Source organism: Simochromis diagramma, unplaced genomic scaffold (genome assembly GCF_900408965.1).
Source record: "Simochromis diagramma unplaced genomic scaffold, fSimDia1.1 OVJJ01000304.1, whole genome shotgun sequence".
NCBI classification, from domain to species: Eukaryota; Metazoa; Chordata; class Actinopteri; order Cichliformes; family Cichlidae; genus Simochromis; species Simochromis diagramma.
Window position 1 is genome coordinate 2,458,685 of NW_024387030.1, and position 221,630 is coordinate 2,680,314.

Sequence of the window (221,630 nt, forward strand, 5' to 3'; positions counted from 1 at the left end):
GTTTGTTTTTAATTAGAGTAAGGATGCCATAGTCATCTGAGAAGGTTAGATGGCACTAAAGAGTAACAAGCTTTGAATTTTGTTGACATTGAATGAAACTACTACAAAGAAAAGGAAGTGGCAGTATGTTCTTCGAATTGTAAGAAACTATATATGTAATTGTAGAAACTATGACAAGAAGAGTATTCTTTAGACACAGAAACACAGCTCATTAGCTGTTTCAGTTACTTAAGATGTGCAACTGCCCTTCACCGTTTGTGTCTGTGTGATCAAAATATGGTCTGAATTCTTAGGGTGGCTGTAGCTCAGGTGGTAGAGCAGGTTACCTACTCACCGGAAGGTTGGTGGTTTGATCCCAGTATCCTTGGGCAAGATATTAACCCCATGTTGCTCTCTGATGCATCCATCGGAGTATGTGTGGATGTTTGTTAGGAAGCACTTAGAAAAAGGTGCTGGGTGAATGTACAAGTTGTGTAAAGCGCTTTGAATGCTATATAAGAACCATTCCATTTACCATATGTCATTCAACCATGTGACTTTAATTAAATCACTGTGACATTGTGATTAAAAGTGTAAGATGAACATGAGCTCTGTGGCACGTCTCACACAAAATATACACCATAAATGGCCTAAATGTAGGACCAGAGGATGGATGCTATACAAAAAGCAGACCTCTGTTGTGGCTGGTTAAAAATCCAAAACAAAGAGAAAATGGTACAAACAGTAATGCTAAAGGTGAAGGGCAAAAATGAAAAGGAGCACAAGAAGACAGGAAGTATACCCAAAGAACAGAACATAAGAGATATTTTGACTAAGGCTAAGGTGAAGACTGAACTGTAGGGTTTAGAAAACAGGTAGTGAAGAAGACATAGATGAATGCAATCAGAAAACAGGAAGCACAGCTCAGAGCAAGACATAAAAGAATTCCAGCTATCAAAGTAAAACGAGAAACAACCGAAAACAGAGAAAGGGAGGCACTGGAGAAACCAGAAACTTATAATAATCACAAAAACCCACTGACAGTATGCAGTCGAAAGTGAATGAAAACATTTTAAAACATGCATCGTTTTAAAACATAAATCAAAGTGTACCCCACAATAGATAATAGTAATAGCCAGTAGTGCATGTTTTCTAATTGGGGCTACTTTTTGTTAAGGTCCAACAAAACTCAGAGGACTGTTTTAAAGCCTGGGCAGCATGATACAATCATACAATCCTTCTTTTCAGCGATAATTCAGGTTTGAGGATGAAGGTGAAACAGTTGCAGTTGCTGCAGATATAAAGCAAACAAATACAGTGTATCAGACCATTTCATGAAACTTTCCCATAAAGACAGAGAGAGAATTCAGCAGAGTGGGAGAGCATGGCAGGTATAATTGGTGTAAGTGAGGCATCCAGTTTCAATGATGTCATTCTTTGCAAGTGTGTTGCACATGCACAGATAGTCCACACATGTCCTGCTCTGCAGCATACTGCAAGCATTGCTAAATCTTCTAATGCATTGCACTTCAGAAGATTATTGATTTGAATTTTTGGAGAGTTTCTGCAGGTCTAGCTCTCTTTTTTTGTCCATTCAGCCATGACACCAGTTACTTTTCATGCCACATCAGTCCACCTCCTTATGAGGTTATTCCTAAATGGACAATAGATTAGTGCACCATAACTTTTCTTCTGATTGTTCAACACCTTTCCACACACGCTGTATCTGCTGCACCTTTAAAGGCTTCAGGCTTTGCTTATTTGTGTGCATGTGTGTGTGTGAGAGGGAGAAAGAGAGAGATAGAGGCTTTCTTTTTATGGAGTAACACATCCGGTCAATGACCTGTTCAACTTTCTAAACAACCTGTGTGGCTTGGCTCTCGGTCAAGCTCAATGAAAATCCTATTTGCGGCTGAATATAGGTAAGCTGTTAACAACACAGTACTCAAGACCTGAGAAACGTCCGTGACACACTTACTGTGTTTTTAGTCAAGTATAAAAAATTAGATAATTTTTACCAAAGAAAAAGAACATCACTGTTATTGTAATGCCTTAACAGAAAGTCTAATGCTACTTTTGGTGTTCTTGCTTGACATTTTTCCCCACATGAGGGCAGTATTTGTATGCAAGACAAGACTAACAGAATCATGTCAAAAAAAATATCCAGAATGTAAAAGAAAAAGCATGTGTGTGAGTGCTGGGAGTGGTTTAAGTTTGAAGTGCTTAAAATGGTCTGTTACATTTTATAGGATGATAATTTGATTGCTGGTTTTAACTGATTTATTGTACCAATTTGAAAAGACACAATAAAAAATTTACAATGTAACAAGAGATCTTTATGTCACCTCTTTGAAACCTTTCAGGCGTGTTTGGGCTTCATCATTGTGCTGCAGGGTGAACTGTTCTCCACACAGATGCAGTTCAGAAGGTCAAGCATGTCTCTGAAACCCCCAGCAAGCCTTTAAGAAACCATGTTTCACTCTGAGTTTGATCCACGTCAGTCTTGTCTTATCATTCACGTGTTCTTACTGACACTAATCTCTTTACCTGTGAATTATGAACTGTGATTCAAAGTATATTTGACTTTTTATCATTCTTTTTATCAACTATGAAATGCTAGTTTGTCTGAAATCATCTAAGTATTTACACCTGTTTCCCCTTCTGAGAATTGGTTCTGAGAATACTACTATACACATTCCCTTCGACAGGACTTTTCACTTTACTTTTACTTTTATTTAATTAACTGGGTTCTGTATCCCACAAATTTGTTGTCATTTATTTCAATCAACTCACCTTCACATTGATTGGTACTAATTTGGGATTGGTTTTGTTTTTGTGGATTGAGTTTCGCATTTGCTCAGAGCCAGCGCTTGTGCTTGGGAGTTAATTGAAGGCAGGTGTGTTTGAGTGTGCCTCCACACTCCACGTCCCTATTTATAACACACACTCCAAACACTGTCTCTCAGTTTCTGTCTGCAAGTATGCCATGGAGTTCAGATTTAGGTGGTTGATATTCTTGGGGGTTTTCATTGGGTATTTTAATTAAGATTCAGCTGAATACTTATGTTTTATCCTCTTGTTTCTGTCTGCAGGCCATGGTCTGCTAAGTTCTGCAGCCTAAATAAAAAGGTCAGTTTATTAAGGGTAAAGTGGCTGATGGCCAACTTCATGTAAGGTGATGAGTGTGAAAGGATGAGTGTGTTTACAATTTTATGCAGTCTATTTTCTTTCTATATTGGTTTTAATTAAATAATTGATTATACTTTGGGTTTATAAAACTGTATTTTTACCTATTTTCACATTGATCATTTAAGCTAGTTTTTTTTCTGAACTAATTAGCCAGTGGCCTGTATTTCTATTTTTAGCAAATAATTTTGTTAATATATTTTTTAATTGCTATATTTTTAGCTAATACTTCTTTATTTATTTGTAATAGTAGGCAGTTGCAGTTTTGCTAATAATTTAATTTATGAATTAATACTAAGTTTTCTAGCTATTAGCGTGTATTTAGATTATAATTTTTATTCAGAATCTTTTGCAAATTATTTTAACTTTGCCAGTAGTTGAAATAATTCTTTTAAAAAAAAAAAAAAAAAAAATCATTTATTCAGTCTACTAGCATTTAAGGAAGTTTGTTTGCCATTTCTCAAATTTTCAGCTCTCTAAGTATCTCAAAATTATAAGACTTATAGATTATGATTCTTATAACTTAAAATTTAAAAATACTGACTTAAAATTTTAAATAGTAACCTAATTTTTTAGCTTAGGTGGCACAAAAAGTGGTGAAAACTTCCATAATGATTTTTTTTAAAGCAATTTATTTTCATATTTTTATTTATAAAAACTGTTTATCCAATGTAAATTATTTAGATAATTTCAAAAGGCAATTATTTTTTTTCTTTTTTTTTTTTTTTTAATTATTATTATTTTTTTTACCTTTTTAGATGACTTAATTTATACTTTTTGGGGGCTGTCTATTTTCAGATTTTTTTTTTTTCTGCAGTTTTTTGAGGTCCATTCAATTGAATAGAAATTGTAATTTGTTTTTAAACTTTTTTTGTTTTGTTTTGTTTTTGATAGTTTGAGATAATGGCAGTAATCCTCACGGAGAATCATGTTGTAGTGCACACAAAGCACCACACAAAGATCTACTGAAAATACTATTTTGACTCTGAGAATTATGGCTCTTTCAGTTCAGTCTATATCATGCTGGGTAATCATATGGGAATATTTACTTAATTACTCTAAATGAAACTCCAGATGTACATTATAGGGCCTGGACCTTTTATTTTCCTTTATAATTTTCTGTTGATTTTCACTGTGTGGTCTCCAGTCCCTGCAGCTGCTAACAGCCACAGTTTCAGCAGCGCTCTCTGCTGGCAGCTCAGTCATACTTCATGCATGAGTTTAGGCTGGCCAGGTTCTTATTTGGAGTGTGGAAGACATTTGTTCATTCTTCTGTGACATCCAAACACAGCACAGGAATCATTTACTGTTAAAGTGAAGAGTTCAAAGTTTATCTCTTTCTCCTTTTACCGTATTATGTGTGTGTGTCAGTAATTCCACTGCAGGATGTTAAGATAAAGTTCACCACAGGATTTATCAGTGATTGCAAAAGATTTTGTGCAATTCCTAACTGGCAGTGACAGAGGGCACCCAAAGGTGATGGTGTGACTCCTTTTGTCAGCCACTTTGGCCTCGTGGTTACCAAATAAGGCGTGATATTAAATCCAGGAAACTGGTTTTTCTGCCTTCATGATTACACAATCAGCGGAACGTGGGGGGAAAGAAGTGATGTGAGCATTCATGGTGATGTCAACGTTTTTCCCTCTCTATTATCACTTGTTTAACATTGCTGAAATAGCTGATGACACATCAGCCAGCTGACCTGTGAGCGTCATTGTGTCTGTTTTTAGCAGCGCACACTGTAAAAACCTCGGCCCACTTGGCCTCAGAAGCCCTTGTCTTTCTCTTTCCTGCTGCCCGTGTCGCCCACACTCTCCCCTGGATAGCGGCATACGGCCACAGCCTCTTCTTTCGCCCCCACTCCCCTCCACTCTTCCCTCACCCACTGACCCACTGGCGGAAAGCGTGGGTGCCATCTGTGGTGGAGAGGCTACTTTTAGCCTCCCAGGCTGCTATTTTTCTCTTCACTGATTTTTTTTTTTTCTTAAATATAAACACAAAGCACGGGCTTACTTACGCAATACTTGTCTCCCTCACTGGTTCTCTCTCCTATTGCTTCACAAGTCCTGTTTACACAACAGTGCACATGGATCATGGCAGCACACTCTTACAGGAAGAGTAAACTGTAAAATTTAAACATGATTAATTATTTTATGCAACTGAATAAATTGCTTGTAATTGCAATCAGTCTGGAGGTATGCTGAGCTGAGCTCTAATCCCCTACACATCTGGAATAATGATATGGTGTCAGAGGTACATTAAAAACACTACCAAGTGTCATGTGTTACTTCACGCTGCAACACAATATGACAAAGAGAATTACAAAAGCACATGACGGTAATCATATGACAATGTGAAGTAATCTCACTTACTGGGATTTCTGACGACTATTGGGGAAAAAAAGAGGGCATGATCTCAGTTATAGGTCAAACCACTGATGCTGACACTGCAGCTAAAGATAACTGCTCTTAACCACAACTCAGCCTTGTGGCCTCCACCACTGAGTCCATACCTTTTTCATCAAAACACCCCAAAGCTCTGTTGATCACCCTATTCATTAGCATCATGTCATATTAGACTAAACTGTCATGCTGCTTTAAGTTTTCTGTTTAGTGACCAATTAGGCCTCCGTTGTTAACTTTTTATCCTTAGTTTGAGTCATTAGTTTTGATCTTTTTAATGGTTGCTAATGGCTGCTGGCTATATCAAGACTCTATTTATTATGTTTATTTAACAGTTTCAACATTTTGATTGTTGGGGCTTCTTTCTATTATTGTAGGGTGAAGGCAACTGAACATTTAGCTAACAGTTTAACATTTAAGTTTGGATTTGAACCATTATCCATATTTTAAGTAACAATTTCCAGTTTTATTTAAAGGTTTATGTAAGTATAGTATATTTTAAGGTTTTTTTTTAAATATCCAGACATAACTGATCCTTAGCAGATTTAAAAAAAAAAAAAAATTAAACATAGCCTTAGATGAACAATAATGCATGATATATTACATAGTTTTAATATTTATTTAACAAAAACTAAGGTGAGAAGGTGACTGGAAAACTAAGTACGCCCCATGACTCAATAGTTTGTATTGTAGAACCGCTTTTAGCAGCAGTAACTTAATGTAATCGTTTTCTGTATGACTTTATCAGTCTCTCACTTCATTGTGGGGGAGTTTTGGCCGATTTGTCTTTGCAATGTTGCTTCGTTTCAAGTCTGAGGGCACTTGTTTACGCACTTAAGGTCATACCACAGCATTTCAGTCAGGTTGAGGTCTACATCTAGGTCGCACTTGACTCTAGAATACTTTGATACTCAGAGGAGTTCATAGCTGACTGGTCCCATGGCTGCAAAATAAGGTCAAACCCTCACCCCTCCACCACCGTGTCGACGGTTGGTGTGAGATGGTTGTGCTGATATATTGTGTTTAGCTCCACTTTGCTGTCATCTGTCCAAATGTCATTAAACCATAAGTCTTGTAGTTTATTCAGATTCAACCAGGAAAACCGAAGCTGTGAGACCAAGTTAATTCAGAGCATGTATAAAGTATTTAAGAGTCAAAAGGTGTTCAGTCTTTTTCTAATTGTGTGTTTTGAATTTTAGCAAGTGCTAACAAAGACCTCTAATCATTTCCATCTTATCATTGCTAATTTTATCTGTTTATCCTGCTTCTTTTATCAATAAAATCACCTACATTTTGACTTTAGTCCCAGTTTGAACAAGATATTTCAACAGTATGTTATATTCATATTCTCTATTTAAGTCATGCATGTGTCCACATACCCTTCAATATACCCTGGTTAGAAATCAGTGAGGAAGGAGACATTTCTCCTCTCTTTCTCTAATGTTAAAATGATAGTTCCCTAAATTGTTCAGTTCCAGTTTAATTTGAGCATTAAAACTGAATGTTGGCACAGTGAGATCTCCTTAGGAAGGTCTTTGGAGGGTTGGGGATTTATACACACATGTGCAACCTTTTCCACACTGTGTTGGCTAAGAAAAGGTCACCATGCTGACCTTTAAAAACCATTCCCCTGTGCAGCATGCTTCTATTTAAGTTTTATTCTAGTTATTATTGTCTTTTCTTTTTCTAGTGAAGCTGGAAAATACAGAATAGCTTTCTGGGAACACAGCCTTTATTTATGTTCCAGCAGTCAAATGAATGTGCACTTGTGTGTGTGTTCCACTCAACAGGTCATGGTGGCCTGAAAGGGCACATTTAATTTTCGCTTGTTGGAGTCTCTGTTGCTGGATATTCTATTTATTGGAACAGATTATTTTACCTGTGGTGACAAATTCAACAACAAACCCATTCAGTCATTTATTTACTGAGTGTTCTTTGAAATGCTGCAATTTGTCAATGAAATCAGCCTTTTTATTATCTCATTAGCTGCAAGAGGCTGTTTGCTTTGTGACTGGCAGATTTGCAATGTAACTACAGCTCTGTGCAAAAGTTTCTTATTTTTATATATTTTGTTAGGAAAATAGGAACTAGAGACTGAAATATATTGAGACGTCTGCAAATGTACACAGAACAACAACACATAAGGCAAAAAATAGAGTTTGTACTGTTCGAACAAACATGAAAGTCAACATTTGGTGTGACCACCTGTATTAGTTAACACCGCCTGAACTCTCTTTGGCAGATTTCTTGTAATTTATTTAATTAGTCTTCAGAAATAGTTCTCCAGGCTTCTTCAATGGTATTCAAAGCTCTTCTTTGGATGTTGGCTGCCTTTTATTCTCTTGTCTGCTAAGATGATTCCACAATGCCTCAGCAATGTTGAGGTCTGCACTCTATGGAGGCCAACTGCGTGTTCTTCTATCCAGGTACGCTTTTACTGCATCTTTTTGGGATCATTGTACTGAAAATGAAGCTTTTCCAGATAAAAATCTGACATTATTTCCTAATTCCTTTAATTTTGACAAGATCTCCAACACCACTGGCTGAAATTTAGCCCAAACCATGACAGAGCCTCCACCTTGTTTTATAGATGCCTGTACACACCGACTATTGTACCGCTCCCCTTGTTTCCTGCTTACACATTTCCACGTATTTTGAGCCCAGTTCTTGTGTGATTTGGCGTATCTCAGCATTTCCTTAAGAAGACCATTTCTGGTAGAGGAGTGACTGACATTTCAGTGTTCCAGAAACATTTCACTGATGTTTCTGGATAATTTCAGGCCTCATACTTTCCTTCAATTTCCTCACTTTTGTTCAGGACACAGTGCACACCATACCAAAACCAAGAAGTTTGTAGCTAGTGGGAATCATCTTGTTGGTGCAAAAAAATACAGTTTTATCCCTGTCAGACAGTTTTTTTGACATTTTTCATAGATTCAGCAAAATAAATTGCAACAAACTGCATATGTGTGTGTGTGTGTGTGTGTGTGTGTGTGTGTGTGTGTGTGAGAGAGAGAGAGAGATGTTGCTAATAACAGTGTCCAAAGAGAGAATTTGAAATAGATTCTTTATTTCAAATTCTTTCTTATTTTAAGAAAGAAGATATAAGGTTCATCTCTTGAGTTAATTGGATTTTTTATATTCTTTAAGAATTCAAGTGATTTAATGACTAAAACAAAAGCATTCTTTAAGTGGTCAGTTTTACTTTCTTTTTCTTTTTTTATTATTGTAACAACAGTGCTCGTCTGCTATTGTTGCCACCTAACCTTGGCTCAGGTCAGTCTGAAGAAGAACAGGCCTTGAGAGGTTTGCTTGCTTTCTTTTTTCTATATTAAGTGACCCATATGAGCAAACATAAGCATTTCCATTTTGAAAACAGTGACAAAGTCCATGTCAGGTGGTAGTGGGGGTGACAGTTGCACAAACAATCCTGACTAAGGAGGAGACTCTACGAGTTGCCTCATCATAGCTGTGCACCAGGAAACTTCTATTATGCATATGTACAGTTTTACTACATTACAGCTTAATTTACAATCTCAATCTGGAGCGCTGACATGTTCACCGTCTGTCGCTCATACTATGAGAGCACAGAACAAATGCCATGCTAATTCACTTCATGATTACAGTAGGCAAAGAAAAACAATACATACACTTACAGTATGTATATCTTTTTTTTTTTTTTTAGAAAAAGCTAAAAAAGCAAAAAAAAGCAAAGAAAAAAAAAAGCTTGTGAACCTCATTTGAACATTTGGCATTTTCTCCCAAGTTCAGCCATCTTTGAGGTGCAAATCATCTTAAAATATCCCAGGAAAATGCTGTGGATGTGGGTTAAAATGGTCTCTTTCACCCTTTTACTCTTTCACCAGTTTATTTACAAGACTGCTGCATATTGCTGAACTTAAAATGACAAGCTTGTGTGATCAAATTTTGTAGTAATAGCGACAACATACTGGACAAAATTTTAAACAAACTGATTAAGCCATTGTTTTTAATCTGGGAGTGTTTACTTATTCTGCTTGGATGTTTCTTAACATTTATTTTTGCTGAATGTAGTTTTATTCGTGAAGAACACTGAAAATATTTCAGTTCAGCAACAAGAGAGGGCAGCAGAGTGTTTCGGTGCAGTCGCTGAGCTCCTCTTTTATGCGTCCTTGTGGTGCAGGAAGCAGAGCTGATTTAATGAGAGCAGTAGGAAGCGCAGCGTGCTGCAGCGGACCTCGTCACTGGCCTGGTATGGAAGCACTGCTCTTAGATGACGGATGACGCCGGGCCGGCCGTGGCCAAGACGAACAAAGGTGGGGGGGCCTCGGGGTGCTACTTCCTCCATCGCTCTCTTGGCAGTGGCATAAATTGCTGAGGTTGCCTAGCGACCGGAAGCATGGAAACAGAAGGTGTCACTTGTTACCTCAGAGCTGGATTTAGCCAAATTGTAAAATAGCCATCCATAGATCATGAGGGGGATGGAGTTACTAAAGATAAGCAGGAGAAGGCAGCAGGATCAGAAAATAGACAGAGGTCACTGCGAGGTCCACTGATGCATCACTGCTGCACTGGAGACATTTAAAGCAGCATTTAATTGAAAAGAAGGCAGTGGACAAATCCATATGTACAAAATGAGACTAATATGCGAGTGTATGTTTTTTGAAAATGACATAAAATGACATTGCCAATATCTTAAACACTGAGACAAGGGTGAAACAACTTAAATTTATAATTGTTAAATTTAACAGTCCTAAAAGGCAGTCCATTTTTAAACCTTGACTATTTTTATGGAACATATGACTATATTTAGAAGGGGAGAAGTGCTAATAAAGGTAGCCAACTATTAGCTACTTGATTAGCATGTTAACAGTTTAGACACCTTCCAGTTATTGCAGAGTAAAAAATTCAATCTCAAATTTCGTTCAACAGAACTGAAGCTCTAAATTCTAGCAAGTTGTTAATGCATTTAACTGCCCATAAACCCACATTCAGATAATTTACTAACATCAAAAACAGACCAGTTCCCAGTAGTTCAGTTCCTCAGAATTGTTAGTTTCCTTGCATTTCAATCTCGCTTATCAGTTCAACTTGCTTGAGGAGGAAAATAGTGGCACAGTCTACAGCACCTTTGCAGCTGCACAGACAAAGTGCTAATGGTAAGCTAGCCAAGAACCCAGATTGATGTTAAAGCTGAATGAATGCTAACTCCAGCCACAGCCAGACCCTGAACTTCAACAGGTAACAAATTGATGAACACTCAGACTCCACCGTCTGTTTTTACCTTGTAAATTTACCTCCTGTTTCTAAAGTAGAATCACTATGGCGATCAATTTTAAGTCTGTTGAAGGCTTTGTGTTCATACCTAAATACTAAGAGAATGATCTTAAGCGTGCCCTTACTAGGATAGGCATTTGTGTTGGTGTGTGGGGCTGTAGCCTCATGTTTATAATGTTAAATGGTGATTATGAGACAGTAAGATTTTAGGTCACTTTACAGAGAAACATGAAAGTAATGTAACGAGTAGTATAATGAATTAATGTACTACATTAATTTTAAGTAAAGTGTTTTGTGTAATATGTGAAATCATTTTTTTAGTAACAATTCCAACACTAGGACAAAGAGTGGAAATGCCTCCAACATGCACAAACATTTCACCCACAGCATTCAATTAATTTGCATGAATATAATGTCTTTGATATGGTGCTTAGCAATGATATTGACTCTCAAAGTGGAGCCAGTGAGAACCCAATGAGAACCGATAAGGAATTGAATTGATAAGTGACAAGTAAAGTAAGTAAATTCTTATCAGTTCCTATCCCTAGGTCTGGCACAGGCTGTTAGAGCAACTGTAGCTTTCAGGACTTCCACACTGGCTTTATTTTTTAGACTCTGATTTTTCCACTTGTCAGAGCCCCTTTGGTAAATGGACTGGTTTTTATACAGCGCTTGTCTATTCTGCCTGAGGGCTCAAAGCCTTTATACAACATGCCTCATTCACCCATTCATTTGCTCAACGTAGTGGTCAGCGCAGTGCTACTTCCTATGGGAAAGGGCCCCACTGACAGGCATTTTAGTTGCATTTCGCTAGCTGATGACTGCTTTACCTATTCCAGGCTAATTCATGCAGAAATGTTAAACAACATGAACTAAATTCATCTAAATATATTTTTGCATGACTGTTTTAAGATGGACACATACAATCACATACAGTAGCCACACGGGTATTACACTTATCAACTAACATTAGTGTTACGTAATGTAATGCTACATAATATTATGTTAATTAATAATTTAATTTGAGTGAAATGAGATTAAGTAAAAGTACTTGTCCATTAGCATTTTTTAAGTTTTTTGTTACAGTGTCAGTCCAAATATATACATGTGGATTGATCACTGGGCAGATAAGCCGTCTAATGCATGTTTGTCTATGGAGGCGTCCATGAATTTCAAATGGATTTTCAGCCAGTTTCAGTTTGTTACAATTGCTAAAACTGGTTTCATAATATGGGATACTTAGTTACTTTCTATAATGTCATGCTAAAAATACAGATTTTAAAATATTACAGTTCTGTAGGTGCTTTTTTGCAGTGTTCTGTGTAACAAACCCACAGCAGACCCGGTGACATTCCAATGCTCTTCAGCATGCTTTATTAATACGGTTGCTTGTATACACACAACGGCCGCCGCTCTCCCACTGCCAACCGCACTCACATCAACAAGAACAACAATACTGCAGAACCCAGTACCATATTTAAGTCGGCGGGGCATGATTGCGGATGCTGTGCAGGTGCACATTCTGCTTTAAAAGTTGACCATGAAATATAAAAACTGAAGGTACTACTCAGTTATTTTAAAGAGCTGTCTAGTCCTGTGAAGGTCTGACTTGAAATGAGAGCTGCAGACAAGTCAATAAGTCTCTCTGGCTTCGTAAATCACAAGTCTTAACTTTATCTTCAGGCAATCTACACACAACAACGTAAATCTTTGTAAAACTGTGCAGCTCTGCATGTCTCTGTATCTACAACTTGGGTATATACAAAAAATAGCAGTTATTTAACCCTCAGTATTATAAATGTAATGTTTTGTGTTTTTCTTTCTTTTCTCTAAATACACCTGCATTAGTTAAATTAAGCGCCAGAACAGTCACAGTAATCCTTTTAAACTGACTTAATATCGAGACCTATCAAATTTAACATGTTTGTAAGATTAAAATATTGTAAATACAACCTCCCACCAGGGGAGTGTTATTTGCTTTGCTTGTTTTGGCATTTCTTTCATTACAGCATCTGAAAACAACACAAGTTTGGTATTTTATTCAGGATTGAGTCAAAGCCCACAGTCAGAACCCCTGAGCAAGATGTTGGCAGCAGAGATGCATCTCCTGGATGCGCCTTATAGCAGCATAAAAAACAGAGTGGACATTAAGTTTAAGTTAAAGGCCCTTAAACTTGGATTATAATAGCCACCAGGGGAAAACCACCAGGCTTGACCTCTGTAAACACTTTCCTGATGAGTTTATGCGCTCAGTTGTTAAGTTGCGTTTAAGGTTTTTTTTTCTACGTTTTTGAAAAGGATTTTCCAGATTATTCATGGTATGCTCCGTGGTATGCTAGCTACTTACTTGGTTTCACAGTTAGAGTCAGTTAGAGAGGAGTGGCTCTAAAGTAAAGTGTCAAAAACTGCAGTTCTTCTAATGACCACTAGAGGCTGACTACAAAAGTGGGTTAAACCAACAGACTCTCATGTAAACAGACCCAACCTTACAGCAGAAATAAAAATGTTTACAGTATGGAACTGTTTGGGATTTTTTTTTTTTAATCATTCATCCATCTGGATGCTGGATTTAGGGAGGCAGATTGCAAGGTGTACCCACAAGGTCTTCCAGGGCTCACATAATTGCTATGACAGAAAGGGTACTCTCTGTCATTCTTTCTGCTGTCGATGCCTTCTGGGGTATTTTTAATGGAATTAGTATAACTTGCTACGCACTTAATTGTGCTAAAAAAAATTCCAAGAATTCTACAGCTGGAGGATGAGGGAGATCACCACAACGGACAAATACGGACAATAAATACACAAGTAGGAGCCAGAGCACAGAGGAAACACCTGGGGAACATGGCTGACCATAGTCTGACTGACGAGAAGAGGGAAGCAGAACCAAACATAACACACACAGGAATAGAGACTATCACATTAAAACAGGAAACAGAGAAACACACACACAGAAACTCAGTGCACTGACTAAATACCAAGGATGGGAGCGAGGGACGAGAGACAGAGACATGCAGACACTTTGGCTTGATACTGACACCATGGCTAACTCATGCGAGCTTGACACAGTGATAGAAGAATAAACACACATGACTGACTCCTAATATTTTACTAATGTACTTATCACAAATCATCAGGTATCTTTGTTTTTTTTGTATTGTACCTTTTAACAGTTTATGAATCCACCTTGCTAACTGAGCTTGCCATCTTTATCACACAATTTGGGAATCCACCACCTTGTCTTAATATTGTAACTTTTGTCTTTTAAAAAACAACATGGCAGTATCCAAAATGCTAAACTGGAAGCTTCAAAATGCAGTGTCCAAAACTAATGGGTGACATTGTTCTGTCTTTTATATAAAGTCTATGGTATATGCATTTTTTAACCTTCTATTTGCAGACACTCTGAGCTCCACAGGTGTTTTGGCAATTACATTGCATTACAGTGTGAACTGAACAGACACCACAGCTAAAATTTTATGATTTAAACAGTCACTTTATTTAAAAATAACTTGTTCTCACAATGATTTCTCAGCAACGTGTCAGTATAAGGCCTGTCCTCCTAAATCCTGATTTCTTCTTTCCGACCAGTCCTCTCTCATTGTCATTGTCTTCCGCTTGTTTCCGCTCATCTCTCCTTATCACCCTGTTATTAGGCTCACATCTCATCTCTGCATTTTCTCACTAATCCACGTGTCATTCCTCCCTCCAAAAACCACTCGTTCCCTCTCTGCCTTCCTGTTCCTCCCTGTTATTTACTTTTTCTCTATCGATCACCGTCACTTTCTCTCAGGCCTTCACTCACTTTTGTTCAAAAGCTTTCCCTTCTCTCCCCTCCCCTCTCCTCTACCATATACCTCCATCTCTGCCTCCATCTCTGGTGCGTGCACAGCGGATGGCGGCGGCCCACTCAGTCCTCTCAGGGAGCAGAAGGTTTGTCCACTCCCACTCAGGCTTTGCGTCATGGAACACAGAGAAATAGAGACAGAGGAGAGAGAACAGATGGGAGGAGGACACACTGGCTGCCTGTTTTATAACATTACTCCTGACAACACTGTGGTCATCAGTACGACTATGTAAAGTACCAGGCTATTGTAGACTCATCAAGCACGCCTATATATAGCAGAAAGCCGAATATAGAGGGGCAGGAAATGACATGTTTGGTGTGAAAAGGAAATGTTGTACAACACTTTTTCAATTCAATTAATCTTATTTGAGTAAATCTAAACAAGCATCAGGATTTTCTTTTTTCTTTTTCAGGCCATTAACTCACCCTGTAAAGACCTGTTGCCTGTGTGGAAATCCAATCTGATGGCTCCATTATCAAGAGATTGGTGTAACCATAGCGACCTGATGCACATCAGTGCATGACATCATAACTGACACAATCGTTCCCATTTACGCAAGTGGAAAGACAATTCAGATCCTTCTGCTGTTTTTGTTTTTGCCTGTTCCTGTTCCTGCTTCTGACTTTAAACCAGCATTGCATAAGATGCCGTCTGCAAAATGACAATTAAAAAAAAAAGAGAGAGAGATTTTACAATTATAAATGACACAGAGAATACTAATAATACAGAAAATGCAAATGTTGTTAGCTGGATTTACACAAGAACAAAACAAAAATGAGATTTGGGTAAACAAGAGATTAGATCTTCTCACTGCAAAGCTGAACATGAACAGTCAAATCTGGGTCACACTGAAAGCAAAAATCCACCCTGGGATACATTTCCCACATTTTTTCCCAATGATTTTGGACAGCTGGATTTAGATATATAGACACAGACAAGTTGCTTCAAAAGCTCCAGAAAGAGCCGAGACCAGTGTGTGATGTGATCATGCAGCATTTTCTGGAACAGCCTCACTGGTAATGAATTAGAGGCTGAATGTGAGGACACGCTGACAGTACCCAGGGTGGTTTTGTGGGTAAGCGAGAATGTGAGAATGTCTTTTGGTTTAGAGCTGCAGTGCAAGTAAAAAAAAAAAAAGATGTGGGTGTAAAAGCATAATGAAATATTCTAAAAGTCCACAAAATCAGCCACCTACAAATTGTCAGAGGTGTAGATCTGCTGTTTAGCTTGATTTCAGTATTATGTGAGCTGCTCATTTAATTATGAGCTTCAGCATGAAATGTATAATTGTACTGAGCTGTGTCTAAATTACTTATAGTAAAAAAGGTTTTTAAAAAATAAATCCATCCTAATACCAGCTTGCACAGAAGGTGTTTGATATAGGAAGGAAGATATGGGGTCACTACTCTCACCCAAGAGGAATAAGTAAACCAAACCAGTATCACATAACGAATGGTTATCCCTATAAAGGGATACAGTTATGATAAGAGAGTACACATTCCCTTAATTCAAGGACATAATAAAAATAATATAATCCTTAGCAGGTCTTAAAATGATGGAAATGTGACCAAAGATAAACAACAACACATGACATATCGCACTGTCATCATTTATCAAACAAAAACTAGGAATCAGTAGTTTGTTAAGCCACCTTCAGTAGTGGCTTGAATCAGTCGTTTTCTGTATGACTTTCTCAGTCTCTCACATCATCGTCAAGGAAATTTGGCCCAGTCTTCTTTCCAAAAATGCTTCAGCTCTTTGAAGTTTGTGGGCATTAGTTTATGCACAGCTCTTCTAAGGTCCTGCCACAGTATTTCAGTCTTGTGCTGATATGCTGTTTGGTTTCTGCCAAACATGGTGCTGTGCATTGTGGCCAAACATCTCTGCTCTGGTCTTGTCTATCCAGAGGATATTGTTCCAAAAGCAACCTAAGCTGTGCTACCATTTTCTTTTTAGAGAGAACAGGATTTTTCCTGGCAGCCCTTGAAAACTGTTCATACTTGTTCAGTCTGTTTCTAATTATATTGTAATGAACTTTAACATTTAACTGAGGCCTGTAGAGTCTGATGTGAAGTTCTGGGTTTTTGGCAGTTTCTTTCATCATTGCACACTCTGATCCTGGGTTAGAATTGCTGGGACATCCACTCCTGGGAAGATTGGCAACTGTCTTTAATGTTTTCCACTTGCAAATAATCTTTGTCCTTGCAGAATGTTGGACTTCATGTTGTTTGGAAACGACCTAATAGCCTTTCCCAGATTGATAGGCAGCAGCTGTTGCTTCTCTATCATCGTTGCTGATGTCTTTCCTCCTTGGCACTGTGTTAACACATACCTGAATGCTCCACATGAGCAAACTGCCAAAATCTCTGCTTTTATAGAGCGCTCACATTTGCTGATGATCAGTTAAACCTTTGATTATCACCACCTGGCTGCTACTTACCTTGGTATTTCCTATGGAAGGAAGAAGGGTGACTTAGTTTTGGCTTAGTGTTTGTTAAATAAATAATAACACCATGTCATCGTGCTTTGCTCATCTAAGGCTTCATTTACCTCATTTAAGACCTGCTAACAAACATATTAATTTTTTATCACGTCATGAGACATAAAACCTTAGAAATCAAAGAAGACATGCTTTCTTTTTTTCCTTGACTGTATCTGTTCATTAATCTGTAAATTCTATAGAACAGAAACTTATTATTGAACCATCTTTTTAGATAGTACCATACTTTGTATTTTATAGCACATATGTCTGTCTGGATATGTCTATCCAGCCCTTTGTTATACTACCATAAGCTGAAGATGCTGAGGAACTTCCCATGATCCAATGAGCACTTCTTCTCAACTGCTTGTAAAGTTAAACTTTTATGCAACGAATGCTTTAACTCTTGTCTTTTCTCATCTGTAGTTTGTGTTTTGTCCTGTCTGTTGTTAATGGTCTCTCTGTGCTTCTCTTTTCTCTTGTCTTTCTCCTCATATGCCTGCTGTGTAACCCTTAGTTTTATGTTTCCTAGTTCAGCTCTCACCTGACTCTGTGTTTGTTTGTTTTTTTTGTCTTCTTTGTAAGTTACCAGTAATAAAAGTTAAAGCGCTTTCACGTCCTGTCTCCTGCGTCCTGCACTTCCTTCCCTCGGCACAGAGGTACATGACAGTTGTTGCAGTTTGGAGTATTTTAAAATCAATTATCCGAATAAATGGGAAGCTAAGGGGGAAAACATGAATAAATCCCCACCTTTGCTCCCATTTTAAATACTACAGCAACTGAGGTCACTGTCACAAATGTTACCATGGGTTTTGGATTTACTAAAAAAATCAAGTGTCTAGTGGTTCCACTCAGCTGTGTTAAATAACTCCTAAGAAATTGTTTGTATCTTACTCTAAAACCCTGAACTGCCTCAAGCAAAAACCAGTGAGTTAACCTGCCAAAATACAGTCTTTCATTGAAATAACACAAATGACTCAAGTAAATTATAAAAAAAAAGAATCCATAATTTGTTCAGTAACTCCAACAAAAGAGGATTTTTTTTAAAAAACCAAAGGTTCGTTTTCATTTTCTTTTCTTTTCTTTTTTTTTAATGTAGTTGTTTCTTGCAAAAAGATCAGCATTTTTTTAACCCAGCAATTCTGTTCTCCAGCAGGGGATCAACTTAATGTGTCTGGAGGCTTCTGAATCACAACAGAGCTACACTGAGCTCAACAGTTTAATGAATTACAACATTTTGTGTCATAATTGTTGTCCATGGTGCTGATCTTTGGACCACCAGGGATGCTGGGACTCTCCAGTCCAATAATCATCAAATATCTGTTGACAGACAAAATGAATTACAGAAGATGGTATTCACAGATCCTAGTGTAGGTCATTGCCTTGTTTCCTTTATAGTTCTTCTAGGAAATGTTATAATTTGAGGTATTTTTAGAGATAATAATGTCAAGCGGGCTTTCAGCTTTCAAAGCAAAATGCAATTGCTCATTTGCTACATCATTATGAGTTTCCATTAAAGTCCTCAGTTCAAGATTAGACAGCTTTCACATTTCAGTCTTTAAAAATACATCTTTTACCACATCCACCTACTACGGAGCCCCGCAGGGGACATGGGAGAAAAAAAAATTAAGACGGACTTTTGCGAGATCTCGCAAAACTAACTCGGGATCTCGCAAAACTTTTGCAAAAGTTGAATTCCAACAATGGCGGCAGCTACTTAGTTGTAATATTACTCTTTCTGGGTCACAAAATACACTTTTAAGATATTTTGAGGCGTGAATGTAGATACCTGCTCGGTTTACAAGACATCACATATTTGCAAAAGTGCGCCGACGTTTTCGGAGATCTGACACCCACCATCTCGAAGCTAACGGGAGGTCGAGACCTACTACAGCCGGGAGGAACACCGCTTTCCCGGCACATCGTGCCTCGACTTCCCGGTCGGCTTCGAGCTGGCGGCCTCCGAAGAATGCGGCTAAAAATTTTGCGAGATCTCGCAAAACTTTTGCGGGATCCCGAGTTTGTTTTGCGAGATCTCGCAAAAGTCCGTCTTCATTTTTTTTTCTCCCATGTCCCCTGCGGGGCTCCGTAATTTACAGATACCACAAAACAAAAAAGTTTACCAAAGTTTATCATTATTATTTCTTTCAAAGTGGTTATTTTTCTCCTAATAAACGGTTAGACAGACACAAATTTTGTCAATTAATTGATACTTGTACTCGCTGTGCTAGTTTAAAAAATATTTATAAATCCTCTGAATAATTCTGGAGGACTTAGCCAATGAAGAATATTTAGCTCCTTGAAGTTCCATTATTTCCTGACTTTAGACTTTTTGAGAGGCAAAACAATTAATCCAAAATGATTTTGCAGTTTTTCAAATTTAGTGACATAAATTGAACATTTGACATAATTTGAGTTAAAAATAAAAATGACCAAATGGTTACGAAGATGACAAAATAAGTCATCTAGATTTTTCCCCTCATTCATTACCATCTAAAATGCTTTCCACACAAGAACATTTATAAAACAGACAAAACAAAAAAAAGAAGACGTTACACATACAAGTACCAAAAACTGCAGTTCCTCAAATGGCCATTGAGGCAGGCTCAAGAAGTAAGTCTTTCCCAACAGACTCATGTTTTCCCAGTTGTCACTGGGTGAGAAGTGAGGCCAGTCTGTCACAGAGCTAATATATAGACAGACAACCATTCACACTCACATTCACACCCCACAGCAAAATGAAAGTCACCAATTAACCTAATGTGCATGTTTATGGACTGCAGAGGAGCACCCAAAGAGAACCCACGCAGACACCTCAAGATAATGCAAACTTGACACAACAAAGGGCCTGGACAGGATTTGAACCCAGGACCTTCGTACTGTGAGGTGACCACCGTGTTACCCTGTGTTTACAGCCTGGAACCAAAAGTGGTTTTGGTGTCAATCGCTACTTTCCCCGTTCTGCACAGGGGATAGATTTTATACTACTTAGCACTGATTAGTAAATACAGTATATGTGTTGATACATTTGTAGTTTATGTATGGAGCTAGCTACCTAATTGTGCAAAAGCATATGCATATGACAGCGACTACCTTCATCTTCTGTCTATCATCTATATTTATATATATAGCCTACGACTGACCTGCATGAGTAATCAAGGAATAAACTATCAACAGTGTGAGATTCCACCTTATTAATCTTTAAACGACTCTCTGTTTGTTCAGATATGTTACATGCTTCATTTTATTCCTCACAATCACCAAATAGATGGAGGCAGTGGACACACAAAGACTACTTTCCCTTCTATGACTGATCAAAGTTCCTCTGACGTTAAACTGTAGGCAGTTTTCCCCCCCCTCATTTGTTTTAATGGCTGACCCCCTAAACACAACTCTGAAAAGACACAGACTGTACCACACATGGTGGGGTGAAAAAAAAAAAACAACCCTTTTGTTATTCATTCCTTCCTTTTATATAATACTTAATAGGACACAGTGCTGACGCAGGCTGGGGAGTTGTGAACCAGTGTGTGGTGTTTGGTGCCTCTGACTCTTCATGTGTGTGAGTCATCATGTCACCTACTGCGATCAGGTTGGTAGGTCAAAACAACAGCAAACCGTTGTTGTGACAGCTAATAATAAGCGAGCTGAGGCTTGTTTGGTGGAGGTGGTCAGTGCGTTTGTGTGTGTGCATGTGTGTTTGGGGAGCCGGGTACATGCTGCTTCAAGTTATTAATAATCATCAGACAGTAGTGGAGGGAGTCAATATCTTTTACAGCCTGTGCTTTGTTCTTATTAAATTAATAAGCCGTTTTATTCAGTTATCAAGCCCAATATGATGTACCCTAACACTAATCCTGCCACTTTTCAAAATAAAAGGACTTAGTCCTAGAGTGTTTCTTAATCTATCCTGCATTAACCAATATTTTAATATTAAAAATAGATCAATTTACTATATAATAACATGTCTTTACATTTCTCCTCTTCTGGCTTGTTGTTTTCAGGCTGACTTAACATTATTTCCACATATGCAGACATCTTATAAATTACAGTACAAGTTCACACTACTGCCAGCAAGGTTAAGTATTTCCTGCTGTTTTCTTGTCTTCCAGTAGCATTATGCAAAAACAGTATAACAATATTTGGTGGTGAAATGGAACATGTGTTTATACAGGCTGGAATTTGAATATCGTTGATACGTATCATAAAGCAATTTAATTTATTTGAAGTCCAGGCTTTGGCTGGGCCACCCAAGGACATAGAGAGTTGTTCTTAAGGCACTCCAAGTCTTTGTTTTCTGTCACTGTCAGGCTGGGAGATGAATCATCCACCTAGTGAGGATCTGACCACCCTGAGCAGGTTTTCATTAATGGTACCATAGTTATCTCCATTCACCTTTTTCACAGCCCTATAGTCTCTGCTGCTGAAAAACACCCCAACAGTATAAAGTTAATGCCAGCGTGCTTCACTGTAGGAAAGGCAAAGGATAGGTGTGCAGTGAAAATAATGCTTAGATTTGAGCCCAAATGGTTCAATACAGGTTTTATAATTTGAGAGTGTTTTTGAGGTCATTTGTTTACAATCTCCAAACAGACTTTTTGTGATTGTCCTTCTGGCAGGTTTCCCTACAGTATCTGCAGGAAAGATCTTGACCAAGAGATCATCAGGTTCTTAGTTGGCTTGGCCAGGAAGCAATTTCTGGGAAGAGACCTGGGGGCCACTGTGCTCTTGGGAACCTTTAATGTTGCATGTGTAGATGTTTCTTCGCCTAGACATAATCACAAGCTCTCTAGGGCTCTGCAGGCAGTTTGTTTAACCTTGTGACTTGTTCTTAATCAGGAATAACACAGACTACTTAGAATTTTTTTTTAGTCTGATAATTGCCTTTAACACAGACACAAGCTTAGCCACCAACACCCCCCCCTCCCCCATTTTTTAAATTCTCTCTTTTTTCACCTTCCTTCACTTTTGCTCTCAGTTGAAGATATGACTACACTTGCATTAATATCAAACAAACAAACGTTTTTCTTCCTGCACACTTGCACTAATATCAGCTAATTTCATATAGTGTGAGGAGGAAAATGATGGAGCAGTCTACTGTGGAGATATGGATATTACTTTTATTTATATTGCACCAAAGGATAGAGCGCAATGGTAGAATGCAAAATGATTCTAGGACAGAAACAACTGCATTATACTGCAAAATTAACTATTGTCATTCGCAAGCAAGAATCCAGATGATAAAGCTGAGTGCATGCAGACCCCAGCTCAGCAGCCAGAGCCTGAACTTTAGCAGATAATAATGGCAGTCATGTAGTCATACTTGCAGCCTCCATTTCCCCATACGCCTCTATAGTAGAAACACTGTTGCAGTCTAAATAATGTGCTTTAGGTTATCGTAGACCAGGGGTGGGCAATTCCAGGCCTCTGAGGGCCGGTGTCCTGCAGGTTTTAGATCTCACCTTGGGTCAACACACCTGAATCACATGATTAGTTCGTTACCAGGCCTCTGGAGAACTTCAAGACATGTTGAGGAGCTAATTTAGCCATTTAAATCAGCTGTGTTGGTTCAAGGACACATCTAAAACCTGCAGGGACACTGGTCCTCGGGGCCTGGAATTGCCCACCCCTGTCGTAGACTATAGATACAGTGTATATGGAACATTTAAAGATTATACTTTGCAATTGAAATTATGTTATATTTTTATTTCAGTTTCACTCTTTCTACATTATTAAACGTGTGGACAAAGAGTAATGGTCTTCAGATTGTTAAGGAGGAGGGGGTTCAGAGGAAGTTGGAGCTTGTTACCATCATGGACTCATTTGGTCAGAATGAGGATGAACAGTCATCAATCACTTGCATGTTTCTTGTTTTATTTGAATAACCAGTATAAAAGAACACACATTGACTGCTGAGTCTCAGCTGCCGCTCCATGCAGGAGTGAAGAAAAAGTGAGCTGCAGGTGAGTGCAGTCCTTATATAACGGGTGACAGGTGAGCGCAATTAAAGGCAAGCACAACACCCAATCAAAGGTGAGAAGAGGAAACAAAGTGAATCTGGTGAAGTGAGTGAGCGTGCTGAAGGGTGAGTCTTTACAACAAGATTCTTAATGAAAGAAAATTATTGAATCTTGCTGCCAGTTCTTCTTCTGGACAGTGTGAAGTGGAAAGACAGTACAAGCAGGGCCGACATGCACTGGGTGGAGGGAGTCTTGAACTGCTGACCTGTAGGCCCTGAGGATGAGGGGAAGATGGTAGTTCCACTCCGGTTGTGCTCTGAGGTAAGGATAGCTAGCTGCTGGGTCAGTGTCCTGTTAAACCTCTCTGGAGTGGGGTGGTGTGGGTCTTCTTAATCCCAAGACATTTGCACATGGCAGCATGGCAGACATTAGTGCGTCAGCGACAGTCTCTGCCTCCTGGTCTGGGATGGCATATGCCTCATACCACTTGGTAAAATAGTCCATGGGCCGCAAGGACATAATGGTTTCCGCTAGCTATACAGGGAAATGTCCCCTTGACATCCACAGCTACTCCATTGGTGCTCCTGCTGATTGTTGCTAAAACTGAGCATGGGACTGGTGAGAGGAATATGCATCACAGCTGTGGCAGAAGTCCTCCACATCCCTCCGCTGCTGACTCCAGTAGTAGTCCTGGTGGCACCACAATCAGCCACCTCTCCTCCCCTGTGTCAGGATCACGCTCCTCCTGCTGCCTAAGAGAACTAAACTTGGCCCAACAGTCCCTTCGTGGAGTTAAAAATCCCAGTGACTGTCACCCCAGTGGGGTCACTGCAGGACTGGTAGCAGGTCGGTGTCTTGCTCCTGCTGTGCCCTCCACTCTACAGCATCCACCACGACGGAGCACCCTGCAAGAGAGCTTTGTTGCGCCGCCTGAGTTCCTGAACCTTCTCTTCTTACTTCTCACAATAAAGGCAGCCTGCTGCAGCACATGGGCAGCAAAAATGAGCATCGGTGTTGGAATGGTGTGCCTATGCTCTGTGCTCCACAGTGAAATTAATGGCCTGGAGCTTCCTGCCCCTCTGGCTCCCTGAAAGACATCAGCCACGGGAGGGCAGCATGGTCAGTTCACCTTTCCATCACCTTGCCTTTCCCATTTTTCATCTAGTAAGTCATTCTCAGTGTTGACTCTGCAGCTCCATGTCTGTCTTATATTTCCTGTTTTACTTTGACGATCTTGTGTCTTGTGAGATGTATTCAGTTTTACGTTCCCAACGTCTTATCAGATTATGTTCAGATGTCTCCTTTTGGTTACTGTCTGGATATATAGTGTGTGTGTGTGTGTGTGTGTTTTCCTTTGTTCCCTGTTGGATCATCTTTGTATCCTCCATGGTGTATTTCCCCCCTTGTCTCCAGGTTTCTTGTTCCAAGTTTATAGGTTTCATATAGTGTTCCGTGTAGTCGTTCTTTGCATTTGTTTATTCTGTTCAACATTCATCTTCATTTCCGGTGTCTACATTTTGGTCCTCGTTTTCATCTCCACACTGTCTGCCAGCTCAGACCATGACAGTATCTCTTCTACTGAATACTTTAGGTCATTTCATTTCCATTAGGGTTTTTCCTTCCCTGTGTCGTGTCTTCTCTCTGTGTTTACTCACTTATCTGTGTCCCTTGCTCTTGCTCTCCTCACATGTAAAGTTGTGTGTCTTAGTCTGTGTCTCGGTGTGTTTCCTGCCTTACTTTGACAGTCCGTCATCTCATGTGCATTTTCCCTCTCTCTTTATGGCTGATTTGTTCCTCCTGTGTTCCCACCTGTTGCCCATCCTCTCTTTATCCTGTGTATGCACTTAAGTCCTCATTATCCCTCTGATCATTGTTACGTCGTCCCCTTTTCCGGTGTTTCCATTTACGCCATGTTTCCCTCGTTAATTTCTAGTGTGTAGTATGTATGGCTTATTTTGAAAGTGAATAATACTTTACCATTAGGCCCATAGCTCTGGATCTCAAACCTGTGAGCAACTGGCTCTGCAGATGCTTCTCAGTTTTTGCAAATAAATTTCAGTTAAAATGGAATTTAAACTTCCTCTCATGTCGTCTTGAATATATACTTAGAAAAGTTTCATGTGTTCACGCATACCCATCTTTTATTAATATTAAACAGTTTGTGTCTTTTTTTTTTTTTTTTTACTTGGCCTCAATCTTTTAATGACATAAAGAATACATTACAATATCTGCCTCTCCTAATGTCTTATATAAAAGGACTGTGAATCCCTAAGTTTTAGTCAACATAGTTTGACCATGAAGCAGACATATTATTATCTTTTAGCTATTATCTTCATTTAAGCTCCTCAAAATGTGCTCTTTGGTTACAAAGCTCCAGATTTTTTTATATTTTAGTTAAAATGGGATTTGTGCTCCTTCACGTCTTGAAAACACACTATTAAATGTCCAAACACTGACGACATACTAGTTTACCAAGTAAAAGCTTCTCTAGATACCGACCACAGCTCATTTGTTTAAAATATAAAAGTGAAGAAGCAGTGAAATAATATGTGAATGAAAAGGAAGATGAGGACTATCAGTGCAATGAAGTAGGAGAAGGAAAGCAAACGTCCGGAGTGGCTGTGGAGAGTGCTGAGTGGGCGGGGTGGTGGAGGAGGAGGAAAGCTGAAGCTGGAGCTTGTGGTCTCAGCCTCCTTCTCAGAATTATCCCTCAGTGACGCAAGCTCCTCCACACACATCCTGACAGCTGCTCCCTGCCTGGTTACAGCTTTCCTCAGCCTGTCCAATAACATTCATGTTCATTTCCGCTTTAATGCATGGCTTTCCCTGCCGGTTTTACCAATACAGCTCCACTTGGCCTCATTACAGCTTCATGTAATGTATTGTACTAGTGGGACTGTGATACTGTAGTGCAAATACTGGATCTTCTGTTTTTAAATGCGAGTAAGCTGTGGAGAAAAAGGTGCTAATAGTTTTATGCCACTTATATCATGCAGCCAAACCATGGGTGCTCAAGAGGTAGCTGAAGGCCCTTTTGTGACTGCAGACACATCCTACCCCCTGTTTTTTATAGTGGCTTTTTCACCATTAAAGTACTGTAGCAATATGGCATAACTCCTATTTGAGGAATCCCTTAATTTAATGGCTATAAAGCCCAGCGACAACAAATTTCAGTTGCTTGACTGTTTGAGTTTTTAATCTATAATGATAGAATATTGGCTGATTTATATTAAACAGTTATGGTTTAAATGATAAACATTCAAAATGGATGTAAAAAATTTAGCTAAAAAAAAAAAAATATCCATTGCCTTAAACACCACCAACATCTCTGTCAGCCTAGAAATTTAAAGACTATTTTTCATTAGTACCTACTCCGGGTGGCGATTTGCAGGGGTTTCCAAAAGGTCATACTACCTGGTACCATGTACCTTTTTAGTGCCTACTCTCCCAGCAAGTTATCCAAGGTGATCCAAAACTGTGACATCAACAGGCTGCATGCCACTGATTGGCTAGTCAGTGGGATCATTGGATGAGTCATAATGAGTGTCTCCTTTTCAAAACTCAAGCTCGCCATTTTTTAAACCTGGCAAGGAGGGAAACTACAAAAAACAATGCCGTGATCCCCAAGTCTGTCAAAATGCCACAGACCAAGCAGCAGGTATATCGTTGCCTCGACATCCACCTTTGTTGTGGTGTTCGTGTTGCATACTAATTACGACCCACACATATTAGGTGGTTCTAGATCTTAACGGAAAACGAGTCATACCGCCTTGAGTTGCGTCAAGCCGATCAGAGTAGATACTAATAGAACAAAGAGCTCAAAGTTCTCCAGTGTGATCTGGGTCTGCTTCAAAACCTCTTCCTGATATAGGACATGCCCAAAACACCTCATCTAGGAGTAACAGCCTTACTCTACCCCTCCTAAATCACCAAATTCTCACCCTGTTTCTCAAGGAGAGCCCAGCCACCCACAATCTCATTCTTCGGTCACTATCCAGAGTTCTTGGCCATAGGTGAACACAGGAATAGACAAGCCAGTAAATCCACAGCTTTTCTTTCGCACTCTTTTCATCATTATGGGCCAGTATACTATGCTAGTGATTAGAAAAACAAGGTAGTAAAACATAGTAGTGTGGATTCCACCCTGTTCATGAAAAAGTAGACCAAATTTTGCAAGACTTTTGAAGGGGTCATGTGTGTTTGGAAATCCAGACTGCATGCGCCTTGCAGACCTGGAGAAGGGTTCAGGTCAGTCTTGTTGCGTGCATAAGAGTCATTCTGCAATGAGAAGCCACACATACCCATCTTTTGTTAATACTAAAGAGTTTTGTTTATACTAGGCATAAAATGTGGGTGTCGTATGGGAGTATGGGGTTCTGGATTTGTTGTTACTAAACTGAAAGTTGTGTCTGCAACGTTGGCACATGTTTTAGTGGGTGTTGGACTTTACCAGGGTTGCCCCAAGTTGTCGATATCAGGATATCAAGCCACAGCTGGGGTGACCAGGGTATCCATTTCGGGAAACTCATGCATCCTTGCCTTTCAAACCTGCTTATCGGTTCCACTTGCACTTTTGCTACAATCAGCAGATTTTGGTTTGTGTGCCGGAGGAGGAAAATAGCAGCAGGCTGGAGCATGGACATGGAAGACATTTATTTATTTTCTTTTTTTTTTTTTTCTTTTGCACAGTGGGACAAGAGTGTGATGGTAAAATCCCAAATGCATTGATAACAGAAACAAATGCATTATATTGCTAACATTCTAACTTTGGCTCTTTGCGAGCACATGCACAGACACCATGCTAACACTGAGCTCATATGTGTGTTCTCATTAGTTAGAATGGATAGATTTGTGTTGGTATGTGTCCTATAGATTTCTATTGCTAACTGGTAATTATAAGATGGTGTGTTTCAGGTCATTTTACAGAGAAATGCAAAAGTAATGTAACAGTATAATGAATTACTTTCTCTTGTGAGTAATTAACATTACTTTTAAGAAAAGCGCTCTGTGTAATATGTGTAATGATTAGTTTTTGGGTAATGGCCCCAACACTCATTACAGCATAGGACAAGTGTCAGGATACACACTGGACACGTTGCCAGTCTATTAGAGAGTGGAAAATATAATAGAGTTTTCATTGTATACATTACAGAGCTAAGAGATGAGAGAAAAAGGAAAAAAACTCTGAATTTCAGTCATAAACTTCCACCTGGGGTGAGAGTGGAATATTCCACCAGTGACTGTGTACCCACAGGAGTCTTCAAACTTGGACAGTGTGTAGGAGTTTAACATATAAAGAGATCATCACTGATGTTTTTACATGTTGATACCCAGAAGAATGTTTTTCCCCCCCCAGGGAACCACATCACTAGACACTTTAACCTCAGAGACTTTTCCTGAGTGTTTTCTGTACTGGAACATTCTTCTTCTTCTGCCTTCTTTATGACATAAAAGATGTTCCTATGAGCTTGTTTTCAGGCCATTCTTAATGTGTGTTGTACATTGTTGTTACTGTTCACTCAGTTTCTAAATATGGCCCTTACAGTATGGAGCTACATCATTGTGTACACATGTGTCAGAGCAGGTGACAAAAACAGGACAACGCAGACTATGAATCTATGATGAAGATATGTTTTTTAAAGGGTGGGAGGATTCCTATCTTTAGTCAAACATTTCCAAGAAGATCAGTTAGAAAACACCCTCACACACAAGAGGTGATGCCTGTTAAGGCAGAGACAGTGAAATGTTTCTCTCCTAGAAAAAGATGGACTGCTCTGTGGCCCCATGTAGGTTGGGGGATTTCAGATATATTGAGATCTTATTGAGATCTTGTTCATAAGTACTGGAAGATTAGCAGGCAGATTGGTGCTCCATCCACAGTGATCTGAATGTTATTCCAGCGTCCCTATACAGTACTACATTACTACTATAGTAGTTAGCAGTTTCAGTTAATTTGTTCTGGATAAAGTGCAGATTAACACTGTGTGAAAAATCTTTTTTTCTTTACTTCTGACATGACGTGGTATGGATTTTTTTTTTTTTTTTTTTTTTTTTTTTGTATGTGAGGCTGGATGACTCTTGTACTGAAAAAAAAGATCCAGGCAAATCTATCTAAATAACTGATCTTTGGGTACAAACAAAAAGAGTGCTGACAAAATCAACAAAAAAGTATTCTATATCTTAACAATATTTAAATTAAAAATGTCAACTGTTGTTTTTGATCAGACTCCCATCATACAACCTTTAATAACACCAGGTGACAACACTTCCTGTTTACTACTTTTTTGCATCAAAGTGCATGACGTACATTACAGTGAGATGAAATGAGAGTCATGAGAGTAAAACCAGCGAGTTGTGTTAGTCACGCAGTGAGAAGCAGGTTAGATTCTCACCACACGCTGTTCTCTCATGGCCACATTAAAAAGGCTGTGAAGTAACTACTTTCTGAGGTCTTGAGGGGATTTCCATGACATATCAGAACTATTCATCTGCCTTTGAGAGATAAGCTCTGTCTAAGATTTTGGGACATCCCAGAAAAGCCCTTGGTCTATTTCCTCTGCCTGAGGTCAGAGACATTATGACCACCAACAACTAGTATCTTTGTCAACTTGTTCCATGATGGCCTTCATTTTTATGTGATTTCTTTGAATCACATTTTCATGAATTCCATTTAGGTGAAATGGAATGAAGCAAAGCTAAGTGAATGACTTGGGTCGGAGCAACGAAGCTCAAGTTACAGGTCTGCTAAATAAAATTAACATGTCCTCTGGAGCTAGACTGGGTGTTCCACTGACTGCACCGCATGTTTGTCCCTTGCTTGTTGGCTACATGCAAAGTTCAAACAACAATTGTTAAGGCAAAGAGCCAATCTCAAAACTAAATTCCGAAGGAGCTTAAGACATTAGCAAGGAAGGGGATGAGGGAAATCAGAAGGCAAAAACAGACTCTGGGGGGGGGGAAGTCAGGACTAAGCATAAACTCACTGGATACTTTGCTATGCACACTTTGCTAGTATTGTGCTGGACCCCCCCCCCTTTTTTTTTTCTTTTTTTTTGTCTTCAGAGCTGCCTTAAATCTTTGTGGCATCAATGATGTTGGAAACATTTCTTAGATTTGGGTCCAGTTGATGAGATTTGTCTGCTGTACATTCATGATGTTTTTTTTCTTGTTCCACCACATCTCAAAGGTGCTCTATTAAACTGAGATCTGCTGCCTGTCGAGTTAATTTGAGAGCAGTGAACTCTGTCATGTTCAATAAGCCAGTTTGAGATGATTAGAATTTTATGAAATGGCATATTATCCTGCTGGGACCAGCCTATAGCTAGCGTATAAATCATGCTCAGTTGGCACTAAGTGGCACATTGTGCCAGGAAAATATTCCCCAGACCATTATACCACCACCTGCGTGAATCATTGATACAATGTAGGGTATTTTTATATTTGTCCAGAGATAAAACTCAAAACTGCAAGCCCCACAGAAACCCCATCTAATTGTTTTCTGGGGTTAGCCAATTAGAATAAGATTAACTTAAAATGGAAGGAGCTAAAGTTTTTTCTGTTTGTTTGTTTTTTAACAGAGAATGAACTGAGGTGCCACACCAAGTGCAGTATAAAAATAAGGATTATTTTGAATTCTCAGTCAAGCAAAGCTGCCCTATGGGAGTTGAAGAACTAAGTATAAATCATTATTATGCATTGGGATTAAATACCATTATGTTTTTTTTTCTCATGCGTACTTGCATTTCTATAGTTTGACAAAGAATAAAACATTTCGAAAGAAGCTCTTGTTTATTCTGCGTGGGACAATGTGTTTTTAATTGCAAGAAGAAGGCACATCTTAAATAACCATAAGAGAATTGGAGCAGCACCAACCCAGCATTGCTGCCAGTGAGTGCACAATATGAAATACAATATATGAAATTCACCTGCTCACAATAATAATGTTGTGGAGGCCAATTACTCTTGTTTGAGAAAATAGCATTTTGTTTTTCATTTTTAAGGGAAAGGGTACCATTTAATTCTGGTAACTTAATATTGAAAATAGCCAGGTTCTCAGTCAGACTAGCTGAATGTACTGTGCAAATAAGTGTTGCATATAGTCTGTGAAAAGAGCTTGTTATTTGCAGAGTGGAGGAAACTGGAAACCAAGCAAGCAACACCTGAAAGAAGCAGAAAAGGAAAAAAACAAACCCACAATAAAACCCAAAGGAAGTGTTTTTGTTTTTTAAATCTCATTCTCTAGCATTGAAATAAACACTGTTTTGAACATGAGATATACTTTACACTTTAAGCAGAGTTAGCAAAAGTTCAGACACTCTGTACTTAAGTAGAAGTACAAATATTGCTGTTAAAAATACTCCAGTAAAAGTAAGCAAAATAAATTGATATATTTTCTATTTCCAAAACTGTAGAGCATAGGTGTTAAACTCTGGCCCGCAGCCTAATTACATTTGGCCCGCGAAGCCATACCAAATTACTATTAGAGCTGGCCTACTGGTGTTATACAGCTAATATATATATTGTTTAGCATTAAGCTTTGCTTGTTCCATATTCAGTTTTTCAGCAAAACGTGTTTGAGTCCATAAGAAAAGATTCATTCTTATATGTGGAGGAAGGTTTTTTTTTTTTTTGTTTTTTTTTTCAATAAATATTAATGTTAGCCCATGACTTTGTTCCAGTTTTGAATTTTGGCCCACTTTGTATTTGAGTTTGACAGCCCTGCTGTAGAGGGTGACTTTGCCTCTAAACAAAACGATGTGTACAGTCAGGAATTCATGAGGTGGGGGAACCCTAAAACTGCTCAGTGTGGGGAAAAGACTCATCATTCATAATAATTTCTATTGAGAGCTCCATTAGGTTTTCTTAGTGTACAGGCTGTGATCAGCTGACCTGTTGTTCTTTGTGGATGTACACAAATGAATTCAACAGCATGTCAGTAGTTCTGGCTGATTTCAGTTCTCTACACTGACAGCACACTGTTTATAGTAGACTGTATAAAGTTGGTATGAAGGTGGAATTAGGTCAGTAAGCATCATCAGCTAAAATTCAAATGAATCTCTGCTACACTTCATGTAACCTTACTCTGACCATGAAACCGCAGCCAATGTGCACCAGTCACACACTGTTCTTTAATTTAAACCCATCACACTACAGCAAACTAACCTGTTTATCTTCCATTAACATGCAGAGGATTTTCATGCAACCTTTAAATAACAGTAGTCTACCTCAGTTTTTTTAGCAGCATGTTTCACAACATGAAAAAATATATAACAATGTCACATGTACAGACCCAATATCTCATTTAAAAACACAAGGACTTACATGTACATTTCCAGTTTATCAGATCCCACTGAGCAGCCCTTACCTTTCAATCTAACCTCTCTTCTTCCTCTACTGTCCTGTCTTTATCTTTCTCCATCTCTGAGTGAAGCTAGCTCTCTCTCATTTCTCTCCCTGTGAAATACAGCAGCTGGACCTTTGGCTGTGACAAATTACACAGGAACAGTTTGCGGATTAGGGTTAATATATTCACTGTAAATCAAATCAAAAGGCAAAAGATCAGGTATAAATGCACAATTAATGCCACTTTACATTTTTTATTTATTTAATTTACCCACAAGTAGATAAATTTATATCAGATTTGAATTAGTTAAGACGAATTTGAAACTACTCATTATACCAGAGTAAACATGATATGTCAGATTTCTGTCAGTTTCTGATCATCTGTATCAACTTTATCCTTTGAATTATTATCAGTTTATTACCTGTGGCAAACGTTTTTAAGGGAGATTTATGATAGCAAATTAGGAGAATTATATGTTAAATGAATAAACTATCATTATCTAGAGAAATCCTGAGTTTCATGGATTGAAGTTTCTTAAGAAAACGCACATTGCCTCAGATAGTATTAAAAATTGTTGTTTCAGATGTACATTTTGATCTTGGATGTTTTTCTCTCTGGTATATATAATAATCAAGGCTGGACTGGGACAAAAAATCGGCCCGGGCATTTTGACTAGAGACCGGCCCACCAGGATAAAGATTGAAAATGTGACGTCATTCAGGGGTAAAACCGCAAAGGATTCTGGGAACTTGTGGCAAGCGGTACTAGCGCACGCAGGCTTTCAATTGAACTCAGTTACACAGCGATAAAAAGAAACCCAAAAAATGGCAAGAAGCTGTTGTATTATTAACTGCAATAGCCGGTCGCATGACAGCCACGGGAAGCCGACGGGTAAAGAGATCTTTTTTTTTTTTTTTTATCGGATTACCTTGTTGAAGAGAATTTTTTTAAGCCATGTTTCTGAAGTAAGAACCAACGGATGGTCTGGATATACCAAATATAACGTCCCAGAACACTCCAGCTCACAGGTTAGTCTGCTCCAAGCATTTACACGAAGGTCAGTGTTTTTTAGTAGTTAATACGTCATTTTCATAACATAATTGGTGATATAGGTTACAAGCAAGTCTGGCGCTGAACAGAAATTGTCGCGCTATGCTCCTTTATTTATTGTGCATAAATAGTGAATTGTCCTGACACAATATTGTGTTTCGCTTCTGTTATTATGGTACATTGACAAAAACATATACTTTTATTCACAGGATAAAACAGGTTTTTTGTATCACTAATTGTCCAGTATGATTACAACATACAATATTATTGTCACTGCTACATTTCTGTAACACGTACCAGAAATTATTTCCACTACTAATTAATTACCGTTGAGCTCAAAGGTTATATTAATAAACGGTTAACGAATGTGTATTTATGACGACGATTTGTGAGACTGGTAAACTTACCTTTGCATTTCAAGGTCCTGCACCCATCCGTCGGTAAACTGTACCTGGGCTTGTTGCAGTGACCTGAAGTTACTAAACTTCATGAGTGTATGCACTCACTCCAAGAACCGTATAATTATAAATATGAGCGTGGTGAAAGTTGGGCAGCACGCTAATGTCTTTTGTCCACTCTGTGTGCTCATAAGGGTCTGACCCTTTCACTCCTTTGATTTTTCCTCGTATCTTTTCTTTGTCTTTTCGTCGAGTCTGTCTTTGTACGGACCGGCATTGTTCTCCTTTTGTTTTGTACATTCCTTTTTTGTGCGGCAAAGAAAAAACAAGAAGGTATTGGAACCGGAGAATGAACGTTTTGCGGTGCTGCAAATGCTTGCATTTGATGCGGTACTTGGATTGTTTTGCCACTAATTCCCGGCATGCAATGCGCGAAAATCACGTGATTGCTAAACAAGGGGGCGGGTGCATCCGGCCTCCTCGGCTGTAATTGGTCCAGCCCAGAGTCGATCATGACCAATTGGCCAATCCAACACCTTTCATTATATATACCCTTCCTAAAAATAAATAAATAAATCCATCGGCCCATAAAAACAAAAAATCGCCAGCGGCCCGCCGGGCAAATGCCCGGTATGCCCGATGGCCAGTCCAGCTATGATAATAATTAAAAAACACAAACGTATGAAAAGAGCACCAGCCTACAGTTCGTTTTTAGTGGAATACGCTTTTAAGGTGACCCGGAAGTGTTTCTATTTACACCGGATATAGAGCTTGTCAATGTGACCTGCCGTTACTCGCACACAGTTATGTTTTAATAGACGAGATTAGATAAACACTTAGAAAATGTTTCTCACCACAGTAAATTGTAAGTATTTTATTCTCTTAAATATTGTCTTCAAACAGCACGACGCATGCGTACCTAGAGCTCTCCCAATACGCTGTTGTGGGGTTAGCTGATGCTAAAACGTGAGCTGCTCTTAAAATATACGTCTGTTCATGTGGGCAGTCACTGTGAAATATTTTATAATAAATTTATTTCACACGTTTCAGTGGTTTTGTGTTTTAGAGAGATAGATTTAGCTTCTGGATAGTACAGCAGTATGTGTTCAGTGTCCATTCACTGGGCTTTGTAAGTGTGGGAATCTCAGAAAGCACCTGTGCTACTCGAGAGGTAGTTTTTCTTTTCATTTAGATGTGTAGGAGAGTCTTTGAGTTTTCAGCAGATACTTGCACACAACCTTAACAGCTTTAAGGACTTTCTGGGGCTGGTGTTGGCGAGCTGTTAGCAAGTTTCCACTAAAATCCCGTTGCTCTGAGTGCTGCTGAACGATATCTGTTGCATAAGATTCTTTCTTTTCTTTTCTTTTTACAGTGGCGAAGGCAAAATCCAAGTAAGTGCACTGGCTGATTCTTTGAAAGTCTAGTCAATAGGCCTCATTCACACATGAAGCATAAGGCTGTGCGTAAACCGTGCATACTGACGATTTACGCGTAAATTTCTGTTTCATTAAAATAATCTTAACTGAATTTGCACTTCGGAGTACAGATGTACCTTTCCTTTACGTCATGGAAACGAACACGTGATGAAAGCCGGGCTGTCTTAGAGCATTTAAACAAACATCTTTACACTTAATACTATTACTTATCCACATGTTGGATCCCATTCCTAATCCAACTCTAACCATTTGTCCAAGTCGAGGTCAGGCAGGAGTCTCGTGGGATGTGATGTTTGTAGACGGCATTGTAATCTTTACTGGGAGTAGAAAGCAGATGGAAGAGCGTCTGGACAGTTGGAGGTATGCTCTGGAGAAAAGAGGAATGAAAGTCAGTAGAACACGTGTAAGTGAGAGCAAGACAGGTGAAACTACAAAGAGAAGAGGTAGTGAAGGCGGATGAGTTTAAATACCTGGGCTCAGCCATCCTAAGCAATGGACAGTGCACAAGAGAGTGCCGGCAGGGTGCAGTGTCAGGGATAATTTCTTATATATCATTTTTTTAGCCACAGGGACCGGAAAGTTTACAAGATGATAGGTTTGATGTATGGTTTGGAGACAGTGGCACTAACGAACAAAATAGAAGGCTGAGCAGGAGGTGGCATTATTTAAGATGGGAGTGGCCATGATGGACAAGATTAGACATGAGTACATCAGAGGGACGGCTCAAGTTAAGTGGTTTGAAGACAAGGTTAAAGAAGCAAGCCTGAGATGGTTTGAATGGGCAGAGGAAAGATGGCAAATACACTGGATAAAGGATGTAAAGTATGGAGTTGCCAGGCAGGAAGAAAAAGAGGACTACTACAGAGAAGATTCATAGATGTAATGATGGCAGACCCTAAAGGGAGCAACCAAAAGAAGAAGAGCACCTACTAATATGAATTGTTATTATTATTAGTCATTTCATCTTGGTCATTAGTTACAGGTTTCCAGAATAAGATAAGCAAAAAGTTTCTCAGAATTGAATAACGAACTGTAAGGAATTCAGGGTTTGACGTGAGCACAGGGCCGGTATAACTGTACGTCAGGCAAGTTGCCTCTCCAGGTGCTGACTTTGTTTCCACCTGTCACAGCAAACTGGTTAAAGCCACCCTCACTGAAGAATATTTTTCTCTTGTTTTGTCATTTTAAAGAAAGCATGTGATATTTCTGAAGCAGAGAGTCTATTATTGTGTGACTATTAAGGTGGTTTCCTCCTGTGACTCTAACCCTTTCTACTTCAGTTGTGCCGATTGCAGGTAGTGCACACAAACCTGACGGGTTAGAATAATCCAGTGCACAAATCCAACGCTAATTTTGTGCAGAGGTTAAGAACGTTTCTGCACGTGCACCCGTGAATGAGGCCTGTTGTTAGTGTTTCGTGTTGAAATGGCAGTCACCTCTCTGTGTGTTGCTCACCTGTCAGGACCATCCTGGTGCAGATGGTGAGTGCTGCAGGGACCGGATACTTCTTCAACACAAAGAGGAACCGACTCAGAGACAAACTGGTGCTGCGCAAACACGATCCATTTGGTAAGAGCCGTGTGAGGACAACTATGACACACAAATACTCATTAAAGCAAAATCCACGTCTCCGGGATATCTTTTCCTTGTCTGGCTTCACTTATTCAAGCGGCAGCAAGCAGGCTAAGCAGTCACATGAAGGTGTTGGCACTTTAATAAATCACTACTTGAAAAGTGAACCCAGGGTTTCCCAATCGACCTTTGAGCACACAACAGTATATGATTGTTTTTCTTTTAACTTGGAAACTATTTGTATTTAAACATGTGGTGTGATCAAAACGTTCTTCCCAAAGTGAAAAGCCGTACCTGATTCTAAATTTGGCAAACCTCCAGTTCAAGATTATCTTCTCGGGCATATCCAGAAAGCTTCAATCGTTGCTGCTATTTTTAGAGATGTCCTTGGCTGTCCTGTTCTGACCATTTTCACTGCGAGTTTCATCATGACCTCACTGTGGTCGCAACTGGTATGAGAGCTGGTGCTCACAATTTTGACACACTGGAGGGGATACAAACAAAAGTACAGGGGGACAAATATAATGTGACTTCTGCTGAGTGATCCAAACTGTCCAAGCGTAACAGCTGGAATAATGAGCTGGAATAGATTAGTCCAATTTAAAATCAGCTAAGGATTCAAATTTATGGTGGACCTGTTTTCAGAACGTGTTGGTCACACCTTCTGTTCACCCCAGTGAAATAAACAAAACCCATATTTGGAGTGACCCTTGACTTCCACCTACTTTCTGCTTTTTGTCTTTTCAGTGAACAAGCACGTCCTGTTTTTTGAGAAGAGGAAGATCAGATCGATTTAACCGCAGCACACCGACACACACAGATGGACAAAATGAACTTGCAGAGGTTTAAAGGCATCGTTTTTATTGCCGGGGATGGTACAGCGGGTTAATCTGGTTGACGTGTTTATCAGAGGATTTCTTCCTGGATGGATAAAAGTGGAACTCCAGGCTTGAACAAAAGAGACTTGAAACCAGAAAAGTTATGTTATGTAAGGGGACCACCGCTGCCATGATCTGAAGCTGTTCATTGGTTCAAAATAATTATTTAATCGGGTGAATGTACTTTGTGAAACATTTGTTGTGGTTAATTCAAATAAAATAATCTCAATGATTGACTTCTCTTTAATGGTAATCAATTTTAAGATATCTTCAGCAGCAAATTTTCATGAGAACATTTAGTGTTGAGTCTTTCTGACCCCATTCAGATGTGGTCCCTTAACATCAGGGTCTACTGCTACTCTTGGAAGTATTCATTTGGGAGGTCCCGTCTGTACGGGAAAGACGTCTGCGTGCCAATTTCCCGCACGCTCACCCCTGCCACCAGATTGGCTCTGCGGGCCATCTCCTCCAGAGGCATGTGTGGGTGGTTGGCCATGTAAAATGCCAGTGCTCCAATGAAGCTATCACCAGCTCCCTGAGAAGAAATAAAACAACAATGCATGGTTAAAGGGACCTTATTTTCAAACAGGTGGCAGTTAAATACCGACAAAATTTCAAGTAATGAGGTCAGAGTATGTGGAGCCAGGTTTAGACAGTTTTTTCTCTTGGCTCAGTATTTTACATAGTGACATTTATGAGGGGCAGCCAATCAGAAGAAAGATTGCTCAAGGCAGCATGGAAGAGAGCTAAAACGGGTCATTTCACGCAGAGGATGAACTGAGCTGCACCGTAGCTCAGTATTACATTTGAATATTTTGAACTCTGAATCATGCAAAGCTACTGCAATTGAGTCCAGTATTAAAAAACAGGAATCTAAAAATTAATAAAATCCCTCTACAATCTATATGGCACAATATACCAAATAAATTATGCAATTTCAATCCCTTTTATTTCATTTGTTATGCAACCTGGCTAAATAATAAAATACTGGCATCTCGGGCAGATTTCTCCAGATTTCTTTTTGGGGAAAAAATTTGGGTTTTTCATCAGATTTCATTACCACAGATATGTCGCATACACTCTGGGGCTCCTTCATTAACACCACCCCTCATATCTAAATGTATTAACCTGAACTCTTTTCATTTAAAAGTGTATATACTCATTTTTGGTTCCCTTTTGGTCTGAGCTACATTTTTTTTTTTTTTATTAGTATAAGCTGTGGATTTTTACCATCTATCATCACTACTTACTTGCTTTTTCTGCCATTTATCCATCGCTGTTAACAATTTAACCTCCTTAGAAATTACTTTTAGCAGTACTACTAATGGCATTTCAGGCTATTTACAGGCCCATAAAAAGGGCCTTAAAAGGTAATAGACTTTTAAAGGTTCAAATTACATCACAGCATTGGTTTACAGTTTTAAGATTTGCATTAGGTTACTGAACAACTACAGCTTTGTCTAAAAAAGAATTCTTAAAAAGGGAATAATCACCCACAGTATTCATGTTAACTGACAATATTCAGTAAATATTCTGGCATGAAATTATGCTGACACTGGCTTGTGTAAGATAGAGAAAAATATTATATTATTTAATCGAAGAAACATGTTACCTGTCACTTTGTGTTAAGTTGTCCCAAATTATCTGAGTGTTTGTTACCAAAGAGCCAGACTTTATGAGAAACTTTCAAAGTTTTTGTTTGGACATTGGCTTCTTTTACTCATTTTCTGTGAATTCCTCGTCATTTTCCGAAGAATGAATATATATTTAAAAAGCCACTTAATAGATCTATGAATCATTCAAACAGGAAAAAGGCTCCTAACTCAAGGGATGAATCACTGTTGTGTCTACACACAACCGACAATTTAACAAAAAAAAATTATTTTAAATTGTATCTTTAGTCACTTAGTTACTAACAACTTGTAACAAAAACACATAATTTGTTCCCATGTCTTTAGTTGAATCTACAAAAAAGGCCAAACAATAAAAATAAAAATAACTGGGCTCTTAGTTAAAAACATGGCATATATTTGCATGGTGTGTCCGGACTAGACAAGTGGAGGACAAAAGCAGTAGCATGCATAAAAAAAATTCTACAATAGATGAACAGTTAAGCTATATCCTTGAAAAGAAAGCTAGCAAAGACCTTCAGATGATCTGTCAATGGAAATATTCTTAAGGAAGTGAAATGGGAAGAAAACATTGGACTGAAAATCAGAGGGATCAGGTCTTTTGAATTGTATTACTGTGTATTTTTGCACATGCATCATTCTCAGTGTCAGATTTCTAATTTTCCAGGCAAAATATTAAGAAATGAGCCTAGCTCAAGACTTGCACAGTACCATATTCTTACATCCAGCTGACAGTTTATCAGTTATTAACTGTCTTAATCACTTATTTGTGACAGCTTAATATTTCACTACTTTTATCTTTTAGTCCACTAAACAGCGGCTGATTCTTTACAGAAATATTTTATCTATTTATCCATACTTACCCCTAACTGAACCTTTAGAATTGTAGCCTGACTTTAAAAGGGGATTACAGCTTTTCTCTACTAAGTATTTTAATATTTTGAAACACATTTTAGTTTTTCACTTCTACTGCTTATTCTTCTATTTTTTTTAGCACACATTATTATTATTATTATTATTATTATTTTAATATATATTAGTTGTGTTAATCTTTCCAAGGTCCCCCAACTACTACTGAAGTAACCTTTTGGAGTAGCTGTAACCCTGGACTATTGTCCCAGTCAACAATTCCTGAAAACATGCAAGATGGAGGGAGAAAAAAAGTCAATTTAAAATATTTGGATTTTTTTCAAATATTTTTCCTAAAATGCTTCTTTCTGGGTTTTTTAAAATTATTATTATTTTAGAGAGAACATGAAACACACTTAAAAGACGAGGGGAAGCTTCATGTCTAAATTCACTAAGCTGCCAACAGTAGGGGGTGCTGTGGCATTTTCCAGCTGTTTGACTTGTACTGCTGCCTGCAACTAGTTTGAAATGACTTACTGGTTTGCCCAGTGTGAAAGTGTGTCTGTCGACTCTAACAAAACATCAGCATTAAGGGCTTTAATCGGTTTCACATAAAACCAGCAAAGTCATAAATCTGGCACTCGTGAAATGCCTAAAATGTGATGTGACTGTTTCCCAGCATCCTTTAAGGATGTTAAGTGTTTTATCATCTGATCAAATGACTACAGAAAGAAAAGCCAGCTTTCACTAATTGTTTTAAAAAGTCAGCTGAGTAACATGCGGCTGCCTCCTAACCTAACTGCCAGCAGCTCTGGTGTTTGGTTATTACCAGGAGCACATAAATCAAACCCTCATCTATTGATAAAGAAGGAATGTGCTGTGTACGCCCTGGAGGGGTGGTTTGCTGGGACGGGATGTCTAGAAGCGGTTTGTGTGTATGGGTGGGGGGGCTCACTGATGGGAAAAAGCACACTGGTATGTGGCGACATGCTCATGTTTAACCACAAATGGCCCCCCGACGCTGGTTCACACAAGCCCGCTCCATTACTCATCACATCGGCGCTCAAAAGACTTCATTGCACTCTCTACTGAGCATCTCTGTGAGCCTCCCCTGCTCATCCTCCAACTGCAAAGTAACGCTTTTGTCAAAGTGATGATTCAGTGGCATGGCGCAAAAACAAAAACCCCCAGCAACCCCCGAAATAACACTTCTGATTTGACCATTACTACACCTCTCCCTCCAGGCTCTTGCCTCTGGTGTGACTCCTGGACGGCAGAGATGCTGGAAAGAGTGAGATCAGAGATGAAACATTTCACAGGCCTGCTGGATTTCCATGTTTAAACCCTTGGCGTGTTTATGTCTCCTGTCTGGTAGCTGGGCTGGGTTACAGTGAAGCCTGCGTTTGGAACTGAAGCTTTGGTGGAGTGGCCCCACTGGTTTGACTCTGGCCCGTCTCCCAGTTAACATGTTGGGGTTGAGATGACTTTTGAGTGGGGATTGATGGTAGCAGCCAAAAGATTATGTGATAGAAACTGGAAGATTTCAGTCTTCATAGTCACAACAATAGATGATTATTTTTTAACCACAGGATGCTTCACATGATGACGTCCCAGTAATCCCTGCAAACACAGCCACCTCTGTCTTGTCACACTACAAAGAGGTGCGGCTGGAACAGGTTTTAAATGAGCCAAATTCTTTATGAATAAAAAAAAAAGCCTTTAAATGCATTCCTTGACAGACAAAAGTGACGTAAAGTGGACCTATTTCTTTTTTCCTGATTGTTCCAAGTGTTACAAAGGACAATAGACCCACAGACTCCCATGTTAAAATGAGAAATAATACTTACAGCCTGGGATGAAATCTGATTTAGTCTCCTATTATAACACATGTACAAAAAGCGGGAAAAAGAATAGATTTTAGGGCAGCTTAAAGCCAGGGGGTGTGGCAGCTTGTTTGACAGGCTTTAGAGTAGGGTTTGACAAACCCATTAAATGTGTCACGTATATATATGACACATATAAAAACCAACTGTTATCTACAGTTCAAGTTACATATATATCCAATATATATCCTACCATTTTAAAGGTAGAAAACGGGCTTTTTATCTGCTACTGCAGTTTCCAACAAAGGAATAACCTCGGCAACCAAAAACTGCAGTTCCGCCAATGGCCACCTGTGGCTGACTCTAAAAGCGAGTCCAACCCATAGACTCCTGTTAAAACGCTCATCTTTACAGCAACAGTAAACTTGAATGCAGCCTGGTGCACAAAATTACTTTAGTAGATAAAGCTCTTTTTATGTGGGAAGTTGGCTGTATGGGGCTGAATTTACTTATAATAATTTAGATTTTGTTAGAGCTTAAAGTCAGAGGTGTCGATACAGGCACCTGTCTGCTGGTTGGAGGCACTAATTGAAGGCACTGACACAGAGTGTTGAACTGATTTAATGCCTTTTTGGAGCATCTTTATTTGAATTATCTGACTAATATCACTTCCTGTGTAGTATAAACAGTCTTAAGAAGTTTTTGCTTCATTTTGGGTGAGTAAAATTGTACAATACTTTATTAGTCTACACGTTGAAATACACTGAGGTGTTGCTTGCCTGGTTTTCAATATCCTGCACTTTGAACCTAACAAGCTCCTTGCCACAGAACACTCAACACTCTTTTTCACAGTAAAGTCAGCCATTCTGACCTGTGACTGAGAAGCTGGCTGTTTAACAGTAGGAGGGATTCATAACGACATGGCCAGAATTACTGGTACCCCTCCAATTTAGAAAGAAAAACACAACTTTCTCTGGTGACAGTGATCATGGTCCACCATTCTGAATGATCCAGAGCTTACATTTTATTTGAAAAAAGGCAACAAATGAAAAGGGCACATGACGTATTTGTAGCATTAATTCAATGAGCAATCCAGCCTCAAAAGCCTGAGGCTTTAAAAAGTAGCTGTGCATGCTTTAAATAACGTCTACGATTCCACTGCACATTTTCAATTTGGTTGCAAGAAAAGAAACGTATAAACTCAAAAGTTTATATGTTTAGCTGAAGTGAAAAACCTCCATGTGTTTATCTTAATGCACTAATAGTGCGTATTGCATTTTGCATTGCAGGATATCTTAATATATTTATAAAAGGAAGCATTTTGAGGGAAACTGAGCGTGTAGAGAGACTGAACAAAAAAATGTAATTTGTAGGCTTTAATTCAGTGATTAAATCAGTTAATAGAATAGTTATATGATGAGGCAATAAAACTTCACTTTTCCGGTCCAAACTTCAGCTCACTTGCTTGTACAATTGCCCAACCTTTCTGTGTCTTACTAACATCTCTGTCCCTGAGACTGGCATGTGACGCTACTGGATCAGGCGAATGAAGCTCAACAAGTTTGACAAGCGCTCCCCCCTTCAGCTTCGCTGCCGCTGCCCTCGACACACTTTGGTGAAGGTTAGATCTGGAGGCCCGTCAATCAAGTGACACAAGCGCTCGCCGTGGATGAGCTGTGATGTTCTCGCTGCTCGGCCCCCTGCCCGCTGTGCCTTGACCTCCACGCCATTCCTCTGCCTGTTCTCCACTGATACTCACACTGAAGTTAGAAATCAGGGTGGCAGACACATCTGTAAGAAGCTCACCAAATTAAAAAAGTGGAACTTCTCTATTGTTGTTTTTGTGGGGAGCCAGCGTGATGTAAATATATATAACTTTACAATGGGTCAATGGAAAATGGGAAATGGAAAAGGAAGTAAATGAAGTTGCGTGAGGATCAAATCCTCAAAATAAAAGAATAAACTGACAGATAAATGGAAACAGTGACACCTCACAGTAAATAATGGTCAGCACTTTTCAATTCATGTTATTTTTCCAGCAATTTTGAGCCTTCATGGCTTCATACAGGAGATAATCACATTACATTTTCAGCGCTGAGAAACACAACAATTATTTTGACCCAGAAGGAGTTATTACTGCAAGATAAGCCTAGTGTCAAACTGCAGGTAAAAAGGAGACCCTTCAAATGCTGCAACTTGTGATGACCAGACACCTATCCCACAATAAAGTTTTCTCCGGTGGAGACAGATAAAACATCTAAGACTACTATTATGACATATATATATATATATATGTCATAATAGTTATTCTCAAAAGCATGACATTGGGACACTTGGACTGAGTTCAAATATATTTAAAAAGCACTGAAAAGCTCATGTGTATCTAAAAAGAAGGCCCGTAACTAGGCTTTATTAAATATACTGAAGCTATTATATAGAAAGAAAAACAGTATTGACCCTTTTTGTTGTGGCCGTAGTGTGACTTGGTGGTCTACTGTCTGATTAGTAACTGTCATTTAGTTGCTTAGATAGTTTATTAGTAACCACAACGGATTACACTTACCTTTATTTCATAACTTTAGTAGCTCTATTACCCCCCAACAGTGACAACCCATATGGAAAAGAAATAGTAAAAACTTATATGTGATTACTCATGAAAGTGGCCACTTTCTCATTACTTTCATACATTGTTTTAGTAAGTATCCAAAACATACAAGTTTCATTATATAATTTTTCAAGGGATCTTATATCTGTTTTCACTCTTATATGCTTTTCATACAAGTTTCACACAAGACAGATACAAACTTTATAAGATTTATATATATCTTTTCCATATGGGAATCCAGCGGTAAATCCACTGAAAGCTTTCTGTTTCCTGCAAAAGTACTTTTATCTGATTGGCTGTCAGTGATAAAACTGAGAAATTACCTTGTTTTGAAGCTTCATGCAGCATGAAGTACAAATGGTGCGTGTGTGTGTGTGTGTGTACTCGAGGAAAACACAGAGAAGAACAGCTGAATAGCTGCTAACTGCCACGGCTGCACAGACAAACAAAAGAGAGCATACAGAAACACAACAGTGTCCATCAACGAAAAATCCAAAGACAACAGCAGCGCCCACACGCTCTGATTGACAAGTGATCTTTGTCTAGTGAAGAGCGGCAGTGAATGCAAAAAACCAAAACACAAAACAAAAAAGAGAGCCTATAGAAAATGTAGATTTTACAGAGCCTGTCGTCTTATAGTCCACTGCACCCACTGACTGTTCGAGAATCTGCACCGAGCAACAGTATTTCTCACACAGAGGCCCTCTGCTATGACAGATGGAGTTATTTGCAGTTAACTCCTGAAACCTACAGCTTTTGTCAATGAAAGGCACCCTGGGGAGAGCTAAGACTGGCTGAGGGGCAGTGATGACTCACAGAGGTTTCCACGCCCGGAAGCTTCCAGTAAGACTCGCAGATCAAAAGCATGCTTAATTGGACCAGTTAGGGCCCCCTTGCATCTTTGATCCATCCGCAGCGCTTTGTCTTAGTCTTCAATCGACCTTTTGTGTGTTTAACACTTATCGACATGACTGAGCGTTTGCGGAGGTCTGGGCTAACATCTGGGTAGCCAAACAGCAGCTGGTGAAGCACGTGCACTCCATTAAAACATGGTGATGTGGCAGTTTTTTTTGCGTTGTGTCACACTGACCGGGAGTTTGCAGGGTCGAGGAATGCAGCGAAGAGAAGAGGAGGAGGTATTCTCTTACCTCGGCCTTCCAGGAAGGAATCGTGCAATTGCTCCCGGAGAAGACTGGGAATAATTTGAGTGTCCAGACCCACTGTACTGCTGTAATGTCTGGTTTAGACAGGACTGTCTACCTCTCACCCTACACAGTGGACCTCCCGGAACAGTGGAAACTGAGGCCACCCAAGTCCTGCTGGAGCTCAATGTGCCTGTGTGTGTGTGTGTTTATATGTGTGCATTAAATCTCATCTTACTGTCCACACAAAACAGCCAAGGCTCTGATCTCAGCAAGGGGAAGCCTGTACTCAATTTCTGACAAAAGGGGGCACGGATGGATGAAGGATGAAGAAGCAGGATGGGGGAGACCCGCAGTAGATGAGTGTGTTTGCTTTGTTATTCATCCAGATTCACGGCCCTGACTCATCCCGTAGTGCTCTTCAGACAGCTGCACGAGGAGATGCTGATGAAATATTTACAAGCTACGTGATTTAGCAGCTGCATTAGCACTTCATTAACCAAACTCAATCAATCAATCTGACATAATCCAGCTGGGACAAGTTGAAATAAAGACAAAGATAGCGGTTTGGTACCGGTTCACGGCACCTGCGGCGCCTAGCTGAACAGTAGCTAAAATAGCGAGAAACCGCAAGTGACTCAGTTTGTTGGTAGCGTAGCTGAAAACTCGCAATCTGCAACAAAACTTCCCACTTGGAAGGCAATCTTTCTACAACATCTCTGTCACTACTGCTAGAAAGGGAGAAAGAGAGAGAAAAAAATCAAAGCAGTAATAACAGCCGATGTAATCATAACTAAGAGGCCTGTGTTACCAGAAGAGGCTCAGAAGAATAATGGTCTCAAAAACAACCTGTTGTTTTTTCCCTCTCGCCAGTAAAAACAAGAAAGAGTCTTACTGGAAGAGGGATTATGATGTCCAAAAAAGTTAAACACAACACAATTTATGGGCCCATCAAAGAGCAGGAGGGGTGTGTGTGTGTGTGTGTGTGCGTGTGTGAGAGAATGGGGGGGAGGCGTGCAGCAGGCCCGACCACAGCTTTCTGCTGACTGATGCAAGCTCAGGAGGTGAGTCATGGATGAAGAGGAGGGCTGGTGTGTAAGTGCTCCTGAGGGCTATTGGGGAGAGCGAAGGTTGTGAATAACGGGAGCTGTGTACTCCAAAAATGTGGGGACAAGCGGGAGGTCACAGCCCGTGCACACATGAAAGCGAGAGCTGTGTTTGTGAAATACCAAAAAGTGACCCTAGGATGACAAGTGAAGCCTCTTCGCAGCCTTTAATCCTCACTTTCACAACATCTGATTTGGCATTCATGTAAAGCTCAAATCACATGCTTGTTATAGCTTTTTTAACTGTACTGGTTGGAAACTGTGGCACAGTAAAAGTCCCCAGGGGGGAAGTGTTGTGTAAGAGAACCCATTACACACAAACAATTAAACCTCTCCAGGTTCGATTAAAGCAAAGAGGTGATTAACACCACTGAGTGATGACGTATTTGGTCGGTAGAACACATTCACCACAAAACCCCCAGCGGCAGGAAATGCAAACATCGGCCCCAGGCTCGTGTGACGAAAACAAGCCGCAGAGGCCGGTGTGAAATGACTCAAGCAGCAATCCTTTAAAGATTGAAATCAGTTAGAGGAAACAGCCAGTGGTCACCACATCCTCCGGTTATCTTAAACTGCTCTGGTTGAGTAAGAGAGCATCTGTAAGTTTGATGGAGGTTAGAGAAGCAGGACTTCACTCACTGATGATGCATGTGCAGAAGAAAGTGTGAGGAACTTCTGGGGTGTTTTTTCCCTCTCTTATTGATGTACATTACATGATATTTCTTACTGTTAGAAGTGGGCTTGATTGCATAATTTTCCATTTGACATATTTTCTTTTGTTAATATGGAAAGAGCCTCTTGAGAACAAACACTACTTCTGAAATAAAGAATATATCCGGAAAAACACAGCTGAGGTTAGTGAGGTAGGTAGTGGTAGTGATCTGAGGTAGTGATCAGTACAACATAAAAGTAAATAGCATATTTTAAAGGATACCATGTATATAAAAGCAAATATTATGTATTTTTGTTTGTTTCCATACTTCTGGATGGTGTTATTTCCCATCATAATTTTATTTATAATTTTTGCAAGCTATTTTAACCATTTGGAAACTTGTTTCTGCCACACACAAAAAAATTGCCACGTTGATCCAAGTTAAAATTTCAAGTTATCTTGAAAATTTTGACTTACTCACAGAGCATCTTCAAATTTCAAATGACTTCTATGTACGCTGAAATTGTTCCATTATAATAAAATAACAATCAAAATGTATTCTAATTTCCAATTTTTTATCCCTACTTTCAATCAATTGTTATTTTTTTGGTTATAATTGTTTATTTACTATTTTAACTTGGTTAGCATTATATTAAACTTATAATTGTGACTACTTATCCAAACTGTTATGCTAATAATTTTGACAGCTAGCCACGGTTTTAGCCAACAGTTTTCCAACTTTTACTCATATTGTAGCTTGCTATTTTTTTACTGTTTGACTGTTTGTTTAGTTAAGAATTTTGTATTTGTTTATTTATACTTTGAATTAATTTTCATTTTTGTTATTTTTTAATTTTGGAGATCTAAAACACTAAACTTTGCACAAACTGAAAATTGGCCAGTCTCAGCATCTCTTTGGTGTCTTTGGAAACTATAAAACTATTCTATATTTATATTTTGTATTATATTTTATTATTTATACTGTTATATAGTGGAACATGAGCTGTTGAGAAACTTCATTTAGACATGCACAAAGAAAAACTGTCAGTTTGCTTCTTAGTTTCACCGGATCCCACTCAAAAACAGAGTTGATGAAGGTAACACACCTATCATATATGCTTCATCTGTCAATGATGTACACTAACAGCAAGACCTTATATTGATCATCTAGAACGCTTTTTGATGTAGTTTGTGTTAGTATTAGTTGCACTATATATCTGCTTTCTTCTCTTGTTTGTTCTCTTGAGGTTTGTTCCTCTCATTTTGGACTAAAAGCTACAGTGAGCTACAGCACTAATTTCAGTAGATTGCAGCAAGACACACACACACACACAAACACACACACACACACACACACACACACACACACACACAAACACACACACACACAAAACAAAAAACAGACGAAGGCTGGAGTAAACCTGGGAAACTGAAAAAAAAAAATCAACTATTGAACACATTCTCTAAGGCAGTTGTTTTTCAGTTTTAATAGTCTTCTTGATATTTTTGAACCCTAATCATTTATTTGCATAATTAACCAAGTGATTGTTCATTACGCTGTAAGAACTAACTGATGTGATTGAAGCATTTCACTGCTTTGCTGGTTTTTGCTGGTTTAGCTGTATTTATAAGCAAAGATAAACCTGAATGGATAATTTTGTATTGGTTTTCACAACAAGCGAGTGTGGCAGGGTACAGGGGTGACTATACTGGCAATCACCAGCATTGAACTGATGAAAACCTTAAATATCACCCAACTCAAGTGAGATGGGTGAGTGGGCCAAATATATTGGGTTTCTGGACTGACAAAGAATCTATCCCCGAACTCGAGTCAGGGTGCCATCAAAGTTAGTTTTTTAGGTTCTTAAGTTTTGATAGTTTATAGAAAATAGGCAACTGGAAAGGATATGGTATTCTTACTGTTGTGTCCACTGCTGTGACCTCAGGAGCTGGAATATGTTTTAATGTAGGCTCCCCTCCCTTGAGAACCACGCACCCTTGGGGCCCCAAGGTGACAATGACTGACCCGCAGCCTCGTTTCAGCAGCTTTTGACCAGCCCGATGTGCCTCTTCCACATTGGCTACCGAGGTACCGGTGAGCAGCTCTGCCTAAAAGTGGAAAACAAAGCATAACAGCATGAGGTGACACTGTTTATTTAACAATTTTCTTCTAAATCAGCATTTTTCTTTGCTTTGTCAGGGAGCCAAGCTAATCAGAGGTTAGGAATTAAAATTAAAGATAGAGTAAAACCAGGACTGGGGTGGGATACTGGGAACTGCATTATGGAAATTCCCTGTGGCACAAGCCCAGTACCACAGACTGTGTGGTTATCAAAGCTTCATTTTCTGCCTTTTTTCTAAAGAAAATGTTTGTTTTGTCTCTTTAATGAACACAATTATCACAACAATTTATGTCCAAGGATCTCTAATTAGTAGTCTATTCTTACTTGCTAAAGCTAACTGCTCTGTGTTAACAGCTCTGGAGTTGAGTCAGCAGTTAATTACACACTGTGGTCAGACAGACTCATAAAACACATTCAGTCTGTTAAGGATTTGCTGGATCCGTCAGCAGTCTGCAGGCCAAACATTTTCAAAGAGTAGATGCTCTGACTATGCTGCTTCATCTGGCTCCAAAATGACTAAACAGTGACAGAGCAGGACTCGACAGCTGATGTTTGAGAAACAACAAGGAAACTCAGATAACCACAGCAGTTCTTTCAAGATTAGTTACAGCATTTATCTCTGGAGGTTAAAATATACACTGTGCAGTGAAAGAAACCAATTTTTCCACAAAAATACAAGAAAATGACATTCATGCTCTAAAGTAATGGCATAGTTAAACAACAATGTACAACTAGCAAGCCCTTACTACAATCCAAGTCAGCTTTACATACATACTGCATATACAGTACATTTATATGTGGTTGATGGACAATTTACATGACATACACAGTGCATACTAGATAACACACAGTGTTACAAAAGCCATAATATCAGCCAGCAAGCACACCTTGCTAATTAGAGCTAACCAAATCAACAATCAGATACATTCTTAAAAAGAAATGTATCTGGCCAACTGGCCAACCTGAAAGACCACAGATGACAACTAAATGACAGAATTATGAAAAACACGGTTGAAGAGATCATTGTCACCATCTACAATCAAGAGCTACCTTCATCAGTGCATGTATACAAGGTTTACAACAAGGTGCAAACCACTGGTTACACTCAAGAACAGTAAAGTCAGAGTAGAATACATCTAAAAGAGCCTACAGCTTTGGACAGATGAAACCAATATAAACTTGTGGGAAAAGAAAGGCATGGAGAAGGAGAGGATCAGCTCACATTATCTGTCAAATATGGTGAAGGTAGTGTTATATGAGGTTGTATGGATGCCAGTGGGATTATTACTGTTTATTGATCATGTGACTCCTGATAGAAGCAGCAGGATGGCTTCAATCCTTCAGGCAGTCACTGGACGTAAAGGATTGTCATTGTTCTAATAGCTGAAAATGGGACACACACACACACACACACACACACACACACATACACACACACACACACACACACACACACATATATATATACACATACACACATACATATATATATATATATATATATACACACATATATATATATATATATATATATATACACACACACATATATATATATATACACACACACACACACACACATAAAACAGTAATACATTATATATAACAGTAAAGACATTTTTAAATTAAAAGCCTCAGAATTAAAGCTGAAAGTCTGAGTTTACACATCTTTACATAGACAAATATTTATTAATTGATTGGAGGGCCTGGTAATATACACATATATGGAAACTGACACAAAGAACTGCTAGCCTTACAGATTGTGTAAATAAATGCAATGTTTATTTGTACATTTTAATTCTTTCTTTTAACAAAAATAATTGAAAAATCATAATTACACTAGAAGATAAAGGAAATGATGAATAAACACAAACAGAGCCATTAAAAATGCTCCTGTGTAAACTATAATGGGGCCATAAATTAACCCTCTTGCTCGTTTTAGTCTCCAGAGTTGTCACTTTAGTGTTAAAAACACATGTGAATCTAAGTATAGTCTTATCTCCTGTGTGCTGCATACACACATAAACACACACAGTGACAATGAAAAGCTAACACTGCCCCAACATTACTTACTCCAAAGCTACTTCCTCCTTCCTTACTGTACACCAAGCAAAGCACCCAAAGGAATTTGTAGTTCATAATATTTGTGTATATTTAATCAAACTGATATGACTTTTCTCTCCTACTTCTTTTTGCGCTGTACGCTGATTTATAAATATTTCCCTTCTGTTGCTCATTTGTCTTGTTTGGTCTTCTACAGAATGCACCGCACTAGTTAGACGCTAATCGTATTTTAGTGGGGGAGCAGTGTGAAGGCAGCCAATGCCAACAAACTCAACAAGCTCATCATGAAAGCTGATCCTGGGAGCAGAGCTGAAGTCTTCTGTGGAAATTCTGCAGAGGAGGATGCTGTGTTCAACTCTGAGAGCAGCTTCAGTTATAAACACAGACCATAGAGATATGACAAAATACCATGAGAGGTCTTTTGTACTCAATGTTTTATTTGAAGAAAGATTAAAAAAATAAAGATGTTATTATAATTATTATCTCTTGTTGGGTTTTTTTTAACCATTTTTGGTGTCTGTGCAACGTGCAGTACTTTATTTGGATGCTCTTAATATTTCAGCTTTTTTTAAAAAACTGATGTTATTTTTTTCTTTATTGTTATAAGACACTGGTCTTACTACTGGATTTATGACTTTACTTGTTTATTGCTGTTATTGCTGTATGAGAGGGACAAAAAACAAACAATACCACACAAAAAAATCCTGCAGTTTACTGAAATAAAATAAAACTACTTAAAAATGTAACTGAAACAATATTATATATAATAATTTAAAATAATTTAAAATTAAATACTATTATTTGTGTGAGATGTGAGTCAAGTGTCTATAAAAACCAGGTGTTTGTACTGTAATACCTATTCAGAACTTTTATAATCGTATTTTTAAAATTAAAATGACTTTCCCATAATAAATTCATACAATTACAACAATTGAAGCTGAAACCAATAAAAACCAAAACTATACTTACTCTGGATACCAAATGTAATCAAATTGAAACTAAAATTGGAAATGAAATAACAACTAATGAACAACACAAAGCTATTATAACTGCTGAAATGTCCCTTTAATGTTCTCCTGCATTCAGACACTCAAAGCTGAAGCTAGACATGACTAGCTACCAGTGAGCTTCATCCATAAACTGCACGGGTACATTGCAGGAAACTGGGAGCACAGACTTGGGTGGTTTGCACAACATAGTAACCAATAACATTTGTGAAACAGCTACAGTAATAATACTCCACAAAGACTACAACCAATAGCCTATAGCTGCTAATTAGGTCTCATCAGTGCCTAAATGGATGACTTATATAGTAAATTCACCTACACTACAGTTGTCATAAAAGAGGAAACCCTTCATGAAAACCAAATCTGTTTTTATATCAGGCTGTTCTGTCAAGTTGGGGATGTTTGCATGTGACTCGCTCTTGGAGCAAGGCATTTAGAGGAACTGCAGTTTTTGTAACTTCCATGTTAATTTTTCCACTGCCGGAGCACTCAGATGGCAAAGATGAATTACAGCAACACTGGCATAACGAATCTGCCCTAAACCCCTGAGAACAAACAAGCAAAACTGAGAAGAAATGAAAGTTTTAAATGGAAAAGTTTTGCTCTAAAGTTTGAGATTTCCAACTTTTGTTGCAGTCAAAATGCACTGGTTGGCTTTAGGACAATATGTTTCCCAAACAGAGGTGATGCTTGAGCACTAAACAAACCAGTTCACTGCTCCAATTAAACTGTGTGTGAGATCCCTGTCAGATCTGAAAGGTAAAATTTGGCTCAGGAGGTCCTCAGGTGGACATCAAAGATAATTCCCCTCACTATAAAGTACTTCAGCACACTATGTGGGCTGGGGATCAAAGAGTACCTGCACTTTGTCATCCTTAAGCCTCCTTTCACTCGCCCCTCCTACCCCTGAGCGTGCTACAGCGAGACCACACACGCACATGCACCCGTACAGAATGTGTGTCAGCTCTAACCTTGCACGGCAGGGTCAAGATGTCCCTGATAGCGGTTTTGAATAGGGGATTGAGGATCCAAACCTCCCCACCCGCCCCCACTGCTTTTGTGATCTGTCAGAGTTAACAATGACCCTGGACAGTTCAAAAATAAACCGCAGAGTGTATGGGTGCTTTTAGAGCCCGCAGCCACCCCGGTGCTGTCGGATGCCAAAAGAGAAAAAGAGCCGTTTTGTTAGTCATCAGCTTCACACCAGGGCAGGGAATCAATCTACCTCCCTCTGCGCACAAGGATATGAGAGAGTTGAATTACGTCTGTGTGTGTGTTGGTGTATATGGTAAGTATGCACACACACACACACACACACACACACACACGCGCACCCGGTGAGCACCTATTCTTTAAAGCATATGCAGGATAAATTTGTTGACAAGGTGGGTGTATTTGCAAGAAAGTATATGTTCAGGCATAAAGGTGAAAAAAATGTGCGTAATTTCATATATTTAGATTTTTCTTTTTGCTGTACAGCATCAGTTTTACCGCATAAACTATTTCTCCAAACTGGCCATATTTATCACTAGTTAAAATAAGCGTGTGTAGTTCAATTTCAAGTTTTTTCTAAAAAGAAAAAATCTTGAAATTGGCGGCATATTATAACCACAGTAGGAAAGAATGCTATAAAATCAGAAGAACGAGAAACACTAAAGTCAAAGGATCTTTGGCCATTTTACTTCTATAGCAGGTTTAATTTTGAAAGTAGTGGAATAAAAACATTCAAAATATATATTGGGGTTCTTTTTGCACTGATCTGATAATCAGTGCATCGTTCACATATTTAAACATTTTAGAAAAACAAAACAAGTAGTAACTAATAGCTCAGGAACTATTATAGTCATTTCTTTACTTTAAACACACAAAAATAATAAATTTTAAACGAACTAATAATAAATCTTCACTTCAGCAGTCTGTTACATACACGACTTTTTGGCTTTTTTTAAATACATAAATGGGTCATATATAATTCAGAACCTGATTTATGAAATGTTTTGTTTTATTTTTTTGGCTATATAGAATAAAGATAAATCTAAACTCTTCTTTGTGAAATCCTTTGACTCTCCAAAAATGAACTGAGAATTGTAAATTATCATTATAAGTAATAAGTATTATTATAAGTAATTATATTATCATTAAACCCCCCAGATGGTTCGTTTTGTTAGCGTTGTTGAAGAATTGCTGTTACTGCAGTGATGTATCATAAAAAATAATCACTAACTCTAAAAGAAAGAATGTTATTTTAAGTTATATTTTAATGTTGCAGTGTAACTGATTGCTTTATTGTGATACAGGAAGTCTAAATAAGCCTAAATAAATCTACAGTGAGAAAAAATAATTGAACCCTAGTGAAGAATTTTAGAAAACAACACAAATAAATGTCTGATGCATTTTAATGTGAATTAAGGACATGGAGTTATAAAGCAACTCTGATCAAAGAATGAGCTGCATTATCTTGTAACAAAAACATGCATACAGCTAAAGCTGCTCTTAGGATAACACGCAATGTGCAAAAAGTACAAAATAAAAAGGTCAAATGAGTTTTTAATCAGTTTGGTTTGCTTAGTTGGGTTAACAAACCTTAAGAAAAACAAGTTATGGTATTAAGCTGAACTAACTATTTTTTGTTGTCATTTTTGTTTTATTTTACATGCTGTCAGTTTAACTGAACTTAATTAAGCATGAATCTCTTATGTGTACAACTTTTGAAGCCATTTGATACCAGTGTCAGTACAAAGGCAGCCTTTTAGATAGTTCCCAATCATGGCATGAAGAATGAAAAGTTTAGAAGACTTAAATGCCAACCCCAGGTCATGGCTACAGCAAATGTAAATATCACTGGGTTTCTGTTTGAAAACATTTGGTTACACTGGGCTAATGAGTAGGCACTGATCCTGTGGAAAAAAATGCAAACTAAATGTTACTTTTGAATCTTCTCAAGTTACCGAGATCTCCTTGTTGAATGAAGCCTCATCTGAGGTTTGCGCCTACTTTATTGAAAGTAAAACAACAAAATGAGGCTCAAAGGCAACCAGTCTAAACACAGACAGGGTCATTGTTCTAATACCACTATTTATCTAACACAACTCTCCCAACATTTACTTCCTAGAGCTTATTACAACTTTCATTAACTCCGAGTTACAAGAACTTGTGGTTTTTAACTTTTAAAGCACTATGAAAACAATGATAAATGATACATTTTAAGTTGTGTAAACTACAAAGACTGATGAGTCGATAACTAGATTTCAGTGTGTTTTTATTATAAAGCAAAACACTGTTGCTTGTCTCTTTTCTTGTGAATCTGATATCTACTAGCATATCAGGAGCGGCTGCTTTGTTTTCCATTATTGTTTTTGTTGCACAACTTTATCTTCTTGCTAAATACTTGGCATTAAATCTATTTCTGGGTCCTGGTAGCTCTTGTGTTAGATGAGATTCTGTTAGCGTGCTGTGGTACGTTCTCTCTAGTTTTGCTGAATAGACAGAAGTCCCCCCCACACACACACACACACAAAAAATCCTATTCAGTTGTCATTCTTGGCTTTCCAGCTTCTTATTAGCACTATTCATGTTTTGCAGGCCTCTAAGCTATAAAAAATTGTGGTGTATACGACAGCCCATGGGCTCAAGACGTCCTGGACACCAATTTTGAATGCTTCAGACAAGACTCACTTTCAGGATTTTTCTAGTGCAAGTAATCCAACAAACACAGCAACATAGTAGTGACTAATACTGTGTTGGAGACAGGATCATCTCAGATGTTCTCTTAGCTAAAGTTTGGCCTTTTTTCAGTGTCTTGCTCCTTCATTCTCATCATTGAATTAACCTCGACCCCTATATCTATATGTAGCTAGCCAACAGGTATTAACTGCCATATGTAAACTAGCCCATATTCACTAAACCCCGCCCAAAACATAATACTTAATGGTAATCTTCAGTTTGGGCCAAGTTATAGCAGCGCTATTTATTTTTATGAATGATTTTGAACTTTGGTTCTATCCCTTAGTGGGACATTTTAGACCCTTTCCACCTTTGCATACTGCATAATATATAATATGACCGTACCTCCATGACCTGAAAAAAGAGAGAAGACATGTAGCTCTTTCCTCAACTCTCCCTTTCATGTTCCCACACCTGGGTACAGTGCTTCATCGCCTTGCATCACCACATCAAATACCAGCTCCCAGCCAAACTCACATAGACTTCAGCCCTGAGGGGGTGACTGACTCAGCCATAGAGCACATCTGCCCTCTTGTTTTTATTACCATTCCCAGCTATCCCTGCCCCCTGTCGCTCATCTGTCATCACCTGGCATTCAAGACGCAAGCCGCCATGACAGAGTTTTTACTGTAAAAGGGTGGAGATCAACTGTTTCTTCATACCAGAGAGCATTCATGTACAGCCAATGGCTGGAGTGAGGTTACTGATGTGCCAGCAGGGGACATGACCTTGGAGGTAAATCACTATGAAAAGGCGTCATCTCAAACTTGTCATTCTTTCCTTTCTGGACTGGACATCTGTTGACAATCATAAGCTGACTGACTGCTTGTAAAAGTGATGCTTTGTTGAAACTACATACCGTAGTTTAAGGACAGAGCCTTCAGGTATAAAAACATTCCTTCTAATAGTCAGCAGAGTCCAACTCCTCCAGTAGACGTCTATGAGAAAATAACCCCACATCAGTAAACTCTTTTCTGATGGGTTTACAGTCTCATTTACTAATTTCAAATCTTATAAAGCATTATGTTTATTTTATAAATTAGAGTCTCAGTTAAGATGAATTTGATTTAGGTTAAATGTACAGAAATTTCAGGGAACAAGATACACCAGTTACTTTTGCTAGGTACGCAAGTACCAAACTCAAACCCAGTTTTCCTTCAGAACTGCCAGAGATTCAACAAGGTGCTGGAAACATTTTGCAGATTTTAATCCATACTGACACTATATGACAGCTTCACATATTCTCTGCAGCTTTCTCAGCTGCATGTCCATGATGTGAATCTCCTGTTCCATCACATCTCAAAGGTGCTCTGTTGGATTGAAATCTGGTGTTTCTGTAGTACAGTCCTTGTCAAACGCTCAGGTAGACTGTGGCATTTAAACAATGCTGATAGTAAGTTTGTCAAGAAAATATCCCCCAAACCTCAAACTACCAACAACCTCTCAACTACATTTGTGCTGTTGGTGCCTTTTCAAGCATTTTTTTAAAGTCATGTGACAAATAGTCTATCTTTTAGCTGTATGGCTAATTGTAGCCTACTAACAGACTGTTCAAGAACTTGATCTACTTTTTGGTTGTTTGTTTGTTTATTTTGGGGGGTTTTTGAGGAAAATTCTAGTGGTTTATTTGTTAACCAAGCCAATTAGGATTAGTGTTATTTATCACTTTATGCTCCACCATTTTGACCAAACATAGTCACTTTTCGTTCCAAATAATCAACATGGCTTTGGATAAAATGCTAACACCGAAGCTTTAAAATGTAGAACCCATTGACTAGATCCTTATTATACACAGACTAGAGTTATAAATAATCTACTCTATTATCAATGTTACAGTGGGCAAAATGGATGCTTAAAATCCATCCATCCATTTTCTTCTATTCATCCAGCGCATCCAGAGCTGCCATAGGACGTGAGGCGGGTACACCCTGGACAGGTGGTGAGTCTGTCGGAGGGCTAACACAGACAGTGGTTCGCACTTTTGGGCAATTTAGATCAACCAATTAACATAACCAACTGCATGTCTGTGGACTGTGGGAGAACCCACGCAGACACGGGGAGAACATTCAAAGTCAACACAGAAAGACCCGTGTCAGCTGGTGGATTCAAACCCAGGACCTTCTTGCTGTGAGGCAACAATGCTAAGAACCGTGCTGCCCCAATTTTTCCCAACTGTTAATGTTAAGGCAACTTAAAAAAACAAAAAAAAACCCAGCTTTTGTTGATTGGTGTATAATTTAGCCAAATATGATAGAAATTTGTGTTTATCAAGAATTCAAAAATGCCAAAACATTTATAGATGAGTAAAATAATTGTCCTAACTGTACAATCTTGGCTACGCGCATGTATACTCAGCCACCAAAGTTAGTTTTTTTTTCCTTGGATTAAAATTATCAAATGCAAATGTGCAGTAGAAGAAAAGAAAGCTGGTCAATTCAGTATGCTCTGTTTTGTTGTTTATGACTAGTTTCAGCTTCCTCTTGGCCTTGCAGACGTGAGTGTGTGGATGAGTGAGGAAGGCAGAATTATTGTGTGAGGAAGCATAAATGCTGTGATAAATACTGTGAGCTGTGTGTGTTTGTGTGCGTGTGTGTGTGTGATTCATCACCTCAGACTCATTACAGCAAAACACGTCGGAGACTCTGTAGAAATCTGGATCCAAGTCAGGAATGGCCGGCGCTGGGTTGAATATTGTCTTCACTGCAACAAGAAACCATGCAGCGATCCATGTTATTGACCTCAGTGTCAAACGTCAACATCTACAGGATAACATGCAATCATTAACAAGGCAGAAAAATATAATTGTTCTCCATAATAGACCCTGTTATAGCTGTCAGCCTGCTTTCAGAAGGATACGGTTTTTCATAAAGTCCCTCTGTGACACATTTTACAATTGTGTGGTGTTTCTTTTCCATTTCTGAGCCTCACTGCCAAGATCTGGCAATGCCTTAATTAAACTTTCAATGGGAACAAAGGCTAGCAGGCTACCGCTGGGGATTGCTCTCACAAGCAAAGCTCAAGTGGATCAGCTTCTATAAAAAGACACCTTTTAAACAATTAAATTAGCATTCCCCGAAAAAGAAAAGAAACCCTAGTGAAAAGACCTTATATCCTGTAGCATTTTATGTTACGCCCTTAACTGCAGTTCCAGCAATGTATGTACGAAATGGATTCAGCACGAGATATACATTGAACCCCACATATGTGTGTCAGTGTGTGGGTGAGATGAGTTGTGACCCTTTGAGTGTGTTAAGGAGCACAAGCGAGGGAGAGAGCGAGAGTGTTTTTGTCAGGAGTAATCCTCTGTACGTGTTGCACATCACTGTCTGATGCATATTCATGAGCGAGGAGCATTAATGCATCTAATACCGTGATTTCTGTGTATGTGCGAGGATAAGCCCAGCTTGACGAAGCGATTAATTCCGATATCTCTGTGTACAAAATAAAGCCTCATGCAAGCGTGTGCGTCTGAGGGAAATATATGTTCAGCGTTGGTGACATCAAAGTCTGTTGTGCTAAAGTGTGTGCCTAGTTGCTGCTTCTGTGTGTGTTTGCGTGGGCACATAAGAGAGCAGCTGCGTGGGTTTGCGCAGGGCTTTGGCCACCTGGCGCTTTGAGGTGGATGCTGGGCTGCTCGCGAGTAAAAGTGGAAATAATGTCTCCGTCTCTTTTTCAACTCACTCATACTGTACTGCAAATATGCCCATGTGAGCCAAGGCCATGTCACAGATAAGAGACACTGGGCTCTTTGCGACTCCTCTCTTTTCTCTCTCTCTCTCTCAACTCAATTGCACCTCAGCTTCCATGAATTTGGGATCCAAGATAAGTGCGAGATTTGCGCCTCCATTTTGCGTTATAGAAAGCAGCTTGTCATCTGTCAGCAGAAAAATTTTAAATAGATTTCTTTTGGTTATTATTGATATAAGGATTATGTAAAAGTGATGCCTAACAACAAACTGAAAATCTCTTTTCAGACACCTCATGTTACAGTAGAACCACATGTTGACAGTCCCAACCCTGGTGATGAATTCACAGGGCACAAGCCCAGGAAAAATGTTCTGTTTCTTCTCTTCTCATGCCGTGCCTTCAGGCTTGGGGTCTGTGGACTCTTTAAGCCCACCGCTAGCTTTCCACACGAGTGAAATTTGGGTAAATTTGAAACAGGAGTTCAAGAATTCTGTGCCCATGGTAAAAAAAAAAGGGTCAATGGGGTGGAAGCTGCCTGGACAAGCCAGAGAAGGTGATCTTGAATGGGAGGTCAGTCACTTTAAATCAGCTAGCTTTTTGTTCATACCTCACATGCTTCAAAGTAAAAAGGTAAAAAAATTGCACTGTTCAAAATTTTATGGTTCAGTATAAAGAAATGTATTCATGAAATTTATTTTGAACTTGTGTTTTAACCATAGATTCTCCTTACAAGATGGAAATAACTTGTGGCTCTGAAAAGCCCAGCCACAGTTTAGCTCATTTGGGCTGAATGTTGCTTTCACAGTGGTCAGTGTGAATTCACAGCACTCATGGAAGACCAGTGCGTTTGGAAAAAAAAAAAAAAAGCTTCTAGGTCTGAAAAGCAGCGTGGATGTGCCTTAAACCTGCATTTATTCTAATGGCCAGTAGGGGGTGATTCCTGTGGTTGCAAAAAAAGCCCAATTGTTTGAAAGTCTTTGAAAGAATGGTCCTAATTCCCACCTGATTTATTATCTGAGTAACATTTTATGGTCTCAATTAATAATTTCATGTCTTATAAAATACAACATGTTGTTAATTTTGTAACTCTTGATCCAGTGTAGAGGAAAAAAAGATAAAACAGGGTTGAACATGGCTACTTCCACGACGGCAGTGACGAAAATGCTCAATGGGTGACAACAACGGGCGGCAATATCCAACATCTTTTGTATACAGTATATGGTTTTAATTTAAATTGTGTTCATTTTTAACCCAATGAAATAAACCTTTTAATGTGCCTCTTCTCTTACCCAAAAGGTGTTCCTCAAAAATGTCATTTTCTTTGCAAAACTGTACAAACCATCTTGAAAGCCTCCATATTTAAACTTACTTGTTTACATTCTAACACATTAAATTCTTATCCCTCCTACTCTTTTTAACAACTCACTCCTTCTCCTGTCACATTTTTTCTCAGTGCTCCCCAGAAGCTCACATGCACACTGAGCGCATGACTGCAATTAGGCACGGCAACACAAAACCTTTTGCTAATTATGGTATGTAAAACTTGATTATCCTGTTAATTGGAGTGAGTGTCACAACATATGTGGAGAACTTGAGCGGCATTAACAGCCCGCTTTTAGTCACAACATGAAGTGAAGCGCTAACCTTGCACTGTATGCCGTGTAAACAGGATAAATGGAGAAAGTATCACTGAATCATGCAGGATTACTCATGCTGTTGTCTTATTCAGGCTATTGTCAGTAATCATATTATTATTTGTAGCCAGAACAGCTAGAAAGCACAAAGTCTTCTCCTTGGCCTCATTTAGTATACATGCAATTCACAATTTGAAGCACGGGAGCTTCCCCATATGCAGCTTGAGTGACATTTCTAATATACTGATGCATAAAGGAATTGGCCTCACTGATGCACTGAGCTCTAAACGTCACATGAACCGGTGTCTGTGTCTCAGGTTGCTTTGTTTTGCTCTCCAGGTGTTAGTGAAACCACACAAACACACACGCACAAACGCTCACAGCTGCTGGGACAGATGTGGTAACACTGGGATGTGTGCACACTGAGTCACGTCTGGCAGAAAACTGTGTGCGTGTGTGTCATGACTGTGGGGTTTTTATGCTGGCAGGTTCAAAGTCTGGTCGCACATGTGGCGGCTGAAAGAGCAGCTGGAGCCGCTTCAGACAGTTTGAGAATACAGTGGGAAAGGTGGACGGGAAAACAAAAGCAGAGAGAAAATAGACAGAGATCACTCACACACTCTGACATGCATGCACGCACACGCACGCACACACACAGAAACACACACACAAAAAGAAATGAGTCACCAGCAAGTGTGTGAAAGGGCTTTAAGAGGCTCTAATTGCATCTGGTGAGAAATAAAATAGCAGCTTCTTGCTCAGATAAGGAAGAGGGGGAGGAAGACGGGTGAAAACGGAAGAAGAAAGCACGAGTGGAACTACACTACTCCCACCATTTCCTCCCTTCTCAGAACTAATTTATTGCCATTAACTTCTCAATATTAAATGTTAGGTGGCAATAAATTACAAATACACACATTTTCCCCTTAAATAAAAGGAAAATCTTCTTTTGAGGTTATCTTAACAAGTGTTTCTAAGAGCTGGCATCTACTGTATGTGTGGCTCCACTTGATGGTGACATTTGCGTAATTTGAGCGGCGCTTCACCCCCGCTGCCAAACCCATTAACACCCAGTCTCTCCAGAGAACTCCATTTACGCAATGCTCCGGCACGGCGACGTCGAGGTGGCATCTATGCCAAGCATCTTCACTCGCCTTGCCTCTCTTCTGGCGCAACATGCTGAGCCTAATCCCGTGGTACGGTCCATGCACCGAGGAAGGGGGGCTCAGGGAGAGAGGGTGGCGCTCGGCGAGGCCATCTGGGTATCCCATCTGCAACACGGCGATGGCTGTGACTCGTTCGTTCTGGCAGCCTGCAGCGAGCGATTATGGACGACAGGCCCTGATGACAGGAGCGAGAGGCTCCCCAGACGTCTAGAATGACGCGGACCGCTGCTAATAATAGGATGCTGTTAAAGATGATTAGCTCGGTAACCTGGTTATGAAAGAAAGGTGGAGGGAGGGAGGGAGAGAGGGAGGGCGGTGGCCTAAAATAGGGCTTTTGTCGATGCCGGACAGCACGAAACCTGCTCTACAAATGTGTGTGCGCATGCGATGGTGAATGTAGATTGGGGGAAGCAGCAGCGACTCTGGTGAAAAGACTGCTTTTGTCAAGTTCTCATGCTCAACTTGCTAAAGTGATAAAAGTCAGTGGGAAGCCTCTTTCTAAGGAGAGATTGTGGGATACAAACAGCAAAGTCACATGACAGATTTGGAAGGATTTGAGCTGTCTCTACTGTGTTTTTCTAGCCTACAAAGAAGACATTGTGCAACAGATTATCAAGCCAAAGCGATGATCTAAAGGTACATAAAGGATTGATTAAACCACATTTAAAACGAGATTATGCAACTGTGCTGTGAGGTAATTACTTGAGCTTCATAAATCAGTTGCTTTAGAGTTCCCTTAAAGAAAGGGAAACCTTTGAAACTATTACCTCTCAACCACATGTGAAGGCAAAAAAGTTTCTGTTTTGAAAGAAAGCCCTTGAGAATGAGACAAAAAGTCATCATAGACAGAGCTGAATACTAGTGGAAAAGATTCAAATGGTTTTGCTCGCAATACTTTCCTCCCCAGTTCTGATATCATAATTGTGTAGGAGAAGGGGATTTCAGATAGTGTCTAACTATCCACAACAAGCCAAAGCACAGAGACAGAAAGGGAGAGGAATGGGAAGAAATAACAGACATGTCTTCCAGTGAGTCACGATATGAGGTCCATTTTTGTTTTTCCATGTTTTTGTCATAGAATATAGCGTTATCACAAATGACTACCAGTCATAAAATCAGCATGAATGCTAAGTAGAGTCAGTGACATCTATCGCTGTGGAACAAGCAAGTTAAATCTTGCCATCCATCCATTCCTGCATTCATATATCTCCACCTTCTCTGCGTCACGGGTGGGGGGTTAAGAATCTATCCCAGCGGTCATAAAATTGAAAAATTCAGACAATTTTCATATTCAGCAGTTTTTAGTCTTTAACAGCTATTACATTTTTGGGGCACTCTTTGGGAACCAGTCGATGTCATTTTAAAGTCAAGCTCAATAATTGTCATGTCTTTGTGGTCATAATGCTCTAAATCCTTTCAGTTGTTGAAATGTCTGGATGCAACTGGACTCTTGCTACGGAGCCCTGCTGCTGGATAATGTTTTGGCATTTTCCTGCTGAAAGACACGGTGGCTCAGTGGTTAACACTGTTGAAAGCTCTGCAGGGCTGTAACTAGAAAGCTCTCAGTTACAACTAATTTTTATACACAACAACAGAAAGTGAAGATATATGTCATTGTTGCCTCTGCTTGCTACTTCTGAGACTCAAATGCGTGTGGGGCCCATTTCTGTAATATCTTAGCTTCCTTTTGTAACCAGGAAAATTTTCCTCTGGGTTGCGGTCTGTTTAAAATCACAGCAGCTGGAACAGATTCTAATAATAAACAATGAGAGCAACTAATTATTACTACCTGACTAAATTTTCTCCCCTTTTTTTCCTCCAATCTTTTTTTTTCAGTGAATGCATGAAAGGAGGCTTGTGTGAAACCTCAGCTTAGCCAAGTATGACCAGAGGCTCAACATGGTCATGAATGAGGATTAGGACAGAAGCGGTTATATAGTCATATTTTTGGCAAAATTATGAAGGTTTGGAACATAGCGAGCACACAGATGGCCTCCGTGAAGTGGATTGTATTGCACAAGTAGTTTGAGAAAATTCCACAGACATTTTGGTATTTCTTTGGACTACCAGGATCTATTCTAACAACATGAGTCCACAATAACCACACCCTCTGTTTTTTGTTTTGGGGAGAGGTTTTACGACTATTGTGTTACTAAACTTTGTTTACTCTTTGTTCTGTATAATAGTTTGGATACATCATACTGAGTAAACATGTACTGAGGATTTCCAAATCTTTGAAATCTCAGCATGCAAAAGGTGCTCGCTAAATGATTTACTTTCTGACTTCAGAAACATGTGAGGAGGATATACTGGCTCACCTTTGTTGTCGCGAGCCATGCACATCGCCTGCAGGGACGTCTGTGGACTGATCTCCAGCTGGCATACCAGGACTTTTGTGTGGCTGATGGCTGGGAGAGCTTCCTGTAGCTCCTCTGCACCCAGCAGCATGTTGGCACCGGCCACAATTACAATGGCATTCTCACCTGTCCGTGAACGAACATAGAGACATGTGAGACTCCACTGGAATTTTCAAAATCATCAATATGCCATGACATGAGAAGAATGAAATGTAAATTTCAGTTTTTAAACTTTGGCCTACAAAGACAGGAAATATTTCTGTTTTCTAAGCAGCAATGATTTTCCACCGCAGGAACTTCTCCCTGAGACTAGGATGCTTTGGAGTGTATTTCAAGACAAATATATAAATATAGATACTGCACTGGTTGCTGCTATCAGTTGGAAATAAGCATCAAAACATCTACCACATTGCTCAGGTGTATCTGAGCTTCCTAATGCATGTATTCCTTTGGAGGCACTGTTCTCTACATAGTTAAAAATGATAATAATTCACAGATTTTTTTCATTACTTTTCAACCACCTGAACTAAAAGATCCAGTTACATTTAAAATGCAAGTTTTATTTAAATACTTATTTTAACAGTTCAAACTGAACTTTGAAGCAAAGTGTGAGACCATTAGCAAACAGGAGAAATAGGTTTCTGACATATTTGAGTAGACTTCCATATGAAGACCCTATTTTTTCTTTCAAGCAGCAGTTTGGTGCAGCCACAACAACCTGGTGCTGAATGCCCAGAAGACAGTGGAGATTATTGTGGACTTCAGGAAGCACACAGCCCCACTCCCCCCCATCATCCTGACTGACACCCCCATCACCTCTGTGGACTCATTCCGCTTCCTGGGTACCACCATCACCCAGGACCTGAAGTGGGAGCCCACCATCACCTCCGTCATTAAGAAAGCCCAGCAGAGGATGTACTTCCTGAGGCAGCTGAAGAAATTCAACCTGCCAACACGGACGATGATGCAATTCTACACTGCAATCATCGAGTCCACCCTCACCTCCTCCATCACCGTGTGGTACGCTGGAGCCACTATCAGGGACAAACAGAGACTGCAGCGTGTTGTGCGCTCTGCTGAGAAGGTGATTGGCTGTAGACTCCCATCTCTGCAGGACCTGTACACCTCCAGGACACTGGGGCGTGCAGCTCGGATCACAGCTGACCCTTCTCACCCTGGACACAGTCTGTTTGACCTGCTCCCCTCAGGCAGGAGGCTCCGGTCCATTCGCACCAGAACCTATCGCCATAAGAACAGTTTCTTCCCCTCTGCTGTTGGACACATGAACAATAACCATATGACTGTTCCCACCACTAACACATGACCCTACGCTGTGTTCACTGCATCATTCCATGTTTGGCACTGATCACCACCTGCACTCATGTATATATCATGTATATATCTATCTATCTACTTAGCACTTTTAATTCTTATTCTTATTTTTATTTTCATGTCTATTTAAGCGTAATTTATAACAGTATGTTTGCACTGAAGCACCGCAGCAATTTCCTAATGTTGTAAACCCGCTCAACATTTGGCAATAAAACCCTTTCTGATTCTGATTCTGATTCCAAAGCTGATAGTTAACACTAAGTTACCAAAAACTTCAGTTGCTTTAATGGCCACTTGAGGCTGTCTATAAAAGTGTGTCAAGCCCTGGTTTTGGTAAGTGAAATTAAAGAATTTTATTATGTACAAAATAGTTGGTATGTATGTGTTTGTTACACCTGCACAGTTTATGGATGAAACATGCTAACCAATAATTTAGGAGGCCACTGTCTCATCCACAGATAGTCATTCCTGGCTCAAAAACCAACATGGCAAAGGCTAAAAGACTAATGTTGAGGTTTAAAACCAGTGGGAGAATTTACAGTGGTTATGTCCATGATTTTATCACACTTTTTTTCATTGAATCTGAAATTCACTCAGTCAAATTATGCTGATTGGTGAGCGACAGCTGGACACCACATACCAGACAGTTACAGCAGTTAGCTGGTTTGATTTTACTTGACAGCTCACACCCTTTTTAGAGTGAGTTTCAGTTTCTTCCTTCTGGACAGGCTTAGTGTAGAACAACACAGTGTAAAAATAACTTTGTTTCAGCAGACATCATTCAGAGGAACAAATCTTAGCTTGTACATCTTGTATGATTTCATTTTTTGGCAGAGTGTTGTATTTTATTTCTGTCTGTGTTTTCAAAATTGTGCATGTAAGGACAGATGACTCAACTCTGCAAACCAAATCTATCTACCGAAACAAATAAAGTAACATGAATCTCAGTAGTATCAGTTCTATAATAAAATTTTCACAAATTAATATTATAATTCTGTCTATGTAATATAGCTCAATGTCTTGTCAGTAAAAGTGTAAGGATAGTCAAAGAAAGTATATCCTAGTGTAACATGTAACTGTAAAATACTGTAAAACAACTTCTTACTTGTGAAATTTTATTCCCTGTTCCCTTTCTTGTAGTGTTCCCTTCATTGGAATATCCAAAAGCAGAACAGAGTTTGTCATACTCAGTTCCCTGAACAAGACGGCAGCAATAGAGATGTGCCATGTATGGGATTTCTAGGAACTAAAATAAGTTAAAGGGAAATTGTTTGTCTTTGCACTGGAAATGGCCATTTTTTCATTTGGCCAAGTCTATGAACTTTAGGAACCCCACTGAGGCATTTTAGACAGTCCATGCGAGTCATTTGGTTAATCCATATTCAATTTTAAAACAGCGAGACTGTAAGAAAGCCGGGGTGGTAGAGAAAGACTGAACATGAATAAATGAGAGGACTAGCGTTAACTACAACAAAGGAATTGGAAAAATAATCTTATTTTCTCACTTTTCGCAGTGGACTTATTAAGTCCCTAAGCGTGAGTCTTTTAGGCTGTGTGTAAATGGAAACAAACAACAGTATGAAGTTAACATAATTTCCTTAGGGATTCTGAACCTGTTATTTCCTTGAAAAATAAAAAAATATCTACGAGTAAAAAACATGTAACAAGCAAAAACTTTGGTGCAAAAGCACATTTGATGTGATGGTCAAGAGGTAAAATAGTTTTAAATTATAATCTTTAATAAATAATTAATTGTATTATAGTTTTGTATTATATGTACGTTTTTATTTTCTTTTGATTAATAATAATTTTTTAATATTTTTAATATTAAAAAATCGAATTTCTACATATTTTTAAAAATAAAAAAAATAAAAAAAATACACATTCGGACAGCGTGAGGGTAGGGTTTGGGAGATCACCAATGATAACTCACAGGATGAAACACAAACTAAAGAACTTCATGTGATAATATTAAAGTATGCTATAATCTCTAAAAATTATGTTGAAGCTTATTATTTTTTTTAAATGATTGAATTAAGTGATCAAAGATATCATGATGATATTCATCCATCCACCTATTTTCTACCACTTGTCTGTGTGATGGGGACAGCGGTCTAAGCAGAGATGCCTAAGGCAGACACCACGGCATCAGCCGAAAAACATAATCTCTATTATTATTATTATTATTATTATTATTATTAAAAATGATATATTATTAAATTACTATTTTATATTTTCATATAAAATATTTAATTTTTATTTTATGTAGACAACACTCCATTTACATTAAAACTAAAGGCATTTCCTTGATATTGTTATTTAATTTCGCATCATTTCTAAGTACACTATAATTTGAGGGGTGGTTTTTTTGTTTTGTTTTGTTACCTGTTACAAACGTGATCTGCATCTCTGATATTCGGTTGTTTTTTAAAAAAATATATTTTTATTACTCATCACTTCCGTAAATAGCTAAACGCATGATATTGATTTAATAGACATTTTAAACACTAAAGTGCCACTTTCAGCCTCACCTACTACCTCGCCTCTCATAGATGTTTTTAATATCCTCACCGCTTTCAACAGAAATTGCTCCCCATGTGGAAAGGCTCACAGTTAAACACATAACTGTCCATACATCTTATTGTGTGGACATCACAGATGCATATGTAGTGAAATTCAAGTCTAAAACTGACACCACAGTTTAAAATAACTTTTTTTTAGTTCAAGTTAATCCCCTTTTTGTGCCAGGGAAACAAAGAAATCTTCCCTATATAAAGTTTTTCATCTCTTCATTGTAAAATATTTGAACTCACAAAATATACATACTGGCCATGAACATTGGTAAAAGGCATCCTTTATCATTTGATATCAGCTGATACTACTTTGCGTTCCTGGTGGATACTCGGGAGGGCTTGACGCTGGTGTTCGTCCAAGTGTTTTTATGACTATAAACAGGTGTTATAGCAGTAGTGACTCAGTGGGCTGAGCTGTCCTGTGTGTGTATTAAAAAAAACAGTGCACTCACAGGCCCGCATGCACTCTAGGCTGTACATGCAGGAGGCCATGCGAGCGAGGCTGTAGGTTAGCGGTAGAATTTACCTGCATCGTCGACAGTGATGGAGGCAGCTCCTGTGACTGCATCAGAGCTCTGCTTCACAAATTCTGCAACAGAGAATGAAAGTATTTGTTTGTTCCTGCAAAATGGAATATTCACCATCCATACCTCTGGCAAGTAAAATGTTAAAATAGAAACCCTACTAACTGTCAGAACTCAGAGCAGAACTTCAGTAGCTTCAGTATTAACAAAGCCAAATGATTTAACAATAGGGAGAACTTGCCAGTGTATCCAAAAAACCTTGAAAAGAATTGGCAAAATGCAGACTGAAAAAGGTTTGCTCTGAATGTGAACTTCTTGCAATGCACCATGAAAATGGAAACCAATTTGGCACGCAACGTGAAAAACCCTCTTTCTTACCTGTGTGGACGCCGTTGTCCTTGAAATTCTGGATGTAATTGTCTCCAAAGAAGTCTTTTCCAACCTAGAAAAGATTGAAGGCAAAACGATTACAACAAAGAGAGTGTCAAGCTGGGTCAGACTTGGTTAGCGGCAACTTTTGAAAAGTGGTATACTCAAATCTCTGTTGGGCTGGATTTTCGTGTGCCCTGCCAGCATACTGGCATGGTGCCGCCGCCGAAGATGTGCAAAAACGAACACACAAAAGTCAACAAACGCACACACGCGCAAACACACGACCAGCTGCGCCAAGCCTTGAAGACACGATAACCCCGCCTTCACGCCTCTTCATGCCCACCTCGCTTTCGTTTTCTTTCCCTCCTGCCCCTCTTCCCCTGATCCGCTCTGGGATGTCCACATCTGTAGCTACTTTGGGTTGTGGAAGGGGTCCCCACCTTGCCCCGAGGCGCTTACTTCGAACCCACGCTTTCCAAAAAACGTGCCAAAATGCGGGCACTTCTAACTGCCTGTGATGATGGGTTGGGATGGTATTGGCTGCTTGGCCCCATTCTCTTTGAAGAGCGGCCTTCCATCTTGGCTGTTTTTGACAAGCCCGGGTGTCTATTTTTGGGTTCTCCCCATGCCCGGAGAGCTCCTCCCGCACTGGGTTGTTATCGATCGGGCCTCTTTGTTCTGACAGAGGTGGGGCTTTGGTGCTTTAGTGCTCAGGTTGAAAGGCCATGCTGAGCTTACTGATTGGAGACTCAGGGTTGCACGATATGGGAATAAGCTTGTTTGAAGGCGCGCAAGTGTAGGTGGGCGTATGCATGCGGTACGGTATTGATCAAGAGAAAATGAAGGATGGAGAGTCGATGGAGTGAAATGACTGAAGTGTGAACGAAGCTAAAAGGTTTTGAAGAGTTGTTAAATAGTTGGTGGGCTTTGGTAGCTGATGGCTGATTATCTGCACTGAGTAAGACGTGGACGAGCCAAAGGGTGGACAAGAAAAAGTGTTTCTTTTTAAAAAGAGAGAACACATATTAATGCTAAAATCCAACAAAAACTCCAAACTTTGACTGGGGTGCCATACCTTGCAGACCATAGCAGTTTTGACTCCAAGTCTGGCAGCCTGTATGCACTGGTTGGCCCCCTTTCCTCCAAAACCGATGAAGAACTTGTGACCATGGATGGTTTCCCCTGCTTTGGGTAGCCTTGGTGCCTTGCTGAGAGAAAACACAGTGTGTAACTACAGTATTTACAAAGAGAAACCCCTCATGGGATTGGGAAAATAAAAAATGAAGGATTCCTCTACTTGAAGGAATGCTTTGGTTGGTTTTTTTCATCTCTTCATACTGCACATAACAGTTGGAAAACCTTCCATCAAAGTTAGAAAAAATGTTTTGTTTGGCACTGCGAATGTCAAAATGTGAAGAAAACCCTTCAGGGCTCAAATCCTTCCCTAGTTAAGCTATTTATTTATCACTGCAAAGCGTGCAAAACCACACAAACAAAAGTTTTTTTGTGGAGTCTGCTGAGGATTATATCTTTTGAAGGTCTTTCACTGAGAGGTCAACTTAATGCAAACATTGCTGGAATGAATGGAAACTTGTTTCCTTCAGTGTTTTTTCCCTCTCTTTTTTCAAAAAGAAACTTGCTTTATAGATTTAAAATGTACTTTTGTACCTAGACATTCAGCCAGATGTGCCAATACAAGTGTCTCCAAATTTGCAAATGATGCAACCATTGAATCCCACAGATGTCTCAACTTGACACTGGCTGTGCACGTAACGCCTGAGTCATGAGATTTGGTCAAGTCCAGCCCCTGCCCTCGAGGTTGATATGCCACAGGTGGGTGCCCTCAGGAGGAGCTGTCTGTGCCCTAATTCTTCCAATCACAGAGCCGGAATGGGTAATGAGTAACAGTGCATAGACAGCAGACAGCTTCATGTTGTATGTCAGGACTCTGCGGTTTGGCTCTGGGCAGTGCTGGACTGAGGCCAAAGGGTTTGCGGGTGGCAAAATGTTGTCATAAACTTGTTTTCCTCCCTGTTGTTGCTCTTTTTCGTGCCTTTGTGCGCGTTTGTATGTGTATGTCAGCGTGTTTGTGGCAGGTGTGCTGTTACAGTAAGTTCACTCAATCCCAGGATTTCCAGTAACTGAGAAGCTGGTGGCAAACACTAGAGGTTGTTCTAAATGCTGCTGTTTTTGCACAACCGTGTGAAAACAACTGACATACCCCAGGCTATAACTGGATGTAAGGTCAGTCAGGCTAAAACGTGGTAAGAAGGAAACAGAACAAAGGTTTAACACATAAAACACACACATTTACACACACACACACACACACACACACACACACACATACATAAATCTTTTTTAAAAAGTTTCCCACCTGTGTCAGCACCATGCAACTCTTGAATAAGAACAGCACTGACACTGACACATTTTAATCAAGTGTCAAAAACCCAGAAGAAGAAATCTGAAAAGTGATTTTTTTTTTTTGTACCTAAAGGCAAAAAAGGCAGAAAGAAAAAAATCACAAAGTCAGCATTACAATACAGAAGCTAGAAAGAAAAGGGAGGCAGTCATGTCATCTGCCATTAAGACAGTTTGTTTTGGTAGCACAGAGGCTCACCGCGAGGTTTCACAGCTCACAGTGGCAAAAGAAAATCCCAGAAACAGTTTGACAGAAAACCACCTCTGAACCACAATGTGCCATTCAGAGACTTTGTTTTATTTGCACAGATTACCAAACCAAAACACACCTTAAGCCCAGGCAAGCTGTCTCCTGATGTCAGACAGCCAAGCTAACTTGTTGCTTGCAAAACCTTGCAATATCTATGTACCTATATCCATATTTATATAATGCATCACAGATGATAAGGATAAGCAGAAGTGTACAGTTCTACTACTGTTTACATTCAGGGGTGCCATCATTCCTAACTTGATGCATTGTGAGTCTACTCTGACTTTCCGAGTGGGAAACCTGAGTTCAGGGGGCATTCCACAAAATAATTTCAACTGGGAACATGGAATTTCAGACTAATTCAGGAATGTACCATTAATTTCACACAGTTTTTTTTCCTCCTGGCTCTGTACACTGTCACTGGGAACATTGCCCTTATAAGGTCATCTAAGGCACACAGATGCCCCACCCACCTCCTGTTCAAATGTTGCACATACCAGGGGCAGCCAATCAGAAGACATCTGGCTTAAAGGGAGAGTGACCTTCAAAGGGAGAGGATCTAAAAGGGCTTTTTTCAGACTGGATGAACTGAGGGGCTGTAGCAAGATGCAATAATAGAACAATAAGGATTATTTCGAAGTGTGAATCACTCAAAGCTACTCTAATTAGAACACAGGATTAAAAATAAGGAGCTGGAAGTGAGCAAAAATAAAAGTCCACTCTAAATTCTAGTACCAAAGCAATGCAAGAGTCATCATAGGGTGCTTTAAAACATAATTGAAACTCAGTGATACTGTAGGAGCAGCACCTGGTGACAGTGGTGAGAGAGAAAACTTCTCCTAACAGATGTAACCTATAAAAGAACTAGGCTCTGGAGCCAGTTGGAGCAAGGGGAAAGCATAAATAAAAAGTGTCCAAAGAGGCATTTGTGGAAGACCAGAGTAGCATACAAAATACAGAAATCCCCATAGTTTTATTTAGACAGTTTCATGGAATTTGATGCAAATATTTACAGAGACCAAGACGTCTAAATGACTGTGAGTCAGCCTCCTTTACAGTGTTTTGTTTTTGCTGTATTACCAGTTGGAATTTCTTAAACTTTGCCCCTGATAAATAACCCCCTATAATTATTCTAAGTTACCAAAAAACTGATATGTATGGTATGCATGGCAAAACTACAACACAAAACACAACACTTTAAAATAAATGTAATAACTCCATAGTGAAATAGCTGCATTGAAAGCGCATTTTGTGCAAGTCTTACAATAGAGTTACAACAATAATATTTAAAGGGATGGCACAAGATGGTAGAGGCAAATAAAAATGTCAGATTGTACTAAATAAACAAACATACCAGACTTTTTCTGAATTTTGTTGACTAAAACTTAACATGTTTAAAGCCTGCTACAAAAGTAGTTTTGGTCTCTACAGTTAATTTCTTCCTTCATAAAAAGTCCATGATTGATGGTTTCTTTCAATAACTCGTGCATTTACATTTTATTAAGGTTTGCATTTTTAGGATTAGAGCTACTTTTACTTATCGCTTCGGATTCTGTAAGGCTTCACCTCTGTTAACTAGAGTCACTGAACTGGTCCGCTATACCATGACTGTAGTGTTGGTGCATTTTGGATGCAGTTGCCTGACAAATAATATTACTTTCTAACTGTACTAACAGATGTCTAAGATTTCCAGTTTTGTTGGGCAAAATCTTTGGTTTTTATTAATCCGTTATATAGCACTAATTAACAGGTATCCATGTCTCTCTGTTGACCCTGTGTTGTTGTGTTGAGATGGTGATGGTTACAAAGCTAAAGTCAAAGCTTAAACAGATGGATGACTTAACAGTGGCAACAGGCATCTATAACATACAGTTATTTTTGCAATAATACTGAGTCCTACTGTGGTGTAGCTAGTGAAATGGCTAACATTTCTTGTTGTGTTGAACGGTTTAAAGGCTGTGTGGAAGAGCATTAATCCGCATCCTTCCTACAAAGGTCCCTTATCAATGCTCAAATTTCATTTTTAATCAAAACATTCAGGAAACTGATGTTAGTGACAAAGTGCCAATTTGGCTTTCCAAAAACTGTTAAAAAAAATGAATAAATAAGTAATGAGCCTAACTATTGTGGATGATGGTCTTACTCCACATTTGGCCGACAGCCACCTGAAGCCGGATGAGTGACAGGTAAGATAAACAGATTTCCAAATTCCTAAATAAACCCACCCACGCCTGTTCAAGCCCAGAGAGACACTTAGCTATTGTTGTCTGCGGTGAGTGTACCAAACAAACAGGGCGGTTATGTGCTAAAGTGCAACCTTAGTGCATTTTCTCCCACGGAACCAAGAGGCCAAAAGCAGGTGTGCAGTGACGTGAAGTGTTTGCTTTCAGGCTGGCCCTCATTTCCCTCTCCCTCCATCTCCATTAAAGTCATTTCTCAGCTGCTGGTGAGCAACGGGGGGGAAGCAGACACGGACAAAAACAAGCTGATATGATGTTTTTGTTTAGATTTTTCTGGGGGTTTTTCTGGGGAAAGTTAGAAATGTCTTTCCAGTTCCAAGCACAACTTCCAAAGTGAACTTGCAAAATAGGATGAGGGAGGTCATGCTTTCATTTTTATTAATTGAAACTTTATTAAACTACAGAACAGTGGATATTGGGTGGTTGTACTAAACATAATAAACATTTTAACTGAAGTGTAATGACCTTCAGCTCTTATTATGACTCAGACAAGTGGTTGTTTTTCCAAGTTCACGCATGGCTCAGAGGATACTATTATGTGCTCATCTTATATAATTCTCCTTGTCCACAAAGGTCCTTTTAGCTGACGTTCCAGTAAATCAGAACAAGGTGAGCAGATTTAACAAAGAACAGGCTGAGTGAGGACAGCATACCTTACATGGACATGGCGAAATGCTCCACTAACAAGAGGTGCAGTGTGTGAGTATACATGGGTGTTTATATTTGTGTGGTCACACCATTTGTTGGAGTCACATGTGTGATGCCATTTTTTACGTGGTGGTCTATATCAGGCTTGGCAAACCAACAATTTCAGAACACGGGAAATACAAATAATAAAATTATCATGTTAGTAATAACCTTTATGATGATTTGCTAGAATGTCTAAAGTTTAGCAATACATATGTTTTTCCTCATCTCATATTCTTAGCTTAAACCTTAAATGTACATCGTTTTATTCCTGTGTAAGCCTTACCCATCATTTTGTTATATTTGGCTTCCAAGAAGCCACACTATTTTAAAGCAAGAACTCTCCAGGGTTTCTGAAGGTCTTTAAGCAATTTGTTACTAGCAGAATATCACAAAAAACATATATGTTGTTCCCATTCCTTTAGTTGTATCTACAGCTACTAAGAACAGAACATTTAGCATACCTCTGCCTGGTGTGCAATGTGTTCTTAAAAAATTCAGGGAAGTGGAGAAGTGGAGGGCATAATAAGTAGCAGTACTAAAAAATATCTACAGCAGATGAACAGTATTGAAAAAATGTTCTCAAGGCCTGACACAGACCCGAGAGATTCCTATGGCACTGAAGCCTCATAAGAAATGGTTTCAGTGGAGAATGCCTATCAAGAACCCATCCTTAAGGAGGGGAAACAGGCAGAGCTGGCTGAAGTAGTACGGCTCTTTAATTTCTCCTATTTTTTAAGCAAAATTAAAGACATGAAGGTTGGCTCGAGCCTTTTGCACAGAGTGATGAGTGATGTTAAAAGCTGAGTGCTTGCTGACCTCCAGCCCAGTGGAGCTTGTTCTTCAGCAAGTAACAAAAGCAACAATAAGCACTCAGGTTTGTAGTAAAGAAGCATCCGTTTCTACCATTAAAAGCTAGAGCGATCAATTTGAAGCGTCTTTGGGCTTTCAACTTTGCTGTGTGTTACAGCTTTGTGTTAATGCTTAAACACTCCAAGAAAGATTGTATGCATGTCTTCATTATGGTAGAGATTTGTGATTTTATTAACTGTTAACAATGCATCTGAGTAGGGTATCAGTGAGAAGTGTGACAAATGACTTTCTTCAGGTAGTCATTAAGTATTACTTACAAAAAACAGTAATGTAATATATATTATTTCTCAGTAACTCCAAGACTGCTAAGAAATGAAGTACATTCTTACTGTTTTCACAGAAATGTATTAAGTGTTGCAGGTCTGGTGTTTTCAAGGAGGAAGATATCACCAATGATCTTCAGTTGCTGCTGCCCATCAAGAAATAAGGCAAAGGTTACAAGGCTATGCCAAACAATGTAACATCCATCGTTCTATGTGAAAAAGATTATTTACAGGAGGAAAACATTCAGGACAGCTGCTGATCTTCCCCAGAGTGGATGCTCAGAGTAACAAAAAATCTAAAGAGCTATATCTTAGAGTTTACAGGCCTCTGTTAGCATGTTAAATGTTAAAGTTTATGAGACTATGACAGTACATTTATAGAAAGACTGAACAATTATGGCTTGTTTGAAAGGGTTGCCAGTAGAAAACCTCCTCTCTGTAAAAGAACACAGCAAGGCAGCTTAAGTGTAGGAAGTTGCATCTAAACAAACCACAAGACTTGTGGAATAATGTCCTTTGGACATATGAGACTAAAATGGAGATGTTTGGCCATAAAGTCCAATGGCACATTTGCAAAAACAAATAGCACAGCTTATCAGCACAAACACCTCATACTATCTGTCAAGCACAGTGGTGGTGGGGTGATAATTTGGTGTTGTTTTGCAGCCACAGGACCTGGGTACCTTGCAGAAATTGAATCGACAGCAGCAAATCTATAACAGAACAGCTGAAAAAAGAGAATCAAGTTGTTGCCATGGCCCAATTAAAAGTGCAAACCTCAATCCAACTAAAGTGCTGTGATGGGACTTTAAAGGAGCTGTGAATGGAAAAATACCCAGACATCTTTTTAACTAAAGTAGCATTGAGAGGTGTTGGCCAAACTTCCCCCAAAATGATGTGAGAACAATAATAAAGTCATACATGAAAAGATAACTTCAAGATATTGCTGTTCAAGGTGATTCTATAAGCTACTGAAATAAAAGATGCCGTACATTCATTTCCATATGACTGTATATAAAATACCCAAATTGATCACCATGATAAAATGATATCTAAAGCTAAAGGCATAAAGCAACCAAAAATCCAATCTGCATGGTTTGTAGTTGTGTTTGTTCCCTTTCAGTCCGAGTGTCGGCTTTTTTTTTGTTTTATTTTATGAAGCCATGTTATTGTACTATATTCAGTTTTTTAGGACATCTTCTTTAAATTCCTACTATCAAGAAAGCAACAGAGTTATTGCATTACACATCTAAGTTTCTACTACATTTATTAAACAGTTTTTATTCATTTACTTCAAGTCATTCTATGTTTTTTAGTTATTTTATTGTATTCAGTTCTTTCAGCTTTAACTTGAGTATTTTCCCTTTTTGCTTTACTTTTTGCTCATATTGTATTTTATAGTGCTACCCTATTTTTATTAAGGTTTTTAGTTGTTGTTGTTTTACTGTTTTGGCTGCAGTGAACAGGGATTTTCCAACTTTTGAGATAAAGTGTATCCTGTCATATCTTAGACAATGATCACCAAAACCTTTTGTCAGACCAATTTGGCAGTTAACTGACTGAATGAGTCATTTAAAAAACAAAAAAGATAACCCAACTTATTACAGTTGTATTCTGAATTTGGATTTTAATTCAGTTTTTGGTGCTGTTTTGGTTTTATTTTCATTTTTTTTTTTTTATAATATAAATAGACGCTACTTATCTGGGCAAAAATGTAAGAAGTTCAGCATAAAATTTACAATACAATACATGAGCCCTTGTAAAAACAATAAAGAAACCATATAATTTGTTTTGACAGGACGAGACATGTGGTGTATTTTGGATTTAATCCATGAAAATGTTAGGATACTCAGGCTTCTGTCTCCTTAGAATAACTCCTCAAAAAAAGCTCCTTTCCTGCCGATAATTGTTTTTGGTGATATCATTTTTACAGAGTGGTGATTCAGTCTACTGTGAATCTCTTTTTTCCTTTACAACTGCAAAGTTTCTTACTTAGTCAGGCATTAGTGACTGCTCACAGGAAAAAGCACTGTTACATTTTTATCCATAAAGCAATGCTGGATAAGTTAGCAGTCTAACATGCTTTTTATTCCAGGTTATGATATATAAGGGAAAACAGCATTTTCTTATTACTCACCTTGCACATGCAATATTTTTCATAAAAGTCTAAGCTTGGATTTGAACCTTGGATTATGGTTACTTGTGTTGTTAAATTTAAAAGAATCATAATAAATGTATTGAAGAGGGCATATTGTGTATTTTTCTTAAGAGTATCTCTTGTGGCAGGCTTTAGACCATCATGTTGTATATCTTGTATCTTACATTATATTTGTTACGCTTCTAATATGTTTTGAATTTGTATGGTTTCTACCTTGGCCACTTCACCCTTATGAAAGCAATTTGATCTAAATAGCCTAAAAATGGAAGCTAAAATAAAAAATAATAACAATACCTCAGTGAGCTGTAGGGGGCACTGTATGGCTTTGACAATGGGTTCAAAACCTGAACCGCTCTGCACCTCTTCTCTGTGCGCTGCAGATTGCAGCCAATCAAACACAACCTTTTACTGCCTAACAACATGCACAGCCTGATGGATGCATTTGAAACTAAACACTGCAGAAATCTGCCTTACATTTGGGTGTTTATATGGCAGAAGCAAAAAGAAAAGGAGCGTGTGTGTGCGTGTGCGCCTCTGCTGTCTGTCAGTTAATTGTACTGCCACCCAAACACTGGCTGTTCAAGACAACTGGATTTCTAACTTCAAAGTCATGCATATCACTTTGAAGGGCTGCAAATGTATTCCCCTATCCACATTCTGATCTCCATCCAAAAAAGCCCCACCACACACTAACGCACACACACACACACACACACACACACTCCCTGCCACCAAAAACAGGCCATTTCCCATTAGCTTATTAGAGCCTTAATTGACATCTCCTGCCCTTCAAAGAAGAAAGTCAATGCTTGAATTGCTAATGAGCAACCAAAAAGTGCCTTTCCTTTCCCAAAAAAACTCACAGTAGGAGAAGGCATGTGTTTCTGATAAGTGTGGACAGTCAAGCGACAACTTTGTGCAAAGCTGCTATGAAACTTTTTCTGCAGCTCATATTTTGTTTGTTGTTTATTCAGAGCTTCAGTCACTGGCATGCAGGTGACAGTCATGACAGTTATTGCTCCCCTCACCTGTCAGTCATATATGTTTTTCACATAAAAATATAAAAGACGCAGCATGACACAAACTGTTGCGCGACCTCCACACTTCTTCACGCTGAGAGGAAGACGTTTACTTGGCTGGAGCCCACTGAGACTTTTGCCATCACAGCTGATTTATATGCCTTTTGAGATTGTGTCATTTGCTTGCAAAGGTTCTGGTAAAAGAGGATGACAAATTGTTTCAAACTAACCCATTGTGCTGCAGTTGATGACTAATGATTGTGGGAATGGATCCTACTTGGCTCAACAAATTTCACCACGTACGAGGATGATGCAACGCTGACATTTTAGCAAGCAGGAATTATACCAGATCATCTGCACAGTTTGACTTGAATTTACCATCAGATGGTCCCACCTTTTAGACCAGGAATTAAGTGGACATACTCTGATTTTCTTTATTTTTGGTCACATATGTATTATTACAGTGATGAATGTTCCTAATAACCATGAGCATACTGTATGTACATGTAAACCTAGGATTCAGAGTGCTCTAAAAGCCTTCATTTGTTTGTAAAATGATGCCAATTAGAGGAAGGGATAAATAGCGATTTTGATTTGTGGAAACTCATAATTTGGTTGACCATCAAGTTTGTAATGCATAATTCAGGCTAATACATGCATCCATAATTTCTGCCTGCTTCTCTATGATCCAAGTTGTATGAAACTAAGTCATCATAAACATTATTAATCTATTTACTACACACATTTCAACCAATCTGTCATTTGTGTTTGCAGGTCTATACGACACAGCAGGATTTGGTCCTCTCCATGGAACTTCAGGCTTTAACCCAGAGTTTTCTCTGCTATGCAGGTGGTTCACATCGCCATGGTAACTTACACTGCAGACCTAACCTGCTCAAGGGCAGATTGTGTTCGAGGTAAAAGATTGACAAGCATGTAATCACTGCCTACTGAATAATTCAGATCACTGCAAAATAGAGTCACTACTCCTGGAAGATCACCCGGACTTCAGTTTGTGGATATTAAGAGATTAAATCAAGTTTTTGTCCTTCAAAAAGAGCATCAGCAGGAAATATAGATTCACTTTAGCATTAACTTACACAGTTGACATTTTTTCCAACTTTTCTTTTGTCGTCAAGTGCTCACACGTTCATAGAGCATTTTGATTTCCATACTTTTCTCCTTTCTCACACTCTCTCACGCGGCACACTCTGCTGCTTTGTCTGCAGCAGCTTTGTTGCTTTCAGTACAATATGTTTAATCTCGTCATATTTTTCAGCATTTTAGTTTCCTTTCTGTTGTAAAACCAGAGGCAGACCTGAGGTGGACCCTATGTTCACTTATTGAGGTGGTAAAATTTAGCTTTTTATGATCGCTTAACCTGATTGGTTCGAGTAAGTGAAGCCAGATAAGCAAAAGATATTCTGGGTATGCTGAACCTGCTTCACAGCACGGGGCCCAGTTAGATGCTCTCTTTTCTAGCTGATCGTGTTGCTTCACCCCTACAGCATTTTTTACTGCAAACACAAATTAAAGAGAATGACTTTAAAACTCATATATAATGATGAGACAAAGCATTCGTGTGAGACTCTTTGGATGTGCCAGGGAGTTTTTAATTTTGATAAAGCTGGAAAGATATTCATCAATTACGAATCATTGTAAAAGCACAAATGACACTTCTTGCCACACATTGTCTCATTTAAATTAGACAAGTTCCAACCGATTTTTCATGAAAACAGGCCGTCCTCTGTGCTGAAGAAAATGCAAGAGATGCTACAAGAATATTGCGTTTACACAATCTAGTGCCTCCATAAGACTTTATACATCACCGGTCTCTTGTTGGTTATACTACATGACTTAGATTTGGAATGTAAAGGCCTTTGGATTCTCTAAGGAAGCAACAAACAATAAATAAGGATTATTTTGAACTGTAAATCATTCAAAGCTGGACTTGTAAAGTCCAAAATTTAAAAAAAAAATCTACTTACAAATAACAGTAACATAAAACGTGCGCTTTAATCATTTGTATATCTTAGACTAATAGATTCGCTTTTTATGTACCAACTGACAAGCTAAAAATCAAGAGCTAAACAAACTGAGGTATGATAACCATTGTTTACTGAACATTTGTTTTTATCTTGTTTATTTCCTTGTTTTTAATTTATTACTTTTACTGGTCTTTTCGAAAATTGTAGTTACAAAAATGCTGGGAAAGCGTAGGCGTAAAAAACTAAAGCGTCAGCCTACAACTTTTTGCTCAATAATTTAAATTATTTCCATTTAATTCAGTTCTCTGCTGTCTATTTTTTTTTTTTTAATTTTGATTCACTTAAAAAAAATAATGTGTTTTTAAAAATGCCATGAAAGCTGATGGCAGCATTCTTCAGTCCAATATGAATGTGTTTTGCAATCTAGTAGACGGATTAGAACCTGGAGCCTGCCCTTTATTACTACCTAATGGCCTGAAAGCCGTTGAGCCAAACACACGCACACTGCTGATGTTTCCTGTAACTCAGGGGGCTTTTAGGACAAATACTGAAAATGCAGCAGCATTGTCTAACTTTAGAACACTTCCTCTATTCCAGTGTAGGCAGACTTTGCAGACCATTTCAGGCTGATGGAAAACACCCCTCAGCCCTTATGCCATGTTTTCCATCAGGCGTGCATGTCAAAATAAAATCCCTGGAGGAAAAGGCTGGCTGCAGTGGTTAATAATAATAAAGGGAAACAAGCAAAGACAATTGACTGTTTTCTGAGGTGCATCCTCTGAGTTACTGTTGCTAAGCCTGAGCTTTTACAGTTTACACTGATAATGGTGGCAGATTTACAGCTTCAAAACAAATTTATATAAACAGTTATATGCATTTAAATATGCACAATCTGTAGGAAACCTGGGTCTTGGTTTCCATTTGTTGATGGAGTAGCACTGACGTTTGAACAGGCTGCAGGCAGATTAACCGTGGAAAACAGGAATGCAATGGATGAAACACAATCTTAAAATCTTTGGCTATAATCTGATACAACTCAGTTTTTCAGACTTCGTCTGCAATCATAATCAGACTGCACTAAAAGACTTGCATGCAGAACAGGAAGTCTTGTTTTCGTCTTGGCTTTTTATATGAGACCATTGCTGTGACCCACCAATACTGGCTGTTGCCCTCAGAAGTTATTTACGTTATGCTGTCATGAAATCAGCTCGAAGTCTGCCCAGAAGGCAAATGTGAAGCTGATACACCGACATCTGCCCAAAGTCCACACTCATTATCTGATGACGAAATTTATGTCATCCAAAGCAGACTTATGGGCAAGAAAGCCAAAACTCACGTTAGCATATCATTCTGAAGTCTGAAGTGCTTCACTCTTCACAATGATATTACCTTTACATCTGTTTACCTGATTATTTGACCTGTTGCCCTTGTTTAATATGAACATATAAATTAGGTTGACAGCACCCATTTGACTGACTCAGAACAATGGGAAAGTCCAATAAACTGAAGATTGAACAAAGTAAGTTGTAGATTTACACAAGTTGGGATTGTCTCTTGTAGCTGTTTCTATTCAACCGCAGATTTCAAGGTCATCAGTTCAACCAAGTTTCATAAGTACAAGTTACAGATGTGTCACCACTTTGCCAAAGTCTAGAACAAGACCCAAATTGTTACATTTAGGTGAGAGGAAATTGGTTAAGATGTTCAGGAACAACCCAGAAACCACCACAGCTTAAGCCTGCCATGAACTGGAAACTGCTGAAACACCAGCATTACTGTCCACAGTGAAACAAGTTGATTAAGCAGGCTAACATTAAGCTTCTGGAATGGTCTTCCTAAAGCCATATATATTTATTGATTGTGTACTGTGCCTAAATGCTGGGTCCATGCCAGGAAACCAACCAATTTACATGATCAGTTCTGCCAAGAAGAGTGGTCAGATATCCAGCCAGAATTATACCAGAAGCTTGTTGATAGCTATCAAAAAAAAAATTATATTCTAACCATGTGAGCCTGTATATATATTTTTATACTTGTTTTTTTTTCAGACATTAAAGGGTATGCTCCTTATTAATTCCACCCTGGAAAAGTTCAAAGAAATCATCAAAAGACCAAAATTACAATGACGTTCATCCATGAGATGCACTTACATAAACCTCTGACCACAATTCTAACTAATAAGCAAAGCCACATAGGGACTTGAAACAAATTTGACAAAGTCTGCTGTACATTTTTGAAATTAGTTTCCTAACATGGTAATGTGCTGTTTCCTGTTGGGTCCACCTGAGGAAGCAGAGGCGTTTCCTGCACCCAGATTTAGCCTTCTCATAAAATTTTAAGATGATTTATAATCATTGTCAGTGGAACAACTTGTTTCACATGCTATCATCGATTTACCAGATTTAAAGTTAAATAATGGACTAAATCTACTTACCTCACCAAGTCAGTCATACAGGAGCCAACCACCACAACTTCAAAGACATTCTCAGTCATGATCTGATGATTAAAAGCCACACAAACACATACGGTTGTATTATTACAACAGGAACAATTGCCCTTTCTCCATTTAAATTAACTGTTCAATGAATTTCACAACATTCAAAAAACAGACAGAAGGACTTTAGCTGCAGCTTGATGGGGGCATTTCAGGCAAAATATGTAAACTAGTTTCTCAACAGCCTCCAAACAAAAATCACTTGATTTTATTTATCTCTCACATTAGCATGAGCTTGGGTGAAACAAGGAAGAAGGTAAAAATAGAGCATTCATGGCTGGCTGAGTTGGACAAATTCCAGTCTTACTGGGGGTGGGGTGGCGACAGTTTCAATGCTACACCATGTGAATGCACCACAGCACAGCAAAGTCTTTAATTAATTCAATCCTCTGCTTGTATCGGAGCTAATGCTAGTGTGTTAATCTCTTCAAATCTCTTCCTAGGCAGTGGAAGACTTGGAAAGCTTGGCCGCTGGCTGTAGGATGGCTCAATTCTCTCTCCCACATCTTGCAGAATAGTGTCTTCTCTCTGCAGGCATCAAGAACTTCACTACAGTGAAGAACTGCATTGTCTGACCACTTGAATTAGCAGGGAACCCCCTTCAAAATTCTCACTTACTAGTTAAACTTGAGCTGAGCTATGATGCTCAGCAGACCAATGTGAGAAACTTCATTTATATTAAGCGTTTGCTATAAAAAGGTGTTGCAAAATGTGTTTTAAAAAAAGCACATTAAGGAAAGGGCATGTTAAACACTACAAACAGTGTAATTAAAGTTGCATGTACAATGTGATACAATTTTAGACCTGCAGTTTTTAAATTTTTTTATGAGTGATACTTTAGTGTGTAGCCAGCATGTGCTTGAGGTTCACACATATTAAACACTTTTTTATAAATAATATGATGCATGCTGTTTTAAGCGCAGACTGTGTTTGAAAGAAGGATGCAGATTGTTATTTTTCTGGAAGCAGTGTTAGCATTTTTGCAGCCACCATGTTGGTTTATTGCATCTTGGAATGACAATATGTGGACAAGAAGGTGGGATACAAAGCAATATGCTGATGCTTGCTAGCTTGGTTTACAAACTGCATCTACAGATGCAGACAAATGCTAATTAGTTATAAGTAACATCCAAATAAAATCCTAGAACTTCATTTACCAAAACAAGAGAATAGACCAGGGGTCAGCAACCTTTAACACACAAAGAGCCATTTGGACCCGGTTTCCACGCAAAAGAAAACACTGGGAGCCGCAAATACTTTTTGACATCTAAAATGAAGATAACACTGTATATATTGTTTTTTACCTTATGCTTTGTGTGAACAACTAAAGTGTGTTGCTTATGAAATCCATGAAATGTTACAGAGAAAATTATTTATGTAATTAACACATTTTGAACTCTTAAAGAAATATAACAAAAGGAAAGACACCCAGCTGAACTAAAATGATCCATGTAGCAAACAAAAACTGTTGTGAGCCGCCAGCCTTATATCGCCTTTTGGAGCCTTGACCTGACTTTTAAAAAATAATTGGAAAAAATGCACTATGCTGCTGGTTACTGTGTGTAGCGGGGCGTGGTCTGCAGCGCCGCTGCAGGGGAGGCGGACGCACCTGAGCGGGACCCGCAATCACGCCTCGCTGCCTTAACGTCTGTGCTCTCTATGCTGTTGTGTTGGTATGTGTCGGGCTGTGAGCTGAAAAGCTACAGCCGGCTGTATGCGTGCAGCAACCGTGTGTGAAAAGTGGTCAATAAAGAAATGCTGAAAAGCGTGTTCATGGAAACATCATCGGTTCTACCGTGATATCTTTAAAATGGGACTTCTGCTCCTGAACCTCTGCGCACAGCGTCTGCAAATCGGGGCTGTACGAAGTCACTTTCATCTTTACGCAGGACTGTAAGCTGTCATCTGTGAGGCGTGAGCGGTGTTTGTTTTTAACATAGTTCACGGTGGTGACATAATGTGGATCCGAAGGTCCATAATTGGCCTACCTGAGGTTGAAAGTCTTGATATATGCACGGCGTTTCGGCGGGTACACCGGCTTCCACGAGTGTGACACTTATTTAGAGCGATGAAAAAATAATAGAATATGATTTTATTTTTATATTTCAATATCACAATAATCTTCCAATTTAGAACTACAAGTTAAAAAATAACTAACATAAATAAAATACACTTCAGCTAAATACTTCTAATTTATTTTCCCAAACCACGCGGAGCCGCAGTATAAGGACTAAAGAGCCGCATGTTGCCGACCCCTGGAATAGACCATCTGCTGGTAAAAATAGCCACACAATAAATCATGTTACTGTAATTATTTTTCAGATAATTATAAATAAAATACTCAAAAAGGCACCAGCAGTCCCAAGCATGGTCTAGAGATCCCTAACTGTTCGCGACAATTAGCTAAGGTGAAAACCTAGAAGACAGTTAGGTCTCAGTCACACAGGCCTTGAGGCTAATCAGCAACAATCTGGCAAAAATGGGACACAGGGGAAAAATGCATGTTCCAGTTACTGGAGTTTGCTGGTAGTCACTAGTTTGAAATTGGTTGCAAAGAGGTAAAAAGTGTAGATTCAAAAACATCTTTGCGATTGCTTTGGTCACTATGAGGTTGCACAACAGACACAGACATGTCTGCAAACTCTTGTAAAATACTTGCCAAGTGGTAGTGAAACTGTGGAAAGTATAACACAGAATGGTCAGTATTCACCTTCAAAATAAAAGCTGCACATTTTGTACACTTCAGAGAGTAAATGGCAATATTTGCAGAAAGGTCTGCATCTTGCATGCAAACTATGGGTGACTTAGACAATCTGCTAACAACCAAAGCAATCACAACAAGTGCTCCTCTTTTGTAACCGATTTCATTTGGCATATGCCAACAACCTCCAGGGACCACTAGGCAAACAGTTGAGTAATACACATTTTCTCTAGAAACTGGTGGTTGCTGACTGGTCTAGGCCTGTGTGACTGGGGCCTTAGCAGATACAGCCAGCTCTCAGTGACAGCACCCTCAATTTTAAGCTTTACCAAAATCTGAGCAGTTGAGTTATAAAAAAAATCACTCTACGTACAGCTGCCATGAAGAAGGAAATTAGCTATAGAGATAACGACTGCTTTTTGTAGTAGGCTATAGATTTGTTATTTCTCCTTTAAAATTGCATATGTGAGTCTATGGAGATTAACTAAGTTTTAAATTCAGCTTCCAGTAACCATTAGAAGAAACTTCAGCTTTTGGTGTTTCTGTGTTGGCTTCAGTTTTCAGCTATGGAGGACGATGCTTTGTGTTTTGCGGGTAATATTCCATTTTTTGCTAGTTAATAGTTTAGAAATCCAAGCTAATATAAGAGATAAAACTGAAAGTTCTGTCTGTTTTGCTATATTATTAACACACTACATGAACCTATAGATGATTAAAGGTATAATATTGCACTCTTGTCTTGTAACTGTGTGTCAGGTTGCATAAAATGATACAAAGTCTGCACTTTGTTAACTCTGGTTTTAGATTGAACTGCAAACAAAATCCCAAAGAAAAAACTTTTGGATCAATTGTAAAAACCCTTGTGAGCCTGCATTCTTCCCAGTGTCTGGCTTAACTGGAAAATATTTTTATGGCAATGATATGACTATATCTGTATAACAAATGTTCAGATACGTTCAGATTGTACACACTTTTTCCAGCTCTACCCACACACAAACGCTAGCTGCATTTGTTTTATTTCAATTCCCGGTGTCATAATCTCCTAACCACTTAAGTTAGACCAACTTCAAGCTGAGAGTTGAACTAGTAAACAATTTCACCAGAGTACTTTGGCTCAACATATTTCTTGGGGGGGCTGTTTTTTCTGGATGCTTTGAGACTGACTGTGAATCACTCCCAGGAAGGTGGAAATTCCCAGTGGTGAATCAGACAAAACTGCCCTCATACGGTCTCGCCCGGTGCACTGATATAATTTCTATGCCTTTGTGATCACCTTTCATTTTTATTTTGCAAGTTAGGGTTGTTCTGTTTGCACAAGAAATGACATATTTCAGGTCTTTCACATGTTCACTCCATGCTAAATACACTCTCAGAAACCAAAAACCTTTACTGCACTTTTAGTGTTACAACAGCTTGTCACTAAAGCTAAAATAAAGGGCTGTACCCTTGAAGAGAGGTACTTATTAGCCAACCTTGAACCTTAGTATTAATATTTGTAGATCTTTTTTGTTGAGGCTTCTATATAATATAATGACCTGCTGATCTGAATGATTTTCATTTTTATTTTATTTAGCTAGCAGTAGTTGGAACTTGGTTGGAGTCACTGTTGGAGCTTGATGGTAAATTAATAGTCATGCATGGATCAATGCAGATTTGGAAAGGGGCCAGGATGACCCACCATATGTGGTGTCATTTCTACTGCGGCAGGAGTGCTGGCAGTGAATTTCTATTTTTATTTCAGTGCTGTTTGCAAAACAGACCATTTAAAGTTGCCCTGCTAAAAATCAGTAAGTGGAGGGTAAAAAAAAATGCAGGAGCAGCGAGCTCCTATTGTGATAGGCTAGAAATTCCTCCAATCCATCCCCAGCAAATTACACCAGGTTATACAGTTGTGGTCAGAAGTTCATGGTTCATGAGCATGGATATCATGGTAACTTTATGAAGATCTCAGAAGTCTGTGAAGCTCTAAGAAGAAGAATTGTAAATTTACACGAGTTGGAAAGGTCTCTTGGAGCCAAAAATGAAGCCTTGAGGATTATCTTCAAATTATGCCAGAAGCTTGTTGATGGCTACCAAAAGCATTTGGTTGAGGTGCAACTTGCTAAAGCATATTTAACCAAATATTAGTGGGGGTGTATGTAGTGTATTTTTTACCATATCGTTCAAGCTCGCGATAAAGGTCAACTTCAAAGACAATAATCAACCAATATATCAAATGACTAATATTATCAGCCAATGGTAGCCTGTTACATATATAGAAGTATTGCAGTCGGCTTTGTTTAATAAGCAACAAAACAAACATTTTCTTTAAAGACTGTAATTCAGAGTAGGTCTGCTTGTTTGTTGCGGAGAACACGCACAATGGTGTTGTAAGTGGATTGTGAAATAGACTGCTGGAAATGTATTAAAAAAGATTGACTGTGTTTGATTATACTTTGCACTGATCCAATATTTAAATTGCATATCAGTGACAATAAGATGGACTATGACTGATCCACTTAATTGAGTTCTATATTGTTCTGTGTTTAATTCACCATCTGATGGAAGCAATGCACTGGTAACTGGTGGGAAGACTAACAAAGCATGGAGGAAGATGACAACAAAGCCTCAGCAGCTTGGAAGCATTGGACTCTACCTACATCAACATTTTTTATTTTGATATTTGCAAAAGCTTTTAGTTTAACCACACACTGTGGTCAAGAGAGCAGAAATTATTGAAAACTTCCAAGAATGTTTTCTTAGCTTACTCGCTGTCACTGTTGTTATCTTCTGTTGTTGTTTGGAAGCTTTTACTGCACTTACAGTAACACCGGTGACATTTTGTTTCACTCCATTAATATATTTTCACATCGCATGTTTCTTGTCAGCCCAATGTGTGTGTAAGGAGCAGTCGAAGGAGGTGGACTCAGTGAAACTGTGAGACCAGGAAAGGATAAACTAGAGCAGCGGTCCCCAACCCCCGGGCCTCGGACCGGTACCGGTCCGTGTGTCGTTTGGTACCGGGCCGCGAGAGTTGAGGCTCAGGTGTGAAATGTATGATTTTCAGGGTTTTTATCGGTTTTCAGCGTTATTTTGTTATCGTTTTGATTGTTAACTCGGTTTTCCTGGGTCTTTTCACGTGTGTTATGAATAAATCCTCTTTTTTTCGGTACCGGTACTAGTTTTATTTTGTTGTATTTATCCGCGACACATTAAAGGCCGGTCCGTGAAAATATTGTCGGGCATAAACCGGTCCATGGCGCAAAAAAGGTTGGAGACCGCTGAACTAGAGTACATTGAATATAAATGACAGCAGTCTGAAGAAATAGTTCTCACAATGAACTGATAGGAGACTAGATATGAATATTTTAATTATTTTTATCCTGCTGTAATGTATTATCTTTGGTACATTTCTTACATTTTATTTTATAAAGTTAGGAAATCAGTGTGTACTTGCATATAAAAAAGGATAATTTCCAGCGTCAGTCAAAGTGATGATTACTCAGTGGAACATCTCTGACTTGATCAGTGTCTAAAACCTTGTTAGACATCTCAGGACATCTTTTAATGGTTCCCTGAATTATTAATATTATGATTATTGTTACTGTAATCCTGTTCTTTGTAACTAGCTTCCTGCTAAACTGAGATCAATTATATCAGTGTCTACACTGAAAAACATACTTAAAACTTTTTTATTCTTGTAGGTTTACACTTGACAGCTGTGTCTGTGTGTGTATATGCGCACATGTGTGTTAACTAGTATTTTATTTTGTTGTTTTTATCCCCTCAAGACATTGTCGACTTACATAGTTTTTAGCTTTTATGGTAAATATATTGAGTTTATGTGTAATGAAATTTGCTATATTAAAAAAAGCAGAAATCATTTTTATTTTAACAATGGTATCGCTGCCTTAAGTCAAAGTATCTGCATCGGACTGAAACTGGAACAAGCTGAATCCATCCCTAGAAGTTTAGCAAAACCTGCTCAAGAACTGCTGGAGGAACACAAAAGGTTCTGAAGGGCTTGACAAAATCTGCAGCTCCCATGATCCAGAACTGAAAACCCTACAATCTGTTCGCAAGTCTCAATCTCAAAAATTGTAGGAGCCCTCCAGTGATCCTATATCTAGGCCTCGGTGATGATGGCAGTTGTAATGGTGGTGGAGAGGGAGGATAATTTTTAGGTAGGTGATTTTAATAGTTGTAGCTGATCAAAGTATATCATGAATAATGGTTTAAAACTGGTATCAAATTCAATGATCCAGTATAACTCAAGTTTAGGAAAATAACTAAAAGAACCATTAAGTCAACCTTAATCTTTTAAAAGCTCAGTATCAGAAAATCTTTTCTTTTATGGTAATTTATTCACATATTAGAAATGCACGTACTTTACTGTACTTACTTGTTAATTGTTCTCTTTATCCATTTTAGCATATGGTAATGTCGTGTACAAGCCCAAATATCTTGTATTATTGGTGTACTGTAAACTCTTAGTACATGTCATTACATGTGCAGCCAAATACTCAAGTATTTGAGGAATAAACCGATCAAAAAACTAAAAGATCATGACCCGGATTAATTAGACAACCTCCAAAGTAAAATGAAGTGTGTTAAATTACCTGGAATTCAAATAATCTCCTGCGGATTGTAAAACTGAATACCCACTACTTGAAGTCCAAGGTCAAAGTGCACAGTGACAGGTCCCTGGCGTTATCGCTATTGCCAGATCAACCACTGCCATTTTATTAATGAATAAACGTTTCGATTTATTTGACAGTGTTAAGGTATAACAATACCAAACAAAACCGCGCCATAGGTAATATATCACGAGGAAATACGGCTCCTGCAAGAGAATGAAAGTAAATTTACCCACAGGCATTATGAGAGGCACCTAACTGTGGGGCTATCACGAGGACCCAACAACAATATGAACCGGGGAAATTGATCAGAGTATGAAGTAAACATTGGACTTTACCCTGAAATTTAAAGACTTCTATCTCTCTCAGGTACTCACACACCCGCCGCAGGCTGTATTGAAATGGACGGAAATGGGCAGGGGAGGTTTTGAGGACGCTATACGTTTAAATCGTGTTAATTTGACGCATAAGTATGAGCTAAGCTAACAGTGGCTAACGATGCCAAACCTATGAGCATCTGAATTACAAACTGTGGCATAAACACTAATTTACCCTTAACGCATTCAATGTATCACCAAATTAGAACGTTAAAATGTTACAACATTATATGTAATATGTGTTTTCCATGTGTGCTTATAGTGCGAAAGGAAGCTTCCAGTGTTGCAACTAAACCAGCTTCCTTCTAATGTTTTTATATTAACACTAAACTTTTAAGAAATGTTTTGTGGATATTGTGTTACTGTGCCTTATTCTTCTCTTAAAATCTGTATTTTTCAGAAAAAGTTGGATAGAAAGGTAGCAATTTTAAAACAGGAAGGGGAAAACATTTCTATAATACCAGGAAATGATAGCTGAAAAGTAAAGCCAGCGATATTGCATTTTTGGAAAGCTATAGGGAGTGAAAAAATACTTTCGATATATGCATTTATTGCCTTTGACTTATATGGAAAGGGGAAAATAGTTTTTTTTTAATTATTATGAAAAAATGCATATTTAATCATAGTTAAAGTTTGTAGTTTAAAAAGGATAATAATGAAACAACTGTCTTTATTTATACTACTTCGTTGGTTACAAGGCTCAATTTTACTTTGTAGATGTTTTCGATTTGTTACAAAATGTCCCAGATAAATCAGGGTCTGTTGCCACTGTAACTGTTCTTTAATGTTTTTCAAAAATTAGTTCCCTTGAAGAAAATGAGAGAAAGAGAAAGACAAATGAAGGACAGTTGGTAATCGGGAAGTGCAGAGAAATAATAAGGAGGAAGTGAGGTTAGCTATGAAAAGAATGAAGTGTTGAAAGTGGCTAGTCTAGATGACATACCTGTGGAGGTATGGCTATATCTGTGAGTGAGGGCAGTAGACTTGTTAACCAGATGGCTGAACACAGTCTTGGATGGTGAGAGACATCTGAGTATACTGGTACAGAACAAGGGTATTGTGCAGATCTGTAGCAACTACAGAGGCATAAAGCCAATGTCTCTGTAGTTTCATACCATGAGAGCTTCATACCTCTGTAGTTTCATACCATGAAGCTATGGGAAAGTGTTGTTAAACCTAGGTTAAGAAGAAAGGTGGTAATCAGCGAGTAGCACTATGGCTTTATGGGGAGAAAGCGCAGATGTAGAAGATCAGAAGGAGATTCACTGTGTTTCGGTGGATCTAAAGAAAAGTAGGGAGCAGGTTGAAGAGACTGGATGAGGTTTGGCTGACCTAAGGTTAATCGTTGAAAAACAAATTCGGACCTATGTTTTGTTAGAATTCTAACAGGGTAAAACAACTGGCAGCAGATCGATACCAAATACTAATATTTAATCTTTCTACTGTGTTAATTAGCTTTTTAATAAAATAATTCAAAGCATTTCTATACTGTTATCGTGTCTCTACAGACTGCTCACAGTGGGTAAAATGAACAATATGTCCCCTGAAGTTGCACTGCACCGGATCTCACCTGAGCTGCGTCCCCTGCTGTGCAGTGTGGTGAGGAATGGCCGTGTGGGGCTTGATTCCACAAACTGCCTCCGTGTCACAGATCTCAAAACTGGGTGAGGACTAATCACATGTTACACAAATGATGTCTGTAAGAAAAAAGTTAACTGGAGCTAAATGATAAATATTGTTATAGTACTGTGCAAAGGTTTTGGACCAACCCACAAGGTTTTTGCAAAAATCTTTTCGCCACTATACTTTTTTTTTTAATATGTTGCTCATAAAATGGGAAATGGTTGCAGTGATTTATTAAAGCATCTGCAAGCATACATGGAAATACAGTCTATAAGGGGGGAAACTGTCTGTGATATTCTAATGAGTTTGAAAGTCAATATTTGGTATGACCAGCTCTATTCTGAAATCTCTTGGGCAAGCTTTCTCGTAATTTCTGTAAGCAGTTCCCAAGAATAGTTCTCTGGGCTTCTTGAAAGACATTCAAAGCTCTTCTCTGGATGTTGGCTACCTTTTGTTTTCTGTCAAGATGATCCAGCACTGCTTCAACAATGTTGAGGTCTGAGCTCTTGGGTTGCCAATCCATGACTGAGCTTTCCATTTTCCAGGTGTGCTTATCCTGCCTTGGCAGTGTGTTAAATATCATTGCCAGGATCAAATTTGGATACATTACACCATAGGACCTGTTGTCACTGATATTCAGTTCAGCTTTTGTGTAATTTGGCATACCACAGCATTTTCTCACTGTTTGCCTTGCTTTTGAACTTATTCTTTACAACCACCCTTCCACTGAGACCAGATACTGTTCAACTTTGGAAGATCTTCAGAAAGCTTGGAGAACTAAGTGAACATTGATTATTTCATGGGAATGCACAGGGTCTATTTTAGGCCCGGTGAGCCAAAAAGAGTGCCTAAGATTCTTTGTTTTGTGTCACAAACAGCCCCAAATCCAAAGAGATTTGCTTTACTAAAAGAAAAGTATTAAATACTGTTTTGTGGAGTTTTCACTGCAGAATAATTGTCTGCTTAACTTATACTAATGAGTTTTTAATACTAGACTTAAGATAATATGTAATTTCAGAATTGTTCTGTATTCATTTTAATTTGAGATCTGCATGTGCACATATGCACTATATTGGCAAAAGTATATTGCTTGTCTGCCTTCATACGCATATGAACTTGCGTTGCATCCCTTTCCTAATCCATAGTTTTTAATATGATTTCGACCCACCCTTTAGAGCTTCAACTCTTCTGGGAAGGCTTTCCACATGGTTTAGGAGTGTGTTTATGGGAGTTTTTGACCATTCTTCCAGAAGTATATTTGTGAGGTCAGACACTGATGTTGAATGAGATCACCTGGCTCACAGTCTCTGCTCTAATTGATGCCAAAGGTGTTCTATCAGGTTTTGGTCAGGACTGGCAGGTTGATCAAGTTCTTCCCCAACAAACTCGCATGGTTGGATCTTAACAAGGTCCCAAGTAGAGTTTCAACACGCAACAAGAAGAAATGAGAGATTTTTCCTTTTAAGGCATGTGGTCCTAAACTTTTGATTGCCTGTAAAACGGCCTGTTTCATTTTAAGCGTTGTTTTCAATAAATTGTATGCTCAAAAAAATGTTTTGTCTTCCTTCCTTTTCTTCTTGTTGCATATTGAAGCTCTACTTGGAACTTTGTTAAGATCCAACCATGCAAAATATGATTTTTGCCATTTTTTAAGTGGTCTTAAACTTTTGATCAAGACTGTGTAAAAATGTGAATAATGTATTCCATAATTAGATTAATAAGACTGTCAGAATGTTGTTTCTATAAAGATAAAGTGTCAAAAAAATATCAAACTCTTCCTAAACAGCAATATATTTGTTTTATCTCTATACTGATCCTAAAAAATCCCTGATGTTAACTGATTACTTGATTTGAATGTCTGTGTTTTCATCTTCCCTCATGTTCAGATGTACATCTCTGACGCCTGGTCCCTGTTGTGATCGCTTTAAACTCCATATTCCCTATGCTGGAGAAACCCTTAAATGTAAGTAAATGATTCACAGTCATATTTGGCATTTTCAGATTAGTCACAAGAGTTCAGTCTCTGCTTCTGACAGTAAGCTGATAGGTTGTTCTTATTGTTGGGTTTTGATAAATTCATTTTAGGAAAGCAAACATTGCTTTGCCATATTAAGTCATAAAGCAGTAGCAGTGAGATAAAGAACTTGGAGTCAGCTAAGGTTCTTCAGAAGCTTGAAATCTTGCTTAATTTTTGGCCTGTGTGAAAATGATGAACTAATAGCAAACAAAGTTGTTTTTTTTTTAAAAGTAAAAAAAGTTTACTTTAAAAAAAAAAAGTAAAGATTATGAAGGTTTCATTACATTCCAAAAAACTGCATTTATGTCAGTACTGCTTTGTTTAGATTTTATGTTATAAAATTAATTAGAGATTGGAGGGGAAACATTTACTTTCATCCAATATGGGTCAGAGTAAGTTCAACGAGATCTGTCTTGACAATGACGCTTTAGTGTTTGCATGCAAGGTTATTATGGTCAAGTAAATTAAACAGAACTTGAAATAGCTGAAATTGTTGTGCTCATAAAAGGTTGACTTAGTCATCAACAATATTCAAGTGTGCTTTGGAGCTGGATTGTTGCTCAATTGGTTCTAACATGTGCCAAAAAACTACACCTATACCATTATATCACCACTACAGGCCTGAACTGAATGCTTTAAAACGTGTTTATGTAAAATTCTGACTTTACCATCTGAATGTTGCAGCAGAAAATAAGACTCATCGGACCAGGCAACATATTTCCAACCTTCTGTTGTACTATTTTGGTGCGCCTGTGTGAATTCTAGCCTCAGTTTGCTGTTCTTAGCGAAAGTGGCACCCGGTGTGGTCTTCTGCTGCTGTAGCCCATCTGGTTGAAGGTTGACAAGGTGCTCTTGTACTTATTATGGTTGGAAGAACTGGTTATTGGAGTTTGAGTAGCAGGAACCATGCCATCTTCAAACTCATTCTAAGTTTGTAACTTTACCAGGTCTTCTACACCATTTCTGCATGCTTAAATGCATTGAGCTGCTGATATTTATGCTAACAAACAGGTGTACCTAATGAAGTGGCTGGTGTGTTTACTTTTTATTTTAGTCTTTGATCATAATGATTAGATTTGTCAACACAACCAGCCTGAGGAGGCATTAGTGCAGATGTTTGACACTGGGAACTATGAGTCAGTTGCCTTCACAAATGGATGTTTGTACAGTGATTTTAAAAAAAGACAATGAAATTTAAACACAAATTATAGGTTGTGATTCACAGTTAAAGTTCCAATAATCCTCACAATCATCTGCTACTGCTAAGTTACAGCACCATAATAGTGCTCTATTTCATCAGTGACTAGCATGCAAAGCTTTCCCATTACACTTAACTGTTAAAGTTAAGCTAAGGCTACACCTCGGTGCCTTGCAGTCAAGCTATCTGGAGTAGTAGTAGTAACGTCTAAACTAACAGGAAAAACTAGCAGTCTGCTTTACAGAGGTTCTGTAACAGATGCTGTCCTCCATAAAATAAGAAGAAGAAACACAAACTATCAGCACAAATATGGAAAATAGACCAAGCTAATGGTAACAGGGCAAGAAACAAAGAAAATTAGCAGGCGTAAACTAGCAGTTCTGCTTCTCAATAAACGTAGGAGGGTCACGAGATGCTCTGATGCTGTCACTTTAATTGCTGCTATTTGTTGATTTTAATTAAGGGCCAGGGCTCCTTATTTATTATGCATAGTGATCTGTCATGTGAAAGTGACAGATTCAGCATCTGTAGATAATGGCTTAAAAAGTCACATGAAAGCTTATAACATTGAAAAATAATTGAATAAGAACAGTGCGGTTTGTGAACACATAAAAATGCAGTGTACAAAAGCACACATTCCAGGACAAATACAATAATAACGTGACCAATGATCCCGATTATTTACCACTAAGATATAGAAATCAATAGGAATGAAGCAGGATAGGAATGACAGCAAATTTTATTTATATTTCATTTTTTATTGTGGGTATTGGCCCTGAACAAGCTATAATATGTGATCCCTAAAGAAGACATCTATCGGTCATTATGACAGTTATATTGAGACAATACTAGACATGTACTTTAACAGTGACACTCAAAACCATTACAGCAATGAACCCAGCACAAAAACAAATTAACAAAGTTGATTTTCCTGCATTTCTGTTGAGCTATTTTGGCCCTTACAAAACTAATCCAGTCACTGAATCTTACATACACCAGTCATTTAGACTTTTAGCACAATACCGACTGTATAATTACTACTCGAAAAAAAACATTTCATCAGTCGAGTGGCTGCAAGAGGGTGTCATTTGTGGAATAATTCTAATTATCAGGTCTGTTCCTTGCAATCAACGTTAAAAACAAAAGGAAAAAAAATTAAATAAAAAGTGAGAGTTGTTTTGTGTACAAAATGGAGTTAGAATTAATAAACTGGATGGGAAATGGGTTGAAAGTTGCATTCATAATGTCTTAAATTCAGCAGATTAAAGTCTAATCTTGTTAATTGCATGATTTAGCCCATTTTTACTTCATTTCTTAAAACATTTAAGTGTTCTTTATACTCTAAACCACTGGCATGATTTCAATTTGCAGGCCACCATCTGTGCGCAGGTTAATATATTCAGTGTCTAGAGCAATTGGCCTGCACTTTGGAAAGAGAACATCTTCACTGGAACAGTTTTATTTAAAAGAAAAAGATGTAATTCAACCGTTATTAGAGTTGAAAGCTGCACTTTTGTCTAACAGGCAGTGAAACATCATTTAAGGCCATAACAGTGAATATGTGATATCATATATCAATATCATTTTCAAAGTAACCATATCTATGCACATAAGCTAAATAAAGGTACTGTAAAACTGCTATATGCTTAGACTGCAGGGAGACTTCCCATGATTCACTCAGCATTTTTTTTTTTTTCAATTTTAGACTGTAAGTACAAAGCAAGGTCAAAAAACCCGGGACATCTCTTCCTTATCTGGATTCACTTGTTGGAAGATCAGCAATCAGGGCAAGCAGTCACACAAGGGTGGTTATCACTTCGACAAGTCAGCCCAGGGTTTCCCAGTGTAACTGCGAGTTATGAGCAGTGTTTGCATGAAAAAGGCAGAATTGGCAGCGTATGACCAATCAAAAACATGGAGAAGTCTCTTGGCAGCAGAGCAGCAAGTTTTACAAAGAAAGAGAGAAGCAGTGAATTTTACAAAAGGAAAAAAAATGTTAGAAAAATCTGGAGAGGTTAAACACATAACACCAGCTATTCAAAGCAGCAGTGTGAGACTGTGTGTTAGGAAAGGCTGCACAGTTTGTAAGCTATATTCTAATATAAAACATCCTGTAGGAATGTGTGTGCAGTTTAAGTGCTAAAGTACTAAACACTGGAAGACCTGACTATAATTGCATTTTTTTGCATTGAGAATTGAATACTAATTAATGTAATGTGTAATTACATTAAATTAATGTGTTGCTTATATATTCTAATGGCGTGCAAGATGGGTTCAGCTGCAACTCTGGCACAGCAAATTTGCCTGTACAGTAAAGCCCCATTTAATTGACTGTTGTGGTGAATTGCTTCCATATGAATAAAGCTTTTACCAGTAAAATTATTCCTAAGCATCTGCACTTACTGTTTACTTTAGGTACACCTCGCTTGTACTGGAACAGATTCAATAAGGAGCAGGACACATTCTTCGACAGTGACAATGGCTGCAAATGCATGGTGTGAATCTCCTGTGCCACCACATTCCAAAAATGGGATTGAGTTCTGGTGACTGTGGAGGCCGTTTAAGTACAGATTGTAACGTTCACCTGGTACTAAGAGGCCCAAACGTGTGCCAAAATCTATCCCTCTCACCATTACACAATCAGCACCATCCTGAACTGTTGATTTAAGGCAGGATGGAGCCATACTGTAATGTTTACACAAATTATTTGGACCCTGCTGTTCCAGTGTTGCAGAAGAAATAAAGATTCATTAGACCAGGCAAGAGTTTCTTCTACTGTCCAATTTTGTTGAGCCAATATGAATTGTTGCCTCAGTTTCCTGTTTTTAGCTGACAGGAGTGTGGTCGTCTGCTGTTGTAGACATCTGATTCAAGGTTCGGTGCATTGAGAGGTGCTCTTCTGCATACCTTGGTTGTAATGAGTGGTTATTTGAGTTACTTACTGTCACCTCAAAGCAGTCTTCCCATTCTTCTTTGAACTGTGTCATCAAGAAGGTATTTTTGCACAGAATATTTCTGCTCACTGGATATTTTTTCTCTTTTCTGAATCATCCAATATAAATCCCAGTGATGGTTGTGTGGAAAAAAACTCAGTAACATTTTGTGAAATATTCACACGAGCCTCTGTCGCATTGAAAGTCACCTAAATGATTTTTCTCAACTATGCCTACAAGTTGTTGCCATGATTGGCTCAATAGACATTTAAGTTGGCGAGCAGTTGAACAGATGCAACATGAAAGCTAAGTGCGTATTTTGATGTAGTGATTTTGTACATCTTGGTCTCTTATCTTGAGTATAAGCTGCTCCAGAAGAGAACTGGTCTGTACCTAAGTTATCCTGGCCCAATGGAGAACCCCCTTCATATCCGTAACCCAGAGTTACTGAATCATGGAAGATTCCAAACCTACCCTTCATATTTCTCTTCTCTCTCAATTTGCTTTGTTTTTTAGTTCCCAACGAGAAACGGAGACTGATGCGCTTCTCCCTGAGTCTGCCTGCCGAGGTCTCAACTGTTGGGATTTGATTCCACAATCTCTTTTACGTGATTAGCCCCTGTTGTAACTACATTATATAAAACCAAAAATCAAATTGAAATTAAAATGATGTGGAAGACTTTTAGTCAGTTTGGTTGGGCTTGCAAGTAAAAATGCCTCGTAAACATTGTGTGTCACTTTAATACACAGTGCCATAGGTGGGTTTTGTAATTGCGGCTACTGAGCAGGCACTAAGACCAAAGGCAACCACAGGAATTTCTTAACTACAAAAACAAGATGGCAATTTTTCTCATGATGGTAATAAAATAACACCAATAAAACATGCTGCTATTTGTGCCACTGAGCTTTTACTGGAAGAGCCGCTCACTTCTCAATCAAATCGCCACATCACAAGCTTTCTCTCCAGAGCCCGAGGGAGAAAATCAGTCAGTGTGATAGTAATGGTAAATTCAAAACTCATTGGTGCTTGCTTGCATTGACTGTGACTGGAGCCTCCAAAGTTTTACGGGAGCCTAACAAATTAAATGTGTTCAAGTAACAGATCTTGTAAAAAAACATAGTTATCAGGATAACTTGAATATTTTTTGCATTCACATTGATCTAAATCTCTCAACAGGTTTTACAGCTGATATTCTCACCCACTTCAAAGATACAGACATAACACAAGCCAGATATGTCAGCTTGATTGGTGAAGCTGTGGCTGACGACTTATCAACATTTTCTTTGAACAGATGCCTACACATTTTAGAGTTGTTTTCAAAGCATTATTAGGAGTCCCCTTATTGTGCAACTCCTAGTAATAAATAAAAGGGGTCCACATTTGTGGAAAGACTGATATTGTATTTATCAATTTGTCAAGATTTCATGTACAAAAAGTTCCGCAGTGCGCATCTTAAGTTTGATCATAGTTACTATTTTGTTCTCCTGGCAAGGCCACATTTTCTCCAGACAGAGGAAGTAGGTTTTTCTTATTTTGCATAATCTGCAAAAAAAGAACTGTTCTGGCAGAAATGGTTATGAGCTATATAAAGATGTTGTGGCTAGACTCATGGATTGTTTTGCTTTAACTTATATTTTAGTGACGTTAAAGGATTGTCTCTCGAGAAACAGAAGTTTTAAAAAAAAAACATGACATATCCGCACCCCCAACAAGCCAGCAATAAAGGCACATAGTGGTACAAGATATAGACTTCTTCAAAGTTAAATAAAGTCATAGGAGGAACCTTGAACATGAATCCTTTGGCATGACAAGGTTTTCTGCGTTATTCAGTTTTTAAAATGTGATTTAAAATGTTATCTTCATTTAAGCCCCAAGTATACACAAACACACCCATAATTATACATTTGTGTTTTTATTGAACACACCCTTTAACCCTCAGATGGATGGATTACGCTACTTTATTAACTGAAATAACTGGAGGTCATTTATATTTTATACAGGTATGCTTTATTTTAATGCCTATGTTTGTGTTTGTTATACCTAGGCTGTTTTGTTTGTATAGTCTAATATTCTGAAATGCTGAAATGTCATTAATTATGATTTTTAATCATTTTTATTCAGAAAGTCATGGTTAGCCTCGAGGCTTGTGCAGCTATATATCTTGCTATTCTAGCTCTGTTAGCTGTGGTTCACTGCAAAACATGTTGTAACGAGAATCACAAGTTAAAAACATACATATATTTCAGAGGTAAAAAAAAAAGTTAAAAGCTGTAGGAGCAGCAGATTGACAAGTTCCTTGTAGAAAACATTTTTTGCAATTATCAGAAAGGCACATATAAATATACAGCTCAGCTCTTAAATAACCCTACTCTGTTGCTTGAAAGTTTAAACAGTCCCAGTGCAGGTGGAAAAAAAAACTAAATGAGCCCTTTCTTTTCCTTATTTTCTCTGATATTTATTCGGTTCCAGTGTTGGTTGCTCAAATTAAACATGTCCAAAGTTAAAGATAATCAGGTCAGAGTATATACAAGTAACCTGTGCATTAAACACTGTGTTTAAACTGTTCTAGACAGTCTGTTTAGACTGTTTTCTCTGCACTCGGTTCTGTATGATGTCATAAAGATGGGGTTATTCCTTTCAGACAAACTAAGTGGCCGTGCGAAGGCCCAGTATGAAATAATGATTATTTTGAACTAGGACTCATGCAAAGCTACTCTGGTGGAGTAAGGAATAAAACTGTGGGGCTAGAAATAATCAGAAGAGGTGCCCTTTCTATGATGATTTCTGGCATAAATGTCAGATATCCGGGGATTAGTTTTTTAGCTGATGGTGGGGAGTTAACGATATCCAGAGCCGGCTAAGCAGCCTGGAACCATACTTTGCTGTCATAATGATGTTTTCATAGCGGTATGTAGTGATATGTTTAGATTATACATGTTGTTGGCTTCCTTCCCAGGTTATTTAATGTCAGCTTCATTAGTCCACAAAGCATTTTTTCACCAGAATTCCCCCAAAATGCTGTGCCATGGACCCAATTCGCCATAACAGAGTAATCACTGATTGATTGATGAAGTAACCCTCTGGTGATTATGTGCATGACTTGAAATGTATGAAAGGTTTTATTTAAACCCAAACTCCTTCTTGAACCTCCTAAAGTAAAAATGTGTGTAAAAATGAAACTTATAGTATGAAAATGAAGGAGAAAATGTCTATGTTGTGGAAAAAAACTACATCTTTTTTGAGTGGACAGCAAAGCATTCACAAATCAGCTGAGAGACGTTATGTCACCACTGTGTCTCTTGTCTGGCTCAGTCTCCCATGAAATGCACATGCCTGATGCATGTCACTAAGGAGGCATCCAGAGGGCATCCTAGTCAGATATCAGAACCACCAGTTGACTTCTTTCAGTATGGAGGAGCAGCAGCTCCTCTGTTTTGAGGTCTTCCTACATGACTGAGCTCTTCAATAAGAAGCTCCTTTTTCCTTTGATTATATCTTCAGTCATCATGTTCTTTTTTTCACTAGCCACAGTTGGTGGCCATAGGTGATGACAGGAATGTAGAGTGACCAGTATTTGCCATAGTTCAGCAGACAGTACAGCTTTCGCATTACTGCAGACACTACACCAATCCAGTCCCCGCTTCACTCTCCTCCTCCGCTCACGAACAAGACCCGGAGATACTTAAACTCCTCCAACCTTATTTTTTTTAAGTCGACCTTATTCTCTCATGGATGACCCCGTGTTCCCTAACACCTTCACCACTTTGTTCATTTATATTTCATTTTCGTTTGAATTGTATTTAAAGTTAAAGAGAAATTAATGGAGACAGAAAGCAGCAATCTGAACAAAGAACAAGAAAACTGGCACGGGTATTCTGGCGTGGCACGCAGCTGTTATACTTTCCTGTGCTTTGGCCTCAGGAAAGAGGTTTGTCTAATCAAGGATGCAGAGCTGCAGATTGGTCTATGGATCTGCTTGGCATGGCACACTCTGTACACAGCTAATCACTATCAATATAAACCCAGCTTCTTCCACGTGACCGACATGGCTGGTACTGCTTTGTAGTTGTACACATTGTACCCTTCTGACTTCAATAAAACGTCTGTCTGAATAAGATTTGGAGAGAAGGTGCATTATGCAGTCACGTTTGAGTGAAGCTTCTTCTTTCTGTCTAAGGATGTATGAAGAAAACATCATACAAAAGCCTCTATAACCTGTGAAGTCTGCTCTTCCAAGACCTCAATTTCCCTCTGGAACCACGCCAGCAGTTTTTCTGTCAAGCTTCCAGTGGTTTGGAGCTGGTTTACGACACAACCTCTCGTTTCCTCGTTTGACTCTTCTCCACTGGAAAAATACTTCCACATGTGTGTGTTTGCCTCTTCTTGCTGTTGCTGCGTGGAACAAAAAAAAAAAAAAAAAAAAAAAAGCAGAACAGGACGTCTTGCAGCACAGAAATAGAGTTGTGTAACGTAATTTAAGAACATTGTGAACCAAGCTTTGTTATGTGAGCCCTCAGTGAGGGCCATTTCCAGTGTGCGCTTATATTTTTGTAATTTTATCTCAATATGTTAGTATTAATTTTAAATAAAGTTATTAAACAGAAAATGGGCGAGTACATGTATAAGACGTAATGAAGCCAAAGAGTCTGAATATGGTAATGTAGTTTACAGTAAATATGTGGGGTCAACCATCCAAAGCAGTGGTCAGGCCATGAGAGGTGAAGAAGAGTACAGACAGGGTGGAGTGGACAGAGTGACAGAAGGATTGCTGCAAGACTGAAAGGGAAGCTTTACAAGACAGAAGCAAAACTTGCAGTGATGTATGGTTTGGAGTTCGTGGCAGTGACAAAGGCCACGTTCACACTGCAAGCGAAAGCGCATCAAATCCGATTTTTTTTGACCCTATGCGACCCATATCCGATCATGGTATGACAGTGTGAACAGCACAAATCCGATATTTTCAAATCCGATCTGGGTCACTTTCGTATGTGGTCCTGAATCCGATACATATCTGATGTTTTAGAAAGCGACTGCTGTTTGAACGGTCAGATCACATTAAATCCGTCTTTTACGTCACTGACACAAGACAGACGCCAATTACCAGTGCCGGAGAAGCGCCCGAGAAGACATCGCGAACGCTTCCTGGCCATCCAGTGTAGATGTTAGGGAAACTGTTGGGAAGACAACGTGAACATTTTATTTGTACTGTATAATCTGCAGATTCTGACAGAAATCTGCAACTATCCTTTGAAGCACCGCTCCTCTCTAAAACAGCAATAAGGATAATTATTAGGTAATCTACATTATTATGTAAATAACAAAATAACTTAAAGCAAAAATTGGGAAACGTAAAGTCCGAAGTCTTTATATTAAGGGCCATCAGTCAAACAATACTGTTTGGTCTGGGTCTAAACAGAGCACGTTGTGTGTGAAGTCTTCTTTTGCGCATGCGGGCCGCTTTGAGGGTTCACACTAGAGCGCGTTTGCTGTCGCATTTTATTTATAGTGGGAACAAGCAGACAAAAAAATCGGATTTGATCAAAAAATCGGAATTGAGCATTAAGACGTGCAGTGTGAACGTAGCCAAAAAGACAGGAAGCTGGAAGAGATGAAGATGCTTAGAGTTTCATTTGGAGTTACCAGGAGAAACAGCAAGATTTGTATGTCAGATGGACGTCAGCTCGGGTGGAGCAAGTTTGCATGCAAAGTTAGAAAGGGAGCAGGCAAAAGAAGATGAATATAACGCTATAAGTTCAGAAAAATGAAACATAATGTTTTTTACTGAAATATTTTGTTTTTCTCCCTTTTTACTTTAAGCAAAAATAATCTTTTTTTAAATCTAGAATTTATTGCTGTTGTGTGCACCTACATTTATTCTACTGGTTATATGAGTAATATTTAAAGTTTTATTTTTTTTTTTAAGTTCATGTGTCTAAAGGTTAATTGCATACTTTTAGGTGTTTTCTGTAGCTTCACGGTAGAATAGCAAAGCTGTGACACAATGAGTGCAGTGGGTATCTGAGTTAATCATTGTAATAGGACAGGAGTGTGCAGAGTGATTCTCTGCTTACTGTACATTTGAAAGTTGCCTTGCCTTTGCTCATTAAGAGTGGTAATCACCAAAGAACATGTATAGAAGAAGAATGCCACTCACCAAAACTGAAATACCAACTACATTAATGATGTGTTACTACACGTGCCAGAAGAGTAAACTGCTTTCAGATAGTTGCATTAAAATTATTTGAAGGCTCAAACACAAAAGCTATCCGCTACAGCTGGCCATACCAACACACCTGTCAATCAAAGCTGCTATGCCCCAATTTTAAGTTTAAGGAAAATCCCATATAAATGGGTAAACTAACCATAAAGTTCAAAATAGTGTTTTGCAGCAGGCTGTGAAGATGTTTATTCTTATTTGTCCTGTAAAATTGAACATTTTAACATGAGAGTTTCTAGGGTTTGGCTCATTTTTAAAGTCAGTCCCCATAGGAATTAAGGGAACTGTATATTTTAGCCTCAGGGTTGCAGTTTGCTAATCACTCACCAAAACATGTTTAATATAGAGTTATTGTTACAAGTAATTGCTATTTTTAATATGGGATGTGTCATTCAGCTTGCACTGTCATTCAGCCGGTTGTCATTTACCAAAAGAAAAAAAAAAAAACTTAAGATGATGTATTGCCTGAAGTTTTTTTTAGTGTGTGGTTTACCATATGGGGTACATGATATGGGATTTAAATTAAATATGCAATTAAAATGCATAATCTTAAAACTTTTGCTAATGTGCTGGTGTGCCAAGGTTTTTAATGGTTGCAAGGGTGCATGTGAAATGTTCTTATTTAAGGCACTTAAACTACAAGACGCTAGAGCTTAAATGCACTTTGTGTGCTTAGTGCAACTAGTAAAACCACACAACCACCACAATTTCCTGGTTTCAGTAATGCTTCAAAAATACTTTCATTTCTTAATACCAGACAGAATATAGAAGATTGATGCATTTTTTTTTTCTTTTTTAATTATTTGTTTAGAGCAAGTCAACTTTGATTAAAACTGAATGGAAATGATCTTATATGTGATCAAAGCTCAGTCACTTCCTTGGTAAATTGTGGCTGTTTACATTTGTTGTAATAAAACGAGTAATAACGCATTCTTCTCTTTTCTTCCAGGGGATATCATATTCAATGCACGCTATCCAGAATTGCCTCCAGATTTTATTTTTGGAGAAGATGCTGAGTTTCTCCCTGAACCCTCCGAACTACCAGTGAGTAGAATGGAAGAATGTGAAATGTTTAATTAATAGAGGGAAAGGGTTTTTTTTATATATAATTTTTCAATGAGTACAATCTTTATCACCACATCTGCTCCACACCACAACATGCATTTGCTAAATCCACCTCTGATTCATTTTTATTAATTCTGCATGTCAAATATAGGACCCATTTTCTTCAAATGGTGGATGGTCACAACCTTATTGACTGAAGTGGCCAGGAGAGGTTTAGTTCATAGTACATCTAAATTTTAGAAAAGCAAACACACACTATGCATTTTCTGTGGATCTTGAGCCTTAGCTGTTGTAGTGATTACACTTCTTATAATTGTTTTGACTTGCTGTTTATCTGTACATCTGATCATCTCTGTGAATCTGTGATTCACTGGAAAGCTAGTCTGAACAAATGAAAATGTACTGTCCATGTTTATAATGTGCCATTTTCATAATGAGAGTACTTCTTTTTATATGGACAAATTTAAAGTTTTATTAGATTCATGTGAATGCTCTTCTTCCTGGAAATTTACCTGGACATTCTTGGTATTTGTTCAGTCATGTTTTGTTTAATTGTCATTAATTTTCCTCTTTGAAAATGGTTCCAAGAAGTCATTTTTTCTTTTTTAACCATACAATGTCAACACAGAAGTATGTGGACAGCTGCAAACGGTTTTGAGCCTAGCAGGAGAACTGGTTTTCAAGGACAGATTGCATCAGCATTGTGTAGTTTCAGATGAGGTGTGGTTGTTTGTTTTGCATATTAATAAAAGCTGTTGCACCACAAAATTGCATCATCACTGTAAGTTCCAGTAAATCCCAAAGGATTTTGAAAGATACAAATGAATACTTGGTCAGACTTACTGTCATGGGGTAACTTTACAGAAAGAGCGCTTTACAGCACATGTATTCTTAAAGGTTTCACAATTAAACCAGAAAGTTTTAAATTTCTGTCGCCCAAACATTAAAAGATTTCTCAGAAACTAAAATACAAGCGACAAAAGCTGCTTATGTCTTCCCAAAGATCGCTGGCTTGGAGCAAAGAATGGGTAATGATGGTAAAGAATCACTGTACTGCACTAATCTGCAAAAATCCTGATAATGTTTATAAAGCTCCATTTTCTCAGTTATGGCAATGGCAGCTGCAGTGTTTAAAGTTGTCTTGATCTGTGCTCAATCAGCTAAGTAAGGAAATCCCAAAAAGTTGATTCTGTCAGCATGGTAGTATTTTCAGTGGGAGAAAAGTTTGATCACTTCTTAGGTCACTTGGATGAGTGATAAAATGTTTCTCCCACTGAAATCGCTATGTGCAGATGAACAGAATAAAATTATGGGTAGTGTTTAAAGTTTAAACTTTTTTAACTTTAGCTTTTTAATACTGGACCCTACTTGAGGAGCTTGAGTTACAGTTCAAAATAATATTTCATCATACTATACTGCCCTTGGTGCAGTTTCTCAATTTGTGCTCTGTCTGAAACCATTTCCTTGCTTTTTTAATGGCATTGTCACTTAAAACCAGCTTTCTTCTCATTGGCTGTTCCTTCCAAACAGAAGTGTTGCAGCTAATTTCCCATAGAGCACACTGTACAGTCTACTCTGTATAATTAGCATACTTTTGAGTGAATGTCTGTAGTATTTTTATCTGTAGGTTTTTTCTTTTCTGACATAAACTTATAACAGCCAACTTAGTTGAAAACAAATGAAAATGTATGTTAAACATGGCAAAAGTAGAAATTTTCATATTTACATAGTTGAACTGATTGAACAGTTAGGTGTTCTATCTCAGCTCGATTGGTCACTGGTTTAGCATGTCATTCCTGAATTACATTGTGGAATAATTACACCAATCTAATCTCCTGTGTTTGGATAGTCTAATATTTTGTCTTTTTATGTTATTTTCTATCTAATATGTATAACATATATATATCTTATAATCACAAAGTTACATTGAGTTTTTTAGTGTGCAAAATCACACACTTACACAATCAAGATTTGAACAGACTGGTTGCCCCTTACAAATAGAAGACTTGAACAGGAGTTGGGTGGGTGGGTTACAGGAGGTTTACCTACTATGTTTGTAACTGTGTGTTACACAAGTTCTGTACAAATAAAGTTTATTATTATTAGTAATATTATTATTACCTAGCCAGGTAGAGCATGGAATGTCTACTACCAAACAGCTGTTATAGCTACAGAGCAGTTTGAGACAAGCAAATGCCTTGATATGTGGGCTGAGCTTCACAGGTGCCAGGGCATGCCGTGAAGTATTATGGTCAGTGTACTAATTTTCCACTGTGCCACTGTTATCAGAGCCCATGGCTCTGAGATGAAGAGGGTTTGTTGGGTCAGGAGCGCAGTCGGGGGCATGCTCCTTGTTTACAGGGTTGTGCATTTCATCCCCCAGGGTCAAACTATTGGAGCCTAGTTTTACTGTTACTTCCTGAGGCAACTAAAGGAAATTATTAGGCCAAACGACTCGCACTGTGGCAAGATGGCAAAAGGGTGCCTCATTGTGACAACGTGCCTGAACAGCCACAGCAAATTTGGCAGCGCGGTTACATCTACGCAGCTACAGATACACTCTCTGATGATTAAATTTATATCATTCTGACCCTAGGGTCTCTCGTGGACAGTAAATCACATTGTATAGTGCATGTCATCATGTTTTTGCCTGGCTAAAGCAGGCTACAATACACTAGTAGAAAAACTTTATCATTAAACTTTTCACTGTAGTGTAGCGTTGTTCTTTCTGGGGCATTCAACAATTCAAGATCTAATTTGTACTTAACAGCAGATATCACTGTCCCAGTTTATGTATGTGACATTCAAAAATATATTTTCTGTTTAAAAATATTTAACCAACTGAGTAATCATCTCTCAATTTCAAGGCACCCATTTGGCTTTTGTGCTGCTTTATTGTTTTTAATTTAAAAATGATTACAAAACCCAGCAACAATTTGCCAAAACACACCGGATGAATTAATTTTGTTTGATCCAAACACAGGATGCAATCAACGCAATCACACCTAATACATTAAAAAAAGGTAATGGAGGAGGCCAAGGAGAAGGACCTAAAACTGGGGTGGGCAATTCCAGGCCTCGAGGGCCGGTGTCCTGCAGGTTTTAGATCTCACCTTGGGTCATCACACCTGAATCACATGATTAGTTCGTTACCAGGCCTCCGGAGAACTTCAGGACATGTTGAGGAGCTAATTTAGCCATTTAAATCAGCTGTGTTGGTTCAAGGACACATCTAAAACCTGCAGGGACACCGGCCCTCAAGGCCTGGAGTTGCCCACCCCTGACCTAAAAGGAAGAAGCCAAACAGGGATCCAGTACCTACATAAGGCCCATGCTCAGCTACTGTGCAGCATCCGTTTTTTGTTTTTTTTTTTTTTTTATGTGTTCTGAAATAAATGAATATGACTATAATTCTGTCATCTCCACAGCCTTTGGTAATTGCTACTAATCAAACCATTGACCTTGTACAATGATTCCTTTAAAAGTAATTTCTATTGGCATGTTTGCGTTGGGTTATTAGATGATGGTAAACACAACACAGACATGCCAATAGGGCTAGCTGGAAATGTGCAAACTTTTCTGTAGCTACTACTGGGTAGTTATCCATTGCTATTTTTGAAGCAGACTAGCATGGAGCTGCTAAATTCCCCTGCTTGTGTCAGAGTCTGGGAGAAGTGAGGGGAGTATTGCTCACTGTCTCATAAATCCAGCTGTGCACATAAGGGGAAGTACCTCTGCAGAGCCAGTGCTTGGCAGCCCACTGCTTGTTTATTTTCTCACTTATAGTCTTGCTGCGTTTTGCACTTCATGCTTTCATAATCCTCCTTCGTCTGTTTCTCTGCCTGAGATTCCCACTCCCTCCTTTTTCCTCTATATTTTCAGTAAGTACATCCCCCTCTCAGTGTTAAAAAACTCTCGATTCTGTGGAGTTCATTAATTTCTCCCTCATATCTCTTACCGTCTGGCCGTGGGAATTTAGATTGTTAAAACTGATTGTTATCTGAAAAATATTATTTTGGTATATAAAACTGTGACTTATCATTAGAGTAACATGTTTTTATGAAAATAAATAACTTTGCACTTATAATAAGGAGCAAAACATTTTTGTGTGACACTGTCTCTTAATATCTCTTGGTGCTTGTGAGTTCTACTTCAAGTGGACTATGTTTCTAGCCATTGTTATCCAGGGGGTAAACATTAGGCTAATTTTAGGTCCTCTGTCAGTGGCTGGTTGAATTCCTGATGTCTCAGCAACACATTGCTCTTGTTTACAACCAGTCAAGGGTATCATTAGTTTCTCTGTTTAGGCTTGTGTTTTTCCCTGCTGTCACCAGGCCTTGAGTAGGTTTATTATCCATGTTTCTGTTTAGACAGAGAAATGTATTGTTGTTGCAAAAGAAAAGGGAGGACTAAAACATGATGCATGTGCTACACAGTAGATGATCAGTAAGGTTTGGTAATATTATATGCACGTTAGAAACTGCATAACATATTCTAAAGTCTTGAGTGAAAATGTTTCCTTTTAGATAATTAGGCTCCTACTTAACTGCGGTTTTAGCCTGATCACATCATTGTGAAAGCATGCCTAAGATAACCTATCACCACAACTTCATGTATTAAAACTTCCTTTTGGAGGTGATGATAATACATGCTTAAATTGTTGCCTGCTCTCTCGTTACTGTGAAGTGCTAGCAAGTCTCAAAATGTCCACTCACCCAAAGATGTTTTTATGGAAAAGAAATTCAACTCTTATTAAAGGCTTGTCCCATTTCGTCGAACATTTTATAATGGTCTCACTTTTAACCGTTCATCTAAAAACCTAAGGAGTAAAGTTGTATCTAAATAGATGAAATGAATCAACCATTTCAAAAGCTGCATGTACATAGAATCACCAGTGAAATCTCGTAAAAACATTCGAAAAGTTTATCCAAAAACATAATTTTGCAATCATTTTTCTTGACAGGTTGTACTTCTCTTACGACTGAGGGTCAAGTCTGAGAGAAGTTTCCAACTGACCTCCTTAGAAATGCTTTTTCTTTTGTACAATAACATATCTATTGGACCAATATACATTTATCTTCTTAAGCTACAGACCCTTGAAGCATGAGGTTTGGGGCTTTTTAATTTGTGCTGTTTTCACCAGTGCTTTTGATCCCTCATGCATTCAAAATTAGATGGGTGGATTGACTTTTCACTCTGTTTAAAAACAGCAAAAAGTCACATGAAGTACTCACAAAAACTGATGGCGAAAGGTCTCAAATTATTTTCTAGCCAAAACGTGTCAGTTTTATCCACATGGCAGTGCTAACTTATTGCTATAGACAGCACGCTATCATTAACTTTTGTTTTAGTTTTCATCTCAACATTCAAAGAGGAGTCTCAAATTATTAACCTTGTCAAATTGGAAGCTGATCTGATATCTATAGCTTTAAGGTAACCTAAAACTTTTAAATGTTAGACTCAGATCCCCAGTGGCCAAGCAATCCATTGCAAGCAGCACTTTGAGTTCCGTTTTAACAGAAAGAGACCTCTGGCAGAGGTTAGTGACTGTTGTACTTACTTGAGGAAACTCTAGGAGCCTTGCCACCTTTAGAAGGTATAGCAAGTCAAACATGGACTACAAAGGCAGCAATAACAAAGTAATCCTCAAACCTCTGCAATTGTTAAGAAAGGCCCTTCCAAGAGTTTTAACCACAATGGATGATGAATGAAAGAGACTTTAAATATCCCTGCTGGATGATGAGAGGCCACATGTCCCACAAATAAACCATTTATAGCCGAACAGTTCCATGAGCCATGGAATATGAGAAAAGTCTGTCACAAATTTATTGAGGTTCGCTGTTATATTGTTGTTAGGGTGCAAGGGTTGACTGGAAACTACAGATGTAGGCTAAATAGCATCCAGACCATTGCTAATTGGCCACCAGGGCTGCTCCCTGCCTCAGCGTGCTTTGAAACTCTTAGTGGGTTGTTTTTTAACTGGTCAGTCATGTTAGCCCTCATACTAGTTTCATGACTCTAATTACTGTATGTCAAAGCAATGGAAAGTCATCTGCCAGTCTAATGGGTTTATTTTGGGCTCAGAGGGAGCCATTGTTCCTATCAACATGGAGATAAATCTTAAGTCGGCCTATGATTGCCACCGCAACACTTAACCACACTGACACATTCATGACTGTTTAACCTAAAGATTTAATTGGGAAGGAGGCTTATTGGAGATTACTGATACTATGGTGAGCATGTCGAGACTGTATAACACGCCACTTTGACTTTACTATGGAGATGACTAAAACACCCTAAAATATCCTTAACTGAATTGGCTTATTTGGGTGGCCTCAATACACTGCAATATAATAATAATAATAATAATAATAATAATGGATTGGATTTATATAGCGCTTTTCAAGGCACCCAAAGCGCTTTACAATACCACTATTCATTCACTCTCACATTCACACACTGGTGGAGGCAAGCTACAGTTGTAGCCACAGCTGCCCTGGGGCAGACTGACAGAAGCGAGGCTGCCATATCGCGCCATCGGCCCCTCTGGCCAACACCAGTAGGCAAGTAGGGTAAAGTGTCTTGCCCAAGGACACAACGACCAGGACAGAGAGCCCAGGGATCGAACCGGCGACCTTTCGCTTACAGATGCGATTCCCAACCCCCTGAGCCACGGTCGCCCCAAAGATATAGATATAAACAAAAGTAAGACACTTGAATACAACTAACATTTAATGCAGCCAGCAATCTGGACTGAAGCGTTGTCTGACCTCCATCAAGAGGTGAAGGGTTTTTTTATTGGAATTATGTGTATTTGTTACTAGATTTGCATATTTTGTACTTTGTATGTTCATTTTGACATATGGTCTGACAAAATAATGCCCTGTTGGTTTCTGGCTTTTCATTGGATATTAGATATTAGATTCATTGGATTAACCTGTAATCGTTTGTGATGTTTTAAGATGACTGGCCAATAATCTGCCCTCTCCCAATAATAATTATTATTACTATTATTATTGTTGTTGTTGTTGTTCCTAAGGACCTCAGATGATTGAGATTGCTCTGAGCAATCTCAACGTTGTGAGACCAATTTGGCATTGTGTATCCTGATTCAGTTTACTTAGCGCAAAAGTCCATCTACAGTCACAATAATTGAGTCCCTTTACTGACCAAAGATGGACAAACTTAACTGCTTGCCGCTTGTAAGAGATTGCACCAAAACAGGAAAGGAATGCTTTGTTATTTATATTTAGAAGCACATTTACTGTCTTTCCACAAACGCAGTGCAAGTGTTTCAACTATTTTAAATTATTTTTTCTTAACAGAAAGTTCCATTAAAATCAACATGTCATTACTACGAATTATCATGAAAGAACATGCTATTGAATAAAGAAAATAAACTTGCAAAACCAAAGATAACTACAATTCCTTCAAAGACTAAATTCTCGTAGAAAAGCCAGCAAGTCATAAGTGTGCCATAAGTAAGTGCAGTCATTTGAGAATGGGTTAGTCCTGGGGGCAATCTTCAGAGAATACTTGAATAGTTCCTAGTGTTTTTCTTGAGATGCCCATTCTGAATTTTGGGGCTCTAATTTACTGGCCTAGAGTTGGAACCGTTAACATCAGCAACTTTACAAGTGACAACAATGGAAAGTTCACCAATGATTGTCAGAAGCAGCCCAAAGATTTTGTCTGATTTTCTTCTGACTGAAATGACCTCATCTTCTTAGCAATGGTGCCTAATAATCGGTTCTCTAAGACTGGCGAGATCAGAATGAAGACTAGTTCTAAAAAAAACACAGACCAGTAAAAAAAAGATCTAAACGCTGCTGTTATGATATGATATGATCATGTCCACCTTAAGATTAAACATAAAAGCACTTAAAATAAATTTCTTATCAAGATTTCAAGAGAAGATCAGTTTCTGGCTTATCTGTGATAGCGGATCGTGTTTAGAGCAGGGGTGGAGAGCTCAGAGAAGTGGAGTTTGGAAAGACGTGTTAACCTAACATGGTGACAGGAATACAGCGGAATAGGTCTGCCCACGGGTTGCTGGGAAAAATGACCAGAAAGGAGGAAATGACAAAGACAGAGGGCGGAAGGGAAGGAAGGTGGAGAGCAATACCATTTTAATTCCTTACGTAGGTTATGTTGCATCATACATTTTTTCTTCCCTAATTCACCAAGTGATGGCAACACACTGGACTTCAGTGTTTGTACAAATGTTTGTATGGAATGCCCCCCCCCCCCCACCTCCCCTTTCTGAAAAAACAAAAGATAAGGAAAAAAACTTTAAAAGCATTGAAGCTGATTGGGTAAGAGTTTGAAGTTGTGTATTCAGTGCGCATGCTGTAGCATGTCTGGGTATGATTGTCGTGATGCTGCATTTTGCTTGTGGCTGATCTGTGATTGTGGTGCACTGTTCTGTAATCTTGAATTCTTTACCACCCATTCCCTTCACATAATTTGTTGTACATAGTCAGCATGCACACCCACATCTAGAGTGAGTTATAGGTATTATAATAATAATATTGCAACATGAGAAGCCTTAAAAGGTTTTCTGTGTTTTGGCCCCAGAAAATACAAATCATGGTCTTCTCAGATCACTGACAGTGATTTGAATAAACAGCACAAAATGTTCCCATTCACTCATACTGACATCAGATGGAGCAAGACAACCCACTGTGGGGCAAAAATGTTTTGGTGTGTTTCACCACTGATGGCTGCAGACAGTATTGTTAGACTCTGCATCTGTTAACCCATTCAGCTACATGAGTAATCGGCTTCCCTACTCTGTACATTTACGACAGCAAAAGCAAATCTGAAGGTGTCATTGGCCAATGAAATCACAAAACTCTTTATCTTCTTTAACCTATTGTGATACGGGGAGTGAGCTTGCACCATGTAAGAACAGTCATCTCTAATGGTTCCTCTCTTTTTTACTCAACTAATGCTACCATTTGTTGGCCCCTGTTTCCCCCTTTCTTTGTGTGTAATAATTTCTCTGGTCTAGACTTGTCCAGTGATGCGTGCAGGTACGAAACTTTTGGGAGTTCCCCTGCATTCTGAATCTTTCCCATTCTGCATATGCCTGAGAGCGTGGGTTAGCCATGATAGCCTCTCTGCACACGGCTTCAACATGTTTCCACTTAACCTTTTTGCAGTACTCTGCTGTGCGGTTCAAAGGTTGGCTCTTTCTTGTTTCTCTGGAAATCCCACATATTTTGGAACTGTTGAAGTCTAAGGATATCTCGTTTGGCTCTGTTCCCTCTAATTGGACTGGGCTGTTTCACCTGTAACTGAGAAAATATTTTAAAAAAATACCAAATAGGCTATTCTGGTCAGGAAATAAATATAGCTATTTAGTGTATTCATCTGTCCCCTTAGCTCCAGTTGTAATGATAGTTCAGCTAATGATAGTGCTGGTGGAAGTCGAGCTGCCTCTCAATTACCCCAGTTGAGTAAGATATTTAATTTTTGATGAACCTCATCTTGTATTCATGCAGGGCAAGAAAGACAGACGTATTGTCTGACAAACCCATACTTAAACTAATTTCTGTTGGTCTCTTTTGGTAAAACAGGTAACTCACCAGTGTATTACTGTTGTTTTCCACCCTTTTAATTTGGAGCAAGCGTTTAACTGTTTACGCTGCGGGCATTGTACAGATTCAAGAGAGATGCCTGAGTAGAATCTGGGGTTGTGGACTTGAAAGGCTGAAGGCACAAGTGTTTAAAATATTCTATATTTTTTGATTTGTCAATAAATATTGTGAAAACACCAAAGTGGACAAGTGACTCACCCAAAGACCTAAATAAAAATGGATGTAGCCACATTACACATTGATTTTTGTTTTGAAGCCTCATTGTTAGCATTTTGGTCACTGTCATGTTGATTTCTAAAGGCTAAAGGGACCGTATTTGGATTATAGGGTGTAGTGTCACCTTTATATTTTTCAATTAAAGCTTGCAAACCTGGCTAGTGTGCTACACTTATAGATACCAGATAATTATTGCTAATTAACAGGACTAATCAAATGCTCAAATTTCAGTCACCATAACTAGAGCGTAAACTCTTTTTTTTTTTTTTTTTAAGACAGTCTGTATTCCATACCTTTCTATTTTATAGTTAATATCACCAAAACTCTTCAAAAGGCTTGAATGGATGCATTATTTGTTTATTTGAAATAAAGTAACCAGTGTTTTTCCAGCTGGGATCGGGTCAGTACTCTGTATCAGAAAATTGCATCCCTAAAAATAGGACATTTTATGATTACATCGTATTTTTGTGCTCAGGGAAAAGTGCAGAATAGATTAGCCTTGGTTTTAATCTTTTTACTTTATTTAGTAGCAATAAGAAACATGTACACGAATGTGTGTAAACGTGTGTGTGCCCCCCCGGCCACCTTCCCAAAAAATTAAGACTCCTGAGAGAAGATGAGGACTTACACAATGAGGCATTGTATCAGGACAACTCCCATAAAAAATGGAGTGTGAAGCCAATCTAAGTGTTCTCCCATCTAGGAAAAGGAAACATTCCCAGCATCACGTTACCCTCTGGTAATACTGCATGCCAAGCATTGATGAGCGCTTCCTATCTGCTGCTCCAACTCGTCCCCTGTTACTGTTTTAACAAAGAAACTCAGATGGCCCATAAAGCTACATTATGTCAACTTGTGCATAGTGTACCAACTGTTGCTCCCGCTTCCTTCCTGCTTTTGGGAATAATGGGTTCCAGCTTTTATTGGAGTTTATTATCGGCAGCGCTCACTGACAGGTCTGGGAATGCTTTTCATGTGCAGGGTATTGTTTGCAACCAGAGACTGATGAAGGAAAGGGGTGCTGGCTATTCCTAAACACTAGCTGATGTATGAAACAAATGCCAAGACTTAGATGGGACAGCGCTCTCAGCCCTCACGGTGGATTGGTGAACCACATTAAAAGTAGTCAGAAAAGTGCTATTTCTGTCAACAAGTTGCTCTGTGTTGGACACAAACCGCACAGATCACAGTGAAGGAAAATACACTGGGCTGAGAATGCCAAGTGTCTTCAACACATGACAAGAGCAATTTAGCATGATCTTACACTTGGCACTCTCCGGGGGCGAAACAGGGTGTGAGCCCACACTTGAATTAGCGACTAACAGAGATTAATTTAATACTTGGGAGTTTTTTAATGCCTCACACTTTCAAGTCTACAGCGATTTATTGGATCAGGTTGCCAGCATCTATAAAAATCACATTTAAGACGTAAAAACAAATATCTTCTCTTGGCCTATATAATTATCTTGCATTTTCAGATGCCAGTCCCTCTCTTATTGGCCTAAGATAAATATTGGATCGAAGATGGTACAGACGGATGGCACAGGAAGACATAATTCTGTCAACTTGGGTCTATTCAGTGTGAAGATGCCCAATTTAGGTGCACATTTTGTTCTTAAAGGAAAACACTTATTTTTTGTTGAGTTCTTTCCTTATGCTCAACATATGTACTGTGCTACACAGGCAAATATACTCTGATTGCTGTTATTATATGAACTATGTTGTTTCTCTTGAGTAATATGTTACAACCCAGCTTGTAAGGTGCTGCATAAGATGGAGCCTGACACTAGAGTTTTTATAAAGGAGTTTTATTTTAATTGCTGGATAAATTAAAATGAAAACACTGGGTTTCCTAGCTCAGAATGGGCCTTCCTACGCTGAATAGTGATTCTAAGTATCACATGTGAGTTATAGTTTTAGATTCCTTCTTGTCAGCCAAATTATTTCCATTTATCTCACCAGGGAGAACTTTTTAACATTTGGTGAGCTGTCCCTTTAAAGGGTTAGATTATTGGGGGGGCTATCAGAACAAATTGACATGCTTTAAATATTAAAAGACACACTAGTTTTTAATATTGTATATTCCTACAGTGCTTCCTTTGCACCTATTTCTGAAAGAATTCATTTTAGTTCAGGCACTGTGTGTGGATCAGGATTTTATCAGATTATTGTTTTTGTTTTAAAATTTGGAAATTAGCAGTAAACATGAGAGTTTTAAAGTAAAAGTGTGCTTAAATTAATCTTGATCGAATGGGAAGCATTTGATTTACTGTTTTGTAACCGTAGAGTCATCTGTCTACAGTCAATAGAAGCAGGAAAACATGAGAAAACGCTCTTTTTTTTGTAAGCTTGGAAGTTTTAAAGTATAGTTTATGGGCTGTACAGAAAGCAGAAAATTGATGTTAGCGTCAGCAGCCCCAGTTATAATTTTATTAGCCAATTCAGATTATTTTTTATTCTTTTCTAAATTTGACCGGCTTCAACTGATTATTCCACATTCCAGATTTCTTGTTTGCACTACATAAACGAAAGTCAACTTTTTATTCATTTTATTTTTATAATAAAAGAAATTAGTGAACTTCAGTTTCCCCCAAACTGCTTTAAGTTACAAAATGTTCTCCCTTAAAAAAAAAAAAAAAAGCTCTCCTGCTGAGGGAGGTACAAGAAAAAGGTAATTAACTGAAAATGACTTACAATACACTAGGGATGGGAACTGAGAATGTTCCCAGAAGTCCAGTTCCTTGGGATTGTTAGTCTGCCTGCCTGTCGATCCCGCTTATCGGTTCTTGCACTCTTGCTATAATCAGCTAATTTCAGTTCGTGTGTCAGAGGATGAAAATAGTGGTGCAGACTACAGGTTGGATATGAACATTACCTTTGTTTTTATTGCACAAAAAAACAAGAGTGTGATAGTAACGTGGAGACTGCTGCAGGATGAAAACAACTGCATTATAATGCTAACACACCTTCAGTTCTTTGCAAGCACCTGCATAGACAACATGCGAACCCTAAGCTAGCCTAGAACCCAGAATGATGTTAAAGCTGAGTAAATGCTAAGTATGTGCTGGTTTTCATCTGAGTGTGTTTCAGATCATTTCAGAGAGTAACATGAAAGTAACATAACGAGTAGTATAACGAATGTCTTTCTTCTTGGTGTAATTAAGAAACGTACTTTGTTACTTTTAAGAAAAGTGTCTTGTGTAAAATGTGTAATAACTTTTTTACTTTACTTTGTTTGAGTAATGACCTCAACACTGACCACTACAAAGACAGGAAATACCTCTAACATTCACAAACATGTGACCACACAGCTTGTAATTATTTGCATGAATGTAATGTCTTTGATGTGCTGCTTAGAGATGATGGTGATAATGAGCCAAAGAGAATGGATAAGTGATATTGATAATGGAATCGCTAAATTCGTATTAATTCCCATCCCTACAGTACAACCCCCTTTACCTAAAATATCCATGTTCAGCAAGGTGAAGGTGTCTTAAGTGTATAATTATGTTCGTTGTTACAAACATTTAGCAAGCACTGTCTGCATGTGACTATTTCCTGTGCTGCTCTGCGCATGTTGCAGATCCATGAGAAGACTGGCTAATAATTGGATATACATGAGACTGAATGGCCAGTCACTGATTCGAGCCAAAAACCGGAAATCATGTAATCCTGATCCCCGGCCATCGTTCAGCTCTTAAAACCTATTGGTTTCCATAATGTTGTAGATAGATTGTTATTGGAAGTAAAAGATGATTCACTGAGCCCTCAGTTCCTTAGATACTAAATCAAATCATCAAGTTCCACAGCTAACAAGGCAGCCTGTCAAAAAGCTGACAAATAGATTTATAGTGAGAATTTATCATAGCCACGACTTTCCAACCACGCTGATGTTACAACCTTCCTCTGATGAAGGCCACAATACCGAAACATTAGAGTACTTGTCGACATTCCAGGAAAGGACTTTGGTCAACTTTTATCTTATTTTTTGTGTAAGTGCCGCTTGTTAACTGTGGAAGTCTGATAAATGTATTTGATACTATATTTGAAACGTTCTCAAATTACCGTTCTTTGCCAGAGAGATCAAAGTTACTGGTCCTCCTGCTGAGACGTTAGATTTCAGAGAACAGAAGCTCAGTTTGTGGAGCAACTATTTTAAAAGTAGGCCCCGTGGATTGCAAGTTCTCTTTATGGACTCTTTGATTTAATTTAAGGACAAGCTGTTCTTTTCATTTTTTTTCATGCGTAAACCCACACACTGCCCGTTTAATTTAACAAGCTGTAATTTGAGTAAATTAATCAATAGGCAGAAAGAAGTAGCATTTTCTTTTAAAAGGCATAGTGTTCTATAATATTTATGTCTAAGCTATTTTGACTGTATTTTCAGCATTGACTTGGACACGCTGACACATGAATACCTCCAAAATGCTAAATCCTAATGCTAATCCAATATATTTTTAATCTGCAGTTTTTAACATTGATATTGAATCAAATCCTAATATCTTAAGGTAATACGATTATAAATTGCTTCCTTTACAGATATGAGCTCTTTTCAAAAATGGAAGGTATCAATTTTTATTTATTAAAGGTGACTGGTTTTATCATCAGCCAAGGTTAGGCTTAATCTTTTGACACAGGTTTAGCCACTGTGTTGTGACAAAATAATTGGATTATAAGGTCCAGATTGAACTGGGGACTATTGTTGAGACCATGATAGCTACCCCCTGTGGTTAAAGCCCTAAGAAAGATGTGTGACTTCCATACAGACTGATCTAGAGGGCATATAGATGGATTTTTTCCCCCCACTTCATCTCATCAGATGTTCAATCTTAGCTTTCAAATAGCCTAGATTGTGACTATTGCATCTTTTGTTTTTTGCTGGTTTTTTTTTTTTTCCATGTATCAAATCTGTACATTTTCCGCAGGGCTTATCCTATTCATGAAAAAAAAAAATACACATAGATTTCTTTTGGCACACACAGCCTTCAGCAGAGCGTGTAAAATCAATTCAGTGAAGAGTCTGTACAGACTCTCATGTCTACACACACAGACACACACATTGCAACACATGAACATTGCTTTTTGGCTCAGTGCTTTTCATTCTGCTTGCGTCTATGTTTGACCAATGTTTTTCTGCAGCATTCAAGCTCTACCTTGTTAACTCAAAGTCAGAACATTCGAACAATATGAGACAAAGACAAGTGGATGCTTTGTTGGTCAGACCATAAGTTAGTTTAACACTTTGATTCAGTCTAAATTATCTCAACTATAGTACCTCGGTTAAATATATTTCTGCTCATTGCATGAATAATATTTTGGTGAGATTTTGAATGCCATGAATGTGAAAATTTTTGATTAAAGTGGACTGAGTGCATTAAAATATGCTACAGCTTTTCCCCAGAACATAAGAATATAATGTTTAGATTCCCTGAGTATTCATTTGCACCACCAGCAGCTTAAAGCTTTTATGAAGCATCAACTGAAAGGTTTGCCACTGAAATTGGTGATCTTTTGACATTCGACTTCAATGAAACGTATAACAAAGCAGCATGGTCACCAGTGAAATATCTTAGCATCTTTCAATGTGTTTTCTAAGGTTAAAAGATGTCATTGAAAATGTCATTTCCAATGGCCTTCACAGGATGAATCCTCTGGATGGAAAAACTAAATCTGGTTGTTTAGAAATCTATGGGAAAACAGTCCTCTGCTACCTTGATTTGTGACTTTGGTAAATACTTTTCTGATGAGGTTATTGGCTTCAATCACCAGTTTCAAGTGCTCATTTCGCAAATTATGGTCCCCACTGGAGTCAAAAAAGGAGCAGTGTATACTTTAGAATTGAGAATGCAGAGTCCCTCAGTTTCTCAGTCACATCGATGCCTCGCTTGTGATACCTGGGCTCAAAAAACAGAGATGCCGACTACAATAATGCTCCATCTGAGGCTTCGTACTGGGACTTTACAAACCATTGTGTGACCTCCAGGTTGCTATTTTCATCTTTTATATACTTCTATGATTTTCAAACATGCATACCAGGCGGAGCTGCTGGTGTGAACACAAACATCTGAGCCAGTCTGACTGGGCATTAAATGATTTTGTGCAAAAGGGCAACTATAAACAAAAACCCAAAGTGATTCGCTCAGAATGTTGAAAGTGCGTGTGTTGAAACACTTTTAGGCTTTATGGGCAACAAATTTTGCACAGAAATTACAACAACAGGCTCTCTATATTGTAAGGTAAAGACCCTACAATAATACAAAGAAAACAGAAAAACCCAACAATCATATGATCATATTATGAGCAAGCACTTTGGCAACAGTGGGAAAGAAAAACTCCCTTTTAAGAAGAAGAAACCTCCAGCAGAACTGGGTTCAGGGAGGCACAGCAATGTGCCGTGATCGTTTGGGGTGAGGCAGGTAGAAACTGTGACATATATTCATAACATTAACTGTAGCAGCTTTGTAGTATCCATGATCATTTTCACTTTGGAGTGTTCCTTACAAAACCAGCTAAATGAATGCCTGAGCACAGAGCAGTTTTATGCAGGGCAAAGTCAACCTTTTCAGCAGCAGTCTCTTTTACCTGGGAGCCACCCAACAGAAGCTCAGCCCTTGTGTCATTGGCCAATGAATAGCTCCACTGAAGGAGAGGTTAAGTACTAAGCTTGAGGGCACCTTAACTGTAATTACTGAGGGAGTGTTTCTGTGAAATAGCCTGTCTTATTGCTTTGCTTTTTCTCAACAGCAGTTCTGTGGTATGTTCATCACAGCTGTCTAATCTTAAGACTGATTAAAAAATACTTTTCTCTCACTGAGTTTACTTCACATGTTTATTATTACCTATCACAGGGAGTATAAATTCCTAGGCTCAGTCCAGTTTCTTTGTCCTTGGACTGCTTGCCTGAGCTCTTTAGCCTTCTTTTTTTCCCTCTCTCCCTACCCACTCACCTCCTATCCCTCCTCCCTCCCTCTCGCCCTCCTCAGTGGAGCTTCGCTGATATTCTGTGTCACAATCCTGACACAGCACTTCCTCAGTCTCTCCTCGGTTTCAGCTCCCTCCTACCCCTAGGCACTGACTGCCTCTTTTGGACAATGCCCATCCTTGTTTTCATCTCCCCCTTATTTCGGGAATCCCGGCATTGCTGGTAACCACTGGTGGGTCAGGACGATGAGGTCACCGTCTCTGTTTAGCCTGCCCTTGCCATTCCTCCTCCCTTGACAAAAAGAGGCTGTGGTTTGCTGTGAAACAATGAAAGCCTTCTCCACCGGACTGCCAGGAGGGAGACAGACAGTTGAGGAGACAAGCTAATGCAAGTCAAATAGATCCTGATTTTGATACCTTAATATAATGCATGTTAACGGTTACGGCATTCCCAGCACCTATTAATCCTTCCACCTACTCAGTGCTCACTGAAAAGGCATCCTTTTCCAGCTTGCTCATCATTTAGGTTGGGGAAGTTTCACATTTACTTGGGCCAGTGTGGTTATGTCATCAAGTTGCATTACTTGGTTCTGACTTATCCACAATTTGAATCTGCCAGCAGTATTTCACTTTCAGAATGAGAATGAGTTTCAGAATGGAGACTCACTTTCACTTTTCAGGACCAGGGGGCTGCACGAGACGGCCATCATCCTTAAACCAAAACGTTCATTTGACCCCTTTCCCTCCCCTCCTCATTGTCTGCATGTTAAATATTTTGGGGAGAAAAAGTTTCCCCGCTGGCAGATTTAATCTTACCTTTTCCAAAATGACTTGTATCTAATCACCTTGGATGATTGTGAACAAGGCAGCAGTTGTGTAAAAACTAGAAGTGGCAAATGGCCACTCGTCAAAGAGCAATTTTAAATTATCGTTTGAATCTCTTTAAACACGCACAGCCTTTTCCAGTCCAGACAATGAGGTAGACTCATTAAATCAGTAATTTATTTTTCTTTGCTTTGGTCTTGATTTGCATCTCTGTTATAAAGCTCTCACAACATTCATTGTCAAGAGCGCAGCCATCCATTTGTCTTGATTAGACCTGACATGTTTTCTGCTGTTTATTTTTGCACGGTGTTGTTCACATTAATTCTAATTGTTTTATTCCTTGCGCATCAGTGATTGGGTTCTTTTTCAGAGTGAGGGGGGAAAAGGGCAATTTATTTTATTTTATTTGGTAGAATTAGACCAGTTGGTCATGTTTGGTTGGTTCTGCTCACTCACATGTGGCAGATGGTTGTAGCCCCATCCTGTAAATTTGCATATTGGTCCCAAAGGGTCAAGTTCTGCTTGTGATGACTAAAACTGAGTTTGGTGAAAGAGAGATTTACAACAGAGCATTTAGACATGTACTAAATCTAATCTATTCAAACACCAGATATTTAATCGGTGTAGTAAAATCAGATAAGTAAATTAAGCGGTTGGGCTCTTGTATGCATCCTGACAATACAAACTGCCTTGTTATCCAAAATCTTCAATCATTGTGGCAACAGAGGTCAGAAATGTGACACGTACATCAGTTCAGACTCAGTACTTTTCCATATCAGTTTAAATGTGGCCACAGGACATCCTTTAGCACAACCCTTTCCTCCTCAATCTGTAATGGGAAGTAGGCTCTTCAGAATTAGGCAACTAACCTTTTTCCAAGATGAACCAGTTTTTTCCCCACTACCATGTTCTTAAGGTCTGTCTTTACTGATACAAATAGTATTATTTTCTTTCTCTATGCAACTATTTTCAGTTGGGTAACAACATTTTACGCTGTTGTAACCAGTTTGGAATATGTTGCTAAAATTGGAGATTAGCTGACAGCAATGCTTCACCCCAAATAGGGATTAAACTAGACGTCCACTTCTATATATGCTTGTAATACCATGAGCTCCAAAATACTTCCTATTAGCCTTCAGAGAGAGAAGATATAGTGCACTACCTGATGCGCTCCATGATTGCTCCTTGCAAAATAACCTATACTCTAGTCTATAATTTTCCAACAGGTTGTCCTGATATATTTGAGGAGTGTGCAAATGAAATATGATGGATATGGGGATAAAGACATTATTATGCCTTGTCAGAGTTTTTGCTGACTCAAAATTGCCATTACTTACAGCATTACTTAGTATACATAGTATAGAGGCAAAACATCTGTGTTACCTAAGAAGTTTATGTGTTTTCTTATGTGTTATCCCAAGGTAATGGGAAATAGTTAGTTTTTCCAAATGAAAAGACCACATTCTACAGTTTCAAAGTTTTTGTGATCCGAGAGTTTTGCAGCACAAAAACACCTTAACCAAACTGTCTTTGACAACAGATATTTTCTTTAAGTGACTGAAAATGAAAGATGCTTTTGTCTAAAAATAATAACTCCACATTTACTTTTGGTTTCGCGTTGAACATGGATGAAAGTCCCTTGTTTGATCCTTTCGTCCTCTACACTCTCACTTTTATTTGGGTTTCTTGAAAGGTGCTATACAAATCTAAGTTATTATTATTATTATTTTATTTGGACTTATTACACCATCACATGATGAGGCATGGCTATTTGGTCAGTTGCTTTGACGGTCTCAAGCAACCAAGTTGTTTTAGCAACTAAAATGGATGAATTGGGTCATTTATCACCCCATTATATTTTATTCAGGAATTGTTTTTTAAATGGTCCTATTTATGATCATGATGCTTGTACTGATTCCTTTATCTACGAAAGATTTTCTAAAATATGAATGTCTTTAACAATCATTTTCAATCATGTGTATTACAAAATAAACACATTTTAAATATTTGTATGAACAAAATAGCATATACAGTGGTCCCTAGTTTATCGCGGGAGTTACGTTCCAAAAATAACCCGCGATAGGTGAAATCCGCGAAGTAGCCAACTTTATTTTTTAGAATTATTATAGATGTTTTAAGGCTGTAAAACACCCTCACTACACACTTTATACACTGTTCTCAGACAGGCATGAACGTTTTCTCACTTTTCTCTCTTGTTTAAACACTTTCAAAGTTCAAACCTTCGTGGAAAAATAAGTCCAGTATCTTAGAATGAAACCAAAGGCACCTGCAGGTGTCGACGTTTCGTCGACAGTGTTGTGTTTGTTAGGGGGAAAACTTCCAAACATACAGTGCAGCACTTCAGGGTCACACTGCTAGCGATCAAAGATAAATCTGACAACGCATTCTGTACTGTACAGCAGACACGGCGCGAGATTGATTGACAGTGGTCTAAAGCCAATCAGGATGCAGAACACAATGCGCTGTTTAAAGAAAACAAAAAAAACCATGGAAAATTGCACACACAAAAAAATCAGCGAAACTGCGAGGCCGCGAAAGGTGAACCGCGTTATAGCGCGGGAACACTGTACTTAGAGTACAGACTTCACATGTTAACATGGACTTGTTGATGGATGGGCTGTCCGTTATCTTTACTGACATACCATCTCTGGTGTCTGCTTCAGCACTTGGTCCACTGGGATGCTGGGAATCCTGAATGTCTGCTCCAGCTGGTGAAGGAGCTCATCCAGCAGTACCATCACTACCAGTGCCTGCGTCTGCGTGAGAGCTCCAGACTGCTCTTTGAGTATGACAGCCTGCTGGAAGACCCCAACTACGGCCGCAACATGGAGATTTATGCTGGACGCAAGAACAGCTGGGTAAGCTCCTGTTTATGGATTTTGTGATTGTGAAGTTTTTGCCTCTTAAGAAAACAAGAGTTGCGTGGTAGCAGTTAAAAAGAAACACAGCGGAAAGGTTTCCACTGGTATATTCTTATTTACAACACAGTTGTTGGTCTGTATTATTTTCTCTGTTTGGCCTAAGAGAGCTGTGACAGTTAACCCTTTCTGACTTTATTAGCACATTCTTAATTTTGAAGTTTAAAATCTGGATGTTTTGATCTTGTGTATTGATTTAAACTTATTTTGTGTCTTATGCACAAAATTATGTGTATTTGATTAAACTGCTGCCCATCTTGGCCATTATACTCTTGCACTAAGAAACTAAACCGTTGTGAATCTTAAATGGTGCAATATTCTAACCTCTTTTCTTATATCTCTGTGAACTCATTCCTCCCACAGAATTAAACTATATTTTTGGCAGTGTGCATTTGTGTACACATGTTAGTGCGTGTGAAAGCAGGAACACCCATGCTTAAAAGGATTATAAAATTATACCTTTTTTTAGGCACTCCTCAGCAAGTATTTTAATTGCAAGTAAATAAGTAAACAATATATGAAGCTGCCTGTCCAGCAAATCTCTTGTTAGGTGGACAGGCTCAGACTCCACCTTGGAGTGCAAGTGGAGAGGGTAGTCGTTATTCTGCCCGTCACTCTGAGGGACTGAGCTGGCTAGGCACGACAAGTACAATTAGGTCTTAAAGCAAATATATTTTATTTAACTCAAAAGCTCTTTATAAAGAAACGTAGAAAAAGTCAGATAATTGCTCTGGGATCTGAAGAAGGTCAAATAAACAGAACTACACTCAAGTTAAAATGCCAGCGTAACATAACACTCTAGCAAAATAAACTCAGACCAGGCTGATCAAAACGGACCCAACAGACAAGAAACAGAGGGGAACTTTTACAGTGCCTGACTAGACTGACTTTGACACACAAGGGAAGCAAATGCTAACAAATTATAGTTAGTTTAATAGTTGTTTTAACTTGCACAATCAAACACGAAATAACCAAATAGCTAATGCAAATGTCAAGTGAAATAAACAAGATATTTCGACATTTCCTGTATTTAAGAGTTCTGCATTCCAGGGCCTATCTTTTGCTCATTTGACGTCACATGACCTCAGCAGCCAACAGACCGCTCCCAGCGGTACACTTACACAAGATTTTATTTAACAATACTGAATAATCAAAAGCCACTTAAGTGCACACGCCATTAGTGGAACTGATGGCCCTTCAGCAAACAGCAAATACAAATGAGGATATTACGAGAAATTAAAGATCATATTCTCACGTGTGCCTCAGACTGTAGGCAACACGTGTGGAAAAAATAACTAAAATATGTTGGTCAATGAGTAAACACAAGACAGGAAGACAGAAATGTTTGCAATTTTTGTTACCATCATCTTGGTCACAATTACAGGCAAACACAATCTGAAAACACGTAGACACTTGTACTTTCCGCAATTTCATACTTTTTCATGTGTCTGGATCTCTAACTACACATAGCCTCAGGGAAAACATCAGGTAATAAGACTCTGCTCCAGTGCATAAAAGTCAGAACTGTGTGCTTTTTGTGCTATTACAGATTTTCAGGTAATTCTTATTTTTCTGTTTTCTTGTGTGAAGACATTATCTGAAAGTACAGTGGAAATAACCAAACCAGTTCTCTGCTTACACCACAGGTTGTACATTTAGATTCAGTGTTTGGCCTTGGAACATCATACTGCATAAATTTGCATATAACATATAACACTTCGAATACAGTGTTGGTATTATTTTAAATAAAATGTAGTTTGATGAAGCCATTGAAAGAAATAAGCCAAACAAGTGTTGTATTGTTGCGGTCACTATGTCACAGCGACACATCAGATAATTCAGGTAAGATATTTTAATTAGTTTGGAACTTTAAAGAACAAGAGTGTCCCGTGTTTTAAAAAGTTTATTTTTTAAAACATGGTTACAGATGCAAACATCATTAGTTTAATTTTGTGTGGGGAACATGTCTTATTCCAAGAAATGGAAAAAGAGAAAATATGGACTGAATTTTATCATCTGTGAGGCCGTGTAATGGGGGAAAAATGTACAAATTAGAGCAAATGAGGGAGGAAAAAAAACCTCCCAACTTAGAGGTCTACAGTCCCAGGAAAAACTACATAGCCCCCATAATTTAGCAACTTGTTAAACTACTATTGGCAGCAATATCCTGAAGTGATTTTTTTTCTGTATGTCTTGTCTAGTCTTTCGCATTGTTACAGAGAAATTGTCCCATCACAGCCCTTTAGTCAAGTTGCAGTCTCGTCTTTGACTGGGTTGCTTTAAAAGCTTTAGCTTTCACAAAACGGCTAAGGGCAGCTTACATTTGTCTCTAGAATACTTAAGTATACAAAGGAGTATGTGGTCGATTCATTAACAGGTCCAGGGGCTGCAAAATAATCCCAAATCAACACCTCTGCTTTCTCACCTCTCTGCACTGTGCTTGAGAGTTGATATGAGATGTTTTTGCTGACATGCTGTGTCAGATTTTCACCAAATGTGGCGTATGGCCATTCTTGTTCATTGTTTTTTGTTTTTAGCATTTAACTCACTGACTGAGGTCTCGAGAGTTGGAGTTCTTGGATCTTTTGCAATTTTCCACTCTTAGGAAAACTGTGGCATTTCTTTAACACACATCTGAATGCTGAAGACCAGCAAGCTCATAAAACCTCTGCTTTTGTACAGATGCTTACTTTCATTTAATCAGTTCATCTAGTTCATATCAGTACCTGGCTGCTTCTTACCCTCTAATTCCTATAGAAGCAGTAAGTGTGTACTTAGTTTTTCAGGACTGTATTCATCTGAAAACTTTATTTTTTCTTGTATTTAAGTCACATGTCACATCTGTTAAACCATAGCAAGAGTACTAAGTCAGTATTAGTCCATTCAGTACTGATATGAAAAAGCAAGAATTATAAAATATCTACTCCATGAAATACAATTTACCTTTTTTTTCACCCCCCAGACAGGAGAGTTTTCTGCTCGTTTCCTTCTTAAACTCCCCGTGGACTTCAGCAACATCCCCATCTATCTCCTTAAGGTAATTAATTCTGAAGGATATTGTTTAATGGCTTTCTTCACTCTTGTCTCCATTGTCTCCTCTGTTCTTTTCTTTTTACAATTGAGCTCCTTTTATTGCTGTGAGTGACTGAAATGTGTTTTTAGACTGTTGCCTCACCTTTTACCTGATAACGCTGAGAGTGAAGGTTAATAACATCAATTTCATAAGGATTGTCATTTTTAATTTTGATGATAACACACAGATTAAAGAAGGTGGTCTTAAGAATTGTTTAGCAGGTGAATTAAACAACATATTTGTGTCAGAAATTACTCCCCAGCTCAAAGTTGATGGCATCCAGAGTATGTCTCAGCTTCTTAAATTTGAGATTTTTGCGGATGGTAGCAAGATGCCTAGAAACAGCAGATGGACCTTACAGGCTTTGTAGGCAGTGCACAAGGTGTTGTCCAGGACGGATATCGGTCTACCTCTGCAGCACTTCTGGGCAGTCATCATAATTATGTTTATATGTTAGGCTAGAGAATTTTATGTGTGCAGGAATCAGTCGTAAAATATGAAATACCCACAATCTTGCACTGAAATTCAAGCCCTGCATACACAGACTCAAGGTTACTGCATGAGCCTCCTTCAGGTGTCATGAGTATCCATTTGTTTAGGTGTGTGCGCATGTGTTTTGAGTACTGATAAAAGCTGGATTTATTTAAATGAACTCCAGTGCAGCTCTGCATGTGTGTGCGTGCACGCAGACTTCAGTCTTGGGGGCTGCGAGTTGACTAATCAGCCAGCCGTCACTGTCGATCTGCTCTGAGCCGCGTGGTGTCTGCAGGCAGCTTAGCTCTCTCTCACTCTCTCTCACTCTCTCTCTCTCTGATTGCCTTTACCCCTCTCTCACTCTCCCTCATCTTAGTTCTCTTTTCACTCTGTCCCCTGATTTTGAACCGCCTGCCGGCTGAGGAGGCTGAGGCTCTCTGGCCTTTTTCAGCCCGGCCTCTGTTTGTGTGATTGGAAACATAAGGGAAACAACAACCAGCATCATCCTTTGTCATCCCCCCCATGTCTGTCAGACCTGAAGCCCTGAGACTGGTCTCATCCAAAGTCATATTTCACATTACCAGTGATGGTGGATTTTTTTTTTTTTTGGTCCTCGCATGTCTTGAGGCAGGAAAGCTTCTAGGTTCAGCCCTTGAGAGAGCACTGTTGGTGACATTTTTTTAACAACATGCTTCCTGTCATTTACAGAAGCTGGGCACACACTGACACCTTTCACCAGTGGGTGGTGGTAGCTCTGTAGCAGAGAAACAATATTGTCAAAGAACTCTCTTTCATATTTACATATGTTATTATAGACCAAATCTTGGATGTAGATGAGTATTCCTGTCACCCTCATCTTATCATTTTCTCTTCTCTACATGTGAGAGCACACACACACACAGACAGACACACACACGCTTGGTATAATGCTGTATTTGGCAGCTAGGGTATACATAGCATCACCGAGGGAGCACTTGAAGACTAAGGAAGAGTATCGACTCGCAGAGAGGAAAGTAATGAACATCAGCCCACACCTTGTCCACCTACGCATTAAAAAAGAGGAACGGGATTATGCTGCGTATAGGCTGGACTCTAAGAACATCAGTGTACTGTACGCCAAATAGATGACCTGAATTTTCAGTTTGGCAGTTGTTGTGCGATTAGTTCAAGTTGATTGCTTTTTGTGCAATGCACGTTCATGCACTTGATGTAATTCTGTGCTTTTACAGAGGAGACAGACATGGCCTATGTATTCCTCACAAGAAGAAGCATTGGAATCACAAATTAGTTAAACTGAACTTCACCCATGCTCTTTTTTTCCACTGGATAACTCTTTGTTTACATCATTCTGTGTGTAAATATAGTACACCAACACAACGTTTCCAGCTATCCTCGGCTTGTGGGTCGCTGACTGTGATTGCATGCATGCATTTTTTTTCATGATTGAATATTTTGGAGTAAACGGTTTATATTATGTGTGATTTAATGGATTCATTTGTTTACATGTGCAGATGCTCTGAATAACTTCAAGAGAAAAAAACGTGATAGTTAACTCTGCGGAAGTCAGCGTTTCTTTCATGTTTGTGTGAAGCTTCCAGACTTCCAGCTCGTCTACAGCATCTGAGAGTCCAGGGTATATTGTGTGTCTGAGTGTCGTTATCGTGGCACCAAAGCAGACTTGGACATGGCAAAGCTACCAGTACTTGATACATGTTTCATTACAGTGAGCTGGCTGACCTCCCCTAAGTTAGCTGTTACTAATATTTTACACCTATTGCTTTGTGCCATTACATGATTCACTGATTGTTAAAATCAGTAATGTTTGAACCAAGATATAATTTAGTGTTACGGATTTCACTGACTTCTGTAATAATTTGATACATTGTACTTCTGTATATGTTTTTCAGCTGTTAGTCTGCTAGCTGTAACTTATCTACACTGTATCTCGTTAGCTGATTCAAAAATGCCTAGGTCACCATATCAGTTCTTGGAGTTGGTGTGAATTAGCTGAGCTTAGACACTCAATACTTCCATGTATCAAAGACCGTATTTTCTACCTGCTGGGCAAGATGGCTTCTTTAGGTAAAGCAGGCTTTCTTATTGCTAGTACTAACTAACATTAGCTTATTTGCTAATGGTTCATTCACCCTAATGTAAAAATAACTAGGAAAAATTTGGTTGCTTGGTGATTGCATTTTGGTTTTATAACATCCATAGGGAGATTGCAAGTAATTTTGGTGACCAGTTGATAAATCTAGTCTGGATCCTTTTGAATCACACAGTTCACCTGCTGTGCGGGCAACCAGCCTGCAACCAGTCACAGTCCTCTGAGGGTTTAAAAAAATTGGCATCTAGTTTATAAACGCAGACAGAGGAGCGATGTTTAGGCTTTCAGGAGCGGGCCTAAATGTCGCATCTTTTGGATTTTCATGACAAATTCGAATGAGTAGTTGCCATGATTGTGTTGCTCTTCTGAATTCCTTAAGATTTTGCTTTAAAAACACGAAGAGGACACAGACAGTATAAAGGATTTATGTAGCTTCCATGTTGTCACCCAGTAGCTGGTCAAGTCCAGTGAAGCTTCGAGCTGATCTGGATATGACAAGCCTGTGAAATTATGCTGTCATTGGTTATCAGCATATTAATCACAAGTCGTTAGCCAATAATCCTGGATAATCCTCCTTTTTGTATAGAATGAGCAAACTCGACAAAATTAACTTAATGTGTTATACAGGATCACCTGTAATTGACTTAGAGATCTCTGTTTGATTTGAGCTTCTGGCACGATGGTTCTCAGGTGTGGTGATTGCCGCAGAAATCGGTGTCATACTGTAGTAATAATGACCACGTTGGAGCGTTTTGCTCTCTCATTATTGTTCAGAGCCGTGGATGTGCCACTAAAACTGCAGTTTCTCACTAGATATTGTACTCCAGTGTCTCACCGTTACCTGAAGCAACCTTTTCTCATCAGCTCTGCCCCTTGCATTATTTTATCGCGGGGCCGTTTTCATCTGAACACCCACTAAGCCTTCGAGATGAATTCCAACCTGTCTAATAGAAAGCCTTTACAAAAAAAGTCGGCACTTCAGAAGTCAAAAAGGTGACGCTTTCCAGACAGAATACACGCCATCAGCCAGGTGCTGTAGGTAGAGGTAAGACTGTTGACCCTGATTTGAATCAACCTCCCCGTCAAATCCGTGGATGTCCTTGCTTGAGGAGAGACGGTTTGGCAGTGAAGTGGAAATCTGTTCAGACATAGGCTAGTGTGCACTACTAGTGGACGCTGAGATGTTGCTGGTGGGCACAGAGCTGTGGAGGACGACTGTTACCTGCAGCAATGCATCCGCGTGGTCTGAGCTCACCACAGTGGACATGTTTACCTTCCTGCATGGGCTGCCCACCCTCAGGGAGGGGGGAGGAATGCTACTTTATTTATTTCATTCTTCTAAAGGGGGCAGCCCGTCATAGTCAAAACGAAAGGAGTGGGAAGGACGCTGAGCGCTGAGATGAAGGGGAGTGAAATGCACACAGATGGATGTTGGCAGTTTTCTCCTCCTTTAAAGGCCACGGAGTCCTCTTGGGCACCGTTTTAGTGTCTCATCCTTTGATCGTACCTTGACCTCTTGCTTGTCACCCATTTGAAGCTGCTTTTACTCATCCCCTCTCATTTAGCGCTAGCCTCTGACCTCGAACTGCACAGCACGTTTATGCATGTTGGTTAGGTTTCACAACATGGGTGGTGTCAATGTTTATTTTTCAACCATGAATATTTTCCTTTAAAGGCTTTGAGTTTTTCTTTAAATGAGCTACCTTTTGCTCCCGACCGTCCTCTGTCCACGCTGTTTATATGCAGGGGCAGCTTGCTTCTAAATATCCACGCTGATCAGTGTGGAGTGATGCCGCATTCGTGACTGAACCTGCCATTATCGCTTCAATTGAGTTTTGTTTCCCGCACAAGCACTGACCCGTCTCACCAGCTCCAAACTGACTGTGGTCTGCGTGTTGGATGTGTGGTTAGCATTGATCTAATAGGTTGTCTCAGGTTACCCAAGCCTAGTGAGCTAACTGGTATCTGCTCTGTTGTGTAGCTTTGTGTGCACTGAAAAATGAAAGCTTCACTGAGCAATTTCTCCTCCTCAGCCACAATCTCTGCCATTTCAATCAGTGTCAAGGACAGATGACTTAAGTTTTGGTACGTCTAGTTTACTTTAGTTTTATTATATTCAGTAATAGCTTTATTTATTTATTTAGTATTTCATTTGCTTGTGTTAACATTTTAATTTTTTAAACTGAAGTAGTTGTCAGAAAAAACTAAATTAGACAGTTTCCTAGAATTGTTTGCCCTAATTATGAACGGATTTACTGTTACTAAAACCTTTAATGCACACTTATCAAATATTTTAAGTATTTTTTAAACCAGGATTGTGTTAAAATTAACACACACAAAAACTAAAGACACACCCTGTATTAAAAAAATAAATAAATTCCCAAATATAAATTATTTTAGACAGTTTTATATATGAAATGTTTTTGTTGGATAAAACAAAGTAACACCAGCTAGATTTACCAGTTTGTTTGTTTTTCATGTTAGTTTAAACTCTACCTGTTTTAAATATATAAGTGCTCAGTGCTATGTAAAATGTAATAGTTTCAGCTGTTATCGCCATAGACAGTTTGTTACTGTAAAATCTGGGTCTGTGTGTCGTCCTGCATGTACCCCGAATTCAGTTTCTTGTATATCTTGAACTGTAATGAGCAAGATTTCAGCGTTGTTGCAGTTGCCCTGCATTCCCTGCATTTTATAGTTATTTTATAGTTACAGGCATTCTGCTTGTAGCGTTTTAACAAGCACTCTAAAGGTGACCCCTGGTTTGACTATTTGCTATGGAATTTCACTCTGTCTCAAATTACTTACTTCCCTAGTTGCTCTATCAGCTCTATTCTTTCTCATGTAATAATACATTTTTTCCTAGACTTTTATTTAAAAAGAAATCTTTCTGCAACCAGAGGAGTCTCCCCTTGCTGGCCATTAAAAAAAATGGCAGGTTTTAAAGCGCTTTCCCGTTAGCTTCACTTTTAAGAGCAAGCAGCTGCATCCATCTTACTTGTACTGCCTGTATAAACATCCGCAACAATCAGTCTAAACCCAGCAAAATGAAAATAATTATTATAACAATTCTAAAATAAGACTTTTCAGTGTTTGGGGAAAGAGAAAAAACCCCAAAACAATATTTTGCAGTAAAATGTACAAAAGATTTCTGTTATTGCAAAATTCTCTGTGGTTTTACAGCAGTGTGCTACAATGTGTAAATCTCTGCATTGTTTTTACAAAACATGCTAATTAGTGATTAGAAATTAATCAATAATGTATGTTTTGCAGAATGTTACCTACCTTATTTAAGGCCAGATTTATCAGATTTTTATTTATACGGCTTAATTTTTTCTCCCCCTCCATTCCCAGCCTCCCCAATGTAAACCGTGGGCCCCCACCACCACCACCACCACTTTGCTTCTAGCCAAAATGACCAGAGGGTGGGTTGCATTGAGCCTCGAGCATCCCTCTATCCTCGTTTTTGTCTGTGCAAGCTGTGCACTCTTCAACAAGAGCGCTTGCATCTAATTATTTGTACTCTAATTATTTTTGGTCCCACATCTTCACACTCCTGCTCTCTCCCACACACACACACACACACACACACACACTTTAACCTTCGAAGCTCCACAGGCAGCAACTGACAGCGGAGGGTCAGGGTGAAGCAGAGCCGTGGGCCCTCGTTCTGTCTTCTAATTTGTTGTTCCAGCATCATTGACTTGATTATTTCTGTAATTCCTTTTTATTTCCCAACATGTTTTTTTTTTAAGTATTAAAGATCAGCTCAACAAAGGCAGGATTTGTGAAAGAATACAAACTTAAAATACAAGTCATGGTTTGCAGCTACATCTTGATTGTAATTAGTCAGCATTTAAAAAGCAAAGCAAGTAAAAAAAAGAATCACAGAGGGGAATTGGCTTGGTGGGTAGCACTGTCAAAATTGATCTAACATCACATTTTAATAACCCACATAGAATCAAATCATTCAAATATGTCGTTATTTTCACAAGCAGACAAAATCTGTTTTTCTTCACAATACAAAAAAAATTTAAATATTGATATTATATAAAATTAACATTTGATGCTGTGACAAAGGTGAAGTAATGAACTTTTTCTCAGCATGAAACGGGAAACAATCAAACTGCCAGAGAGCTGCTCTGTGTGAAGTTTAATCAGAAGCCAATTCACAAGACTGATTAAATATCTCTGTAGTCAGTGCAGTTAAGGTTTCACACGTTTACCGCCTACTGACCAAAATCCACAGTATTGCTAAATGAGAGTGGAAACTACTTTCTCTGGTTTGTGGACTCTGCCATTATTTACCCCTCACCAGGCATAAGCAGCAGAGAATTTTGTACACGGTGTAGTCCAAAAAAGTTGGGATGCTGCATAACATGTGAATAAAAACAGAATGCAAATCTCATAAAACCATATTGTATATACGTCTTGATGCATTCTCAATCATCCAGGAAAGTAAATCTCCAGAAGTTGATTCTGTTCATCTGGACGTAGCGTTTTGTGGGAGAAACGTTTCGTTACTCATCCAAGTGCTCGAGCCGACCCAGGAGAGAAGGACAACCGCTGCCCAAGCGAAAACCTGTAGTGATCCCATATGTGTCAGGAGTATCGGAGCAGTTGAGACGCATTTTTTCTAAACACCGGGTCTCTGTGGCTTTTAAACCCCAAAACACGCTGCGCCAAAAACTGGTCCACCCCAAGGATCGGGTCCCCCGACACAAACAGAGTAACATAGTGTACGCTGTTAAGTGCCAGGAGGATTGCCAGGATTTATACATCGGGGAAACCAAACAACCTCTGGCGAAGCGGATGGCACAACACAGAAGAGCTAACTCATCAGGCCAGGACTCTGCAGTCTATTTGTTTGAGCGCGGAGTCAAGGAGGCCATTTACGTGAAAAGGGAAAGACCATCTCTGAATCGAGGAGGGGGCCTAAGGGTACATCTTTCGCCATCTTACAATGCTGTGATTGCAGCCATTCCCCAACTCTCTGTGAATGCGACTCATGGCCATTGATCAGTGGGTTTTGGTCAGTGGTTGTTGATCAATGGTCATGAGAATTTGCATAATTAAGATTAAGGACCTGACCTCCCAGCCCTTTGTCCCTCAGTGGGCTGGTTTCAGTTATTATTCAAATGTACTGTTTATAAGATTGGGGAAACCTGCAGTCAGCTGAGACTGAAAAAGTCACTTGGATGAGTGACGAAACATTTCTCCCACAAAACGCTACGTCCAGATGAACAGAATCAACTTTTGGACATATTGTATTTACAATACAACATGGAAAAGATCAAATGTATAGATCAAATAGGTCAAGTCTAATCTGTTAAAAGAAATGTTTATATATATATTTTGCGATTCAGAATATTTGAGAAATGTAAAACCTGATAGTAACTAAATGCATGCTGCAACTCCTGTGACAGGTCTGTGCAGTGCAAACACAAACTAATGTACCGCTAATGTTGATCAGCACAAGGATAATGCCTCCATGAAAGAAAAGAAAAGCTTGCTTTCAGTGCTAATCCAAGTGTTCTTGCATTGTAGACATTGTCTTTTTTATAGCCGGTCTCAGGCTTCTCTTTCCTGTGTTTCAGAAAAAGTGATCGTTGTTCACTTTTTATCTGCTCCAAGACCCGCATGATCAGCTCAGTCTGACTCGTGATGGCGCAGTGCAGACGTGCAGTATAACAGCAAACAACGATGTCAAACACTACCTAAAGGGATTCAACGCAGACCATAAATCAGGTTTAATGGTCCTCCTAAAATGTGCTCCCGAGGGCTGTCTAACAATGGTGCTGACTTTCACCTCGGCAGCAGGAGGGTGAGAGTATGGCGACGGAGCCGAGGACAGATTGAGGCTATTGCTTGGGTTCAAAGCGGAGTGAGGGGCAAGCATGTGACAATGTGTCTGTTGTGTAAAGGACTCTTTGCGAGAGAGAAAAGAAAATCCAAAAATACAAGTCTGCATTCAAGAAAGGTGCACACTTTAGATGAGGAAAAGGCATTAGGCAAACACGCTAATGCAAGATCCAACTAGCAGAAAGAAGGAGACACAGGGGAACACGACACAAGTCATGCTAATGAGGACAAACTAAAAAAAGGAGGGAAAGATTGTTAGAAAAGTGACATTTAAATAATATTTGATTATTGAGGAATGTTACCAATGCTGCAGAATGGCTCCTAAATATCATATTTTTCTCAATCAAATTGTCTACAGTTTTGTGTGTTTACATCCTTTTTCTCGCTCTCTCTTTCCTAACATAAAAACAGTAAATTGAATAAAAGCATGTGGAGGGGCACAGGGTCATCTCTTTGGGAGTTGAGCACAGACTAGATGAGGTTACTGATCATTAAACCCATCTTACCAGGGACTATCTCCGGCCCCTGCTTGCCTCCGGGGAGCCAAGGGAGTAGCATCAGAGAGCCAAAGCCACCAACCAACAACCCCTTAGTGGATCATTTAAGAGACCCTCAGCTAATGGAGACAGAGACAGCTGCAGGACACTGTTAATGATTCGTCCACATAGTCACCTAAGGAAACTTTAGCCGAAACTTAAAGAAGTCCAGTCGCTTTCTTTCCAAGCGCTTTACACTTTTTAGTGTGTACTCCCTGTAGATAAAATCTCCTTCTGTTGAGCTAAACATTGAGTGACTTTGAGCTAAAATTTCAGATGCAGTTTAAATGGGGCTACACTTCAATTATAATGCAAGACAAGTGAGGGATTTGTAGTGAAAATTGTTGCAAATAATTCATTGTTTTTAAACTGGATTATCTTGTTTTCCTAATTGTTGACACCCATAAACAGATTGAAATTAAGATCGGATTAATTGCCGTGGCAAATTCTGCCATGAACACCCTTAAATTAAATATATGCTAGTGTTCGACATTTATGCATCCAAATTTTTCCCAGCAGCCAACTTGGGCATGATCAGCTACTTTATTTCATTAAGGAAAATCTGGTACGGAGGGATGCAGGAGTTTCCTTTCAGCACAATCCAAGGTTATATGTGATGAAAGTTCTATGTAAATGCAGTTGTCTTGTGACTTCAGTTATTTTATTTTGAGATATATCTGAGCTGAACAGATACCCTGGAGACACTGTAGTGTTTCTTTTAAATATTAAATATAGCTTTTTTTAAATGCCCTTGTTATTTACATTGCTGAAACGCTCTAAGGTATAGAGCAGTGCTAGTTAAATGTCATTTGAATCATTAACCCCCACTCAAAGCTGTTGCCTCTTTTTTTCTGCATAATTTGGGTTTTGACTCCACAACCAAAAGCAGAACAATATCTGTATGACCTATAGCTTATAGCATGCTGAAGAGTTTTCCTTCTGCTGTGGTGTTAAATGGGTTGTGAAGGGATCAAACCGGAAGCATTACTGAAAGCATGAGGTCAGCTTTTGATTAATTCATGGGGCTGATTAAGTGGGTGTTATTTATTCAAAACAATTGATTTTTACCAACCCACTCGTCTTGTCCTCTCTGTATTTCTTTATTGACAAAGTGAGGTTTTAAAATAGATCAAGAATGTTAATAGAAGTCAGTCATTTCCAGGAAATGAACTCATTTACATCATACTTTGGAGCCATTATCAGAGCCTTTATCGGCAGAGCTGAACAATAGCGTTGATTGATGTTTGTCATTTAATTTTTATTCGGTTTACAGAAAGCCAATTATGTGTGGAAATCAAATGGAAAAACATTTTTATTTTTACCTGCAAGATTCACAAACACACTGGTTGAACTTGAATTTGTGCATTGAAATTGATTGTTTTATTTTACGGTGTTGAAAATGTGCAGCACTATCAGTCATGTGGAGAAGAAATAAAAGTAATTCTCACCCTCTCAGTGTGTGCATGTGCAGGTATTGTTAGCACACAGCATTGTTTTTTCAAATAGTCATTAAATGGGACCTTTTCTTTTCTCTTCCATCTCCCTATTTCAACTAAAGCAGCTTTCCTTTTTCACAGTTCAAAGTTATCCTTATTTATCTTTTTACTGGACTTTCTTCCTATTCTCCTCCTCATCTTTCATCTCTTTCTCCTTATGCTCCTTTTCCTGCTACTCTCTCCCCACCTGGTTTAAACAGGTTGCATCACTGATCAGGATTTCTTTTTCAGGAAAGACCTGCATGTAAAATTATAAGGAGTGCTGATGCTAAGGGTGTACTCTAAATCAGAGAACACACAGAACAGAGAAGGCCAGCAGAGAATGAGATACAGAGTGAAGTCATTTAGAGCAGTATCTTTGTAAAAAGAAGTATAAAAAAATACATTTTTTCAAAATTCTTCTTTTCTTTGACCATATTCACATTGTTTTCCATTATGTATTATTTTAGGTGTCACAGCTGTCAGTCAAAGGTCATCTCCTCTCCGTGATGGGCAATTCCCCTGATCTCTGACATGTTGTCTTCCCAGATAGACATCAAAGGACAGTTGAGAATTTAAACTGAACATGCTTTCCAGTCAGATTTTTACATGAATGTAAAGGTGCCATAAATAAATGTATGATTCTGTAAGTTATAGAAGTAAATTGTGGGAAGCTCAAAAGAGAAGAAACTTTGCATTTTTCCTGCACTACTATTACAGAGGGGGGGAGAAAGGAACAAAAAAATAAACCAGTTTAACCCCACATCACTTCCTCAGAAAGCCCAGATTAACAGAGCTGGAGACTGACACAAAGCCCCTTACTGTGACCGCCTACACTGCTGAAACACCACTGGCGATGGAGCACCTTTTGAGGATGCCAGAACGCCATTCATGATTGGTTTTTGTATTCGTCCAGTTTCTCACCTTTCTTTTTGTCCCTCTCCTGGTGGACAAAGTGGAGATCAGCCTGCAGCGGCTGCAGCGGTTACCTTACCTCCCCAGTTGCCACATAATTGCCACTCCTTTCCCAACCCCTCATGAGGTTTTCGTTGTTGCGGTTTTGTGTTCGGGTCACGTCCCCCTACGCGCGGCAGTTGAGCTTTTGGAGAAGTCGTGGCTGAAGATGGTCCGGTGCGTCACATGATGAGTCTTTCACAATTCTTTGCAGAAACCTGGAAAACAACTTGCGTACACCCATGCACACAACACTTTCAGCAACATGTGCACTTGTGAACATGTGAACAAAGCACCTGTTATTTTATCTGGCTGAGGTGTGTGTGGTGCTGGACGGCTAAAAATAGTTTTTCTTTAAAACTCTAGTGCTTTTACTGAGTACCAGAGTATGGTAACACTTGTATCAGGGGAACAAAGAATACAAAACATTTTAATTTCAGAAACTGATTTCTGGGTCAGTATAATGCCACTTTTTGATGACATAGTTGTTAAGGATAGTGAACAGCTTATCTCTGTCTACATTTGGATATTTTCTTATAAAGTTTGTATTTAAAATTATTCTTTCATCATAGGAAAACAAGTTTTAGCTCTGGGTAATGTAAAGCAGGGTTAGGGGCTTATCAGTGTAATGTCAGCTCTAAACCTTTTCAGTGTGATGACCGTGATTCACTTCTTAATGGGATAAATTGCCACTGTAACTTATACTGCATACCTAACTTCTCTAGGCAAGTTATGTTGAAGATATCAACATATATCAAATATGACATATCAGTTTTCTGGGAAAAAAGGGCTTTAACATTTCTAGAAGATCCCTTGAATCTTTGTGTGTTGATAGTAAGAAAGAGCATCTAAAGTCTTTCTTTCCCTGATAAGCATCATGAGGAAACACAGATTCTTAGGAGAATCTTTATTCCTGTTAGCTTCAAGCTATTTTATGTTTGTTAAGCCTTATTATAGATATTCTTCTAAGCCTTGACCTTGTGGGTCAGCCTGCCTTACTCGTTGCTTACTCTCACACGTGCAACACCACTGGGGTTGCAGCTGAAAGAATATGGCTATAAACTGCCTTACACGCTTTTTGCTGATGTTTTGGCCTCACCGCAAGCGAAATCACAGAGGTTGTAATAATTACCTTTTTTTTAAATTTACCAAAGCATTTTTTTAAAAATCGAACAGACAAAAATACTGGGAAAATACAGAGATTTCTGTTGAAGACTTAGCTATAGTATATACAGACTTATGCGCATAATCTGCCTGCAGATGTCTTATATTTGCACTTTTTAACCCACAGCTCTAATTATATAGTTAAAAAATAGATAATACAGCTTTATCCTTAGTATGCACTCCTGGCAGTGAATATTATATTCATTTAAGCTCACTCTAATCTAACTTGAAACTCATGAAAAGCCAACTTTTGGCCTTTTTGTATGTTCATAAGTGGTAATAATATAATAATTACATAAATTCATACTTTTTTCCTTGACTTTATTCTAAAGGTTGTTTGTATTTGGAGGAAGACTAGACAACTAGTAAACTTTACTGTTTATGTGTGGTATATTGGATAACAATTCATATTATTCATTAAGTTACGACCAGCGTACTTACTGCACCTGGCCACTGTTTCATCTGCTGTGTCATGACCTGAGCGCGGAAATCACTACCTCTTGCTCTCTATCTCCTTTATCTGCTGCTGTGTGGTTTTTACCACAGTTTCGCATCAGGCCAGAATAGTTGTTTTCATTTAACTCATTTCTTTTAACTCTTTTTTTTCTCCATTATCCAGCTTAAAAAAACTGCAGTGACACCATTTCTTGTCATCACATGACAAAAGGCAAAAACAGTAACATCAAAATATTACCTAATGGTCGCCTTCCCCTCCATTACCTGTTTGTCTGCCCAGTCTCAGCTGATCTAGAAAGGCCTGTGCGTGACTGTTGAGCATTTGGTACCAAAGCAAGTGGTTGTAATTTGTGGCCTTGCCGTGCCCTTGCACAGTAAACACTGACTAAGAGCTCAGGAATCTTAAGAGCTATAAAATAATTGCAGGTTACTCCCATAATGTTCAGAGAGTGCTGCTCTTGTGTCTCAACTCTGCCTCTTCAGTCTCATCTCTTTTTTTGTTCAACCTCTGCCAGTGGTACAAAAAAGTAGTGCTTTCCTGCTGAACCTGTATTCTTGGGTGCTCATTACATTGATAACCCAGTGGGGCAAAGAAAATTATTTGTCCTGAAATAGATATAATGTGAAATAGATGGAAGATGGATATAATACTATTAAATTATTATTTTTGTTTGGAATGCTTAAAGAATAAATGTTGCACACACATGTGCAAAAAAAAACACCAAACTTTTTTTAATAGCTACATGAATACTTGTATCATTCAAGAAGATTTAAATCGGGTTTGGACTCCTCTTACTTGTAATTGCTTGTGGTGAGGCTTGAAGCCAAGATGCCTTTTTCCAGAGACAGTTTGCTATCTGTGCCGTCATCATCTTTGTCCTAAGCAGGCTATGTGTATTTATTCATTAATGATTTTTTTTTTCAGTGCACATTTATCACTTCCAGTGCTGGAATTACATAGCCACTTTTCAGCTGTGCCTTGAGTAAAATGAGGGTAAACCAAAGCATATCCAGATGCATTCATTTTATTTTCAGCATGTTTTTTGAAAGCGCTGTTGCTGAGTGATGGCGTATTCGTATAGCACTGAGACATGGCATTTACTGGGAAAGCAAGTTGCCCAAAAGACATTGTCAAGTAATTGCCAGTTTGGGCTTCACTAATGTAGTGTACGACTGAAATCTGAAAAGGCCAGCCAATGCTTCCATGCAGATGAACAATTATGTGGCTTTTAAACGACAGGATGTATTATAGCTTGGTATGCGCTCCAAGATGAATTTAAATGTCAGGCATAAAAGGTGTAAAATAGAAGTGCAAAAAGTGTTTAGATACAGATTTTTTTTTATTCTCAGTGTATTAGTTAATATTCATCTTATAACTGATTTGAAACAACCTAGTGGAAATATACATCTAATGGGGAAAAAAAGAGCAGTGACAGTTTATATTACGAAATAATAGCAAGTGAGGGTAAAACCTGCTCCTTGATGGGTCTGAGTCCAAAGTTAAGCCAGGAAATGCACACTGCTCTCCTGACTGTGCTGACACAGCAAACTGAAACTCCTCTGTTGCAAGAAGCTGGATGCCGTTGCAAAAGAGGAGGTTACAGTGGGCTGGTAGGTTGTGGATTATTTTTGAGTGTAAGTGTTACATCAGCAGACCGTGGCCTCCCTGACACTAATAAAAAGATGCACATACCGGTAATTGGTAATGTTGGCTGTCATATGTATATTCATAAAAATATGTAACCTGTTGACAAAAACATTAGTTTCCATTATTATGTAGCTAAACAGTTACAGGCTTTTACTTTTGTATTTAAATACATTTAGCTTTCCATACCTTCCCACTCCTATGTAGTGATGTCATGCTGGAACAACATGAATAGAGCTGCATATTATTAAATCTTTGGGTCTAGTGGGCTGCTTGGCTTGGTGGAAACTAATGAATAGAAAATTGCAGGTTTAATAACAAATATCTTTGAACTAAAGGAAAAATGATTATAAAGCAACCTGCAAGGTTTATCAAAGTACTTTTAAACTGGCACCAGTGGGATATCATTTAGGGGCAATACTGTTATTACTTTTTGTATTTAAATGTTAGGAAGCATATTTGAACATCAGAAATACAACTAAAAGACAAGATCTGTAGACTCCCATTTTGAAAATGCCTAAAATTCTACCAGAAATAAACATGTTTACATCCGGCCACAAAGAGAAAAAGTCAATTTGGGGCTTTGTGCATAGTTTCTCTCTTAATAACAACTCTAACTCATCCATCTGGACATTGAAGTGGGGGGCATGGCCGCTTTGATTGACAGATGTCCCAACATGGCGAGCTGTAGCTGCTAGCTGTCTGCTAGGCTTCACCTCCACTCTGCAGTGTCCATTAACTGACACTTAACTTGAGCTCTCTCTCTCTCTCTCTCTATGCTGTTGGTGCTTTGGAACATTTTTGTCCAATTTTCCAATATTCTGGTTTGCTGTGCGGTACAGACCTACCAAGAAATGTGCTTCAGTTTTGATGAGTGATTGTGGTATTTTCTTACTCTGTTACTCAGGAGTAATTACTTGGTATGTCATATAGTCTATGGATTCAGCTAACTAGCAGACATGTTGAGTAAAGTCAGCAACCTGGTCAATACTGAACCACATGATCCTTAGCTGGATAGATGTTGTTTCTACATAAATAGAAGTCTAGCCAGAATATCTCCTACAAAATAACAAATATATATGGAATTGATTGTAGTGAAGAAATTAAATTGTAGCTTGTTTGTTGCATGGGGACCTTAGGATGTCTCCAAGCACCATATGTCTGCCCCTGATGTCAGAATTATGAAAGTTGCAATGTGAGTGTTTGAATTAGAAGACGTCATGATTTCAAGTCACTCATGCAGTATACTTTTATTTCTTGCTAGAAAGTCTAAGAAGGACATTCAGAAAAGGTTCGAGGAGTACCTCGAGCTGATCAAGATGCTATCATGATCACTACTTTTATCTTTCGTATATAGTGTCATTTGTTAATTAAAGTGGCATGAATGTGAGAGTGCATTTTCATTTTTCGAGTAAGTTTGGTAAATGGACTCAACTGAGCAGTGATTTCAGATGATCGTTGGATATAAAAGGTGTACACACCCCTGTTAAAATGCAGGTTTTTGTGATGTTAAGCAATGAGATCACAATAAATCATTTGAATGCTACTCCCAGCTTTAATCGCACCTATAACCTGCACAATTCAATTGAAAAATAAACAAATCTGTGGAAAAAATATAAAAAGCATACAATAAGCTGGTTGCATAAGTGTGCACACCCTTAAACTAATACTTTATCAAGCACCTTTTAAATTTAATCACAGCATTCTTCTTGGGTACACACCCACCATCAATTAAAGAGACTCCGATTAACCTCAAATAAAGTTCAGCTATCCAAATAGGATTTTCCTGACGTTTACTCAGTTGCCTGTTACAGCAAAAGCTATTGTTTGCAGAGCGCTTACAAAGCATCAAAAGACTCTCATTGTTAAAAGGTATCAGTCAGGAGAAAGGTGTTTTAAAAAAAAAAAAAAAAAAAAAAAATTCCACAGCATTCAAGATATCATGTAACACTGTGAAAACCCCCACCCCCAAATTGACAAAAAGACTAGACGGGAACTGGTCCGGACGGCTGCCAAGAGACCTATAGCAACACTGGAGGACCTGCAGGAATTTCTGGCAGCTACTCGTTGTGTACTACATGTTGTGACTCCCATATTCTCCATTTGTCTAGACTATGGGTATAATTGCAAGATGGAAACCTTTTTTAAAAATGAAAAACCTTCAAATCTCAGCTATAATTTGTAAAAGAGTACATCGAGTCTATTCAAAAGTATGTGGGTGTGAGAAAATGTGTTATGGCCTGATTAGACAAAGGTTTTGCCCCTATTTCTAAAAAAGGCACATTTTGGGCTCAAAAACGACCCTGTGCATCACCCAAAAACCCTAAAACCATAATGAGGCATGGTGGTGGAAGTATTATGCTTTGGGGTTCCTTTAGTTCAGCTTTACCTTTGGCTTTAGTAAGGTGCAGGGCATTATGACCAGTCCAAAAGAATAAAAAATTCCATTGGGAAATAATTGACTTAAAGAGGGTTGAACACAAGAGATGCAGTCGAAGTCTGACAGATTTGGATTTCTTTTGCAAGGAAGAGTGGGCAAAAGTAAAGTTGTTCCATAATGATGCTCTCCTACCCATGTTGTGATTAAATCATAAGGTGCTTTAACAAAGCATTAGTTCCATACTGTGTACACTTATGCAACCAGCTCATTTTACTTTAAAAAAAATATATGTATTTCCCCAACAGATTTCTTTTTAAAATTGAATTGTGCAGGCTATGAGTCACATTAAAGATGGGAACATTTTTGAAAAGATTTATTGTTTTTTTTATTTATTTTTTATACCACCCTTGATCAGAAACTCGGACATTCGGAGTATCTGTAGTTTGTTTATTACAATCTGTAACTGATTGACAGACATTGTTTGGTCTGTGATTTCTCATGTTCCAAACCTCTGAGAACCCTGCTGTTATTACTGCCAGGTGCTTTAACATCTGGCACTCCAGAAAATGTCACACGATGCAAAAGTTTAAAGGGAGTCTGGATGAAGCTGCTCTTCTTAATAACATGCTTTCATCTAACTCGTGTTTTAGGCTGCCACGAAGAAAGTATAGCACAGACATACTGTGGCCAAAGTACAGAAATCAAAGGACACCTGCATACTAGCGTGTAAGCAAACAATGTTCAGACCTAGCTTCCACAGATAAAACTAATGGTTTTAATCATGGGTACATGTGAGTGATGTCTGATGCATCACTGAAAAAGCACCTGTTATGGGATTTGATACTTGCAGAGATGCAGTTGTACGGCATCCTGAAAAGAAGCAAATCATAGCTGTAAATGTGTGAAGAGAAGAAAGAAGAAAGATGTGTGACCTTTAAAGTTGCCGAAGAAATTCCTAGAGTTGAACGTTGGAGCTTCTAAAATTGTTCCTTTTCAGCGGTAATTCTTTGGCTGTTACGCATAATGTCATAGAAATTTCAAAGATAAATTGATAGTTTTTTTTAGTTGATTATTTGCGACCACATCCCCAAAAACAGGTAAAGATATCATTCTTTATTCTATGAAGACAGAGGTAATGAATATTATGATTATTTTTCTGGTGTCATTAATTTTGTCCTCATATGACCAGTGCTATGAATGAAATGAGCACTATTCTTGCTTAGACCTAATAAGCTCAACAACTGCTTTAAAATCACTGAATATTTAATTGAAACCCATTAATTATCTCTGTAATATATTAAGCAACAAGTGAGCAGTCACTTCTTGAAGTCAGAAGTAGGAACAACAGAGAGGACGAGTATGTGAGCAACTGGTAAGGTGTAACTGGTTTTGTGGAATCTTCCTGGTATGCAATGGTTAGTACATACCAAAAGTGGTCCAAGAAAGTAGGATACGGCAGGATATGGATATGTAATCACAAAAGCGGACTCGTGCGTTCTGGTCAAACTGAAGGGCTGCTGTAATACATGCCCTTGAAAACCTTAATAATCTCAGACATCTATAGCCTCAAGTAAATGTCTCCAGGTCACATATATTTACTTGATCCAGTTCATTCATGTTCACTTGATATTGATGCAAACAAAGCTGCAAATTGAAATACCTTTTTCCCATTTAGTGCAAAATTCACGGACAGAAGACGGATGGAGGAGATGAGGGAAGACTAAGCATAGCCTTGTAAATTAAGAGCACTGGTTTAGTCTACGAAGGGACAAAGCTGAATATCCACTCAGAAAAAAACATAATAGGACATGCATGCAAGATGCTTTTTTTTTAATTTTTCAATTAAAAGGAGAACATGCTTTCATTGAGCCCAAGCACAGGTGCACCTTCTCCTTGTTCTGGCACACAAAAAAATAAAATAGCTCTGAAAAGGGCTGACCAAAGCCTTCCAAGTTTTAAACAATACTAGAGCATATGTAAAAGAATCACAAGGTTCGTAGTGCGGCACATAAACATTTGTGTTAGATTATAGCACGGCATACATACGACATTGCACAGATGAGCCTGTTACATCAGTCTGAATATGACTCAGACATGGGCAGATGGAAGAGTGACTGCCCACCCCTCCTCTCAGAGTTAAGATCCCCATTTTTGGTCTTGGTAACACTCATAGACTTTAAGATGTGAGCAACAAGGGTCTTTCTTAAAGATTTAAATGATTTGAAAAAGCAGCCAAGTGAAGATTTTAAAAAGTGACAAATGTAAAAAAGATTAATAACAGCCAAAGCGAGGTAGAGTTTGAGCTATCCTGCACGACCTTATGTTTAGAACTAGCTGGGATTAGTCCATCATCAAAAAGACCGGATTTATAAATATTCATTTGTGGTTTCTTTTAGTTACCAAAAGCTGTGTTGTAACATTTTTTCGGTAAATTTCAGAGAGATTTCTTGATAAAGAGCCTATTTCACTCACACCCTATGGTGCAGCAGCAAACCTCAGTGAATGAATTCATGATAATGACCTAACAGGCGTGTACAAAAGTCAGGGTGTGAGGTCATTTCAAATATTGCACATTATGACTTCAGCATATTGCTTGGAATAGATATGACTGCACATGTCGACAGCTGAAGACCTTGTAAGCTTCATCTTAATCCTAAAAATAGAAAGCCCATGGAAACCAGAAAGTATTTGGTCCATGTTCTTGTAAATATCAATTTGTGGTTAGTGATGCCCACACCCTGAAACACCCAGAGAGCCTATGTAAATATTTGAACTTATGACATAATCATTACTGTTAAACACTAGTAGCACTCTGCTGCTGGCTCAACTTGTTTTCAGTTTCTGGGAAGGTGGCTATGCAAAAATCCCAAGTCTAACCAACCAACATTTTGACTTTAAAGTTTTAGAGCCTTTTAATGCATTTAGCCCTCAGGTAGCTTAAAGTTATTTTACGCCAGAACTCCAAGAAACAAGCAGGAAAAGAAACACAACAGCATAACACGTATACCATGTATACAAGAAGTGTGAAAACTGTGTGGGTATGTGGAGGCTGCGCTTGATGCACATCTTCCTCACTCTCCTGTTTTGTTGCATTTGTCAGGGCAGGGCAGCTTTCGCAGCAAAATAAGTCGTTAATCAGTCGGTATGCACAAGCTGCTAAGGTAGGTTGGCTAACAAGCTAATAATAGCCTCCCATAAGTCAGTGATGTACCTTTTTATAAAACGTGCAACTTTATTGTTATCCCCATACAATGGAGCTTTTGACCTCTAGTGACGCAGCTAAGCAGGGTTTGTGTGAATTGCTCCCTTTAATCTTTGTTGTTCAGGGTTTTATTTTTCATGACTCAGTTTAGAACTTGAAGAATGACTCCATTCAAAGGAATAGCAATTGGTTTACTTACAGTCTGGCTGTGGATGGCAAAAACTTCCTATAATTCCACCTTCTGTTTGATAAATTATCAAAATCACTTGGAGAGGATATACATTACCATTCTCATATTTTAAATTCATGTGATTTGGCTGCTGGTTTTTTAACCTTTAGTGCTGTCTAAAACCTCTTTGGAAGGGTGCCCAAAATTCCTCACACGCACAAACCAGGAAGCGCTCGAATGTGTATCCCACCCAAAAATGCAACGCTGCACTGAAATAACTGATTAAAATCATTTATAAATAAACGTGTTTCAGCTTTTACTGGAATAGGCTGATGGCAGAACCAGATGTGGCACATCTATGAGGAATTGTATTTTTTTTACACCTCTGCTTTTCCCGCTCCCTGGAGTCAGAATGTCTAAAATGATGAAGAATATTTGGTGGGACATTGAAGAGGTCAGCCTTTGTCCCTCAGTGGAGCCATAAGCAAGCCAGAACTCCCACTAAACCAAAAGAACATATGATAGTATTCAGCAAGCATTAAGGAGGGGGGCCATCACATTTTGCTTCAGTGACCACCTCAGGTAGTTCCTTGTGTATTTTTACTGTGCCTTTATAATAAATAGCAAATTTGATTTATTGGTAGAATAAAATTTTAATTTAATAATAAAGTTTTAAAGTAAATGCACTACAGTAATTCGTGAGCCCTTTAGCATTCTCTGCTTGTGTTGTAGGTATTACTTGTAGAAAGACTTGGAGAAGGCTGCTGTTATCCTGTAGCAAACTTTCCAAGAAATATTTAAATTTAAAAAATTACAGCAATCTGATGGCTCAGACACACTAAATTAAAACCAGCACAGGGGATTGCACAGGTTTCCTGGTGGGAAGCGACCTGTCTTTACTCAGACTCTACAATCACTCTCAGATAAAGATAAAGATGGTAAAAGTTTGCTAATAATTACCAGCTAATTTATAAATTCAGGCAATTTCAGGCAAGTGCAGTCAATCTGAGTCAGTCTGTGCCAGTTACGGCAACTAATCTGCAATATGTCTCTCTGAAATACTGTAGCAACTGAAACTTGTTTTTGGCAGGTAAATTATCATTCTGCAGCAACTATGTCACTATTTGTGGAGGTCTTTCTGTTTCTAATCTTGCTGACGGACAGATGTAGCTAGCAACAGGTTTGCCACCTTGCCAGTTTATCACAGTTAATATCCATATTATCACAAATAGTTGGCTTGTAATTGCGAACTTAACTCCATTCAGTTGCAAACTGATAACAGTCACATTCAATGTTGTTGGCATTTTATCTCCATCTTGATGCACCAAAGTCACTTTGAAGGCAGCAACAGACTGCGAGTTTTCACAGACCTTTTTTTCTGGTCTTCAAAGCAACAAATTCAAAGACACCTGGATTGCAAGTTCAAGACAGCTTTCGTTGTTATGATGTTGCACTTTGGCCATGTCGATTTTCTTCATGTTTAAGCTGTTTGAACAGGTGGTTTGATCACCTTTTTGATGTCAACTCTAAAAAGTTTCCTTCAATTTTTTAAGTGTGTGACAGAGGAGAGGCTGCAGCCCTGTCAGTAATTACACTGCTGATCTCAACATATTCTTCACTGCTGTTTTTTCAACCATTTTCTTACAGAGAGAGCGCCGTCTTGGGCTGAATTGTTTAATAATTTCTATTTATGCTATCCTGGACGAAAAGCATCACCTTCTGTATTTTGCCTCACTCATGTGTCTCTTTTATTGTGCAATAAAAACCTGCCAAAAACAAACAAACAAAAATAATAGCAAGGGGTCACTCAGTCAGTGTGTTATGATTGGTGGAAATAGCTGACCTGTCTACGTGCCCTACACGGCGCCAGGGTGTTGAGCCATTAGTTATATCAAACCCTAGCAGACGGTTTGTTGGAAACATAATTCATGGTAGTTTTCCTTTTTGGGACCAAATTTATTGCCTTCGTTTATTTTTTGTTTTATCTTCCATTTAATTCTTTTTTGAGTTTAGTTTTAAGTAGCTGTTAAGCACTAAATTATTTAGTTATAGTGAAATTTATCAGACCACCTGTGATAAAAACAAGAAAACAGTAATATTTTAGAACTCTGTCTGCATCGTATACTAAAAATGATATTGGTATTTATTTATCAAATAACAAGCGGAACTTTTTTTTAATATACCAAACTTTTAGTCGGCACATTGGAATTTGGAATTTGTGTTGCTGTTTTGGGGATTTGCCTCTGGAACAGGTTCGTTTTGCAGCCACAGATACATATAGTTACTTTTTCTCACCGGCTGCTTTAGACTTTGTTGGCTTTGATGAGGAGCAGAGGCAGGACTTGTAATGATATTTAGGCATTTGTAACTTTTATATTTTATCCCACCTTTTGTTTTTATTTATTGTGTATTTATTTAGTTTTGTGTATCAACTTACTGGTTCATAGTTTTCAGGTTTAACTGTAGACTTAAAATAGCCAGCTGCCTAGCAGAGCCTCCAAAGTATATTTTTTTTCACATGTCAGTTTCTTTGTGTGTGTCTATTTATTCAGGAAGTGTAACGAAGCCAACAGTGTAAATGTGACAAGGTCAGAAGCTTTTGTTATTCATCCAAATACAGGTGGCAGTTCCTTTATGTAGTGCTGCACTGACCCATCACTCTGAGCATCAACCCTGGTGCTGCGTTTACACACGGCGCTGTCAGAAAGGTCGTGCCCCAAGGTGAAGAAGTCGGGCGTTCTCCATCAGTCCTCGTTGTGACACATTACTAGCGGCACAAGAGCTTTGCCGCACGATGAGGTGCTTAGCAACAACAGAAAATGTGAGCTCCTTGACCTTTTCTTTCTTTTTCTTTGTTTTAAAACGCCTCCCATCTTTTTTTCCTTCATGCGTTTTCATTTCCCAGATTAATTTTCTTTTATGGCTCAGCGCCAAAGTAAGCTGCATGTTCTTCATCAGAAGTGAGAATTCATTGGAAACACCTTGGCACACTGTCTCATCTCACTGATGATGACACACATTTGGCCTATTAAGTCTTCCCGTATCATATCATAACTAGGTGTGGGACCATATGCAGTGACTAATGCCACAGAATGCCTCTGACGCTGATGAATTGATAATTGTCTGCGCACGATAAACAAACATATTTCTCACTGCATCTGAGTCATCTGTGGCATCATGATGTCATAGCAGACATGCAGTCAGGGAACATATTTTCTGTGTGAGTGTCATCTTGGTGGTGATGACACTTGAGACCATTTGTTTGATTGTCACTGGTAATTAGTGTAAGGGTTTTTTCTGCTGAAAACATTCAGTATATGCAGTATCGTGGCATTAAAGAAAGGAAGAAAACATAAACCCAACCCCCGCTTTACTGATGTTCTTTACATCCCTACGAGTGTATATATAAATAGATAAGTGCTCATCTTCTATATCAGGAAATGATGAGATTTCACGTGCCTTCTAGAAGGCTTGTAACACTGGTTCATCACCTCTTTCTCAAGTGTGGAAACAAATGTCAGAATTGTATTTAAGGAGATGAAGGCGCGCACCTCTGCATCCATCACAGCCTTAGGAGGGGTGGTGAGAGGGCACGCAGCTCACATCCACTCCCCACTGCTGCAGTGACCCCAGTATCACTCCTTGATACCAAAGGTCATGTCCGCCTCCCGTCTCCCTCTGCGAATCCCTGACTCCCCCTCCCCCATAACCACCCACACTGCGTCTCCAAACGAGCATTCCCACCCACCTGCTTGTACCCCCAGCTGAGCATCAGAGGTTTCCAACATTACAGTCTCAGGAGAATACCTCCACCACCCCCAGCACCCTCCCCCTCTTTCTCCTCCGTCCCCGCTCCACTGCTCCACGCCTCCATGGAATTACTTCCATTTGGCCTACTTTCCACCCTCGCTCCCCGTCAAGTTGTGCACCATCTATATGTTATTTTTCTGCAACACCTCCAGATGTTCTTCTTCCTAATCCTTTGTGTTTCTCTCATATGAATCCTGGTGTTGGGCAGCTTTATTTAAGTCTCAAATCCTTGGCCTTCTCAGCACCTCTCGTAACTTCAATGTGAAATTTTGTCCCTCTACATTACATGTCTGTGCTCATTTGTGAAACTCTGCTTTGGTTTACCCTTGACTTACCAATGACTTCAAAAAGACCCACAATAAATAAACACTGTCTCTGCCTGGCTTTGCCTTCCTTCGTCTCCCTTTATTTCACTAAAGCAATGCACCAAAGCACAAATCAATCATCATAATCTCAGAGAAGCAGAAACAAACAACTGTATTCACAGACTGCAAATCAAATATCCAAGATTCAGTGAATTATTTTCCAATAATCCAATTTGCAAGGCTGTTATAAATGTGCTAATAAGCTCTATAATGTCACATGTTAACGTTCCTAAGGTGAGGCACAGTGAGAATATCCCAGATGTTTTGTCTCTTTTAGCTCAAACTTTGCAAACATTACAGCTGTGTGACCCAGGCAGTAAAGATGAATGGGATTGTCAACAGTTGTTTTCATGCAGCTTTGATCAAAAAGTATTTTCTGTAGTCCATGTGAGGTTGGGTATAATTTAGCTCGTGTTATTAAGCCTCGTTTAAAAACCACAAGAGGCATCGAATGTGACCACATTTTATAAAATTGAGACTTCTGTTAATAATGACTGGAGACAGACAAAACTGCCATGATAAAATCAAGCACTTCGCAGACAGAGGCAACAGAGGCAGCCTGTTCTCACTCCCATGCCATGAGATACTGTTGGTAGCTCAAAGCGGTTGGTGAGATGGGCTCGCTGCCAATTTCTTACATATGGCCGCTTGTAAACGACCCCTTGGAGTTACTTTTAAACAAACTGGTAAAGTGTCATTTTCCAACACGAAGGTTAATGATGTAAAGAGGCCAACACGTTTTCATCCCGACGTGCTGTATATTGGAGCTTTTTCAGATGCCTCCTACGTCTTCCCATTACTCACAAGGTGTCCTTTAGCGTCAGTGCTCAGATGCTTTGGCTGCAGTTGCACTGGCCTTTCACATGTAACAGCCCCGTTTGCAGATGTATGAAGGCCTCAAACGGAGGCTGGTAGAGGAGAGGTGGTGACATAATTTCCAGAGTTGAGAGTAACCAGCAGAAAAGATTGTGGTTTGGGTTAAAATAAACCCCTTTACTTTGCATATCTATGCAATGCCACAGTATCAGACAGAATGACAACATTTGACACCCTAAGAAGAGAAATGGCATTGGGGTGAGTTGATTGCCAAGGAGTGTTGAAACAACATACGAGTGCTTTCAGAGTCACATCACCTTTAAAGACCAACAAAAGCCATATTTAGATGTGGAATTAGTTTGCATTCACTCCGTGGTTCCGTTTATGCACCATAAGAAGATCGTGGATTTAGTTGGCATGAAGCACTTCACAATATTAACATGTTAAAAGGCAAGTGTTTCCTTTCTACAACAGGCTTGTCCTCCACTTTCATACGCCATCATGACAACACCATCACCTTTCTGAAAAGGTCTGACATTTCATTTCCACTCACATGACTGGAAGTCACCCGCATGTTGTTTACACCACTCTTTCCACCAGCTCAGTGCTTTTCATATGAAGTAGCAGCAGTAGGAAGTGTTCCTTTTTCTTTTTCTTTTTTTTGCGAATTAATCCAGCTTGAATATGGATGTAATGAGATTGAACACATACAGTAAGGTTGGTTCACTTTGTCAAACTATAAAAAAAATTCTAACTTTAAATTGATAAATATCAATAATGCATTGCAAGTGAAAAGAAAAATGAATTTCTTTTTTGTCTTTCTGCATTTTTTTTGCTGTGTCACCAGTGTAATTGCCATGAACTGCAGTTTACTAAAGGCTGTGTTTTCTGTCACAAAGAAATAACATTTTGTTGGGAACTAACAATTTTATAACTTGATGGTTATTTAGGCCAAAATTCCCATTGGCTTTAAATGATCACAAAAATCTGAATAAACTCATTAATTAATGGTGCAGTGAAGCAACACTGTCAGTGAAGCACTATTAATGCAATTAGAATTGTCAGCCCTAGAAAATGTCACAATAACCAACTGCATTATTGTGACACAACTCTAGTCCAAGTAGATGATGTTTTTTGTTAAAAATTTGGTATACCACAAAATACCATCACCATGTAGTACGGTGGCAGCTGGCCTATAGATCACTCTGTATTGTGTTGTCATTGTGAACATACTATATGCATTCACGGATTCCTAGAAACACAGCCGTGTGTTTGTCCACATGTGACTTGAGTCACCCTTGTGGCTTTGAGCCCCCGCTTCAATGTAGGCCAGATCATTGCAGTGACATGTTATCAGTGACACGCTATCGGTAACACTTGGCCACAGCCACACATATGACTTGTGTGTCAGAGCTCAAGTGTCTCAGTGGCAAAACTATTGGCCATGTGCCAGTTATCACCTCTAGAAAAGGCAAAGATTTTTAATGAGTACAGAAGATAGAAGAAGATAGAAAGAGAGCACTTGGTGCCACGTAGATGCATACATATAATGTTTTGGAGTCTTGACAGCACTGTTGACCATACTGGTTGTAATATTAAGTCGTATTTCATCCATGGTACTCTGGTGGAAGTATTGATCTAGGGATCTAATTTATTAGTCAACTATACAAGGAAAAAAATGAGATGAACCCACTAGTCTAAAACTAACTAACTCAGATTTCAAGTTAAATTTGACAACCGTTTAATGTCAATGACTCTCTAAACAAAGGCATTCGAAACCATTAGTCATATTCTTCTATAAGAATCATGCCGCTTAATTATTCAGCTCCTCACATTGTGCATTATGAAAATTGCACGTTATCCTTCAAACTGACAAAAATCACACCCCTCTCCATCTGAAAGAGAAACACCAAGGCGTTCCCAGGTCAGTTGGTAGATGTAATCTCTCCACCGTGTCCTGGGTCTACCCTGGGCCTCCTCGCAGTAGGACACACCTGGCTGAAATACAGCCTCGACAGGAGCCAGTTAAGGTATAGTAAGGTCTGGTCGAGTAGTCGCGCACATCCTTAAGTTGATCATATAATTATGAGTCAGTAATAGGTGATGCTGTGTTTTCTTTCTTTTGGGGTGGGGACATCATTGGTTAATTCTTTTGTAACATGATGTGCTTGTGATGTTTTTTCAGCTGCGTTTATGATAATTATGGGATTAAACAGACTTAATAAAAAGCCATGATGAATACCACCATAACTGAAACCACAACACTGTTTGGCCTTTTGCACTTTTGACTAAGATTTTGCATTTTTAAGACTTATTTTAAATAGTGGCGACTAAGTGGTCATCCAGGCAGGTTTGTTACGAGGGACTTACTTCTGACAACATTTGGATCACATGTCTCTCTCTCTCTCTCTCTCTCTCTCTCTAGACACTTAATAATCTGGTTTCAACTAATTGCCGTCCTTTGGTGAACAACAAGTCATTTTGTTCATAGATTTGAGGGTGTTTAGGTGTAATGATAGATGTCCAGTAACGTGTCAAGTAGTTGTCAAAAGTGACTGCCTGCTGCTTTTGTTTGTTATTGTCATGGGATTAAAGTGACTTAAAGAAAGGCCAGAATGAATACCACAGTAACTGAAAATCTCAGCCATATAGCCGAAACTAAACCACATTTGGCCTTTTATATGAACAGTGGAGACAGACAACAAGTACAGAGAAATTAGCAAGGCAACGAAATACAGTGACTGTCTGGCTGGCATTTGCCCTAAACACTCACCTGATGGCCCAGAAATGTACATGCAGATTTTGGTCATCCTATGCTTTGAAGATGTTTATAAGACTATGTTAAATCTAGGACCTCATCAACTACTGACTTTGCTTTTGGGACACTCTTTATAGCACTTCTGGAGTAACCACTGAATATCCAGGCCAAAATGTCCACATCTATTTTGCTATTGTTTATGAATCCCAGTAAATTTAAAAAGGCAAAAATAAAAATATTAGACATTAAGTCTGCGCAAACTGCATACTTGGACTATAAGCGAGCCACTTTAGGAAAACAGGCAGTTTCTAGTACTAAAAGGCTTGTCCCTTGTTTATAAATTCAATATATTTATATGTAGCACAGTTCACTGTATTTTTGTGTGTATAAATGATAGATGGATGCTTAAACAATAACCTGCTAATAATTTACTGAGGCTGACTGCCTGTGAACATCCTTCTACTCAGGAAGGCAACATGTTTTTTCCACTTTGGCGCTGTTGGTATGGAATTGTTGAACTTATTTTAGCCAGCTGATGGTAATAAATTAGTTTTTTTGTTTGTTTTTTAAGTGCTTGCCCTTTTCTGTAATGAAACGTGGTTTTTAAAAGTCCAAGTTTCTATTGATTTTTATAATCAGCAATGACAACTTATTAATATCAACACAGCTTAAATTTACAGAATACATTTTGAGGATTGTTTGGGGGTTTTTTTCTGCTGGTACTCGCTGATTTGTTATAAAATGTACTGGCAAGTACTACTGGGCAGATTACAATTTGTGACCGCACCCTTCATACTAACAGTCTCCACACACTAAGAGGCACGCTCATATTCTTCAGGTTGCAAACACACCCCGTGCACAGAGCCTTTGTGACTGTGGCAACAGAGAAATGTTTAGGTGTGTTTGGGTGCTGTTTTACCAAGTTGGTTCCAGGTGGAGCATGTGTGTTCTGTAATCTTCCGACTATTGTCCTCACATCAAAATTGAGCCCTGGCACGAGGTACAGCTATGCAGTGACACAAAGTTGCCTGGTTAATTATCTACCTGCCTGAGTTACTGAATGACGCAAGTGCTTTTTGAAATGGAGGGTTTGAAAATGGCCTAAAACAGATGAGATTTTCCAAGAGAACGTTAGGCCTTGTTGGACATGCCACTTTAGTGCTTTCTCTTGCATGCTCTGTTGCTGAGGTGGAGGGAGTGGGATCATCATGGTGCCTGCAGTACAGACAGCAGCACCACATCATTAGGAACAATATCCTCAACTCTCTTTCTCAATCAGAACATTTCATGTCATGCAAAGAGACATTTTGGCAGCTACCACCTTGACCCTGTGATTCGCTCCCTCGAGGAGTGATGACGTAAGTTGCTGTCAAACGTATGAAAAGCCTGACACAAACACATAACACAGTATGTCAGGCATTCATTCATTACATTCTGCTGAAGGACTCCAACTATTATTTAACATGTTATGCTGGTCAGTGCATTTTGTTTCTGTTTTGCTGAAATTGCTTGACATTGATGGCTCTCAACACTTCTTAAAAGAGCACAATGAAATGTATTTGCTGTAGAATGAAAGCAATTTCCACCAAAGATAAGGAAATAATAACTCCCGAATAAGGACATGCTTTCCAACACTCTGTTTTTCTTGTGTTTCTTTTCATTTGGATTCATTATTTAGTGCTAGCATTTTTCTCACACACCCAAACTTACAGCGCAGCATTCAGGAGCATACCATGACCAATATGAAGATATAATTGGCAGCAATGTAAGACAACTTTACACTCCATCTAAAATGATATTATTCGACATCTCACCAACCACTCTGGTAATTCAGTAATACCCAAGGTTTAATATTCAGCTTCAAAGATTGGATTTAGTCACACTACCTTGATAGAAACCAGTATGACAATCCTGTATGAAAGTCAGTGTGGAGTGACTCCCACATTAGAGTGAACTCTTTTTTTTTTCTTTCTTTTTTTTTCCTTTTTTTAAACTATTCTCGTTTCGGGGGCATGAAGTACTACTGCTTAGTACAAAGATACTGGTGTCTAAAAGATGAGCATGATGTGACCTTTAGCATCTGTGTCTTTATGCTCTGACCACAGCAATATTGAATGCTGAAAGTAAACTATTGTATCTGAAAAATTGACACATAAATCACAAGACTCAACCACTTGCTGCTCCTTTGAGCTTTGCATTTAGTTGAACTATGTGTTCATTTTCTGTTTAATTTAGCTTTCATTCGCCTTTTGGTTAGGTTTGGGCAACCAAAATTACTTCAGGAACTGACTGAGGTTTGGGTTAAAACATGCATGTTCACAACATTAACACTGGTTACTGAAAGAAATATTTGGGACAAAACAGCAATATTTCATGTCGCGTTATTAAGAATGGACTTTTTTTCTTTTCTTTCTGGACTGTTTTTTTGGTAAAATACATGCCTCTTAACAGACCTATTAAACTTTAGTACTTGGATGACACTTTTCTCTAAAATCCTGCTTATCCTTGTCAGAGTTAGGGTAGCTAGAGCTTATCTCCGCTACCATAGGTCGAGAGGTTCAGGGTACACCCTGGACAAACACAGAGAGAGAAACCATCCACACTCACACCTATGGGCAATTTAGAATAACCAGTTAACCTCACCCCACTAATTGCATGTCTTTGAACTGTAAACTCCACGCAGACGGTGGAGTCAAACTTGGGACTTACCACACCTCTGTCCTGCCTTAGCATTAAAAAAAAACGAAGCATAAAAACACCATATCAAAAGCAATCAGTATGCAGAACCGTTTACCTATAGCAGATATAAAATTTGATCCAATTTCTTTTGTTGAATCTATGAAAAATGCCAAAGACTGTCTGTCTGCCAACAAGGTAACTCCTAAAAACTCTTGGCTAAAAATTTGGCATATTTCAATGAACCATTTGACAAAATTGGACAAGTGGAGGACAAATTAAGTTAATAAACAGTATCTGGACGTCTTTAAAAAAGGCAAAGAAAAATGTATCTACTGTTCAACGAAGCCTCATCAGAAATGGGCTCAGTGGAAATGTGGCTCCCAAGAACAGATTTATAAGCAAAGGAAACGTAGGCTGTATTATGACAAATAACATAAGAATTATGCTGAAAGTCAGTGGCAACAGGTATTATGAAATGATGAATCAAAATTTCAAAATTTTGGTTGAAACCATTGTCAACAGAAGGTCAGAAGAGAGGTACAATAGTGAGTGCCTACTGCCATTTGTAAAAGAAAGTTAAATTGATGGAATTATTAATGAATTACGAATGCAGAATAATACAGGCAGACTTAGATCCACCGTGTAATTCCATCTGGAAAGTGTCTGATTGGCAATGGCTTCATTTTTTTTGCATGACAATCATCCCTAATAAACTGTCAGTGCAGTAAAAGCATACCTGGATAACAGAAAAAAAACACACACACAATAGAACACTAGTTCATGGATTGGCCTCCCCAAACCTCGGAATTCAACATTATTGAAGCAGTCTGGCATCATCTTTACAGAAAGTGAAATAAAAGGCAGCCAACAATCCCAAGAAGAACTTTGAATCTCCTTCAAGAATCCTGGAGAGAAATTCCTGAAAAAAACCTAAAGAAATTACAATAAAGTTTGCCTAAGAGAGTTTGGTAGCTATACCAAATATTAATCTCTTTGAGCTCCTTAAATTGCTCCAACTCTGTTTTTGCTTAATATTGTATGTTCATGTATGTTTGCAGATAATTCAATAAGTCACTGCACCTATTTCCCATTCTCCTAGCAAAATATAAATAAATAAATAAGGGGCGGTTCAATACTTTTGCTCAACACTGTGTACAGGGATGAAGCACTGTGTCCAGCATGTCTACAGGGGCACTCAAAGCCTAGAAGCTGGACACGTCCTCACACAACAACCCTGCTGTCAGTCAAGCCGGCCCATTACGTTGGGCATGACATTTAAAGTTGGGCGAAGAAGATGGACAAAGTGCCCTTACCTCCTCGGTTTGAGCCCTGCAGTTGAGCCCCTGTGCAGCATTCGCGGATGAGTGTGTTTGTGTGTGTGACTTTGGTCAGACTTGGTCTGGCATAAGGACAGCTGTCACATTTCCAACCTGTCACATGCGACACAGAGGAGATGCCAGAGGCCAGGGCATCGGGGAGCACAAGGACGGACACAAGGAAAAGCGCGTTTGTGTGTGCATTTATGTCTGAAAGAGTAACGAGCATGGAAGATGTGTAGTTGTGGCCACGTGAAAGAGCTTGACTTGGAGGCACCCTCTAACCTTGATGTCCACACAAATGTACGTGCTCTTCACCCTCTTTCTTAAAACTAGTCCTTGAGCTCTTGAGTCATGTTCTCTGAGGGCACGTAGTAAATACTGGGCACAACGTAGAACTGCAACTGCTGCAGGATGCCCTCCCTGTCTTGCAGTCCTCAGAGTGAGGCCATTTCAGTGCTCATTACTTACTGATGAAGAAGCCTCTTCATTAAGGTTCTGCCTGTGGCTTGTGGAGGAAAGGCTTTTTTTGTTTCTTCTCAACTAACTCTTTACATAAGCAAGCAGCAGCTGCCCTCAAGTGTATTTGGTTAAAAGGGAGAAACATTAATGGCCATTTGGGGCCTTTTATTTCATTACAGAGGGAAATGCTCTTCTGTTTTAATTTAAGTAATGGTTTCAAGGCAAGCAGGTTAAAAGGTCAACTTTTGTTCTCATTGGGATAGTTTTGAGAGAAGAAAGGAGTTTTTAAATTACCACTGCACTGCAAGCACATCCCTTCTGTGTATTCCATAACCAAAACCAGCTGTCAAGTAAATCATTTGTATTGCCTCTCTACGCTTTAATTTACTTTAAACACCCCACTTAAGAACAAACTTTTTTTCCCCCAGAAAATTGCATCATGAAATTTGAGTTCAAGTTCAAGCTTTAGATAAACATCTTTGTCTCTCTCTCCGTACTCTTGAACATTTTTTTTATATCTTTTAATACTCAGAAGTCTGGGTACTTGAATCTACAGCTCATGGGCCTTCAGGGATCATGAAAGTGGAGATTAAAAAAAGAAAAAATTAGGTTACACTGTTGTCGGTTTGCAATACTTGGACAGTTCTAAGAGTCAAAAATAGCATCTTCCCCACAAGCAGCATTCACTCACAAAGACAGCAAGATCTGACATCTTTTTTCTCTAAGTTATCCAAATGTTTAACCTCTCAGTCAGCCCCAATTTAGTTTAAGTTGCACAATTAATCAATTGGTTCTTAACTCTCACCGATTGCCAGGCAGTGAGTAGAGTAGAAGTCTATCGAATTTGTGGATTCCTTCACTAAAAACATATTTGATGACTTATGATGATAACATCCATACTAAATTAAGATTGTCTAGATTATGACATGAAGACATTTGCTTTGGCTTGATTGATTTCACTTGGTTTGGATTCATTTGGTCTTGTCTGTTGCAGAGGAGGCCTCTGCAACTAGGGGTTTTTGAGCTTGTTCCATTGCTTAAAATTCTGGGATTTGGGGAGTTTTGCTAGGTCAATGCTTTAGTGCTCTTTTTGATGTTAGCCAGCTTCCTTGTGAGCCGTGTTTTATGCTTTGGTGGGGTAAAGTATCCTGTTGCAATGATGATCAATCTTATCCACTTCACCTATAACGGGGCGCACTCATAGCAGTGTTTTTACTGCATATATAAGTTTTTGTCTCCAAATCTCCCAAAAGACAGGTTTTATCCAACCACAAAGGAAAACCCTACTTCCCCATTCCAGTGTTTTTACAAAAAGCTTTTTCCTTATTTAGTTAATGATGTATCCAATTTTTTGAATTGAAAGTAAAACACACTTTTACTTAGAAGACTCTTGGACTTTGCCATATATATCCTAATCATTCTTACTATTGGTTGTCAGCCTCCAAAGCCCAGTATTTGGCCAGGAGAGGACCTATGTAAGATGTAATGTGGCAACAAAAAAAACCATGGCTTGTCAATAAAGTTCATCAATCTCTCAACTTCATGTCATTGTTTACTGGTGCAACAATGACACGAAGTTGAGAGCAAGTTGTTCAACTCTCAGCTACGAGACAAACCCCAGGTTAGGAAGCAGTTGTCCACTACATGATAATGGGAAATAAGTAAATCTCTATACATGATAGAGGCATTTGTGATTCTGATATTCGGGCCTTTGTCAAGACTTAAAAACGGCGTCACATAGCTACTAGGAAGCATTGAGACTCTTAGTCTTGGAGGAAAAGTTTAAACTTGGATCAGACTTGGATGACACTACTTACTTTTCAATTTTACAAACAAAAGTGAGGTTGTAAAATAATCGCACAAAAGTTTGATGTGCAGTTACACTTAACTAAACAAGACAAAACAACTATTTTTATCTGTGTAGTCCAGTTCTTTTGCACAGCACATTAATTTAGAATGGCAATAGCTAAAAGTTAAAGGGTCTGCCTTTAGTTTGTTTGTTTCACTGATGCAATATGACTTGTGACAGCTCCTCGCTGTCTTCTGGGACGAGATCAGTCTGATTCATTCCGCAAAAAGGCTCTCCCTTCAACGGCGCCCTTGGTCTGACCGAATCGAGGGATGGTCCACTGCAGCCCATGCAGAGCTGTCCCATGCTCCCTTCCTAGCCCTCTCACCTTCCTGTTGGTTCTCATCCGTCTGTTTACTCTCTCCCAGTCCGAAGGAAGCATCCATTAAATCACCTTTAAAGATGAGAACGGGACTTGACAGCTACAAACTGGAGCAAAACAATCTTTTCCCAAACCCCACGCCCACCCCAGCCCCACATCTCCACGCCTGTTCCTATCTGTCCCATATTGTCAGCGGCAGAAGCCGCGAGCACTGCTGAGAGACAGAGAGCAGCTCTTGTTTACTGATGCACACTATATTGATGTGAGCTGATTCCATCAGGCAACACGTTTGGATGCCACACACCCTGTCGTCTTTCTCTGCCTCCTTTCGACGTCTTATGTCTTTACCCCCTAATGTATCTGCTACGACAACACACACTGCGTGACAGTCAGTGTAGCTTAAGCCATTGTAGTGACCAATAAATACATGTGTTACTATATAAATGTACTGCAGAGTAAAGAGCTGCATTAATAGCCCTTTTTATTTTATTTGCCTTTTCTTTGCCTTTTGATCCTTTGACATTTTTCATACTCTCGAGGCTGTAATTATTTATTATTGATTTTATTGTTTTTGATTAATTCGATTGTTTTTTTTCTTTAATTAAGCAAATGATTAAAAATCATTCGATTACATGGTGAGAAATTAATTCCACTCCACTTAAGGAGAAAATGTTCAGACCAGAGGTCATTTTTGGTTTTGTTATTAGCACACCAAAGCGTGCGTGATTATTTAATAAGCCTGATTACATTAGAGGCTGCTTTGCTGCAAACTGGTTGCACTGCGTCTCTGTCCATCATGTATGGTGGTTAGATTTCCTCTCACCACGGCGGGCAGCGATTATAACAAATGGATGAGTTCAAACCATCTGTAAGACATTTGATTAACGCTGCTGAGCCTTCATGGAGAGAGAGAGGGAGTCGAGAATGGTGTTTGATGTGGAATTGCGCTAATGACAGTGCTCGGGAAGTAGCCATGCTCTAGGAAAAACATCACAGAATGAGAAATTAGAACCTCAGCGAGACGGATGAGGTTTGCAGCGAGCAGCTCCGGGTGGCCTCTGCATCCATCTCACACATGATTTGATTGGTGCTCCCAGTCATCAGCTCAGCCTCATGGTGCAGCTGTTGAAGTTAATGTGGCATGAAACAAAACAGATGTTTCTTCTGGTGTCTTCCCTCCTCGCCTTTCCATCTACTTCGATATTTTTGAGGCTTGTGCACTTGTCGTGAAATGTATCATCCAAAACAGGGAACTGTTTGCTTCTCAATCTGAACTCTTTCGAACCTCTTATCAAATCCGTCACTTGCTTCCTTTTGGAAATTTGACACTGCACATGTTATAAATAACTCAAGTGGTTTGAGGTAGATGTAGTGTTATTTTCTGTTTAGCTACTTGTATGTGTACATGCGATGCAACAAAAGCGACAAGGTTATCGTATGAACGGTGGCAGATGTATTGATTAAAATGGAAGTGTGTCTGCTATTAGACTGACGAGAGCTTCCTTTAAAGAAAAGGCGTAGGAGTCTGCAGATATGCTAGCAGGTGTTCAAGGCTATACTCACGCACAAAAGCACAAGCAAATACATCCTATAGTTCAGTAGGTTTGTTTACTATCTTACTTTCAAGAGTGAGTATGCTAACATTTCCATCATATCCTAAGAAATCATTTCATCCATTGTTGGATGTGCTATATATGTATAAAAAAAATAGGTAAATTGGGGAAATTATGGCCATTTTTCAATTATATACGTGCCTCATAGTTGTGGTAAACTTGCCAGATAAAGTTTCCATTGGACTTTATTTTTATTTTATCTTTTTATTTATTTGTGGCAAGTTCCACTCAAGACTTTTTGACAGCTGTGGCAAAGTTCTCCTCATTGTTAAAGCGGCATCTCATCTCATTGTTCCACACACGTTTTACCGGTCCAACTCCTGGTAGTTGGCAGGTACCAGGTAGTTATATTGTGATTGTGGCCTGTCTGATGCTATCAGGTGCCAGTAAAAACAAGAGAAATATATACGGTATATATTAAGACAAGAAGAGTTTTATAAACTCTTGCCAAATCAAATATTAAAAGAAATATAATTATCTTTAGGTGTACCCCTCACTTTTTTAAACACGTGTTTAAACAAATATCAGTCACATCGGCAACTTCTTTGACACCTTTTGCTTCAATTTATTTGGAACTGAATGCTGACATTAGCATTTTTGTTCTTTAAGTTTTGAGCAGTGTTTGTGGTACGGTGAAGCTCGTTGTCCTGTTCGGGGAGACGAGCTATCAGGGCATGCATTTATCAGAGGTGGCCATGCTTGACCAGAAACAATGATTGGGTTGGTGATATCATTACCATGAATTTAGGTAACATGTTGAGGGAAGCAAACGTCTCCAGGTTTTTCCTCCATAGAGGAATATTTGGATAAGTCCAAAGTTGTGCTAACACCAGGTGGTTTTTGTTGGTTTGGGTTTTCTTTATTTCTGTTTGCTCCTCCTGCTGCAAAAAATAATTAATTTCTTCTTTAACATTGTTGATGTTGTACTTTTTTCTTTTAAAAGTACATAGCAACTGGAGAATAATGATTTGGTTAGCCATCATTGATTGATGAGAACCTCGACCAGTTTACCATCTGAATTCGAGACTATGGCACAAGTTTCATTCAATCTCTGACTGACTTTAATGATCTGATTAGTTCATGTGTTTTAATAACTTTGAATGCCTTCATAGTCCATATTTTATTTTTTTTATTTATTGTATTTATTGTTTGCTTATTTACTAAACCAACCTGGCTTCTTCTATCTAAGGACACAGCATTGGACCCTGGAGAAGATGTGGCCCTTCTCTCAGTGAGCTTTGAGGATGCTGAGGCAACCCAAGTCTTTCCTAAACTGTACCTGTCCCCCAGCATCGAACAGTAAGTGACACTTACCATGTATGGCCATATATAATGTGTGTTCATAGTGATGGCAAGATCAGGAGGGGAAATTAAAAAACATTTACCTTAATTTCACTCTAAAAATCAACTTTCTCAACAAACAATCGACCAAAAACAACTCTTGCCACTCACTTATGTGCTTTTAGTGCTTCCAGTGGAGACTTTAGCTCAAAACTAATGCTGTCCATCCCACGGACTAACCTCAAATCCCGTGGTGATAGATCCTTCTCTGTGGCAGGTCCCAGACTTTGGAATAGTCTCCCCTTAAATATTAGATCTGCACAAACACTTGAGCAATTTAAATCATTACTAAAGACACATTTCTATGCCCTGGCTTTTAACACACTATGACCCAAGCATTTTGGTCTTATTTGAATTAGTTTAGTTATTGTTTTAATTCTTTTACTGTCCTATTATTGTTTTTTTACTGTTATTATTGTATTACATTGTTGCTTTTTAATACCATTTTTATATTGTTAAGCACTTTGTGCAGCATCGGCTGTTTGAAATGTGCTATATAAATCAATTTGACCTTGACCTTGACTTTAAAGTAAAAAGTTTTTCAGTAACTAACTTTTAAAAGCAGCGCACAGCTAAAGGTGATGTGGCCCAGCTCTGCAGATGCAGGAGATAATCTCTGGATTCGAGTCAGTGTGCTGTGAATCTAGCGACTTATTATGTCACTGTGAATAGTCATACATCCCAGTGTCTGGACTCATCAGACGCTTTTTCAAAAACAATAAGAGAAGAACTAAAAAAAATGAGATTGATGACACACGGAGTCTGAGCTGAGGGATGACTGGATGTCTGCAGACATCTGGAGTGTTAACTGTGCGAGTGTGTGTGTGCATGTGTGTGTGCATGTGTGTGTGTGTGCCCGCGCTCGAATGTTTTCTGAGTCTGTGGGCACTGTGTGGGTATCGCTGCAGTGGGCTTCTTTGTTTAACTTTTTTTTGTCTTGCTAGATTCAGCAAGATTGTGTTTGTGTGCATTTGTCACTTTCTATTTGGGTGTGTGTGTGTGTTTGTGCAGATGCGTGTTTGTGTGTGTGTTTGGATGCATGCATGCATGCATGTATGTGGGTCTTCATATCTCAAATATATGTCTGTTTTCATGTATTTGAGTGCCCGGGCTTTGCTCAGAACACAATCTCTGTGTAAGTGTGGATGTAGATCTGTGTGTGTGTGTGTGTGCGTGTGTGTGCGCGCGTGTGTGTGAATGAGAGAGCGAGAGAGAGAGAGAGAGAGCGAGCCAGGTATGGGCCCATTCTGACCTCAGGGCCCCACAGTCTGGGCTTCCGTGCTCAGAATAATCTCGAGCTGATGTTTATTTACAAGCACACGCCCCGTCGCACCAGGTTAAGAGGCCTCTGCTCCCTCCCCCATCACCACCGCCGCCACCACCACCCGTTCTCGCTCTTGCCCTTTCTTTCTTTTCCTCTCTCTCTCTCTCTCTCTGTCTCTCGTTCTCTTGTCTCAACATGTTTCTTTTTTCCACTCTCATCTGTGGCTTCTCTGTCTTGTTCTGCCCTTTAGTTTCTTTATCTGCTATTATTAAATTGTACCTTTCCTTTTGGTGCTTTAAAGATCTTGGAGAGAAAAGCAACTGGACTTGTGTCAGTTTCTTGAAGGCCTCTCACCATCTGAGAAGCTTCTAAGACCAAATGGTGGAGAGTCCCAGGTATTTAAGCCCTAGTGGGAGTTGTCTCTTAATAGGGCTGCTGACCCATTATTGTTCATGTGCCTCATCACACGAGCCAAGGTGTGGGTCATTAACAGCAGAGGTTTCAGGTGAAACCATTGTCAGACCTTGCCGCACCCTATCATGTGAGCCATTGAGATCAACTGACATGAGATGTGAGTGGGCGTTAAGGTACCTGTGAAGGGATCTCAAAATTGGATTGGAGATGGCAGACAGTCAATGTCATAAGCTGCTCCCTCTGTTCAAGGATTCCATGTTCACAGTGGACATAGATGGCTTCTTTCACTCCTCTTTCCCGATTATTCCAAGTTTGTGTTTGAGAGTGGGGAGAGTCAAAGAGATAAATGTGTGCGTGTTGGCTTGGGGTAAACTTCAAAGTGGAGGCTTCTACTTCTTGGGTTTTGATTTTGACTCAGGTGTCATCCACATATCTGTAACAGTGGCTAGGTGCTGTCCCTTCAAAAGACCCAATAGCCTTACTTTGCACTTCCTCCAAGTAAAGATTGGCTACAGTGGGTGACACTGGGGAGCCCGTGGCACATCCATGTTTTTGTCTGTAGAAACCCTTGTTTTATTTAAATTATGTGGCGGTAAGGCAGATCAGAACAGTGTGCAGATCCGATCGAGGGTAAGACTGGTTCTGTTTTATAAGGAGCTGTCTTGCTGTAGTTGTTTTCTGACAGTCTCCACTGCCTCAGTTGTAGGTATGCAAGCGAAGAATGAAACCACATGAAAGGACACGATTGTTTGATTTAGATCCAGTGTAAGCTTCTGGACCTTGTTGGTGAAGTCAGTGGAGTTTTTGATGTGATGGGGTGTGTTCCCCACAACGTCCTTAGATTGCCATGACTGGATGACTGAGAACCTACACAGACATACTTTTAGTAATTTCACTTTTACACATTCTCCTTCTCATGCTAGAAGACTGCTTTTCTTTCACTTTGTAACTCAGTCACTAAAGACAATACATGTTGACACTCCGTTTTCCAGTATGCTGAAAAGAGCAGCGCACAACCAAAGGTGTCCTTAGCTGTGCTCCTTTTGTCATATCGGCTGCATAGTCATAACTTACTGATCACATTACATACAATGACTCAGGTACTTGATCATATTACATACAATGACTCTGGTACAAATACAATGAACTCAGCACGTGAAATGTAACTCTATAGCCCTCAAAGACGTCATTATTTTATAATAATAATTATTAATAATAATAATGATTGTAGTGTATGTATGTTTTTTTCTGAACCCCTCCCTAGTTCAAGCTGGAGGAAACTGTCCTACAAATTAAATGGGATACCAAGATTCATCTCTATATGGTGACTAGTTGAAATATTTACCTGAAATAAAACGTGTGCATTTGTATACAGAAACTACGTGATCGATGGGGATTCTTGAACCTTTGCCATTTTTATAAATGTGTTTACACTGTAACAATCGCTCAATCGTAAAGTACAGACTTTACACGTACATTTTAACAACCACAACAGGGTTTAACTTTTAAACATTGGCCACCTTTACCATTCTGCACCATTAACTGAGGGTAAAAGACAGAGTGCTGTGGATGGCAGAAGGAGGAGAATATTTCAGAACATTTCATTCAAAGAACCGCGATTGACATAACTGCTGTGGCCATTAATAGCCTTGAGGAAAAGTATTGCCTTGCCTTTTCAGTCATGTCCATCCTCATTTCTGTATTTACAATTAAAAGCCCCTTATTAATTATTGATGTTAATGTTAAGGATTAAATTGTGTGACCTAAAAAATGCTATTTAGGCTTATGATTTGTAGGTTGGTAGATGAAAGTTTACAAATGACTAAAAACGTATGTATAGCAATCAGTGTAAATAGCTGTCGATATTATGAGCTGTACTACATTCACAATGGGCAAATTGAAACTGTTAGAAATTAAATATGCTTTCTTTAAAATTCTCAATTGTAACTGTACCAATTTAGATGCAGACGTAGCACAAGAACACCCATAGTGTATTTATTTTAAAGCAGAAAAGTTGCATGTATACTTGAATAAACTGTTGGACCACCATATGTCATACAAAGGGCTTCAGTGCACTTTGGCATTGATTATCTAATCTTTTACTCCACAGGAGGGGTGAACACCTTTGTTCCAAAGATGTTTCCTCATTTTATTGTTTAGATGTTGGTGATGGAAAACACTGTCTTTAGCCCTAAAACTCCCACAGTTGTTCAATTGAGTCGAGATTTGGTGACTTTGAAGGCCACAGCATGTGATTCACGTAACATTTTCCTTATCATAAAAAGATATTGTCACTGTGGAAGAGACCACTGGCATCAGGATAGAAATGTTTTACTGGATAAAGGTGATTACTCTGAATTCTGGTTATTTTTTTTAATGTACCACTAGTCTGTATGCAAGCAATAATAGAGAGAGCAACATCTTTTCAAAGAAAGAACTATCCTAACCTTGATGAAGCACTCTTTCATAGTGGTTGATTAATGATTTTATACAGTCGATGAAGCACTGAACAGAAACGCAAGTCTTTTTAATTCCTCTGTGTTCCTGACCAGATTCAATCACCTTGTTTTTAAAAGGATTTTTGTTTTGATTGACACTCCTCTGCACAGAAAATCCACTTGGTTGAAGAGGCTTTCATCAGGAGTGCTGTTGTGTTGTTGAAATCGTTTCTGTTGCATATGTCTGCCTGTTTATGATCAAGCTCTGCGTGTGAGAGAAAAACTGACCTTTCCGCTCCCTCCAGACCAGACTGAAGCTGTTGCAGTGCTGTTGGAGGCTCTCCTCCTCTGCCAGTTGCATGAGGAGAGCAGACAGGAGGTGGCTAAAGGCAGAAGGATGGGAAGCATAAAGTGGGGAGTTCTGGCACAGGGGGGGATGGAGAAGGGCTGTTGTCGGCACAACAGTAGGGTGGTAGATAAAGATGCTATAAAACAAACCCTGCTTGCGAGATAAAATGTCGAGGCTTAACAGTACCGCATAAAGCCAAACTCTCATTTATCATCCCTCTTCCACAACTTAATGCTGCCTCTTTGTCTTGAGATATTTGCACATATGCATATCAAGGCCATCCATGAATATGCTTTGCTACATGGTTTTGTGCACCTTTTTTGTCAGCTGTGTGGGAGTGTGTTAATTCATGACCCAGGGCGAAAATGTCTTCTTCACCGTTGTGTGAAGACAACCAACTGTACGTGTGTACGAGTTTGTGTATCAGTGCATTTGTGTTGCACTCATCGTGGATGCTACTTAATTTAGCATGCAGATGTGTGAGAGCCAGCCTTTTTGCTGTACGTGTTATTATGTAGATCTGTTACCCTTGTTAGTTTCTCTCCATGTCCTCTCTGACCCTTGTTAGTCTTTGGTCATGTGTAGCTGCCCATTATCTCTGCATCTGCTCCAGTGAAGAGGAAAAATCATTGTGCCCGCACATTTCTGTGGTTTTCTAGGAAGCATTTGATGGACAGCAACGTTCAAGAGGTTCTGCATTAATCCAAGCTGCCACAAATGTTCGCGATATCTTATAATGCCAAGATAAAATTCACATCAAAGCCGATTTGGAAATTGTTTAAATCAGTCCTAATTTTATCAAATGGTGAATGTAGCAGCTGACAAGTACACAGACTGGCTCAGCTTCAGTGTTGGTACAGGGTGTCATATCAACTACATCAATTCAGTGTCAAAATGTTCCAGGCTTCTTTATGTCTGCAGTCTTTCTGTCATTCTATCTTTTAATCATCTCATGAATTTTATGTCTCTGTGCTGGCGACAGCTGTGGCCGGAGGCATTCTGTTATCAGGTCGGGCCTTTGTCAGTCTTTCTCATCCTTTTGAACCCAGTATATCTCTTGAACAGCTGGAGGAAAATTTCTTTAAATTGAAGGCATTCACTCAATGATGAGCTGATTAAAATCTGGTAGTCAGAGGTATTGTGATCTCATATTGGTCCCTAAGTCGTGAAGAGACGGCAGTCCCAAATATCCATTTGTTGTTCAAAGGTCTCTTAGACCTCACATTCATCACCTTTTCATAAATGCTTTTGAACATCTTGTGGGAATTTCTTCAAATCTGCCGCACTCAGTTGGATTTATAGAAAATTAGGAAGTCAGAGGTCTTGAAGAGACCTTCAGGGGTTGTCTTAAAACTAAACTTTCACTTATCCTCCAGAACCTGGTGGTCAAATGTCACTAGGACTCGATTTCCATCCCAGTCTCATAAAATGGTATCAGGAATATTTTGCAGGAATTTCAGTACCACAGGATGAACTGATTATACTTCTCAGTTCAGAGGTAAATGCGACCTCGTTTGAATCTTTTTTTTGTCATTTTAAATTTGACCTATCGATATTTTAAAAAATCATGCTATTCTGTCAGAATCATATATCATAATTTTATCTTATAGTAAATTCTAGTTCTCAAAAGAAAAACAAATACAGCCACTGTTGCCTAGAACAACTGAGGGAGTCATTTTGACCCCAAACGAATTAATGTTAATGTTGCAACCTGTATTGTTCACACCCATTTCGACATAAGGCTGCTTTAACATGAGCCAGAGCTAGCTAGATGTGATTGATAGATACATATAGAGAGGACTGTACTTAGAAAAGAGGAGTAATTACTGCAGGGCTGAAGGGGTCGCAGATGTTGAGCCCGTTGAGAGAGGGGGAGAACCAGGCTGTGCAGAGCAGCGGGGGAACCATAGCTGAACTGAGCAGACAGTTCAGTGTTTGGAGAAATAATCCAAGGAAATAGAGTAAAAGTAATAGATAGATATGATAGACATGATAGATGTTCACTGATCAGTCTGTTTCATTGTGAGGTTCTGGTTTTAAACAGTCTTTGTTATAATTAATGCTTTAAAAAAAACATTTCCAAAATGTTGTTACAGTACAATAATTTAATTATTTAGATGTATTAACTACTGTCTTGTTTGTTGTACCCTTTTTTAAAAAGTAGATTCTTCAATATATTTACCTTTCGAGACTGTATTGAAATAATCTTTATCATTTGTAAAACTAAATAAATTCTCTTAAGTATAATCTTAAATGCTTATTTTCGTCAAATCTTTCCTTAATTAGAATTAATGGAATTATCAACATCTTCAAGAAATGACTTCTTTACCGTGAATGCGACTGTTGCAGGATGGCAGCAAAGTGATCCTCTTGGCAGTTTTGAAATGTGGGCCATTCACCGTGCTAATTCACATTGTGAATACAGTAAGCCAAGAAACTTCCCAGCCTGTGATCTCACTTCATTTTGCACACAGCACCTGCAGTTTTCAACTAAAGCAGGACACGATGAAGCGGGTAGTCGCTCTGTCGTTTGTAACTTCTTATCTGACAGCCCAGTGTGGCTGCTGCTTCTTCTTGTTCCATTACTCTCCTACGCGGAAGGCATTTCAGTTTTATTTCTCAGTCATGCATCTCTTACGCGGCTCAGCAGATATCTTTGTGTTTTAATCAGTCCACACCGGCTGTGTAACAGCTCACATTTTACACACAGTAAAGGCACGCACCTGCAGCCCAGCCCATAGTCTTATGCTGCAATCCCATTTTCTTCAGTTTTTCATGCATTACTACATTGATTTTGAATCCGGTTTTGAGTGCTGCCAAAATGCAACGCGGTGCCTGAGCACATCCTTTGGTGACACAGGCAGCAGACTGAAGCTGCTATTTTTCCAGCTGAATGCTTTAAATGTAAAGCGGTGGCAATAGGATGTTCCGTTGAATTAGTGGCAACTTCATATAGCTTTGATATGGTGCAAAGAAAGCAAACAAGATAAGATGCACAGGATTACACACTGCATTGTTGTTCAGAGTCTGAAACCAGCATGGCAAGGCAGGACCCTGCCACTACCAATAAAGACAAAATGAGAGATAATTAAGTAATTTTATACACTTCAAGACATCTGCTGAATATGCTGGCTATGAATAGTATCAAAAACGTGACTTTTGTTAAATGGAAAAACTATTTCCGCTGGGTATCAGCTGCAAGCTGCAGGGCCTCTCTAACTAGAACTGTAGCTCACCGAGGCTGTATAGCAGAAATCTTGGAGTCCGTTATTTGTCACGAAGAATGTTGCAATAAAAATATTGCAGACTCTTTAAAATCCTGAATTAACAATTGATTTAAGGGCGCCTACAAACGTGGAATACCTCAAATAGAATTTAAATCAATGTTAAAGTTACTTAAAAAGTGGGAAGCGAAGCAGCTGTGGACAACTTCAGCTCATTTCAGCTTTGGTTCTGGTACCACTGGATTTCAGGCAATTACATCCATTCAGTGTCCAGACGTTTGAAGCTTTCTGTACCTGCCTGCTTGCATTACAACATTTTATCACTCTCTTCATAGCTGTCCTGTCCATGTATTTCTTAATTTACTTTCTCAACTTCTTAACTCTTGTCTCCTCCGTCGTATGTCTCTGTACCCACCCCTCCTCCCGGTTTTCACATGTCTGCCGCTTGTCTCTTTTCTCTCCATCTTTCTCCGCTTTTCTATCACTCTCTCTCCTCTGCTGATCCCTCTGGCTGATCCTCAAAGGGAACCGAGAGAGTGAGTGGGACTTAAAAGAGAGAGAAGCGCTGTGCTCTACCCAGCAAGGTCGTCCCTCGCTCGACTGAAACACAGCGAGGAAAAGAGGAAAAAAAAAACACAACACACACACACAACACAGGAAAACAGACAGCTTTTTCCCTCTCTCTCATTTTCTCTTTCCTCCATCTCTCTACTCTTCTCTCACATCACTCCTGAGTTGTTTGATATCTCACTTTTACTCTCCTTCAGCAGGGGCTCAGATCTGAGTTCCGTGAACGCAAACTCGTAAGCCCCCTGAGCTACAGTGTTATACCTCTTCGTCTATTCCCTCTTCCTCTCTCTTTCTTGCTCTCCCCGTTACCTTTTCTTCCCGTGTCCATCAGTGTAATGTTCTCTGCCTTACAGAGCAGCAATGGGAGAAAAAAAAGGTTGAAATACCCCGACCGACACCCACATTTTTACCGATAATGTACAGTGTGAGACTGTTGCATCGGCTCCTGTCTCTGATGAGGACCGTTTTGCTTCTTTTTCTGTAGAAATTATTGATTATGAGAAGTAAAAACACAGTTATTCTGTAGGTTCAGAGATGCACCTGGTTAAGATTCAGTCTTCATTTGTTATATAATGTTTTAAGGGAAGCCTAGAAGAAAATATACTGTGAAAAGCATGGTGTCACGCTTTGTGGCTCTTATGCTTTTTCCTCCCTACTCGTTTAAAGTAGCTGTTAAGTGTTAAATAGATGTAGACATTTAGAGCGCGCAAAGGAAAAAAAAGTAAGCTTTGGAGGCGTCTTTACACAGAATCTGTTGTCAAGCCAAATCATGTCTTTAATGACTTGTGTTGTAATGGAGGTCATGGTATGATCAGGCCTAGAAATGCGAGATTCAAGCATCCCAGCGAAACAGAATAACGAGTAAACGCAGTAGTATGGTCACTGAGATTAAGTGCGTCAGGTGGGTGTATGCTGGTTTTATAAACAGTCAAATTAAATTCTACTTATTATGCTCATTTCCAGCAGCATATTGTTGTTCTTGGACTCTGTGAGAGTAGATTTTCATGACTCACACTTTTAAAATTTATCTTTTAGTTGTCTCTGAGTTCGTGCTCCATCTAAAATAAGGTGTTTTAGCTCCTCCCGCTTTAAGGAACACCCCTCTTTGGTCCTAAACATAAAGGTTAAACATCCTAAACAAACAAGGGAGTAAAATAGCGAGGGCTATGGCATCATACAGATCAGGAGTAGAAAAAAAAAACTCTGTTAGATTTAATGTTTGGAGCTGTCAGGGATTGCTTGTACATATGTCAGTTGTCCTGTTGTCTCCTTGCAGCATCACTGACAGGGCAGCAGAGGTGGTTATCAACCTTCCAGAATGCCTAACCTTAACCCATGTGCAAAAAACATTTCCTAGCTTTATGGTTGTCTTTGGTTATCTTAGACCTACAGTTCTACTATACAGTCCTTTTGTATGTGTGTGCGCATGCGTGCATGTAAAATATCTCAGGTGTCTCTTCTCTGCTCTTCACCTGCCATTCCCACACACAGTGGAGTTTTTCACAGACGGAGACAAAAAAGTTGAGGAGACAACGCTAGGTTTAAAAATTCAGTCCAGCAGTCATACTTATTTCTGTCATCTTATAATGATGGCTCAGTATTGCTCCGCACACTTTACTTTCACAGTGGGGTAAAAGTCCAGGCTCAAACCTGTATTCACGCACCCATGCATGCCCAGAAATGTGTTACAAGTGGTTGTTATATGTGAAGATGCTACATGAATTTATAGGGAGGCGGATTTAATTTATTCTGGAATAAAATTTTAGTCTTCTTGTCCTGACAAGCAGGAGAGCCCTACATATAGTGTCCACCACTGCAAAAATGTACATATGAAGGAAGAAACAGAGGCAGAATGTGTTCTCCTTGAAGGTTCCTTAGAATAAGTCTCACATTAAGTATAGAATGATTTCTGCAGAGAGAACTGCCATTTTTTTCATCTTTTAACTGAAGGCTTTGTTATCCACATGCCCTGAATATCAATTTTATATTGATTTTTAACATTTCTTGTCATGGTCATGGAAAATTTGTCACATAAAACAATCTTTATTGGCCAACAGGTATGCAGCTAGCTCCATATATATGATATATTACAATAATAGGAGTGACAGAATCTACATCCTGAGGAAGAAGGAAAGCACTGGTGAATTCAGCAACACAAAAAGACCTGTGGTGGATGATCGCAGAATCATTTCCATTGTGACAACAGCCAACCAACTGAACAACACTCTCTCCAGGATATAGACGTATCGATATACCACACTTGCATAAAAAGAAAACTGCATGAAAATAAATACAGAGGGTTCGCTGCAAGGTGTAAGCCACTCCTTAGCTTTAAGAATAGAAAGGATAGGTTGGACTTTGCTACAAAAACAAATAGCTGGCACAGATCTGGAAACAGTCTTTGGACAGATGAAACCAAGATCAACAACTACCAGAATAATGGCAAGAAAAAACTAAGACGCGCAACAGCATCCAAAGCATACCGCATCATCTGTAAAACATGGCGGGGGCAGTGTGATGGCTTGGTCGTGCATGGCTGCCAGTGGCACTGGCACACAACTGTCTGTTGATGATGTGACACACGACAGAAGCAGCAGAATAAATCTGATGTGTTCAGAGACATACTGTCTACCCAAATCCAGCTAAATGATTGGGCAGCATTTCATAATACAAATGGACAATGACCTAAAACATACAGCCAAGCAATCCAGGAGTTTATTAAAGCAAAGAAGTGGAATATTCTTGAATGGCCAAGTCAGTCATCTGATCTGAACCCATTTGAGCATTTCTCTTGTTGAAGACTAAACTTCGAGCAGAAAGGCTCACAAACAAATAGCAACTGAAACTCACTGCAGCAAAGGCCTGGCACAGCATGAGTTGATGAGTTCAAGACTTCAAGCTGTCATTTCCAGCAAAGGGTTTTGAACCAAGTATTAGAAATAAACATTTTATTTTCTGTTATTTAATTTGTCAATTACGTAGATATAACACCTGGAATTGATTTGAGGTGTGGTGCTTGAATTTGGAGGATTTAGATGTGAACACACAACATTCATTTGTCCAATTACTTTTGAACCCCTGAAATAAAAGGATTGTGTTAAAAAATGCTTTAGATCCTCACTTTTTTTTTGTTCAACCCACTGAATCAAAGTTGAAAGTCTGCACTTCATTTTTCATTTAAATTCACTGTTTTAATGTACAGAACCAAATTTAGAAAAAAGTTGTCTATGTCCAAAGCTCCCTCACCTTGCAAAGCAGCAGGATTCAAACTTGACTAGACTTGAAAAAAACACTATCAGAAGGGTTTAAGTGTGCACTTAGAAGCAAACTAAAGTCTGTTTAGCCCAGTCGGAATCCTATAAAGAACTACTGGCCAATAAGAGCACGGCTACTGGCATGCTTTAGGTGATCAGCCAATTATCAGCCAATTATTTTTGGCCCTTTTCCAAGCAGTTTCCCTTGAAGGACTTCCCGGATGGTTATGCAAAAAATGTGCTGTTTGCATCTTTTAATAAATTCTTCATTGAAAAATGTAGACAGTGAAAACTACATGGAAAATAGCTGTGTGGTCCAATCATTTTGCTGTGTTGAATAAGACTCTGTTTCTGGGAATGTCTGTTGTTTATCTACAGACTAACTCAAATATATTTAATTCTGAACATAAACTGAATGGGGGAAAAAGCTCAGAAAGAGACTAAGGCCACAAAGAGAAATGTAAGACTACATACCAATCAGTCACAACATTAAAACCACCTGCTTACTATTTTATGGATCCTTCTTGGGCTGTCAGAACACCTCAGACTTTCTGGAGCGTGAGCTCAGACGCTCTTTTGGTGACCTGTGGTGTCTGGTAACTGGATTTTTTCAACAAGCTCTTGGTTGCAGTGTTGGGCCCTTTATGTGGGTTCAATATGAGTGGAGGTCTGTGTGGAGGTCTACTTCACACCTTCGTCATGTTTTTCCACCCATTCCAGAGAAGTTTTTGCAGTTTTTCTTTGTGCATTAAACTGTAATTTTCATTCAGGTGTACTGTAGTACTGTAAGGAGATTGTGTTGTGCAGTTTGCACCAACATTAGAGAATTCTAGTATTCAATATCGCTCTGGAGTCATCATCGAGAGACACGCATCTGCGAAGGCTCTCAGTTCATTCTCATTTTATGTCTCCTTCTCCAACTGTTCCATAACCAGATTCATCGCCCTTTTCATTTTCACTTTTACTTCTCGTTTACCTGATTGTACTGTGCCCATGAGATGAGTTGGATACATCTCTCCTTCCCCCAGAAAACCTGCTGCATTGCATAAAAGAATCGAGTGGGCACCGTCTCTGCCCCCAAACCAGATTTAGGAGCCCAGAAAAATCAACACAGAGAGACAGTTTTAGGCTGCAGTGCACTAATGTTTGTGTATCTGCATTTGCCTTTAGGTGCCTGTGTGTGAGTATGTTACTGTGTGCGTGTGCGTGCATGCACATACTTTCCTGCCTGCTGATGTGTGTAAGTTTGTGTGTGGGTGTACAGTTTGTGTGTGTGTGTGTGTGTGTGTGTGTGTGTGTGTCCCTTCTCCTGGGTCTGTCGAGGTGTTTTATAGTCTTTGAAAATCTTTGCATTACCATCAGATATTTTTCAAGGTTTTGTGAACATCTTGTCACAGTCAGAAATTGTCAGTCTGATAAAATAAATTCAGCACAAACCCAGCAAACCTACTTGACAGTATAAGATGTCAGTGCAGACACTTTCTCACTCTCAGCAGCTCCAAGCACTGCCACTTCTTCCCCCTCCTTGTCTCCTTGAAGATGTTGTGTTTTTCTATAAGTCTGTGCAAAGCGAGGTTTGTGATGCTACTTCACATGCATTTAAATTACAAGCAAGTACTAACGATTGTTTGTTAGTTCTACATGTATTAATACAACTTTGATGAAGCAGTTTAGAGGAATGAATCACTTTGAATAAATAGGTAAAGGAAATGCTGTCGATGCCATCCATCCGTCCATCAATTCATCCATCTTCTACCACATATCTGGGTCCAGGTCACAGGTGTCCCAAGCCAGCTGAGAGATGTACGCTTTCCATCTTATCCTGGGTCTGTCATCCTTCCATTAGGCATCTTTATCAAATACTCCAGGTGTTTGAACCACCTCACCTATCTCCTTTTGATGTGCAGGAGTAGCATCTCTGAAGCTCTTCCCAAATGGTCGAACTCTTCACCTTATCTCTAAACCCAGATGCTCTACGGATTAAGTTCATTTCCACGGCTTGTATCCAGGATCTCATTCTCTCAGTCCTTACCTAACCTCGAGGCATAGGCGAGGGCAGGGATGTGGATTGACGGGAAAATCGACAGCTTCACTTTCACGTTCAGTTCCCTCTTCACCACAGCAGACCAGTACAGCATCTGCATCACTGCCAATGCTGCACCAATCCTTCTGTCAGTCTCCACTCTCCCCTCACTTATTAAAAAAGACCTTGAGATACTTGAACTCTTCCCTGAGCCAGAGTGAGAACTCCGCCCTTTTTTCCAATGAGATAAACGGCTTCAGACTGAAAGCATTTATTCTCAACCCAGCCTCTTCATAATCAGATGCAAACCACCTCAGTGTGATCTGGAGGTCACCAACTGATGAAGCTACAACAACTGGATGGTCTGTAAACAGCAGAGAGGTTATCCTGAGGTCACCAAACCGGAAACGCTGCCGTTTGCCTGCACGAAGAAATCCCGTCCAAAACAAATGATGAACAGAATCTTGTAGATGCATGAAAGAAAAAGAAAAAATTAGCAAGATCACATACAGAAAAATATTAACATGCTTATTTCCCAACATTTGGTGAATGTTAAAACATCATTATTGTAAAAAAATATTTTAACACAAATGAATTGAAGCTAGAAAATATCAAAATGTAGTGAAAAAGGGAGAACTTTCAGATGATATACATATATAAATTGTTTTGACCGGTCAAATACACTATGAGTTTTCTCCGGTGAATTATCAGATACCAGATACTGATAGCAGTGCTTTTGTCATTATTCTGTCTCTCTGCAATTTTGTGTTTCTTCAATCAGATCCCCTAAAACTGTTTAAAACGTAGGTTTAAAGCTTTCTTTTTCTTTTTCCCCTTCAGGTAAAAAAAGAAATGTAGAAATAATTCAGAAATATCAGCTAAGTTGAGGATGTGTGGGTGTTTGGTCACATTTGATTAGCACTAGCCTGGCAAAAACAAGACTCTCCCACAGCTGTCATCAGACCAGCATGCAGACGTGAAGCCAAAATATCGTTTAGTGACTGAAATGGCAAAGTGAGGTCATTTATGAACCCATTCGATTTTATACTTTTTTAATACTTACATTTTTGAGTTGTATCTGTTTCTTTGCCACGTGCCCAGGAATCAAATGAAACAAAAGTAGACTCTAAAATCCAAAATTTCAAAATAGTTCATTCCTCAAATTTATGTTAAACATTTAAGAAAAAACATAGTTAATTTAAAAATTATTGTTATTATATTTTTTTTATTACTTTTAATTTAAAAAAAAAAGTCTTCTTCTGCCTTCTTTCAACCGTGAGATTATTGTGCAGTCAACTTTCCTGTTTGTCCGTGACTGTGGAGATACTATGTGTGTATTATCACACTGCCCGAGCAACACTGCAGCAGTTAATCTCCTGTATCAAAGTGCACTACACTTTATCATTGACACATTTTATATTCATCATTTTCACTGTATTTGAAGGTTTATAGAGATTTTAAAGTCATTCCACCTTTTCACTCAAAGAACACTGCTATTGAAGCGTTATCATTCATTTCTCCTCTCATTTAAATCATGTAACAGCAATTCGTGATCCAGGAAATACTTAGAAATCTTACAGATGCGCCTTGGGTACATGTTGTTTCATTCGTTGTTCAAATAAACTCAGGAGTGTCCTACACTCCCCTTGGAGATCTTAGATATTCACTATGTTTTATAGGATTCTTTCAAGTGTTTTAATGTCTTTGTTTATTGTGTCATTGTCCTCATTTAATGAGACACAACAGTAAGAGAGTTTAGTTGCAATTAGACTGCTTGATTAAATAAAAATTTCGTAATCTTTTCTTACAGTAGAAGTGGTAAAGTGACATTTGTGTAACTTTCGTTAGTGAATGAGAGCACAGTTATAAAGAGAGCTGTCCGTTTCAAGTCAAAGTGCAGTGAGTTCACCTTTACAACCTGCAGGTGTGCTAAGTTGAGTTCACTGGAGCACTGCACAGGGCCTCATTCACAAACAGTGCATGTGCTTAAATCATGTTTATGAAAGCACAAATCTGAGGATCATTTGTTTGTACTGTGCATACAGATTTAGAACTGCCTCAGACCGGATGCATGCACAAATCATGGCGGCCAGACTGTCAGTTGAAAATATAAACATCTTCTCAGTAAAGAGCAGCAGGACTGCAAACACCACCATAAAATTTGTTAATGTCAGCTAAAAATAGAAATTGATAAAAAGGAAAGACTTATTGATAATTTATGGAAGTGTCACACATTCGCTTGATGAATCAAATTTGTCCTTTTTTTTTTCATTTATAGAGACGATCTCAGAAATTCAGAGTAAACTATTCATGGAAAAAATAAAAATCTGCAAACACAGTGCTCTCAAAAGCCCAAAAGAGACTTCACGAGCAAATAAAAGCATAGCACATGCATATAAAAACCATTTATCTAACAAAGGCTTACATCATTGCTGTACTCATCATTTGAACTATTTTATGGATGATTTTCAGTCTCTGCTTTTTTTAATCTGACTTTACCCAGATGGATGCTAAAGCTGACAATATTTAGCCACGATGGTTGCCCTCTGTGGCTGCTGTGGGCCAAAGGTGCCTTGTCAGGTCACAGTGGAAAAGTAGGACCTTGGATAGTTCAAGCGGCAGACTCCTCTGGGCCTCAGATGACTTTCCAGGCTTTAGGAAATGAAGAAGGCAATCAAAATGGAAATGTTACTGCTTTGAAACTACATTTGAATCTCAAAAGAGTCCTTCTTGGCCTCATCTTTCACTTTGATAATGAATCATAGCTGCCCTCTTTCCAGTTGAGCTTTTATCCAACACTGTCACTGCACTGCCATACACACCCTATCTCCCTCACACACACACACACACACACACACACACAAACAAACCAAGCTTCGTCACCATCCACCTGAGTCACAGAAGATAATCTCTCTGGTTGATGAAGTCACAGGCAGCCCCGTCGCTGTACTGCATGTTTACATGACTGCATGTACACAATCCACTGTAAATATGTCATACAGTGGGTTCCATTGCTCAGAGGGTTTGTGTTAGGCAGCATGTCTCCGTGATGACTCCAGTATGTGTGGGTAGTGTTGAGAGTGGAGTCACCAGCGAAGACAGAAGCGGGGACTCTTCAGGGTGCCACTTGGAAAGTAAAACACCATTATGTCTCGATTCTGAGCCCACCCACAGCATGCTCATGTTAAAGCACTTTAAAGCTGGAAGCCTGATAGCACAGACATGTTATTAAAGTGACAGAACCGTATCGGGAACATTTTTCTAACCTATTTTTTACTCGAGATGAGACCCAGATTGAAAAAGTTTCATATCATATCACTTTGGTCAGTGTTTTCTCACCCCACCAGGGGATCTCCGCTGACATAACACATAAAGGTCAGCCCACTAATCAGGGGGAGTTCTCAGCCTGTGAACACTTTATTTCACATGAGGCTTGTCTGTGAAAATGATCCATAAAGGTTATTACAGAGTTTTTAACAGGAAGTTTTTGGTATAAACTAAGGCAGCTCAAAGGTTCCCAGGTGGGAAAAGTCAAAATAAAAGTTGCTATTATAGTCTAGATATGCTCTAGATACTTGATGCAGGTAAATGTAAAGCCCTGCGACCAGAATTGGCAGAGGAAAGACTTGATGGCTTTGGAATATATGAAGGAGGGTGTAGCTTTTAAACTTGTGACTGTATTTCCAATTACCACTTATAACACTTTTACAATTTTTCCTACTGGTGAAGACCGCTTTCATTCATATTAGACCAAAGTAATAAAGAAATAGATAAACAATTAAATGACAGAGAAGTTCCTGTTTGTTTGTTTTACAATGGGGCCACAATAAAAATAAATAAATAAATGCAAATTTTCTGTGAATTAATAAAAACTTTTATAATCGCAGGATCATCTAGGCATTGAGAGAAATTAATCCTTTCTGTAATTTTGCACATTTATTTATTTGGTGGTAGATTTCTTTCATTTACTACAGCAGTATTTCATATAGAATAGAATTTAGGATAATAATATAGAAGAACTGTGACATATTGTTAAAATTGCATTGCTTTTTCTTATATTAATTGGGTTTAAATGTGTATTTAAACATCTTTACACTGACAGAAAGGAGAGTTTTGATGGTTTAGCCCACTTAAGATGAAAGTGGGCTGTATGTGGCCCACAATGTAAAATGAGTTACATATTGATTTCTGGAAGTTCTGGGCAAATTTTCTAGATTTTTAATTTTGTGCATGTGTGTTCTTGATTTGTCAGGTGATTTAGCTTTTTAGCTTTTGTTTAATGGTACCTTGGTGAGCTATTTTGATTTGTGATATTCTATTTTAGGCCCCAGTTACTCAAGACAAACCTTGTGATTGGTTGGCTATCCCCTGGTAAACACGTGCTGCTAGGCAGAAATGTGTATTTCCCCAAGTGGTTGGCAAATGGTTGATGGAGGCTGACGTTAGGTGAAGTCGGCCACAAAGAGGCTTATGGCACTGCACTAAAAACCTCCTTCCTTTTGCTTTTGTTGCTAGCTGATAGCAAACTACACAAGCTAGAAACAGGGACCCTTGCCTTCAAAGTAAAAGTTGCAACTTTTGACAAACATCAGTTGTTGCAACTTTTACAGTCTCTGTTTCTGATTTTCATCACACTTTTTGCACTTTTCACTACTGCTCTTGAGCAGTTGTTACTGTTTACAGACAAGACATTTTCTATGCAAGCTAGGGGAAGTTACATCAGTGACCAAAGTGATTGCAAGAATGTCTTTTTATGTGGCACCTTCTTTGCGATGGGGTTCACCTTGTGACAGCCAGAAACCACTCCCCACGCAGTCGAAGAGACAGCCAGGGAGTTGCCAAATAGTTTCTAGGCCCACGTGACTGAGGCAACACTGAGCAACACCACTTTATGTGTTGCTATTTAGGTTTTCAGTTTATATTGCTTTGGTTGGTTTAACGCAGGAAGTTATCTACTTTTAGGATAAATAAAGTAAACCTGATCTTATATAAGCAGGGTTTTTTGATCTTGTGAGCACTAAAATTAAATTTGTGGCTCTACCTATTCATGTAGATAAGAGCTTTAAGGTGACCGTACAAATAACTGTGCATATGCATTGCAAAATAGCTGATAAGTGGCGAGATTTGCTTCTAAGAGGACTTCTGAGCCACTGCCTTTCAGCATTTTTCTTTAATCTCTCTTTTGTCCACTAAATGTCTCACTGTGTATATTTTAAGTTTTAAGCTACTGAATGAAAGGAAATTTCCAGAGTCTAAATTATATTTTGAAAGTTCTTACTCCATTTCAGAGTGACTAGTGGTTTTAGTATGGCAATCCAGTTTAACTTTGACTAGCTGGGCAGACATTGAAATTTCAGTTTCTTCTCTGTCGATAGCCCTATTAACACAGGGCCAACATTGTCTGGGGACCACTAATCGTTTGTAGTAATTGTGGAGGTTAATTCTGTAAAAATCTGACATGTCCATAATTTGTAAATCTCGTTCCTCGAGCTTCTCATGTATACTGAAGTTTTGCATATTGGAAGACCTTGTTGTTAATGTTAATGGAAGAACCAACCTCTAATCAGCTTCCATTCAAATGATTGTTCCCGGGGTAAAACCGCTGAAATCCAAAATGCATCTCATTTGTTCCGATGAATGACGAACACACCACCATCTATTTTGTGCCTCTGTCCGCATTTCCATCTGAATGATATGGAGCTATTCTTAGATCTGTGGGAGGATAGATGGGCACCATTTAGGTTTTCACTTTCAAAGCCTTCTTCTCTCCTCGTTGCTGTAAGCCATTTTCAGTCGACCATTTGTTGGTGCACTGCGAAACGCACAGGCTAATGCTAATTATGTGCACAAAGCCTACTGTAAATGGTGGCTTTGGAGTTCTTGAGAAAAGGATTTTGACAATGAAAATGGCTTCATGACATGCATTGCTTCTCAGTGAATAAGACCTCATTAATATTCAGCCGAGCATCTGTTTCATAAAGCAGATTTGAATCTTTCTGGCTGGGTGTGATTCTTATCTTTAGCCACTTTTGGAAACTTGTAACTCCTGTATGTGATATGATGAGCTGTCATGAGAATGTGTTTATCTAAATGCATCTCTAACACTGTACGGAGTCAGGAGGTGCAGTCATTTTTAGCCTTTTCCTAACCTCTGTTAAGACCATTTTTCTCGTAAAAATTTATAGGTCTTGGTCATGACATTGAGGTTAGCTGCATCATGAGGTGCTCCACCTTTCCTCCTTACTACTCCCACAGCCTTTCGTTGTATCTGGAAATTCTACAGTTTTGCAATTCTTGTGTATTTGTCGCTGCTTTTCAGCTTGTAACAATGAGAGAATGTGGAAAATATTTCTCATCTGGGAAGATGTGAATGATGTAACGGAATTGGTGCGGTCATCATTTTTGACTATGTGAGCATATGTGACTGACATTTACCATAGGCTACATTCACACTGCAGAACATCAGGTTGTTTTTTTTTTTCTTTTGGCATTACAATCTTATTTTTAACATGAGGTATAGCAAATGCCGTATAATTTGTGAGCAGATGACAGTAATGTCAGTAAGAAAGGAAAGCTACTTCTTAGTTATCCCCGCTTTCTTGTCTATCCCCAACTGACTGTCCAGTAAAGGATGAAAATGCCCAAAAAATGTCCCTTAACACCAGCTACACTTTAAATTTGAGCTGGCTAGCTCTGAGTAGCAACCCTGTCTCATCAGTGCTGTAAACCAAAGGACACCTTGTGTACAACCGAGACAAAGTGGCATTATGTTACGCCCTGGAAATAACAGCTTGTTGGTGTCTGCATCAGTCACACTTAACCTGATAAACTACCACTTCTGCATCACTTTTAAAAGGACATAACGACCTTTCTAAATGTCCTGTGACTGCTCTGCTATAATGAGGGATGAACTAAAAATAGACAACAAATCCCCCCTCTATGTATCTTTAAAAAAGCATTAAAAGTCAATAAGCAGATTCTTAAGACCTTTAACCCATCCTCAGGGTATTCCCTCTGTTTTCCCCTCAGATCAGGAAAAAAAAACTGAGGGAGTGACTACTCCAGTTGGTTAGTCACTGGAGAGCTGCAGCAGCAGATTTCCTGATTAAGCAAGCATGAGCTAATCACTAATGGAGCTGTGGTGGAGGATTAAATCAGGAGGACGTCAAAAATAATGATTGAACAAGTGAAGGAGAATGAAGAGGATGCCACAGGCTCGATTTGCTCTTTTTTGTGTGTGTGAGACAATTTCAGGTGCACAGGAGCAAATAATTTTGTGCTTCATACTGGTTAACCTTCTGTAACGTGAAGTGGTCACATGTAGATTGTTTCAAAGTCTTCACTTTATTTGAACTTCAATTGAAATGTGTTTTGGGGTTTAAAATAATAAGAAAAATATGTAACACGATAAATAATGTGCAGCTTTAATGTGAATTTCCAGACTGACTGTTATTTTTTTCTTTTCCCATCAGTGCTCTGGGAGGCTCCTCAGCATTACATATACCAGCATTTCCCAGTGGAGGATGCTTAATTGATTACGTCCCTCAAGTGTGTCAGTTACTCACCAACAAGGTAAAAGTGTTCACCACACACCCCATTAGTGCTGCTAGATGTTCTTTGTGCTTATGTATTGTTTTACATTATTTGTAACCCTTAATGTCTTTGTATTTTAAGATCAAAATTCTATACTCTGTGCGTAGGTGTGTGACAGGTATATGACTCATTTATTGCATATTTGTAAGGCTTAGTGCAGCAAAGCATTCATCCACTGATGTCAAGCTGTGTGTACATGCGTGTGCATGTGTGTGTGTTCATGCACGTGTGTCTGGCATCTGCCAGCGTGGGCGTACTGGCCAACCTCCATAGGCTGTCTGAGGGCTCCTTGGCCTCCGCAGGTTGACAAGTAGATATGCAGCGTGGACGCGATGTAATGCCACTTCCCTCAAGGCAAATGCCCATCCCCCCACAGCCTCTCAGACAAGCGCACAAATAATGCACACAGGCATACCCTCTATCTCTTCCTGTTCACCTGGAATCTCACCAGCATACTATCTGGAACGTTTACATCCTTTGATGACCCCCATGTCTTCAGTTGTTTAAGTCACAGCCGCCCACCCCACTTCCCTGAAAGAGGTCACAGCCTTTGCTTGGAAATGGAGTCTTATTCATAATGTAATTATCCCTTTTTTAGAAAGCAAGTTTAAAAGGACTTAGGGCAAGACATTTGCTGCTTTACTTTACCCAAGCAGCGACCTTCTGAAGCCAAAAAATAAAGCCAGTGTGAAACTGCAATTCCTCTAAAATACACTAAAGAACAACAGTAAACATGTTTATAGCCTGGTACTAAAGCGCTTTTAGTATAGTGTATCGTTAATTTTCCCATCATAACAACTGAATATTTAAATTTATCACATGTTAAAATCCTATAATTATACAACATATAGGCTGCAGACACAGGTAGCTGTAGATGGAAGCTCTGCTTCAGTTAATTGGAGTAACTGAACTGACACCTTGACCCTGTTCATTCTAGCACCGCATTTTGGAACATTTTAATGGAATAATCTGACATATAATATGGCTTTCCATGCAGCTAACTGTACAGACTGTCCAAGAAGGCTGTGTTCTAATTTTAATAAGTTCACGTCTAATATTTTATTATTAGTTTGTTATTTTACGGCAAAGAAGAATCTTGTTAGCTCTTCCACAGATATCACTTTTTATTCATTAATTGAACACATTTAAATCTGTTCAGTGTGCACACAGCAAAATCTCCAGTGTTAAATTAACACTGGAGAGTGTCTATATGGGTCCACACCTCTGAGTGTTAAATACAACACTGTTGAGTGTTAAATTAACACTTTTGACAGTGTTATATGTTTAAAAGTAACCTAGTCAGTTTTGAAGATTAACAATGGCTAACACTGAGCAGTGCTGATTTTCTAACACTGGAAAATAACTCAAAATGTTAGAAATATTCCAGTGTTAGAAAATCAGCACTGCTCAGTGTTAGCCATTGTTAATCTTCAAAACTGACTAGGTTACTTTTAAACATATAACACTGTCAAAAGTGTTAATTTAACACTCAACAGTGTTGTATTTAACACAGAGGTGTGGACCCATATAGACACTCTCCAGTGTTAATTTAACACTGGAGATTTTGCTGTGCAGTGTGTAAGTGTTATTTTCTTCAAACATCGAATAAAACTAACATAAAATGTTATATGGCTTCATTAAAAATCACTTGATTCTGAAGGGATCAGGTGAATAATTTTAGATAAATGAAATGATTAAAAATAAAGGGGGACCCAGAATAGATCCCTGGGGAATGCCATAAAACATGGGAGCAGTGGAGGAAAGAGGCATGAGAGATAAGAAAATGTTATAGGTGAAAAAAGAACCCAATTCCAAAACACATGAGTCAATACGAGCATTGTTTTTCCAACAACCACTTTGTGACTAGAAAACAGAGCTGTGTCTTATTCAAAATGGGCTGAAGTTGATAGCAGAGACACAAAGCACAATTTATATATATTGTCTGTAAATGTTTTTCACTTTTTTTAACTGAAGCCAACAATCATGGTAAAGGGAAAAAAATACATTGTTCTAACATCTCAGCTTCTCACAGTCTTTTCAAGGGCAAGCTGTGCAGTCATTTTATGTTTTTAACACATCACTTATTTACTCCCACTTATTCCAGATGTGAGGATTGTATTGACAGAGCTATACTGTCACATACCTCAGCTGTGAGTGTGACAGCTGATTCCGCTGGTTGATGCCAGCACCTGGTGTCTGCACCGCTCAAAATATTGCTCATGAAAATCCACTTCTGAGCCTAATAGGCTCTGTGAAATGTATACATGTGATTAACTCAATCAATTTCAATAAGATAATCTTTAGTTGCTGTTCGTATTTTTTGACACGATGGTGATAATTAGATTGAGAGAATGACACAGAGTATCTAATTATGGAAAGAGTGTAATAAAATGTTTTGAGTGTCTGCTTCAGCTCCACTCCCCATTTTTCAGGTGTCTCTTTACGTGTTAAAGATCATTGTTCGTCTCTTGTGAGAGCACTTGTGTTTCTTCAAAAGGGCCTGTTCACATCTATTGCATTCTGTTTCAACATATATGTTAACAGGGTCATGATTACAACACACATTAATGGCTGCTATATACTGTCAGCCTCCACACCATACTACACCCTGTGCTTCGTCATCTTCAATGTTCTTGAATTAAAAATGAAAGAAAAATACACCTTCTGTCATTTCTAAGGTTTTACATATCAGGACATAATAGAAAGAATCTCGAGTCTTAAAATAATTTAAATACAACCTCAGATGAACAGCAGCATATTGATATTTTACACTATATCATTGTTTATGTAACATAAGCTAAAGAAGCATTGCGTGGGAAAACTAAGTACACCCCATGGTTCAGTAGGTTGTATGACTAACTTTAGAAGTAAAAACTTGAGGTAACGGTTTCCTTAATGACTTTATCAGTTTCTCATAGTGTTGAGGTTCAATTTTGGTGTTCTTTACAATTTCACTTTAGTTGGTTTAGGTTTGTGGACATTTGCTTATGTATTCTATGAGTAATATATGTAGCTCTTGGGGTTTTTTACTGATTCCTGAGCATTCCACAATGAAACGGGTGAATTGTCTAGAATGTCCCCCTCTGGAAATATTGGCAACTGTCAATATTTCTTTCAGTCAACTATGACTGTATCAAAAAAAAAAGTAACAAAAAAATAAATAAATAAATTCCATTTTTTTTATCACATTTATTGATTGATAGTCCTAAAACGTGTAAGTGATACTTGAAAAGGTTTCATATACAAACTTTTACATTTTAGACATTGGCGAAGCGTAACTTTCAGGCACAGGATGAATGTGAACGTAAACATCAGTGCTTCAGTCCCAATAAAACTGTATTAACACTGAAACAGTGGCGGTAGCACTAGCCCAGAGAGTGCCCATCGCATGAATCATCAGGCTGATTAATCTACACAGTGACTTCTTCACTTTATACGAAGAAGAAAGAAATGAGCTGTGCGAGTACATTTCCCAGCAGCTTGAGTAGACGGCAAATTCAAGAGTGAGTCACGATATTTCTAATATGTGGACACGTTTTTATAAACTGTGCACACTTATTTCTGTCACTGACACATAATAATCAGATCTTAATTATTCCTAAGTGGAAATTAATGTATATGAGTGTATTGGCTTCAAGTGATCATTTTTTATGTGAACCTTTTATTGTTGTAGTTGGCCTGCGGGGTTATGCGGTAGGCCGCCATGGTTTGGGAGTGGTAATTGTGGATGCTCAGTGGATAGTTTAAGGCTGGTTGAACACTTGTCATGTTTCTCATGGACTTCTCTAGCAGTTTTTACAATGAGGAGAGTCTTGCTGAGAGAGACCACTGCCGTGGGGGGTAGCACTACAGCAATATGTAGGAGGGTAATCTAGTCAAAGTAACATCCATGTGAATCCCAGGACAAAAGGTTTCCCAATTTCCAGTTTGCCAAACCTGTTTTGGATACTTTGTTTCATTTTTGCGCTCATTAAATTTTTGTTAGATTTTTATATATTGTTTTATCAAACTGTGTATTTATTCATCTTTAAGCTATTTTGCTGTAGGTTGGTTGGTAGTGGGTTTTTCTCCTGTTTCATGTAGTTTCCTATTGTGGTTTAGCCCATTTTAATTTGTATAAAAATATTACATTTAGTCTAGTTTTAACTGTTTCAGTTTTCATTTCTATTATTGGGCCATGGGTGATATTTGTCAGATGGTAAGACCTAAGAAGTTCAGAACAGTAGCCTAATGTAATGCAATACAACCACAAAAACCCGAATCACAGTGTAAAAACAAAGATTAAAAATGAGCCTTATCAGGCTGGCTATGTTGGAAAATTTGACCCACCCAATTGGCATTTCTTTTGTAGTTTACAGGCTTTCACATCTAGTTTTATGTTAGCTGTAATAACAGCGGTTTGTAAATAAGTATTTGTGTGTGTATATTTAGATCTACTTGTGGAACTTGGGGAATCAAAAGCCATTGATGTTCAAAATCAATTTGCAGTCAAATATCAGATCAGTCACACTTTAAGAAAGCTGGGGGTGGTGTGAATGTGTGACAGGCAGAGAAGTGATTTCTTAATAACGCTGCAATAAGCACTTCCGGCGTTATTGCATCACTCTCCCCACAGACACATGCACAAACACAATAAATGGATGTGCGGGTGTCATGGGTGCGGGCAGGTTTGAATACCTGCAAAACAAGATCACCTTTCTTGCATCACTCAAACCTCCAGGCAGCCAATGGAACGACTTGGCTGCGAGTCATACATTGAGTGGGGGCAGGAAATCCTTTCTCAGTATGGGTGTGAAAGTGCAGTGATCCACACTTCCCTTAAAACACACACACACACACACACACACACAGTGTAACTACATAAACAGCTTATTGAGTATGTGGCCTTGCAGCTTTTGAGAAAGCTAAATTGCCGCCTCCACCGTTTCATGTAAACATAATCGAACAGGAGGCTGAGTCACAATGTGTGCCTGTCTTTATGAGTTCTTGCAGAGATCACACACATACCACTGTGTGTTTGAAAGATTACTACTTTCACAAAACGTTGTCATTCATACAACGTTGATGAGTAATCACAAATATTCAGTAGCAGTAGATAACACCATCTCCAGCTTAATCATGATACATCCTGTCCTCAAAGGAACCATGCACTTTTACTACAGGCTTTTGACTGCTTAGGGTTGAGACGAGTAATTGGTTGACTTTTTTTAATCGTCAGATTTTACTGACACCGATACAACCTCGCGTAATAATAATTGTTTTGGTTCACCCTTCAAAAATATACTAGCTAAAAAAAACAGAAACTTAAGTTTAAACAAAATTTATCGACCTACACTACAATAAATGTGCAGACAAGATGTTTAATATGAGGTATGACCTCCTCTGGCCATGTTGGAAGCACCTGTCACCTGTTTAGGCATGAACTCCACAGTAATTGCTCTCCATTCCTGGATGAGTGCAGCCTGCAGCTGTGCCACGGTCATTAATTGTGGCTGCCTCTGATGAATACATCGACCTAACATGTCCCAGGCATGTTCAGTAGAAGACATTTTGAGACTAAATGCTAGCCAAGGAAGTGTCTGGATTTGGTCCTGATTCCAGAAAGGCCAGCACTACTTTGGCAGTGCGGGGGTGGGCATTGTCAAGCTGAAACAGCTGCTAGGCGGAGTGATGCCGCAAGTACAGTTGGAGCATCTCGTCTCAGTACCTCTGTGCAATCAGGTTTCCACCAAGTGGAAGCAGATAAGAGATGGTGCTGTCGTGGGCAAGGCTGCAGCAACAGCTCGGGCACACATGCCAGAATCCAGCATGCCAGTACCACTCCCTCAGTGAACGTCAGTCAGTTGCAGCATTTTGTGCATACAATGTTTGTGTGTTCTGAGATCACTGGCTTGAGAATGTGGTAAACTAAAACACTCCTGTGGTGTACAAGTGAGTCCATTTATGTTCAGTAAACAAATTGCCAATCCCTCTATTGACTAAAAGCAGTCAACCAAAACTGAAAACGATTCACAGAATATGTTTGGGCTTTTCTGAGAGATTAAGGTGACGTTCTAAGAAATGGATTTAAAACAAATATTGAAAGCGTTTTTTCAGCAATGCAGTATTAACACAGAAGAAATAACAGCATTCACTATCTAGAAGCACTGTTTCACAGCACAGAGTCTGAAATATGTCACACAATTAGCCTTAAAGTGAACACTGCAGTATTTTATATGAAAAACAGAAAAGGCTGTTTAGTCAGGAAAAGAACGTCACTTAGAGGCATTATATAAAAATGGAGACTAGAATGAGGAAATTGTTGAGGGTTTTTTCTTGTTACGTTTGACAGACTATGTCAAACTCTCTATGGCAGAGAGCTGTTAACAACGGCTTATTTAGTTCTCAAGTGGTAAGCTGAAGACTTCTGTGACATTTCAATACTCTTGTACAAAGACTGCGTGAATATTACTTTTTTGCTCAGAGCAAATAACACGTTCGCTTTTCTTAATGTTGGTCTCTCTCTGCCACGGCATTGTTTATGTTCTGGCTGCTCTGAAAAGTCCAATGCCAAATGCAGTTAATGCAAGTGATAAGACTGGGAGCAATAAAAACAATGTTGCTAATAAGTGTTGAAAACAGGTTATGGCTGAGGTTGAATGTTTATCTACCAGTCAAGTGATGATGAAACAGCCTTATGTTGGTTTCTGTGCATCTTAATAAACATGAGCCCCAAAATCTATTGGTCATTCTATGCATCTCCAGCTATAGACTCAACAAATAATGCTTCACAAAACACTATTAGGCCAACTAAGATATCAGTGAGGTCATCAAGCTCAAGATCAGGACTTTTTTTGAAGCAGGGAATCCAAACCATATACCCAAATGTTAATGGCTATCCTCTTATTTCTTTATTAGGAACATTTGTTTTTATATTGGCCTGACCATAGGCCTTAGGTCATAGTTGTTGAAGTCCAGCTTCACCAACCCTCCAGACATCGCTGACAGTAGTTTTTTGTATTTGTTTAGATCCAGACTTGAAGCATTACTGTACCTTTTTTGGTTTATTTTTTAAGAAAAACTCCAGTTAGAGGGTGGTGTAGCTTATTTTTTGTTGGTGTATCTTATTTTATTTTTTGTCAAGCACCTTGGTATACCCTTGGTTTTTTAGTGGGCTTTATAAATAAAGTTTATTATTATTATTATTATTATTATTATTATTATTATTATTATTATTATATCCCATGTTTTGACCTACCTGACTTCTAATAACACCTGGCAGAGCAGCCACATAGAGATCAAAGAATCTGGATGATTTTTGCTTTTGGGATCCCAAAGAGCACCTAAAATGCATTTTTGCATCATCTCAAAACAGTAGTCACACACCCATGATCCCTTTAATCATTATTCCTGTCCATACTGAACAGAAAGCAAACTGAGCAGATTAGGAGATTGATTTAAAAGTTATTTTATAGTTGTCTAAACTGCCTTAAGCAGTTGCATTTTTAACAGATTGAGGTCTGTAGATTTTGTCCCACTTTGGGAAGGGATTTCTTCACACCCAGTATGGAAAGGATGAGTGATTACTACAACAAAATCTCTTACAGTGTAAATATGGGCATGTGAGAATTTTTTGAGCCATTTCCACACCGCAGTTTTGGTGCCAGGACCAGACTGTATCTGTTAATAAAACTCGACCTGCCGCTGCTATTTTGAGAAGGTCACCCATCATGGCACACTAAGCTCTCCAGAGCTACCCAGATGGCTAAAATTGAGAGGCCATCTAGTGCTACTGTGACTAAAACGGATGTAGATTTGTGGGGCTTCATTTTCTAGTCTGCTGACTGGTTGTTTAGGCTGTTATTCACTCTGATTAAGAACTCTGATTAGAAGGAAGTAAAGAAATCTCACTTTGATCTTCTACTGATGGCAGCAACTTTCTCTTTCTCTTTCCCAACCTTTAACGCTTACTGCTCTGAAGCTTTTTCAGGCTTCGGCCTGAAAGGTTTGAACATCCTGCTACGGCTGGGCGTAGCGATTAGAGCTTCAAATTACAATACGAGTGTTTCCGGAGCAGAATTTATCCTGAACAGGATCTTTTATTTCAAAAAAGGACCAGATTCTGGTCATGCTGCTCAAATGTCTGGCTTCCTGTTGTCTTCACTTGCCTTGTGCAACTTCAGCCCCTATCAAAAATAAACCAGATGCCATGTCAAGTGACACCAAGCACAAAGATGCTTCTGGGATACTTCTGAAATGTGGAACGGCACGTTTGGTTAATTGTACTCATTGTCTTGAGTGGGCCCACTGCAGACAGGATGTGGCGCAGTCATGCCTGGTGCATTCCCAGAGGTCATTCAGGCAGACCATGAAGTCGAGCTCAACAACACTCCCGATAGATCGGCTGATCTCAATGACAGCCCATATCAACACAGGCCTTGATTATATTTTCCATTGTCAGTGGGTCAGCTTGGGTCCGAGTGATCTAAATTCCCTAGATTTCAGCCTGCGAACACAAGCAGTCTGTGCAGACGTCCGTGTGCCTGACAATTTTTTGTGAATTTGCAGATCCATCCGCCAACACTTTACATAACAATGCACTAGCTGTGTAACTACCTGCTGCAGAATTCAAGTAGACTTTAAAGAGTATAACTGGAATGACTACTTGGCCATTGTGTCTCCAACTGTCTGTGTAACAGAGTTAACAGAGAATTATCAGGGTTTCATTTTTAAGACAGTACCATTCTACTACGCTATTGAGAAATATCACAAAGGACACACAATTTAAGTTCCTTCTTAGACATCTTACAAGTGCTGAGTACTACAAACCGCTTTGTAGCCCACATCCACCCCAGCTCCTCCTTTTCACTTAATTAGCGTCACATCTTTTTTTCCTCTTGACTATTTTGTTCTATACTGGGGTCTTGTTCCTCTCTCCACCTCCAGCTTTCCACGTATACGTGTAAAAAGGTGGGGAGGTCCCAGATCGGAGTTTTGCAACCTAATTTAAATGATTACAGATTTTGATTGATGTCGTCATGAACTGCTGTTAACTAAGGAAGAATGACCCCAAAACTGCCTAAAGAAAACCTATAATGTAAAATCATTTGGTAAATTGACAGTTCATTAAACTTAAATAATAATTTTCCTGCTTGTAAGCACACAGGCCCAAAATACATAAAGGCGTCTGGAATTCTGCACTTTTTGGGTCACCTTATTTTTTCCAGGGCCCTCTAACAGCTTAAGTAGAGGAAATAGCTGCACAAATTTTTCAGAGTGGAAAAGCACATTTAATCTCTGCTAAAAAACATCATTGAGATGGAGTCTAAAGTGAAAATGCATCATTTTTTTTGCCCCAATGATGCTGGCGTAGAAGGTTTTTTTGACTTGTTGACTGGTTGAAGCCTTATATGGACGCAATTGTGTGATTATGCATCTTTAATTAAATTAAAGCATGTCAGTAACGTATATATGACTTTCCCTTTATGTGATTGTCTTTCCCAGCCATCCCTGGTCATAAGTGAAGCTGGAAAAAAATATCTTGAAAAGGCTCTTTTTCTTTCTTTGTGCAGAGGATGAGTCAGATAAGGGTTATCTGCTTTGATTGAGCCCACTGAATCCCTTCTGAACATTTCTCTTCATAAGTTGCTGCTCATGTTCAAACACGGTTTGCTGTTTCTGTATTTCCCTGTACTAAAACCTTCACTTTGGCCTGTCTAGGTGCAGTATGTCATCCAAGGCTATCACAAGAGGCGAGAGTACATCGCTGCTTTTCTCAGCCACTTTGGAACGTGAGTCATGAAGCGATCACAGCACGTGTCTGGCGCTCATCAATTTGTTACTGGAGACATGAATGTAATCGGTGTGTATGTGTTACAGGGGGGTGGTGGAGTATGATGCTGAGGGATTCACAAAACTCACCCTTCTACTCATGTGGAAAGATTTCTGCTTCTTAGTGCACGGTAATTAAATTTTTTTTATATATAGCACCAGTTCACAATAACAGCTGTCTCGGGGCGATGTATACTGCAAGGTAAAGGCATCATAATAATAAAGAGAGAAGAGGAGCGTCAGGTATTCATTCTTTTCTGTGTCTGCACTTTGTAGTGGACCTCCCGCTGTACTTCCCCAGAGACCAGCCCACCCTCACCTTCCAGTCTGTGTACCACTTCACTAACAGCGGTCAGCTCTACTCTCAGGTGCAGAAGTCATATCCTTACAGCCCACGCTGGGATGGCAACGAGATGGCAAAGAGGGCAAAGTATGTAGCACCTGCCTCGTAAAAATGCACATTATTGTAATTATATGTTATGCGAATATGTTGAACATTTCATACACTGTTGGGGTGAAACTCAGTGGACGTACAATAATATATTAGACCCTTTACAGACAGAAAAAGTTATATAAAAATTACTTTTGGAAGGGAGTGTAATACTCTTAAAAAGAAAAAAAAAACACACAATTTCTCAGATATTCTCAGATATCAAATAGCTAAAAAATGCAATATTCTGGGAAATTAAGTCAGTTCATTTAAAAGGAAGAAAAGACACAATTGGATATTCTGACACTGTGAAGTTAAACATGGTACATTGCCCCCTGACTTGAAAATTAATTATTAATTTATGTATTAAGTAAGTAAATAAAGTATTTCTTTTCTCATTTCAAAGTGTTTCAAAATGTTCCCAGAAATGTATGACTTATCATGTCATATAAACTAATCTCAGAGAATATCTGAACCTGAATCTGGATTTTAAACCCTTCCAAGATGTTTTTTTTTCTTACTGTGACCCTTTAATCCTATTATTCTACCTTGTAATGAAATCCAGCCTTTTTCATTCCTGTCATTATCTACATTTCATTATCTTCAAAGTCCCTGTAAGCTTGTTTCATTCATTTATCAAAAGTGTTGTTAAAGCTTTAACTATGGTACTATGACGCATTGTCATATGGACTGTGCAGCATATAGACCATCTATTGATATACAGATTTGACCCAACCCTCAGTACACATAAACTAGCCTGACCTTGTTTGAGTAAATGCAGTGTTTGCTCTTTGTATGGTAAAGGTTAATAACTACTGTAAATATTGAAAACAGAAGGCAACGCATAATCTCTTGGCTGAGCAAAGGTTCTTTAAAGGAAAACTACTCGACGTGACACTGAGTCTCATATTTGTGGGCTTTTTGTCTTTGGATACTCGGTTGAATGATGGTGTCATTGTGACAGACTGCTTGACCTTCCTCAAGAGTCACCGACAGAGTTAAGTAAACATTCCAGACACACATCTTCAGGTATATCGAAAATGCAGGTGTTTGTTTTGATTTAGGAAGCTAAACTATTGATTTAGTCTTAGTGTAGTTTTTTGTTGGTGACATTACAGTTGCAGTTCATCCTCTAAGCAGTTTTAAATGCCACTTTGTGCATAGTTTCAGTGGTTATGGGTGTTATTCAGATCCATGTTAATGGAAAGGCCTCTGTGTACTCCTCCTCTGCAGTGATACAGCAGACAGACTCTCCTGCGTAAACCCAGTTATCATTTTCAAACAGAAATTGTTTGAACAGCTGAACTGTTACATCTCCTTTTAGCAATACTGCTGCATGGAGAGACGTGGCATTCAAAGAATCCTGAATAAAAATCTGTGTGAGACTTGACTGTTGTCCCGCCCCCATCGACAAAAAGCTATTCGGCGGGTTAACTGGCAAACGTACAAAAAAAGTTTCCTGGAATAGGCACATGGGAATCAAAAACCTTGACTGATTTAAGTTAGGCCGATCTCCTGTTCAAGATTATCTTCTTGGGCATGTCCAGACAGCTTCTGATGTGGCTGCTATTTTTACACTGCTCTCTGAAAGTGCCCCTCAGAGATGCGATTTCACCACAGACGTTAAACTGGTGCAGACAACAACCATCAGCTTCAGTTTCAAATTAATGTGAAGTTCTTTCGAAAGCTCCATCTCAAGGCTACAACTGAGCAGTTTTCAGTTGAAGAGTTCACAGTTTTTAAGCCTGAAGGCAGCTAGTTGGATCAGGAGCAGGAGCACGCTCGCTGTTGTTTCAACAGGTTGTGCACCATGATTGCATCTGCTAGGATGTGACATTCAGATGACGCGATCTCAACTGTGCTGCACAGCGGTGTGCTATGAAATCGCAGAACACTGTCTTTACTCACCACGTACTTACATTTAACCAGTTTGCCGCCTCAAGACTTTGCCCACTTTCTGAAATCAATAATCAAGGTGAGTGATAATAATTGTGTTGCAGCAGAGGAGGTCAGAGGATGGTGTGCAAACATGTGAAGCGATTTTAATCAGATTTGACTGCTGATTCCACAATTTTTATGCCCCTGTAAACTGATCTCTGCATATGAATATGTGGAATCTGTTGGCAAGGAACAATATTTTTGGCAATAGAAGCCTTCTGGTCATGTTTGGGCAGGATATGGTTGTGTGCAGGTACAATTCCTCCTGTAAAATAAACTGTAAAAGAAATATTAATGGAAACAGATAAGGCTGTAGTTCAACGAGAGGCTTACATATCCACTGGCTACTATGGAAGCTCTGAAAAATTGACCTTTGTCGTCAGAGTCAGGTTGACGATGGGTTTCCAAATTGATTGGCCAGTGACCAATGAAATAAAAGTTATGTCTCTGTGCCCTTTACGTTAAATAAGGAATTGGTCTTATTAAGCTAAAACTTAAATCCACAGTGACATGAACAAGCTGATAGTCGAGAGACTTCCTTTTAGAAAGTCATTCAGGAGAAGATCTGTTCCTTAAACTGCTCCTGTGTTTCCCTTTAGAGTTTGAGGTGCACAGTGTCGTTTCTCATGTTGAATTGTGTTTGCAGGCAATAAAAACATTCTCCTTTTTATGTGCACTTTGCTGCACGCTGGGACTGACCCAGTGAATTTGTCAGATGCTTTGAAGCAGTTGAAACATAATTATTGTCACAATTTCTTATGTCTCTGTCTCCCAGGGCGTACTTCAAGAGCTTCATCCCTCAGTTCCAGGAGGGAGCCTTTGCCAATGGGAAGCTCTAGCACTGACTGGCTTGATGACATGCCTGGAGAGTCGCCTGTGGGAGTGTGTGTGCGCGTGCGTGTGTGACTGTGTACCTGTAGTATGCACAGACTTGCTGCAGCAGCAGAGTGATAATGACAATATTCTTCTCAGTCAGTACCTTCGCTTTTTATTGTAGCCGATCTCCTGTTTAGTTGGCCAAAAACTGGCTGTGCTGATGATTCAATCCAATTAAAGGCCTTTATTTTGAAAGCAAATGCCAAACTGACTGGAAATAATCTGACAAGCTGTACCGTACTTGTACAAACCTGTTCCACCCATTTAAATAAACATTATTTGTTGCATTGTGCCACTGACACCAGATGTGAACATGTGTATACACGAGTATCTTTGTCTTCTGATCGTTTGCCACGTGTTTGTCTAATTTGGCCCCAATATTGATGTTTAAATGATCTGTGACTTGCCTTTTAACTGTTTAAATGCTTTTTGATTTCTGTGACAAAGTCTTTGTCTGACATGTTGGCAGTATAAAACAAGTTCCTCCTGACAGTGTGTAATTGCTTTATCATTTGAAAAGTATTAGCACCCGTCTTTGAAATTGTCCTTTTACTTTATTTATTCAAAAGCGTAAGAACTGAAAAATAGACTTTAAGAGCACTGTAGACATTAAGACGGCGTGATTACAGCAGTATTGTGTGTCAGGGTCATTCCATGTTCATCTCATCTGACCCCAGCTCCTTTTTATGCAGTAACTTTTGTCTGTTTCATATTTTTTACCTTCATACTATGAATACTATTATAGAAGACTATACTATTGTTATGAGCTAAAGACCCTCAGTGTACAAAAGCATGGGGTAAAGCATATATAAATATATATATATATATATATATATATATATATATATATACATAGATACTGTATGATTATGTCTTAAGTGGAAGAGATGTTCACATGAGCTGTAAAACACACAAAAACTGCAACCATATCCATTTTACAGCAGCTCAACGTCTAAAGCAAAATCTGATTTTTGTTTGGTTTGATTTTTTTTTCTATAACCAACTTTTGGCATTGTTAACATGGGATAGATAGTTTTAACACTAAAACTGCTCCAGTTTATTATCTGTGACACACAGTAACAGAAACCGGTAGCCTGCATGTTCTGATTTCTGATGATCCACCTGACTAAAGTGCATTTCGAGTGAACTTTCAGAGGTTAACTGACATTTGTTTCTATTACTCTATATCACAGACATTAAATGTGTCTTTTGTCAGTGGGTCTAAAATGGATTTGTGCGTTTTCATATCGATTTAAGAAGTTATGTGGGCTCAAAAATGCTCGAATAAAAGGTGTGTATTAAAAAGTGACAGAATTTCAACCCACCCTTTGAGGGTCACTAGATTTTCCCAGCGTAATTTTACGTAGCTTCATTAAATATACTAAAGTTGATTCTGAGGGGGTCACGTGGGAAATTCATTTAGATTTGATTGAGTTTATATGGAGTAGTCTACTGTTAATATAAAAGTAGCTACATTTGGATTTAATCACATTGATCAGGCTGTTTTTTAGATGAAAAAGTTCTTCATCTGAGCAAATTTGTTACATATTTTAACTATGCCATAAAAGAAACACTGTACAAAGAGTATGCACATTAATATTATCAACTAAAGCAATATTATCTTTAATAATAGTTCACCATTATTTTCGCCTCACACAAATACAATTTATATACAACACAGTGCTAATCTGGAGGGCATTTAGTGTGTCTGTCCATATCAAAGCCAATTAATCAAATGCAGTTGCACATGCATCACATGTGTTTGCCTTTCCCATAGCAACAATATCATCGATATTTCCAGGTCTGGCACGGAGACATCATTCTTCCCCTTCCCCGTCCAAATACGCGCACAGAAAATCTACCTTGAATAACGCGTTGTTCATTATTTTAGTTCAAAATGACTCTCTGCCCTCCAAATGTGTTCAGTGGTACACCTCGGTATCTGCAGTGCATTTCAAACCCCCACAGATGCTGTTGTTTTTTACAGGCCCTCAGTGTGCTTGTGTAATATGGAGCCGCAGCACAGAGAGGATGAGAGAGTGTGTGTGTGCCTGAGTGAGGCAGAGTGTGCGCTCGCTTGTTTTCATCATTAAATACGAGGGTCATAGTTAGGGGTCCTTCCTGGCCTGAGGCGCAGCCCTTTGCTATATTTATTGTTGGTAAAGCAGCAACTGTCAAGTCTAATTGAGAACTATAGGGTGAATGTATCTGGGGCATTTAATAGCATCAAGGCTCTTAATAAAATAATTAAAAAGCAAGATTCTTTTTGTCTTTTTCACTGCCCCGCTCCATGTTTCTTGCTCTAACCTTTCCCGACCAGCTTTCAGAACATCTCAGCCGCGGGAGGAGCTGCTCTCGTTTTGCAGAGCTGAGAGCTGATGGGTGGGGGTTTGAGATGGAGGGAGTTCAGAGGGGGGGTAGTAGCATGACAGGGAGCATCTTTAACGAGCACGAGCGGAGGCTAGTTTAACTTGACTGTCACAGCTCGAAAGGCAGCGATTGATTTTCCAATAGTGTTGAATCTCAGTGCAGGTTTGGCTCTGAGCTTGAACCCCATCCCTGCCAAATAACCTGCTGCCTTACATTAGCTCAAACACAAATAGTGACTGAATCGTTAGCAGCTTACATCATTCCCCTCAATTCCCAACCGTGCCCGTGCAAAAGGTAAACTCACCCAACTCTTGAAGTTTCCCCTCAGCCGCTGACGTTGACCCAACCTGACATAAGCCCTTTAAGTAACTAGTAAACAATTCCTTCCAAAGTGGCTTAAACTGTGTCACTGTCGCAGTGCTTAAGTCACATTTAGTTAGCCTCCTCCCTCAAAAGTGTCTGCGCCCAAACATGGCTCACCTTTACACGCTTTTAAGCAACTTAACGTGGATTTATCCGCTGTTAATGATCCTGTAAAGGTGCTGCTCGGCATACCTTTTGAAGATGTGTTTCTCAGCCCCCTGATTCACAGTGCAGAGGTCTGCCAACCCTCCGAGCTAATGCTCCAAATCCACTAATCCAGCCGTCTTTAAGAGATCTCAATGGCAGTCGGATGGAATAATTAAAGGCTGGAATAATTAGCTCGAAATCTTTGGACGGGGGATGATTAAATTGATGAGGCTGGTTTTCATTTTATTTATTTATTTTTTGTGGTCTGGCTGTGATCATGCTTTGTCGGGCTAAACTTTGATATAAGGCGATGACTGAAGACGGGTCGGTCATTTTTTATGCTATTTTCTGAGATAAATCGCCGACTGCACTGCAGCCTTGATGGTGGCGAGGAAGTTAATGAGCATCAAGCAGGGGGGCGGGGCCTGTCTGTTCAGAAACAGGTGTCCTCAGCTTGAGGGAGCTGGCAAACATTAGCATTAGATTAACATTAACAGGACTGGTGGCAGCCCTATAAGCAGCTAGCTCGGAGGCAGTTAAGGACCTGCCAGCCTGGAGAACTGACAAGTGTGTGAAACAGGATCACTTAAAGCTCAGCAACGAGCACCTTCTTGGGCAACAACCCAGCCTTTGCTCTCGGCGTATCTCACCCAGCTTCACCTCAGAAGTCGGGCGAGCCGCCAGAAACTTTTGAAGAGCAGAAAAAGTATGTCGGAGGCAGACAAAAGTGTGATAAGACAAGAGGAGGGAAAGTGTGCGAGAGTGATTGAAAACCCTGAATCATCCCCTCGATGGTAAACAGCCGGGGCTGAGGTAATCAGAAGGAAGCGAGGAGTGTCCAAAAGGCCCGAGTGTGTCAGAGACCAGGAGAGGAGAGACTGTTTACCCCCCTCTTCTGTCCGAATCTGTCAGCCTCGCCTCAGCCTTTGTTGTTCACCTTTATTTTCTGAACAGCAGACTTTAGGCTTAACATTTTACCCCCAGAAAAGACACATAGTTAGCCCAGTGAAAAAAAACTGTTGTGACTGTGGGGTACTTTGTGTTTTGTGTGTAAGTCCAAATTCAGAGTGACATATGGGGAGTTTTCTTCCCCCCCCCCCCCCCCAAAAAAAAAAACCTCTTCAGCATATTTGGAAGGAAATGGGGAGAGGGGAGGCGGGGTGGATTTCAGAGGCTATGCAGCATTTGCAAAGCAGCGTAGGGTTGTTGATGCGAGCCATGTTGAGGATGATGGAGCTGAGAGGCTTAACTAATTTTGGAAAGAGAGAGCAGGAGGAGGAGGAGAGCGGAGGGGGGATTTGGGGCCTTTTGTTACAGCCTGTTTGATCTGGGAATTTGGGGGGAAAAAATGGCCCAGAGATGTCGTGAAAATGAGAGAATTACGGTTCGGGTCCCTCACTCTTCTTCTTCTTCTTCTTCTCCTTCTCCTTTTTTTTCTTTTTTTTTTTAATCAAACTCGAGGAGCAGGGGAATTCTGATGCACTCCCGTGTCAAAGCAGCAGATACCCCCCTTCCCACCACCTTTTTTTGGTTACAGATAATAACTGGATCTAGTTAAATCCTGATTGTTAATTGCTAATTACTCCTCGTGCATGAGGAGCCAGGAGAGCGTGGCTAAGCTGATCAAATGAGTCTTCGCTCTGGAGCTTGTAGGTTTTCCCGTTTTGTCTCGTCCTCGTGTTGTTGGGGCGTTTGGAAGGGCTTGTTTTCGATGGCTTTTGACAAGATAAAGACTGATTTTTTTTTTCTTCCCAAGAAGGGTGGGAAGCACAGAGTGGGAGGTGTGCTGGAGAGAGGAGGGGGGCCTTATTTCCCCTTGGGTGTGATCACAAGCATTTGATTTAAAGCTTTCATGGGTTAACCAAAGCACATCCCGCAGGTGTTTTTTCTCTGGAAGGCAGCTCTCGTTACCCAGCGAGCTGTTTGGCTTCGGTTCAACGTGCATGATTGTCGTAAAAGATGAGACTCAATTTGCTTAAAAATACTCAAACTGGCACCCAGAGAGAGGATTTTTGTGGCTTAATGGAGTTTTTAAAGGTAGCGTTTGGCAGCAGCCTCTTATTTAAAAGCCTCAATCACTTCATTATCAGATTCCGAAAAAAGAAAGGTAAAGAAAGAAGATTGAACCTCTTTGATGCCATCTAGGGTTAGGCTTCACTGCTGATGTTCTTGTGGACATCATCTGGCGGGTTATTTACACTCTTTATTTAGTCCTCTTGCTCTGCAGCTTTTCTCTTGCCCCTCACCCCCCAGATTCCTCCATCTCCCTCCTATCTTAAACCTCCCTTCCTCCAGCAGCTACCTGAGGAGCTGTCAGTCTGGATTGCCGCGCTGTCTGTTCATCCTGTCAGGCTGAGGGACGCGTCCTGATCAGCCGTGGACACTGATAGACCTGTCAGGTGAGATGACAGCCACGAGTGAAGACGCGTACAGACAGGTACATGTAATGTGACAACGCTCCTTCATCCCTCCTCCACCGCCACAACTACAGCCACCACCCGCTCCCACTTCCCTTCACTTCCCCTCCCTCGGAAAAATAAATATCCATAAGTTGGAAGAGTGCACACGGGATGAGCATGTTTCTTGACGAGTTGGGGGAAAGTTTTCTTTTGAGCCTGAGCTGATGTGATGCAGCCACGTGATGAAGTTTGGTGTCATGTCAGCTGCAGTTTCTGCTTATGATTTGCATAAAATGTAAAAGATTTTTCTTCATCTTCTTAACATCTATTAATAAAGATAAATGATACCCCTGAACATAATGCACTTCTATAGCACTGAGACCTCAGAAATGCCACATTCACTGTTTGGTTTAAACTTCACGTGAGAGCCATTTGTTTGCAGCCTGTGTTTGACATCATTTTTAGCTCCAGTTACAAAGTCATATGGTTGACACATCGACAGTATTCAACCAGAGCTTTAAATTTTTAAAAAAGTGGAGATTTACAGCTCTCAAAACTACTGCAGGTTTCACCTATATAGCTCAAAAGACTGACATAGCTATGGTTATGGACATTTTGCAGCCTGGGTTATCAGATAGCCTGACCTTCCCATAGATTTGGAGACCTGTCAGCATCCATTTGGCAACCTTAAGTGGCTCCTCAAGGGTTGTTGAAGGTTGCTGACATTTTGCTAAAGCCCCCTTAAAAAAGCCTAGAGACTGGTAAGAAGCTCCTGCTAGCCACCAGTTGCTAGGGAAAAGCCTGTATTGATCCATTGGTTGGTGAGTGGTTGCTCTTGGGTAATCCTGCCTTCTGAAACACAATATGTCTAACACGTAATTCAGTATGACTCAAAATGAGTGACTGAACCTACAGAAAGTTATTTCCCCATAAAATGTGATAGAACAAGGACTCTTTCTGCAACCATGGTTATCGCCTTCTGGTGGTTATTACAATGAGGCGCTTTAAAATTCAAAATTTTAGAGCCAGCCTTAAGTGGCTATTAGAGGAACTGCAGTTTGGGTTTTTTTTGATAGATCTCCTTTGGTTTTTTTGTTTTTCACTTGGTTTCATCACATAAATTAGTTCTTACTGAAGAATTTATCACATAAAGGTCACTCCCACTAACTCCTGGGTATTACCACAGATTTCCTTAGAAGTAAAGCTAAATATTTCAGTGGTGGAGAAACATTGGGAAATTAATAGATGGATCAGACAGGGTGATCAGTTGGGATTGGTCATAACTTAGCTGTTAGCTGTTTCGACACACTTGCTCGGCCATCTGGTGCACAGTTGCTAGCTGAAAATGCTTAAATACCCTGTACACTGTGCTGTATGTTAACAGGATTTCTGGAATATGTTCCTCATGAGTGGCCAACCAAAGCTGTAATACTTTGTTGAAGATAGGGTTCAGATGCTTGTAAATACCAACATTTTATGCTTCCAGCTTGTTAAATGTACGACTTTTCTGCTTTTTTTAAATGTTGGTGTCTTTTTGAGCTCTTACAAGCTATTCCTTGTAAGATGGTACAAAGACCCATAGGAACAATTCGTGCTTTCACTAAGAGCTGTAATATCACAAATGTCAACCATATTAAGAAAACAAGTTCCAGGCAAGAGACTTCTTTGAAAAACATCAAACAAGCAAGTCCACAGAGGACTCATTTTGAATGACCTGAGCTTCAACTGTTTCCTGACGGGGAAACATTTGACCATAGAAGAATAGTACATCCTTTCAGCACATAAAATCTGTTATCACCAGTTTAACCGTATGTAGATATCTACACAACTTTATCAAAAAAATTGTGTTTGGGCTGGGCAGTAGGCGTGACTGTTCAATACCTCAGCTTCACCCTACCGTCATAAGCCCAAAATATCCACTGAATGTTCTTTGTTAGTGTTTTTTAAGCTGTATTTGGTGGAATAGTTTGAAGTTGTGCTACAACCAACACCAGATCCAGATATTATCAGCCCTTTAAATGGCCATTATCAACTGTTATCAGTCACATGCACAAAGCCAGAAGGCCCATTCCTCCACCTTCTTTAAGGCTTAGTAGCCTGTTACGATCATTGTGATAGATGTAGGTCACATGTAAAGGTTGTGTACATGTAAAATCTGCATTAAGCTACTGTATTTGACATATCTTTTGCCAAATACACTCTTTATTTTAACCTAAACCATGATCTTTTTGTAACTCTTTTATAACTAGTAATTGCATTTGGTGCCTAGAACTAAAGCAAAATACAGTAACACCAAAAAAAAGTCAGGTCCAAGGAAAAAACTCAAATTTGTGAGACACAGTTGGATTGGGTGGATTAAGCCTCTACCACCCCTTCAGCTTCTAAATGGGCATTTTTGTTGCTATTTGAACATTCCCACTTCCAAAAAGACCTGTAGAAAAAAATGGTTTATCAAGTTAATGTTACTTAAATGGCTTCCATAAGAGAAAATCTCTTTACCGGGCAATAAAAAAACATTTTTATTGACACATGAAATAGACACATTTTAGGAAGTAAATGCCTAAAATACAACAAATACACTTTTCCTAGTGTTTTGAATCTGCAAACTTATTATATTACTTAGCCAAAACTGGAGCCAACAAGAAGTTGTTGTGAGTCTCCATCATGTATGTTCTCCACAGGATTGATAATGATGTAGCTGTACATGCCCAGTATGCCTAAAATGGTATGTGAAACGTTTAGGTACTTCATGGAGAGAATAAATGCATCAGCTTCTTGTGAGCTAAACATCACTGATTTTATATGCGTCCTTACATAAATCTTAACAAATTACACATTTATTAAGTTTTAATGTTGCAACCCAACTTAGTAAATGTCTTTTCTGACACAACCCAGGAGCTTTAAAAGGATTTACACACAATCCAGTGCTGAGAAAGGTAGCTTTCAATTGTGAGTCACTTGGTTTTAGACTTGTTAGCACCAGTTTTGAGCACTTTACATTTTCTAACATGACTGTTGAGTAAAGTTTAGTGAAATTACCAAAACCTAACTAATGCACTGGGGCCAGGTTGTATATTTACAGGACAGGAATTTTCGGGGTGGGGTTGGAGGAGCCTAACAGAAAATCTTTGCTCAAGGAGCGCATAACGGGTGAATCCGGCCATGGCAGAAAAAAAGGAGGTGGTGGGGGAATCATAAGTGAAGAACAAGGTGCCAAGAAAATCATATTCTGAAGTATTATGGGTAAAAGAATAAGAAATAGTGCCGTTACAGCAAATGTGATCAGAGCAAAAAATGAGGGAGGGAAGATGTGGGGGTGGCAGTAGTGGTCGTGGGAGGAAGGGGGCGGGGATGCCAAGTGAGACAAAACCCCCTTGGCAGCCTAATTAAATTTTCCACTTTTCCACACTCACATTAAGCTTCCATCGAGCCGGAAGGAATGGACGCACCGGAGGAGTTGACCCCAGGAAGATCACCCGCCACCACCGCCTCCCCTCCCTCTTGCAGTTCCACGTTTCCATTTCACCAATCACAAACAAGGTCTGTAAGTACCAACTGAGGATATTATTCGTTTCATTAAGAACACATTAAAACCTAAAGAGCTCCTTTTTCTTTCCCCAGTGGGTTTTTCTTGACTGACATGTGTCTCCATGTATCACGATCAGTCCACGATTCATCCATCCTTACCATCCGTCCTTGATTTGGGAACCAAATCAACGTGATATCGTGGTATAAATAGACCTCCACCTCAGGCATATTTTGCCTGTCCTTTTAAACTGTTTTTGTGTGACAATTTACAACTTTAAATGACACGCAAAGTAGCTTCAGTTAGGGAAAGGGTCAAGTCAGGATTAGGATGTTGTTCATGGAGGTCTGAAATGGCAAGTTTGATGAAACGCAGGATGTTTTTTACTTATGCCATTTCTTGATACCTGATAATATGGCAGGAAATTTAAAGGGTCTTTCCAGGAATTTTGTTCAAATGAAGTAGCACAGAGAGGTTTGAAAAGGCAGATGTGATTTAATCAGAAACTGTAAGAAAGATTCTATATTGCTTCAATAATGTTGTGGTTTGGGGGCTAGGGAGGCCAATCCATGACTGTTGGTGTTGAATTGTGCATTTTTCAGGGCTTGGCTGGATTTTTTTCCTATTTCTTAAACACATGATTTTCAGAGAGTGTTCAGTTAGGTTTTTAGTCCTGCTACTTCTTCTTTTGTCCTCCACTTGTCCAGTTTCCTCAAAATTTTTAATAGCACAATGCACACTGTGCTGATATAAACCAAGTTTCCAGCTAATAGATATTTGGAAATCACCTTGTTGGTGCAAAAATACTATTTTGTGTCTGTCAAAGTATGTTATCATTGACATTTTACATTTTAAAATAAAGAAACATTAACAAATTGTCTTTTTATGACAGTCTGCTAGGAATAAAGTGCCTAAAAATTTAATTTTAATTGGCTCATTGTTTGGTTATGTGCAATCACAACCCTGATTGGGTTATGCACCTGTTTTATACCCGAATGATGTGTTGTTCAGTGTTAAGTGACTTAAAACAGAAGCAAAAATGATTCCTTTAAAAATGGTCAGGTAAAAGCAGCTGGTGTCCAAAAAGTAATTTGAAAGACTTTCAGAAAGCCTAGAGAACTTCTGCTTAAGACCCCTTTAAAACAAATGCAGAAACTCTAGTTCCTTGGAAGCTAAGTATAAAGAAAATTCCTTTTGTTCTGTATGAAAACAAAATGGTTAAAACTGTGTTCAAGGTTATTGCTTTGCCATCAGTGTGTTCAGCTCAAAACTGTAATTAAAACTTCAAATTTACTCTATGACACGTAGTAAGATATCGAAGAAGCAGCAGCAGGAGAGATCTAAAAGCGGATCACTGATGCTGTATATCTCTTCATCTTATTCCACAAAAGATTTTCCTCTGAGGACCTGGATTCACGGAGCCACAACAATGAGGATTATTCTGCAGTGAAGATACGCCTCAGAGTGCAGTAATAGCGAGCGAGTTACTGGTACACACAGCGATGAAAACAAAGCAGTCTTTATGTTTACACAGAGAAATGCAAAATTGCCTCTAAAGACACGCCAGCAATGATCTTCCCTTAAGCTGTGACAAGACATGCAGTTCTGCTCAACTGAAATCCCCTGTTTTTTTGTTCCAGAGAGGTGAATCTGCTGCTTTTACAGTAACTGATTCAACCTCATTTTTACCGCCTCCTGGGAAAATTGTTCTAGTGGACAGGAAGTGATGTGTTAGTGTTTCCAGACTTCCAGAAGAAACAGAGAGTTAGCTAAAACAGATCAAAAGCCCTGAAACTCAAACATCAGCAAGTGAAAATCCAAAGGTAAAATGATGTCACCGTCCCGCCCACACTTGTTGTTTAACAGGAGATTTCTGGGAAGTCTTGTGAAGACAATAATGCAGCATTTTAAACTTAAAGACTGAGACATTTATGTTCAACGGGAGCAGAAGGTAGTGTGATGCTCAGTCAACTGAGGTCAAGCAGCAGCAGCAAGAGTACAATTCAACCAAAACCCATTAACATTCCAGGCTGCGCGGACCTCAGACTAGCATCCTCATAAATTACACTGATAACCTTGTTGACGGAGGGAGATAAACTCGCCCATTGTGAGAAGCGTCGCCCACAAATGCCATTTCATTGGACTGTTTTGGGCTCAGGACGAGGAAAACAACTCGCAGGAGGAACAAAACAACACGTAAAACTTGTTTTTCTCAGGCGCCCAGCATTTTTCCTTTCCTCTCTTTCTAGAACTGGGCGAGATGAGGTGGGGAGGTGAGGGGCGGACTGTTGTTTTCTTCCACTGAGAATAAGCAGTCCAGTAAAAGTGGAAGGAATGGCGGGGTCGTGTTTATTTGCGAAATCGCAGGTGGCTGTGTTGACCTGCTCTGAAGTCCCCCGACCACTCGTGTTCTTTTCTCCTCTCGGACGCCGTTATTTGTTCACTTCTTCCACCACATGCTCCAACATTTCCCCTTCTCTCTCTGTCTCTCACTCTGTTTGTGCCTGGGCAGCGTTCCATTCTTCTTTGTGTCGAAGTGCAGCGTGCCTGTGACGCACTTCCTTCCATTGTATCAGGAACTGATACCTTAATGCTCGTGAAGCAAGTGTGCGTTCGGGCATGTATCTGTGAAGGCACGGGTGATTATGGGTGTCTTGTCGTGGCTCTTTGCCTGCGGTCACTCCATTAAATGGGGCTGTTGGGTAAATTACAGAATAAAGCCGCTTGCTGGTCTGCAATTTCCTGCAACAAAATGTATGTTAGATTTCCCACAGTGACATGAAAACAAGTGGTGGCTGAAGTCGGGTTAGATGATGTCATTTGGTTTGTTTCTCTACCACAGCAGCAAACAAACATGAAGGCTCTCGCTCTTTTTTCAGTCAGAGTTGAAGCACATGACTGTTATGGAAAAGGTTTGCTGTTTGGTTTGTTCTCTGGAAGTTATGACAGAAATGGCAAATGCTGAAATGCATTTGTTTACTGTAAAGAGAGACAGTCAGCTTCCAGCAGAAGTGATAATGTAAGATAATGCATACACTTCTCATGTCCATCCTCTCATCTAAATCTCGGCAGAAGATCAGATAAACTATAATTTATCTGTTTCAGACACATAAATCCTCACACATAATATATAAATATCATAAATAACATAAATATCTCAAAACTTCAGCTCCCATGAGGTAGTGGCCCAAGGATTTGTGCTTTAATTTTTAGAATAACCCTTTAAGATATCATAATGAGTATTTTCTCAGAACTTTTCACAATCTTGTTTATAACAAGTGCTGTTTCCGCTTAAACAGATTCCTTGTTATATTTTGATATGTCGCATTTCAATCCAGTAAGTGGGGCTGTTCTCTTCGTTTGAGTTGACAAACAGTCATGGAAAAGGATTTGTTTGCCTTCTGGAAGTTATGACAGAAATTCAAATGGTTCACATGCATTTGTTTACTGTAAAGAGAGAGAGTCAGCTCCACATCCAGCAGCGGTGATGTGTAGGCAGGTTTCAGGTTGCAGCACTGTAACCACACTTCAGCCCTGCAGGAAGCGCTTCTCCCACCTGGCACCTTTTCTTTTAACTACTGATATTTATAGAAGAAGAGCCTCTTAACATAATCAATACTCTTCGAGACTGCACATTTCACATCAAGCTTAACAATTACCATAAAAAAAGAATTCAGACGTTCCCTCTGTCTTCATCTGTACAAGCCATCACTTAGAGGGAACCAATTACTTCTCATTTTCAGGTGCATATTTTATTCTTGGGCTTCACTACATTTGCTTTACATGACTCATATATATATGTGTGTGTGTGTGTGTGTGTATATACATATATGATGAGAGCAAAAAACGGGTAGATGAACAAATATAAACACAGTTTCAGCTGATTGGCCAGTTTATAAAAGCTGAGGAGGGGTAGCAGTTAATATCGCCAAATTAGTAGAATTAGCATGGAAGTAGAATTAACATGGGATTTATTTTTGCATCTCTTTGCTTACTATTGTAATATTGTAATATCCAGGGTGCACACCACGTCTCGCCCTATGGTAGTTGGGATAGGCACTAACCACGCCCCCCATCGACCCTGTCAAGGATCAGCGAAAAAGAATGGACAGATGGTTGGTCACTGTAATAATAGATACTCGCCACTTTATTAGGTACACCTTGGTAGTAGAGGGTTGATTCAACAAGGTGGTGGAAACATTCCTCTGAGATTTTGATTCAAATTGACATTATAGCATCACACAGTCAATGCATCAACATCACATTACTTCCAAGATGTGAATATCCTGTTCCACGTCATCCCAAACATGCTTTACTGGATTTAGATCTCGTCATTTTTACATTTTAAACCATTAATACTCAGACTTTGAAACTTAAACCAAGCTCAGTTGGCACTACGGGCTCCAAACTTTGCCGAGGAAATGTTTTCATGTTCCAAATTCTGGTGCTACCGTCTGAATGTTGCAGTAGAAATAGACAACAGGAAACATTTTTCCAATTTGTTGTTGTCCAGTTTTGATAAGCCTGTGTAAATTGTAGCTGAGAGGTGTGGTCTTCTGCTGCAGTAGCCAATCTGCTGCAAGGTTCAAAGTGTTGTACATTCAAAGATGCTCTTCTGCATACCTTGGTTGTAACAAATGGTTATTCTAGTTACTGTTACCTTATAGCTAGTAATCTAGCTAGCTATATTCCCTGGGAACAGGGAAACATAGCTAGCTAGCCCAATTCTGTCCACGGGAGAAAAAAAAAATCCAATAGCAAACAAATGTAAAGCTAACTAATTAACAATGATATCTTTCTTGATTTGTCAGGAAAAAAACATGGCTTCTTTTGCTGTTTCTCGTTATTTTTCTTAGCTATGATGTAGTGCTGTCAGGGTTTATCTGGTTAAAATGATGTTAACGCCATAACTGCGTTAATGCAGAAAATCTCCGTTAGCAAGTTAAGGCGGCTCGCGCCGTGTGATTGGTGATCACGGCGCTAATGCGTTGACGCCGTGCAGCCCTCACACGGGGCAATCTACTACTATAATAATTAAAGTTACTCAGTAATTTAAGTAAATGACAGTCTTTTTAGTTCCCATTGCACCACAACTTTACCTCCTATAATCCTAATTATAATTTAAACCATACTTCACATACTCTAATTTTAACCCTTATAGCAACCTAAGGTCCCAGTCTTCTTTTAAAGATAATTTCTTTATTACTTTTCCTCCTTTTTGTATTGCAGGTGTTTTGTGTTACATTTTTAATGCAGAGGTTGAAAATTAGCATATCGTGTACCAAACGTTTAGTTCCATGTGTAAATGAACTACTGTCGACCATATTTGCATGTAAGCCAAAAGTGATATCAATCTTCTCATTTAACACTTAGCACTTAGCAAGAAAGCAAATGAGGTTCTTTCCCAAAATGTGAAAGCTTTCATTCGAGATAAAATCAATGTGTTTTAAATACCAAGTGATAGTGAAAGGATTTTTAAACTAAATTTAGATTTTGCTACAGAAAACAGTTTCTGTTAATGGCTTTAGAGTTGATTTGGGAAGCTAAATTTAATAATAATATTTAAAAGGGTTCAAATTTATTGTGAACACAATCTCTCATATTTAACTCAATATATCAACTTCCTAAAACACTGGATGTCACTTTTCTCTTAGTTCATAATGAAGGGTTTGCTGCTTTATTTTGATATCAGAACTGATAAAACCACATCCTCAGATTCTGAGTAAAGCTCCAATCTTGTGTAAAATGAGTAGCTCTTTTTGAGATTCTCTGTGCAGTGTTTTGAGCCATGTCTGTCCAATGCAGTCTTTCAAAGTCAGTCTCAAGTGTTCTTGAATGATTGTCATAAGTGTTTAATTAATTGTTTTGCTAAATGGGATCTGGCATTAAGGCTGAAACTACACCAAAGCAGGCCAGTTGTCTGAGTGGATTAGAATTCAGTCCATATGGACGTAGTCAGGGTGAAGATGTTGTTGAGCAGCTGCTGAGCTTTTTGCATACCTGAATGATGTGACCGGCCTTATTGGAGAGTATGCGGCCAATGAATTCATCTTCTTCTCTCTGCAATCCCACACTCCGGAGGTCAAGAACGTTCAAATTATCCCTCTGCGCTGCTGTGTTTGACTGCTTTACATGAGTCACCACAGCAACCAGTAAATGAAATCACTGAAGGATGCTTGCTTCAATTCACAGGAGCTGTCTGCCCGTCTGGCATCCAGCCTCCTCTTTTTAAAGCCGTGTTCCTGCACACTGGGCTTCCTGATGAAACCGCTGATTAGATTTCCATTCAAAACCTCCAACTTGCACCAAACACTGTGACAAAGGGAGCACATGTTTGCCACCGCATTGTCAGTGCATGCGCAAGGAGGGTATCAGCTCCCTGCTAGATTTTGCTCGGCTAACTCAAAAATGCAGTGAACTCGGTGTTGCTGTTGTTGCGTAATCAAACAGCACGTGAAGTGTGTTAACAGGCCACTAGCACAGTCCCACTGTCGGTCACTCTGATTGTTCTTTAACCCACTCTGTGTGCTCACAGTCAGCACTTTGTTACCTACGTGTGTCCTACTGGCTGCACCTGAGCTGTGAGATTAGCCACACTGATCATGTTGAGCTATTATCCAGGTTAAGGTATTACAACATGACAACATGACAGGCGACTGACGGCAAAGGAAAAGGAAAACAAAGTGATGCAAGGGCAAAAAAGAAAAAGTGAAGGAAATATGTAGTGAATTCTGAACAGTCTCCTCCTCTCTGGCACACTGAGCTGTTTTCCAGAGAAATATGTAGCAATGAAGTGTCTCAGTGTGACTGTAAATGCACTTTTCAGGAGGTTTGTATGTCATTTAACCTTCAAGTCATCCAGTTGTATATTTTTACATGTCCTGTTATGAATTTATGAAGTGGAGAAATGTTTCTTACCATAAATTTGTCATTTTACAAACAGCAGGACGTGTGTGTATATGTATATCTATATATCTATTTCTATACATATCTATCCATCCATCCATCCGCCCGCCCGCTTGTGTGTATATAGATATATATGCATATACACATACACACACATGTCCTGCTGTTTGTAAAATGACAAATTTATGGAAAGAAATATTTCTCCACTTCATAAATTTTATATACACACACACACACACACACACACACACACACTAATGCAGTTTATCTTTCAAGCTCAGGTCCTCCAGCAGAGAGAGGCCTGGGAGCTTGAGGGTCCTGTGCAGTATCTTTGCTCTTCCTAGGACTGTGCTGTTCCTAGTGAGTGGGGGTACCACAATCCAGGATGAGACAACAAACATCCACGAGTACATCAGAAAGATGGCAGCGTGCTCAGTGAATACCTCGGGCAGCAGAAACCCAAGAAAGGGAGCAAGAGAAGAAACCATCATGGAAGGACAAGCCCCTGCATGAGACCCTTGTTCTTGGGATATATATATTTCTGTGACTAAAATATATTCATGTATGATGTATTACTATATATAAAGCCTATAGACCAAGCTTTCAGCAGTATTCAAGTCATTAAAATAATCTCTAGCTGTACTATAAAAATATACACAATAATGATATGCACATTATGATACTATATGCACACTATTCCTATTTAAAAAAAACCCTCAACAATAAATCAAATAAATAAAAAACAATATTTAAACTGTGGTACAGCCACTTATCATGCAATACATTTCTATGAGGGGGACTGCAAATGAGCCAGAAAATTATACCAAATGAAATGTTTTTTACACCCATTCTCTGTATTTATTTATAATCAGATGTTCTAACTTCTGGTTCTATGTGACCCCCAAAACATGTTTCCTCTTCTTGGATATCTTGGAAATGTCCCTGGGTGTGGGAAATTGGAGAATCAAAGCATTCAGTATTTGTCATGGTTGAAGAACAACTAGAAACTGACTCCAGGGTGTATCTTATTTAGGGTAATAAATTGTTTGTGGCACTGACAGCAGGAACACTCAAACAGCAGTACAATGAAAATCACACAGCAAACTTGTTGCAAAGGATTTCTATACAGAACAAAACTGCAAAATGTTTTACAACGTAAAAAACACCACTTTATTTTAGAGCTGAAAGTCCAGCATTGTAATTTAACAACGATTATTTTACAGCACACTTAAAGAAAAAAAAAAAGTACTCTACTGGATCATTGACAGCAATGACCAAAATTAAATGGACGTCTTGTCATGGATTTGTTATTATTCCTACGATCATGCTTGCGAAACACTTCCAGTAATCTTGGGGATTCTGATGTTATGATGACTGCAATATAATCCATAACATGCCCTATATCTAAGATCTTGTTGCGCAAAATAATGTGGTTGGGAAAAAGGAGTCAAAAGTAGCTTTAAAGTACTCATAATGTGCTACACAACAGAAAAAGTGAAAATCAAAAAAACAACCCAACATCAAAGGACTGTGATCCTGCAAACGGAAAACGCTGTGTGACTGATGTCTATGATGCATGATTAGATGATCATTTCCTACTATAGGCCATGTTAGGTGTTTTCATGAAATGGGTTTTGTTGTTAAGTTATAATAACTATCTACGTTAGCTCTTATTAATATATTCTGTATGTATCCCCCCGAACCTGGATTGACTGCCCTTTGTTTACAATCTCCTCATTCGGATTTATGCGGCGGTACCTGAAAGCAGCATTAGGCATCAACTCTCCTGCGTCACGAGCACCTGAAGCGCGTCTGCCGCGGCCAGGTAAGCCTCTTGCGCACGGACGTTCAGTGGACATTCAACGGACGTCAGGCTGAATGAGATGTTCTGTATAACAAATTCCTTCTGATGTGTGATGGATAGATAAGATGATCTCAGTGCGCACATTGACCAAACACCCTCTTGTGTCACCTGACCCCTGACCTTGGGCTCCTTGAAGCTGCAGTTTTTCGGAAGTCGGAGAGTTTGCAATTTAACTCCAAGAAACTGAAGACAAACTGGAGCAGCAGCGTCTGGCTGACTGACTGTTGCGTGTCCCATGATCCTCAAAGATCAAACTTGGACCCATATAAAGGTTGTCACAGTGCCACATCGTGCTTCTCCCAAATTGACGCCCATGGGTGCGTCTCAAATGATATTACGGCATTAATTATGGGATGGCAGATTAGATTACCCACCCTTTAGCTATTTAGCAGAAAACGCGTCGCTTAGCAACACCGCTGCGTTCAAAAGATTAACCATTAATTAGTATCATTCAGATACAGAATTACTCAACATCTTCGGGAAACTAAAACGCACGACAGGCAGGGCGTCACAGATCAGTGCGCAGGTCAAAAGGTAACGGGGCGAAAATGAATGACACCCAGTAACTCTGGAAAGGGTGACATATAGGAGAGCTGCAGTACCTGTAAGTGTAACTGACGTCTTCACGTTATGAGCAAGCGAACAAAGTGAGGCAACGGGCGGCTGACTGGTCACCCCAGAAACCCCCCGCAGATTATTTTTCCCTCAGCGCAACTTCCCCCGGTTCAAACTTTCTGATGGGAGCGAGGCTTTCTGGCAAAGACGCGCGCGGCACCAGCAGTTATGGTGATGCAGATTAAAATAGGAACCGTGGCAGATGGGATTAGACTTAATGCGCCATTTTATATCGTGTAACGTGTCACATTCTGGGCGCTGCGCCCTTGTTTATGAGGTGCGTCCGAATTACAATTAGCCCACATTTCACCGAGATTCCTTTGAAGCCACCGTGCTGCACTAACCGGCGGGCCACATTAATCTGACCGTCCGTGTTGTGTGCCACCTCTCTCCAAATTAGGCACAATGCGGCGGCGCCAAAGCGCACAAAGGTTTAATTGTGCAGAAACGCCGCGTGTCCAATCGCCGAGTGTGTATATGAGCAGCAAATGAAAGCTGGTGGACATGAAATAGTTACACCCACCATGACACCCCCCCTCCTCTCTGTCTTTATTTGATTTATCGAATTTTCAGGCTGTGCACAGCTACAGATATGGATTTCATTTTGAAGCTGAGAAACTTTTAATAAATG

At 39.1% G+C, this 221,630-nt stretch overlaps 3 protein-coding genes and 2 long non-coding RNA genes across 7 annotated transcripts; 4 read left to right on the top strand and 1 right to left on the bottom strand.

Moving 5' to 3' along the window:
* Nucleotides 1-2,737: 2,737 nt before the first annotated feature.
* LOC120739662 lies at nt 2,738-16,122 on the top strand. Of its 2 annotated transcripts, none has more exons than XR_005697267.1 (4): nt 2,738-3,108; nt 8,806-8,873; nt 9,730-10,787; nt 15,081-16,122. It is a non-coding gene; the product is annotated as an uncharacterized LOC120739662 (long non-coding RNA). The 2 variants fall into 2 exon arrangements; XR_005697268.1 differs by having other exon boundaries at nt 9,730-9,862.
* Nucleotides 16,123-34,641: 18,519 nt separating this feature from the next.
* On the top strand, nt 34,642-38,016 carry mrpl33 (mitochondrial ribosomal protein L33). Its single transcript, XM_040042278.1, has 4 exons — nt 34,642-34,763; nt 35,271-35,289; nt 36,797-36,903; nt 37,654-38,016. The coding sequence occupies exons 1-4, from the start codon at nt 34,742-34,744 to the stop codon at nt 37,701-37,703; spliced, it is 198 nt and encodes a 65-aa protein (XP_039898212.1). The 5' UTR covers nt 34,642-34,741; the 3' UTR covers nt 37,704-38,016.
* Nucleotides 37,747-91,939, bottom strand: rbks (ribokinase). 2 transcript variants are annotated; one of them, XM_040042276.1, is made up of 9 exons: nt 91,847-91,939; nt 84,488-84,549; nt 71,230-71,362; nt 70,161-70,224; nt 69,785-69,847; nt 65,315-65,479; nt 59,118-59,209; nt 49,513-49,701; nt 37,747-38,319 (listed from the first exon to the last, which is right to left on the bottom strand). In XM_040042276.1, exons 2-9 carry the CDS (start codon nt 84,544-84,546, stop codon nt 38,140-38,142), a joined length of 945 nt encoding a protein of 314 aa, XP_039898210.1. In that variant the 5' UTR covers nt 84,547-84,549; nt 91,847-91,939; the 3' UTR covers nt 37,747-38,139. The 2 variants fall into 2 exon arrangements, with proteins under 2 accessions (XP_039898210.1, XP_039898211.1); XM_040042277.1 differs by lacking the exons at nt 84,488-84,549; nt 91,847-91,939 and adding an exon at nt 72,532-77,439.
* A 165-nt stretch (nt 91,940-92,104) lies between these two features.
* Nucleotides 92,105-203,299, top strand: babam2 (BRISC and BRCA1 A complex member 2). Its single transcript, XM_040042274.1, has 12 exons — nt 92,105-92,233; nt 93,750-93,905; nt 95,751-95,827; nt 107,180-107,274; nt 127,544-127,738; nt 130,761-130,835; nt 168,475-168,584; nt 189,635-189,734; nt 199,455-199,525; nt 199,614-199,696; nt 199,842-199,995; nt 202,709-203,299. The coding sequence occupies exons 2-12, from the start codon at nt 93,769-93,771 to the stop codon at nt 202,770-202,772; spliced, it is 1,161 nt and encodes a 386-aa protein (XP_039898208.1). The 5' UTR covers nt 92,105-92,233; nt 93,750-93,768; the 3' UTR covers nt 202,773-203,299.
* LOC120740140 lies at nt 189,741-192,338 on the top strand. The gene is made up of 2 exons (XR_005697323.1): nt 189,741-190,957; nt 191,462-192,338. It is a non-coding gene; the product is annotated as an uncharacterized LOC120740140 (long non-coding RNA).
* Nucleotides 203,300-221,630: the final 18,331 nt, after the last annotated feature.

Excerpts from the sequence above, each read along its gene's own strand:
- babam2 (XM_040042274.1), top strand. The coding sequence starts at position 93,769 with ATGAACAATATGTCCCCTGAAGTTGCACTGCACCGGATCTCACCTGAG. Across the intron at positions 168,585-189,634 it reads CTGTCCCCCAGCATCGAACA|TGCTCTGGGAGGCTCCTCAG; the intron begins GTAAGTGACACT and ends TTTTCCCATCAG. Across the intron at positions 189,735-199,454 it reads GTCAGTTACTCACCAACAAG|GTGCAGTATGTCATCCAAGG; the intron begins GTAAAAGTGTTC and ends TGGCCTGTCTAG.
- rbks (XM_040042276.1), bottom strand. The coding sequence starts at position 84,546 with ATGACTGAGAATGTCTTTGAAGTTGTGGTGGTTGGCTCCTGTATGACT. Across the intron at positions 69,848-70,160 it reads GGACAACGGCGTCCACACAG|AATTTGTGAAGCAGAGCTCT; the intron begins GTAAGAAAGAGG and ends TCTCTGTTGCAG. Across the intron at positions 65,480-69,784 it reads CATCACTGTCGACGATGCAG|GTGAGAATGCCATTGTAATT; the intron begins GTAAATTCTACC and ends GTTCACGGACAG.
- mrpl33 (XM_040042278.1), top strand. The coding sequence starts at position 34,742 with ATGTTTCTCACCACAGTAAATT. Across the intron at positions 36,904-37,653 it reads GCGCAAACACGATCCATTTG|TGAACAAGCACGTCCTGTTT; the intron begins GTAAGAGCCGTG and ends TTGTCTTTTCAG.